General features: G+C 50.0%; 8 protein-coding genes and 5 pseudogenes across 13 annotated transcripts; 7 read left to right on the top strand and 6 right to left on the bottom strand.

Annotated features, from left to right (window-relative positions):
- Window positions 1–6,542: 6,542 nt before the first annotated feature.
- LOC107534546 (small ribosomal subunit protein uS14 pseudogene) lies at window positions 6,543–7,060 on the bottom strand (annotated as a pseudogene).
- A 13,881-nt stretch (window positions 7,061–20,941) lies between these two features.
- AP3D1 (adaptor related protein complex 3 subunit delta 1) lies at window positions 20,942–60,560 on the top strand. Of its 2 annotated transcripts, none has more exons than XM_016209747.2 (32): window positions 20,942–21,092; window positions 32,856–32,951; window positions 33,724–33,804; window positions 34,888–34,968; window positions 37,166–37,273; window positions 38,981–39,110; window positions 39,851–39,990; window positions 40,164–40,237; window positions 41,849–41,898; window positions 43,520–43,569; window positions 44,376–44,424; window positions 45,296–45,441; window positions 45,529–45,677; window positions 45,755–45,985; window positions 46,427–46,658; window positions 47,111–47,256; window positions 47,692–47,833; window positions 48,580–48,651; window positions 49,450–49,525; window positions 49,800–49,996; window positions 50,353–50,426; window positions 50,682–50,856; window positions 51,164–51,235; window positions 51,870–52,013; window positions 52,940–53,083; window positions 53,435–53,482; window positions 53,865–54,054; window positions 54,296–54,384; window positions 54,725–54,810; window positions 55,506–55,627; window positions 55,735–55,814; window positions 59,369–60,560. In XM_016209747.2, exons 1-32 carry the CDS (start codon window positions 20,997–20,999, stop codon window positions 59,462–59,464), a joined length of 3,666 nt encoding a protein of 1,221 aa, XP_016065233.2. In that variant the 5' UTR covers window positions 20,942–20,996; the 3' UTR covers window positions 59,465–60,560. The 2 variants fall into 2 exon arrangements, with proteins under 2 accessions (XP_016065233.2, XP_087672737.1); XM_087816611.1 differs by having other exon boundaries at window positions 20,943–21,092; window positions 51,903–52,013.
- A 1,486-nt stretch (window positions 60,561–62,046) lies between these two features.
- Window positions 62,047–70,830, bottom strand: IZUMO4 (IZUMO family member 4). The gene is given in 10 exon segments (XM_087816151.1): window positions 62,047–62,273; window positions 62,831–62,848; window positions 63,193–63,215; window positions 63,218–63,253; window positions 63,419–63,513; window positions 63,611–63,634; window positions 64,111–64,182; window positions 64,257–64,337; window positions 64,400–64,607; window positions 70,717–70,830. Coding segments are annotated over 10 exon segments (762 nt in total). The 3' UTR covers window positions 62,047–62,182.
- Window positions 65,139–85,770, top strand: MOB3A (MOB kinase activator 3A). The gene is made up of 4 exons (XM_016209746.2): window positions 65,139–65,199; window positions 77,856–78,398; window positions 83,676–83,878; window positions 84,265–85,770. The coding sequence occupies exons 2-4, from the start codon at window positions 77,978–77,980 to the stop codon at window positions 84,292–84,294; spliced, it is 654 nt and encodes a 217-aa protein (XP_016065232.1). The 5' UTR covers window positions 65,139–65,199; window positions 77,856–77,977; the 3' UTR covers window positions 84,295–85,770.
- Window positions 79,098–80,547, top strand: LOC148093318 (large ribosomal subunit protein eL32 pseudogene; annotated as a pseudogene).
- Window positions 85,771–86,857: 1,087 nt separating the features above from the next.
- On the top strand, window positions 86,858–93,306 carry LOC107534543 (large ribosomal subunit protein P2 pseudogene; annotated as a pseudogene).
- An 11,390-nt stretch (window positions 93,307–104,696) lies between these two features.
- Window positions 104,697–115,813, top strand: MKNK2 (MAPK interacting serine/threonine kinase 2). 2 transcript variants are annotated; one of them, XM_016209742.2, is made up of 13 exons: window positions 104,697–104,799; window positions 107,551–107,638; window positions 107,738–107,839; window positions 107,924–108,021; window positions 109,977–110,056; window positions 110,347–110,420; window positions 110,687–110,791; window positions 110,961–111,016; window positions 111,123–111,218; window positions 111,624–111,818; window positions 112,379–112,543; window positions 113,309–113,352; window positions 113,653–115,813. In XM_016209742.2, exons 1-13 carry the CDS (start codon window positions 104,749–104,751, stop codon window positions 113,888–113,890), a joined length of 1,392 nt encoding a protein of 463 aa, XP_016065228.2. In that variant the 5' UTR covers window positions 104,697–104,748; the 3' UTR covers window positions 113,891–115,813. The 2 variants fall into 2 exon arrangements, with proteins under 2 accessions (XP_016065228.2, XP_016065229.2); XM_016209743.2 differs by lacking the exon at window positions 110,687–110,791.
- A 25,424-nt stretch (window positions 115,814–141,237) lies between these two features.
- Window positions 141,238–162,317, top strand: BTBD2 (BTB domain containing 2). Its single transcript, XM_016209741.2, has 9 exons — window positions 141,238–141,626; window positions 152,397–152,516; window positions 155,520–155,676; window positions 156,668–156,773; window positions 157,044–157,241; window positions 159,000–159,192; window positions 159,505–159,592; window positions 160,041–160,187; window positions 161,244–162,317. The coding sequence occupies exons 1-9, from the start codon at window positions 141,247–141,249 to the stop codon at window positions 161,403–161,405; spliced, it is 1,551 nt and encodes a 516-aa protein (XP_016065227.2). The 5' UTR covers window positions 141,238–141,246; the 3' UTR covers window positions 161,406–162,317.
- Window positions 150,139–195,193, bottom strand: CSNK1G2 (casein kinase 1 gamma 2). Of its 2 annotated transcripts, XM_087816609.1 has the most exons (13): window positions 195,096–195,193; window positions 180,341–180,787; window positions 174,844–174,884; window positions 174,653–174,722; window positions 174,395–174,543; window positions 174,027–174,261; window positions 173,874–173,959; window positions 173,717–173,801; window positions 173,465–173,613; window positions 173,085–173,168; window positions 172,894–173,000; window positions 172,462–172,768; window positions 169,785–170,350 (listed from the first exon to the last, which is right to left on the bottom strand). In XM_087816609.1, the coding sequence occupies exons 2-12, from the start codon at window positions 180,522–180,524 to the stop codon at window positions 172,714–172,716; spliced, it is 1,245 nt and encodes a 414-aa protein (XP_087672735.1). In that variant the 5' UTR covers window positions 180,525–180,787; window positions 195,096–195,193; the 3' UTR covers window positions 169,785–170,350; window positions 172,462–172,713. The 2 variants fall into 2 exon arrangements, with proteins under 2 accessions (XP_087672734.1, XP_087672735.1); XM_087816608.1 differs by lacking the exons at window positions 174,653–174,722; window positions 174,844–174,884; window positions 180,341–180,787; window positions 195,096–195,193 and adding an exon at window positions 150,139–150,981 and having other exon boundaries at window positions 170,195–170,350; window positions 174,395–174,561.
- A 4,711-nt stretch (window positions 195,194–199,904) lies between these two features.
- Window positions 199,905–200,377, bottom strand: LOC107534559 (small ribosomal subunit protein eS25 pseudogene; annotated as a pseudogene).
- A 3,923-nt stretch (window positions 200,378–204,300) lies between these two features.
- Window positions 204,301–219,664, bottom strand: SCAMP4 (secretory carrier membrane protein 4). 2 transcript variants are annotated; one of them, XM_016209738.2, is made up of 7 exons: window positions 219,593–219,664; window positions 213,259–213,306; window positions 211,986–212,114; window positions 211,519–211,675; window positions 210,638–210,739; window positions 209,486–209,603; window positions 204,301–206,316 (listed from the first exon to the last, which is right to left on the bottom strand). In XM_016209738.2, the coding sequence occupies exons 2-7, from the start codon at window positions 213,263–213,265 to the stop codon at window positions 206,137–206,139; spliced, it is 693 nt and encodes a 230-aa protein (XP_016065224.2). In that variant the 5' UTR covers window positions 213,266–213,306; window positions 219,593–219,664; the 3' UTR covers window positions 204,301–206,136. The 2 variants fall into 2 exon arrangements, with proteins under 2 accessions (XP_016065224.2, XP_016065222.2); XM_016209736.2 differs by lacking the exon at window positions 219,593–219,664 and adding an exon at window positions 214,426–214,785.
- Window positions 207,738–208,384, top strand: LOC107534592 (nascent polypeptide-associated complex subunit alpha pseudogene; annotated as a pseudogene).
- ADAT3 (adenosine deaminase tRNA specific 3) lies at window positions 214,789–219,663 on the bottom strand. Of its 2 annotated transcripts, none has more exons than XM_087816606.1 (2): window positions 219,593–219,663; window positions 214,789–216,125 (listed from the first exon to the last, which is right to left on the bottom strand). In XM_087816606.1, the coding sequence occupies exon 2, from the start codon at window positions 215,974–215,976 to the stop codon at window positions 214,792–214,794; it is 1,185 nt and encodes a 394-aa protein (XP_087672732.1). In that variant the 5' UTR covers window positions 215,977–216,125; window positions 219,593–219,663; the 3' UTR covers window positions 214,789–214,791. The 2 variants fall into 2 exon arrangements, with proteins under 2 accessions (XP_087672732.1, XP_087672733.1); XM_087816607.1 differs by having other exon boundaries at window positions 214,789–215,873; window positions 219,593–219,660.
- Window positions 219,665–229,658: the final 9,994 nt, after the last annotated feature.

Genomic DNA, 229,658 nt, shown 5'->3' with positions numbered 1-229,658 from the left:
ACTGATGATGTTAACCTTAATCACCTGGCCACTATGATCTTTTAAACCATGGTGGACATTCCCCTCCCCGACAAAGCCAAAATTAAAGAGACTGATAATGTCAAGTGTTGGCCAGGATGGCTAGCCACTAGAACTCACATGCATTGCTGGTAGGAGTGCAAATAGGAGCAGCCACATTGGATAACTGTTCCACAGGACCCACAAGAGCTAATAACTGTAACTACATGTACTCCATGTCTCAACAGTTCTGGTGGGCGTACACCCAAGAGAAATAAGTGTCTGTGTCACCACTAAATGACGGGCACTAGAATGTTTGCAATGGCTTTATTCATGATAGCCGGCAACTGGAAATGATTTAAATGTCTTTCCAGAGAAGAATGGGTGAATAAATTGTATCTTCATACAAAGGGATACCACACAGCATTGAAAAGGAGGTAACTGCCCTGGCTGGTTTGGCTCAGTGGTTAGAGCATCGTCCCCCAGACCAAAGGGTCCTGGGTTCAATTCTGGCCAAGGGCACATACCTCAGTTGCAGGCTTGGCCCCGGTGGGGGCAACCACTTGATGTATCTCTCTCATATTGATGTTTCTTTCTCCCCCTTCCACTTTCAAAAAGCAGTAGGGAAAAAATATCTTTGGTGAGGATAAAAAAAAAACAAGAAAAGGAGGTAGCTACTGACACATGCACTGGGTTAGATGAATCTCACCCACAGTGTGTAGGGCAGTGGGTAGGGGAAGGCAGTCACATACAATAAAACAAGACTTGCTTTATAACTCCATTTACACAAAGTTCAAAAACAGGAAAAACCAATGAGTGGGAAGTAAAACAGGTTGTCTCTGGGGGCTGCTGACCAGGAAGGGGAATATGGAAATTCTGGGGGGCTGGATATATTCTACATTGTGGTGGGGGTGGTGGTTAGTTGGAGAGAGAGGGAGATACAACTTATTAAGCTGGTCACTTAAGATCAGTGCATTTGTGTCCTTTTTGTATGTATGTCATCCCTCAAGTAAAAAGAATAACCTATAAGCAGATCTGGGTTGATGGGAGTATAAAATGGTGCAGCTACTGTGAAAAACAGTCTGGAAAAGCTAAAATGGCCCCTGCAGGTTTGGCTCAGTGGTTAGAGCGTCAGCCCGAGGATTAAAGAAAGGGTCATGGGTTTGATTTCGGCCAAGGGCACGTACCTCCGTTACAGGCTCGATACCCAGCCCTGGTCAGGGCGCTTGTGGGAGGCAACCAATCGATATGTCTCTCTCACATTGACCTCTCTCTCTGCCTCTCTCTCTCTTTCTCTCCCCCCCCTTCCACTCTCTCTGAAAAGCAATGGAAAAAATTTCCTCAGGTGAGGATTAAAAAAACAAACAACATAGTTAAACCATGTGGTCTACTGATTCCACTCCAAGGTATATAGCCAAAAGAACTAAAAACAGGGACTTAAATACTTGTATACCAATGTTTATAGAAGCTTCATTCACAATATTCAAAAGGCAGAAATACCCCAAATTTCCAACAATAGATGAATGGATAAAATGTGGTCCATCCACACACTAGAATATTATTCAGCCATAAAAAGGAAGGAAATTCTGACCTATGCTATAACCTGGATGAACCTTGAGGATGTTAAGCTCAGTTACATAAGTCAGACACAAAAGGACAAATACTGTGTGATTCCACTCATAGGAGGTCCCTAGAGGAGTCAAATCCATAGAGACAGACAGTGGGTAGCTGGCTCCAGGAGCTGGGGAAAGGTAGTTAGTGTTTAATGGGGACAGAGTGTCAGTTTGAGAAGATGAAAAATTTTTGGAGATGGATGGTGGGGATGGTTGCGCAATACTGGGAATGTACTTAATGCCACTGAGCTGTGCACTGAGAAATGGTTAAGATGGTAAATACTACGTGCCTTTTGTTGCAATTTAAAAAGCAACACTTGGAGTGGTAAACAATATAATATACAGATGATGTATTATAAAATTGTACACCTGAAACCTATGTAATTTAAAAGCAAAACAGATTCTACTACATAGAATCACACTGACCTGACCAGCTTTGCAGACAAAGGTAGGCTTCTGCTGTAGAAATCTAGAACCCTGTGAGAGTCCCCTTGCTGCATTCCTGCTGCTTCATTTGCTTTGTCCTGGGGTCAATGAGATCATTCTTGGCAGAACTGGAGGCACAGATGCCTTTGTGTCAGCAGGGAAGAAGTATTATAAATCTGTATGCTGAGCTTAAGGTCATCCAGCAGATGTAGCTTTGGAAAGATGTCCACATGGAGAAAGATGTACATGACATGATGACATGTTAGGTGAAAAAAGCAAGGTGCAGAACAAGCTGATGTTTGTATTTAAGTATATGTGTACACATACTTAAAATATGCTTGCATGTAAGTAGGCTCTTCCTGACTCATAAGAAATGCATTACAATGGTCAGTACTGGATGGGAGGAAGAAATTGCTGCTCCGGACTATTTAAGTCTCCCTGCAAATAGGACTGTGCACATCCATACCCTTTGCTAGGTATGTTTTCAGGGCTTCCTGGTAGAGCTATCAGAGCATACATACATCCTTGTCTCCCTGACTAGGATTTAAACAACCATTGTTCACCCTGGCCAGTTTGCTGAGTCATTAGAGCGTCAGCCTGCGGACTGAAGGGTCCTGGGTTCAATTCCAGCCAAGGGCACATACCTCAGTTGCAGACCCGATCCCTGGCCCTGGCCAGGGCTTGTGTAGGAGGCAACAAATTGATGTCTCTCTCTCACATCGATGTTTCTCTCTCTCTCTCTCTCCCCTCCCCCCTCCACTCTCTCTGAAAGCAATGGAAAAAATATCCTTGGGTGAGGGTTAAAAATAAATAAATAAAAATAACCATCGTTCAATTCACTCCTTGTTCTGTAGGTCAGCAATTTGGACTGGGCCCATCTGGGCAATTCTGCTGGTCTTGCCACTCACATGTATGGGGTCATTTAGTGGGTCAGTTGCAGGCTGACTGACCTAGTGGGCTCATCTCTGCTGTCATCCCACAGTAGGTGAGCCAGGTTTCTGTACATGTTTAACGGCAGTAGGAGGATAAGTATGGGAGCTTCCAAACCTCGAGGCCCTTTTGAGAGGCTTTAAGGGCCCATTCCTTCTCCCCTAAGGAGGGTTAAGACAGGGTCTGATTCACCCCACCCCTTGTTTTTATAGATAAAGTTTTATTGGAACACAACCACATGCATTTGTTTACACATCATGTGTGGCTGCTTTCCCACCACAACTGCACAGTTTACTGTTGTGACAGAGACCGCCTGGGCTGCAAAGCCAAAACTATTGACTCCGTAGTCCTTTGTAGAGTGTGCCAGTCCGATATAAGGACACTCTCCTCTTGGAATCAGCTACCTAACTGTGGCCAACAAGCTTTCAGGGGGTTGGGGCAAAGCCTCCTTGTATCCCCAAATATAGCACGAATGTCATCAACATTCTTCTGCTAGACTTGGCCCAGGGGGGCTGTGGTTTGCTGAGTCCCTGATTACTGGGGCTCAAAACACAAAAAGCAGTGAATTTATCTGCCTTCTTTCACCCCACACAGAATCCCAGATGCTTCGGCTCCCCATCACACAGCACTTTCTTCCAGTGAAAATTTAGCTTGTGACCATTTCTACTATGCTGATGGCCTTTATGATATCTGACAACCCCCAGGACCACAAGCGGAAATTTGTTTCATGGCAAAGACAGGCATCCAGAGGATGCAATCTCATCATGCAATCTCATTGCAAGCTCCTCTGTGAATTCTTAAGTGATTTCACCAAATTTCCCTTGGAAGGGAAACAGCAGAGTTGAGAGCTCTTCGGAGCCCACATTAAAGTCTCAGAAGTGACAGCATGACTGCACAAAATAGAAGAATTCCTGCCAGTTCCTCTCGCTCTGAGATCCAATCCACTGGTCCTTTTGGAGTCCAGAGCTTCCAAGTTCCCTGCGTTGGGGGACTTTGGCAATTAAATCACTGCCAATTACTAAGCACTGACTTCATGCCTGGGCTGGGTCACACACTTTGCACATAATCTCACTTGATCCTACAAGAACTCTGTGAAGGGCATCTTTTTGTATTCGTTTCTTAACGCTGCTGTAACAACTGCAAATTTAGTGGTTAAAATAACACCAACTTATTCACACATAATGTTTCTCTGGAGAACCCAGGCCACTAAAACAAGGTGTCTGCAGGACTGCACACCTTTCTGGAGGGCCTAGCAGAGGACCTATTCCCTTGCCTTTTCCAGCCTCTAGAATCTGCCTGCATTCCTTGGCTTGTGGCCCCTTCCTCCATCTTTAAGGCCACAGGATCAGGCTGAATCTTTCCCAAGTTGCCATCTCTATCACCTTCCACTTTTAAGGAGCCTTGTGATTACCTTGGGTATACTGGGATAGTTCAGGATAAACTCCCCAATTTAAGGTCAGCTTATTCACAACTTTCATTCCATCTACAACCTTAATTCCCTTTTCCCACATAACCTAACAGATTCACAGGTTCCAGGGATTAGGATGTGGATGTCTTTGGGGTGGGGGCATTTGTCTGCCTACCTATTTTATAAACATCCCTTTAAAAAAAAAAAAAAAGTTTTTATTGATTTCAGAGAAAGGAAGGGAGAGATATAGAAACATCAATGATGAGAGAGTCATTGATCAGCTTCCTCCTACACATGCCCTCTACTGGGAATCGAGCCCGCAACCCAGGCATGTGCCCTAAGTGAGAATCGAACCGTGATCAACCACTGAGCCACACCAGCTGGGCTATAAACATCCTATTTTGCAGATAAGAAAACTGAGGTTTAGACTGGTTCAGTGTCTTGCTTGAGTCACAAGCCATTAGTCAGTAGTTGAGCTGGGTTGGTCTAGTTCCAGAGCTCAAGCTATTACCAGTGCTGTGACAGGCAGGGTCCCAAGTGTCTGAAGGCAGGAAGAAGGCAATAGAGGGCTGAATGTAGGTTTTAGAAATGTGGGGACCTGCTCTCTCACTAAGTAAAGTAGGCAGAGCTATTTTAGGGTATTTTATAAAGTCCCTGGGGTCTAATGTTGTTGCACCTTCCCCACCTCCCTCAGTCCAGGTCACTGTGTCCTCCCCATTTTGGCAAGATCTGAACTCTTGTACTTTCTGGGCATCTCAGAGCTCTCCATGGTACTGACCCCTTCCCCACCCCCACCCCAGTTTGCCTCTCTTGGCGAGGGGATTGTTTTTCTAGGGTTATAGTTCCTGCTTTGTCTTGCTGACTACACCTCAGGACTCCTTACATCCAGGTCCTTACTTGACCTCAAGCTGCAGATAAGCCTTGAGTTCTAGAGCAACCCAAGACCTTGGTTCTTTCCTGAAATCTCTAAATATTTTCATACTTAGATATTCCCAACAGGTGTGCAGTAGGGAGATCTGTGATTGAAGGAAGCCATCCTTATTCTGACACATCTCTTAGGAACTAGTCAAAATCACTCATGGACAAACTCAAGTGTCCAAGTTTTGGCTTTAAATGATCCCAGTTGGTTTCAACATGCTGGTTAAAAACAAAGGCCTGGCCAGGTGTGGCTCAGCGGTTGAGCATCGACCTAGGATCTAGGAGATCATGGTTTGATTCCCAGTCAGGGCACATGACCGGGTTGTGGGCTCAATCCCCAGTCGGGAGCCTGCAGGAGGCAGCCGATCAATGACTCTCTCATCATTGATGTTTCTCTCTCTCTCCCTCTCCCTTCCTCTCTCTGACATCAATAAAGACATATTAAAACAAACAAACAAAAAATAACAAAGGAGAGCATTGGCCAGGTGGCTCAGTTGGTTGGAGTGTTACCCTGTACACCAAAAGGTTTCAGGTTCAATTCTCGGTCAGGGCACTTACCTGGGTTGCGGAGTTGGGGATTCAATCCAGGTCAGGGCGAGTACAGGAGGCAACCAATCAATGTTTCTCTTTCACATAAATATCTCCCTCTCCATCTGTCCCCCCCTCTTACTCTCCCTTTCTCTCTCTTTCCTCCCTCTGTCCCTCCTTTCCTCTCTAAACATATCCTTGGGTGAGGATTTTTTTAAAAAGGAGAAATAAACAAAGAGACAATCTCTCCTGCTATTTTGACTTCATGGCAGTCCCCAGAAGTCACCTGGTCAAACACATAGTATTCTTAAGACTCTCTTATTTTTGTTTGTTCTTTAAATTGTTGTAAAATACACATGACAGAATTTATCATTTTAAGTGTAAATTTTTGTGGCATTAAGTACATTCACAATGTTGTGCAACCATCACCACCATCCGTCTCCAGAACTTGCTCATCTTCCCAAACAGAAACTCTGTCCCCATTAAACACTAACTTCCTATTCCCCTACCCCAGCCCCTGCAACCCACTGTCTACTTTCTATTTCCATGAATATGCCAATTCTGTGTCTTCTTTCTGTTCCAGGATCCCATCCAGAGTACTGCATGACATTTAGTGGTCATGTCTTCTTTTTTTTCTTCCGAAGTTTTTAAATTTTACTTTATGTACAAAGAGCTAGCATTCTGTGGTAAGGTAGATGTTTGACCCATTCAAGGAACTTTACTTAGTCCAACTTAATGAAGCCTATATCCTTTGCTTACTGACAGAAACATTGGTGGCACATATTGAGGTCATATTTTTGGATCAGACTGTGCTGGTTTGAGCAGACAGGCCAGAATGAGTACCCTGGCTGAATTTTCTTTGATGGCTCCAGTAGAGCTGCTGGTGATCTACCTTGCTCTCTCAGATGCAAAGAAGCAAAAGGAAAAATGTGGTCATGTCTTCCTAAGCTCCTCTTGGCTGAGATGGTCTCAGGTTTTCTTGTTTTTGATGACTGAGACAGTTTTGAGGAATGCTGGTTGGGGGTTTTATAGAATGTCCCTCAATTGGGGCTTGTCTGGTATTTTTCTCGTGGTTAGGCTGGGGTGATGAGTTCTGAGAGGAAGACCCCAGAAGGGCCCTTCTCATCCCATCATAGGAAGAGTCATATGTCACCAAGACTTATCACTAGTGATGTTGACCTGATTCCCTGGTTAAGGTGTGTTTGTCAGGTTTGTCCACTGTAAATTTACCCCTTTCCATCCTGTATTCTTTGGAAGGAAGTTGCTATGCACAGCTCACACTTGTGGAGTGGAAGTTATGCTCCTTTTCCTAGAAAGTTGAGTATTCATGTAAATTATTTTTAATTCTTCTACCTGGGAGATCTGTCTATTCTCCCATTTATTAATCATTTGTTTATATCAATATGGAGTCATGGATATCTATGTTATATTTGGGGGGGGGGGTTTATAATCCAATGCTGCTTTATCTTGTCACAAAAAATTGTTCCAATTTTGGGAGTGGGGAGCTCTTTCCTTTGGTTCCTGTGTCCCTTTGGCATATCCCCATCATTGTGGTGGATTTTTGTGTGCATGGATTTTTTTACACTTAGTTTTGGTACTACAAGCTGCTCCAGGCTCATCTTGTATATTTCCTGTCCCAGTCTAGAATCAGTCAATTCTCCATGGAGCTCTGGTTCCTTCTGTTGGAGAATGGTTAGAAACCAAGATCCAGGTCTGATGTTGTGGGCTTTTAAGTGTTTTATGTGATGGGTCAGAGATATGCCATGCGAGTCTGTACAAATGGCTTTTATTGATCACATTAAAGATATTAACCTATTAAGGATACAAAGTCATAGACTGTCAGAATCTTTGCTGTTTTCAGCCCTGTTGGTGAGAAGGCAACATCTTACTCTTGCCTGGAGGGTCTGAACCCTAAGGTCACTTTGACCCAGAGAAGCAGCCTGGATTTCCAACCCAAGTGCAGAATTTCAAAATAAAGGATGTCTAGACACAGTACTTCACTTGGTAGTTTCCAAGGAGACAGGACCCTGCATCTGCGTCTCAGCCCAAGCTTAGTGCCAACCTCTTTACTCATAGCTCTGCCTAGCTTTGAGCCTATCAAACTATGTTTCATGTAAATATTAAACTCTACTTCTCCCCAAAATTCTATACTCTCTTTTTTTGAAGGGCATGATAGTTTATTTTTTTTAATTGTACCACACTGATCATAATGACCAGCATACACATTATGATGGATTTTCTCTTGGGTATTAACACTGCAGTATTTTTGTATACTGAAATGTTTCAACAAGATCAGGAACATTAGAGAAGTAAAGATCTTAGATAAAAATGAACACTAATAATTCTGGTGTCCTCTACAGAATTAATTTAAAGCTCCTATGAATCAGTGGCATTATAATGTCATTATGAAGAACAAAAGTTCTCTCTTAGGTAGGCAGCATATGCTTATACTCCTATAATTTCAATCTCTCTCTCACACTCTTTGGTGAGATGTCCCATCGCCCACCCCATACTTCCTCTACATACTGTCTCTTTTGCTGTAACAAGTTAATAAACCTAACTTTCTAGGACCATAATTGTGTCCCTGGAGGTCTTTATTAGATGTGTTTTACCAATGAAGGGAACAGTGATGGGGAAACGGCTGTTTCTGAAACACAGAGAAAAAAGCTGGAACTAGCTGCTGCTAGTCCCAGGTCTTTAGACTTTTTCTGTGTAATGTTGGACAAGCCAGAGTTTTTGCATTAGTATAATGGGGTTCAGTAAATTTGTTCTGATGACGTTCCAGTGGATGTTGTGAGAATCAGAAGAGAGAGAGAAATAAGACATTTTTCAATTGTCCTCTTCATGGGAGGAAAGAAGCGAAAGGTCTTGGGAGAGGGTGGGGCTGCAATATGGGTGGCAGCAAGTGGCACTGGGGTCAACAACCCACAGATTTAGTCCCTATGCAGGGACAAATTTCTCCATTAGCTTCTCCCTTCTATCCTTTTTCCCTTTCCTCCCTGTGAACTATCTGCAGTGGAGAGTCCCCGGAATTAGAATCACCAGATTTAGCAAATGAATATAGAGAATTTCAGATAAACAATGAACACTTTTTTAGTGTAAGTAGGTCCCAAATGGGATATGCTTACTAAACTAAACAATATTCAGTGTTTATCTGAAATTCAAATTTAACTGGGCAGTCCTGTATTTTAGGTGGCATTCCTACCCAGAAATCCAAGCACTTGCCAAGCCCATAGCAGCCTTTTGGAAAATTGGCTCCAGGCACTTCCTATCATGTGACACTGTCATGTGACAATAGTTATTTGATGGGAATTGGCTGTCTGACCATAGCTGCCAGTCATAGGTTGGAGAAGCAGCCTATCAGGAGGCCCAGAGCTCTAGCTGGCTGGTTACTGAGTGGTCCAATCAGAGCCTCCCTCTGGGGGAACATTGAAGGTAGGACTCCCAGGTAGAAATAGAAATGGGTTCAAATCCCCATTCTGCCTTTTTAATTATTATCTTTTGGACAAGGATTCTGAGCCTCTGATTTTTATGTGAACCATATGTGGGCATTAAATGAAGCACCATAAATAAAGCTTACAGTAATATGCTATTATCAGCGTCAACGTAATTAACACCTTTGTCCTTCCTTTTTCTCGTGAGATTAGGCCAACAGGGAATATCATAACTTCACTTTACAAATGGGGAAGGTGAGGCCCAGGATCATGCTGTCAGGTTGAGATCCTGGTGGAGCATTGGCTTGGACCAGACCCCTCCAGGCTCCTTAGTCACCTCCCTGGCGGCCCAACTTGCACTTCTGTCTTTTTGTTGTCGTCGTCGTTTTTAATCCTCACTCAAAGATATTTTTTCCCATTGATTTTTAGAGGGTGGAAGGAAGGGAGTAAGGGGAGAGAGAGACAGAAATATCAGTGTGAGAGAGACACATTGATTGGCTGCTTCCCACACGCACCCTGACCCAGGGCCAGGGACTGAACCTGCAACCCAGGTACGTGCCCTGGACTGGGAATCAAACCCAAGACCAATAGGTCCATGGGATGACTCTCTAACTATTGAGCTACGCTGACCAGGGCTGCACTGCTCTCTTGACAGGAGTTGCCATCCTCTCCATGTCTTCCCTACAGACCTAGTGTCTGTGGTTACCAGGATCACAGGTGATGCAAGATGATGAGTCCATTGTTGGGATCCCTTCCCCAGTCACCAGGGTCCTGAGGCAGTCTAATTGGCGTCTCTGGAGCCAGAGGTGCCCAATGGCTTACCCAGTCACCAGGCAGAGCCCTAGGGACTCTACCATTCAAAAGCAGAAGCAGAAGGTGTTTTCTGAATCTGAGTCAGATGGCTCATGCCACTGACCTTCTGGGTGACCAGAGCAAGCCACTTCCCTCTCTAAGACCCAGATTCTTCATCTGCCAGATGGAAACCTTAATCACCTTATATACATGTATCCATTGAACAAACACTGAAAAAAACAAGTGTTGGTGAGGACAGATAGTACCGGAACATCCACCCACTGCTGCTGGAATTGTAAATTCTTACAACACTTTGGAAAATTGTTTGGCATCAACTATTTAAAAAAACATACTCACCTGGCCAGTGTGGCTCAGTGTTTGAGCGTTGACCCATGAAACTGGAGGTCCTGGTTTGATTCCTGGTCAGAGTACATGCCTGGGTTGCAGGCTCGATCACCAGTAGAAGGCGTACAGGAGGCAGCCAATCGATGATTCTCTCTCATCATTGATGTTTCTGTCTCTCCCTTCCTCTCTCTGAAGTCAATAAAAACATATTTTAAAAACAAAACCAAAAAATGAACATGATCCAGTTGATTCCAGTCCTGGATACATAACCGAGAGAAATGAGAGTACTCGTCTACCAAAAAATATGCGCAAGAACATACATAATATAGATAAATTACACATCATCAGAGTGAAAACATTTTATGCTTCAAAGAACACTACTGAAAAATGAAAAGACTACACATAAAATCAGAGAAAATATTTTCATATCAGATATCTGGTAAGAGACATGTATCTAGAATGTATAACTCTTACAACTTAATAATAATAAAAAAATCCAATTTCAAAAGAGCAAAAAATCCAAATAGACATTGCTCCAATGAAGATGCACAAATGGTTAATGAGCTCATGGAAAGATGTTTAACATCATTAGTCATCAGGGAAGTGCAAATCAAAACCTCAGGGAGATACTACTTCATACTCACTAGTATGGATAGAATCAAAAAGACAGATAAGTGTTGGGAAGATTTGCAGAAATTAGAACACTTATACATTGTTGATGGAAAGCTAAAATGGGGCAGCTGCTGTGGGAAACAGTCTGAAAGTTCCTCAAAAAGCTAAACATAGTCATGTGACCCAGCAATTCCACTCCTAGGTATATGCCTAAGAGAAATGAAAATATATGTCTATACAAACACTTGTACATGAATGTTCATAGTAGCATTATTCATAATTGCCAAAATGTATAAATAACTCAAATATCCAACAACAGATGATGGATAAACACAATGTGGTCCATCTACACACTAGAATATTACTCAGCCATAAAAAGGAGTGAAGCACTGACACTCACTGCAATGTGGATGGACCTTGGAAACATGACTCTCAGTGAGAGAATCCAGACACAAAAGGCCACATGGTGTGTGATTCCATTTATGTGAAATGTCTAGAACAGGCAAATCCACAGGGACAGGAAGTGGGTCAGTGGTTGTCAGGGGCTGGGGAGGAGTGACTGTTAATGGGTATAGGGTTTATTGTTTTTATTTTTGTTTCTTGGTGATGAAACTTCTAGAAATAGTAGTGATGGTTGCACAACTTTGTGAATATACTAAAAATCACTGAGTTAGACATTGAAAAGGGTGAATTTTATGATATGTAAATTTTACCTTGTGAAATTATATATGTATATAATCTGTCCCCTGGCTCCTGGCCAGAGTTCCTGAAACCCCTGTAATTTTCTAAGTGATAAGAGCACTTGGGAAAAGGGTGAATTTTATGGTATGTAAATTTTACATTATGAAATTATATCTGTATATAATCTGTCCCCTGGCTCCTGGCCAGAGTTCCTGAAACCCCTGTAATTTTCTAAGTGATAAGAGCACTTGGGAGCATCTTTTGTTCTAATATTTTGTGTCTGCCCCTAGTTGCTGACACTGAACTCCTGAATCCCTGGGAATTTCCTGGGTGATAGGGTTGTCTTTTGTTCTAATGAGGTGACTCTGGGTGGCTCCTGAATGGGGCTGGTCACCAGAAAGAACAAGCCATGATTAGAAGCTTGGAACTTTCAGCCCCACCCCCATCCTCCAGGAACAGGAGAGGAGGTGGAGATTGAGTTAATAATTGATCATGCCTATATGAGGAAGCCTCCATAAAAATCCCAAAGGCATTGGGCTTTGGGAGCTTCCGGGTTGGTGAACACATGGAGGATCGGAGAGAGCTGTGGCCTTGGAGAGGGCATGAAAGCTCTGCATTCCTTTCCCCATACCTTCCCCTATGCATCTCTCCCATCTGACTGTTGAACTGTAAACTTTATCATATCCTTTTATAATAAATGATAAGTAAACTGTTTTCCTGAGTTCTGTGAGCCACTATAGCAAATTAATTAAACCCAAGAAGAGAGTTGTAACCTCCAACCTATAGCCTAGCAGTCAGAAGCAGAGGTGAAAACCTGGACTTGTGATTGGCATCTGAAGTGGGGGTAGTCTAATGGGACTGAATCCTTAACCTGTGGGGTCTGATGCCATCCATCTCCAGGTAGATGGTGTCAAAAGTGAGTTGAATTGTGGGCTCCCAGTTGATGTCACAGAGAATTGCTTTGTGTAGGGGGAAAAAAACCCACCTAAGTGGTGTCAGAAGTGTTGCGAGCACAGCAGTACTGTGAGAGTAAAGGAAACACACACAGAAGGAGAAATGAATTTTTCCTAGACATAGCTCAATAGTTGTTTTTTTCCTAAATACATTTTTATTGATTTCAGAGAGAGGAAGGGAGAGGGAGAGAGAGAAACACCAATGATGAGAGAGAGTCATTGATCGGCTCCCTCCTGCATGCCCCCTACTGGGGATGGAGCCCACAACCTGGGCATATGCCCTGACTGGGAATCGAACCATGACCTCCTGGTTCACGGGTCGATGCTCAACCACTGAGCCACACCGGTTAGGCATTATAGTTGTTTTTTGTTTGTTTTTTAGAGAGGGATGAAGTGGGGAGAGAGAGAGAGAGGGAGAAAGAGAAACATCAATGTGAGAGAAATACATCAATTGGTTGCTTACTGTATGAGCCCTGACCGGGGATGGAATCAGAAACCCACGTATGTGCCCTGACAGGGAATCGAACCCGCAACCTTTTAGTGTACAGGACAGTGCTCCAACCAACCAAGCTACGCAGCCAGGGCTGTTATTTTTTTAAAGGGAAGGCCGCAATGGCACATTTAGTTCCTTGTTTTATTCTTTCATATTCTTTATCCCTCCCTATGTCAACACACTTTGTCAGGTGAGGTTGAATTCTTCCAGCCTTAGGAAGAGTTCACCCCTGAAATACAGGTGAATGTGTGTGTGTGTGCGCGCGCGCATGCAGCTCTGACTTGTTCTGGCCAGTCAAATGATGGCAGGTGCTCAAAAGTTGCACCTAGTATCAGGCTGGCCCAAGACGATGAGCACAGACATGTGGAACCAGTGGTATTCTGAAGCTGGTTCACACTGGCTCATTGTTAAATATTTAGGAATTTTGTAACCCAGTTTTTAACACAGTATTAAAAATCAAATTATGCAAACATACTATTAAATAAATTGTAATTAAAGTAAAAATCATCGATACTCAAAATTCACTGTTTCCATTTGTTTTACCATTCTTTTTATTTATTTATTTACATTTTTAATCCTCACCCAAAGACATGCTTATTGATTTTAATGTTTTTTAATAGATTTTAGAGAGAGAGGAAGGGGGAAGGAGAGAGAGAGAGAGAAACATTGATCGATCATCTGCTACCTGCACATCCCATATTGGGGATCAAGTCTGCAACCTGGGCATATGCCCTGACCAGGAATTGAACCTGCGACCTCTTGGTGTGTGGGTCAATGCTCAACCACTGAGTCACACTGGCTGTGCATATGTTTATTGATTTTAGAGAGAGAGGAAGGGAGAGAGAGAAACATCGATCGGTTGATTCCCGTATGTGTCCTAACTGGGGATCGAACCCGCAACCTTTTGTTGTAGAGGACAACACTCCAATCAACTTAGCCACCCAGCCAGGGCCATTTTACCATTCTTTTGATGTTATTTATAAATATTGCCAGTATAGTGGAAATAGTATATGCTATGTTCTGAACATGTTCCCCAATCCCTAAATTCTTATATTGAAGCCTAACCCCCAATGCGATGGAGTTAGGAGGTGATAAGGTCATGATGGCAGAGCCCTTGTGAATGGTATTAGTGCCCTTATAAAAGAGACCCCAGAGAGCTCCCTCCCCTTCTACTCTATGAGGACACAGAAAGAAGGTGCCTTCTATGAACCAGGAAGCAGCCCTCACTGGACATTGGATTTATTGATGCCTTGAACTTGGACCTCTAGCTTCCAGAACTGTGAGAGATCAATGCCCGTGTTTATAAGACACCCAGTCTGTAGTATTTTTGTTACAGCAGCCTGAACAGACTGAGGCAGTCTATAATGACCTGCAACTGCATATTTCTTCCCAACCCTGCATTCAGTGATGTCACAGTGGTAGCTCAAAATCAGCCACAGTGGGTGTATTTACACCATAGAAATTGGCAAAAATGACAAATTAATGTCCCCCTCCCACTATCCAGTTGTTAAACATTTTCCAGTGTACCCTGCATGGAACACACGTGGGCCAACTCAAAACTTGAACCAGTACCAGCTGAGCCAAGGTTAGATCTGCACATGCCCAGCTGACCTGCAGCTGAGAATAGATTATGAGAGTCTAAGCCCCTGAGCTTTGGTGTAGTTTGTTACACAGCATTATCATGACACTTGCTGGCTAAAACACTAGATGTTCCCCTCATTGGACTGAGAGAGCTTCAAAGCAGTGGACCCAAGTGCAGATGAGAGAACCTGTTAGTGGTGTCTGAGTTGTATCCAAAGTAGCTGGGAGTAGGAGAAAAATTTGAGAAGTGGGTTTGAAGATAGCAACTTACCAGCTGTGGGGTTTTGGTTAATTGACCTCACTTCTCTGAGCTTCTTTTGTCAAGAGCAAAAAGAGACAACCCTCATCTATTGTTTTGAGCATCAAAATAGAACACATGTGGGCTACATCATAAGCCTTCAATGAATGCTCCTATATGGTAATGCCTGATCTGACCCCTGTGGAATTCACTTCCATTCACTCCCCTCCTTGCTCACTGTACTCCAAACACACCAGCCTCCTCTCTGTTCTTCCACCATGCTGTTTATTCTAACCTTTCACTTTGTTCTGACGTCTGCCTGGACCATTCCCCCCAAACCTTCTGGCTAGAACTTGGTCCTCCGTCCCTGCTTATTGCCAAAGTTGGCTCACAGTGGACACTCATTATGTTGTTTTTGAATGAATGGATGAACAGATAGGTGGGTGGATGGGTAGATGGAGGGAGGGAGGGAGGGAAGGATGGATGGATGGATGGATGGATGGATGGATGGATGGATGAGTGGGTAGGTGGAGGGGTCATTTGTAGATGAGGAAACTGATTCAGGGTGGAGCTGGAACTAATCACAGATGTTCAAGTTTTAGGCAAAGTCCCCAAGCTCAGGGCTCCAGGCTAAGATCATTTCAAAAATCCACCCCTCTTTTTTTTTTTTTTTTAATGTTTTTCTTGATTTTTATAGAGACAGGGAGAGGGAGAGAGATAGAAACATCAATCAGCTGCCTCCTGCACGCCCCCTACTGGGGATGGAGCCTGAAACTGGGGCATGTATCCTGACTGGGAATCGAGCCCAGTAACCTCTTGGTGCATGGGTCAATGCTCAATCCACTGAGCTACACCAGCTGGGCTCCACCCCTCTTTGAGCCTGGCTAGCACTGTCCTCTGCTGGCTGTCCTGGAAGTTGCAGGCAGCCCACTGGCTCTGGGTACTGTAAAAATCCACTTTTGTCACAACCATTCTTTAGTCTTCATCAACCTAACATTTATTAAGCACCTACAGTAAACAAGATGACAGATATCCCTAGATCTGATCATTTGTGTTCAGGGTGGACGAGGTGGTGGAGACTGATAATAAACAAAATGACAAGGTAAAAAATATGATTTGCTAAAAGGTGATACATTTTAAAGAGAAAATTTCAGCAGGAAAAGGAACAGAGTATCGTGGGGCCTTCACTTTTGAAAAAAAAAAAATATGCTTTTATTGATTTTTAGAGAGAGAGGAAGGGAGAGTGAGAGAGAAACATCCATGAGACATCAATGGGCTGCAGCTGCCTCCTGCATGTCCCCCACTGGGGACTTAGACTGCTACTAGGCATGTGCCCTGACCATGTGCACCAGACAATGCTCAACCAACTGAGCCACACCAGCCAAGGCTTCACTTTTTAAAAAACAGTTTTATTTGGGTATAATTGAGGTATGATAAAATGCACATTTAAATTATAGAACTTGGTAAGTTTTGACATATGCATACCCCATAAAACTATCTAAACAATCAAGATACGGATTTCCATTACCCTCAAAATTCCTTCCCTCCCCAACTCCAGGCCCCAGGCAATCACTGATCTGCTTTCTGTCACTATAGGTTGCATTTTCTAGAGCAGGACCTCCCCCCACTGCAGCATTACTAACATTGGGTTGGGTCACTCCCTGTGGTGGGACAGCCTAGCCACTGTTGTGAGAGGGCTGTTAAGCAGCATCCCTGGCCCCCATCCACTACACGCCAGGAGCAACCTCAGTCGTGACAACCACAGATGGCTCCAGACACAGCCCAGGGTCCCCTGGGAGCAAGATCACCCACAGTAGAGAAATCCTGAATTAATCCTAGTTCTAGCCCATGAATTCAGACTTTTGTTGTATTTTGACCTCAGTACTTACAAAACTGAGTCACCAATAATGACTTGCCTGAGTTCCCAACAGAACTGGGAGCATAACCAGGGTTTTCCTGACTGCAGACCCCTTCACTACACCTCACCCCTCCCCATCTGACCATCCTCTAAACCTGTGCTCTCCAGCACAACCCTCACTAGCCACCATATTCAATGTTTTATTGTAGTAAAATACACATAACATTAAATTTACCATTTTACATGCACAGTTCTGTGGCATTAAGTACATCCACATTATTGTGTAACCATTTCCAGAACTTTATCATCTTCCCAAACTGAAACTCTCCGCATTAAACACTAACCCCCAGCCCCTTCCCCCAGCCCCAGGCACTCACCATCTACTTTCAGGCTCTATGAATCTTACTCCTCTAGGGACCTCATAAAGTAGAATCATGCTGTTATCTGTCCTTTGGTATTTGGCTTATTTCATTGTCCTCAAAGTTCATCCATGGACACTTGGGTTGCTTCCACCTTTCGGCCATTGTGAATCATGCTGTTGTGAATACATGAGTGTGTATCTGTTTGAGTTCTTGCTTACAATTATTTTGGGTATATACACAGCAGTAAGAACTGTTAGGTCATACAGTAACTCTGTGTTTAATTCCTTTAAGAACCACCAGACTGTTTTGCGCAGTGGCTGCACCATTTTCTATTACCATCAGCAGTGAATGAGGATTCCAATTTCTTCATATCCTTGCCAACTCCTGTTAATTTCTGGTTTGTTGATATATTCCATTTTAAGTAACATTTCAAATACAGTTTTTTCGTCCCACTGGCCACATTTCAAGTGCTCAGTTTATGACAGGGTGGTAGCTGCCATGTTGGAGAGCCAGGTGGAAGATGTGTCCTTCATGGCAGAAAGTTCTATGGGACCATGCATGGCTGCTCTAGACTGCTGAGCTGGGAATTAACATCCCAGTCACTCATCTAGGCACCCACCCACCCTGTCATAAACTTTATTGTGTGCTAAATCCTGATGGTCAGGGATGAAGAAGGACAGAGACCTAGTTCTATTTTGTCAGTGCTCAGGGGAGGGGAAACACAGAGCTCTGTCCCCAACGCCCCTTCATCACAGGACCCCAAGTCCCTTCCCTGATACACTCCCAGGCTCTACCTCTTGCCTCCTTCCACACACACAGAGCAGGACCCAAATCTGCCATCATGCTTGTCACCTCCCTACCTTTATTTTCCTTGCCCCTCGCCTCAGAAGGCTCCTCACCCCTGTATATGGTAGCTGCAATAGTTTTAAGGGTAAAACGTGGCAACAATGTATCTTCCATAAATAGGTTAAATAAAAAAATGACAAACAGCAATTAAAACTGAAAACAAGCCCTGGCCAGTGTTGCTCAGTGGTTAGAGCGTCAGCCCGTGCAACAGACAGTCACGGGTTCAATTCCCAGTCAAGGGCATGTACCTCGGTTGCAGGTTACATCCCTGGCCCTGGTCAGGGGCACATGTGAGAGGCAACCAATTGATTTCTCTCATATCGATGTTTCTCTCTCCCTCTCTCTCTCTTTCTCCCTCCCTTCCACTCTCTCCAAAAAGCAATGGGAAAAATATCCTCGGGTGAGGATTAAGAAAACAAACAAACAAATGGAAAACAAACTCTGGCCTGTGTGGTTCAGTTGGTTGAGCGTTGTCCCATGCACCAAAAGGCCTCTGGTTCGATTCCCTGTCAGGGCACATGCCCAGGTTGTGGGATCAGTCCCCAGTAGGGGGAGTGCAGGAAGCAGCTGACTGGTTTCTCTCACATTGAAGTTTCTCTTTCTTCTCCCTTCCTCTCTGTCTAAAATCAATAAAAACATTTAAAAAAAAAAAAAAAACTTGGTGTGTTGCCCTAGCCGGTTTGGCTCACTAGTTAGAGCGTTGGCCCATGGACTGAAGGGTCCCAGGTTCAATTCTGGCCAAGGGCATGTACCTGGGTTGCAGGCTCGATCCCTGGCCCTGGTTGGGGCGAGTGCAGGAGGTAACCTATCTCTCTCTCTCTTTCTCTCTACTCTCTCTGAAAAGCAATGGGAAAATGTTTTTATTTATTTTTACAGAGGAAGGGAGAAGGATAGATAGAAACATCGATGAGAGAGAAACATCATCAATCGGCTGTTCCCCCTCTGGAGATCCAGCCTGCAATTCAGGCATGTGCCCTGACCAGGAATCAAACCAGGAGCTCCTGGATCATAGGTTGACGCTGAACTGCTGGGCCACACCAGCTGGGCCATTGATTGATTCTTGTATGTGTCCTGACCAGGAATCAAACCCACAACCTTGGCACAGGGGGACAATGCTCAAACCAACTGAACTACCTGGTCAGGGCCTCTTATTCCTTTTTTTTTTTTTTTTTAATATGTTTTTATTGACTTTAGAGAGAGTGGAAGGGATAGGAAGAGAAACATTGAGGACTGGCTGCCTCCTGCACAACCCATGCTGAGGAATGAGCCTGCAGCCCAGGCATGTGCCCTGACTGGGAATCAAACTGGCAACCTCTTGGTGCATGGGATGACACTCAACCAACTGAGCCACACCATCATTTTCTATTAGTTTTGCTGCCTGTAATCAAACTTCACGTAAATAGAATCATACTGTATACATCCTTTTGTGCCTGGATTATTATGTTCAACATTGTATGGTGTAATGCATCCATTTCGTTCTGTATGTAAGTAATTTGTTCTTTTTAGTTACTGCATAGTATTCCATTGTGTGAATATATCACAAGTTATGTATCCATTTCTGTTGATGGGAATTTGGGTTATTTTGGATTTTGCTAAGAAAATTACAGCTACTTTGAACATTCTAGTCCAAGTCTTTGGTGGACATATCACTGAATTCTTGTTGGGAACAGTAGTGGAATTGCTGGGTCACAGGGTTATACGTGTTACTTTTAAAAGATATAGCCAGACAGGTGTCCAATATATAGTTTTACATTCCTACCTGAAGTGTAAAAGAGAGCTCCAGTTGTTCCACATCCTTTCAACACTTGATGTCATTAGTCTTTCTAATTTTAGCCATTCTCATAGGGCTACAGTGCTATCATTGTGGTTTAAATTTATATTTCCCTGATGACTAACAAGATGGACCAATATATCCATTGGCCATCCGGATGTCTTCTTTTGTGATGTGCATGTTCGTGTTTTGCCATGCTTTAACTGGATTGTCTTTTTCTTATGATTTGTAAAAATTTTTGTATTGTTCTGCTTGCTTTTCTGTGTTGTTGAGCCATGTTGTGGCTTATAAGTCCATTGTCAGATATATGTATTGCAAATGTCTTATCTGTTTGTGGCTTGCTTATTTACTGTCTGAATAGTGTATCTATTGTGCTGGCACGGAATGTATCTCATTCACTGCTGTGTGTCCTGCACTCATTATCATTCCTGGCACATAGCAGGTCCTCAGTAAATGTTTGTTGAATGAATGAATGAATGCTTTGGAGGTCCTAGTTCTGGGCCATGGTTATACCTGTCTGCCTATATCACAGGAGTTTTTGAGATGTGCCGGAGACTCAGAATCCGTTCAGCGCAGCGACGGCTTTTCAGGCCCCCAGGTAGGGTCAGCTTGGAATCACAAAAGGCAGAGCTGGATTCTTCTGCGGGAACTTGCCTGAGGAGCTCCACGTGGGCGCCCCGCCCACAGCTGTCACTTAGTAAGGGGGAGGGAGGTTTGTCCTAGGGGGCGTGGCCATTACCCGAAACTAGGAAGTAGGTGCATCTGGGGGACACTGACCAATGAGAGGGAAGAGTCCTTAGCCGGACTGGGCGTGGCCAAGTGGGCTCAGAGGGCGTTGTCCCCATTTCCATTGGGCGGCCTGGTGTCGTCAGGGAAACGTGTCTCTTCGTGGAAGGTGGGACTTCCGGGGGCGGGCCGTCAGCCGCGGAGCCCTCCGTCAGCTGACCAGCCACCATTTTGTCCGCCATTTGCAAGTGCCGCGGAGCGTGAGGGGAGGGGAGCGCGGTCTGCCCAGCGGATCCCGCCGCCGCCGCCGCCGCTGCCGCCGCCGCCGCCCCGCCCCGGACAGCCGCCGGCCTGGCCTGGCAGCCTGCCCCGCAGCGGCGGCCGGCGGCGCAGCGCTCCGCGGGCGGCAAGAGCGGCCCCCGGGTCCCCGCACGGCACCCGGGCTTGGGCTTCCTGAGGCTCCAGCCCTCCGGCGGCCGCCGTGATGGCCCTCAAGATGGTCAAGGGCAGCATCGACCGCATGTTCGACAAGAACCTGCAGGACCTGGTGCGCGGCATCCGCAACCACAAAGAGGAGGAGGTGAGCCAGACGCCGCGCGTGGCCGGCCTGGCTCTGCCCGCGACCCCGACCTGTGGCTCGCCCAGAGGCCCGGCTCTCGGCTTGAGCCCCGCCTGCCCCCAGCCTGGGCGCCGCACACCCCCTCCCTCCCGGAGTCTCAGTTTACCCCCGGAGGCCGTAGGCAGCCCCAGCCGAGACCCCGACGGCCCCCAAGCCGCGTTCTCGGACACCCCTCCCCGCCCCTTCCGCCTTGGGGGACCTACCACTGGGTGGCCTCCCTCTCGCAGCCTCAGCTTACCCGCTCGGCAATGCGGCCCTTTCCCCCTTCCCGCGGTGACCCCGGAAGAGACTTCGTAGGTCGCCCTGAGCAGCGGCCCCCCTACCTTGAGTTGTGTGTCTGGATCGCCTGTTCAAAATACAGGGGCCCCGGCCGCGCCCCAGACCTCTGGACTCCACGTTGAGGGACTGTCCTGTCTGCGGGCAGCCCCCAGAGAAACCCCTTATGGCATTAGTGTGTGTCCAAGTCGCTCCCTGGGGCCTGGCCCGGAACTGGTTCTTACCTACTGGGCCAGTTTCGGGGGGAGTGGGGCGTAGGCAGCCGGCGAGCCCGGCAAAAATAAGGAAGCTGTGGGGTCCTGGAATGGCGAAGCCCAAAAGCAAAGGGGAAGGAAAGGTTTTCCAGAAGTAAAATTGTAACCGTGGGCATCATTGCCTTTCTTCCCTCTCCCCCGCCCCCAACCTGTGACCTAAATTTAGGAGGAATGGGGACAGTTAGTGGCCACCAGGCCTCTGGCTCCATGGAAAAGGCCCAAGCAGGTTCTTACACAATGGGACATTAAAGAAAGTGCCTGCTTGTCTCTCTAGAGAAAGAGGCTACCCTGAGGAGAGCAGCTGTTTGAAATTGTGCAGGTGCCACTACCAGATGCTAGCTGGCCCTCCAAACAATGGCGCCCAGGAAGTCTGCATTACAGAATAGAAAAGGTGCAAGGAAGTTGAATTTGCTGGGAGTCCGTTGCGCCCTCAGCCCTGGTCCCTCTGCTGGGAGCCTGAGTTTCTGCCTCTGTGACACTTTTTCAGAATAGGTGTGATCTCACCGAAATGTGATTAGGTTATTTTCGTCAATTTCCATAACTTTTCCTGGGTTTTGAATCTTGTTGGAAAGCTTTCCCTAATGGCAGTAGTTACAAATGTGTAGCTAACTCTTATCCTGATCTTTCCTTTGGAGTCGAAAGAGTAGCTGATTGTCCTTCATTGTTGAGCAGTGGCTAAGCAAATTTGATTTGCACCCATAGATTTCTTTTTTTTGTACTGGTTTACACCTCTGTTCAGTGGATGTCATTGTGCAGCCTGTTTGGGATTCTGAGGACAGGCCATGGTGTCTTTCAGGAAGAGAAACACACACTCCAGTTAGGGCATCTGGTTTTTTAGGAGAGTGTGTCCATCATCACTGGGCAGTACCCTGACCCTTGGTTTCTTCATTCAGAATTGGTGGGAATTAATAGCGCCTTCCTTACAGTCTTGGGACCCATTAAACAGGTGTGGATGGTGGGTGGAAGCATTTTTTAAATAGCACAGGACCAGGCTGGTGCTCGAAGTCCTCAAACGTCACAGGTATCCCAGTGCGCTGTGCCCTTGGCCTGTTGGCGATTCCTGGCAGGATGTGGCATCAGGGTGTTGTGGTATTGTCATCAGAAGATCCTTGTGATCTCAAGGTGTCAGTTCTGACTCCAGACATTTTTCTTTGTCTCTGGAGGAGCACAGCCCATGACTGCTGATTTACTCTCCTAGTTCCCCCACTCTAAAATAGGCCCTTCCCTACCACTCCACCACACCCCAACTGAGACTTCTGGCAATGTGCTTTTTCTGCAGCAGTAATAGTCCTTCCCCCTCAACTTTTTATAATAGATTTTAGCATAAAACTTCTGTGCGGCATCATAGAAATGAAGTTTAGTAGTAACTTCAAAAGCTGTGTGGAAAAGCAGGGCGAGTTAGTGGAGCTTCTATGAAGTTTAGGAGATCTGAGTCCACATTCTTGGGCCTGTTTAACTGGGTGGCCTGGGGAGAGCCCCTGACCTGTTTCTCATCCTTAAAGTGGGGGCAGCCTCCACCTCCCCTCCTTGCCGGTGCTTATAAGGATGCAGTAATGTAATGCAGGCTTTTATGAGCACCAGGGCACCCCATGAAGTCCTCTACCTGACTATTTCCAGTCCTCGGCCTGTAACCCTTTAGTGGGTTATGAATTCAATTTAATGGGTTACGTTTAAAAAAAGGAGAAGAAACTAGAAAATCCTAGACTTTGTGTGCATAGAATAACTGTTGTTTCTTGAAACTTATTTCGGTTTATGATACTAAGTGTGTATATGTGTGCGTGTATTGGGTTACCATAGAAAACATTTTTCTTAAAATGAACCCCAGAAGTTTGAAAAATAGTGGTCCGATTTACACATTTCTGGAGTGCTTGAATTTATTGTCTTTAAGATACAGCGAGGATAATGTTGGTAGGTAGGGGGAATCCACTTGTGAATGTCCTTGCTTCTAAAAGTTGGATATGACTAAGAAAAAACTCAATTGACCTCATGCTTTGTTTTCATGGATATCTTTCATATTTGGGGGGAAACTTTTTCTTTTAGTCTTTATAAAATTATACCATAACTTTTAAAAATAAGCTCAGCATTTTTTGTTTTGTTTTTTAATATGTTTTTATTGATTTTACAGAGAGGAAGGGAGAGGGAGGGAGAGAGAGAAACATCAATGATGAGAGAATCATGAATCAACTGCCTCCTGCACACCCTCTGCTGGGGATCAAGCCTGAAACCCTTGCATGTTCCCTCACTGGGAATCGAACCATGACTTCCAGGTTCATGGGTAGATGCTCAACCACTGAGCCACACTGGCCAGGCAAGCTCAGTGTTTATTAAGTAAAAGGGGACATCTCTCCCTGTAAATCAGTTGGTGTCTGTACTTTGAGGTTTTTTTCTGCCCAGAAATTGTGGGTGATTCTGCATGTAGGTTAACATTCTGTTGTGACTTGCCTGTGAGTGTAGCAGTCTCACTGACAGCTTTCTATGAGAGGGTAGGAAGACTCTCCCATCAATTTATTTAGCTAGTAACCCCTTGGATGGGTACTTAAGTGGTTCCATTTGTTTGCTGTTTGGGGCTGCAGTTCATTCTGTTGGGCACAAGTTCTGCATATACCTTTTAGTATTTTGGATAGAACAGGTTCTGGGAAGCGTTGTGTTCTGCTTCACTGCCTGGAGATGAGTACCCAGCCATCCTCCCTTTGCTGTTTTTTGGGGGTATTTTTAGGGGGGGGGGGAGGAAGGGAGAGAGAAACATCGATTTGTTGTTCCACTTATTTGTATATTCATTGGTTGCTTCTTGTATGTGCCCTGACTGGAGATCGAACCCGAATCCTTTGCATATTGGGACGATTCTCTAACCAACTGAGCCACCTGGCCAGAGCTTGCCTTTGCTTTTGTATTCAGTCTAGACCTGTCTCCTGGAAGCTCCCTGTATTTCCCAAGTCTCCCAAGGCCTCCCTCTGTGCCCCTGGGTAGCCCAAGAGCTGGCATCTCTAAGACCTCAGCTACTGAGCTTAATTGACTAGGGACCCGGCTTCCCAGCTTTGAAGTCCATCACATTGTGTTCCAGGGGCCATGCTGCCACTCCCAGCTGGTGACTGTGCACAGAGCCACCTAGGCAGATGACTGGCCTTGCTGACCTTTCCTTAGCTGCTTCCATCCAGCCTTCCTTCCCTGGCCCTTCACTCAGGGCTAGATTCACACAGCCCATTCCCTTCCCTCTCGTTTCTTCTCATAGGAGTTGTCCCCAACAATATTCGGGCACATTTAACCCCATCTTGGCGTCAGCTACTACTGGGGGGCCCTGGATTTCTGCCTACGTTTACCAACCTGACTTCCTGTCACCAACTTTTGAAGCCCACACTGGCCCTGGAGCCTCCCCTGAGGAATTCCTCTCCTTTTGCCTCCTGAAGCTGATGTTGCCTATTGTTCAGGGCCCTGAGGTTGGGACTGGCACTTTGGACTGGCTTGGCCCTCTAGGTGGGCTGCCTGTGCCCACAAGGATGAGGATGGGCCTCCTTTCTCTGAGGCCCAGGCATCTGTGCTGCTGCTGCTCTGTCCCTGTGTGGGGCTGGCCTCTCCATCCCCTGGTCACTCTGCTTTAGTCATGGAGGCTGTGGTCTCCTGCCTCCAGGTCTTGGTCTCCCCACAGGCCCTTGGTGATCTGATTAGTCAGCTAAATAATGGCCCCCATCCTAGTTCCAGGACCTATGGACGTGTCACCTCACATGTCACCTACCTTTGCAGGTAGGATTAAGTCAAGGCTCCTGAGATGGGGAAGGACCCTGGGTGATCACAAGGGCCCTTATAAGGGGGTGGCAGGAGGGTCAGAGTCAGATGAGGCTATGCTGCTGGCTGTGAAGATGGAGGAAGGAGCCAAATATGCAGCTCCTCTAGAAGTTGGAAAAGGCTGGAATATTCTCTCTGGAGCCTCTGGAAGGACCAGCTCTGTCATACCTATCTTGTTACAGCAGCTACAGGAGACTTATACTGACTAGCCCGCTGGCCTTTGAGTCTCGCCTCCTTCCCCCAGTCAGCTCCTCACAGCCACTGCTCCTTCAGCCTAAGCCCCTGAAGTGTTGCAGTCGCACACTCGCTGCTCCACACCCCCTCATCACTCTGAACCACATCAGCCTCCAACTTCCCTTCTGCCACCATGTTGCTCACTATCTACCTTGAACAACACCAGCCCTGGGTTGGCCCGTCGTGTGTTCTGTCCCCACTTGTGCTGGAAAAGTCCATCATCCCTCAAGTTGTGCAGTAAGTCATGGGATGTAATTACAGCATAGGGAATAGAGTCAGTAACATCATAATAACTATGTATGGTGACAAATGTTAACTAGACTTACAGGGTGATCACTTTGTAAGGTATGTAAGTGTTGAATCACTATGTTGTACACCTGAAACTAATGTAATACTGTATGTCAGTTATAATTAAAAATAAATTCAGAATAATAACCAAAAAAACCCCACACGATAATTCTAAATTTGGAAAAAAAGTCCCATCGCACAGATAGGGCCTCTTCACAGAGATGCACTCCAGAACTTACCCTGAGCACCACTGGGGACCTTTTGGTGGAGTCTTCCTGTTTCACACAAGGGCCCCCTCAGTCTTCAGCACACTCCTCAAACTACCCACCCCTTTACCAATGCACTTTCCTTGTTTCCTCGAGAGCATGGGAGCCATTTGTGACTCTTCATATTGCTGCTGCTCCCCCAAACCTATGGGTCCCTTTGTCCTCCCACTCTGTGTCCTGGCTCTAGGGCAGTGATTCTCACTGGGTGCTTCTGCCCTTGGGGACATTGGGCGATGTTGGGAATGTAGTTTTTGAGCTTGTCAGCAACTTGCAATCCACTGTGGGGCTTTGTAAAAACAGACTCTCTGGGTCTAGACCTGAGAGATCCTGACCATTCATTCATGGAGGGCCCTGGAGCCTGGATCTTTTAAAAAGTGCCCCAGGGAACTTTGCCAAGCAGCCAGGGTTGAAATGGCTATTTTATTACAGCCCTGGGGTGTTCATCTAAGAAGGATGTTTGTATCCTGTGTTCCAAATTAAATTCTGTCACAATGAAAACAATGCTGATTTGTCCTGTGGTGAAGTGTGAATTGAGGGACAGGCTGAGGTGTTGGAGAACTGTAACCGTGCTTGCACCTCTGGTTTCTTCTAAAAATATGTCAGTGATATATAGCCATTTATTTTATACCTTAAAATGTTTCTAATTTATGTTATTAACATAATTTTCTGGATCTAGATTATGTTTACATACCCTGACCAATTTTTTTTCTTCTTGTTAAAAAGAGAATAATATTCTTTCTGTCCGCAATGCTGTATGGAAATAAAAGTTTAATATAATCACTCTTCCCACGTTCTTCACTTTAACTTCACATAACTATTTTAGATCAATGTTTAGCACTCTTACGTGAGTTTAAAACAGATTATTTTCCATATTTTATAACCCTTTCCTACGTTTTCCTGTGTGGAGGAACCATGATCCTGCATACCTGTTTTATATTTGAATGTCAGCTACTTTCTGTGGGTCTCATTTATCTTCCTTATGAGTGTTCTGAGGTGCAGGGATGGATGTCATTGGGCTCTGTTCTGCCTTCACTTCTGAGGGATAGAATCGTGGGTAGAGAATTCTGGGTCAGCAGTGTTTTCTAGTGTCTTGTGGTCTCCATTGTTTCTGACAATAAATTGGCAGAAACTTATCGTCTGTATGTACCATGTCATTTTCCTCTGGCTGCTTTTAAAATTTTCTCTTTATCTTCAGTTTTTGGCAGTTTGACCATGATGTGTCTGGGTGTGGTTTTCTGTTTCCTGTCTGGGATGCTGAGCTTCTTGAACCTGTACATTTATGTCTTTCAACAAATTTCAGAAAGTTTCAGCCATTATTTCTTTCAAATATTTTCTCTGTTTCATCCTTTCCATTCCTGCGACCCCAGTTATCCATATGTTATACCTTTTGACATTGTCCCATAGTCCCTGAGGCTCTGTTCATCTTCCTCCCCCAAACTTTTTTCTCCTTTAGGCTGGGTAACTTCTGTGGTTCCACCTTTATATTTGCTTACTCTTTCCATGTCCGGTTTGCTGTTCAGCATCTCTCCACAAAGAAGTTATAAAAATATTTGTCAATACAGTAAAATCCTGGAATGAAAAATTCAAAAGTTATAAATTATGCTACATCTGTGATTCACAAATAACAAAATTCTACAAGTTAGAATTTCTGAATGATTTTGATAGAAATTTATTAAGAAGAACCAGACCATCAAACTTGAAAAGATTTTTAATTTTCACCCTGATTTTTTGAAAAGCTATAATTTGTTGACAGGCACAGTCCACATAGGCACTTGCTGCTGCCACTAATGAAATTAAAAGACAGATTTGTATGCTAGACATGCCAAGCTCTTCCATGCAACTGACTGAAGTGCTCTTCTCTTATTTTTTTCCTTATGTGTTAAATAGAAGTAAATATACATATGATAAGAAATTTTAATGGTACAGGAGGGTCTAAAATAATAAGCAAATATCAGCAAACATCATGTCTTCAAAATCACTAAGAAGTCATATGAATAATTTACAAGCTGAAGTCAATCTTGGAGTCTCTATCTGAAAATAATTCTCAGGCCTCTGGAACCATGTTGATATTCTTACATATTAACCTCTGTTGCAGGGGAAAGCCATTGCAGTCTGCTGCTCCTTAAAAATACCAATTACAAAAGCAACATGCTACTCAGAGAGTGCAAGTCCAGACAGCACCTCAGGTTTTGTGGATCTGGTCCCGGCTCCAGATAGGGTCCCTGGTATCATCCAAGGGCAGGTGGCAGCTCAGCTAAGCCCTTCCTAAATGCATCAGATCCCCCTGGCCAGCTGCACATCCTTCAGGAAGAGAGTAACACAGCCAGCATGTAGGAGAGGAGATAGGCATCCTCAAAGAGGTGTATTAGAAATGCTGCTGCTGCCTCTTGTAGGGCCAAAAGGGCCTGGGATTGCCAATTAAAGTCCACACCATGTATTAACACATTTCTTTTGCCAGGCGGCTGAAGGGGTTCTTCCTTAACATTAGGTATGTGCTCTTCTGAAGATTTCCAGTCTCCTTTAGAACCAACCAGACGTCTCTGGTGACCAGCTCAAAGAAAGGAAGTGCCTAAGGAGGCGCCCCTTCGGTGAGGGGATGGTCTTATGGTACGCCTCCTTGGGGTTCTGGGCTTCTAGCTCTGGTAGTGCTGGTCCATGGCTGACACAGGGTCTTGGCCCCACAGTTCTTTCTCTGCCTTCTGGCTTCTCGGGTAAAGGATGGTGTCCGGAGGAGGTCTAGGAGCACCCCAGCCATGTGTGCCCTCGTGGTAGGTCCCTCTACAACAGAGCTGCCTTGGGTTCAAATGGCCCACCCATTTGGTTATTTTCTCTCACTTTCTCTGCTGAGATTTCCTCTTTTTATTCATTGTGAGTACATTTTTATTGTGTTCCGTAAGAGTGTGGTTACAGTTGCTGAATTGAAATCTTTGTTAATTTCAACATCTGGGTTTTCTCAGGGCCAGTCTTCATTGATTCTTTTCTCCCTGAGTTTTCCTGTTTCTTATTTTTGAATAATTTTGGATTGTATCCTGGACATTGGGAATGGGACATTGGAGAAACTGGATTCTATTATGTTCTCTGAGGAGTATTGATTCTGTGGGAAAGGGGGCTTATTTAGTGGGCAGTTAATTTGTCTGGGCTGAAACTCCAACGCTTTCCTCTCTTATAGGGTACAAGGCCTGTGAAATGTTCATTTTTTTAGCTTTGGCTGGGTTGTGTGGAATGGGCCTATGTATGTGTAGTTCTGGGGTTGGCCAGAGATTTGGGCGGACTTTGTATTTAGAATATGAGAACCAACTCCATCTCTCTCTTCTCTGGGATTTCCCTCCTCACTTTTCAGTGGCCATGTCCACCCCAGACTCTGCTCTGGTTCTTGAAGCCAGTTGGACGCAGGCCTCCTCTCTCGATCTTAGCTTCTCTGCATGGGACTTAAGATAAAAGCTACGAAGAACAGGACATTCCCCAGTGCTTTTGCTTGTTCTCCAGTGTGTTAGGATAGTAGTTGTTAAACTGTATTTGTAGGGGGCTTGGTCTGATGGGAATGACTCAGACGTTCCCTAAAGTGGACCCTGCCCGACCCTCCTGAAAGCTGCCTTAGACAGGTGGACCACATTGTGTATCATCAGCCGGTGAATATTTGGGTTGTTTCTGCTTTGGGGCTGTCACAAGTTGTTGATTCGGGTGCCATTGTGTTTGAGCACCTGTTGTCAGTGTTCTCAGGGTCCACCTGGGAGCGGGTGCTGTGTCACCCTTTTGAGGAGCTGCACTGTCTTCATTCACACACACACACACACACACACACACACACACACACACACACCCACCCACCCATCCACTATGATGGTCAATTTCTCCAACACTTGTGATTGTCTTCTTGTTCTTTCCCTTTTAAATCATTAATAGTTGCGATCCAGGGAGCAGGAAGGGGTCATTCCTGTGCAGAAACAGGAGCTGAGGTCCCCTGAGCAGGATTTAGTAATCTGAAACCTGTTGGAAGGATATGGTGACTGTTGTTCCATTGTACAAACTCTTTGATCATAAAAAATTCATAAAATATTCTGTGGTAGAGGGCACTTGAACAGTTCTTTTCCCTGTGAGACTGCTGGGCGGCTAAGGGTGTCAGGGCGTGTGGTTCAGGGTGGCATGTGAATGGCAGGTGTTGCTGGGGGTTGCCCTTGAAGAGCTAAGACTGGAGCACTTGAGGTAGCATGCAGGGCACTTGGAGGAGGAGCCCACTGTCTGCTATTGCTTTTCTTGCTTGCTGCCCTGGTCTCTGGGAGGCAGGTTCTCTAGGTGACACAGTGGGAGGACATGGAATCCTGCTGCCAGCTCTTGGACAGCTGTTGTTGCTATTGGTCAAATAACTGGCAGGGGCTCCTCATGCTTCATGGAGTGCTGAACAGGCTCACTCTGAGCCCCATGGTGACTGCTCCTTTCCTCGCAGCAGGTTTCTGTTCTGTTTGGAGCTGCCATGGTGCATCTCCTGGAGGGTGATAGGAACCTTGCACCCTGCTGCTCCCAGCGGGCACCATCAGTTGCTCTGGACCTCGTGGATTGGTATTGCTTCAGGTCTAACCGTTTTGAATGGTGTTTTAGGAGATTTGCTGAGTTAGCAAGTAAACCCAAGGGAATTGAAAACATACGTGCACAATAACACCTGTACACAAATGATCATAGCAGCACTATTCACAAGAGCCAAAAAGTGAGAAAGATCCAAGTGTCCACAGGGGAATGGATAGACACAGTGTGATCTATATGCACAGGGTGTTCATCCACTGGGGAGTGGACAAACACAATGGCATCTGTATGCACATGGTGGAACCTGAACAAAGCACTGGTGCTTGCTGAAGCTTAGATGATCCTTAACATCATGCTCAGAGAGAGGCAAGGGAGCCACAGACAGAGATACTTAGCTAAGCTTGTGCTGCTTTAGCAGAGGCTGCCTGGGTAATATGCACAGAGAAAGGGGAATGGGGAGTTTGGCATGGAGGAGCTGGCTGGATGTAGTTGGTGCCTGGTGCCCTGGGAGCAACAGGAAGGCTGGGGCCCCAAGGCAGGAGGGGCTTCTAACAGCTAATCTTCCCCTAGCCCTCCCCCAGCCTGACTTCTTATCTATACCTCCATGCCTGATCACAGCCCCAACACAATCTGGCCTGCCTGTGCTTTGTGTGCCTTGACATTGTTCCTGGGCAGCCACAGGGCCTGGCACTTCCTCCCCCTCACCAACCACTCTTGTTCCATCTCTATTCCCCTGACCCTTCCTGCCCTCAGGAGGAGGATGGTGATGAAATCACAGGCATCTTTTTTTAAAAATAGATTTTAGAGAGAGAAGGCAAGGAGAGAGAGAAACATCCATGTAAGAGAGATGCATTCCCTCTGCATGCATCCGGCCCTGGGGATCAAACCTACAACCTAGGTATGTGGCCTGACCGGGAATCAAACTAGCAATCTTCCAGTGCATGGGATGCCACTCCAGTCAACTGAGCCACACCAGCCAGAGCAAAATCACAGGCATCCTATCACATTGAATGGCTTTTTATTTTATTTATTTATTTTGAAATGGCTTTTTAAGCCCTGCCCGGGTAGCTCAGTTGGTTAGAGCATCATCCTGATACACCAGGGTTGCGGGTTCAATGTCTGGTCAGGGCACATACAAGTAGCAACCAATGAATTAATAAATGGAAGGGGCCAGAGTAGGGTGGAAGGGGTCAATGGAGGGAAAAGGGGACACATCTGTAATACTTTCAACAATAAAGTAAAAAAGAAAAAAATAAATTGATGTGTCGTCCCCCCCCGCCCCTCTAAAATTTAAAAAAAAATTTTAAAGGCCACTCAGAGTGGCTCAGTTGGTTGAGTATCATTCTGTGTACCTTTTATCCAAAGGTTGCCAGTTCAATTCCCAGTCAAGGCACATGCCTAGGTTGCAGTTTCGATCCCTCGTCAGGGAACATACAGAAGGCAACTAAACAATCTTTCTCTTCCCCCTCTCTCTAAGCATGTCCTCAGGTGAGGATTAAAAAAAATACTTATTTGTTTGTTTGTTTATTTGTTTATTTTATTTATTTATGAAATGGCTTTCCCAGTAGCATGGCTCAGCAGTTGCGCATCGACCTATGATCCAGGAGATCCCCGTCAGGGCACATGCCTGGGCTGTGGGCTCAGTCCCCAGCAGGGGGCGTGCAGGAGGCAGCCGATCAATAACTCACTCTCATCGTTGATGTTTCTCTCTCTCCCTCTCCCTTTGTCTCTCTGAAATCAATAAAGATATATTTTTAAAAAGAAAAATAAAAAAGAAATGGCTTTTTAAATGACAGCATTATTAGATGTGGAATTCAGTGGTTTTTAGCATATCACAATTGTGCCACTATCATGCAGTCAGTTTTAGGACATTTATTCCATCGCCCCAAAAAGCAACAACTCCCCATCAGCAATCGCCCCTTCTAACTCCCCAGCCCCTGACAACCACAAATCCACTTACTGTCTCTCTGGATTTGCCTGCTCTGGATTTTTCACATAAATGAAATCAAATACTATGTGGCTTTTTGTTTTGGGTCTGCCTTTCTGAAATAATTATTAACTGTTTTAGCCAGGCACTCATAATTTCTCAAATTTTTTTTTCCTTTTAGGCAAAGTATATCTCTCAGTGTATTGATGAAATTAAGCAAGAACTGAAGCAGGACAACATCGCAGTCAAAGCAAATGCCGTCTGCAAGCTGACGTATGTGAGTGCTCAGGCGGCGCTTCCACACAGTGCCCTTGTCCAACACTCCTGGTGCTGTTATCAACTCCAGCATCAGCCCATCCATCCCCCCATCTGTCTGTCCATTTGTCTGTCCGTCCATGTTTCTGTCTGCCCATCCATCCTGCCATCGGTCCATCGTTTGTCCAACTGCCAAACTGATGCCATCAGCTCCAGGCACTAGCCTTGGGCATGCAGGGCTAATTCTTAAGAGTCAAGGGAGAGGTGAGCAATGATTATCAGGTGGCACAGAGCATGGTGGAGCCCCTAACCCAACTGGCCTAGCTCCCCTTCGAGCTTTGCTGAGGAGCCTGGTGGGTGGAGCTCTGAACTGTCCTGGGTGGGTTCTCTGCAGTGTTCCTTGTCTGGCTGCATTCCCTGCTTGGTGTGGGAGCCTGGGACACACAACCCCCCTCCTGTCCTCTTTCCTGGTCAGAGAAGGGAGACTTGGGGTTTGCAGGGGTTGGGGGTCCCATCGCATTGTAGGTTCCATGAATATCATGGTAGGGAATTTTAACCAGTACACAAGATGCTAGGATTTCAGCTGTAGACGTTTATCATCCTGTAGTGTTTGTTCCTAACCTGTCCCTGTAGTCTTCATCGTGAAGACTAACTGGTCAGAAAAGATTAAATGCCCAGGATTGTATGTTGGGTAAGCGTGTGTGTTCAGCGTGCGAGTGGCATGTCCTTCCTCAAGCTGGGATGCTGGATGTTAGGGCTTAGGCTTGTGAGTCACTGTTTCTCCCTCCCAACAGTTGCAAATGTTGGGATATGACATCAGCTGGGCTGCCTTTAACATCATAGAAGTAATGAGTGCCTCCAAGTTCACGTTCAAGGTGAGCTTGCTTTGGGGACTGGGGCAAAGTGGATCCCTGGTGGAGGAGAGGGGTCCCCTGGGCATCCCTGTGGTCCATCCTATGGCCAGAGGTTATACTGTGAAAAAACAAAATAACAAAATAATGACCTGTTCCAGTCAAACCAACCATCAAACATCACACCTCCAGTTTTTGTCAAATTATTTATCAACACTATTTACATAATACTTTTCTTTCTATTTTAAATGACGTCAGTGAAATTATGGGTTTATAGGATTGATTATATATGCCTAATTACAGATTAAAATGAATTCATAACTCTTCAAAAACAAACACTCTGATTACGTGACCCAGAGGCCACCACTCGTCACTTTGTCCTGTGTCTCAGTCGTCATCTGAGGGATACTACTCCTGAGCAATTTGGGACACTGCTTTTTCTTCTCACTTGATATTATAATAAACATATCTGCTGTTTTAGTACATATTCTGAAAAACAGTTTTCCACACCCTGGCCCATTTGTGGGTAGTCTGGAATTTTCTTGGTTTGGCCCAGTTTTCAATAAGAATGCACACTGACCAGGCAGTTGGGGCTGTTTCCAGCCCTGGGGACCTGAGCAGCTGCCTGTGGGTCTCTGCTGTGATCAAGCCCAGGCTCCCTCTAAAGGACATGGTCATCCTGCCTACTGGTTACACTTGAAACGAAATGCCGCATTTGCCGAAATTGAGGCAGTGCTCTGCACGTGTCTTAAAGCATCATATACATGTGTGACTAGGTAGCCTCATCAGCCTGGCAGGGAGATTTGAATCCTAAGAAAACCAGCGCTTACTGCATTAGATCATAAAAGCAGTTCTTGGCTGACAAGTGAAAAGGTAGCATTAGTAACAGGACTCCATGGCTTGGCAAACCTTAAAGGAACATCGTATTTCAAAGAGCATACACTCCTCCTGGACTTTTAAAGACCCCCAGCTTGGTTTCTGAGTGACTTCCCTATGCCCACTCACCTGTGGGGCTGCTTGGTGCCAAGATCAGGAGTAGGGCTGGGAGCTTCCGGGAATACTGCATGGTCCCCTGTCTCATCTCTGTCGCCTTTTGTTAAACAACAGCGCATTGGCTACCTTGCTGCTTCCCAGTGCTTTCACGAAGGGACTGATGTCATCATGCTGACTACAAACCAGATTCGCAAGGTAGGCTGCCCTTCCTGTAGGCCCCATGGTCTCCTTGGCCCCCTGGCTGGGTTCCTTTGGGCCCTATGTGAAGGTCTATTCTCCACACAGTTTTTTCTGTCACATGTGAATGGAAGGCACTAATTTCAGCAAGATCTCACTGGCATAGTTCTCTTATCCAGCAGTCTTCTGCCCTTGGTCATGTCATTCCACATGACAGAGCAGGCTTGCTGGACTACCCTCTTCTCCCTTTTATTTCTTGGCATTGGAGGGCTGCTATCACAGCCACTCTTCTCTCCAGTCCTGTCCCTCTTGCAGGAGTGCCTGTTGAGGTTATGTGCCCTTCTCAGTATGCTGGTTTTCTGCCCACTAGGTTTTTTGAGTCAGACTATGTTTACATTTCAGTTGCGTGTAAGTTTATGTTTTGAAATGAGCTTTGAAGACCACTGAGTAATAAATTTCCTCTTTGGTCCCAGTAATTTGAACATCTTTTGTTTCCTGTGGTCAGAGGGGGTGTCAGCAAGAATCAGAAATCCACCCTTTCCTGACCCCAGACCACCCATTGGAAGCAGTAGCCCCAGGCTCTCAGTGACTGGGTGCCAGGGCCAGATCCCCATGAGCTCTGGTCACCCCACATGGTGACCTAGGAATGGAGTGGACACTGTGAGCAGGCAGACTGGCTGTGCTGGCACTAGCTAGGTACTTGTGCTGGCACGGGACAAGATGTGGGTCTGAGAATTCAACTGCCACACTCAGTTTTTGGGGGCATGGGGTGAGGGGCAACTCATGGCTGTAGGCCAGGTTGCACAGCACTGCTGGGTGTCATAGATGCCATGGGGCTGTGAGGGGTGAGCTTGTCTTGGTAGTAGCCTTGGAGAGGAGGAGGGGGAGGACTAAGAAAGCACTCTGGGTGTCAGTTGTCGGGACAGTAAGTGGAGGGTGGGAGGAGGGAGGGGGAGAAGGGTGGAGGGGCTCTGGCCGAGGCCAGCCCACGTACTAAGGCCCAACTTTGGTTTCCCTGCTAGCCATCTCTTCACAGCCTTGCCACCTTGATTTAGACAGAGATTTGTCACCGATTCACATTGAGATGTGTTTAGAGACAGGCACCTAGATCTGCTCTGTTGGGGAGATGACCCAAGCCTAAGAATGTCCTCATAATAAAGCAGATGATACATCCTGTTGTAACATCTAGGCTGGTGACTTTAACACAACCCCTGCCCCCTCTGCCTGTTGCCATCTCAGCCTCGCTCACAGGGCCCTATCTTTAGCAGCCACAGCTCTGTCTGCTGCTGCCATTCCTCTCCATTCACATCCCTAATATTGGCAGTCCCTTTGCGTGCCATTTTAAATGAACCTGAGACTTCTGAGCACAATTGCCACAGACCTATCTGCCAGTGTCCTCTCCACAAACCTCCATTTTTGAGAAGTCCCATGGCATCTCCCTGTGGTATCCATTCTCTGCTCGGCCTTTGTGAATCACTCGGATTTGGAAAGTTTACCAATCAGAGACTGAGTACTGTGCTATGGGCTCTGATGTGTTTTTATCTCCTCACCCTTGGCTGGAGTGGATTTTAAAAGCCAGTATTTTAATATTATTATCATAGTCTAGAAGCTTAACTCTTAAAATGCATCAACGTTGTTTGTTACCACATACTTTTTGTATAAAAAGTTTTGAGAGGTTCCTTAGAAAATGTCTCCACAAAAACAAGTTTGTGATATAAAAAGAATACTTTCCTAATGTTGACATGAGACACTTCTGCGGTTGGTCTTAGAGCTAGAGATTGAGGGCAGCAGGTGAGTGACTTTGTGGGAGCATAGGGTTAGGTATGTGGTCCTACTCATGGCTGGTTTTCCTGTTTACCTGGAGGATGAGGCATAGGTCTAACTTTCTGCTTTGGGGAGAGGCCCAGAGGAGTGGTCCCTGGCTCTTATAGGGTAGGCACCCCAATGGAGGTAAAGGGGCTCCCAATGGGTGGGTGGGGCTGGTTGGCCACACCATCTCCTCCGCCCTGGGTTCACAAACAGGCCCTGGTCACACCCCTGGGACACAGGCTGTGCCAGGAATAAGGTGCAGCCCTCTTTTTATACCCATCCTATCTATCAGTGACAGCGAGGAACTGGCTGCTCTGCGTTACTCCTTGGGCTGCCAGGGGCACAGTAGGGACCTGAGCAATGCACGATTGATGCCTGCCCCTAACCCTTCTTCCTTTCTTTCCAGGACTTGAGCAGCCCCAGCCAGTACGACACTGGTGTTGCACTGACTGGACTGTCCTGTTTTGTTACCCCAGATCTTGCCAGGGACTTGGCCAACGACATCATGACACTGGTGAGTTTGTGAGAGTGCTGCTGCCCCTGGGCCTTTGCTCTATGAGCAATTTGAAACACATGGATGCCGAGAAACTGAGGCTAAAACTCCATGCCAAGAATACTCAGGCATATGGAAATGGGTCTGGATCCCTTGGATGAGAGGGGGAAACTGAGTCACTGTCTTCATCTCCATCGTCTAGTGACACCCCACCTCAGGCCACTCATTCTTGAATTCTTACTTCACCTCTTTTGAAATAGTTCTGCTTAGGGAAGGGAGAGGGGGTGTCGCCAGCAGATGAGGTCTAGCTGAGGGTGTTTACCCTCAAGGTCGGGAGTGTTACCCGTCAGTTACTCTCTTACTGAGGTTTAGGTGAAGGTATCGGTTGTCTCAACAGGCAGCGTGGTCAGGGTTATCCTCTTCTTCCTTCTCCATCCCTGATTCCATTTATTTCTCTCTGGTCACAGTTTGACTTCTCATGGTTCAGTTGATCTGAAAGGCATAACCCCAGCCAGTTCTGATCTCTGGGGTGTCTGGAAGTTCATTCTAAATATGGATGCCTTCCTAGAAATCATGGCCCTCGGATACACTGTGCTAGAACTCCAACTCCTTTGGAAGTGGGGGGCTTCTTTTCTCTTCGGTCATATTAAAGCCACATGGAGGGTAATTCGTCTGTCCTTACTCAGTCAACCTGTTTGCTGTGCTGGTGGGCAGGTCTCAGCTCATGGCCTTGAGGAGTGTCAGTGCAATCAGCTTTTAGATCAGGGACCAACACACTGCAGCCGCCTGTTGTAAATCCTTGTATCTGCACATGGCCCCACCATTCATTTATTCAGTATCTGTGGTGGGTTCAGAGCTCAAAGGCAGAGCCAAGTAGTTGAACAGAGACCTTGTGGCCCATCAGGCTGCAAATATTGACTATCAGGTGCTTTCAGAAAGTGCCGTCTCAGACTAGGTGATAGCAGTATGAGCCCACCGAGGGGTGTTGGTGAGTTGCTCATGGCACATGTTGGTGCCAGGTCATGGGAGTCTGGAGCAACTTTCTTTGGGGGCGGCTCCCTGGGGCCTTGACAGGTGACAAGTGTCCCATTCTGGGGCCGAGAGGCCTTCATAGCCACAGCCCAGTCCCAGGAGGACAGAGCTCCAGGGCTGTGCAGTGTGGAGGCGCAGAGCGGACTGAGGCCCAGGCAAGGGGAGTCTGTGGTGCCCCTCAGCAACCTGGATAATCTGAGGCCAACATTGATGGGCAGAGGCTCTCTTTCTAGTGTGAACTTCTTTTCACCTTCTCCCCTTCCCCCCCCCCCCCTTAGTGTGCCCTAGTGAGTTCAGGGAGGAGGGTCTCTGCCTCTGGAAGGCAAGCCTAAGGTCATGGATACAGGGAGACAGGTTTCCATCCCACCCGGCATACTATTTTGTGATCCCTGGGCTTGGAGGGGCTTGAAGGTTGGAATCTGTAGAGAGGGTTTTCCTTTGGGAAATGGAGGTGAGACACGAGCAGGCATAGGAGTGATGAGCAGGGTAAAGTGGGAGGTGAGCATGTAGGTGTGGGAAGGTGAGACTTAGATAGGAGATGTGGGAGGTGAGCACAAAGGTGTGCTCAACAAGTGAGCAGGGCAGGTGTGGAGAGGGAGGTAAGACACAGGTTTGGAAGGTGAGCAGAGTAGGTGTGCAGGGCAAGTGCACAGGATGCAGTGCCGAGGGAAGCCTGATGGCCCTCTACTCCCACAGATGTCACACACCAAGCCATACATCCGGAAGAAGGCCGTGCTGATCATGTACAAGGTGTTTCTGAAGTACCCCGAGTCACTGCGCCCTGCCTTCCCCCGTCTGAAAGAGAAGCTGGAAGACCCTGACCCTGGTTTGTTGATTTGAGATAAGATGGGGATCGTGCTGGGCTGGAGCGCTTTACCAGCATCTAGAACCTTGTGGAGGGTGTTGTGAGGAAGAAGTTGACAAACCCATCCTCCCTTGCACCTCTTTACTTTCTGGCACCACAAGAGGCAGGTTCAGCCCTAGAATCCACCACTTCTCCAAGCAGCCCTAGTTCCATTTATTGGTGTGGTATTTAGAAACTGAGATTGGGGCACTGGATGTGCTCATGTTGCTGGGATGTCAATCTTTTTTTTTTTTTTAATTGATTTGAGAGAGAGAGGTTGCTTTGTTGTTTCACTTATTTATGCATTCATTGGTTGTTTCTTGTATGTGCCCTGACTGGGGATTGAACCCTCAACCTTGGCATATCGGAACTGGCTGAGAAAGACATGAGTTTATTACGACTTATGTGCACACTGGGGGCAGCCAGTGGTGAAGTCTCCACAACACAGGCTTTCACAGCACAGGATTGTAGAAAGTACAGAAAACAAAGCAAACAGGGCATTCAGGGTAGATGCTCTTGCGCTCAAGCTGTGTGAGACCAAAATGCCAGCTATTTACGATCCAGGCTCACATCTGAGAACAGTTTCTTTTTGGCTGTTCCTTGATTGAGGAGCTGGCCAGTATAGATGGCCTTCATTATATTTCCACAGGGTGGGAGGGGGAGTTGGAACTTGGGAAGGGGCTCATGTTCTCACATATCACACAACCCCTCTGATCTCACAGGGGTCCAGTCAGCAGCAGTCAACGTGATCTGTGAGCTAGCCAGGCGCAACCCCAAAAACTACCTTTCCCTGGCCCCGCTGTTCTTCAAGCTGATGACCTCCTCTACCAACAACTGGGTCCTCATTAAAATCATCAAACTGGCAAGTGTCCCCAACTTTCCTTCTTCCAGTGTGTGGAAAGGGCATGGGGGTGTCCTGGGAGCTCTCTGTGCTGGAAGGGAATGGAGGTTCGAGTTGGTCAGCATGACTGTGCGGAATCCCAGATGTGCCTGTCCTGCTCCTGCTGCCTGTGACCCAGGCCTCTCATCCCCTAGTTTGGTGCTCTGACCCCCTTGGAGCCGAGGTTGGGCAAGAAGCTGATCGAGCCTCTCACCAACCTGATCCACAGGTGAGCCTTGGGGGCCTGTCCCCAGTGCCACACACATACATACACACACATACACCTGTCCTTGGCACACCTGCTGTGGGCAGGCCTGTGCTTCCTGGGAGGCTGCCAGCATGTGGGAGGTGTGAGCCCAAGGAAAGTCTCGGGATGGAGAAGCAAATACGCATTGTGACTGCTATAGATGAAAAGCTATGCCTCAGCACCTGCTAGCCCTCCTGGAACAGAGGCTGAGCTGGCTTTCCTTCATTCAGTTTTTGAAATAGCATGAACAAAGGGAAGAAAGGCTTTCACTCAACCCCTCAATCACATTGGACCTTGGTCGTCCCAGTGAAGGCCTGAGATGATCATGTTGTTAATTCTGGAGTGTTCTACGAGCTGCCATGCCACTTACGGTGCCTGCAGTTGAATCGTGGGGGCCAAGTGACAGGTGGCTCAGTAGATCTCCCAGGGTACTTCGGTGAGGCAGATGTGGGCAGCGGGAGGAACTGGAGCCATGGGGCCGTCTTCTCGGGAGTGATAGTGGTAAGGGCCCCAAGGGATTTGGGTTTGAGCTTTGCATAAGCAGGGGCTCTTTACACAGAATGGCCAGCCTGCTGAAGGCCCCTCCCCCCTTATTGATGAGGAGCCCTCTGATCTCACAGGGGTTCATTCGGTGGTAGTTAGGGTCCTCATGCTCATCAGAGTGATATGCTCCTCTATGTGAGGTCTAGGCCTGGAGCCAGGTTTTCATTGTCCCCTGGGCTTCAGGCTTCGGGTTCATAAACCAGTCAAATGTTACAACATAATTAGGTACAACAGGTGTCTGGGCTTGGGGTTTTGGGGGAAGATTAACAAGGGGCTGTTGGTTGTGTGATTAGGGATGTAGACTGACTTTGATGGCCCCTGTTCTCTGATACATGTGGCCTCCGTACCTTGGGGTTTGGGTGATTGGGCTTGAGAGCATCATCTGTGAGACTATCAGCTGAGTAGATGCACTTGGTCCCTACGTTTAGTTTTCAGCCTGGGCTGTGCTCCCCACATTCCCTAGGTATCTTGAGGGTGGTATTAGGGTCATGGACTTCTGTGATCTGCCTTCCTGTGTGTGACCATTTCTGACTGCCCTCAGCCCCCCCCCCCCCCCAACCCCCCCCATTGGATAGAACCAAGCAGTGGTATTCTGGGCTGGTAGAATCGTCTTTGGGCTGCCAGGGCAAGTGGGGAATTTGGCTTTCCCTCATGGGTGTCGCACAGTTGGAAGGTTAAGGGAATAGGCTGCTATGGAGGGAGTGTTTCGGGTCACCTGTGGTGAGTGGATGGTATGCTCTTGTCCTTCAGAGCATTCTGATGACTCAGGTGAGGGAACAGCCTCTGGGCCTCACTGACCAGGCAGAAATACCAGATGCCAGGAGCATGGACAGGAGCCAAGACTCCCACCCTAGCCCCACCTTGGAACAGGGGGAATGGGGTGATTGGGCCAAAGGGTGAGGCTATCCCCAATGTGACGTTCAGGCTTTAGGTGTCGTGGATTCATTGCTAACATGACCACATTTTTTCAGACACAGTGCGCTTGGGTTTTCTTGCATCTCACAGAGCAGCATATCACTGTTCTTACATCTGTTTGTTTTCCTTCTCCAGCACATCTGCCATGTCCCTTCTCTACGAATGTGTGAACACCGTCATCGCAGGTAAGAACCTCAGTTACCTGGTTCTGAAACAGATGGCTGCCGTTAGTAGGAGGCCCTCCCCCACTCCTACCCCAGGGGGTCTCAGGTAGGAACAGGAGGGTGCCCATCCTAGTGGTGGGGCCTGCAACAGGCTTGTCCAGGATGGCCATCCCCAGGCCTCGCCTGTGTGGTGTACGGTCACTTGGAGTCACAGGTTCCTAACCTTCCCCACCCAATTCCCACTTGCTCTCAGTGCTGGATGTTTACTTCCATCTCTCAGCCACTCCCAGCCCTGTGGGAAGTGTCACAGCCAGAGTCCACTGCCCTCACCGGCTTCCAGTGTCAAATCCTGCTGTTCTTGTCCCATCCATCACTCCCGCCAACGGTCCCGTGTTTTTTTCTGAGTGTGTTAAAGCAAATCATTTCCCCGTAGGCACTTAGGTGTAGGAATCCACAACACAGACCTTGTAAAATGCAATCATGGGTGCTCCTCAGAAGGTCTTCTAAGAGGCCATTTGTTGGGGTCAGGACTTGGCCCAGGCCTCTCAGAACCGCTGCTGGTGGGTGTCCACACCATTGAGGAGTTATAGCCCCTGTCCCTGCTGTATCTGTGGGAACTCAAGTTGTTACTCCCAGGCCTGGCTGGCTGTCTCCTGGTTCAATGTCTGAACCACGTGTCACTACTGCTGGGCATCTTAGAAACTAGCAGTGAGAGCTAGAGGTTCAAGGGGCTCAGCTTCTCACTGCCTGCTTGTTTCTGCCCAAAGCTATTGGGAAGCAGTCTCATAGTCCCTCATCGTGGACCCATGGGCAACTTTAAATTCAGTGATTCACAGGAACTGGCCCAGGATCTGTGCTCCATGCCTGTAGGTGTGTGGTCTGAGCCATGAGTGTCCTTGAGGGTTGGTGACAGTAAAGAAGAGTAAGGGTGGGCATGCGGAGCAGGCTGGTGCCTGGAGGTGGTGACTACAGATCCCAGAGAGTAGTCACGTACATTTGGAAAGTGAGTGGGGCGGACTGGGGCATAGGATCAGAGATGGCCCTGGAGACAGGTGGAGCAGTTGGGGATGCAGGGAGGGCAGTGGGCCTAGGTGAGGCTGCCCAGGGACTGGCACATTGCAGAAGCAGCGGGTCTCATGTGATTGTGCCGAGTACGGGGCAAGACAATGTGGCCTGAACTCTATGGAACTACCCTGGACAGAGACACCTGGTACCCTTAGATCTTTGATCACTCTTGACAGAAATCCAGCACCCAGGGTTCTCACTTGGGGCTAGTCACACAGGCGCCTCTGCCCTGCACGTGTGAGATCCCTTACTCCAGGAGAAGAGCAGGTGCTCAGTATAAACCATGTGTTTGTGAAGTTTAGGGACAGGGGATAGGGAGCCCTCCCCACACCCTCACCATCAGTTCAGTTCTTGGACTCTGTTTCTGAGGGCCAGCCTTGACAGACTTGTAAGCCTGCCTTCCCAGGGAGAGTGATCAGGCTGCTGTGTTAATCCTTTCCTGCACAAACGTCAACTGGGCCAAGCAGTTCCCAATGTGGTGGTATTTCCGTCTTGGGTCACTCCCACTAGGCACACGCTGGGCATATTGAGTGGACATCTGCCTGCCAAGCTTCTAACCCAAGGTTGTCTCTTTCAGTTCTCATCTCCCTATCCTCCGGCATGCCTAACCACAGTGCCAGCATCCAGGTATGTCCCGGGCCAGACTCATGCCACAGCGTCCTGAGGCTCTGCCACTATGTGGGCCTCTCCTCCCTTCCAGTGTCCCCGCCCTGGAAGTCTCCTGCCCCTGTGATCTGACACATGCTGGCCTACCCTCATATGTCCCCATCATTCATGCCCAGTGCTCTGCACCTGCACTATGGCCCTGAGGGAGCAAGCCAGTAGCCATACCTCATCTGCTTGACTGCCCTGGTACAGCTCTGAGTTCTCTAGCAGCTCCTGGCTCTCCCTGCAGCCACCTGAGCATATGCCTATGTCTTGTTCTCTGTCCTGAGGTCTTTCACCATCCTGGGTCTCCATCCTCTTTGTCTGTGATCCCTGTAAATGCTGTATTCATTCTGGAGCCCAGAGTCCCATGGGCTCCCTGAGTGGCGTGGGGACCGTTGCGATAGTCACTCCATTGTTTTGTGGATTCGAATTTATTTTTATTACATAAGTAACATGTAAGTAGATTCCCAGATCTCATCCTTTCCCCAGAAGGCACTGCGATGCTATCGTCTTAGGTCCCCACACGTGAGCTCCTGTGAAAAGCACCAGGGTGTCCCATGCATATTTCTGTGGGTGCTTCCCATGCATCTACGTCAGTTACCTCCTGTCTTTCTGTCCTCAGTGGCGCTGGCAAACAGCCCTCCTGAGCTTAACTGGGTGTTCTGCAGTATGGAGGCCATAGTGTATACAGGCCACATGGTTCATGGGGGCTTGGGGCAGGCTGGAGTTCACTGCATTCATCATTGCTTCAGGAGATGTAACCAGTGTCATCTCCCTGTTTGCAGCTCTGTGTTCAGAAGTTAAGGATATTAATAGAAGACTCTGACCAAAACTGTAAGTCACTCCCCTTCATAGAGCTGTGTGAGTTCCCGCTGGGATGCATGAGACTTTCTTGTTATTAATTAAATAGGATAGCTCGTTGCTCCTTCATGTCTTTCCCGACAGGCATAGAGCAACGCTGCTGGTCTTGTGTGCCTGCAAGCACTTTTCTGTTGTAAATGTGTTCTGTTGAGAGGTTCCAGCCAATGATACTGTCTGGTGCCTGACTGTGGTGGCCAGGACTTCTAAGGCCCTGGCACGTTGACTGCTCTTTTTGAGTTCAGATCTGTTTGTTTAGAGCAGGGCCAGCCAGTAAGTCTTTAGCTTTGCAGTCACATTGTCTCTGCTCTTGTATCTTGAAAGCCAGCTTTAGTCAACATTTAAGTAAAACCGGCGTGGCTGTGTGCCGGTTCAACTTCATTTACAGAACAGACTTTGGCCTGGAGGCTGCAATTTACCATCCCTGATTTAGATGACCTTGTATGGGGGCCACTCGGGTGGACAGTGGCTCCTGGTATGCGTAAGGTCCTTGCTGGGCCTATGAGGCCTGGAACTTCTCTGTCAACTCTCCTGGTTTGGGCTGAGCAGGAAGGTGGGTGTCATGTTAATTGCCACACTAAGAAAGTGTTAGTAACCACTTTGGGTGACAGCAGAAGTAACAGTGCTGCGTAGATGGGGAGGCCTTCCTTTCTTCTCATTGCCCCATCCCAAGTCTTGGCTCTTCCACTGTACCCTTGGAGTTCACCTTATCGTCCAGGACACTCTGGGGCCAGCAGTAAGAAAGGTTCTTAGGGCACCTGTCTGCAGACTTGGCCTCTCTTTCTATGTCGCCCTTGAAGCCTTTTGCAGTGTCTTCGGGTTTAACCGTGTCTCACTGTCTCCTCAGTGAAGTACCTGGGGCTGTTGGCCATGTCCAAGATCCTGAGAACGCACCCCAAGTCTGTGCAGGCCCACAAGGACCTTGTTCTGCAGTGTCTGGACGACAAGGATGAGTCCATCCGGCTGCGGGCCCTCGACCTCCTGTATGGAATGGTGTGTGCCTCTCCCACATCATGTCTATCACTGCTCTGTGTTCCGTCGCCCGGCCCCTCTCTCATCAGTCCCCAACCCCCTCCCCAGGTGTCCAAGAAAAACCTGATGGAGATTGTCAAAAAGCTGATGACCCACGTGGACAAGGCTGAGGGCACGACCTACCGGGACGAGCTGCTCACAAAGATCATTGACATCTGTAGCCAATCCAACTACCAACACATCACAAACTTTGAGTGGTGCGTCCGTATGCATAGCCCAGGGGACACAGGGACCAGCCTCATGGTGGGTGCATCTCAACAGCTCCCTCCTGCAGGTACATCAGCATCCTGGTGGAGCTGACCCGGCTGGAAGGCACCCGCCACGGCCACCTCATCGCTGCTCAGATGCTAGATGTGGCCATCCGAGTGAAGGCCATCCGCAGGTTTGCCGTGTCGCAGATGTCTGTGCTACTCGACAGCACTCACCTGGTGGCCAGTAGCACCCAGCGCAATGGGATCTGTGAGGTGCTCTATGCCGCCGCCTGGATCTGCGGGGAGTTCTCTGAGTGAGTGGCCTAGAAGGGGCTCCCGGGCCTGTGCTCACGAGAGGAAAGGATGAGGGAACATGCTCGGCAGACCCGTCCCCTTCATGGCATCTGCCACACCAAAGCCTATTTTGCAGGCAGCATCTCTGCTGCTTTCTCATTGGGAAAACATCTCTGTAAGCCCTGTGACCATCCCCACAGGCATGGGGTCTTTTCCCAGGTGTTCTTCCTGTCCTTGTCCATTACAGGTTATCCATCACCAGTTCTTGCTGGTAAATGGTGTCCTTTTTTCTCTTAACTCTTTTCCTTTTAGCTGTTCTGTGATTGTCACATTGTTGCCATGATTTCTTCCTTTAAATCCTCTCCGTCAACCCCTGATGCTGGGCAGGGTTGGGAGTAGCCCACCCCTTTAGCAGAATGCTTGGCCCCTCTTCTCTGCTCACCCAGCCTCCCTGCCTTCAGGCACCTGCAGGAGCCCCACCAGACCCTGGAGGCTATGCTGCGGCCCAAGGTCACCACCCTGCCTGGCCACATCCAGGCTGTGTATGTGCAGAATGTGGTGAAGCTGTACGCATCAATCCTGCAGCAGAAGGAGAGAGACTCAGATGCGGAGGCAGCCCAGGAGCTCACACAGCTTATGGTGGAGCGGCTGCCCCAGTTTGTGCAGAGTGCAGACCTGGAGGTCCAGGAGCGGGTATGCACTAGCAGGTGGCACCTCTGAGGGGACAGGTGGAGCCCAGCAAGGGCAGTGGGGAGCATGTAGACAAATAGCTGATTTAAGCGTGTGTGGTCAGCAGAATCCGGGTCAGTGGGCTGCACTCTTGAACCCTGAGTTAGAACTCCACTGGGCATCTGGGCATGCCCTTCTATGCAGCTTACTCATGGGCCTGTTTTGTTCCCCGCTTAACCTCTGCTGAAGAAGCTGGAAACCCAGGGTTGTTTCCTTTCTAGTTGGAATTCTCCACAGCCAAAGGCTTGTTGTGGAGCCTTGCAGGTGTCCTCAGCAGGGCTCTGGACAAAAGCAGCCGAGTGTCCCTTCCCCAGGCTGGGTTCTTGCATGGCCTGAGTGATACCCTGTGATTGCCAGGTGGCTTTCAGAGCCCCATGCTCCTTGACTCGTCCATGATTCTTCCATGGCTCCCACAGGCGTCCTGCGTCTTGCAGCTGGTCAAGCATATCCAGAAGCTTCAGGCCAAGGATGTGCCAGTGGCGGAAGAAGTGAGCGCCCTCTTTGCTGGAGAGCTGAATCCAGTGGCTCCCAAGGCCCAGAAGAAGGTTCCAGTCCCCGAAGGGTGAGCCATGTGGCTCGTAAGAGGACATGGAGCCAGGGGCAGGGTTTGTGGCCCCAAGAGGGGCGGTGGGAGCAGCACTGCACCCTAGACCTGAGTCTAGGCAGGAGGAAGAGCCTCCTGTACCTGCGCCTCCCGTGGGCTGGACAGACCCCCATTACATAGGCCATACCAGAGCTTACCAGTTCTTGTGGGGCCCTGTAGTCCCCATCCTTGGTACCACTCCCAGGAAGTGGTTCTGCTGGCAACCCTTTCCCACAAACCTCAGGGGCAGTATGAGGCTACATGGGGCCCCCAGAATATGGGGAGGGCCATGAGGGGTAGCCCAGGCTCCAGTTTCCCTTGGACTCTGCCTCATCCTCTGTGACCCCTGCCATAAGTGTTCCAAGGTTTGGCACACAGGCTGGAGCCAATGTGTGACCTTGCTGTGCCTTGCAGCCTGGACCTGGATGCCTGGATCAATGAGCCACCCTCAGACAGTGAGTCCGAGGATGAGATGCCCAAGGCCATCTTCCATGATGAGGAGCAGCGGCATGCCAAGCAGCAGCCACCCAAGGCCGATGAGGAAGAGCTGGCCCGGGTGAGTGCCATGGCTCTAAGGCATTTGGCTTGCTCCAAGCAGACTCTGAACCCCAAGCTTGTAGCAGCCGTGCATGGTCCTGCTGGATTTACACTGTCCCACTGTCTTCTACAGAGTGCTGAGCCAACCCTTGACACCAGAGTTGAGTTTTGTTGCAATGAGGAGGAGCATCTCTTGACCTCAGAGCTCTCTAGAGAGACTCATGGGGGTCTGACCTGGCACCCAGGACCCTGTAGGTGCACTCAGCACAATTCTGTCAGTTCCATAGCTTCCTGGGTACAGAACTTTATAACAACATGTAAGGTTTATACAGCCCAAGAAAGTGCAGAGATGCTGTATTTCCCTGGCTCCCTACCCCACCGTGTCTGGCTCCTCTCTTTCTGAAATTGGGGATACCACCCCTTACTCCAGGAGCCCCTCCAGCACCCCATTTATGTACTGTCCTGGGCTCCCCAGGCTGAGCCTTTAGGCAGTATGACCTGGCTCCCATCTCAGCTGTGCCCTGGAGTTGCGGGCCTTCCTCACCTGAGACCCTGTCCTTGAACGGAGAAGGTAGTCCCTCCTCCTGGGGTTATTGCCACCTGATGCCTGTCCCCACACCTGCTACTTCCCCCTGCTGACCCCAGTATCCCTGTTGGTCAAAGGCCCATAGTTGAAAGTACTGATAAGCCCTGGGGCCTGCAGCATGGATGTGGCCCACACCTAGAACTCCACGTGTTCACTGACCTTGAATCTTGTCCCCACAGCGTCGAGAAGCCCGGAAACAGGAGCAGGCCAACAACCCCTTCTATATCAAAAGTTCCCCATCCCCCCAAAAGGTGAGGCCTGCCTGGAACATCCTCCAGGGACATCCCCCCAGCCCTGTGGGGACCTTGTCCATTCTTGGGGGGACCAGGGACCATCACCTGCAGGACAGCATGGGCTGTCTTCATAGATCCATGTGGTAGGACTGAGAGGAGGTTTCCAGACACTGGGACCTGGGAGATAGCCAGTCCCATACATGGTGCTCAAGTTCAGGATACTCTGAACAACAGGCAGAAAGGCTGCAGAGGTGGAGCCTTTCAGCAGGTGGGGATTGTAAATGGGGGGTTGTTCCTCCTGGCAAGAACATTCTACATCTTGGTCTGGGGTGGCACCGGTTACCTTCATTGGTACTCTTCACCCAGTGGACCCCCAATGGCAGGCATACTGGGTTCCCCGCAGGAGATGTGGCTCTATGTGGTGGGCACTCAGGTGCTTCCCTTCTTGGGATTGCTGGATTCCCTGATGACTCTGCTTGACCTCCTGAGGGACCCACAGACCCTTCCCCAACTGCAGTGCAAGAGAGTACCTGTGTTATCTGCCTTTTTTGTCCTGCCATTGGGGTCATATCTGCCATCTCACTGAGGTTTCAAGCCCTGTTAACTTTTCTAACTTGGAAAAAAGGGATTCATGAGGGGGAAAGTTAATGGAAGTTTTGTTTCTCGATCTATACTTGTTCATACTGTAGACAATCTCCCAGGAAGACCCCTTGTTTCCCCGTGTTGTCGGTGCCAGCACCCATCTCCCCAGGCAAGGAATCGTTCCTCAGGTGTCACCATTCATCCTGCCCAATGTTTTGCTGTTTGCCTCTGCAGCGGTACCAGGATACACCAGGCGTGGAGCACATACCCGTGGTGCAAATAGACCTCTCAGTGCCCCTGAAGGTTCCAGGCAAGTGCCTGCCCAGTCTAGGGATTGCAGGTGGCATAGGGACAGGGAGCCCCCTGATGGCAAGGGTGACGGGAGACTCTGAGCCCAGTTCCCAACTGTCATTCAGAAAGCCCCCACCCATGTCTAATGGCTCAAGGGGCAGTGTGCCTGCATGTTCCTTCACCTGTTAGTGCAAATGGGGTGCAGGATGCTTCTCCCCCTGAGCCCCAGGCTCCTCACACATGGCTGTGGGGCCAGAGTTGGATGGGGTTGAGTGCAGTGTTCATGCTTACAGGGCTGCCCACATCAGAGCAGTATGTGAAGCTGGAGGAGGAGAGGCGGCACCGGCAGAGGCTTGAGAAGGACAAGCGGAAGAAGAAGAGGAAGGAGAAGAAGGGCAAGCCACGACGCCATAGTTCGCTGCACACAGAGAGTGATGAGGACATTGCCCCAGCTCAGCAGGTGGACATCATCACTGAGGAGATGCCCGAGGTCAGCTTTTAGCCCAACACAGGCTTCCTCCTACCACCATGTGACCCAGCTGGTCAGGGAGCCACACTCAAGCGTGCTTCCTCATTGCCACGTTCTGTGCCCTGGGAAGGCTGACAGCCAGTGCTATTCTATGCCCAAGCCTGTGGGCCAGGGAGTGTTGAGCTACGAGTGGACATGTGTGTGTTATCTCTTCTCCCTTCCCTCCCCTACACTTCCAGTCTGTCTCCCATAGCCTGAAAGTGTTGGCAACCTTTTGGACTGATCAGACACGCACATGTCTGTGGACCTGGGCATTTGTTTCAAGCTCAGGATCCAATGGGCTGGGTGAATTGGACATCGAGTCTTTCTTTCCTCAGAACGCTCTGCCCAGTGACGAGGACGACAAAGACCCCAATGATCCCTACAGAGCACTGGACATTGACTTGGATAAGTGAGTGTGGGGCTGGGGCTGGGTAGCTGCCCTGCAGAGCTGGACTCAGGTCTAGGCTTTCCTGGTGTTTTTTTGTCCTTGCTGTTCCCCTCCACGCTTTATGTTTTTTACATAACGTGTGTGGACAGAAGGGGTGGCAAAGGGTTCATCTTCCTCAAGACCTCGTCACAGGCCACATGTATGTCTGATGGCAGGGGTCAAGTACAGGAGGACAGGCTGGGCTCTTCCTGTGACCTGTCCCCACCTCACCCCCAGGCCCTTAGCCGACAGCGAGAAACTGCCCATCCAGAAACATAGAAATGCTGAGACCTCCAAGTCCCCTGAGAAAGAGGATGCACCTGACATAGAAAAGAAAAGCAAGAAACCCAGGAAGAAAGAGAAGAAGCACAGAGAGAGAGACCGGGAGAGAAGGAAGGAGAAAGAGCAGAAGGTGAGGCCCTCCTTCGGATCTCATCACCCTTCCTCCCTCCCTTGGGTACAGGCAGACGAGAGTATGGGAGACAAGGCAGGCACCCCAGCCTTTGGTGGCACTGAGACTTGTCATAGCCTGTCGTGATCAAGGGGAAAGTGAACTCTTGTCAGCCTCTCTAAGGGAACACCCATACATTTTTTGCAATTGCATGTGTTTTATCCATATGGCCCTGTGCCTGGTGGGGGTTGCCTCGCAGGTTCCATCCAGGGTTTCTTGGGGCCCATCCTGCTGCTATGGCCAAAGGCCTGTCTTTCTGTGGTTTCAGAGCGAGGACTTAGATTTCTGGCTGTCCACCACACCACCACCTGCCACTACCCCAGCCCCAGTGCCATCCACGGTAAGACCCTGACAAATGCTCTGTGCTAACTTCGCAATGTTCTCAACTGGATGGGTGCATTTCATGGCCTTGGCAGAACTGCCTCTCCAAGGAGCACAGGGACACCCCCTCTGGGTACTGCCCACATCAGCCCTTCCCCTCCATCACCCATCAGCCCTTCCTGTCTGTGCAGGCCCCAGTGATGGACCCTCACACACAGGCCAACCAGATCTGGGCCAGTTTTCATGCCTCACATCTTAATCTAGGCAGTGACTGTAGCAGTGTGGCAGTGGTTGGACATCTGGCCCTCAACACAGAGCCTGGTGCCCCCTGAGTCCAACAGCAACATGAGCAGTCACTTTATGAAACTAGATGATCCCCGGTGGCTCTGGGGTCTTGTGCAGTGACCCCAGTCAGTGCCAGTTGGTCCTAGACCAGGGCTCCTCGCCCATCTGTTGGCCACTTGCACTTCCTGGTTGCCACATATCTACATGCTGACAAAACATCTGGCGTGCAAGAGGAGGCAGGTGGAGGAGGCCCAGGGCTTATCACTCACAGGGTGTCCCAGCACGAGGGCAGGCCAGGGCACAGGAGTGGAGAACACCCTGTTCTAGGCCCCGGCTACCCTCTACCCCCTGCACCCCGCCTTCCCAAGCCTCCTCCACCACCACCACCGGGTTCTATGCAGGAAGAGCCAAGGGTGAACACGGTCATTACTGCTTCTGAGGAACAACGCGAGGGACCCAAGAGACAGGAGCAAGAGGAGGAGGAGGAGGAGGAGGAGCAAGACTCTGAGAAGGTAAGGATTCCCACCTGGTCGGCGCACGCGCTGGGACAGACCATGCACCTACACTGAGGGCTGCCGGGAGGAGGATGGTTACCTGCTGCCCAAATCCATCCGGTGGGGGTCGTCAACCTTCTGATGGTTGTCTCCTGTCTCTGTGCTTATGGGGTTCTGGTTTTCATGACAGCTTTATTGAGTTATAATTCATACCACAAAGTTCACTCTTTAAAATGAACAGTTCACTATAGTAGTTGGTAGTACATTCCCAGAGTTATGCAACCATCTGTTTTATTCCAGAAGGTTCCATCATCCCCCACCCCTCCCCCAAAAAACTGTCCCTTCAGTAGTCACTACACCCCTCCCAGCCCCTCAACCATGGATCTGTTTCCTGTCTCTAGATTTGTCTGTTCTGGACATAAGTGGAATCACACACTATGTGACCTTTGGCTTCTCTCACTGAGCATTGTGTCAATGCTTCACTCTTTTTCGTGGCTGAGTAATATTCCAGTGTGTGAGTGGCCTACATTGTGTTTATCCATCATCTGCTGAAATACTTCTGGGTTGTTTTCATTTCTTGGCTGTTGTGAATCCTGTTGCTGTGAACATGTGTGGACAGGTTTCTGTGTGGACATAGGTTTTCATCTCTTGGGTGTGTTCTGAGGACTTTCCTTATTTCTTGGGCCATCGTGTGAATTCTCATCGTGCTCTTTTCTCTTGTATATTTTTACTCAAGTGGGCAGCATTTGAGTTCCCAGGTTCCTACCTCAACATACTGGGCCTCGTCCGTTCCCTGTAGACCCTGGGGGATTTCTGGCCCATCCACCCCAATATGTGACCCTTACCTGGGTGCACTTGTTCCCTATATCTTCAGCCACAGGACATAAGGGGAGGGCATTGCCATAAAAGTTTGGGGTTGACCCTGACCTATCCTCTGGCTTCAGAAACCTTCCAAGCATAAGAAGAAGAAGCATAAGAAGGAAAAGGAGGAGAGACCCAAAGAGAAAAAGAAATCTAAGAAGAAGCTTCCTGCGAATGATGGGGGGGCAGAGCCCCTGGAGAACGGCACACTCAATGAGCCTCTCCCGGTGAGGGGTACTTTACTTGCTTCCTGCTCACCATGGTCTCAATGAGGGGAGACCAAGTTCAGTCTAGGAGCCAGCTGTGGCAGGCAGTGGGTCCTCAAGCGGTGGGTTGGTGGCCCCGGGGGCCTGACTGTGGGCATCGGGATGGAGAGGGCATGTCTCTCACCATGCTGGTGTCAGAATCCCCTGGGCTTAAACTTGTGTTGTCTGGGGCGGGGCTACTTGCCCCCTAATATCTCAGTCCTAGTATTTCAACCCAGAGCACTTGGGCAGCTCCCAACAGACCACGTTTTGTGAGTGCACACTCTGAGGCTGTGGTGACCCAAAGTTGAATCATTTTTCCTTTGTTTCCAGCCCATGTCCAGCTACTCCCTCCTGGCTGAGAATTCCTACGTTAAAATGGTGAGCCATGCAGGCATTTCAGAGGCGCTAGCAGGCTGCTTGGGGTCCCTTTGTATGGGAGGGGGAGGTAGCTGCACCATGGGACATGAGTGGCTCCAATTGTGTGTTCCCCATTGGCAGCCTCTCCAGAGAATGAACCCCATGCCACATGTGTGATAGCAAGGCCTGCTCACTGTGGGTGAGGCCAGGGGCAGATGGGATAGCAAACTCCTAAAGACTGCAGACAAAACAGAGACAAGGTTTTCAGCGAGGACTGGGAAGCATTCCTTCGCACTTTTCTGATTTGTAGAACGGGTGTTGTGTACTCTTGGGCCCCTGTACCAGCCCAGAATGGGTCCCATGGGCTCCCACCACAAGCACTGACCCCAGCCTTGCTTTGCAGACATACGACGTCCAGGGTAGCCTGCAGAAGGACAGCCAAGTCACTGTGTTCATTGTACTGGAGAACCAGAGCAGCAGCTTCTTGAAGAGCATGGAGCTAAACGTACTGGACTCACTCAACACCAAACTGGACCGGCCAGAGGGCTCCTCTGTCCATGATGGCGTCCCTGTGCCTTTCCAGCTGCCCCCAGGTGAGCAGCAGCAGACATCCAAGGCTCAATGGAGGCCAGGCATTCTCTCAGGCTTGAGCTCCTTATCACACCTCCTTCCTTCAGTCCTAGGGATGCCCACTCAACTGCTTTCGGGGGGCTGGCTGGGCCCCTCCTGGGCCTTTTTCGTGCTGCTTCTCAGGCCAGCCTGCCTCTCTCTCTCTCTCTCTCTCTCTCCCCCCCTCTCCCCCCATCCAACTCTTTCCCCTCCCCCCCTCACTAGGCATCTCCAACGAAGCTCAGTTTGTGTTCACCATTCAGAGTATCATCATGGCCCAGAAACTCAAGGGGACCCTGTCCTTTATTGCTAAGGTATGCGGGGCTTGAGGCAGTGGAAGGGCCTGCAGTAACCCCACACCACTCCAGTGCACCCAGAACCCAGGGCTGGGTGTCCTGAGAGTATGTGAAGCCCTCCCAATGGAAGCTGCTCCCATGTCACCTGGATACATCAGAGCTCGAAGTCCCTGCCTCATTTCCCACTCATCCTTTTTCCAAGCTCAAGGCCCAGCCCCTAATCCCCCTGCTCCAGAGCTCTTAGGCATAGTCCCCACACCTCACTCACCCTGTGCCCAAACTCACAGGCCTAGCCGGCCCCCACGCCCCACTCACCCAGCCCCTCCTCCCCACTCACCCTGCACCCCTGCTCCCACAGAACGACGAGGGCTCCACCCACGAGAAGCTGGACTTCAAGTTGCACTTCAGCTGCACCTCATACTTGATCACGACTCCGTGCTACAGGTGCATGAGCCTGCCTGAATTCCCTTCCTGCCTTCACCCCGAGTCCCATAGGGCAGCCACAATGAGCCCACCCCACTTTACTGCTGTGTGGGGCTCTTTTTTGTGCAGTCATCTCACAAAATTCTCTGGCCTAAGGTGTGAAAGGGCAGGAGTGTTGGGCAGCCAGCTTGTAGGTAGTGCAGAAAATCCAGCTCCTCTGCCATGTCAGCAACTCAGGCCACATAACATACACACAGGCCAATCAGCTCAAACAGCAGACATTGGCTCTCTTAGCCTTGGGGGCTGGAATCTGAGATCACGGTGCTGGCAGGGCTGGTTTCTCCCGAGGCCTCTGTCTTTGGTGTGTAGACTCCATCTTCTCTGTGTGTTCACATGGTTGTCACTCTCTCCTGATCTTCCTTGTAAGGACTCAGTTATGTTGGATGAGGTCCCACCCTAGTGATCTCATTTTACCTTAATCACCCCTTTAAAGACCCCCATCTCCCAATAGTCACATTCTGAGGTCCTGGGGTTCAGGGCTTCAACATAGGAATGGGGGGCACAATTTAGCCCATGACATCTTATAAGACCCTTGGAGACCTCCCAAGTCATTGGCACACAGGCGGGGTTCCACCCCCAGGGCTGGGGGTTTTGTTTGCCTTAATGCTGGGGAGCCTGTGTGGTTTCAGCCTCCCTGTGCTATGTCTTTTCCACAGTGACGCCTTTGCCAAGTTGCTGGAGTCTGGGGACCTGAGCATGAGTTCAATCAAGGTTGATGGCATTAATATGTCCTTTCAGAACCTTTTGACAAAGATCTGTTTTCACCACCATTTTTCTGGTAAGGGATTTGATGGGATTGGTAGGCAGCACAGCCTTTGCTCACAAATGGTTCTTTCTCTGCTCCCTTTGGGGCCACATGGGTCTCACCTACTTGCTCTGTTGCAGTTGTGGAGCGAGTGGATTCCTGCGCTTCCCTGTACAGCCGATCCATCCAGGGTCACCATGTCTGCCTCCTGGTGAAGAAGGTGAGCCCACATGAAGGCAGCCTTTTCAACCGTTGCCACCATGCCCCTCGTGCCATGTCTTCTCCCTCTAGTCCCTGCAGATTTTCCTATGTGTCACATGACTGAGTTCAGTCTGTGACTGCTGAGGTCTGTGGAGCCCATGTTTGTGAGGATGATTGGCCTTGTATTTTCTGCCTGGTTTGGGCATTAGGGCACCTGTGGCCTCATCGCATGAGGTAGGGAGCTATTCTCCCCTCCTGCATTTCCTGGAAGAGATTGTGTGTAATTCATGTATTTCTTCCTTACACATTTTGCAAAATCCACCAGGGAAACCATCAGGCTTGGAGGTTTCTTTTTTGGGAGGTTTTTACCTACATGTTCATTTTCTTTTTTAATAGTCATAGGATCCTCAGTTTCTGTATTTCCCCTCAGGTGAGTGTTGGTAGTTTGTGGTTTCCAAGGAATTAGTTTGTTTCACCTAAGTTACTGAATTAATTGATGTGGGCAGAATCATTTGTGGTTCTCTTGCTCTTGGAATGTCTGAATGGTCGGTCAGTAGTGATAACTTTTCTTCATTCCTGATGTTAGGGGTTTGTGTCTTCTCTCATTTTTCTTGGTTATCCTAGAGTTTATAAAATTTATTTACTAGTTTTTAGTAAAACTTTTAATGAAAAGATCATAAAGTAACAGTTTCTCGTCGCTGAACATTAAGACTGCACACTTCTGAATGGAGAGATCAGTTGTCAGTCAGTTGCTTTTCTGTGACACTTGAGGACTGCATACTTACAGCTCTGACCTGAATTTATCCAAACTCTCAATTCTATTGATCTTTTCAAAGATCAATGTAAAAACTTTGGGTGGAACATGGGCACCTCACCACCCTATTGGTCCCTTGACCCTCCCTCTGTGAGCAGTTGTCACATTGCACTTGCAGACATCAAAGATGCCATCACGTTACACTTTCTATTTTCAGTTCACGACAGATTTCAGAAAACTTGGAAGCAGAGTGTCTGTTGTGCTTGGCCATGTGTTTACCATTTCTTTTGCTCTTTCATTCCTAATGCTCACATCTTCTTCTGGCTCAGTCCCTTTTGTCTGAAGAACTTTAACAATTCTTTTAAAAAGGACAGGTTTGTTGGCTACAGATTCTCTCAGTTGTCCTTCATCTGGTTATTCTTTATTTCCCCATTCCTCAGGGCTACTTTTGCTGCATATACAATTCTGGCTTTGCTAGTCTTTTCTCTTGGTACAGTGCTCCTCAATTTACAGTGGGTTACATCCTGAAAAACCCATCATAAGTCAAAAATTTTTTTGAGGCCCTGGCCAGGTAGCTCAGTTGGTTAGAGCATCATCCCAACACATCAGGGTTGCAGGTTTGATCCGTGGTCAGAGCACATACAAGAATTAACCAGCCCTGGCCAGTGTGGCTCAGAGGATAGGGCTTCCCAGTCAAAGCCACATACCTGGGGTGCAGGTTCAATACCCAGCCCCAATCAATGTCTCTCACTCTTCCTCTCTCTCTCTACCCCTCTCCTTCCCACTCTCTCTTTAAAGAAAAAATTAATGGAAAAAATATCCTTGGGTGAAGATTAACAACAACAAAAATCAACCAATGGGCCTGGCCATTGAGGCTCGGTTGGGTGTCATCCCATGTTCCAAAAGGTTGTTGGTTTGATTCCTGGTCAGGCCACATGCCCGAGTTGTGGGCTCAGTCCCCAGTAGGGGGCATACTGTTGGCAGCTGATTGATGTTCTGCTCTCACATCAATGTTTCTCTCCTCCCTTCTCTCTCTAAAAAATCAGTAAAAATATATATTTTTTAAATCAACCAATGAATGCATAAATAAGTGGAACAAATCCATGTTTCTCTCTCTCTCTTTTCCTCTCTTCCCTCTCTTTCTCTCTAAAAAAAAAAATGCATTTGATGCACCTAACCCACAGAACATCGGAACTCACCTAGCCTGCCTTAAAAGCTTGCAGAACACAGGATCCAGAAAACGCTGCAACCAACACAGCACATGTGTTAACTGTCACGATCATGGGCCAACAGGAGCCCAGCATCACAAGCAAGGTTGTACTGCATATCACTAGTCAGGAAAAGATCCAAATTCAAAATATGGCATTTGATTTCTACTGAATACAGATCGCTTTCAAATCATTTTAAAGTCTAAAAATCGTAAGTCAGAGAATGGCTGTACTTTAAAAACATGCTATTTCCACTTGGAATCCATGGTTTTTTATGAGAAGTCTGCGTTCCTCCGCACCATTACTTATTTTTTATATAGGGAGTGCAACTTTTTCTCTGGCTGTTCTCCAGATTTTTCTGTCTCCAGTTTCCAGCAGTGTATGATGTTTTGGAGCATTGAATTCTTTGGGTTTATCTGTTTGGAGTGTGCTGAACTTGGTGAATCTTTGCGTTTATTACTTTTGCAAAATTTGAGGAGTTTCGGCTATTATTAACTGCTCTTTCAGCACTGCATTTTTTATCCTCTCCTTCTGGCAGCCCAAAGACCTCAACCCAGACTTTATGTTGTCATTCTTCAAGTCTCTTAAGTTCTGCCCACCCCACCCTGCCCCAGTCCTTTGTGCTGTCTGCTTAGACTGGAGTATTTCTAGTAATCTGCTGTCACATTCATTGTTTCCCCTATTGTGTCCATTCTGCTGTTGAACCCTTTCAGTGAATTTTTTATTTTGGTTATCACATTTTTGGTCTAAAGTTTCCATTGGGTTTTTCTTTATATCTTCCATTTCTTTGTTGAGGTGTTCTGTTTTCTCTGTTTCAAGAGTGTTGTGATTACTTCTGTGAGATTCTCATAACAGCTGCTTCACCACCTTTGTCAGATCAGTCTAGCGTCTGCTTCATCTTTGTGTGGGTGATTATCAGTTATCTTTCCCAGCAAGCTGAGATGCCCTGGTCTTTGTATGCTGTGTAATGTAGGACTGTATTCTGGACATTTTTAATATGCCAAGACTGGGCCTTATTGAAGTCCTGGGGAGAATGTTGAAGCATAGGCTCCAGCTGCAGGACTCCTGGTTCCAATGTCCATCAGTTTTCACAGCCTTTGTCCTCCATCGCACAGAGCTGCCTTACATGCCCCATGTGTGAGGCCAGGACTGGGTGCGCTCTGTGTTCTCAGTCTGGTGTGCTGGGTCGTCAGGGCGAGGGCCACGTGTGCTGAGCTTCAGGCAGATCCTCAGTTCATGAACAGTTTTTCAGGTCACTTTCCCTGAGCTTCTCCCCAGAACCATCCAGACTCTGGATGCTCCTCCTGAAGTTCCTAGCCATAAAGTGGTCACCCCACTCTGTCAAGTTCTTCCCAGCCACTTCCAGGTTCTGATGCCAGTCGTGGGCCCCCAGCCACCACTGCAGACCCCAGTGCAGGTTCCACAGCCCCTTGTGGGAGATGTGGTTGCATATGCTTGTGCCATCTACCTGGGGTCCTGCCTTAGTTCTGATTTTGAAAGCACCCACACAAAGGACAGCATTTAGAAAAATCAAAAGTACAATACATGTAGTTGTGAGCCAGGATTTTCATGCAGTTTTCAACATAGTGGGCGGTGTTTTCCTTTTTTCAGGGTGAGAAGTCTGTATCGGTAGATGGGAAGTGCAGTGATGCCACACTGCTCAGCAACCTGCTGGAGGAAATGAAGGTGACACTGGCCAAGTGCTGACTGTTGTTGAGGCCACCAGAGAGAGGACGTGAAGGAGAGACGGATTCCAAATGCTAGTTTCTCCTCTGTCGCATGTATTCATTCAGCCCGGCATTAAGTCCACTGTCATCACCAGTTAGACATTGAGGTCATATGTTCATTGATTTCTCCTGTCATTTTTTTTACTTTGACTCTTCCCGCTCTCTTTGGGGAGAAACCCCATTGCAGTCCCCAAACCTTCAGTAACTCCTATAGCCAGGGCCAACTGCACCTGGCCACAGGAGCTGCCCAAGGAGTGAGTGTGACCAGTCCAAGCCAGGACCTGGTGGACCCAGGGGATAGGTGTTCAGCAAACAAGTTAGGGAGGCACGTCCTGCTTCTGTGAAGTCACCTAGTCCCACAAGTCCCCAAGTCCCCACCTGGGATGTGAAAACTGGGCACTGGCTTCTCACTACAATGACATTCCCCTTTATACCTCACAGCCACGGTCAGTTCTCTCTCCCCAGGACACATGGTGGAGAAAGGGTCATGGAGGCTTGTTGTCCATTGCATTTTGTGTCCCACTGCTGTATTTGTGTGCCGGGTAGAGAGTGGCAGTGGACTCCAAGGCACAGGGGTAGGAGGCTGCAGTGAGGGTAGGGATTCATTTGGGACCCTTAACAGAGCAGGGACTGGACATTGTTTTGTTTCCTTTTCAGTGGAATGTGTCTCAGTTGACGTTGCTTGGGGTGAGCCACAGGGTTTGTCCTCCCATCATGCCCGCAGCTGCCGGGAGGGCCCAGTCCTGGGTTCCATGGCCCAGATGGTGAAGCACATGCGTCTTGGGGAGGCCGGGTCCCTTAATGTGCCTCATGGGCAGGGCAAGGGGACTCCAGCCCACCCCAGTGAGACTTTCCTCAGAGATGATGGTCTTCAATGGCATTTTAACTATCCTTTTGATGAAAACTGTCACTTTAGCATGTAATCTATTGCAGAATCCTGTGCAGTGATTCTAGAATCTTGAAAATGTATGATGTGTTATATAAGAATTTGCTATCAACATTCCCGTGTAAAGGAGACATATCACGCTGCTGTCATGATTTTGTGTCAAGATGATTCAATAAACTTGCAAAACAGATGTTTACCTGTTGGGTCTCCTGCCAATTGCAGTGTGCATCACACCATAGCCCAGGGGCAGGGGGTTGAACACAGCCGACATCTCTGAACATCCCTGAGCTGCTCAGGGTCAGATAAGGGCTGTGGGACACCCTCATGGAGCATGCTGGAAAGCCCTGTCCCCATCTGCCTATGCACCCCTCATCTCGGGAAGTAATCTGATCCCCACATGTCATCCAGGTCTCTGGGCTCAGAGTAATGGGTCCAACAGTCACCATCACCCTCTCTTTCCCAGAAACCGCAGTGGTAAGAGGGTGTACTGGGTGATTGGGGGTGAGTGGCGGGAGCAGATGCTGGAAGGAAGGCCCTGCTGGTGGTAATTCACCACATTGCCCTGGCTTTCCTGACACTGCATGGACAAGGATAACGCAAACCTGGTCAGGCTGGGTCAGTGGACAGAAAGCCCAAATCAACCCCAACTTGAATCCTGAAGTGTGGGAGGTTAAGGAGCAGAGGCACAAACCAGCCCCACACTAAACCCCACTTAGAGCACCAATGGAGAGAGGCCTCAGCAGCCCTGCCTTCTACCACCGTCAGCAGGCTCTTCCCACTTCTCAGTAGGAAAAAGTGCATTGTGCAGCACACCAACTCTGCAGGGCCCTTGGGCTGGAAAAGGCAAAGGCCAAGGCAACAGAAACAGCAGTGACAGAGTGACCAGGCCCTGCTCCTGGCATGCACCCCTGTGGTTGACATCCCTTGACTCCACTATTTGACAGTCTACCCAAATATCACCTGAGTCTTTCTTATGCTGTTCTGTTTAAATCCTACCAAATAAAAGCTCAGGTGAAAATGTGGCTAGCATTCTACCAGGGAAACTTAAGTAGGAAGCAATGCAAGGGTATGTGGGTTCCTCAGCAGTCCTGTGACTCAAACCCCCCCCCACCACCACACACACACACATACACACAAGAGCAAGAGGGAGCTGGAGGAGGATGTCAGGGAAGCGACACCCAGATGGACAGACACAAGAAGTACTTCAGGGCAGCATCTCCCATCTTCCTTCCCATGTTGGGACAGCTGTCTAGCCCGGATCAGAACCTATGTGGAATGATTTCAGAAGCAGTGCTGTAGGGTTCAGCCCCACATGACCTGGTGATCTGAGCCTCAGGATCCACTGAAGCTGGCCCTGATTCATCAGACTGCAGTCTCACTTTAAGTCATCAGAACCATCTTGCTCCCAGGCTCATTTCTGGGTGAGCCTGCCCAGGTACGCTGTGGCAGATAACAGTCAAATTGGTGTGGGGACCCCTGGACCCTCTGCCTGTGACCAGATATGCCTTGCCCACAGGCCCAACCCATTGCCTCACATGGTTCTCCCTGTCCCCACAGGGACTGCCCCATGATGAGAAATGTCAGGGACATTTAATCAGCTATTATATAGCCCTGATCCCGCCAAACATCTATATACAACCCATTCCCATTCCCCTTCCCCTCCTCCTGGCCCTGGCCCTGCCTGGGCTCTGATGCAGGTGTGCAGGGACCCCAGAGAGCAGCAAGCCTGCTCCACAGGGTCAGGCTGGGACAGCCCAGCTGAATCCTGGCCCCAAGTTGCAGCTGGGGTGGGTCCAGTGGGCCCGGTGGCCATCAGTGCTGTGTCAGGCACTCAGAAGCATTTTCCAGGGTCAGATTGGCCAGGTATGGGGGCTCTACACCTTTGAAGCTTGGTGATAGCAGGCTGCAGAGAAACAGATGCCTCAGTATTTCCTTTCCTCTCCTCACCTCCCCCTAACTGGTGGGTGTCTGCTAGGGGCCAGGGCATGTGACAGGGTTGCACAGACCCCCAAAACTGAACTCATGAGGCCCTGCCTCTTTTCTTGTCCCCACCCAACTCCCACAACTGGGGCTGCAAAAGTTTGTGGGTGAGTCTGTGGTAAACTGGCTTCTGGGTTTTGATCTCTAGCTTAGGCACAACCCCTGCTCCTAGAGTTGCCATCCGTGCCCCCTCCCCCAGACCTCCCCATCCCTACCGATTTCTCCCCCTGGGTGACTCACAAGGTTGGAGTGGTTTTGTGCATCCAAGCAGCAAAGAGGACATGTTCATTCATAAAGTGATCATATGGATATGGTTGCACAGGTGATATCTAGCATGTCCCATGTGCAGAAAGCCCTGCCCTGGCTATGCTGGCCGTGTCCAACACCCCCATTCATTCACTGCCACTGACATGGAGGACACCACCCCACCCCATTCTTCCCCACCACCCACTGCCAGGCGAGGGCTTTGGGGGGGCTCACCTTGTGTTGGTGTCCTGTCTGAAAGACAGGACAGGGCCCTGGTTAGCCCCGAGTTTGGGGCCCAGGCAGTGCCTATGGCCCCCAGGCCTATCCACTGGAGCACATCCATCATGTGGGGCCCTCCTAGGTTCTGACCACAGCCCTGCCACTCACTCGGGGCAGGGGTTCAGACCAGACTCTGTGGGGAGGGACCCTTTAACCAGGATAATCTGACCCCCTTGTGCCAGCTAAGCTCAGAGACCCTTAAAGGAGGAAGGGGCTGGGGCCCTGACATAGGGGCCAGGTCCTGCATCTTGGTGGCTGCCTTCACACATACCCTACTACCTCATAACTCACATTGGGTTTGGAGAGGGGGGACTTACTTGTGCCAATTATTTCTACAACTCACATGTAAAGGAGGAGGCCATGCACAGCTGTCTTCCACTGCACCAACTACCTGTGGGGGTGTGGAGCCAATGTGGCCCTGAGTTCAGAGGGCCAGCTGTGTCCACCCCACCCTAGCCAGGTGATAAAAGGCAGGGAGGAGGCAGAGGAGGGGCTCCTTGGGGAGAGCCCTGGACCCCGTGGACAGCAGGGCCCTCAGCACACTGCTGCACTTGAGCCCTACTTGCAGTTGTAGCCAAAGCACACACCGTGCAAGTCCATGCAGTTGCTACAGGAGATGGTCTCGTATTGGAAGATGCCTGCAACACATGAGAGGTGGCCATGGGTTCCCCTTAGCCTCCGGGTCCAAGCTGCTGCCCCTACACCCCTCAGCCTAGACAGAGGCTCACTCAGCACAGTGCTGTTGTCAATCAATATGGCCTGTGCAGGGACAAGAGCATGGAGAACACCTTCTTAGCAGGCCCAGCCTGTCCCCCACTTCAGCCCACCTTCTCAGGCCTGCCCAAGGCTCAGGGTCTGTCCATTAGTCACTTGGGGTAGCTCCTAGCCTGGAATGGAGTGACCATTGGGTAGGGTCCCAGCAATACTCTCCAGTGCCTCTAGAGTCCGGTTGGGGAATGTGGCAGTGAGGGAGCGGTCGATTTATCTTTCAAGGGCTCCTGCTGGTGACCACAGGATGAAAGGGTCCCTCCCTCAGGGAGATGCCCTGCTTCCCGATTTCTGTCCGGTCCCATGCTGGCTGCAGGCTCTGAATTCAAATGCCTGGTGCACTGATGCGCTATGCCCTATCAACATCACTCCAGCCCCAGCCACTCCCTGGCCCCCGGCACCCAGCCTGTAAGGAGGCTCTAAAATACTCCCGCGCCCCTAGGTCCCCGAGGCCCTCACTGGCTTACTTTCAATGATGGCATTCTAGATGAGGTGCACCTGCTCCCAGAAGATGGCTAGAAGTTCGCTGGGGAAATACTCTGATGGGAGTTGGCAGGAGGAGGGAAGTCAGGTTCGAGTGGCGGGCAGACAGGGGCAGATATATTACCCTTACCCAGGAAATATATCTTCCCCTGGTAGAGCTGATCCATCTTCTGGTACAAGGCGTTTGCCACTTGGTTCAGCTTTTCCCGGGCTGGGGGACCGAAGGAGGGGTCGGGTGCGCTGCCCAGGCAGGGGTCTGGCTGGGCCGGGGACACGCCTGGACGGGGGTGGCCAGGGGCAGCTCCTTCATCACGTCGTGGCTCCAGTAGCTGAGGAGTGAGCCTGACATGGGGATATCGCCCATCTACCAGGACCTGCGGTTCACGTGATGGCAGTAGAACTCCAAGAAGTTGCCACGGCAGTGCAAGCAGCCGCGGGCCAGCGCGGAGTTCAAGCCCAGGCACAGCAGCAGGACCACGGCCTGGCCTCACTCGCCGCCAACTAACCAACTGCACTTCCCGAGCCACGCCTCTCCGCTGCGCACCAACCAACGGCTCCCTCCGGCCTTGGTGGTGGAAAACTGAAGACGCCGGCCCAGCCTCCAGGCCTCGCCCGCGAGCCGCCTCTCCCAGAAAGTCATCACTCCCCAGGTCGGCTCCGCCCTCAGGCCGGGACCCTAGCTGGCGTCCTGGGTCGGCGCAAGCTCCTCCTTGCAGGCCGTCCCCTGCTAGAGGCCCCGCCCCGCATTCCCAACTCAGCCGAAGCTCCGCCCACAGGCTTCAGCCGCAGGCACTAACTAAAGGCTTCAAGGCCCGCCTGCGGTTGCCAAGCAACGTAGAGCGCGGTGCCCGGGTGCGCCCCCTCTCGGTTGGGACATCGGCCCACCAGCTCCGCTTCCGGGGAGGCCGTAGTCTGTAGCGGAAGTAGATCCGGCCGGGCGGGGCTGGGGCGGGCCCTGCGCGGTGCCGTGTTCCTCCACCGCGGGAGGTGAGGTCGGGGCTAGCGGGCGGCCTGGGACAGAAGACACAGGACCGAGGCCAGCGCGGCCGGGCCCCAGCGGCGTGAGGCGGCAGGTGGGTCCTCAGAGGGGCGAACGCGGGCGGCGGACAACAGAAGATCTCGGAGGGGGAAACGCGGGCGGCGGGAAGGAGGTAGTCGTGGTCTCTCAGTCGAATTCGTGGCTGCAAATGTCACTTGGGGATCATCCCCGAGCCGTGTCACTATCGCTGGCCCCCCCCAATGGTTTGGATCAATTCCGCAGGATTTCGGGGCTCCCCAACGGCGGGGAGGTGGCTTTTTAGAAGCGCGTTTCTTGCTTCCTGGTCCCCACAGTCGCTGAGCACTGGGCAAGGGCTGGGCGTGAGGTGTTGGCGGTGTCCGCTCTGCCCATTAGGGGAACTTCGCAGATCTGTCTCTGCACTGGCTGGTGGGCTGGCATTTGTTTTAAATGACCATGTATTTTATACAATGTCACTGAAAGGGGAAGGCGATGGTTGGAAAATACAAAAAGTCACAAAGCAGAAAATAAATCCTGAGTGACCTACCACCCAGAGAGCCAGTGTCAATTTTGGGGTAAGATTCTTCTGGTCTTTTTAGGTTTAATTGGTATACAATGCACTGCACATATTCAAAGCACACAGTCGGGTAAGGTTTTAATATGACCCACATGCATTTTTGCATATTTCACAGCCCAGGGGCCTGTCTGCACTATCTGGTTTTGGACTTGCTGGTGTTACACGTGGCCTCCGGGCAGCTTCTTTCTCATTCTTCCCTTCACCCAACATAATGGAGGCTCTTTATCAGACCATTTTACAGACTTGGTGCTGAGTGATGCCAGGGGGCTGCAGACTCCCAAAAGCCCTGAGCCACCCCTTCCCCACCCCTTGACATTTCCTGTTCCCTGGCTCTTGAAATCTTAAGGAATGAGTGACCTACTTTTTTTTTGGTTAATTCTCACCCAATGATATATTTTCCATTGATGTTTAGAGAGAGTGAAGGGAGAGGGGGAGAGAGAGAAACATCTATGTGAGAGAGACACATCTGTTAGTTGCCTCCCCCACGTGCCCCAACCAGGCCAGGGATTGAACCTGCAACCTAGGTACGTGCCCTTAACCAGGAATCCAACCCTTGACTCTTCTGTGCTTGGGCAGACAGTCTCACCACTGAGCAACATCGACCAGGGCAAGGAATGAGTGACTTTTTCGCCACATGTTTGCAGCAGCCTCTTCCGGTCTATTATCAGAACTCACTGAAGGAGTGTACTGAGTATGGAGTGAGAACACAGCAAGTGAAAGTCCTGGCTGCCCTAGCCCCAGAGCACCCTATTTCTCTCCTCCCTCCCAGAAGACACCCTTTGTTTCCCCCAGATCCTGCTCTGATGACTATATTTCTCCTCCCTGGGGTCCAAATTGACACCCACCTTAGACATCTGTCCCATTGCTCCTGTCATCCAACAAGTGGATTTCCCCCTCTTTTATAACCCTCTGGAGCCCTGGCCAGTGTAGCTCCGTGGTTAGAGTGTTGGCCGATCACCGAAGGGTCATGGGTTCAATTTCTGGTCAAGGGCACAAACCTGGGTTGAAGGTTCAATCTCCAGCCTGGTTCAGGTGCATGCCGGAGGCAACTAATGGATGATTTTTTTCTCTCTCTCTCTGGCTCTTCCTCCCTCTCCCTCTCTCTCCCTCCACACCTCCCTTCTACTCTCTCTAAAAATTAGTGGAAAAAATAGCATAGGTTGAGTATTGACAAAAAAAAAACCCTCTGGAGCTGAGCTGTCCAGGCCAGCAGCCACTGGCCACGTGCAGCTAGTGAGCCCTCAAAACATAGCTGGATTAAATTAGGACCTGCTGTATGTGCAAAATGAACACCGGATGATAGAGACTCCTATGTTTTTAAAAGGTAGAATATCTCCTTAATATTTTCTATATTCCTTAGGTGTGGAAATGATATTTTGTTGCCCTTGGGTTAAATAGAATATATTATGACTATTGATTTTACCTGTTTCTTTCATGTTCTTATTTTGAAATTAAGCATGGGTGCACATATATTTCTAGTTCCTTCCATGGTGTTTGTTCTTTCTGCAAATATATGTTCAACTCTTGCTCTACTAGACTTTGTGGTTTTCTGCTTCCTGTTTGTGGCTTTAGTAACTTCTCAAAGGGGTGAGCTACTTAAAGGATTAAGCAAATGCTTGGTGTTTTGTAATTGGTAAATTAGTGTTAGCTATAATTTTTTTAATAGACTTTATTTTTTAGAGCAGTTTTGGGCTCATGGCATAACTGAGCGGAAGGCACAGAGATTTCCTATTACCCTTGACCCCCACATATGCACAGCCTCTCACACTGTCAACCTCCCTGACCAGAGCAGGGCATTTGTTACAAGGATGAACCTACACTGGCACTTCACTATTATTACTCCAAGTTCATGGTTGATATAAGGGTTCGTTCACTCTTTGTATTGTACTTTCAATGGGTTGGGACAAATGTATAGTGATATGTGTCCACCATGACAGTGTTAGACAGAGTAGTGTCACTGCCCTAAAAATCCTCTGTTCTCCGCCTATTCATTCCTCCCTCCCCCAACCCCTGGCATCCACTGAACCTTTTTTTTTTTTTTTTTAAATATATCTTTATTAACTTCAGAGAGAGGAAAGGAGAGGGAGAGAGAGAGATAGAAACATCAATGATGAGAGACTCATTGATCGGCTGCCTCCTGCACGCCCCCGACTGGGGATCAAGCCCGCAACCCAGGCATGTGCCCTGACCAGGAATCGAACCCCAATCACCTGGATCCTAGGTCGATGCTCAACCGCTGAGCCACACCCGACTGGGCTCCACTGAACCTTTTATTTTTTATTATTATTATTTTTTTTAATATATCTTTATTGATTTCAGAGAGAGGAAAGGTGAGGGAGAGAGAGAGATAGAAACATCAATGATGAGAGAGTCATTGATCGAGCGAGCCCACAACCCGGGCATGTGCCCCGACCGGGAATCGAACCCCAATTGCCTGGATCCTAGCTCGACCCTCAACCGCTGAGCCACGCCCGGCCGGGCTCCACTGAACCTTTTAAAGTCTGTGTAGTTCTGCCTTTTCCAGAATATCCTAGAGTTGGAATCACAGTGTCACCTTCTCAGACTGTATTCTTTCTCTTAGTGACGTGCATTTATAGTTCCTTGTGTCTTTTCATGGCTGATAACTTTTTATTGGAACCTTCCTAAAGGAGTGTGTCTTTATCATCTGTATCTCCTACAAAGCCCAGTTCAGTGTTCTCCATGTACCAGTAGCCCCAAGTAACTGTAATCAGCTGAAGTCTAAGTTCCCTCTCTTTCTCTGTCTTCCTCTTTCTCACCAAAAGCGGTATTTTAGTCCCTTGGGATCCGTGGAAGTGCTATTTCAGTCCCTGAACTTTTTAGACGATTCATATTCTAACAAGTTTAGGTCAGGCTGTTTCTTATGTGGAATTGCTCCTGCTCTGAGGCTGAGCTCTTAAAGTTCATGGAAAAGTCAGTCCATTAATTATCTTTTGGGAGTTGTCCTCACATCTCCAGAGCCTCATAAAGTGGAGGTTTAACAAAATCCCCCAGCAGTGTCGGGGAAGTTCCAGACGTGCCCCAGCTGGTGAGCTGTGTTTCTCATTTCCTGGAATTTTGAAGTTCAGATAGCTTAAGCAGGAAAGGGGAATCTGACTTAAAACTGGATTCTGAGAAGGTACAAGGTCACTCCTGCAGCCGAGTCCCAAGTAAGACATTTGGGTTTGGGCACTCTTGGGGGGCCATCCTGGGCACTGTGAGGTGTTGAGTAGCATCCCTGACCTCCACCCACTCGATGCCAGGAACACCCACAGTGTGACAAACACAGATGTCCTCAGACATTGCCTGGGGTCCCCTGGGGGCAGGGCAGCCCTGGGTCAGACCCACAGCTGCAGCTGACTTGCTGGGAGCTCTTCACAGTCCACCCCCCCAGGAGAGAGTGCAACCCTTGAGTGGCTAGGCCTGGCCCTCCGTGGATAGCTCAGAGCTGTGACTCCTTCCCTCCCGAATTGCCCTCTGCCTCTGAGGTCAGTGCACACTCAAGGCCATATCTGAGGATCCTGATGTGAAAAGGAAGCGTGGACAGCCAGTGAGGGCCATGTGTGTGGGTGGGAGTTCAGGAGGCACCGTTTCATATGTTCCGCCCTTCCTGACATGCCTCTGGTCAGTAAAGATGCAGTGGCATCTTCTGAAACCTTGGACTCTATCCTTGGAAGAAGGAGGCATGGCTCCTAAGTGGATACATCAATGACCCATGACCTTCCTCACCTTCTTCTGTGTCCCCCAGGTGACACGGTTTTGTCAAACAATGTATCTGTATTTGCCCCTATGGGAAACTGAAGCAGAGAGAGCTGGTACATGCACACCCCAACCCTTCTCTGTCTTGGTGGAACAGAGGTGGGGATGTAGGAACACCCAGTTCAGATCCCAGCACACCTCCATGTGCTGTGAGCTCTTTGCTCTCAACCCTGGGAAGGGTCTTTTCTGCCTCTCCAAGCTGCTGGTGGCTTACTGGCAATCCTTATTGTCTCTGGACTTATAGACCTATTGCCCATGTCTGCCTCCGTCATCACATGACCATCTCCTCTGTGTGTCTGTGTCCCAAATCTCCCTCCTCTTATAAGAACATGTGTCCTTGCATTAGGGCCACCCTACTCCAGTGTGACCTCACCTCAACTAATAATATGTACAGAGACCCCATTTCCAAACAAGGTTTTGAAACCTTCATAGTAACCAGGGATCAGGATTTGAACATATCTTTCGGGGGGCACAATTCAACCCTTAACAGGGAGTGGGGAGTGACTACTGATGGGTACATTGTCTTTTGGGGTGGTGGGAATGCTGTGGAATTGGGAATGGTTGCATACTTTATGAGTTACTAAAATCATAGACTGGCTTGTTTAGTTAAAAGGGTGTAATTTACGGGATGTGAATTATCTCAATTGGGCTGGAATCTACAGAACCCCTCAACAGCACCTGGCCTGGAGCAGCACCCACAAACCTTACTTCCTGCCTTCGTACAATACATGTTGGAGAACATCACCCACAAAACCAAGACCTGAGCACATAAGGCCAACAAAATGCAAATCCCCACCCCATGCAGGAGGAGGCCTGCAGGTACCCTGAAGGATGGTGGGGGCCTTCCCACACAGGGTGCTGTGGTGATATTTAAAAATGAACATTAGGCCCGGCCGACATGCTCAGTGGTTGAGTGTCAACCTACAAACCAGGAGGTCACAGCTTGATTCCCGGTCAGGGCATCTGCCCAGGTTGCAGGCTCCATCCCCAGTAGGGGGCATGCAGGAAACAGCCGGTCAATGACTCTCATTATTGATGTTTCTATCTTCCTCTCCCTTCCTCTCTCTGAAATCAATAAAAATATTTTTAAAAGTTAATAAATAAAAATGAACATTAGGATGGTGTAAGACAGTGCAGGGGCACTGGCTTCTGTAATGGGACAGACCCTGGGCCAAGAGCACCTTCCAGCTAAACACTTGGGCTGCTGGCCTGAACCTAGGGACTGATCTCCTAGATTGGGGCCTGTTCCTCCAACCCCACCCCCACCACCAGGTCGAGGTAGTGTCCCTGAGGTGATGGCAGTGTCAGCAGCTGAAGCAGGATGTGGAGGCACCGGAAGGAAGTGGTGATGGGCTGAGCTTTGCTGCACCTCATGAGGCCGTTGCTTAGAGGAACTGTTTTGTTTTCAGGAAATAAAGGGGAGTGGGCGTGTATTGGGTTGGGAATTTTGTCATCTTACCTTGCATCACTCTAGAAGCTTCTAGGTGCCACTCACATCTCATCTGTGGAAAGAACCAGGGAGCCAGTAGAGCCCCGAGCATTGAATTCTGAGACATTTCTCCCAACCCTTCCCCTCGCCAGGGCCCTTGGAGGTGTTCTAAGAATATCAAGAAGAAAGGCCCTGGCGGTAGTGGGGCAGCAGTGTGGACTGGTTCAATGCCCGCCACCCCTCAGCCATAGGATGTGTGTTTCTGATAAAAAGTTGTCTTTGATGGGAACTCTGCCCATCCAGGAAGTATTTCAGAAAATCATGACTTCCACTTAAGAAAAAATCCTTCCACCTTCTGAGAAGAGTCAGAAAGGCAAGCCCCTTCTGCCCTGCCCCATCTTCCAGAACCGTGACCTCCCTGGGGGGGCAGACAAGGTGACCTCCCTGGGGGGGCAGTGGTACCACCACCTCCCTGAGGTTTGACTGGGCAGGGGCTCCTCCCAAGGGCCCTGTCACTGCCCCTAAGGCTCCTGTCTTCCTAGGTCTCATGTCCCCAGGTGACATCAGAGGTTAAACTCCCAAAGCCATCACCAGAGAGGCCCCAAAATAAATAGAAGGCAGGACCCGGGCCCTGGTGGGTGCAGATTTCTTTGTGTTGGGATTTCCATCAGGGTAGAGGTTTGCTGCAGGATAAATAGGAACCTGGAATAGAGGCAGCTGCGGGGCTCTGTGGCCTGGCTTGGCCACCCCACTCTGCTGGATAAAGGGTGTAGTGCCCCACTTTGTCTTCTCATTGCCAAGTGGGGCTGCCTTTGCCCCACATGGAGGGGCATTTGGAAGCTGAAATAAGACCAAGGATGAGAAAATATCCCTTTGGTGCCAGCAAGGCAGTGGAAACAGGAAAGGTGGCTGTCCTTTTTGCATGGCCCACAGGGGTTTCTGTCCCTTAACCTGCCCCCAGAGTGCCTTGAGAGCGGCTTGGTTTGCAGACTTATTACCTGGGCAGGTGTTCGGGCCACTTGGGCAGTTAGTCACAGGTGGTGCTGTGGGTCCCCACCCAGTGTGTCCAGTGCACATGCCCATGGCATGGAGGGTTCCTGGGCTGCCCAGCCTTGGGGGGGCCCAGCTAATCTCTGAGACAAGGGTCAGGAAGGTGGCCTCTTAATCAGAGCTTCTGGGGGTGTCTGAGACTGGGCTCCAACCTGTCCTTCCATGGTAGGAGAGAAGCAGGCAGGTGGAGTGTTTGTGGCTGCCCCTTTCCCTTGGGGACACCACCTTCCCACCTCCACGCCCTGTGTGCCCAAGGCTGTGCCCATCACCAAAACCAGGGAAGAGCGCTGGTCCCGACTTTGTGCTGGCATTGCAGAGGTTTCCGGTGGGGGAGAGACCAGCCTGGAGGGCACCTGGCACTGGATTTGGGATAAAACAAGTGGAAGCTAGAATAATGGACAAGTGGTGAGTTATGGAGGCACATGGTTCAGCAGAAAGAACCATAGCTCAGGCTCCTTCTACCAGCTGTATGGCCTGAAACACTGGCTTAGTAATCAGTAGCTAATTAGTACTGAGTCATTGTCTTCTAACCCAGTGTTTTTCACCTGGGTCAGTCATGCTCCCAGGGGACGCTGGGCAATGTCTGGGGATATCTGTGGTTGTCATAACTAGGGGTGCTCCTGCCATCAAGTGGGGGGGGCACCCCACAGTGCCCAAGGTGGCTCCCCACAGAGAGTGACCCAATCCCAATTTCAGCAGTTCAGTGCGGGAGAGGGGGGCGGTGACCAGGTTGGGCCTAATCTTCCCCATCTGTAAAGTGAGGATGCTGTTTTCCTCCCAAGGTTACTATAAAGTGCCTAGCTAGGTGTTAACTAAGGTGGCAGGAAGTGACAGTGGCAGCCAGGGCCTCAGCAGGGAAGGAAGTGAAGGCACTTTTGGTCTGGTAGGAGGCACTGGGGCCCTTTTTGCTCCAGAGCCCAGGTTGCCTTGAGCAGCACCATCGAGTGGTCAGTCTTCACACAAGCCTTGTTCACTCGGGCAGATCATTCACTGCACCTTACAGTTTGCGTAGTTTTTTGTAGTTGTTTTACATTTCACAGCAAACAACAATTTTACAGGTGATGCCTGCCTCGGTTTGAGCCAAGAGGGGCATCTGTATTTCTTCAAGGTTCCTGGGGCAGAGGCTCAGCCAGCACTTGCTCTGCTTGTCCCTCACCCACCTTTAAAATAATATCTTTTAGCCCTGGCCAGGTAGCTCAGTTGGTTAGAGTGCAGTCCCGGTATACCACGGTTGCAAGTTTGATCTCTGGTCAGGGCACATACAAGAATCAACCAATGAATGCATAAATAAGTGAAACAACCAACCAATCAATCTCTCTTTCTCTGTCTCTTCCTCCCTCTCAATTTTTAAAAAAAATCTAAAAATAACAGCTTTTAAATTAACTGTGAGTGTAAAAAAATTGTTTTTAATTACAGCTTTATTAGCTGTTATTCACATACCACCCACTCCACCCATTTAAAGTGCACATGCGCCCTGGCCGATTTGGCTCAGTGGTTAGAGCGTCCGCCCGCAGACTGAAGGGTCCCTGGTTTAATTCCAGCCAAGGGCACATACCTTGGTTGCAGGCTTAATCCCTGGCCCTGGTCGGGGTGCATGCGGGAGGCAACCAACCCATGTGTCTCTCTCACATCGATGTTTCTATCTCTCTGTTCTCGTTCCCTTCTACTCTCTCTGGAAAAGCAATGGAAAAAATATTTCAGGTGAGGGTAAATAAATAAATAAAAATAAATAAATAAAATAAAGTGCACATGCACTGGCATCTGATGTATTCAGAGTCATGCAACCATCACCTCTGTCTAGTTCCAAAACATTCTCACCTCCTCAAATAGAAGTCCTGTCCCTGTCAGCAATTACCCCCATCTCCCTCCCAGCCACTGACAGCCAGGAGCCCACTTCCTGTCTCTGTGGATTTGCTTGTTCTGGATGTTTCACTTAAATGGAATCACATGCTTGCCTTTTGTATCTGACTTCTCCCGCTGAGCATCATGTGTTCAAGGTCCATCCACGTTGTAGCAAGTGTCAGTGCTTCACTCCTTTCCATGGCTGAGTAACATTCATTCCAGTGTATGGATAGACTGTTGTGTTTGTCCACATTCGTGGGTGGACTCTTGGGTTGTTCCCACCTTTCAGTGATTATTATAAATCATGCTGCTGTGGGCATTTGTGTATAGGTTTTATGTGGATGTGTGTTGTCGCTTCTCTTGGATTGATACCTAGGAGTTAGTTGCTGGATTAAATGGTATCTCTGCTTGCTTAATTGCCAGACCGTTTTCCACAGTGCTGCCCCCTTTCATCTTTTCACCAGCTGGGCACAAGCATTTGATTTCTCCTGGTCCTTTTTTTTTTTTTTTTAATCCTCACCTGAGGATATGTTCATTGACTTGAGAGAGGAAGGAAAGGGGAGAGAGAGAGAAACAACAATGTGAGAGAGAAAGAAACATCCATCGGTTACCTCCCTTATGCGCCCCTACCAGGGATCGAACCCACAATTTATGTGCTCTGACTGGGAATGGAACCCACAACCTTTTCGGTGTACAGGATGACGCTCCAACCAACTGAGCCGCCCAGTCAGAGCTGGTTGTCCTTTCTGATCACAGCCATCCTCGTTTGGGGGTGTAGTTTGCTTCCCTTTGCACTGGGGTTTCTCCCGTCCTCTGGCCCTGTTGTCTTCGGTTGGCTCCTCCATCCCTATGATCAGCTTCTGTGTTTTACATGGTTCAGACCAAATGGTAGAGCAGCTCTGCCAGATTTCACTAATCGTGTGAAATGACCTAAACCAGGGTCTCTTCCCCACTACTGTTCCCTGCCCCCACCCCAGCACTGCTGACACTGGGGCCAGGTCACTCCCTGGGGGGACTACCTGGTCACTATGGGGTGTTGAGCAGCATCCCTGGCCCCCACCCACTCAGTGCCAGGAGCACCCCCAGTGTGACAACTACAGATGTCCCCAGACATTTCCCAGCGTCCCCTGGGGCCAGGATCACCCAGGTAAGGACACTGGTTTAGGCATTTTTCATTATATATATTGTACCTGGAATTAAACCAAAGGCTTTTGGAAGACAGAGCCTGCCTTCCACCATGAAGTCTGTGTTGAGTACATAGAATATATAAAGGATGATGCCGCCCGGCCGGGCATGGCTCAGCGGTTGAGCGTCAACCTAGGATCCAGGCAATCGGGATTCAATTACCCGTCAGGGCACATGCCCAGGTTGCAGGGGCATGCAGGAGGCAGCTGATCAATGACTCTCTCTCATCATTGATGTTTCTATCTCTCTCCCTCTCCTTTCCTCTCTCTGAAATCAATAAAGATATATTTTGAAAATAAAAATAAATAAATAAAGGGTGATGCTGGCAGACTCTGCCGTGTTCCCTCTGACCCCTGCAATTTGAGAGACTGGAATTGGTGGTAGTTCTGGAGGAATCTCTAGAAGGCCAGGGCCCATCAGCCCTTTGCCCTTGGAGACTATTCCTGTGCTGAGATGGATAGGACCAAGCCTGAAGGAGGCTCTGGGCTCCAGGATGTGGCCCGAGTCATGACTCAGCTCTCTGTAAATTTGCTGAAATCCCCAGCACCCTTGGGCCATCTTGTCATCCGAGTCACTTCACCTTAGCCCCAAGGACACACTGTGTTTGTGCCAGCTCACTCTCTGGGCCCAGGAAGGACTGACTTGACCCTGGCCTACACCCTGTTGCACTGAGCTGGGTGCTGTGTTCAGAGTAGACGTGTGCTTTTCTTTAGCTGAACCTGGCCTTGGCCATGCCAACTTTGGTGGATCATACTCCATTGGGGCTGCCCTGGGCCCTTGGGGTTGAGGGGCATCCCTGTAAATGTGAGGTCCAATCCCGTTGTTCTGTGGTCATTTGCTACATGGTATGCTGAGTCTTGAGGGTGGGCCACCAGACAAGTCCAGCTGGCCGTACGTCACAGAAATGAACTCCCACTGTCAACAAAAGAACGCTCAGACCTATAGAAGGATCTTATAAGAATTTTTTAGAGGTTTCTTGAGCAAAACTGAGGACATGCCTGGAAGCTAGTTTTCTCAAGGGATTGAAAAAATGCCCTGGAGAATGGAAGTTTGCAGTTCTTTTTATGCATTTGGAATTAAAGGGGGGACAATAAGGAAGATTACATGAAACATTGTTGGGAGATTAAGGAGAAAGCAAAGTGGGAAATCCTAGGATTGGGTAAAAAGTAAAAGAGATCCCGAGCCAGTTTTGCTCAGTGGTTAGACTGTGGACTGAAGGGTCCTGGGGGCACATACCTCGGTTGCAGGCTTGATCCCTGGCCCCAGTCAGGGCGCATGCAGGAGGCAACAATCAATGTATCTCTCTCACATCAAGGTTTCTTTTTTTAATAAGTCTTTAGTGATTTCAGAGAGAGGAAGGGAGGGGGAAAAGGAAAGAGAGATAGAAACAGCAATGATGAGAGAGTCATTGATTGGCTGCCTCCTCGATCGAGCCCACAACCTGGACATGTGCCCTGACCAGGAGTCAAACTGAGATCTCCTGGATCATAGGTCGATGCTCAACCGCTGAGCTACACTGGCCAGGTTCACATTGATGTTCTATCTCTCTCTCCCTTCTACTCTCTCTGAAAAAGCAATGGAAAAAATATCCTCAGGTGAGGATTTAAAAAAAAAAAGTAAAATGGAGAAACATGTGCTTCTTTTACATTGGAGGGTGCAGGATAGTTAACATTTAGCATTTACAGTGACTGGGAACGGTATGTGGGCAACAAGATAACACTGAGGAGTGCACTAGCTGATGAGGGTAGTTACCCTCCTAGGGGTCTGGAAAAAAAGATCTGACATTTAAAAGGTGTTAACCTAAATGCACAAGAACAGTGGTCAGGGCTGGCTTAAGGTAAAGACTGACCTTCGCCAAGGAAGCCTTGGGCCTGAGATGGAACTTGTTACTCTCCCCATCTAACAGAGGAGGAGACTGAGCACAGACAGGAGAGGGTGGATCAGGTGGGAGGTTGAAGCCTTTGTGGCAGGGAATTTCAGCTGCAGCCCTCATATCAGGGCCCTCATATCTGGGGGAATGGGTGGGCATCTGGCATGTTCCCATGAAGGCGCAGACAAGACCCAGACAAGCTGGTCCAGATGGTGTTGTGGAATGAATAGTGTCCCCCCAAATTCATGTTCACCATTGGAAATGGGGTCTTTGCTTATGTCATAAAGATGATAAAATGAATTCCCACTGGATTAAAGGGGGCCCTAATATAATGATGAGATTTATATACATAGAGAAGCAACAGGAATTTATTCCCTCCCAGCCTTGGAGGATGCCAGCCCTCAGAAGGCTGGTCCCCTCTGAGCTCAGAGGGAGTGATTGTTCCAGGCCTTTCTCCTGCCTCTGGCAGTGTCGGTGATCCCTACCATCTCTTGGCCTGTAGACATGTCACCCCATCTCTGCCTCCATCGTTGTGTGGACTTCTCCCTGTGTGTCTGTGTGTTTCTTCTTATAAGGGCACTTGTCATCTAGGGCCCACCCAGAAAATCCAGGACAAGCACATCCCAAGATCCTTAACTTAATCACATCTGCAAAAACCTTTTTTCCAAATAAGGTCCCATTCACAGGTCCTGGAGATGTGGACATTTCTGTACAGAGGCTACCTCTTAGCCCACTACAGTGACCCTAAGCCACCATGCATGTTTTAGCACACCCTCTCCCACTTTATAGAAAGCTCCTGGGTGCTGGGGCAGAAGTAGGATGCTGGCTGGCCTGGGTTCTTAGAGATCATGACTTGGCATATCCTGCTGTGAGGCAGTCAGGACACACCTCACGGCAGTTCTCTTTACTGAGGAGCTGGCACCCTTTTGGTAAAACTCAAAAACCACAAGTGTAGCCCACTCTTGCTTCCCGAACAGGGTTTACAGGAACAAGGTGACAATTCTTTTTCTTTCTGTATTTCAGACCTCAGGGAAGACCCAGGGGCCAGTGAATTTCCGGTCACCTGTGGGTTGGTGGTCGACACCAGCATCCTTCCCAGCCCCCTCCACGAAGGACTCATCCAGGAGTTTGCAGTGAGCACCACAATGTCCAACCCCTTCCTGAAGCAGGTCTTCAACAAGGACAAGACCTTCCGCCCCAAGCGCAAGTTTGAGCCGGGCACCCAGCGGTTCGAGCTACACAAGAAGGCACAGGCATCATTGAATGCGGGGCTGGACCTGAAGGTGGCTGTGCAGCTGCCGGCTGGTGAGGAGCTCAATGACTGGGTGGCCGTGCATGTGGTAGACTTCTTCAATCGTGTCAACCTCATCTATGGCACCATCAGTGATGGCTGCACCGAGCAGTCCTGCCCCATCATGTCGGGAGGCCCCAAGTATGAGTACCGCTGGCAGGACGAGCACAAGTTCCGCAAGCCCACAGCACTGTCGGCCCCACAATACATGGACCTGCTCATGGACTGGATTGAGGTGCAGATCAACAACGAGGACATCTTCCCCACCAACGTTGGTGAGTCAGGTGGCCTGAAGCAGGGGGGCATGTTTTAATAACAGCTTTACTGAGATAGAATTCACAAACCATGAAATCCACCCATTTAAAGCATAAGTTCAGTGGCATTTACTACATTGATAGGGTTATGCAACAACCATCCCTTCTAATTTCAGAACATTCAGTACCTGCAAAACATTCCTTATCCCCATTAGCAGTCACCCATTCCCCTCTCCCAGCCCGATAACCACCAGTCCACTTCCTGTCCCCTGTGGATTTGCTTGTTCTGGACATTTCACATAAATGGACTCTCACACTGTGTGGCCTTTTGTGTCTGACTTCTCTTACTGAGCATCATATGTTCAAGGTCCATCCACGTTGTAGTGAATATCCAAGTTTTATTCCTTTTCACAGCTGAGTACTATTCCTGTGTGTGGATGTGCCATGTTTTGCTTCATGTTAAGGCTCTTGAGATGGAGAGATTATTCTGCATTATTCAGATGGGCCCTAAATTTCATCAGAAGGGTCCCTGTAAAAGGGAGGCAGAGGGATATTCAACACATAAGAGGTGATGTGACAACAGGAGAAGGAAAAAGGGATCATAAGCCCAGGAATGCCAGCAGCTTCCAAAAAAGACAGGAAATGGGCCTCTCTGGAGCCTCCAGAAGGAAGCAACCCTGCCCACTCCTTGACATCAGCCCCATGAAACTGACATGAGACTTCTGGTCTCCAGGACTGTGAGGAAGCACATGTGAGTTGTTTTAAGCACTAAGTTGGTGATAATTTGTTTTAGCAGCCCTAGGAGACCCACACAGTTGCCCTTCTCACTCTCACCATTGGCATTAGCACAGCATCACGGAAAACAGGGTGAACAGGTCTCGGGGCCCAGCTCTTGGTTGATGATAGGCTCTGTGCCTGGTCAAGTTTCTCACCCCTCTGGACCTTGCTCATAACTCTGTACAGGGAACGGGCCTGCCACTGACAGAGGGGTTTCAGAGGCCTGTCTGAGAAAAGACCAGCTCAGAATAGATGCTTTCCCAAAATAGGGATTCACAGGTGCCCCCACCCACTCCCTGTTCTGACGCAGAGCCTACTGGGTCCCCCTAAATTCCTGACAGCTCCTGAAGGGGGTCCTCATCCTAGAACTTAGACCCTGAGTTCCCTTAGGCAGCTCCTTGCCTGTGGAATAATATTTCTAGCAGTTTTACCAAAGAGAAAACTAATGAGCAATTGAGAGAAAATGAACTTTGCAGACGCCATATGACTGCCCAGACAAGGGTCTGAGGCCACATCACCAAACTGCCGGCTCTCTCTGGGCCCCAGCCTCTGTCACATGGCCATATCATGGGGTCTGGAGTCACTGTTGCTTTCCTTGGGTGCTTGTCTGTCCCAGGCCACATCTTCCTGCCCTATTTCCGAATCCCAGGGCCCCTCAGCCTGTTTTGACCCCCAGCCAGGCAAGTAGAATGAAATGCTTTGCACAGACAGTGGGTGTCTCTGCTTCTTGTCTGTGGTGCTTCCAAGAACCAGAGCCTGCAGGGCGCTCCTTAGGTTAGATTTATGGCTTAGCAGAGAAAGAATGGGGCCCAAATTTTATCCCAGTCTCCCATGCCTGTGCTGTTGACACCTGTATACCCACTTAAGCCCCAAGCCACCAGCTCATGCTCTTTAATGTTAGCTTGGGGTGGCAAATTTTTCCTGTAAAGGGAAAAGTAGCTCTCCCTTGGCACTGCCTACTCCTTGGCCGCCATCTCCTATTCAGCATCATAGCTGCCCTCAGACCCCTAATAAAACTCAAGATTGTCAAAAAGAGGACCAAGAAGTCATCCGGCACCAGTCAGGCCAATATGTCAAAATTAAGTGTAACTGTGGACTCCCAGAGGCATTGACAGTAGAGTGCACAGAAGATGCAAGGGCCAGATCTTGATGCCCAGCACTAGTTATGGGAGCAACAAAAAAACAAAGCACATGCTACCCATAGCTTTTGGAAGTTCCTGGTCCACAGTGTCAAGGAGTTTGAAGTGCTGCTGACATGCAGCGATCTTACTGTGCTGAGATTGCTCACAACTGCTCCTCAAAGAACCACAAAGCCATTGTGGAAAGAGCAGCCCAGCTGGCCATCAGAGTCACCAATCCCAATGGCAGGGTGCACAGTGAAGAAAATGCATAGACAGATTGTGTACACATTATCTTTGTATTAATAAAACTATGAAATTCTATGGAACAACAACAAAAAAGACCACACAGTATATCTTTCCAGCTTTATGAACCCAGAAGGTCTGTGTCTCAACTACTCAGACCTGCCATGTAGCCCAAAAGCTGCCATAGACCCCATGTAAACAAATAGGGACCTGTGTTCTAATAAAACTTTATTTACAAAAGCAGGCAGTAGGCCATATTTCATCCCCTGCATGAGAATACCATTGCATGTGTGGGCCATGCAATCCTGGAGGTTACATTTCTTTTTTTCTTTTTTTTTAATATATCTTTATTGATTTTCAATGCGAGGAAAGGAAAGGGAGAGAGAGAGCTAGAAACATCAATGATGAGAGAGTCATTGATCAGCTGCAGCCCACAACCTGGGCATGTGCCCTGACCGGGAATCGAACCCTGATCGCCTGGATCCTAGGTCGATGCTTAACCACTGAGCCACGCCCGGCTGGGCTACATTTCTATTTTTCTTTCTTTTTTTTTTCCCTTTTCAGTCTTCACCGAAGACATCCTTGAGGGGTGGGCAGGGGGACATTGATTGGTTGCCTTTCATAAATGCCCCAACTGGGGATTGAAAACCCATAAGAGGTATGTGTCCTAACAGGGAATCGAAGTGGCAACCTTTTGGTGCACAGGACGATGCTCAACCAACTGAGCCACTCCAGCTGGGCCTGGAGATTACATTTGTAAGCCCTTCTCCTAGGATGGGCTGCTCTAAATCACTCCCCTTCCCCAGCATCACCCTTGCTGACTCCTGTTACCACTTCTCCCAGGGAATACAGCTGAGGGAATACAAGAGCCATCAGTTCTCAGGTCAGGGAGGTCATCTGGCCCCAGATATAGAGGAGGGAGCAGAGCCAGGCTGGACTTGTCATGTACAGAGAGCCTATTCTTTCCCAATTGCCTTTTAACTGGATACATCTCCAACGTTCCCCGGTGGTGAGCAGCCATATCGGTTCTCGATGTCAGTCAGGGCTGCGGATTCCAGTTTTGCTGCGGACACTGCATCTTGAGCCCTCCTGCACATGGATGTCCGCACTCATCTGCACCTCTTTGGGCCATTACTCAGGCATCTGCAGGCCCAATAAGCACAGTGCTATCCTACTGAAAACTGTCCGGAGAGGTCCCATCTCCTGAAAGCATGTATCTGGTGCACTGCAGCTTTCCCATGGTTAGCCACATCTCTGTGTCCTCGCCTGGTCCATCAGCCTCTGAGCCCCTCTCTTCAAGGATGGGCCAGTTTGGCGCTGGCCGGATAGCTCAGTTGGTTAGAGCATCATCCCAAAACACCAAGGTTGCAGGTTTGATTTCCAATCAGAGCATATACAAGAAGCAACCAATGAATGCACAGATAAATAGAACAACAAATCATTGTGTTTCTCTTCCCTCCCCCCCCCCAATCAGTTTTTTTTAAAAGAAATGGGCCGGTCTGTCAGTCCTACTCCCAGGCACCTACTTGGTAGTGCTGGTTGGATCTCATGAACATGTGACTTTGTCTTGCCTGTGGGATGAAGGGGACCTTAAGTCTTGGTGAAGAAAGAGACAGGAGTGGGAAGGGCCCATGGTGGCACACAGCAATGTGAATGTGCCTAATGCCACAAAACTGTTGCCTAGAATGGCTCAGATAGAGAATCTCAAGGTTGGGTGTATTTTACCACAATTTTTAAAACTAAAGAAATTAAATACAATAGCAGGAGAAGAAATTCCAACATAGTGTATGGATTCAATTAAGCTCTGACAAGTACATCAAATTATATTATAAAAACATACTTAGCCCGGCCTGGCGTGGCTTAGCTGTTGAGCGTCGACCTAGGATCCAGGCGATCGGGGTTCGATTCCCGGTCAGGGCACATGCCCGGGGTTGCGGGCTCGATCAATGGCTCTCTCATCATTGATGTTTCTATCTCTCTCTCTCCCTCTCCTTTCCTCTCTCTGAAATCAATAAAGATATATTTTTTTAAAAAACAAAACAAAAAAACATTTAAAAAAAAAAACACAAAAAACATACTTAATCCAGGCCAGTGTGGCTCAGTGGATTGAGCATTGTCCCATGCACCAAGAGGTCACCAGTTCGATTCTGGATCAGGGCACATGCCCACGTTGCGAGCTCAATCCCCAATGGGGGCCGTGCAGGAAGCAGCCAATTAATGTTTCTCTCATCAGTGCTGCTATCTCTCTCTCTCCCTCTCCCTTCCTCTCTATCTAAAAATCAATAAAAAACATACTTTAAATAAAAGACATACTTAAGCCCTGGCCATGTGACTTGGGTGTTTGGAGCATTGTCCCCTGCACCAAGAAGGTTGTGGGTTTGATCCCCTGTCAGGGCATGTGCAGAGGCAACCAATCAATGTTTCTCTCTCACATTGATGTTTTTCTCTCTCCGTTCCTCTATCTCTAAAAATCAGTACAAACATATCCTCAGGTGAGGATTTAAAAAAATACTTAAGATGGAGAGAAAGATATCGAGTGGAAAAAAGGTCAAAAAATTTGTTTTTAGGGTTTGTCCTATTAAGAAAAATAAATGTTACTAGAAATACATACATGGCTGGATTCCAAAGTGGACATAGCAGATCCACAGCTGGCAGCCTCAAATGGGGAATGTTCTGGGTTCTGGGGAAGGAAGTAGGCAAAGGCAGAAGGAATGTGTGGCTCCCAGCACATTCCCAGTGAGGACTGGACCAGTGGGGCCAGAGCGGCTGATGTCAATCATCCTGAGGATGGGCTGTACCTCTCGGCCTGTCTCATCCCTTCTCCGGACGTAGTTAAGCAGCAGAACAGTGGCTTTCTCATGGTGTTTCAGTGGACTCCCTGGAGCTGGAAGTGAGCAGACCAGGGTGGGGGTTAGGAGGCCACAGATCCTGGAAAAGGGGCTCCTTCCCAGGGACAGACACCTCCCACCCAGTCAACACTTGGCTTCAGGAGGAAACCCGGACATGAGCTGTATGATGTATGAACTTGGGCAGGCATCTCAACTTCCCTGAGCCTCACTAGTTCACAAGCTAGATCGCGCCTGCGATCCAGGGCCCGTGTGGTTTCAGGGCCCCTGAGGCTGTTTCCTGAGCGCCCGGGCCCTCTCGCTATTCACAGGCACGCCGTTCCCCAAGAACTTCTTGCAGGTGGTGAAGAAGATACTGTCCCGGCTGTTCCGTGTGTTTGTGCACGTCTACATCCACCACTTTGACCGCATCGCACAGATGGGCTCTGAGGCGCACGTCAACACCTGCTACAAGCACTTCTACTACTTTGTCAAGGAGTTCGGCCTCATAGACACCAAGGAGCTGGAGCCGCTGGTAAGTGGGGCAGGTACCGAGGGGACCAGGGGGGGAGACACTGGGCACGCAAAGGCAGGGGCCAGTAAACTGGGTTTTGTGAATAGTTTTATTGGCACACTCAGCTGTTCACTGAATACTGCCACTGCTTTCAGCAACAGGGCAGAGGTGAGCAGACAGACAGGTGCCATGTGTCCTCCACAGCTCACAGAGTGACCTCTCGGGCCCTCCACGGAGCTTGCCACCCCCAACCCAAGGGGTGCTGCTGTTTGTTCCTTTTTCTGTAAGATTTGGCCTTTGATGAGGCCCAAAAGGCCCTTGAGACTGCATCCCCTGCTTTTCTGTATGTGTATGTGATTTCTGTTGCATCTTGTGTTAATACCTGATGTCCTGCTTGTTCTTAATAGAAAGAAATGACTGCACGGATGTGCCACTGAGAACCCCTCTGCTTTGCTGCCACCGAAGCAGTGCCAGGGGACACTCCAACTTGAGGGCCACCTTCCCCGAACACGGACTGTGTTTTCTGCCCTGGCAGCTCGGTGACCTCCACAGTTGTCAGATGGTGACCTCTGTGCCCCCAATGCCGCACTGGACACTGGGGTTGAGTCCTCTTTCTGATTCTGAGGTGGCAGCAGCTGTGGGTCCGTGCACAGCAGGGCCCAGCTTCCCAGAGCCCCATAGGGGAAGATTGAACTTGAACTCTGTGATTCTGTGTGCTGTGAGCAACTGAGAAAATCCGCTTTATCTATAAAGCACTTGGATCTGCCTGGAGGCTGAAGCTCTGCCTGTCTTTCACAGGCCTGTCCCGTAATGCCCCAGAGCGCTCAGCCTGGGAGAGGACAGACTGCGCAGGCTCTGGGTCAGCAAGACAGGAACCCACCTCTGCTGGGCCTTTAAGCCTCAGCTCCCTCACAGCATACCTCCTGCAGCCCCATGTCTGTGTCATGAGAGGTACGACGTGGCCCTGGCTCCCTACCCTTCCCTCCTACATTCCTCAGTCCCCTTCTGTTCCTTCAGTTCCTCCAAAACATTTGGTTCATTTCTCAGGGTTTCTTGGACCCCACATCTGTACCCCCGGTTTCCTGGGGCCTTTTCACATATCATAAAAGATTGTGTTTTTATATAGACTCGCTGACAACCACCTTGAGATGTTAAGGGATAACAGCTTTTTATCTATAAATAGTGAACACCCTTGCCCTCTAGACAAATATCCCTCCATTATGAATAACCCAGGATGACCCTTCCACAGAACTTCTCCCAGGTTTGGGGTCTTTGAACTTGGCTTTTCTTCAGGTGCCTGCCCACTTTATATGAAACACTTGGTGTGGCCTTTGGTGACTAGGGGACTAGAGTTCCAGCACTGTCTCCCCACAGAACACTGGGGCATATGGCCAGGCACCTGTGTGGGGCCGCCAAGAAATGACCTCAGGAAGCCACATGCTGCCCCCAGCTCCAGGCTCCCTGCCGCTCAACCCTGCCTTCAGGGCACAACAGTGGCCTTTCCCGTGGCAGCCCTTCCCACCCAGCCACACCCACCTCTGAGGACCTCTCAGTATCTGGGATGCCCACAGAAGAGAGGGGCACCATCTCCCAACACCAAACAAGTGCAATTAATACAACCTCAGCCTGGTCCTCTGGGCACCACTGGGTCCAGCTCTTGGATCCCTGGGGACATGGGCCCCATAGGACTGCAGAAAACCATCCAGTCGAATGTAGCTCCTTTTAAATGCAAAACCACGACCAAACTCCAGAACCACTGTGTTCCCTCCCAGGTCACCACCAGCTCTTCCCTTCAGCCAGGCCAGGTTGGGGAAGGTGGCGGGGACTGTGGGGCAGGAAGGGTGCCCTCCCCACCCTCTTGTGCCTGTGGGTATTTCCACACAAACATCAGAATAAATTGTGCCATTTTCGTACCTGTTGCTACTGGCTGTCATTTCTGTTTTCCTGGCAGGAGGGCTTGGTGTCAGGACATATCACTGTCATTGTCACTGAGGTCCTCTGGTCCCTAAGTGGTGAGGAAATAGATGTCACAGCAGCTTGTGGTTCGCCAAAGTGCGATACCCAATAGATAAACAGATGCACAGAATGTGGGTGGGTTAGAATTTCATGGGGTGCAGGGTGGAGGCTATTAGGATAAAAGTGTCAAAAACAGGTTGAGAGCCCAGCCAGCATGGCTCAGTGGTTGAGCATCGACCCATGAACCAGGAGATCATGGTTCGATTCCCGGTCAGGGCACATGCCCAGGTTGCAGACTCAATCCCCAGTAGGGGGCGTGCAGGAGGCAGCCGATCAGTGACTCTCTCATCATTGATGTTTCTCTCTCTCTCTCCCTCTCCCCTCCTCTCTCTGAAATCAATAAAAACGTTTTTTTAAAAAATAGGTTGAGAAACACCATAGGGAAGGTGAGCTTTGTGCTCTCATTGTCTAAGTTCCTTCCCCTACCTACCCAATGTAATTCTAACTCTTTGCCTTTTTGCCATGTGAGAGAAGTTTCCAGAAAATGGACCAAGTGCAGAAATATTGATTGAGAAGGAACAGAGGGGTGTTCCCATTCCAGCCCTGCAACCTTGGGGCACAAGACAAAATGACACTCAAACTTTTCTCTCATGTGAAAAATGGGAGCAGACATCTTTCTCTCAGGGGCCCCTTTCAAATGTAAAATGTCACAGTTCCAGGACCAACAGGATTTGGTCTTTTGCAAGGGGGCTTGCAGGCCATGCTCCTGGCTGGGAGCAGATGGGGAAGAGGCACCTAGTGGACACCAAGGGCCACTCGGAGCCATAGGGTAGACTGATAAGGAACCTGTGAGCCTAGTGTGCCTTCCGGCCCCCAGAGGGCGTGTGTGTGAAGGGAGATGTTTCTCTTCAAAGTGAATTCCATGTTATTTGGAAATACCTTCTAAAGAAGCCATTGTCTCCTTACCCTTTTATTTGCAAGTGTACCGCAACAATTTCCAGGACCAGTTTAAGAATTTGGGAGCTATAATTGTTATTTGGAATAATGGCCCACAAAGATTTCCCCATCCTAGTGCAGGGACCTGTGTACATGTCACCCCACGTGGTAAAGAGACTTTGCAGATAGGATTGAGCTAATGCCCCTGAGATGGGGATGACCCTGGATTCCCCAAGGGTGGAGTGGGGCAATGTCCTCACAGGGTCCTCTCCTCATAAGAGGAGGCAGGAGGGTGAGTGTCAGAGGTGGAAGAGGCTGCTGCCGGCTGTGAGGATGGAGCAGGGGCCATGAGCCAGCATGTGGCGCCTCCATAAGCTGGAGAAGGCCATTCTCCCTAGAGCCTCCAGTAGGACCAGCCCTGTGCACACCTGGGTTTAACCCCATGTGACCATGTCCGACTCCCAACCCCAGAACTTTAAGGGAATAAACATATTATTTAAGCCACTGAATTTGTGGTCATTGGTTACAGCAACCATAGGAAAGTCAACACCCTTTAGAAAGAAATGCTTTGCACACAGAATGCCCTGGAGCCCATTAACTTTGGCTCCAGGAACACAAGAACTAGAGGTGAGCTTCTGAAAGACTCCTCCCTTAGAGTCACTCATCCCAACAGGACAGTTCATCCCAAAACTTGTCTTACCAGGAGAGGTAATGGGGGGCAGGTACTAGTACCTTGGAATCTAGTCAGACTGGTAGTGGTAGAAGGAACCAGCAGTGTTCAGCTTGGACAAGACTAGCTGGCCATGTTCCCTCCTGGCCAGTGCCCAAGGAGCTGTCATTTAGGAGTGACTGTGGATTTGTATCATCCCAACAGATGGGACAAAGAATGGCAGAAGAAGGCAGAGGACAGCCTCTGATGTATCCAAGAGATGTTCTTCCAGAAACTCAAGAATTCAGTGGGACCATCCTAGACAATCAGGAGCCCCCTGTTACTGAAAGTTTCCCCACCAGGGCAGGCGTTGTCCTAGACCCATGCTGTCCAATAAGGCAGCCACTAGCTGCATGTGCCTGTTTAAATTCTAATTAAAGATTATTCCTCAGCTCTTCCCTTCCTAGTAGCCCCTGTCAGTAGGATCTTGATAGTTGCCCATTTCCACCATGGCAGGAGGCTTTTATCCCTCAGCAATGCTTCTAAAAGCAGTTCCTGAGTCAGAATGAAAGTCAAGATAGAGACTGTTTGGATCTTTGCCAGATCATAAAGACTGATGGTTAAGTCCCGAAATTTGATGACTGGTCCTCATCTTGACTTCCAAGAGGGAGCATGGTGTCATCGAAAGGAAGACAAGCGTGAGTGACATGGGGGAGTCAGCAATGTGGAAGGTTGGGCAATTTGGAGAAGCCCAGGTAGACATATGCATACTTGCCTCTCTGCTGAGAACCATGCATTTTATGGGTGCCCCATAGCTTAATGAATCCCCTCTGGTGTTGTTGTTTTTTGGTTATTCCTCACCTGAGGATATTTCTTTTCCATTGCTTTTTCGGAGAAAGAATGGAGGGGCGGGAAGAGGAGAGAGAGAGAGAAACATCGATGTGATGGTTGCCTCCCACACAGGCCCTGACCAGGGGCGGGGAGTGAACCTGAAACCCAGGTATGTGCCCTTGACCAGAAATTGAACCCGCAACCCTTCGGTGTGGGGGCCAATGCTCTAACCACTTAGCACACCAGCCAGGGCACAAATCCCCTCCTAATTGTAGCCATTATCTTATAGCTACAATACATATTCCTCTAGTCAAATCTTTATAAATATCCCTAATTATCGCCATAGGTGAACTGCCAATATAGGCATTGGCATCAGAGGGATTTACCTTGGAGGGTGTTCTTTTGTTGTTTGTTTCTTTGTTTTTATTCCTCACCTCCAGGGCATTTTCTCCATCATTTCCAAAGAGAATAGAAGTCAGGGAGGAGGGGGGAGAGAGAAACAACAATGTGAGAGAGATACTTCAATTTGTTGCCTCCCACACTTGCCTGGACTAGGGCAGGGAGCCTGCAACTGAGGTATGTGCCCTTGACCAGGAATCAAACCCACGACCCTTCGGTCCTCTGGCCGACACTCTAACCACTGAGCCAAACCAGCCAGGGCTGGAGGATGTTTTTGATGGGTCGTACAGGACCCTGCAGCTAGGAGGTACCAATTAACACCTCCATGGACATCTTTCAGGTTTCTATTTCCCTACCTCCTCCTCCCAACACTGGGGATATTAGGCCTTGTGTCATTTATCAATTTTTGATAGGATAAATCCTCACTGTAGTAACGCATTGTTGACCATTTATATTGCCAATTCACATCCTTTGTATTTTCTCATTGGGGAGTGGTCTTTTATTGGTTTATCAAAATTCTTTACATATGGGCTTATAAATGTCTTTATATACTTGTTTATAAGAGCTTTTCTATATACTATATATAATTTATTATATGTTACACATATCTCTCATGGCTTTTGGTTTGTCTTCAACATTGTTTACGATCACTTTGACATACTTTTTTTTTTCTTCCAACTTTCACATTTTTAGTCAATCTTTTCCTTGATAGTATCCACCCGTCATGATAAACTTATAACTTGGACTGCGGAAGGTTTTTATGTAAATTCTCTCCTCTGTGTTCTTGTTCTCCATGGCTTGCTTTCTCTTTCTATTAAACACTAGGTAAATTACTAGAGAGTTTAATTTTCATGACTAGTGTGAGGTAAGACTCTACGGAAATCTTTATTTGTTCAATAACAAGTAAACCCCCATTCCAGCATCATACGATGCTTCTGCACAGATCAGAAGGCTACTTATTTACACAGGGTTCTGTTTCTGGGTTTTGTAGGCATTTGCCTATCCCCCTGGCAGTTTTGGATTAAAAAAAAAAAATGTTTTCATTCATTTTTAGAGAGAAAGAGGAAGGCGGAGGAAGAGAGAGAGAAAGATCAATGTAGAGAGAAATATCCATCAGTAGCCTCTTGTACGCACCGTGACTGGGGACAGAACCCACAACCTGGGCATGTGCCCTGGCTGGGAATGGAACCTGTGAACTTTTGGTGCACCGATGACATTCAGCCAATTGAGCCACACCGGCCAGGGCCCACCTCCAGTTTTAATGTACCTTACAGAGTTAGAGTAATTTTAATATCTGTCAATATAAGTTTCTTACTATTGTTGTTTTTATATTTTCTCATCTATTCTGAATACTTAGCATAGTAATATTATGCATAGGCTAATAATAGTATTATTAGTCTTAGAATAGCATTTCGTTCATAGTTCAGGTGAACTTCAGAATTACTTTAAGTTTTTAAAAAATTACCTCTGGGATTTTGGCGAAAATAGTAAATTTAGAAAATAATGTGGGCCCAGGTTGTCATTCTGGGACATAGATTGATCCCCAGGAGCCTCATGTGCCTCTGCGTTGTTCCAGCCATGCATGTCCCTTTGTAATCTCCATCCCGCAGGGTTCTGCACATTTTGTTTAGCTTTCTTTTCCTTGCTCATATACTTTTTTTACATTGAGCTGTAAGTCACATACCATAAAACTCACCATTTTAAAGTGAACAATTGCCATACTATAAAAATCAAATTCTTAAGTGTGTCTGTGCAGTTCAAAAATGAAGATATATCAAGGGGAAAAAACAAACAAACAAAAAACTGGTCTAGATGCTAGGCACACTTAAAGTGAGTTTTACTTTTGGTTGTATTTTCTTTGTATATTATAAACATTTATTTAACTTGTTGGAGTTTGAAGTACAAAATTTCCAAAATGTATGGTCAATAATAATCATTAAAATGTTTGCAGAGTAAAATAAATAAATAAATAAATAAATAAATAAATAAAGTGAACAATTGAGTACATTTTAGTACATTCCCAGAGTTGTGCAACCATCACCATCAAATTTTAGAGCATCTCACCCGGCCAGCGTGGCTCAGCGGCTGAGCATCAACCTATGACCCAGGAGGTCATGGTTCAATTCCCAGTCAGGGCACATCCCGGGTTTCCGGCTGGATCCCCAGTGGGAGGCGTGCAGGAAGCAGCTGATCCATGACTCTCATCATTGATGTTTCTACCCGTCTCTCCCTCTCCCCTCCTCTCTCTGAAATCAATTTTTAAAAAATTCTAGAACACCTCATTACCCCAAAAAGAAACCCTGTCTTTATCAGCAGTCACTCCCCACCCCCTCCCCAGCTCCTGACAACCAGGAACCCACTTCCTATCTCTAAAGACTTGCCTGGTCTGGACATTTCACATCTGCATGTTTCTTTTTCTTTTTTTTAATTTTTATTTATTGATTTCAGAGAGAGAGAGATTTGTTGTTCTAGCTATTGCTGCATTTATTGGTTGATTCTTATATGTGCCCTTATAGAGGGATCAAACCCACAACCTTGGTGTATGGGGACGATGCTCTAACCAATTGAGCTACTTGGCCAGGGCTGCATGTTCCTTCTAAAGTTACTTCTTAGTTGGTTTTGGTTGCTACTATGCAACCATGATGCCTTTTTTCCATTGTAGTTTCTGGATGGCTATGTCTGGAACATATAGAAAATTTCTTGATTTCACCATGGATTTTGTAACTGGCTTCTTTTCTGAATTTTAAGTTGATTCTCCTGCATTTTCTAGGCTGAGGCTCACAACTGCAAATGACATTAATTGAATATGTTCACCTTTTATCACTAAGATTAGTAGATACCATTCACAGATGATAATTGGCAAAATTAAGTTCAATAGGTTAAATATATATTTAACCACTAGTAAAATGTCAAACAGTTTGTATCCTTTTAGATTAACTGGAGGAACAAAGATAGGAAAACAGCACCTACAAAAGATAGGAAGCCCAGAAAACAGTAATGATGAATATTTTAAAGCATCACACAAGACTGGCTCACAGAAAATCAAATGCAGCAGTCATGGGTCAGGGTTGCCTAAGGCAGCCTACAGCCTGCTTTTGTCAATAAAGTTCTATTGGCACATGGCCCTGCTCACTCATTTGCATATCATCTAGGGAGCTTGCTCTATAAGGCAGAGCTGAGCAGCTGTGAGAGGCCCCACCCCTCAGAGCTGAAAATATCCACTATCCGACCTTTACTGAAAAAAATTGGCCAACCCTGATACAGAGATAGTGGTTGATTCTCTGCTTAAAATGTGAGGAGCTCATGAGGGAGAAAACCCAAAATCTTAACACTTTATTCTTTTCTGACAGACATGGATGGTGGCAATGGTTGCACAACTCTAAAATCCCCGAGTTGTGCACTTCCATTGGGAGAATCTTATACAGTATGTGCATTATATCCTGACAAAGCTGTTATGAAAAAGGCATAAAGAGTTCAAATTCGATCAGGCAAAGTTATGTCAAATGCCAAGCAAACCATGAGAAAGCAGGAATTGCAAGGTTAATTATGTTGGTCAAGTTTCATGATTAATATATCTGTGGGAGAAATAGAAAACCATATTACTGAAATACATTAATGAGCTACCAACCCAAGGAAAACATAGTAAAATGATTTCATAAACATTTAAAGTTACTTTTCTGGCAGGCTAACCATATATATTAATATACTGATATATTAATATCTAAGTTTACTGATACATTAATTATAACATTACACATAGATTTATTAGTATGTTTATATCATATAACTTTTGTATATATTAAATATTAATTTAATATTTACTGGCTATTTTTAAAATTTCCTAACAACTAGAGAACCTCTTTTTCTGCCAGAATATCATAAAAACACTTGTGAAAATTGACTTTCTTTTTTAATTGATTGTATATTTTACTCTATGAAAAGTGTCAAATTCCAAAAAAACATAAAACCAGACATTGTACAGGCCATTGCCTCTAGGCAGAATGCAGGAAAACTAGAAATTAATAGCCAGGGTTAAGTAACTCTTGGCCATGGAAAAGTTCATAGCCTTCTCCTGAACCCCTCTGGAGAGAGAAAACAGCCCAGACAGAGTTCAAGGGAAGAGTTCTGGCTGTAGGGTCAGAACACCTAACAAGAAATGTAAACTCTAAACATCAGCTTCCTGTGTGTAATATGGGGATTGCACATCTGTGTCTTTAAGAGAAACTGTATTAACTATTAATTAGTTATGAATCAGGAAGTAGCTGTATTCGTGGGCTACTGCTATATAACAAATGACCACAGACAAAGCCACTTAAGACAACACACTGGCCACTGCCACCGAGGTGGGCTAAGTTTCTTTCTACCTGCTGGCCACCCTCAGGGGCAATGCCTCACCCAGCACCAAAAACATCAAGAAGATCCTGGATATCATGGGCATCGAGGAGACAACAACCGGCTCCACAATGTCATCAGTGAGCTGAATAGAAAAAACGTCAAAGATGTCATCACCCAAGATATTGGGAAGCTGGCCAGAGATCCTGCTGGCAGGGCTGTGGCCGGCTCTGCCACCCCAGGGTCCGCAGCTCCTGCTGCTGGCTGCGCCCCAGCTGCTGCAGGGAAGAAAAGCCAGAAGGAGGAGGAGTCAGATTACAACATGGGGTTTGGCTGGTTCCATTAGAGTCCTGCTCCCCTGTAAATAAAACCCGCTTTACATAATAAATTAATAAAAATAAATAAATAGACAACACATGTTTATTATCTCACAGTTTCTGTGGCTCAGAAACCCCCTGTTCAGGCTGCAGTAAAGGTGTTAGCAAGGCTGGGGTCTCACCCAGAGGCTCAACTGGGGACAGATCCACGTCCAAGCCCTTGCAGTTGTTGGCAGTACAGCTCCCTACAGGTGCAAGACTGAGGGTCTCAGTTTCTTGCTGGCTGCTATGTGGGCCACCCCGACGCGGCCACGTGATTCATCAGAGCCAGCAAGAGAAGCGGGCCAGAAGGGCATCACAAGCTGACTATTGCCCCACTCATTGGTCAGAAGCGAGTCAGGGGAGGGGACCACAGAAGGACATGACCACTAGGAGGCGGGTGACCCCGGCTACCTGAGAGATGTCCAGCTTTTTCTCACTAAGTGGAAGTGACACTCCCTGAGTCACAGGTTCAGCTCCATTACAGGACAGAAACACCAATCAGGTGGCTATTTAAAGACATAAAGGTGGTTGGAGTTGTTGACCTCTAGAGACAGTGCTGCTAGAACATTCTTTTCTTTTCTTTTCTTTTTAATACGTCTTTATTGATTTCAGAGAGAGGAAGGAATAGGGAGAGAGAAATAGAAACATCAATGATGACAGAGTCATTGATCGGCTGCCTCCTGCATGCCCCCTACTGGGGGTCAAGCCCGCAACCCGGGGATGTGCCCTGACCGGGAATCAAACTGCGATCTCCTGGATCATAGGTCAATGCTCAACTGCTGAGCCACGCAGGCCCGGCTGCTGGAACATTCTTGATGATCCTTCCTGCTCTATTTCAAGAAAGTCTCTCTAGACCAGTTCCCCACCTTGGCACTGCTGACACTGGGGCCAGATTGTTTTCTGTGGGGCTGTCCTCAGCACTGTGGGGTACTGAGCAGCATCCCTAGACCAACCCACTGGAGCTCCTCCAGTATGACAAACACAGATGTCAGACATGTCACCAGGTGCAAAGGCTCTGTGTACATTCCTGGTGCAGGGTGTTGGTGCCTTTCCAGTCTGCCACTGGGCAGAGTTTGGGCTACCTTTGAGCACATGTTCTCTCTAAGGCACAGTTCATTCTCCTGAGATTTCTTGCAAGTGAGAAGCAGGTGTTCCTTAAATGCCTTGTTTCACAGTGTCGATCCTTCTCAAAAGTGCAGTCTCAGCGCACACAGTCTTGGCGTGCAGCTAATGGTCTACATATTGCAGGCTCTCGGGGATCCCCACTGGTTCCCTTCTTTTGTTCACACACAAATTCTCTACTTCATAACCTATCCAGGCCAGGAAATGTGCCAGGTGCTGTAGTGTATGGCTATTTGCTTTGTGTCCAGTCTTGGTCAATAGGACAGCAGGCTCCCCTTGTGCCCCAATGGCACCATCAAGCTCTGCTGGCACCACATACAATCGAGAGCCTCCACTGTGCTGGGCTCATTCATTAAACATTTTTATTGAGATAGCATTAACAAGCTGCACAATTCACCCATTTATAGTGCACAATGTGGTGGCATCTGGTGCATTTAGTGTTGTATAATCACAACCTCCATCTAGTTCCAGAATGTTATCATCCTAAAAGAAGCCCTGTTCCCATCAGTAGTCACCCCATCCTCTCTCCCACCCCTGACAACCATGAACCCACTTCCAGTCCCTGTGGATTTGCCTGTTCTGAACATTTCACATCAGTGGAATCACACTGTGTGGCCTTTGGTGTCTGGCTTCTCTCACTGGGCGTCGTGTTCAAGGTCCACCCACGTTGTAGTGAGCGTCAGTGCTTCACTCCTTTTCATGGCTGAATGATAGTCCAGTGTGTGGATGGGCTCGTTGTGTTTGTCTGGTCACCCATTTGATGGGCCTTTGCCACCTCTGGCTGTACCCATTCAGGTGCAGAGTTTCGTGCCTTTGTGCCAGGAGCTGTGTTCTGCAGCCTCTGTTTACACAGCACTTCTGCTGTCCTTCTGATGCTGCCATCAGTCACCACCGGGGCAGGGATGGGGGAAGGGAGTGTCCCTAGGTATTTCTGGAGCCATCTGCCCTTCTTTCCAAACCAAAGACAGTGGATGAAAAACAAAATCAGCTGCCTGCTCTGCCCTTCCCCACTGGATTGGAACTCTGCTCCCAGGAAGGCAGATGCACTGCAAAACAGCTAGAAACAGCTATGTCCACCCCAAGCAGACGAGATGGAGGCTGGTCACTGCATCCAGGCCAGCTGGGTCACCATTGCCCTGTTGCTGGGCCTCAGGGATCTATCTGAGTTTCTTTCTTTCTTTTTTTTTTAAATCCTCACCTGAAGATATTTTTTCCATTGCTTTTCAGAGAGAGTGGGGGAGAGAGAGAGAGAGAGTGAGAGAGAGAGAAACATCGATGTGAGAGAGACACATTGATTGGTTGCCTCCCGCATGTGCCTCAACTGGGGCCGGGGATGAGCCTACAACTGAGGTATGTGCTCTTGGCTGGAATTGAACCCGGGACCCTTCAATCTGTGTGCTGATGCTCTAACCACTGAGCAAAACTGGCTAGGGCATGTCTGAGTTTCTATCAGATGCCAGGGTTGACCTGAGTTTCACACTGGTGACACTGGGCCCCCTGCAGCACTTCGTTAGAAAGTGGAGATGGAGTAGGCATGCTCACCCATGAGTCCTGAACACAGGTCCCCAGTACTGATTGACAAAGTTGCTGGACCCTTCTCCCTCTCTGGGCCCTGGTCTTGACCTCAGTGACAGATGGCCCCCAAGACTGGCTGGTACCCCACAGCCCTGGTCAGTCATGATTCAGGGAGGTGGCCCTAAGCCCTGGGTCCCTGCAGACACCCTGCACCTGTTGGACCCTCTGTTTTTCCTCCACCATCTCACCCAGGTGTGTGAGCATATTTTTCTGCCTGTTCCTCTGGTTCAGCTCTGACCACCCTGCCAGGCCAAAAAAGAACAAGCATTCCACTAGGAGTCCTGTAGGAAAGGCCCAGAGAGGGTGGATCCATTTCACCCTCTGTCAAATGACCATCCTCATATGTCAGTCCAGTCCCCAAAAGCTGCCAAGGAGCCATGCCCTATGTCATAGCAGCAACAGAAGACCTGTGCACCCTCATCCCTTAGGATCAGCCTAGAGAGGTAGCACGGTGCTTTCATAGGGCTGCTGCGACAAATCATCAAAACTTGGTGGCTTAAAACCACACACATTTATCACCTCACATCTGGAGGCCAGATGTCCTCAAAGGGCTAAAATCCAGGTATGGGCAGAGCTGGTTCTTTCTGGAAGTTCCAGGGGAGAATCCTTTTCCTGCCTTTTCCAGTTCCTAGAGGTGCCACATCCTTGGCAGGTGGTACCTTCCTCCATCTTCACAGCCCACCCCAGTAGTATCTCCACAAACCCCAAAGAATCCTGGATACATGGACAAGCTTTGCACTAGCCCTGGGCCCCAGGGGAGTGTGGACACCACTGACAGCCCACAGTCCACCCAGACCAAAGCCAGCCCTTCCCAGCACACCTGCTGTAAGCAGGAAGACTGCTTCTAGAACACCTGTAGGCTGTGGCACCTCGGAGGCATATCCAGCTGCATGCAGGGTTGTGATGGTCATCTTATGGGTCAGAGGGGGCAGGGACACACAACAATGTTTAGAAATTACTTAACACTAGTGGCGTGCTTTCTCTTTCATTTTACTTTATTTTGAACTAGTTTTAGACTTACAGAAAAGTTGCAAAATTACACTGAGAGTTCCTGAAAGCTAGAGTCTTACATCACGGACATAAGGAATAAGGGAAAAAGGATCAAAGCAGGACACCCCAAGTTAGTGGAGTCCAAAGGTGCGGGGGTGGGGGTTGATGAAGGGGCAGGACATAGGGTCACCAGGAGGAAGCTGGGTCCACATCTCAAAGCCTGCTATGAACCAGGAACCCTACCAGGCTAATTGCCCCCCTCCTCCCCAAATATCCGAGCTCTGCTTCCCCTTATTCCCTGAGGCTAGCCTTGGCAATCTCCATTCCCCAAGGGCCACCCCAGGGAGGCAGTCCATGCTTGAGACACGCAGGGTGGAGAAGAGGGCCAGGCCATCATGGGGGCACATTGTGGCTATGATCACTGTCCCGGGGAATCCACAGGGTCCAGACCCTCATCACCATTAATTACCCCTTTGCTTTCCGCTGTCAGGACAGAAAGCCGGTGGGGATAGTGCTGGGCACTGAGACCTGAGACCCGGTGGAACCAACCTCCTTGCCCCTGTAGGTGAGTAAGGGTCCTTGCAAGGGATGTTTCCTGGCGCAGGGGAAGAAAGGTGGCGTAGTAGTTCAGGCCTAAGGGACAAATCCGGCCCCCACCTGCTGTGTGGCCTTCCGTGGTGCGCGCTGGCCCTAAAGCAGCAGGGCGTGGTGCCCTTCTGGGTGGGGGCATGGGTGACCCCGGGGGGCAGGCGCTGCATAGGATCCAGATGCACACTTTGGCACCGCATAAATGCAGAGGGGGGCCCTTCGGGGAAGCCACAGGCTCTAAATGCATTGTCTCCACGTCCCTGCTGTGCACACTTGGGGAAACTGAGGCTCAGTGAGAGCCGGAACCTGCCAGCAGCCCCCGCGTTAGTCCTGAACCAGGAGGCAAGCAGAAAGCAAAAATACTTGCGGTCCCTTTAAAAGGGGCGCGGCCCCGCCCAGTGTACTCAGTGGTTGAGCAGCGACCCATGAACCAGGAGGTCACTGGTTGGATTCCGGGTCAGGGCACAGGCCAGGGTTGCGGGCTCCATCCCCAGTACGGGGCGTGCAGGAGGCAACCTATCTTTGTTTCTATGTCTCTATCCCTCCCCCTCCCTTTCTCACTAAACTCCATAAAAACATTTTTAAAAAGGGCGGAGGGGGAGAGGCGCGGCCCTGCTCGCGCTGCTTGACAATAACAATCCCATTGGCTGGAGCGCAGGCCAAGGCCACGCCGCTTTGTTCGGTCTCTGGAATTCTATTGGCCCAGCGCCAGGGCCCCGCCTCCCAGCCCCTGTGAGCCGGAGCTGGGCGCCATGTTCTTTGACGCAAACAGGTTGCCTGGTTAACCGCTTCCGCGGCGGTGCAGAGTTGGCCCAGTGCCAGAGTCGGGGCACTGGCCCGGCCCCCGAGGGTCCCCAGGGCTTGTAGCCCAGACCCTGGAGTCCACGGCGCCCCACGCTGGCGCCCCTCGTCGCCCGTCACCTCGGTAGCCGGACAACAGGCCCCGCAACTCGGATGAAGAGGAGGCGCCTCGGGAATGGCTGGCCTGGCGGGGGTCACGGCGTGGGAACCGGCTGGGCGCCGCGGGCGTCGGGCTGCAGTGGGCGGGGAGGGTTCCGAGGCGCCGGGTCACAAGCCCGGCAGCAGATCGGCTCGAGCTTTTAGCAGCACAAGCAAATTCAATCCTGGAAGAGGACATTCCCGGAGCCTGATTCCTGCACCGGCCCGGCCTGTGGTCAAGGAGGAACCCGCCACCTCCGGCCGCAACGGCCACCTTGGCCCTTGGCGGGTCCAGGCTTCCAGGGCTCTCTTACCGCCTGTACACGTCGCCCCTGTCCCGTTCCGTCAAGGGACCCTGGCCAGGAAGCCAGGTTTCTCTCTTCCGGGCCTGGTTGGGCTCACCTCCTCTTTGCTCATCTGCAAAATGAGAACTATGGGATGTACCCCAGTTAGTGCCCATATGAGCCTCCACGGGGGCTGTAACAAATTACCACTGATTTAGGGAATTTATTAGACATTTATTCTGTGACAATTCTGGAGGCCAGAAATCCAAAATGGGCCTCATGGGGCTAAACCCAGGTGTGGGGAGGGCTAGTCCTTCCCAAGCCTCCAGGGAGAACCTTTTCTGGCCTTGTTCAGCTTCTAGTGGCACCACATCCCTGCCTTATGGCCCCTTCCTCTGACTTCACAGCCAGCAGTGCCACCTCTTCCATCTCTCTGACTTGGACCCTCCTGCTTTCCTCTTATGAGGACCTCGTGATGACACAGGGCCCCCAGGGAATCCAGAGCCATCTATATTTCAGGGTCCTTGACTTATTCCTACTTTCAGAGTCCCTCTATGTCATGAGTTGACACATTCACAGGTACAGGGACTGAAAACGGAATGTCTTTGGGGGCTGTTATTCCGCTGGCCCCAGGGCGTGACTGAGCTTCCTGAAGCATGGAGCCAGCTCTGCCCTCTGCCTGGCCCTAGGAGTGTCAGCACATGTAGAGCTCAGTGCTCCTCTAGGCCTGGGGCCTGGCCTGTCAGGGAGGGGCCCCAAGGAGGTTGCCCCTGAACTACACCTGGAGTCAGCCAGCAGGGAAAGGCCCTTGGCTTTGAGACAAGATGATTTGGGAGCAGGTGAGCTGAGTGGTGTCACCTGGTCAGGCACAGGGCTTCCCCCACATCCACCTCCCATTTCCCTTCTGGCCCTCAACACTCATCCTGCCATACCCTGCCCCTCCTCTCTATCCTCCTCCGACCGTGCCTCTCCTAGGACCCGTACCCATGCCTTGAAAGGCCCTCGCCCTCTTCAAAACAGACACTTTGCCCTGGCCAGGTTGCTCAGTTGGTTAGCATTGTCCTGGTACACCAAGGTTGCAGGTTCAATCTCTGGTCAGGATACATACAAGAAGCAACCAATGAATGCATGAATAAGTGGAACAACAAACGGGTGTTTCTCTCTCTCTTTTCCTCCCTCATTCCCTTCCTTCTCTAAAATCAATTTAAAACAACTAGGGGACTTGTACATGAAGCCCCACTTCACTGTTTGTGAGCAGGTCAGCTGGGAACAGGACCTTGCTCCCCCAAGAATCATCTGGGTGTCTAATGCTTTGCGTGTGGTAGAGAAGAGATGATAAACCAAGTGCCCCATCCTCAGTTACTGGGCAGGGTGGTGGCCTTTGGCCATCTGTTGAAGCAACCCTGCCCACCCCCTGGTATTTGGGACATTTAGTGACCCTTGAGAGGCAGGACTTGGGCAATATTATCCCCTTTCAGAGTGGGGTGGGCCCTAAGGCTGCAGAGACAACTGGCAGCTCCTGGCCACACACACCCCTGCTTTACTTTCTCCCTGCCCTACCCCCTACACTGTCAAGGAGGACTGGGGCTCTGGCTCTGTCCCCAGGACTGCTGAGCCTCTGGAATGGAGCAAGCAGTGAGTCAGCCAGCAGGAAGGGACACTTACAGCCACTTGCATCAGATGTTCCTGCTTAATGGCCCCATGCCCATGCCCCTCACTTATCTGGGGACCTCCTGGGGCTTGTGGTTCCTGTTCCTGGGTGGGGAGGGGCAGACAGGTGGGAATATGCACAGGGAGTGCAGGCTAGGCCGGGTGCCAGCCCAGGACTCTGACTGCCCCTGATACAGCCACCCCAGCCTCTAGTGCTGACCCTGGTTCTAATACCCTGATTCTAGCTTAGGATCTGGGCTGGGATCTAGGCCTCTCCCACAGCAGCTCAGTGCTTGAGGGCCAGCCCTGTGACCCTCAGAGCCTCAGGTGCCAGGCTTTGAGTAGAGAGTGACCCTTCCCTCAAAGGCACAGGCTTGTGTGGATGCTGCAATTGTCCCAGTACCAGCCCCACAGCACCAGCCCCATGCATGGGCACCCCCTGTCTTGTGTGTGCACACACCAAGTAGGTGCATGCATGCCCCACACACCTCCATTCCTCTCCCATAGATGCCAGGGTTTGCCCTACACAGACACAGGCTGTGCCTCTCTGAATGTGCACAGACACACATACACACCCCAGCCTGTTGGCACTTGCGCACACACCAAACTGGTGCTTTTTTTTTTTTTTTTTTTTAGTGTTGGGGAACAAAGGTGTTTATGTTTATACAGGACTCCAGTTAAATTTGAATTTCAGATAATTGCTTGGGATATATGCATGTGACTTATATTGAAAAGTTATTTGTTTATCTGAAATTCAAATCTAACTGGCACACTCTATTTTTATGTGCCATCTCTGGGAGCCCTAACACTGGTTGCAGAGGCCCTGGGGTTCCCTGGACGCTGCCCAGACGGTGAACTCTGCACTGACTGAGCCCCATGGTGCCAGGGCTCCAGCCGCCTGACCAGGTCAAAGTGGACACCCCCCAGCCAGCTGCCTCCTCCCGGCTCAGAGGAGGCAGGGGGAAGCAGAGGCCCCAGAGATGGCAGTCAGGACCTGCCTGGTGTCTCCTCTGAGGTTTTGGGGTGTCCCTATGTACGACATAGACTGAGAGTCACCCTGTAGAAGTGAGGGACTTCTTGGGGGCTGGCTGGAGGTGGACAGGGCACCTCCCAGAGAGCCAGTTCCCTACACCTTCAGCCCAAGACTTGTCAAGCCCCATCCATGACTTGGGCAGGAAGGGCATTTACTACCAGTTTCTCCTTTTTGTGGCCATCACTTCCCAGGACTTTCTCCCTGCTCTGGGAGCCTCAGGCTGGCCCCTGGCTCCCTAGAGCAGTCCTGAGTCCCCCTCTCAGGCTGGCCATTTTCCTTGGCATCCTTTGTTGGGGAGTATCCTTGTCCTGGGCCCTGCCTGTCCTGCCCACCAGCCCTGGCTGGACCTGCCCCTTGCTGTCAATGCCCCAGCCTGGATGGAAGAAACCTGCCTCCTGAAAACCAGGAAGGCTTGAGAAGTAGGGGCCAGGCTTCCTGTCTCACCTGCCTGGCAGGTTGCTTCCACCCAGGGGCAGGTCAGATCTCCCTCCCAGAGCAGGAGAGACCCCTGGGGGTCCCAGGAAAAGCAGACATAGTGGGAAGGCCCAGCTGTTGCCCCCAGGTACCTTCAAGCCCGCCTTCCTTCCCCAGCCCCTTCCTCAGTGAGCTGAGCCTATAAAGAGGGCCATTCTCCAGGAAGATGGCAGATATCAGCTGTCTGGAGCTGGTGGCTGGTCTGCAGCAGGACAAGGCTGAGGCCCGAGAGGTGGCAGGCAGGGCACAGAGGTTCTTCCTCTTCCCTGATTCCCACTAGCAGCCCCTCTCGCCTCCAGTGCAGGATGGGCTGGGGCTAGGCCTGGCTGCCTCACCCAGGCCAGCACAGCCAAGGCACCCAGCCAGTCCCAGTGGTCAGCTTCCTGTGTCTACAAGCCACGGACACCAAGGATGGCTGGCACCACCAGGAGATGGAAGAAGCTGGAAGGATCCTCCCCTAGAACCTTCCAGTGAGGATGTGGCCCTGCTGACACTTTGATTTCAGATTTCTGGCCTCCAGAACATGAGAGTATAAATTTTTGTTTTTGTTTTTTTAAAAAATATATCTTTATTGATTTCAGAGAGAGGAAAGGAGAGGGCGAGAGATAGAAACATCAATGATGAGAGAGTCATTGATCAGCTGCCTCCTGCACGCCCCCGACTGGGGACCGAGCCCGCAACCTGGGCATGTGCCCTGACTGGGAATCGAACCCCGATTATCTGGATCCTAGGTCGATGCTCAACCGCTGAGCTACGCCTGGCCGGGCTAAATTTTTGTTTTTTAAGAATAGTTTATTGGTTTTTAGATAGAGAGGAAGGGAGAAGAGAGAAACATCAATGTCAGTGCACAACATCAATAGGCTGCCTCCTGCACACTCCCTCCTGGGAATCGAGCCCCAGCCTGGGCATGTGCCCTGACTGGGAATCGAACCAGCAAACTCTCAGTGCATGGGACGACGCCCAACCAACTGAGCCAAACTGGCCAGGGTGAATTTATGCTGTTTTAAGCTACCCCGTGTGTGGTAATTTGTTACAGCAGCCTCAGGGAGCTACGACACTTATACAACCACTATATGCAGTTATACACACATCCCCACACACGCGTGCATGAGAGTACATGAACACATGTACAAATTCTCAAACATCCCTTCTTTTCAGCAACATTCAGTGAGTACTTCCTCCTGCCAGTGTGCCAGGCCCTGTGCTGGGCAGTGGACAGATCTGTGCTGTCGTGGAGCTGACCTTCTGGTAAGGGGCAGTGGCCCATCTGTACCCACCTCACCATCAAGAAGTGCACGAAGACCTGCAGGTGACTACATAAATACAGGAGACGAGGGTGGCAGGGGAAAGTCAAGTGAGGGGAGAGGTGGGGAGGATGAGGAGGGACCCATGGCTTCTCCTGGGCAGGCAGGTCTAGCAGTCCCACCCCAGGGATCCGTGGGACTGAGATCAGGCCTCACAGCTCCTGTGGCCTGAGCTGTGGTCTGGGGGGCAGCATATAAATAGAAGCGGCTGGCAGGGAAGAGGACAGTCCAGCTTCAGGTCAACTGGGCCTGGTTGGGGGAGTTGGGGTGGGTGGCTGTAAGCCTATGGAAGAACAAGCTGGAGCCTGGAGAACAGGAGGACTCCTAGCAGATCATGTGACTAGGGCACAGGGTCTGAGAACTTTGCTCGACAGTGCTGGGGGGACAGGGAACTGCCTGGGCTCAGGCCAGGCTGACTGTATCCTAGCCTGGGTCAGGTGCCCCAGCCAAAATCGGATTGTTTTACCTCCTGTCCTGGCCCCTCACCCCATCAGTCCAGCACAAACGCTCCTTTGCAGGACTGAGGAAGGATCCTGCATAGATCTTAGTACCCCTCCCCTATTGTGGTCCCTTTTCCCTGCCAACAACGTGATGAACTCTTGGGGAGTGCAAAGCGTGTTCGGTGTGTATATGTGGCAGCTGAAGCGAGGATCACGGAGCTGCGAGGCAGGTTCTAGAGCAGGAGCATTGCCAAAAGGAGTCAGTGTATCCTAGGCTCCCGCCGGCACACTGGGGGAGGTGCCAGAGAGCAGGGCCGGGCTCGGGCTCCGGCTCCGCATCCGGGTCTCGCGGGCCTCCCGGAGTCTCAGACAGCCCCTCCCGCAATCGCCTAAACCTTTCCCGGATCACGCGCCCAGAGCCACGCGCGTCTCACGGCGCAAGCGCATAGACACGCCCTACGGCCGGAGCGCGCAGCCGCACTCGGGCCCACAGCACCCTTCCAACTTCGCCCCGCCGCGCGCTTGTGGGCGGGGACTGGGGGGGCGGGCCCTACGTCGGGGGCGGGGCCTGGCCTGGCCCATAAAGGCGGCGGAGGCGCACTGCGCGCGACTCCTCTCGGCGGCGGCGGCAGCCCGGGTGGAGGGGTTTGCGGCCGCGGCGGTAGCAGTGGTGGCGGCGGCGGCACTGTTCCCCGCGCGGTCCGCGCAGCGGGATCGGGGCTGTGCGTCTCGGGCGGCGGCGGCGGCGAAGGAACTGCGCCCCCGGCCCGAGCCCGAGCCCGACCCCGGTGAGTGCGGCCCGGAGACCCTGGCCTGGCCCGGCTCCGGCCCCGGCCCCGACTCGGGCGCGGGGATCGGGCCCCGCGGAACCTCGCCGCCTGGGCCTGTGCTCCCGGTGCGCCGACCGCGGCCACTCACGCCCTTCTTTGTCTGCTCCCGCCTGCAGGGTCCTCTCCCCGTCCGCCCCCCGCCCACGGGCCGCCCCCCGGGCCCTGCGTCCCCTCCCCCGCTGGCGGGGCCCGGACAGAAGATGGTGCAGAAGAAAACAGCCGAACTTCAGGGCTTCCACCGTTCGTTCAAGGTGAGGGTCGGGTTGGTTTGGTGGTCGCCCGGGGCTGGACCACCCGAGTGGCCGGTGGGAGGGGCGCGGAGCTCGTGCCGGCCCCCTTGCCTTGGCCCTGGGGCAGCCTTAGCCGAGTGTGCGCCGGTGGGGGAGTCAGCGGCCGACAGTCCAATATGATGGGCCCTGGGGTCTGTGAGGTCTTTCTTCTAGGAACCTTAGGTGGGCCGGGGGCCCCTGTCTATGGAGGCCCTTGGTGTGTGTCCCATGCAGACCTCAGCGAGGTGTATAGTCCTGGGTGGGGTGTCAGCCGGCTACAGTACTGGCCCCAGCACCGTGAGGTCTGTGAGGTCCTTCCGCCAGAGAGGGCTGCAGCCCCCCCCCCACACCCTTCCAGGTGGCCTGTGGAATAGGGGTGTGGATTGGATGCACCTCCCTCAGTTGTGCACCTCCCAGACACCCCAGGCCCAAGTCCTATTTCCTGTCGGAGTGGGAAGTCTCTGCGGTGGCCCCAAGGCTCCGGAGTCCTGGTCTCAGATGAGCAAGTCTAGGGGGGTCGGGCAGGTGGTGGGTAGGAGCCCCATGAGGCCTAGCCCAGGGGAGGCAGTGATGTCAGCAGCCGCTCCACCCTGCCTGCCTGCCTGCCTGCCTAGTTATGTAATGGCTTTCCTGGGCCTCTTTGGGCAGGGACCTGTTGCCCTGAAGAGGAGGCAGGACCTGGGGGGGCGGGCGGGGGGGGGGGGGCAGTACAAGCAAGCCGGACACCAAGGTGGGAGGAGCCAGCCTGGAGTGTTTGGGTTAGAATTCCCAGGCCTGTCCAGCCAGCATTGCCTGCCAGCGCCCCACCCCATGCACATGCCTGTCACCTTGCTTCCCCCCAAGGGTAGTGACAGCCTTGGCATGTCCAAATGGCCGGGGCTGGGTGGGAGGGTGGTGGACATGAGATGTCACTGGTGGTGGTCTGTTAACTTCTGGAGCTGTGTCTGAGCTGAGACAGGGTCAGTGGGCAGGGCCAGCTCTGCGGTCAAAGCGTACTCAAACTTTCTGGATGGTTCCAGCTGCCTGTTGCCAAGGCCTGCTGACTGGAGGCCCTCAGCCAGCCGTGGGCCTGGCCCGCCTACACTGCTTATGCCTGAAGGCTGGCCTTTGCAGGCCACCCAAGAGCTCTGTGGGTGCCCTGTGCTGAGGTGGGACTGTGGGAGTCCCAAGAGAGGGAGTGGGGACACTGGACAGGGAATCTTGGCTCTGAGGTGGTCCTCCAGGGTCTAGCTCTTTTGAGTTGGGGACTGGGACAGTTGTATGGGAGTGGTGAGGGGACTCACATTCCCCTCAGGTCCTAGCACCCTTACTTGATTGTTGGGGACAGCTTCCTCACGTCCACCTTCCATCCTAATAACCCCCTTTTGTGGCCACCCTGGACCCCCTCCTCCCAGGTGGAAGGACGAAGACTTATCAGAGCATTGATCGCAGTCCCCATGGGGGCCAGACTCCTCAGTGGGCAGGAGCAGAGGCTGGTGGACCAGCATCAGCAGGCTGGCTTCAGTACTCCCTTCCTCCCTCCTCCCCTGCTCCTCCTAGCAACTATCTGCAGAGTGGGTAGGGAGGCTGGGAGGGCCCCGACTGTTTTTCAGCTGCTCCTGCTGACCTCTGCCTGCACCCTCTGCAGCTGGCCTGGCTTCTGGGCCTCCTGTCTGTAGGAATCTGGTCTGGCAGAGTGAGCCCCTCAGGATCTTCCTAGGGCTCTCCTAGAGTTCCTTCTCTGTTGGATGATTCTCCTGCTACAGCCCCAGCCCTAGCTGTCACACGGCCCAGAGAAGGGCAGTGACTTGGCCCAGGTCACCCAGTATCAGCCCTTGCACCACAATTGTGTATACAGGCACACCCCCCCGCCCCAACATACAAATGCCCACCAGGGCCCTGGCTGCCTGGCCCGTCAGGATGTTGGGACCTAATTAGAACTAACTCAAAAAGGAAGTTGGTTGGGCCTCAGTATCCCTCAGCCTTTATGTGAGGGGCTGTCAGTTCTCATACAGGACTATCTGCTTTGTGGAAATGGCATTTATCCTAGCAGCCTTCTGTTTGTTCCATAGGAGATTTCTCCATTTCTGGGCTGCCTGTCTTCTTTGGGCAGTGTCTGGTGTCCTCTCCTCAGTCCTGGGGGCCATCCAGGACCTTGAGCAGGCCCCTCTCCAACAGGGATGGTTTCTTCGCTGGGCACTAGACCTGTGGGGCTCCCTCCTGGGGTTATCTGGCAGTGAACAGGACAGTGCTGGCTGTGGCCCAGGCAGAGAATAGTTCAGTGTTCATGCTGAAGCCCATGGATGCCTCTCCTATAAGCCTCTGGGGGAACGGTGGGACAGGATAGAGAGCAGCATAAGACAGGGAGGGTGATGGCACCCCATTATACAGGAAGGGCTGAACCCAAAGGGCCGTGGGAAAGCCGGCAGGGCAACTGGCTGGGAGCCCCACCCTAGAGCTGGTGACTCACCCCCCACTGACTGCTCTTTGCCTTTGATCTCCAGCCTGCTGTCCCCATTCTGCAGGTGAACAAACCAAGGTGCCCACAGTAACTTGCAGCCCTCCTCCCTGCATGGCTGCACACTCCCTGGTGGGCCCCAAGGGCCCTAGGCTGGGGGTAGAAGGGCTATTTCTTCATGGTCAGGCAAAGCCAGGCTTTCTTCCCCTTGGCATATGTACCCAGGACTGGGTCACTCTGTGATGGGACAGCCCTGGCAGCACTAGGGCCTGAGAGCTTTCTCTTCTTCACTACAGGGGCAGAATCCTTTCGAGCTGGCCTTCTCCCTAGAACAAGCCCACCCCGGGGAGACTGACTTCAGCCTGGAGTGCCCAGCCCGCCCTGGTGAGGGGCCCGGGAGGGAGGGGAATATGGGTGAGAGCCAGGTGGGGCCTGAGAGCCACAGGGGCCAAGTGGGCCTCACATCCGGGTCCCCTGGTGCAGATATGCCCACGAGTCAGCCCATCGACATCCCAGATGCCAAGAAGAGGGGCAAGAAAAAGAAGCGGTGTCGGGCAACTGACAGCTTCTCGGGCAGGTTCGAAGGTGAGTAGGGTGGGCATCACCGGGGACAGTGAGGAGATGACTAGGACGCCCAGGACAGCTCTCATTGCCTTCCCTGCTCCCCAGACGTCTACCAGCTGCAAGAGGATGTGCTTGGGGAGGGTGCCCATGCCCGTGTGCAGACCTGTATCAATCTCATCACCAACCAGGAGTACGCTGTCAAGGTAAGCACAACACCCTCACCTGTCCCCTCATCTCTCCCCGGCAGCACCAGGTATCTGGCATTCAAATTCCCAGACTCACAACTGGGGAAAACCAGTGTCTAAAAATGACCCCTAGGAATCCAGGTCAGCCTGGGCTGAGCCCCCAAGTCCAGGCAGAGACTGAAAGTGACCACAAAGTGTGGCACCTTATGCAGGTGGCAGAGGACCTGGTGCCAGAGTGGCCATTGAGACTGGGGTGGGGGGTGGGGGTCTTTGGTCAAAGCTGATGCTCACCTATTGGGTTACCTCAGTCTGGTCCCCAGGCACAACTAGTGCTTACCCATATTGGTTACTAGGCATATTAAAAGGTAATGCCATACTTAGGTCCCAGGGGGCTCAGCATTCAGGGAGACCAGGGCAGAGCCTCCTTCATGCCCCATGTGGCTTCTGACCCAGGGTGCAGCCTGGGAGCTGTGGCCCTGTCACCTCCATTGTCTGGCTAGACTGTTGGATCCTAAATTCTAAGAAACCTTGTGGGCTGTCCTCATGATCCTGTATCTGGGCTGAGTGGGGTCATGGGAAGCTGGCTGCTCAGGCAGGGAGGCCAAGTGCTTCCTGGCAAATAGGGCTGATCAGAAGCTCTAGGTCCTGGTGGAAGTCCGGTGACAAAGGATGCTATTGGTCCCTGCCCCCTGGAAGCTCCCAGGTGGAATGGGGTGGTGGGTGCAGGAAAATTGGGCACTTAGAGTACTTTCTGCATACCTGGTGTATCTCTGAGTACCTCTCTCCTAAGGACCTGCTGGGCAGCCTGGCTTACTATCATTGTTTGACTGATAGGGAAATTGAGGCCCTGTGTCTGAAATCTCAGAAGGCCATTTCCCTCCCCCAAGGGACTACAGTTTTCTCTATGAAGTGGGGTACTAGCCAGATTCCCAAGGGACAGGATGAGGTTCAGTTTATTGCAGAAGGGCATGGCTGGTTGCTTTATCTCTAGAGGCCCAGGAATCTGGTTTTTCTGCCCCTCTTTGGGACTGGTATGTTTGTCACTAGGCAGATAGGTCAATGCATAGGCCCAGGCCTTGGAGGTCAGTGGATTTGTGTGCCTGCCTGCTGTAGGAGCCTGGCCTGTGGAACATACCACATTCCCTTCCTTGGCCACTGTGATGTGTACAGAACCCTGGACATGGGTGGTGACCCAGCCTGCCCACCCGCTCAGCTAGAGGGGACCCGAGGCACCGTCTGACCCCACCTCTGAGCAAAGATGGCTGGGGGGCATTTGGGGGGATGGGCCCAGAACCCTCTGGTTTTAGAGCTCCTGGGTGCCTGAAAGGGTTGGGGATTAAAGTGTGGGTTGGCTTCCTGAGGTTCTGGGGTCTGGGAGGCTGTGTCTGCTGGTGGGCAGGGGGCCAATCTGGGCTGGCCTGAAACACCCAGGTTTGTGGGACCACAGACATATACCCAGACTGGTGTGGAACTAGGGAGGCAGAATTTGGTGTGGAGGCAAGTGGGTACAGCTTGGCTGGCATCCAGGCGCCCTGAGGCCCCTCTAGTCCCCTGGGTGGTGTGGGAGCCAGCACAGTGGCCACCAGTCTCCTGGTCAGGAAGGGGAGGCCACTCAGTACAGGGGACCCTGACATTGTGGAGGGGTATTTTGCAGGGGCCCCAGGCCCCAAATACATCCCTGAGGCCTTTTGGGGTCAGGAGTGGACAGAGCCTGGCTCCATCTCTCTTCCTTTCCTGTCCCACTCACCCCTCCCTTGGTGCTGCTTGGGAAACACATTGCCCACTACTTATGCTGATGCTGCAGTTCTGACCGGCAAATTCTGGGTCCCCGTAGGAGAACTGTGCTTTCTAGAGTTTAGTGGTAAAGCTCTAAGAGTTTCAGGTGTAGCACAGGGAAAGTTTCTGATGGAGGTCCCTCAGGCTGTGGAAAGTCCGGCTGACCCAGCTGCTTTCCCCCCACCCCCACGTTTCAGATCATCGAGAAGCAGCCTGGCCACATTCGAAGTAGGGTTTTCCGAGAGGTGGAGATGCTGTATCAATGCCAGGGACACAGGTAATGTGACCCACCCTCAGCCCTGAGCTATCTTTTAGTGGATGAATGGGCCTAAATGCCTCTTTACCACCAGCAAGCATTTAGGGAGTTCCCACTGTGTTCAGGCCATTGTTAGTGGGCCTAGTGTTAGGCAGGCAGTCTGAGGTGGGCAAGGTGGAAGCAGGCCTGTGGACCCAGTCCCAGGCTTCCTCTGGGCAGGTGGGGGTGAGGAGGGTGGGTCCCTCATGAGCTGGGTATGCACAGGGGCCTTAGGAAGTCTCATTCCTATCCTGCCCCCACCCCCACCCCAGGAACGTTCTAGAGCTGATTGAGTTCTTCGAGGAGGAAGACCGCTTCTACTTGGTGTTTGAGAAGATGCGGGGCGGTATGTGGAGCCTGGGAGACATGTCCAGCTAGATCCTAATGGGCTCAGGGCCACCACAGAAGACCTTTCAGAGGGTCCTGCACATCAGAGGGCGCTTGTGGGTTCTTAGCTTCTTGTCCACACAGCAGCTTGGGTCAAGGACTTTGGGCCCAAGGATGCCAGAGTGGAAGCTTCCCTGCTAGGTGGGAGTGGGTGCTGGGTGGTGGCCTGGGGATACAGAGGTGATCCTTACACGTTTTTTTCCCTCTACCATGGCCTGGCCCCAGGCTCCATCCTAAGCCACATTCACAAGAGACGGCACTTTAATGAGTTGGAGGCCAGCGTGGTCGTGCAGGACGTGGCCAGCGCCTTGGATTTCCTGCACAACAAAGGTGGCTGGTGGGGTTGGCTGCTCAGGGTGCCACCTACTCTTTGGCATCTTGCCCAAAGATGCCTGGGTCCCCGGGGTATCCAGCCTTGCCCCCAGTACACCTACTCAGGACTCCCCTAAAGATGCACCCACCCCACCCACTGACTCTCTCTCCTGGTTCTACCCCACAGGCATTGCCCACAGGGACCTAAAGTTGGAAAACATCCTCTGTGAGCACCCCAACCAGGTGAGGAACGCTGGGGGTTGGCCTTCCCTGCAGGATGAGGCCCTGTGCAGGCTGGGCAGGACCCTCACCCACTTCACCTCACTGCCCCTTCTTGACCCTCACCCAGGTCTCTCCCGTGAAGATCTGCGACTTTGACCTGGGCAGTGGCATCAAACTCAATGGTGACTGCTCCCCCATCTCCACCCCGGAGCTGCTAACCCCGGTAAGGGCCTGCGGGATCAGGGGCAGGCTGGGAGGGGACGGGACTACATCCTGTCCCAAGTTGCGGTTTGGGACCGCGAGGTGAGGTGCGGAGCTCATTGTGTCTCTGAGCTGGGGCCTTGGAACTTTCGCTTAGCAACAGCCGCTGATTGGCCCTTCGGGTGTGATGGGGCGGGGCCGCGGTCGGCGGGGAGGGGGGTGGCTTCCAGCACCTGTTGATTGGGCAGGGGCAGGGGTTTGGGCGGGGCTGTGGTCAGGTTGGGGCGGGGCTGATTGGTTGAGCAGGACTGTCAGTCACATTGGGCTCAGGTGACTGGGCGTTCCCACCGCGTCTCACACTGGGAAATCCCTCCGGTGGCGCCCCTCCCCCTCGGCATCCTGTCCTCACCGCCCCCTTCCCCCGCAGTGCGGTTCTGCAGAGTATATGGCCCCTGAGGTGGTGGAGGCCTTCAGCGAGGAGGCCAGCATCTACGACAAGCGCTGCGACCTCTGGAGCCTGGGTGTCATACTCTACATCCTGCTGAGTGGCTATCCACCCTTCGTGGGCCACTGCGGCAGCGATTGCGGCTGGGACCGTGGTGAGGCCTGCCCCGCCTGCCAGGTGTGCAAGGGACCTTCTGTGTGCCCACACCCCCTGCCCTGTGCAATCCTTAGGGCCTGGTCCCTGAACATTGACCACATCCACAGAGTAATGCTGGCCTGCTTAATCATCTGAGTTTCTCAAGGTTCTTTACAGCAGAAAGCAATTCAGTCAGGGAGCTGAGGTGGGATGAGACCTATAGTTTGGGATGACCAGGTTCCTGTTTTCTATACAGGAATTGAGGCTTAGGATTCATGTCTTAGAGCCCTCAGGAGGTCAGCTTTCCTTCCTGACCAGCTACTCCCAGACCTTTGTTCCTCACTTTCCTTGTGACTCTTCAGCGTCCCCCATCCTGCCAGCTAATCCCAGGGCCCTAGGCCCAAGTTCCACCTCACTGGGTATCCAGTCTGGGGTTCTTGCACCTGGTTTCTGGGCCATAGGTCAGGCCTGGGAGCCCTGAGAGGTTCTACCACTTAGCAGTTTCACCGCTCCCTTGGGGTCTAGTCTTGCCCATCAGATGTCAGGGCCTGGGCCTCAGCCCTTTCAGCTGCAGATGACCCCACCCACACTTGTTCCCCTAGAACATGCTGTTCGAGAGCATTCAAGAGGGCAAGTATGAGTTTCCTGAGAAGGACTGGGCCCACATCTCCTTCGCTGCCAAAGATCTCATTTCAAAGCTGCTGGTTCGCGATGCCAAGCAGAGGCTGAGTGCTGCACAGGTCCTGCAGCATCCCTGGGTGCAGGGGGTGAGTGCCAGTCCCACTGGGGGCATCAGGGCATGGGGGCCTTCCCTCCATCCAGCCTCCAATGGGCTGGGATTGTGACTCAGAACAAGTGCAAGAGAACTCTTAGGGCCCAGTGTCAGGACCCCTTGTTGTGGCATGGGTCTGGGGGTCAGTCACAGTCATCCTCTTACGGCCCAGGCACAGTTATGAAATCTCCCCCACCTGCTGGTTGCAGGAGCTACTTAGCAAATCTCTGGCCTGTGCCCTGGAGGCTCTGGGGTCTCTTCCCGCCTGGCACAGAGCAGCAAGTTCAGGTCAGCCAGGGGGCAGACAGGTGGGTGCCCAGCCTCATGCAGGGTCCTGTCTCCTCTGTTACCAGAAGAGCCTAGCTTTTGTCCTTGCCTGTGGTCATCCAATCTGGGGCCACCAGGACAGGGGGCCCCATGGGGAGCAAGGGCTGCCTGCTTAAGGCAACCCAGTGGAGGGGGCTCTGAACTCCTGCTGGGAGTATAAGGAGACCCATGGATTGAGAAGGGAGAGGGGCTAGGCTGGGAATGGTTAGGCAGGGTGGCTGGTGAGCAGGTAGGACTGGGGAACCACTGGTCCCCACCACCACAGGCATCTGGACTGCAACATCCTGTTTGCCCCAGCTTGCCTCAGCTTCCAAGCAGGTGTACCCCTTAACCTTTATTGGTATCACAGCCAGCTGGGTACCTGGGAGGGTTTGCCCTGGGGAGGATGGGCCTGGCTCTGTTCTCTAGCCTCATCTCTCCGGTCTCCTTGCAGTGCGCCCCAGAGAACACCCTGCCCACGCCCATGGTCCTGCAGAGGTAAGGCCTGCATTGGGTCTCCAGCCCAGAGAGGGGAGCCCCTAGTGCAGGAGGGAAGATTAAAAGTTAAGGTGTTTAAAAAAGGCAAAATAAATTCTCTTTAAGTTGTAGGGGAAGCCATTCAGGTGCTGGGTATCCTTATATGGGTGATGGGATAGGCCCCCCCAGGCTGAGGATGGGGTGCTTGGGTCCATAGCCCCTTCTGAGGGCACTGCACAGACCCTGGGGTCCCAAGGGAAGCAGAGGGCACACCTGGCAGCCACCTCCCCCTCCTTGGTGACTGCCCCATCCTGTCCCTAGGAACAGCTGTGCCAAAGACCTCACGTCCTTCGCAGCCGAGGCCATCGCCATGAACCGGCAGCTGGCCCAGCGCGAGGAGGACGCGTTGGAGGAGGTGGGGCAGGGCCAGCCCGTGGTCATCCGAGCTACCTCACGCTGCCTGCATCTGTCTCCACCATCCCAATCCAAGCTGGCCCAGCGGCGGCAGCGAGCCAGCCTGTCCGCAGCCCCTGTGGTCCTGGTAGGGGACCACGCATGACCCCTCCCTCCTTCTGTACATAGGTCACCCCCTCCCCAATCAGATCTCAAGATTTTTTTAAGCTATTGCCAGCCAGTGACCAGCAGGCTGTGCTACCCCACCCCCACCCCCTTGGGTTCCGAGGCACTCAGCTCAGCTGAGGGGATCTTTTTATATAAAGTTTTTGCTGTTTGCGTTTTTCCTTTTTTTTCTGTCCCCCACCCCCATTTTTTTTTTCCTTTGAATGGTGTTAAAAGTAAACAGGCACCCTGGGAGAAGAGCAGAGGGCACATGTGCTGCACATGCCGCTCCCCCGCCACCCTGGCCCCACATGCTCACATGTACTGTGAAAGACCCTGTGCCCATGGCCCCTGCCCAGTGTGACTCAGGAGAGGAGGACGTTTGCCGTCTTCCAGAGCTGGGGGGCCCTGGAACACACTTGTGCCCCCTCCCCCTTCCCAGCCCTCACAGTGTTCTCAAGGCTGGACTGACCTTGCACCTCCTTTCGTCCCCAAAGGCACCCTGGTGGCCAGTGGTGTCCTGGGTGTGGGCAGCTGGAGTGAATAGCCAACCACATGGACACCACCCCCCACCCCACCCCTCACTGACAACCTTGACCTTAAATTGCAGCTGATGGGGAGAGGCTGCACCCATTGCCACTACCCCACACCCTTTCCACTGGGGGCTACCCAGAGCAAGGGCACTGGAGGGATGGGAGGGGCTGGACTGGCACTCGTCAGCCAACATGGGGGACCTGCAGACCCCCCACCCCGGGCACCTGAGTGCCCATTCTCAGGGCTCAGTCTGACCATGGCCACGTCCTTCCCCATCCACCCTTGGGTTGACATGGAAGCTCTGCCAGCCCTGTCTCCCCCCCCCTCCCCCCGAGCCAGGGCTAACCCAGGTTCCCAATGAGCTCCCCCTCCCACCCCCAAAAGGCAGCATTCCTTCTCTGCCCACCTTTAGGAAAATGTCCTCCCTCAGGTACCCAGGAACCAACCTGCCCCCACCCTAGTGTCCAGGTCAGATGTCACATGACCTGCTAAGCTCGAGGAAACTCTGGCACCCCTCTTTGTCCTTGGGTGGGAAACACTATGCAATACAAGCATTCTCTTTATGCACATGTGTTTCTGCCAGTGGGGTGGCCCCCAAGCCCTCACCAGGGCAGCTCAGCCTGGGTTCTGGCTGGGTCTTTCAGGCAGGCCCACTGGATAGCCCTCTGGCATTTAGTTTTTCATCTTGTTTCATTAGTTTTTAAGAACATCAGTTGACTTCCTTTTACTATTCTTGAAGAATACTTGAATGTCAGGGGGCCTTGTGGGTTGGGGGGCTCAGACACTGCTGCCCCCCAAGTCTTGTACTATTGTTGCAGTCTGGGGGCCGATGCCTGTCTGGCCGCCTGAGTCTGTGGAGTGGCCTTTCCAAAGACCCTGGGGTGTGCAGCCACCCCCACGTCCATCATTTCTTGCCCATCAGTAATTCCATGTATCAACTGGGGGTTCTACTTTTGTAAGGGAAATGGGGCCTCGCCAGCTATAGGCACTATGGTCACTTCGGTCTGGAAAGCTGAGCTATGAACAGCGTTTTTTTCTCAAAGGTGGGACAGCTACTTACTCTTCCCCCATCACATCTACAATGCAACCCGGAGGGCTGGCCGGAACTGTTAACTGTGAATGAGCGCCTGGGTCCCAGGGTGTTCCAGGCTGCTAGGCTGCTCTGGTGCTGGGGAAAGGGGAAATGGCAGTGTTTCCATGTTAAGATGTATAACAGAAAACAATTCATTTTTTTTTTTTAATGGGGGAAAAGAGATCCAGACATCCAAGCACTTTAACTCCACTGTACCAGGTAAACTGATACAGCTCAAAAGTTTTCCTTGACACCAACTGTCAATGCCGGAATTTTGTATTCTGTTTTATAAGGATTTAATAAAACTCATAAAAACTTGTTCTGGTTTTCTGTTGCTGCATTAACAAGCTTCCCCAAACCTAGTGACCCCAAACCATTCATTGACAGTGATGCTGTGACTTAGGAATTTGGACAGGGCATGTGGGGTGGTCTTTGTAGGATCTGTGAGGGTTGGGATCAGGCATTCCTCAGGTGGTCTATCCAGTGCTGGTCCCTGGAGCCTTCTGTGATGGGCTTCTCACCGAGCATCATGTCAAAGTTCATCCAGTTAGTAGTTTGATACTTTTCATGACTGAGTAATATTCCAGTGTTTTAATGGACCATATTGTGTATTCATCTGTCCATATTACCACTTTTGGCTGCTGTGGACATATGTGCACAGGTTTTGTGTGGATGTTTGTTTTCATTTCTCCTGGTTGGATACCACAGAAGGGAAGTGGGCAGGGCAGGGACCTGATCAGATGTCACTTTTGAAAGGACCATTCTTGCCCCATGTGGAGTGTAGATGGGGCGTGAAGGACCTGATGAATCATTGTCATCCTCCAAGCCAGAGGGGGATGACAGGCCTGGTGGGGATGGTGACCGGTAGACTACAAAACGGCAAACACCAGGCATAGTGAGGAGGTGAGCTGTCAGCACCTGGGGAAGCCTGGACCCTGGGTGGGGGTGAGAGGAAGGCTCTCCAGGCTGTCTGGAGAGAAGGCACACCTGGCAAGGCATAGGCACTAGGGTTCCCTGTCATGGTGAGGTACAGCAGGTCACCCCTCTCCTGCCTAGAAACCTGAGATCAGCAGGTGGCACACACACCTCCCACCTGGCCCAGGAGGAAACCTAGGCACCTTTGAACCTGCCCCCTGCATTTGTTCAGCTGCTTCCTAGACCCTTCCTCTCAGACCCCACAGCTACCCTCCCCTGGGCCAGGCCACCACCAGTGCCCTCCAGGACCACTGCCCCAACCTGGTCTCCTGGAGCCCACCAACCCCCATGGACCACATCTCAATTCCCCCAGGCCCCTCTCTTATCCCTTGCCCAGCCTGGCATACGTGTGTGGGCAGGGAGGGATAGATGCTACATGCCAAGCCACCACTCTCCCAAGTGGCACAGAGCCCAGCCCTGCCCCGCCATGCCATGCCATGCCATGCCAATGACCGCTCCCTGCCCCCTGTCTCCTGCCAAGTCCTGCAGCCAGGCACAGCTTGTTCTCTGAGCCTCTGCTGTGGATTTTATGTTGGTGGTTTCCTCTGGGCAGATCCCACCCTTCCACATCTTTCTCCTCTAGGAGCAGCAGGAAAATCCTGGAGCTGGAGCCGCTAGGAGCCTTTCCCAGGCTGGTGACTGTGGCTGCCTTGGCTGCATTGGGCTCAGTCTCCACCTGGGGAAGTTGAATCACCCGCTTGGGCTCCCAAGCTGACAAAGGCACTGGCCTCACATGTCCCAGTACAGGGCTGCCAAAATCACATCTGTGACTTGGGGAGCTGCTCCATACTCCCCTTGACAAGACAGTGGCAATGCTGATGTTCGATGCTAATAATAGGAGAAACAGGCAGGGCTATGGAAACTATTTGTATTAATGGCACAGTTCTGTAAACCTAAATTTTTAAAAAAATTCTTATCCAAGAATATGTGTTTTGTTTCATTTTATTTTATTGATTTTAGAGAGAGGGAAGGAAAGAGAAAAGGAGGGAGAGAGAGAGATGAGAGAGAAATATCCACTGGCTTCCTCCCATGCACACTCCGACGGGGATATAATCCACAACCTGGGTATGTGACCTGACCTGGAATTGAACCCACCACCTTTTGGTGTACAGACGATGCTTCAACCAAATGAGCCGCACAGGCCAGCACTAAACCTAAAAGGTTTTTTTAATATTTTTTATTTTTTAAAAATGAAGTGAGAGAAACCAGACATGAAAGGCCACACAGTGTGTGATCCCATCTGTGTGAAATGTCCAGAACAGTCACATCCAATGGGACAGCAAGTGGGTTCATGGTTTTCAGGCGCTGGGGAGGGCAAGGGGAGTGACTGCTGATGGGGATGAGGCTTCTTTTGGGGGTGATGGAATGTTCTAAAATTAGATTGAGGTAGTGGTGATGGTTGCACAGCATGGTAAATGTACTAAATGACATTGAATTTAAGTACCAATCAGAAAGAATATATGCATGCCTATGTTCATAGCAGCATTATTTACAATAGCTGAGATCTAGAAATAGCCCAGGTGCCCATCAGTAGATGAATGGATAAAAAAGCTGTGATACCACATCCACAAGTGACACTCAAGGGGCGCCCTTGGTGAACACCAAAGCTCCACTGAAGTAAGTCCTGCTCCATAGGGGTGTCTCCAGCACAGAGGTCTTTGGCTGTAGCTGCAGCTGGTCCTCACAGCTGATTGGCCTGGGGGTCAATTCCTCCCAGTGACACCGACAGCAACCAAGGCTCAACTACAACAGGACAGTGCACACAGCCCACACAGGGGAGCACCTAGAAGCCCAGCTCAGGGGACTGGGGAGGCTGAGCCACTGGACACTACAGGACACCTACTACACAAAGCCACTCTACAAATAACAGGAGACATAGCAGCTCTATCTAATACATAGAAACAAACACCTGGAAGCAGCCAAAATGTGGAGGTAAAGGAACATGTCACAAAGGACAGAACAGAAGAAATCTCCAGAAAAAGAACTAAATAGAACCAAGCAAGCTAACATACAGAGTTCAGAATTACAGTTATAAGGATACTCAAGGGTATTAATAAGACTATTAAGAAAACAAGTGAAACCATTGATGACCTAATAAAGTACCAATCAGAAATGAAGGCTACAGGACTGAAATGAAGAATAATTTACAGGGAATCAACAGTAGAGTAGAGGACACTGAGAATCAAATCAGCAGTTTGGAACATGAGGAAACAAAAAACACCCAACCAGAAGAGCAAAAAGAAAAAAGAACCCAGAAATATGAAGAAGTATAAGGAGCCTCTGGGACAACTTCAAGAGGCCCAACATTCATATTATTGGGGTGATAGAAGGGAAAGAAAGAGACCAAGAAATTAAAAACCTATTTGAAAAAATAATTACAGAAAACTTCCCTACCTGGGGAAAGGAATAGACTTACAAGTCCAGGAAGCACAGAGGGTCCCAAACAAGAGGAACCCAAAGAGGCCCACAGCAAGACACATCATAATTAAAATGCCAAAGGTTAAAAACAAAGAGAGACTCTTAAAAGCAGCAAGAGAAAAGCAACTAGTTACCTACAAGGGAGCACCCATACGACTGTCAGCTGATTTCTCAACAGAAACCTTGCAGGCCAGAAGGGAGTGGCAAGAAATATTCAAAGTGATGAAAAACAAGAACCTACAACCAAGATTGCTCTACCCAGCAAAGCTGTCATTTAGAATTGAAGGTCAAATAAAGAGCTTCACAGATAAGAAAAAGCTAAAGGAGTTCATCACCGCTGTACCAGCACTACAGGAAAAGTCAAAGAGTCTTCTTTAAGAAGAAGTTAATGAACAAAAGAATCTGACGAACTAAATAGATCCAGAGACATTGACGCATGCAACAGACGATCATATTTCAGAGGAAAGAGGGATGGGGGGTGGAGGGTGGGAAGAGATTAACCAAAAAAGCTATATGCATATATGCATAACCCATGGACACAGTTAATAATGGGGTGAAGGCCTGGGGAGGGGGTGGGAGCAAAGTGGAGGGGTCATGTGGGGAGAAAACTGGGGCACCTCTAATACTCTCAACAATAAAGATAAATTAAAACAAACAGACAAACAAAAAAAAAACCAACAAAAAAAACCCCACCTGTTTCCCAGCCCTGGCTGGGTGGCTCAGGGAGTTGGAGCATTGCTCCTGCACCAAAGGGTTATGAGTTAGATTCCCAGTCAGGGAACAGGCCTAGGTTGCCAGTTTGATCCCTGGTTGGGGCACGCGTGGGAGGCAACCAATGAATGTTTCTCTCATACACTGATGATGTCTCCCTCCCCTCCCCTCCCCTCCCCTCCCCTCCCCTCCCCTCCCCTCCCCTCCCCTCCCCTCCCCTCCCCTCCCCTCCCCTCCCCTCCCCTCCTTTTTCCTGTCTAAAATTCAATAAAAGCTTATCCTTGGTGAGACTAAGCGAGACTAAGACCAGGACAGGCCACCAAGCTTCCTCTGGTTGCCTCTGGAGATGGGAGAATGAAGGATGATAAGAGATGGGATGGGGTGATCCCCAGGGAAGGTGTGTCAAGGGGATTAGTGACTCGACAGGGAGGAAAGCTTGCACAAGTCCCCAAGTCTGGGAGGTGAGGGCTGGCCCCCTCTCTGCCCCAGCCCTCAGGGCAGTAAGTCCCTTCTCAGTAAGTTTACTGAGTGCTTGCCATCTACCAGGCCCACAAATTCGATCCCATGATCCTTTCAATTTTATTAAGAAGAAATTCGCCCTTTTATTTATTTATTAATTTTTTTACTTAAAACATTTTTAAAATATTTTACTGTTGACACTATTACAGGTGTGCCCATTTTTCCCTTTCTTGCCCCTCTCCACCCAGCACCCGCCCCTCTCCTCCCCTCTAGCCATCACCACATTGGTGTCTGTGTCCATGGGTTACTCATGGCTTACGCATATATATTCTTTTTTTAAATTTATTTTTATTGTTGAAATTATTACAGATATCTCCTTTTTCCCCCATTAACCCCCTCCTCCCCACTCTCTCCCCCTCCCCAGGCCCTCACCGCACTATTGTCTGAGTCCATGGGTTATGCCTATATGCATATAAGTTCTTTGGTTAATCCCTTCCTGATCCCCCCCCCCCCTTCCCTCTGAGAATCATCAGTCTAATCCATGCTTCCATGTCTCTGGATCTATTTTATTTGTCAGTTTATTAGATTCCATGTATAAGGGAGATCATGTGATATTTGTCCTCTGACTGGCTTATTTCACTTAGCATAATAATCTCCAGGTCCATCCACACTGTCTCAAAGAGTAAGAAATCCTTTGTCTTTACAGCTGCATAGTATTCCATGGTGTAAATGTACCACACCTCTTTTTTTTTTTTTGCTTCTTTGTATAAGTTTTGTTTTTCGTTTTTTTATTTTACTTTATTTTAAATTTATCTTTATTGTTGAAAGTATTACAGGTGTCCCATTCCCCCCACCCCCTCCAAATGACCCCCTCCACTGCACTCCCACCCCCTCCCCAGGCCTTCACCCTGTTATTGACTGTGTCCATGGGTTATGCATATATGCATATAGCTTCTTTGGTTAATCCCATTCCCACCCTCTAGCCCCCTTCCCTCTTTCCTCTGAAATATCATCTGTTGCATGCGTCAGTGTCTCTGGATCTATTTAGTTCATCAGGTCCTTTTGTTCATTAGCTTTTCTCTTGCTGCTTTTAAGATTCTCTCTTTGTCTTTAACCTTTGGCATTTTAATTATGATATGTCTTGCTGTGGGCCTCTTTGGGTTCCTCTTGTTTGGGACCCTCTGTGCTTCCTGGACTTGTAAGTCTATTCCTTTCCCCAGGTAGGGAAGTTTTCTGTAATTATTTTTTCAAATAGGTTTTTAATTTCTTGGTCTCTTTCTTTCCCTTCTATCACCCCAATAATATGAATGTTGGGCCTCTTGAAGTTGTCCCAGAGGCTCCTTATACTTCTTCATATTTCTGGGTTCTTTTTTCTTTTTGCTCTTCTGGTTGGGTGTTTTTTGTTTCCTCATGTTCCAAACTGCTGATTTGATTCTCAGTGTCCTCTACTCTACTGTTGATTCCCTGTAAATTATTCTTCATTTCAGTTTGTGTAGCCTTCATTTCAAATTGGTACTTTATTATGTTATCGATTTTCTCAGTTATTTCCCTAACAGTCTGCTTAAACATCCTTATAACCATTACTCTGAACTCTCTGTTAGTTTGCTTGGCTCTATTTCATTTAGTTCCTCTTCTAGAGATTTCTTCTGTTCTTTCCTTTGTGACATGTTTCTTTGCCTCCACATTTTGGCTGCTTCCAGGTGTTTGTTTCTATGGATTAAGTAGAGCTGCTATGTCTCCTGGAATTGGCAGAGTGGCTTTGTGTAGTAAGTGTCCTGTAGTGTCCAGTGGCTCAGCCTCCCCAGTCACCTGAGCTGGGCTTCTAGGTGCTCCCCTGTGTGGGCTGTGTGCACTGTCCTGTTGTAGTTGAGCCTTGGTTGCTGTTGGTGTCACTGGGAGGAATTGACCCCCAGGCCTATCAGCTGTGAGGACCAGCTGCAGCTACAGCCAAAGACCTCTGTGCTGGAGACACCCCTATGGAGCAGGATTTACTCCAGTGGAGCTTTGGTGTTCATCAAGTGCACCCCTTGAGTGTCACTCGTGGATGTGGCAGGGTTGTAATCCAGCGTGGTCGAGTCTTACCACCAGGTGCACTGTCTCTGAGGCCTCCTGGGAGGTGCAAAGTCAGCCTGTGCCAGTGCCTTGCCCAGGGCCACCCAGCATGAGCTACACAGCAAACGATAGTTGGCTGCTACTTGTGCTGGGCTTGGAGGTGTCCAGGAGAGGCCAAGCTATGAGCCAGTGCAGGCTGCTGCTAGTGCCAGGCCTGGGGCCACTTATCAAGCCTTATGGGGCCCACTGCTGCTTGTTTGACAGATTTTAGGAAAGTCCTAAGCATGAGGCTGGAGAGGCCACTTGCACAGAAAAGCCCCTGGAAATGGCCTGGGTGAGCTGCAGGTGGGGAGGGGCGGGGCCTCTGGGAATCAGGGGGCGGGGCCAGAGGTGTGGGTCAGGTGCTGGCGATTCAAACATGGCGCCTGCCTGCGGGCTGTGTGCGGGGAGGACTCGCCACAGGAGCCACGGCCCCTGCCAGCCCTTCTGCCTGGGAGGCAGCTGTCCGTCCACCTCTCACCCCAATTTCAGGCAGGTTAGTTCCTCCCCGAGTGTCCCGGGTCCTTTCAGGCTGCTGCCCGGGGCTGGGCTCAGAGGGAGCGTCCGAGTGAGTCCGTGCCGGGCCCTTTAGAGGAGCTGCTGGGGCTCCCGCAGCCTCCGCGACCCTCAGGGACAGTCCCTGCTGGTTTCACAGCCCGAAGGTGTGGGGACGTCTCTTCCCAGCCTGGAGCCCTGGCTGGGGGCCTGCTGTGGGGCTGGACCCCTCCCTCCTCTGGGAAACCTCCACCCCGAGATTCCCTCCTGGGTTTAACCCGCGGCACCGGGTGTGGGCCCGCAGCCCGTCTCTGATTCAGCCCCGACCCGCCCGCGTCTCCGCCCCTCCTACCGCTCTCGATGCTCCTTCAGCTCCCTGGTTGCGGGGCTTCTGTGCAGCCAGATCTCAGGAGGCTCTGAGTGACGGTGGTTCTGTATTTTAGCTGTAATTTTGATGTGGTTGCGGGAGGCGGCGGGTGCAGCTGTTACCAGGCCGCCATCTTATTTCTCCTCCGGGAAACGGGTTTAAAGCAAAGCGTGATGGAATCAATCCAGATGTGAGGGACAGTGTACCACATGGTACAGAGCCTGATGGGATGAGCTGGGGCAAGGGGATGGAAGGGTCAGTTTCTAGGGCTGGGGACACTTGGGTGAGCACAGGGCTTTGCGCAACCCTCCTAATTTGCCTCTGGGGTGTGGACAGCTGGCTGGAGTCTGGTGGCTCTGGTCCCCACTCTGGGCCGTGTTCGTTCCCTCTGTCCAAACCACATACTGCTCCTCCCCATGTAGAGTTTGGGGTTTGTGGGCAAACATAGGAAGATGCCATGGAATTTCCATCATGTAATGTGAGGGCAACAGCTTAAACTCTCCCCTGCCTCGGTTTCCCTTTTGTGACCTCCTGTGAGACTGCAGAAAGCTCAGATACCAATGACAGGGAGTTTGCCCTGTGTTGCACACTTGGCTTGGGGCCATGGAGGCCTCCGGGGTCTGGAGTCCCAGGACCCCCGTGCCAAAAGCCTTTGGGGAGTTTCCAGAAAGAGGTTAGCAAGTCCCCAGAACAGATTGGCAAAATGACAAATGGGGATCCACTGGTGTTACTAGAGTTTTATCTGTACGTTCAAAGTGGCACCCACCCCACAGATGCAGGGGCCATATAAGGGTTGTGGGTTCCAGCCCTGGTGATTTCTGGCCCAAGGTCATCATCCCAGTGACTCAACTCTGTCCAACTTGTAGACTTTCATTGTGGACCACAGTCCCTGTCTCCCAGGATGGTTTTACCCCTTGCTGCGGCTTGGTGCCAAGCACACAATGTCAAGAAATCAGCTCACAACCTCTCCAAATTGGGGCCAGAACCAAGGAGGGTGAGCAAGACCTTCACCTAGGCAGAAAATTTAATAGGGCACCAAAAAAACTCAGTCATCATGATAATATGTACTGTGAGGTGTGTTTTTAATGGCGTCAAAAGAGGCTTTGATTTTTTTTTAAAAAAACACACTCACCCAAGGATATGTTTTTATTGATTTTAGAGAGAGGAAAGAAGAAGAAGAGAGAAACTTCGATCAGCTGCCTCCTATATGCACCTCAACCAGGGACTACCCAAAACCTGTGTATGTGCTCTGATCAGAAATGGAATCCACAAGCCTTCTGTGCACAGGATGATGCTCTAACCAACTGAGCCACACTAGCCAGGGCTGTGCTGTGAGTTTTTGCAGTGACTATTGTAGATTCACATGCAGTTGCAAGAAATAACATTTTGCCCAGTTTTCCCCAGCGGTAACATTTTACAAAACTCTGTTACAATGTCACAACTGCAATATCCACATTGCTATAATACATTACGGGGAAATACCCACTTTCACCTGTATCCACTGTGTGTGTATACAGTTCCTTGCTTGTCCACCCTCAGGTCTCAAAGCAAATAGTGCATGTATGCAACCTCAGGAAACTCAGCTTACCCTCTGTTCTCATCTGGAAATGGAAGCATATCAGACTGGACTGTCGAACTGGGTGGCTTCTAGCAGAACTTTCTGGCATGATGGACATGTTCTCCATCTGCACTAATACCGCAGTCTCCAGCCACAGGTGATGTGGCTGATGAGAATGAGAAACAGAATGCTTTGGTCACTTAATTTTTATTGATTTAAATTTATATAGCCCAGCAGGGCTTCTGGGGCCCTGGTGGGGAACATAAGTCCATCCCTCCCTTTTTAAGAAAAGAGGCTCGGCCTCTGCATTGTCTTGGGTTTTGCCCCAAGTCTTTGGTTGGTCCCCAGTGCTCATGTCTTCTGTCTGTTTGTCCTCTTGGGCACACAGTTAGTGCTTAATTAATGCTCGTGGAGGGAGAGGCCAAGTGACTGAGGTCTCTGGATGGCTTTCTAACCCCCACTCTGTTCCCTCTGTGTGAGATTGGGCTTGCCCTTGCCCAGGCCTCATTTTTCCCATCCGTAAAATGGGGTGGGGACATCCTCCTGTCTTCCACACCCCTCACTGGCATAGTTCCTCCGAATTTCAAGCTCTATGATGGCCACCTGGGTTAATACACTCTGCAGCAGTGTGTGGCACCTGGGTGGGGTCACCAGGACCTCCACTCAAGAGCGAGGGCTGGAGACAGGGACCCAGTGGGAATGGAGCACCCTGAACCCCTGCATTTGGGGCTTGGGGTGGGGAGGGCCACTCCATGCATCCCAAGAAGAGAGGAGGAGGCAGTTTCAGATGGGGAAACAGGATGAAGCAGTCAAGTCACTTGCCCACAGGCAAACAGCTAATGTGTCTACAATTGGAGGGGGTTCTCCAGAAGTTTCTTTTTATTTCATTCAGATCTCCTCTGCCTGTCCACCTCTCTTTCTTTACTTGATCCTGGCCTCCTCTCTCCTCTCTGCCTTCTAATCATAAAGTAATATGTATTTGCCGTATACCCAGAACTATTTTATTTCCCAGAATGAAAATATATAAAATATATTTGTGCTGTGGGTTTTAATAAATCTGTAAGTGGATAAATAAGGTGTCCACCCTGGGAGGAGGCAGCGATTATGGTTTTCCTCCCCATGGGGTAGAGGAGGCCGGATCGCACAGTCTCTGCCTACAGAGGACTTCTCCCACTTCGTCCTGGTATGTCAGGTGATGTCACTGTCACCAGAAGGGCTGTGACTGTGGTTTGTTTTGCCTTCTCAGTTGGACAGGTCCTGGCACCTGATCCTTCCCTTTGGTGGCCAGGTGGCAGATGGAAGCTGGGGAGGGCTGATTTCTCCGTGGAAACAGTAAGAATTTAAGAGTTAGTGTTTAATGGGGACAGAGTGTTAGTTTGGGAAGATGAGAAAGTTCTGGAGCCGAATGGTGGGGTTGGTTGCACAACAGTGTGAATGAACTTAATGCCCCTGAGCTGTGCACTTAAAAGTGGTTAAGATGGTAAAGTTATGTTATGTGTATTTTACTACAATAAAAAAAAAGTAAAGTTAACCAAACAAACCCCACATAGGCTTATTTTTGGCTCCATTTCTAGATGGCTGGCGCCCATCTGTCCCCATCTCCCCACTCCCAGGTGAATAGCCTCCAGTGGGACAGAAGGGCCAGACTTCTGGAGGGACCTTCCCTGGCCAGTCATGTCCCTTCTGTTCATAACTCATTGGCCAGACCATTCACAAGAGCCCACCCAACCCCAAGGAGTTAGGGGTGTAGCTCCATGGTGCTGCAGAGAGCCCCTAGAGCATGTGGAGAAGAGCAGCCCTGGCACCCCACCTGGGGTTGGTCTGCTTCTCCAAGGCATGGCCATGTCCCTGTGCCATGGGACTGGCTCTGCAGCTGGGGATAGGGCAAGAGCTGCACCTGGGATGGGGACTGGGATGGGGGAGCTTTCCAGAGAAAGGGTGTGACACCAGCAATTGAAGGACAAAGTGACCCCATGGAGAGAAACAGGTGGGGCAGGCAGGACCCCAAGCTGCCATTTCCTTCAAGTCACCAGCCAGTCAGGACAGAAGCAACACCTGCTTTATAGACAGGCAGGCAAAGGTCCCTTTCACTCAGTTGCCCTTGGGTTCACAAACCCAGTGAGTCCAAATGGGGGACCTGCTCAGTTGATACTGTGGAAAACAGAACACAGATGCTGAAGTCCTGTGGCCTCTGCCCTCCTCAGATGGCAGCAACGAGTATCTCCAGATTTTGTGGAGCTGGCCTCCGGCCTGTCCCTTGTAACATATGCCACGCACCTTTTCCCAGTGTTGCCTCTGGAAGAGACGTTATGACTCTTTGATGCAACCTCTGCTAAGTGGGTGGAAAGCAAACCTCAGTGCTAGGCCTTGTCTCTAAGGAGAGAACCTGGTTACCTGGAGGATTTTGGATTTTCCGCATCCTGAAGAGATAAGTGTGAGGAGGGGTAAAGGTGGGATCCCATCACTTTGGCTCAGGTGCCCCCACTCGTTTACCTAAGGTTCCTGAGAGCTGCACAATCCTTCCTGAACAGGGTGCGGTTCTTCTAGAACATTCCAGCTTTTCAATACTCAGTCCTGTAGTATAACGGTCAACCTCAAAGCTTGTAAAACAGGTCACTGAGTGAATTTGACATAGGGAACAGAATTTGCTGCTCAGCTGAGTTGTAAACAAATCAATGCATCAATCAGATAGGTCACTCTGACTCTCGTAGGACCTTCCATTTATTTGAAGAACCACAGATCCCCAGTTGGAGTTTTTACCCTTGATATCCATTTTGGGCCAGGGTTCCCAAAAGCAGACCTGAGACAAGGACTCATCCTTGGACTAGAGCGATGCAAGTAGTGTGGCTACAATTCATGTGATGACATCAGTGACCTGGCTCCCCTTTCATGACTCTGCTAATTATCTCAACACTGCTGAAATTCTTATCAAGAATTTCATGGAGAGCCCTGGCCGGTGTGATTCAGTGGTTAGAGCATCAGCCTGTACACCAAAGGATCATGGGTTTGATTCCCTGTCGAGGGCACACACCTGGGTTGCAGGTTTGATCCCTAGCCCCAGTCAGAGCGCTTGTGAGAGGCAACCAATAGATGTGAGATCTCTCACACCCATTGATGTTTCTCTCTTTCTCTCTTTCCCACTCCTCCCCTCCCACTCACTCTAAAAATCTATGGAAAAAATATCCTCGGATGAGACTGGCAAAAAACCCCAAAACCACAAAAAGAATTTAATGGAGAACTTTGAACTCCTGGCTGGTCTCAGTTGAAGATGACTCCTTCCTTTCCCCAAACCCAGTCACATACTCAATTCATGACCTGACAGGGGCCATGCTGTCCCTGTGAGTGAATATTCCATTCTGTGCACAGGCATATCCCACAGTCAGAATGGGTGCGAGACTATAAATGGCCCAAAGATTAAAACCAGGTAGAGTGGCCTGAGTAGTTCAGTTGGTTATAGCATTGTCCCAATATGTCAAGGTTGTGGTTTCGATCCCTGGTCAGGGCACATACAAGACTCAACCAATGAATGCATAAGTAAGTGGAACAACAAATTGATGTTTATCTCCCTTTTTCTCTCTAAAATCAATTTTTAAAAATTTTTAATAAAAAATAAATCCAGGCAGAGTGCACTGGCATCAGCCACCTGGCATGGGCCCTACCTATTTGGGGTCACAGACCCAGGTGTAGGAGGTCCCCCTCCTGGGCCAGGATGTCAAGGAGAAGACTGGGTTGGCTTGATAAAAGAGTTTCCACCTTCGATCCCAGCTAATATAGGCCAAGTAGAATCAAGCAGCATCGACCCACAGCTGATCTCATTGCCAAACTTCTGATGTGTGGGGGAAGAAAATCTTTACCCTCTTATATTCTGTATCTGGGGGCCAGCAAAAGGTGTTTTAACAGGAGGCATTATTAATTTACAACTTTATTAGTTAAACTTATTAATTTTTAATTTTACATGCTTGGGGCATTATAGAAATAAGTGAATGCCCAAAGGAACTGTGAGGTTTGAGAGCTTACATACATAGTAACAAGGGAAGAGAGGGACACAATGGCCACTTATGGCAGAGCAAATGAATTTTAGGAAAGAAAAATGAGCCCTCAGGAGAAAAGACAGGAGGTATAACAGTTTGTGACAAAGTCTGTCTGGGAGTGGCTCCGACTTCTCTTTTCCAAGAAGAGAAAATTAGAGTTGATCCGAGGAAGGGATTTATTACAATTTTTTTTTCAAGAGGCTCTGCTTTTGGGCAGATAAGAGATTTCAGGAACTCAAATGCCTTTAGCTCAAAATAATTCTTACGCCAAAGTAGAATATTTTGGGTTGACATATCCTGGTCCCCTGGAGTTGCTCTCCCCCCAATTTTTTGCTAACTGTCCAATATTTTTTCTTCAATATAAGGCACTTTTGGTGTGAATGACATCCCTGTGTTACAGCCCCAGTGTCCTAGAGTCAGGGCGGTGGGATGAGAAATGATATCATCCCACCTTGCTGGCCAATGAGGGTTTATAGAAATTGTAGAAGCTACAGAAATAAATTTAAATTCCTGGGATTGGGCACCATATCTGAATCTCCATCAACCTGGCTATCATTGTTCACCCAGCCCTGTTGATTCCCTGAGATCTTGTGCCACCCAACTTGCAGGCCCACCCAAGCTGTTTCCAGAGGCTTTTCCATTCTAATGGTCTATCTTGGCTCATGCTTCAGACTTTGCTAAAATCTCTCAAACAAGCAATATCTGGCCTTGGCATGCCCCATACCTCTCATTAAGTGGCTCCAGGCCCAGCACTAATGGCAGTTGGCCTTGGTTGGCCTCTCCTGGGCACCTCCAAGCCCCATGCAAGTAATAGCCATCTGCAGATCATTTTATAGCTCATGCCTGCTCCGTGGCCCCAGGTAGAACACAGTGGTGGCTGACCTTGGCCTGCACCTCCTGGGAGACCACAGAGCCAGCACACAGAGTGAACAGCTTCAGACCATGTTGAAGCACCACCCAACTACCTCCACAAATGGCACACTCCAGGGGCAGACCCAGCAGGTACCAGAGCCTTGCTGAAGTAAATAATGCTCCATGGGATGGGCCCCTGCATAGCTGATCCTCCACAGTGTTCGCAGCCAGTACTTGCAGCCAATTGGCCTGGGGATAGATCCCTCCCATTGAAGTGCCAACAGCAATCAAGGCTTAACTATAACAGGAGGGTGTCCACAACCCACACAGGGACACACCTGCAGGGGCACAGCTTGGGTAGACAGGGAGGCTGTGTCTACAGGACACCTACTACATTAGGCCACTCTCTACCAAGCCCAGATGTAGCAGGTCTACCTAATACATAGAAACAAACACAGGGCGGCTGCCAAAAGAAAGAGACAAAGAAACACATCTCAAACAACAGAACAAAACTCCAGAAAAAGAGCTAAATAAAATGGAGACAAGCAATTACTAGATGCACAGTTCAAAACACTGTTTATAAGGATGCTCAAGGAACTTAGGGGAAGAGTAGATGAACTTAGTGAGAACTTCAACAGCATAAAAAAAGGACATGAAGGCCAGCTGGTGTAGTTCAGTGGTTGAGCATCAACCCATGAAGGCCAGCTGGTGTAGTTCAGTGGTTGAGCATCAACCCATGAACCAGGAGGTCACGGTTCAATTCCCGGTCAGGGCACATGCCTGGATTGTGGGCTCAATCCCCAGTACAGGGTTGCAGGAGACAGCCAGTTGATGATTATCTCTCATCATTGACATTTCTCTCTCTCTCCCCCTCTCCCTTCCTCTCTCTGAAATCAATAAAAACATTTTTTAAAAAGGACATGGAAACCATAAAAAAAAAGTCAGAAATAAAAGATACTCTAACTGAAATGAATAATTTACAGGGAATTAAGAGTAGAGTAGATGAGGCCAAGAATCAAATCAATGATTTGGAATATAAGGAAGCAAAAAAACACCCAATCAGAACAGCAAAAGGAATCTCAAAAAATGAGGATAGTGTAAGGAACCTCTGGGACAACTTCAAGCATACCAACGTTTGCATCATGGGGTTACCAGGAGGAGAAAAGAGAGAGCAAGAAATTAAACACCTATTTGAAAAAATGACAGATCAGTGTGGCTCAGGTGGTTAAGAGTCAACCCTTTCACCCCAAGAGGTCCCCAGTTAGATTCCCAGTCAGCGCACATGCCTGGGTTGCAGGCTCTATCCCCAATGGGGGGGGGGGGTGTGTGTGCAGGAGGCAGCTGATCGGTGTTTCTCTCATTTATATATATATCCCTCTCTCTCCATATCCCTCTTTCTCTTAAATCAATAAAATAAATAAAAAAGAGTATATAATAAAGAAAAGTGAACAAAAAGGTAAAATAGGGAAAAAAAAAAAAAAAAGAATAACAGAAAACTTCCCTTACCTGGTAAAGGAAACAGACAAACAGACATACAAGTCTAGGAAGCACAGAGAGTCCCAAACAAGAGGAACCCAAAGAGACCCACACCCAGACACATCATAATTAAAATGCAAAAGGTTAAAGGCAAAGATAATTTTAAAAGCAGCAAGAGAAAAGCAGTTAGTCCCATAGACTGTCAGCTGATTTCTCAACAGACATTTTGCAGGCCAGAAGGGAGTGGCAAGAAATATTCAGTGATGAAAAGCAAGGACCTACAACCAAGATTACTCTATCCAGCAAAGTTATAATTTAGAATCAAAGGACATATGAAGAGCTTCCCAGACAAGAAAAAGCTAAAAAAGTTCATCACTAACAAACCAGTATGAAATATAAAGGCTCTTCTTTAAGAAGAAAGAAAGCCCTGGCCAGTGTGGCTCAGTTGGTTGGGCATTAACCCTTGCACGAAGGGGTTGCTGGTTCAATTCCTGGTCAAAGCACCTGCCTAGGTTGCAGGTGGGGGCATACAGGAGGAAGCCAATTGACTTTGCATCTCAAATCCATGCTTCTCTCCCTTCCTCTTTCTTTAAAAATCAAGAAACAATTCTTTTTTTAAAAATTATTTTTTAATCCTCACTCCAGAATATTTTTTTCATTGCTTTTCAGAAAGAGTGGAAGGAAGAGAGAGAGAGAGAAACATTGACCCGAGAGACACATTGATTGGTTGCCTCCCATGCAGGGATTTAGCCTGCAACTGAGGTATGTGCCCTTGGCCAAAATCAAACCTGAACCCCAGGACCCTTCAGTCTGCAGGCCAGTGCTCCAACCACTGAGCCAAACTGGCTAGGGCAAGAAACAATTTTTTTCTTTTTCTTTTTAAAAATATATCTTTATTGATTTCAGAGAGAGGAAGGGAGAGGGGGAGAGAGAGATAGAAATATCAATGATGAGAGAGCCGTCATTGATTGGCTGCCTCCTGCACGCCCCCTGACTGGGAATCAACCCCGCATTCCGGGCATGTGCCCTGACCTGGAATTGAACCTCGATCTGCTGGATCCTAGGTCGATGCTCAACTACTGAGCCACACCAGGTTGGGCAAGAAACAATCCTTTTAAGCACCCATGGGTCCTTAAAAACATATTAAGAAGGGAAAAAAGATTAAAAATATGAACAATAATATGGCAATAAATACACATATTAACAACTGGATCTAAACAACAAAATAAACAAGCAAAACATCAGTCCATCCATCCATCCCTGGGATTGGCTGTGTAAATAGCGCCCTCTAGAGGCCACGTCTGGCCTAGGGGGAGCTGTGAAGTTCAAAGACCTCTGGGTGAGAAACTCACACTGGGGGCAGGTGTTTGATCAGCGAACAGCAAGAAATGTCAATAAGGTGAGGAAAAAAAGACTTGGTGACCTTCCCTTGTCACCCCTGGGGCCAGGATGGGCTCACTTTATGCACTCACAGCTAATTCTGTATCTTGGAGAAGATGCCAGACGTGAAGGTAGAAATGTAATATTATGTCAACTGAACTTAACTGAGATACGGTTTACTTACAGTGACCTACACAGATCCTAAGTATAGTTTGATGAATAATTTAGGCAGGAACTTACATCACCCCCCATGCACACCACTAAGATCTGGAACAGCCCTGGCCGGTAGCTCAATTGGTTGGAGCATCATCCTGTACACCAAAGGTCGCGGGTTCGATCTCTGGTTGGGGAGCATACAGAATGCAACTGATCACCATGTTTCTCTTTCACATTTATTTCTTTTTCTCTCCCTTCCTCTCTCTAAAATCAATAAAAAAGCATATCCTTGGGTTAGAATTTTTTTTTTAAGATCTAGAACATTCCTGTCTCCCAGAAAGTTCCCTCTATTCCTCACAGAAGTTGTGCCTGTTCCAGAAATCCATCTAGTTGGAACTACATATGATGTCCTCAACGTCTGGCAAAAGACTGTGACCTTGCAAATGTATGACATGAGGTAAGAAAGTTCCTGTTGAGAGAAATTTTAAACATTTTTTTTTTTTTTTTTTTACTTAAAACCAAAACTTCATTGGACATGGGAGTGTGATAGATTTAAAAAATAAATACAGAACATGTAAATTATACCTCAAAAGTAATTTAACTACCTTTGACCACCCATGGGTCCTTAAAATGGTGATTTGAAATAGCATGGTCATCAATTCTGAACTTTTGTGTTTCATGCTGATTTTGTTTAGAAAAGACAGTCTTGCTAATGAGGAAGATGCTCTCTGACTGAAATGATCAGTTTCACCTTTTTAAAGGCTCTGACATTTCAAAAGGGAAGCATGGTAGTTCCCTTCTCTAATCACAGCTGAATTTTAAAAATGTATACTTACAAATTAAAACTGGTTTCAAATTTAGGGGTTCTTATGAAAAGCTTTAGTTTAAAATATAATCAAGAATAGGATATATTAACAAAATGGCATATGTCAGGGTTGAGAAATATTTTAGGATAGATAAAACTGAAAAGCCCTGCAGACAGAAGAGAAGGTATCTGAAGACAATGAAAGAATAAAATGCAAGGGAGGGATAGTTGTTAGAATAAATTATCAGAGCTAAGAGGAGATAGAATCAAGAATAACTTGTAATTCTTTTGAAAAGACAGAACTAGTAACCCAATGTACAGTATTGGAAGAGTGGCTTAACAAAATTACATTACAGTCACAAGAATGTTATGCTTCTGTTACAGTAACTGAAAAAACATAGGATATGTTTGGGTTATAATGTTAAATGGGGAAAAATAAACATAAAATGGTTTATGAGCCATTTTGGTAAAATGGTAAAATGGTTTACATAAAACAATATGTATGACTGAAAAGGAATTGTGCAATACTTAAAATTGTATTAAGATAATTAAAGGAGCATTCTGTCCTTTAATGTTGTTATATTTGTCTTCTTTCTCTTTCTTTTTTAATCCTCACCTGAGGATGTTTGGGTGTTTTTCCAATGATTTTTAGAGAGAGTGGAAAGGACGGGGAGAGAGAGAGGCAGAGAGAGAAACATTGATGTGAGAGAGACACATCGATTGGTTGCTCCCTGCATGTGCTCTGACCAGAGCCAGGGATCGAGCCTGCAACCGAGGTACATACTCTTGTCCAGAATCGAACCTGGGACCCTTCAGTCTGCAGGCCAACACTCTAACCACTGAGCCAAGCCAGCTAGGGCTGTGAAAACCTTTTTATTGTGAAATGTAATACATTTTCAGAACAGTGCATGCATGCAAATAGATAATTTAACAAGTTATTATAAAGCCAACACATGACCATTGACAGGACCTGAGTAGCCCTCCCCCACCCCTTTGCAACCTCAAGACCCATATGGACCTGGTCCTTCTTCCCCCAGTGTAGCTAGTAATTTGAATTTTATGACTGTGACTTTCTTACCTTGTTTATAGATTGACCACATAACTATGTAGCCTGAATAAATTTAGTTTTGCTTTTTTCAAATATTTATACAGTGCTCATCAGTAGATGAGTGGATATAAAAGCTGTGGTACAGTTACATAACGGAATACTATGCAGATGTAAAAAAAAAAAAAAAAGGAACTCTTACCCTTTGGGACAGCATGGATGGGCATGGAGATTATTATGCTAAGTGAAATAAGCCAGACGGTGCATGACAAATACCATGTGATCTTATTTATATGTGGAATCTAGTGAACAAAATAAACTGACTAACAGAGTAGAACTGGAGGGAGGCATGGATGGAACAGACTGACATATGTTAAAGGTGAGGGTTGTGTGGGTGACTGGATGAAGGAGGGTGAAAGATTAGCCAAAGAACATATATGCATAGTCCATGGACAAGGGCAACAGTTTGATGTTGGCCAGAGGGAGGAGTTAGGGGCTGTGTGGAAGTGACCAGGCCAGGTGAACTGGGGAACATGTGTAATAGTGGCAACAATAAAAGTATAGTGTTTTTTTAAAAAAAAATTTACATAAGTGGAATTATACTGCATGTATTATTTTGGGTCTGGTTTATTTCAATTATTCCATGTAGATGAGTGTATTCATTTCCATGACTGTATATATCCCATTGTATGAATATACGATCAGATTGACTTGAGTTATTTTCAGTTTGGGACTAGTACAAAAAAAAATGCTGCTATGAATATGTCTGGCTATATATGTGCATGTGTTTCATTAGAGTATATATCTAACAGTGAAATTGCCAGGCTGTAGTGTTTGTGTATGTTCAAATTCACTTGAAAATGCTAAACTCTTTCTCAAAGTTGTTGCATGAATTTACATCCCCACCCACCATGAGGATATGATAGTTCCCATTGGCTTGTATCTTGGCAACACTTATTAGCACACCTGAACTTTTGTTCCCAACCTGTTGGGTCTGTAGTGCTATCTCATTGTGGTTTTAATATTTATTTCCCTGTTTACTAATAAGGTTGAACACCTTTTCATAATTCATTGGCCATTTTGATTTCCCCCTTTGTGAATCATCTAGCTAAGTATAGCCCAGTTTTTAACTCGGCTGCCTGACTTTTTCTGAATGATTTCTAGGAATACTTCATAAATTCTAGATATAAGCTTTTTATCAGTTGCATGCATTACAAATATCTCCTTTGTGATTTGCCTTTTCACTCTCTTAATGGTGTCTTTGAACAGTTCTTAATTTCAATATAACCCAATGACCATTCTTTTCCTTTTTTGTTATGTGACCTATTTCAGAAATTGTTACCACAAGGTTATAAAAGTATTATCCTGCATCATATTCTACAATGTTATTGTTTTATCTTTCATATTCAGATCTGTAGTCCTCCCCAAATTGACTTATGTATGGTGTGAGGTAGGGATCATATTTTGTATTTTTTCAGTAGTGATATCCAGTTGTCCCAGCATCATTTGTTGAGAGACTTGTCCTTTCTGCACTGCTGTGCACTACCTCCTCTATTGTAAGTCAACCCTCCAGATGTGGATATGGTCTTGGGCTCCTAGTCTATCCATTTGTCTGTCCTTCAGCCCCCTTTTTAATGACTATAGCTGTTTGAGAAGTCTTGCTAGCAATACGAACAGTATTATGTGCAACGAGAATCCATCATGTACAATGATTCTATTATCCACCATCCATGCATCTCAGGGTCTCAATATCATTGGTCACTTTGCCTGAACACCCCAATACCCCATTACCAGATAGGAACTGATGGTGGAAAGCTACCAAGTGAAAAGTGTCAGGAGTCACACCACCAACAAAAAACAAGAACTTAAACAAATGGACCAAAGGACTAAGGTGGATTGTGCAGTGGCCACAAATTCCTCCCATTCCAATATCATGCCCCTTTGCAATGGGACTTTGAGGCTTCTCCCTTCCAGAGGGGCAGTCTGTCTCTCCACCCCTCTGCATCTAGGCAAGGCATGTGATTTGGTTTGATCTATAGAATGTGGCAGAAGTGAGGTGTGTGAATTAGTCCTCCATGATGTAAGGAAGTCAGGGTAGCTTCTTGAAGGCTGGGCTGCTGTGTGGAGAACTAGCCAACAGACGGCACCCATTGCCAAATATGCCAATGAAGCCATCTTGCACCTTCCAGCCCAGCCCTCCCAATCCTCTAGGTGTCTGTGGTCTCATTAATTAGCCTAGGTGAGATCAACACAAGACATGCCCAGCCATCCCACAGAATCATAAAAATGATAGTCAATTCACTCTTGTGGTCAGCAGAATAATGTCCACAAAGGTGTCCACATCCTAATCCCTAGATGCTGTGAAAATGTGACCTTCCATGACAAAAGGGACTTTGCATATGGGATGAAGTTAATGATCTTGAGGTGGGGAAATTATGCTAGATTGCTCAGGGGGCCCAGTGTGATCAAAGCGTCCCTATAAGAGAGGCAGGAGGGTCAAAGTCACAGGAGATGATTTTCATGGGTCAAACCAAGTAGTGCAGCTGCATCTAGAAGCCCGAAAAGGCAGGAAATGATTTTCCCTGGAGCCTTCAGAAGGAACGAGCCTGCCATGCCTGGAATTTAGCCCAATGAGACCCATTTCAGATTCCTGACTTCCAGAATGGTGCAATAGTAAATCTGTATTGTTTAAAGCCACTACATTTGTGAAAATTTGTTATAGCTGCCCTAGGAAACTAATACACATCCCCAGAAATTTCCCTCATGTCCCTTCCCAGCCAATTTCGGCCTGTTCAGGGAGTGAAGCCTTTAAATCTTTACATGTGTTCACAGATAACTGAAACTACCCACCAGGCAACTGTTTATACACATAACCACATAGCATCAGGGATTATTATAAGGAAGGCAAGAACAAAGTCACTTCCCTGTCTGTCATTAGCAAGAGATATTCAAAGAGACCATCAGAGCCAGCTGCATCAGTTACATGCTTTTGTCCAAAAGTAACAGAAAACCTGACTCTGCTTGCTTAACTTCATAAAGACGTTTATTAGCTCAGAGAACAAACAGCCCCAAGCTAGGGCAGCCTCCAGGCTCAGGATGGTCAAGAGAAGTTCAGCAACGTCATTTCACACCCATATTCTTTCCATTTCCCTATTCTGCCATTCTGGGGGTTAGTCTGCAGAAACTTTTCCTGGAATCCCCCACCATGCAGACTTGTCCTCTCATCTCATTAACCAGCACTGGTCACATGCTCAGTCTCTGGACTGACCAGCTGGCCAGTCATTCATGCCATGAGAGCTGCTGTGATCTTAGATCTTAATTTTCAACCAGAAGTTATTTTACATACTGTTGATACTACTGTTATGGTCTGAACTTATATTTTATATTGACAGATAAAACTAATAAGAAGTTACACAAGTTGGCCCTGGCTGGGTAGCTCAGTTGGTTAGAGTGTCATCCCGATCTGCCAAGGTTTTGGATTCAATCTCCAGTCAGGGCACATACAAGGACCAACCAAATGGTCCTTGGCCAGTGTGGTTCAGTTGGTTGGAGCGTCACTCCATACACTGAAAGGTCTCGGGCTTGATTCCAGGTCAGGGCAGATACCCAGGTTGCGGATTCGATCCCCCAGTGGGGTGCATATGGGAGGCAACCTATGGATGTTTCTCCCCCACATAGAATGTTTCTCTCTCTCTCCCTCTCCTTTCCTCTCTCTTTAAAATCAATAAAAACATAAACGTGTCCTCAGGTGAGGACTGGAAAAAAAAAAAGAATAAGCCAATGAATGCATAAATAAGTAGAACAAATCAATGTCTCTCTCTCTCCCTCTCTCTAAAAGTCAGTAAATTAAAAGAAAAGGAAATTACACAAGTTATAATCAGGATCTTAAAAAACTTATATAGTTCACCAAATGATGAAAGAAAAGAGTAAAATCATTTCTAGAGCAGGGGTCTGCAAATATTTTCTGTGAAGGGCCACAGAGTAAGTATTTTTGGCTTTGCATGCTATATGGTCTCCGAGGCAATTACTTAAGCTTTTTTTCTGGAAGCCAGGAAGCAGGTAGACAGCAAGCAAATGAATGGGCATGGCTGTGTGACAATAAAACTTTATGTAAAATAACAGGTGCTGGCCCTAGCCAGTTTGGCTCAGTGATTAGAGCATAGGCCCCTGTACCGAAGAGTCAAGGGTTTGATTCCCAGGCAAGGGCATGTACCAAGGTTGCAGGTTTGATCCCCAGCCCAGGTCAGGATGCTTGCCAGAGGCAACCAATAGATGTGAGAGATCTCACACCCATGTTTCTCTCCCCCACTTCTCCCCTTCCCCTCTTCCACTCTCTCTAAAAATCAATGGAAAAGATATACTCAGGTGAGGATAAACAAAAAATAAAAATAACAGGTGATAGGCTAGGTCAGGTGTAGTTACTAAGGACACCTGTTAAGGAGTATTGTTAGAGCTAAACTTTAAATAGCAGTATGAGCTCATGGTCTTTAAAACTTATCAACTCTGCCCGGCCGGGTGTGGCTCAGCTGTTGAGCCATCCAGGAGATGGAAGTTCAATTCTTAGGGCACACGGCTGGGTTGTGGGCTCGATCCCCAGCAGGGGGCGTGCAGGAGGCAGCTGATCAATGACTCTCTCATCATTGATATTTCTGCTGTCTCTCCCTCTCCCTTCCTCTCTCTGAAATCAATAAAAATTTTTTTTTTTAAATCAATAAAAACATACTTAGAGGAAAAACAAACTGTGTGCAATAATTGGAGAGGACTTCCCAGTGTTGAAAATACAGTCAGCAGTACTCTTTCCCACCCCAAGGAATGAGGGCTCTTTGGAACATAAGTGTTTCTGGACAAAAGAAGGTACAATATGGGTTGGAATATCTTATTGCCAGCAAACAAGGATGCTTCTTCAAGTTCTGGGGGGTGTTGAAGGCACACAGTAGCCCAGCCGAAGGTATCCCTCATCAATAATAATTACAGGTAATTAAAATTACTAGAGCCATGGCCGGGTGGCTCAGTTGGTTTGAGCATCATCTGGTACACCAAAAAGCTGCAGGTTTCAATTCCTGGTCAGAGCACATACCTAGGTTTGGGGTTCAATCCCTAGTCAGGATGCGTACAGGAGGCAACCGATCAATGTTTCTCTCTTATATCAATGTTACTCTCTCTCCCTTCCTCTCTCTAAAAATCAATAAAAACGTATCCTCCCTCAGGTGAGGATTAAAAAAAAAAAGATTCAAGTCTAAATGCCATGAATCAATAATTATCCTCAAAAAGCAGGAATCAGGATTTTCATTCTTAATTAGTCAGTAGTACTATATCCACACCTGATTTTATTTGGATGAACCATTTTTCAGCATCCCCACATAAAAAGGCTGATATCCCCTTAACCAAATGATATCTATTCAGGGTGATCCCAACTATATAAAAAGATTCTACTCTTTGTAAAACCCAAACGTGAAAAAAAGACAAATACACCAGTTGTTAATGCATAGTAGGACAATAAATGATATCCATTTTTTCCTATATTTTTCTGGCATTTGCAAGTTCTCACCTTTCTTTTTCTTTTTTTCTTTTTTAAAATGGGACAAGACAGCCCACTTTTTTTTTTTTTTAAATATATCTTTATTGACTTCAGAGAGAGGAGAGGAGAGGAGAGAGAGAGAGAGAAACATCAATGATGAGAGAGTCATTGATCGGCTGCAGCCCACAACCCGGGCATGTGCCCTGACCGGGAATCGCACCCCATCACCTGGATCCTAGGTCGATGCTCAACCGCTGAGCCACGCCCGGCTGGGCTCACCTTTATTTTTCATATACGTATTGTATGAGGTGAGGCTGCAAGGCATTGAGCTAGGAGGGGTGTAGGACCCATAGGGACCTGGCCCAGACTCCAGCCCTGTATATCTGTTATGTCTTGAAAGCACAGAGCACCCCACACACAGTGCAGCAGCAGTCACCCCCTTTCCCGGCTCAGTTTGCCCCCTCTGTACAAGGAGGGTCCCCTCGACTGGGCAGGCAGACCACCCAGGGCTGAGGGCTGGGGTCCTGGATCCCAGGTCTGGGGTATGGACTCTGGGGTCCAAGCTCTGGGGTTGGGTCTGGATTTGGGATTTGGGGATCTTAATCAGAGATCAGGATCTGGGGTCCAGGGACTGGGTTCAGTGTCTGGAATTGGGGTCTGATATTTGAGGTCTGGAGTCTGGGGTCCGGAGTTTGGGATCTGGAGCAAGTGGGCTGAGGTCGGACGTCTAGTATATAGGATCTGAGTTGTGGGGAATGGGGTTCAGTTTAGGATCCGAGGTCTGAGGTCTAGGACCTGGGTTCCAGGAATTGGGACCGGGGGCTGGAGTCCGAGGTCGAGGGTCGAAGTAATGGGATCTAGAAAACGGGGCCAGGGTCTGAGGTGAAAAATGTATAGATCCGGGGTGCGGGTCTGAAGTAGGAGATCTAGTGTGTGGGGTCCCAGGTCTGAGGTCTGGGATCCAGGGTCTGCGGTACGGAGCCTGGGCCGGCCCCGCCTTGCTCCCCCGTCCCTGCCTCCCTCCCTCCGTCTCCTCTCTCCCTCCACCCCCTCGTCTGCTGGTCCCCCCCGCTCCCCTCCCCCCCGCTCCCCTCCCCCCCGCTCCCCGCCCCGCCCCCTCCCCCCGCCCCGCCCCGCCCCCTCCCTCCCTGCGCCGTCCCCTCCCTCCCTGCGCCGCCCCCTCCCTCCCTGCGCCGCCCCCTCCCTCCCTGCGCCGCCCCGCCCCCTCCCCCCGCCCCGCCCCGCCCCCTCCCTCCCTGCGCCGCCCCCTCCCTCCCTGCGCCGTCCCCTCCCTCCCTGCGCCGCCCTGCCCCCTCCCCGCCCCGCCCCGCCCCGCCCCCTCCCTCCCTGCACCGCCCTGACAGACAGGCCCGCCCGGCCCGCCCCGCCCGCCCCGCGGCGCCGCACCGACAAGATGGCGGCGGGTGGGAGCGGCGGCCGCGCGTCGTGCCCGCCGGGTGTCGGTGCGGGCGCGGGGGGCGGCCCGGGTCCCAGCGCCAACGCCGCCCCCGCCCCCGGCAACGCGGCCGCCGCCGCCGCCGCCGCCTCGGTCCCCGCTGCTCCCGGGGCGTCCCCTCCGGGCTCGGGGCCGGGCGCGCAGGCCGCGGCGGGCGGGGAGCGGGCGGCCGAGGAGCCGGGGGCGGCGGCGCTGCTGCGCGAGCCCGTGTACAACTGGCAGGCCACCAAGCCCACGGTGCAGGAGCGCTTCGCCTTCCTCTTCAACAACGAGGTGCTGTGCGACGTGCACTTCCTGGTGGGCAAGGGGCTCGGCGCGCAGCGCATCCCGGCGCACAGGTGGGCCGCGCCGCTCCGGGACCCCGACCCCGGACCCCTCATCCCAGGACCCGTCATCCCGGGGCCCGTCATTCCTGGGGCCCCACCATCCCCGTATCCGCCACCCTGGAGACCTGCCATTGCCATCTCCACGACCCCGAGACGGCCCATCCCCAGACCCTGCCATCCCAGGATCCGCCATCCCCAGGATCCTCCAGGACCCTCCCAGGAGCCCCCAGCCACCTTCTCTAGGCCCCATCAATCCTGGACCCTGTGATCCTGCCAGGCCCCCATCCACTCCGCTTCCCCCAGCCCCAGGATCCCCGTCCCTCCACGTCCATCAGAGATCCCCCCCACCGTGCCACCCTGGCCATGATTTCCCGGCCCTGCGATCCCCACCAGCTCCCTCCACCCCTGGACCCTGCCTTCCAGCTCCAGTGACCTCCTCCACCCAGTGCTCCATCCTCTCCCAGCTATGACCGCCCTAACTCCACCAGACTCCTGAACCACATAGCCCCTCCCAGTGACCCCCAGCTGTGATCCCTCAGCCTCCTGACCCTCCTTTAGCCCCCTAGTCCCTGACCCCTTTCAGCCCCCTGACCCCAGTCCTTGAACTTACCCAGCCCATTCACCCCCCAGTCCTCTCTGGAAAAGGGGCATTATTGGTCCAGACCCCATCCCTCTGCCAGGGTGCAGCCCCCAAACTCCTGGGCTGGGTGGACTGATGTATCACACTGTTCTGCCCACTCCTGGTCCCTCTGACCCTGCTCCCCATTACACCCCAGGGACCTCAGAGGGGAAGGCTCACTGGAGGGTCTCCACAGGGTGGGGGTGGGGTGGGCTGGGTGGGGGTTTAGGGGCTTTTTTACCTCTCCTCTGGCAGTGTCTCCCAACCTGCTGTTAGGGTCCTCCCACTTCTCTGACATGTGACATTTAACCTGTGCCTTCGAGAGTCTTTCTGGCTTTTCCTTGGTTATTTATGTATAATCGGGTCTGGATTCCTGTCCTCCAAAGGTTCTAGGCCTGTGGTTGGTTCCCTAAGACCTCCCCTGGCTCCTCCCATCACCCATGTGGGCTGCCCCTCTAAGCTTGAAGGAGGTGCTGGGCGGTTGCAGGGGTTGGTTTGCCATCTGTGAGTCCCTCCCAGAGCTGTGGCCTTCCTCATACCCCTTTTGTTCCTAAATACTGCTCAGTCCAGTCCAGGCTCTCCTGTCCACCTGACCCCTGACTGGAGCCCTCTGGGGATGGGCAGGTCAATACAGCTGGAAGCCCTACCCTGTGAGGGAGCCTCAGGGTTTTTGCTGTGGGGACTGGTGGGGTCCCCTACCCTGGGTGTCAGCTGACCTTGGGACAGGTACTCAAGTGTGCTTGAAGGTCCATTGGCTGGTGGCAAAATGGGGACAAGAAAGGTGGGCACGAGGACCCCTGGAGAGAAGCAGGAGAGGGGCCTGCCCCCACCAGGTGGCTGGTGGCCCTGGAGCCTGGACTCTGGTGGGAGATGGAAGATAACTAAAGGACAGGCATGACATTTAGTGAGAATTTCTGAGAGCAGGAGGGAGGTACAGGGCCTTGGAGGTGATTACAGGGCTGACCTGCTCCAGAATGGACACCCCTGAGTGAGTGGTGCTGAGCAGGGCAGGCGGAAGGGAGGCGAATGCAGGACTCTTGACTCAGGGATATGAGGCCTGGAGACCAGAGGAGCTGGGCAAGTGGGATACAAAGTAAGGCCTAAGCAGACGGAGAGGGGCTGTGGGCAGCAGTGACTGCGTCTGCTTTGAAGGGTAGAATGGGTCACATAGACAATAGGCTTCGTGGTGGGGACAGCAGAAATGGGACACAAAGGGTTCATCTTCTCTTTGGGGAGAGGCACATTCTTGTGATGTGCTGAGAAGGTGGCTTGGCAATTGAGGGAGATTGGGGTACCATGGTGGGGTTCCCTAGACTCCTGTCTTGAGCATTCCGTCCCAGGGGAAGACAGGCATGGAGGAACACATTGTGTTGGAGGGACTGAGACACCCCAGAGAGATGGCCAGAAGCTATGGGACCAGAGGGTTGTGCCTTTGGGGTCTGTGATTTGCAGGGGTACATAATGTTGGGAGTGGATGGGTCAGTGTGTGGACAGAGCAGGAGGGGTGCTTAGAAATGGCAGCAAAGAGCCACCTTGAAAGTGGGTTCTGGGATGCAGGCTCTTCTGGGTGTGGGGGTGTATGCCTGCATCCCAGTGTTCACCATCGGATTTGCCCACCCCATGGACCTGCAACTTTCTCGTGCCAGTAGCCTCACAAGTCCCATGTCACCCAGTGGCTCTCTGCCTGGCTTCCCTGGCATACATTGCCAGTCCTTCAGTCATTGTTCATCCCCCTGGGACCCGAGAGCTCCCTGGCCCTGTGTACTTGAAGTCTGGAGGGTGTCCAGGCCAGGTTGATGGCACTTTTCTTGTCCTATTGCCCCGGCATTGGTGCCCTACTCTGTGGATCCCCCAACAGAAGGCTCTAGTTCTTTTTCTTTTCAGCCTTCAGGTAAATTCATACAAATTGTAATTTTATACAAATTGTTAAAATTTTACCTGCAGTGGTCAAGTGGATGACTGCCCAGTGAGTGACCCTGGGTGTGCTGTGCCTCAGTTTCCCCACCTGTGAACTGGGACCAACCACTCAGGTGCCTCCATCCTGGGGCTGCTGGGAGGATTGACTCTTTGACCCAACCATGTGCTTATCACAGTGGCCCAGGGCTCCTCTAAAGGATCAGCGACCTTAGATGAAGGCAGGGACATAACCCTATGCAGAGTTAACATCCTGGAGGGCACACTGATGGAGAGCGACCATTGAACACATGTGAGTCAGTGGGGGAGAAGAGTGCTCTGGAGAGCGCCTGTTCATTTGTGGGACACCTTTCAGCTGGACCTTGTTCCCACCCCTCCTGAGGTGGCTGGATTTGGGAATTTGATGTAAAGAATTGAGTGGAACCCTGGCCAGTGTGGCTCGGTTGGTTGGGCATCGTCATGTGTACCAAAAGGTTGCTGGTTCTATTCCTGGTCAGGGCACATCCCCAGGTTGCGGACTCGATCCCTGGTAGGGGCCATGCAGGAGGCAGCTGATGGATCTTTCTCTCTCTCTCTCTCTCCTCTCTCTCTCTCTCTCTCTCTCTCTCTCTCTCTCCCCCCCTCCCCCTCCTTCTTCCTTCCTCTCTCTCTAAAAATCAATAAAAAGTCTTAAAAAAAAAAAAAGAATTGAATGGAAAGTGAACCCTTCCTGAGCCAGGTGGTCAAGGGTCAATCTCAAGGTAATGTCTGGCACGCGCGCGCGTGTGTGACCCTGATGGGAAGTGACGAGAAGGGCACCTCACCTGGGTATGCTTTCCCCCAAAACTATAACCCTGGTATAGTGAGGTCAGTGGTGCACCCCCTAAAAGATAATGTTCACATCCTGATCCCTAGAACCTGTTATTGGGACCTTATTTCGAAAAAGGGACTTTGCAGATGTGATTCAGTTAAGCTTCTCAAGATGAACTCATTATCTGTGTGTGCCCTAAACTCAACCAGTGTCCTTATGAGACACTTGCAGAGGAGAGACGGAGCAGATGGCCATGTGATGGCAGAGGCAGAGGCTAGGGTGAGGCAGCCACAGGCCCAGGGACACTGGAGCCCCCAGAAGCTGGGAGAGGCATGAGGGGAACCTCCCCTGGGCCTCTAGTGGGAGCATGGCCCTGTCACACCTTGAGTTTGGAAGTCTAGCCTCCAGGACTGAGAGAGTAAGTTCCAGTTTGCAGCACTTTGGATAGCAGCCCCAGGAAACCAGTCTATCCAGTCCAATCAGGAGAAAACACAACAAACCCAGCCTGGGGATCTCCTGTAGGACACAAATAGTGCTCCTCCAGGCTGCCCAGGGCATGAATACCAGGGAGAGGTGGAGAAACTCACAGCCTGGGCAGCCTAAGGGGACAGATACATGCCACATGGATCCTGGATGGGGTCCTGGGGCAGAAAGAGAATGTTAGTGCCAGAACTGATGACTTAGGAACAAGGCCTGAGGTACTTTAAAAGGAGTAAGGGATGGACAAATTTTAAGGTGTGATCTGGACTCACCAGCTCCCAGGGCCCATCTGGGGCTCAGAGCAGCCCTTGAACTCTGGGTACAGGGTGAAGTGGGGTCTGGGACCCTGGAACAGAGGTTGGCATCTGTAACAGTGTAAGGAGCTGGCCTTGGCCCTGGATAAGCTCCTGTCCTGTCTCCTGTTCTGCTTAGCTTTGCAGCCCCTACCCCATCACCTCCTGCTGTTCTTTTTCTCATAGCTCTTTTTCCTTCTAAGTTTCCAAAGCCTGAAGTTTAAACTGTGTTGTCCTTGGCTTGCTGTGAGCAAGGCTTTGCCTATATTCTTCCGTCCTGCATTCCAAGTGCCCAGGAGAATGCTTGGCATACAGTAGGTGCTCAATAAATACACGTCGGCCCTACCTGCCAGAATCAAATGTGTACATTCTCTCTCAGGGCTTGCTCTGAGGAAATAGCAAATGTCTTCAGGGTAGCACATTTGTGGACATACTAATCCGGTAGTTCCACAAAATTAACCTCAGATATCTTCACTCTCATGGAAAATTTAGCCACACTGAGGAGTCTAGAATATGGAACAGTCTGTGTCTGGGTTTCTTTTGTGGCATTGATCTGTTTCTATGTTCTTAGTCCAGTGACACCTTTTTTTTTCTTTCTTTTTTTAAAAAAATAGCTTATTGATTTTTAGAGAGAGAGGAAGCGGGAGAGAGAGAGAAACATTGATGTGAGAGTGCAACATTGAATGGCTGCCCGCAACCTGGGCATGTGCCCCTGACTGGAGATTGAACCAGCAACCTTCTGGTGCACAGGTTGACACCTAAGCAACTGAACCACACCAGCCAGGGCCAGTGACTTTTTTTTAATCCTCACTTGAGGATATTTTTTTACATTGCTTTTCAGAGAGAGGAGAAGGGGGGGGGGGGGGGAGAGAGAGACATTGATGTGAGAGAGACACACTGATTGGCTGCCTCCCACATGCGCCCCAACCCGGGCTGAGGATCCAGCCTGCGACCAAGGTATGTGCCCTTGGTCGGGATCCAGCCTGGGAACCCTAAAATCTGCAGGCTGATGCTCTAACCACTGATCCAAACTGGCTAGGGCCAGTGACACCTTTTTTGATGATAGTGGCTCTATGGTGTGTTTTGAGAATTGCTGGGGAAGTTCTTCCCAACTTTATTCTGTGTCAGGAGTTTTTCAGCTGGTCTAATACCTTGACTCTTCCAGAAGCAATCACCCATCTGTCCATCCCTCCAGCCAACAACCATTGAAGCATGATGCTTACAGAAAAACATCTCCCTGTGGAATGCACATTCTAGCACAGCAGCAACAAATGTATGTAAAGAGCCAGATAGTAAATATTTTCAGTGGCCCACAGTTGGGTTTCCATCCCAACTGCTTAATTCTGCCTTCACAACACAAAAACAGTAACATATAAATGAATGAGCATGGCTGTGTTCCAATAAAACTTTATTTACAAAAGCAAGTTGTGGGCCTGAGTCCAAGGGCTGAGTTTGTTGGCTCCTGGTCTAGTTGTTCTTTAATGATCTTAAGAATCAATTGGTCAAATGTTAAAACAATTTAGTGGGGAATTGGTCTTCCCAGAGACACACTGGGTTGGGGAGAACAAATAGTTAAAATATGAAGTATATCTGGGGATATGATATCTTTCTCCATTTATTCAGGGCATTTTTTGGTATCCTTATAAAAGTTTTGTAGTTTTCATCATTGTATAGCTCTTGCCCATTTATTGCTGAGTTTTTGCTTAGGTGTTTTGTTTTTATTTCTCTGTTATGAATAATTTTTTCTCCATTATATTTTTCTAGCTGATTATTGCTGGGAAGCTATAGATTTGGGGGCATATTTATTGGTATGTGATTTGAACAATTTCTAGTGTTCTTAATTGTTCAGCAGACTCTGGCCTGGCCCTGTGAAGTAGACTTTTCTAAATCTATGCTCTCTAGTACTAGTCACAGGTGGGTGACTCCTGAGCACTTGAAATGTGGCCATCACAATCAAGGAATCCAACCTTTTATTTACTTTAATTTTAATTTGGACTTCAATAGCCCTGTGTGGTCAGTAGCAAACATATTCATAGTGCAGGCTCAGAATTTTAAATTAGAGAATCATTCTTATGGGCAAATAGTTTCTCATATTTCTGCGTGTCTTTTTTTGTTGTTGTTAACCCTTACCCAAGGGTATTTTTTCCATTGCTTTTCAGAGAGAGTGGAAGGGGGAGAGAGAGAGAGAAACATCAATGTGAGAGAGACACATCAATTGGTTGCCTTCCTCATGTGCCCCGACTGGGGTGGAGGATTGAATTTGTAACCCAGGTACGTGCCCTTGACCAGAAATTGAACTCGAGACCCTTTGGTCCATGGGCCAGTGCTCTAACCATTGAGCAAAACCAGCTAGGGCTTCCATTGATTTTTAGAGTGAGGGGAAGGGAGGGAGGGGGAGAGAGAGAAAGAAAGAAACATTGATGTAAGAGAGACACATCTACTGGTTGCCTCCTGCACGTGCCCTGACCGGGGCAGAAGATTGAACCTGCAACCCAGGTACATGCCCTTGACCGGGAATTGAACCCAAGACCCTTCAGCTTGTGTGCCAATGCTCTAACCACTGAGCCTAACCAGCCAGGGCTATTTCTGCCTCTTATATTTTTCCGTTCTTACTGCATTTCTGACCCCCAGGGCATTGCTCAATCACAGGGGTGACAGCAAGCAGTTTCAATGCTTTTACAGTTACATGTGAGCCTCGAGATTGGTTTCCCACAAATTCTCATTAACAAGGTATGGAACCTTCTTTCTATTCCTTGTTTACTCAGCTTTCAGGAATTGTGGGTGTGGGATATTATAAAGCGCTTTTCTGTATTTGGGCTTATTTGATCTGATGACTGTATAGAAAGTTTATATGGTTGTCAGCTATCACAGCCCAGTTTTAGAGCACCTATCACCCCAAAAGATCACCACTTCCATCCCAAACCCCAGGCAATTGCTGATCTATCTGCTTTCTGTTTCTCTAGTTTTGCTATTGTAGTGTATGTTCTTGAGATTCATTCATGCTGTTGTGTGTTTCAGTAATTCATTTCTTTTTCTTGCTAAAGAATTACTGCTGAATGCCACTGTATGGATGGACCATGGTTTGTCTATTCACCAGTGATGGGCATGTGAGCTATTTCCAGTGTTTCGCTGTTAGGAACAACACTGCCATGAATATGCATGCACAGATCTACGTGGAGAAACAGTTCCTTTTCTTTTGGGCAAATGCCCAGGGGTGGAAAGGATGCATCATGGGCTAACTCTTACCTTTGACATTGTAAGAAACCGCCTTCCCAAGTAGCTACACCATCTCCCAGTCTCCGCAGTGCTGAGGGCTCCTTGATGCCTTGGGGCTCATGGATGAGTTGGAAATGTTCCCCTGTCTAGTTTCCAGAGCAGCATGTGTGGGGTGGTGGTATTTCTAAAATCCTTGCTAGAGCCCAGCCGGGCATGGCTCAGCGGTTGAGCATTGATCTAGGATCCAGGAGATCGGGGTTCGATTCCTGGTCAGGGCACGTGCCCGGATTGTGGGCTGCAGCCGATCAATGACTCTCTCATCATTGATGTTTCTATCTCTCTCTCTTCCTCTCCCTTCCTCTCTCTGAAATCAATAAAAATATATTTAAAAAATAATAATAATAAAATAAAATAAAATAAAATCCTTGCTAGAACCCCTTTCGGGCCATCTGGGCTGGGCTTCTCTCTTTTTAAAAAAATTTTTTTAAAAATGTGTCTTTATTGATTTCAGAGAGAGGAAGGGAGAGGGAGGGAGAGAGAGATAGAAACATCAATGATGAGAGACATAGATCAGCTGCCTCCCACACACCCTCTACTGGGGATCAAGCCCACAGCCCTGGCATGTGCCCTGCCGGGGAATTGGAACTGAGATCTCCTGGGTCATAGGTTGATGCTCAACCACTGAGCCATGCTTGGCCGGGCTTCTCTTTGATGGAATTTTCTCTTTCTTCATGAGTCAGTTTGGCAGTTTGTGTCTTTACAGGAAATAGTTGTCTTAATTTGTTGCCATGAAGTTGTTTTGAAATTCTTTTATCTTCTTTTGGTCTACAGTGATGGTCCCTTTTTTGTTCCTGATTTTGATAACTTGTGTCACACTTTTCTTTCTTGGTCAGTCTAACAAAAGTTTTAGCAATTGATTTCTTTTCAAAGAATAATTTTGGTTTTCTTTATTTTCCCATTCCTAATTTCTTTAATTCCTGCTTCTACTTTTATTGTTTCCTTCTGTCTTTGGGTTTTGGTTTGCTCGCCATTTTCTAGATTCTCAAGGTGGAAGCTTACCTTGTTGAGGTCTTTATTTAGTAAATATGTGATATTTACCCCGAGCACTGTGTTAACTGCATCCCTCACCTTTGGATGCGTCATGTCTTTATTTTACAATGTCCCTTGTGTTCCTTTCTGGGTTACTTGGAAATGTGTCATTCCATTTCCAAGCATTTGGGGATATTTTAGATTTCTCTCCATTGTTGATTTATACTTTTTAAAAATATATTTCTATTGATTTCAGAGAGAGGGGGAGAGAGAGATAGAGACATCAATGATGAGAGTCATTGATCGGCTGCCTCCTGCACGGCCCCTGCTAGGGATTGAGTCCACATCCTGGGCATGTGCCCTGACTGGGAATTGAACTGTGATCTCCTGGATCATAGGTTGATGCTCAACCTCTGAGCCATGCCGGCCAGTCTGATTTATAATTCAGTCCCTCTGTGTCTGGAGAACATACTCTGCCTGGTTGCAGTACTTTTAAGTGTATTTGGGTGCTCTCGTGTATAGTCTGTCCTGCACAGTGTCCCATGTGCACCTAAAAGAACGTGACTGTTATCGGGTTGAGGGTTCCATAAAGGTCACTTTGGTTCAGTCAGTGGATGCTGTAGTTCAGTTCTTCTATATCCTTGCTGATTTTCTGGCTATCAGTTGTTGAGAGTGAAGTGTGCAAACCTCCAATCATAATTGTTGAATTCTCTCTTTCTCCTTTGAGCACTGTTTCTGCTTTGTGTATTTTGGGACTCTGTTGCTAGATTTGTACATTTATAATTGTTACCTGTTCCCGGTGGGCTGCCCCTCTGTTCACATGAAACGTTCCTCGTCTTCATATCCATTTTATCTGACGTTAAGGTAGCCCCTCCAGTTCTCACAGTTTCGGTTTACAGGGCATGTCTTTTCCATCTTTCTATTTTCATCCTCTGTGTCTTTGGATGTTAAGCAGTGACATGTGTCCTCAGTGCATCATATCAGGAGGCCTGTGAAGTCAGTCTGTCCCATCTCTGGTGGTGTGAGCTAGAGACAGAGAGGGAGAGAACAGCCTTTGATCCAGTATCCCACCTGTTTAGTCTAAGGCAGGGTTTGACTGGGTGCTATGGGAGGGGCTCCCCAGGCACCAAACAGAGGCCAGGAGGTGCGATGTGGGGCTGGTTCTGTGGTTTCTGAGTGGGATGGCTGCTCAGAGCCTGGCATTTGTCACAGTGGAGACTCACAGTGATACAGGAGCCTTGCAGACCTGGTGCTCTGCAGTGAGCAAGCTCCCAGGCTATGGCTCCCAAGCTGTCTCTGCTTCCCTGGGGAGAGGCTGTTGTGGGGTGGGTCCTGGGGACCGAGGATGGACAGCACAGACTGGGTGGTACTGTCCTCAGTGTGGTCACTGTGGAGTCCTCCCACAACCCCTACCCTCTGGCCCCGGTGGACTGGATCAATAGGAGGGTTCACAGCTGGCTGAAGGGGAGGCTAGGAGCCCCTCACAGCTTGTCCTCACTCACTGGGTCTTTTTTGTTTTGTTTATCCTCACCTGAGGATATTTTTCCATTGCTTTTTAGAGAGAGTGGAAGGGAGAGAGGGAAGGAGGGAGAGAGAGATGTGAGAGGTACACATCGATTGGTTGCCTCCTGCACACGCCCCGACCAGGGCCAGGGATCAAACCTGCAACCCTTCAGTGTGCAGGCCGACGCTCTAACCACTGAGACACTGGCCAGGGCTCACTGGGCCTTCTTGCCCCTTGAGCAGGCAGGTAGGCCAGAGTGGGCGAGTCACTCGTGGCAGAATTTACAGGTCTCCCCATAGCCACTGCCTCCTAGGGCTCCTGCTATTCCCTTGACCTTGACATCCTGCCCCCACACATTCAGCCCAGCTCAGATGTCCCTGCCAGTCCTTTCCTGACCCTCACTCCCCTTCACAGCCCTGCATTCTTCTCCTTTCTACTCCACTGTCAGGCTGTCTGTACCCTTGACCTGTTTCTGCCTTCCTCCAAGAAGGTGGGGCCCCAGTGCCCAAAGCCTGAGCACGGGGGAGGCATGTGTAGAGCAAGTGAGCAAGTAAGAGAGTGAGTGTGTGTGTGCAAAACTGAGTAGGTGGCCAAGTGAATGGATGGATGAACACAGGGAGCTGGCAGAAGGCATTAAGTCAACTGCCGTGGGGGACATGATTTCACTTCTGGCCTCATGTTGCTCCTGGCCCATCAAATGGCTCTCTTGCTCTACAATGCCTTCCTTCTGGAAGCATCTGCCATCAGGATGTTCTGGGCACAGTGTCTGTTGCGGGAGCCAGCTGGCAGAGGAGTAGCTGCTGCACCTCAGTGGGGAAGTCTCTGGTGGGGACATTTGCCTTACACATCCCCACCCCTCCTTTCTACAGCCCCAGGCTTGGGCGATGGTGTTAGGTGGGGCCACACAGAGGGTAATCAGGTCTTCTCTTCACTCCAGGTTTGTGCTGGCCGTGGGCAGTGCTGTCTTTGATGCCATGTTCAACGGGGGCATGGCTACTACGTCCACCGAGATTGAACTGCCCGACGTGGAGCCAGCTGCCTTCCTGGCACTACTCAAGTAAGACTTCCTGGTGCCTCTAGACTGAGGGGATGGAATGGATGGCCTGTTGGTTTAAAAACGTCAGAAAACAGGCAGGACTGAGGGAGAAAATAAAGATCCTGGTGACATTGTCTCCAAAGCCCTGGCTCCCTGGAATTTTCTAAAAACTTGCCTCCACAGTGAGGGGTGGCTCTGGAGGCCCCCACCCTGTTTTAATTTTTGTATTTTGAAATTGATATTTAATTCATATATCATATAGTTCACTTATCTGAAGTGTGCACTTCAGTGGTTTGTTTTTAGTAATTTACAGATGTGTGCAACCACCACCTGTATCTAGTTCCAGAACATTCCATCACCCCCCAAAAAAAACCATCCCCCATTACCAGTTACTCAGCACCTGGTAACCACGAACCCCTTTCTCTGTGGATTTGCCTGTTCTGGATGTTTCATATAAATGGAATCACACAGTCCTTGGCCTTTGTGTCTGGCTTCTCTCACTGAGTGTCCTGTTTTCGAGGTCCATCCGCATTTTATGTAGCATATATATGAGGCCCTCATTTTGATACTTTGTAGTTGACCGAGTTAGAAAGTAGAATAAGGTAAAGATTTTAAATGCCACCTGTATTTTTCCCTTTTAAGTTTCAGAATTTTTTCTCAAACTTCTGCTTGGGCCTGGGGGTTGCTGTACAGGAAATGGAGCCAACTGGGACAAGAGGGGAGGAGAGGAGGAGCTTAGGGCAGCGTAGGCTTCAGCATGGAGGCCATGGTTGTCCTGCGGAGTGAGCTGGAGAACGTCCATTCTCCTTGCCCAGCTGGCTCCCAGGAACGCTGGGTGTGAATTGTCATGGGTAACTTTAAAGATGATCCCAAACAGTTAAAACATTTCTTTAAATGCAGAGTTTATTTATTCCCTCCTAATTATAAAAATGGCACAGGCTCAAACACAAAAATATTAATACCAAGAAGCATAATGAATGAAGGGGAGCTAACCTGCCCCCCACTTCAGCCAGCCAGGACACCATCTCAGCTGGTCCCTCCCTGCTTGTGTCCTGTGTGTATGATGTGGTCGCAGACCCCCTTCCACCCGATTGTGCCCTCATCCCCTTTTTTCGCTGGCGTCCACATTCATTGTTAGGTCTAATTTTATTCTAGTTGGTTCTGTCTGTGGATGCCCCATAACCCTTGACCCCATCTAATATTGATGAATCCTGTGGACCTTCCCCAGCACCTTCGCAGTCACAGTGGCACTCTTGAGGGAAAGCTCGTTTATCTCTATGTACCTTCTCAGACGACTCCCCCAGCCTGGAGCCAGATGGTGGATAATTCTCGGCTAGGTGGCCCGTGGGCTCTGTCTCCACTAGTCACCTGAGCCTCTGATTGCAGAAGTAGCCAGGACAGTTTGTGAACTATAGGCAGGGCTGTGTGCTGATAAAATTTGATTTACAAGAACAGGTGACAAAACCACAAGTCGATATCACGTCACACTCACTAGGATGGCTGTTATTAAAAAAAAAGGGGGGGGGGATGATGAGTTGGCGAGGACGTGGAGAAATTGGGGCCCTTGTGTACAGTGGGGAGCAGGCTGTGGGATGTAAAATGGGGCAGCCTCTGTAGAAAATAGTCTGGATGTTCCTCAGATAATCAAACATAAAGTCATCATATGACCCAGCAATTCCACTTCTGGGTACTTACTGGAGGCACACCTGTGTCACAGCAGCAGGATCCACAACAGCCAAAAAGTGGAACAGCCCGTGTCCGTGGGCAGATGGTGGATAAACACGATGTGGTCCATCTACACAATGGAATATTGTTTAGCCTTGAAAAGGAAGGATGTCCTGGCACCTGCTGTGATGTGAATTTTGAGGACATTATGCTCAGTGAAATAAGCCAGACACAGAACGACAAATACTGTGATTACGCTCACATGAGATTCCTAGAGAAGTCAGATCCACAGAGACAGAAAGTGGTTGGTGGGAGCCAGGGGATAGGGGAGGGGAGTTAGTGTTTAATGGGGACAGAATGTCAGTTTGGGAAGATGAGAAAGTTTTGGAGATAGATGTTGGTGGCTGCATAACTGTGAATGTGCTTAATGCCACTGAGCTTTGCACTTAAAAATAGTTAAGGTGGTAAAGTTTATGTTGTGTAGATTTTACTATACATTTTAAAAATAAGAGATATCCATAAAAAAAATCAAAAACAAAAACAGGTGACAGGCTGTAGCTTGCCAAACCCTGCCTTAGGGTTAAGTATTTCTGTCTTTCCATCTGTCTCTTTCTCTTGGTTTTGATAAATACTTCTCAGTTTCCCTCCTGAGAGGATTGTCACTATCACTGTTGGTGTGTGAGGGGCTCACTTGTCCTGCACATATTTGGGCTTGTCCCCTCTGCACGGCTGACCCCGGGGTGGGGCCACTCTGTGGGAAGCCATCCTGGGCGCTGTGGGGTATTGAGCAGCCCCCCTGGCCTCGTAGGTTGCAGGGTCTCTCTACCCAATGGACCCCAGCTGCTAGGCTCTGTTTGGGCTCCATTCTGCACTCCCACCCGCCATGTACAGGTTTCTGATGTCTCCATGGCCTCACCATTTTTTTTTTGTCGACTCCAACTTCCAACCCACATTTAGAGTGGGGTCAGTGGCAGCTGGTCATAATGTCCATGAGTGTCTGATTTGTCCAGACCTCATTGAGCTTTGCCATCAGGCCTGTCAGTGTAGGTCGGGTGTTTTGGAAATGGACACCTGTGGTGTCCTTCAATCCCTGGTGCCCCCCACATGGCATAAGAGCAGGCCTGTGATATAGAAGTGTTCTCCATGTTGGAATGTGGGTGGTTTAGCTTCTCACTGGTTTTCACTGATAATGGCCTTTGCTAGGTCATGTCTGCAGGTTGGAGGGCAACAGATGCTGGTTCTGGAAGGTCCCTCAGGGCTGGGCCAGTGGGATAGAGACTGGTGTAGGGTCTTGTCGGGGGTCTGATGGCACCAGGGTCCCTAGGGTCCTGCCTCATGGCCACCCGCATCCCACCCCAGGTTTCTCTACTCGGATGAGGTTCAGATAGGGCCTGAGACGGTCATGACCACACTGTACACCGCCAAGAAGTACGCGGTGCCTGCACTGGAGGCCCACTGTGTGGAGTTTCTGAAGAAGAACCTGCGGGCGGACAACGCCTTCATGCTGCTGACGCAGGTGCGGGAGCCTGGCTGGGGCACAGGTAGATGGGTGGGGGGAGGATTTTTGAGTTTTTGATACCCTGGGAGAGTGCCCCCCCATCCCTCTGCCCTGGTGGCCCCCTGAGTTTTCTAGGTGAGTTTCTAGGTGGCCTTGGCAGTTTGTTGGCAGGCTGGGCTCCCACATTTGTTTGGTTGCAGATTTCCTGCAGTTTTGCCCTTTTTTCAGGGGCTCAGGTGTGGGATGAAAGGTGTTCATGTTTCTTTGAGAAGGTCCCTTTCGGGCTCTGTGTGGTCAGCTGGCTGTGGTTCAGCTGGTGGGGCTGTAGGGGACCAGGAGACCTGGACATAGGAGGGCATGAAGGGTACCCTCTCCATGGTGGGTCACAAACAAGTTAGATTTGCAAACCTGTTGCTGAGGTGGCACCTGGGACCTGACCAGCCACTCTCTGAGTCACTCTGAACTGTCAGAGCCAAAACTGTTGTGTGTGGGCCAGTCCCAGATATCTGCTGAGATATGTGGCCATGTGGAGTGTCTTCGCCAGGCCCCAGGCAGAGAACGGTAAGAGAAGGGTTAATTTCCTGGGCAGGTGTATCTTTTTCCCTCCCTGGCCCCCTGATGGAGCAATCTCGGATGGGCAGGGGCACAGCGCTTTTGTGTCCCCCAGTCTTTGGTGGTCCTCTCCCCCAGGGCTCCTGTCTGACCTGAGGGGGAATGGGGCCTACCTCCCTGGGGGTCAGCCCTGTCTGCTGCCCCTGCCTCTATCCCTGAACCACTAGGGGCCCAGCTTTAGAGGTGCCGGCGGAGCAGGGTCCTTCATTTGCTTGACTGTCCACACCAGGCAGTGGTTACTGCAAGTCTGTGAACTTGGAGAAAATCTCCTGGCCCCTGGGGCTTACACTGTGCAGGCACCCAGGCCCCAAGACTTGAAATTTGTGACAAGTTTTGAACCAGGGAATCTGTCTTGGGCCCTATGTCGGGGCTGGATGTTGATGCACTTCCCTTGTAGGCCCGGCTCTTTGACGAACCACAGCTTGCCAGCCTGTGCCTGGAGAACATCGACAAAAATACAGCCGATGCCATCACCGCAGAGGGCTTCACGGATATTGACTTGGGTATGCCTGTGGGGCACCTGGGGGAGGTCACCTGGGTTTCACTATCTTAAGGCGGGGTGGGCACACTCCTCCCGCAGAGGCCCAGGTAGTCCTTGTTTTCGGCTTTGCGGCTCCACTTTGCTGCCATCAGTGACAGGATGGTGAACGGGCATGGCCATGAGCTGGTGAAATCTCGTTCGCCAGCATAGACACAGGTTGTGCATGGTATGCCAACAACCCCTGGCTGACACCATGGTGTCCACGTTGATATGGCCCCCCTGTCCTCTGCAGACACACTGGTGGCTGTCCTGGAGAGGGACACGCTGGGCATCCGCGAGGTACGCCTCTTTAGTGCCGTTGTCCGCTGGTCTGAGGCTGAGTGTCAGCGTCAGCAGCTGCAGGTGACACCCGAGAACAAGCGGAAGGTCCTGGGCAAGGCACTGGCCCTCATCCGCTTCCCACTGATGACCATCGAGGAGTTTGCTGCAGGTAACAGTCGGGGACTGGGGGCTGCTCTGGAAGAGTGTGACCCCCAAGGACCCTATGTGTGACTCAGTTGCATGTCCCACCCAGTCTGGCACCAGCCATATGTTGGCCCAAGTGCCCCTCTGTGCTGATGACACTCTTCACGTTGATGGGAAGCTTGGACTGTGCACGAACATATAAACAGACAGACCCACAGATGACATCCGGCCATCCCACATCTCAATGTTTCCTTCCCTCTGTGTCTTGTGTCCACACACGTGTATGAGTGTATCGGCCACTGAGGGTCCCTGTCTTGGGCTCATGTCCTGGGGGCTGGGCTCCAGCTTCAGTGTCCTTGACAAGCCTGTGAAGGGGTGGGAAATGGCCAGGGTCATGGTGACCCTGCTGTAGTGCCTGGGGTCTGTGGCCCTGACCATGCCTTCTACCCCATGTGTATGCCCACATCTTGGGGCCATTTGGGCAGCTGACTTGGAATCCCATCCCCTGGAACTGCGCCTCCCTGTCACGTCAATTTCATGGCTGGTGCCAGCCTCTGCCCTGGAGCCAAATAGGCCTGGAAGGTTCTGGATGGGGTCTGTGACAAAGCCCTGTGGCCAGTGCATATTGGCTGTCCTACACTGCATCTGGTCCTGCCAGGCTCAGGGTTCTCTTAACAGCAGCAAACAAATAATTAAGTGTATTTCCCACACACTGGCTGGGAAGGAGGGCCTGTGTGTCCTCTGTGTTTGAGTTAGGCCTTCTGGCCCTGTCTGTGCAATGGGTGGGCCCCACGGGGCTTTGGCCCTTTGTCACTGTGTATTTTAGAGAATTCCCTGACTTATGTTCCACTGGAAAATACAAGAAAATAGAAGTTTGATTCCCCTGGCTCCATGTGGCATGGTTTGAGGTCAGTTGTATTTTTCTTTCTGCATTTTCTATGCAGAGATTAAAAAAACAGTGGTCAACATTCTGCATTCAATTTTGTATCTTCCTTATTCACTGAACCCATAGAAGTGCCTTGTCCCCTGTTGTGAAGGTCTCTGTTGAAATGTTGGGCCGTGGGAGCTGTGGGCGATGCTGTGGCCAACCTTCTGCAGAAATGGGTTCCAAGTTAGTAAATATGTCAGTCTTGTAAAGCTCAAGGCCTGAGTCCTGCCTTCTGTCCTGGAGGTGGAATAGTGATGACCAGGGCATGTGTAAGGCTCCCAGGCCCGTTTCTGCCCCAGCCCCACCTGTCCTTGTTTGCATGTGGCCTCCACTGTCACTGTCTGGATCTCCCCTCCCTGGCTCCCAGCCTGACTTAGGCAGGTCCCGTCATCTCCCTGTCTGTGTCAGCGCTACCTAGCCAGGATCTCCCACCTCTTCTAGCTGGGAATCACCCCTCAGTCACTGATGACTCTGAGTGTGGACAGACAGGGTGCCACCTGCTCTGTCAACTAGGGGTGGACCTGAGGGATGGTCCCTGGTGCAGGTAGGAATACCTGGGGCCATGAGGGGCCATTTTGCCCAATAAGCCAGCTAATCAGAGCGTCAACCCCATGTCTGCATTGGACCCCTCCCAAAGTGCCAGGGCAGAATTGTCCTATCTCAGGGCTGCCCAGACCCCTAACGTTTTACAGAAAATCCAACATCACTTCTGAGAGATGCTGTGGACTTGAGATGCCCACACATTCCAGTGTCTTCTGTTTCCTGGGGGTTCACCCCAGCCTTCCCTACCCGGCTCTTCCTCAGCCTCAAGCCAGACTCCACCCCAGCCTGACCTACTGCTCCCTGTGCCCGCAGGGCCTGCGCAGTCGGGCATCCTCATGGACCGAGAGGTTGTCAGCCTCTTCCTGCATTTCACCGTCAATCCCAAGCCCCGTGTGGACTTCATTGACCGGCCGCGCTGCTGCCTCCGTGGGAAGGAGTGTAGCATCAACCGCTTCCAGCAGGTGGAAAGTCGCTGGGGCTACAGTGGCACAAGCGACCGCATCAGGTGGGTGTGGGGATGAGTTGGGCACTGGGGATGGGGTGTTGTGTAAGGATGTTGGGGATGAGGGAGCTGGGTTGCCAGGAGTGAGGTACAGGCAGTGAGCACAGCTGCTGGGGGCCCTGGGAAGGGACTTCCTGCTGACGAGTCAGCCCCATCACAGGAGGCCTCCAGACTCCAGCATGGGAGGTAGAAGCCCCTGCAGGGCCTCCAGCCCCTAGCATGGGAGTGGAAGCCCCTGCAGGGCTTCTGTGCCCGTGTATTCTCACCTGGTTGCAGGGTCATCCCGCGTTTAGCACCTGTTTCTCTGTCCGTCAGGTTCTCGGTCAACAAGCGCATCTTTGTGGTTGGCTTTGGACTATATGGCTCCATCCATGGGCCCACAGATTACCAAGTGAACATCCAGGTACCCACCCACCCTGACCCCTGCCTCCAGATACAGGTCCCATCCCCAGGTCAGGCCCCACCCTAGATCGGGTCCCACCCAATTCTACCCCACTCCGGGCCCTGCCAAGGTTATGTCCCTCTAATGTCCTTGACTCTGCCTCTTGTCCCACCCCTACCCCTGCCCCTCCCATTGTGCCCCAGCCTTCTCAGGACCCCTCTCAGATCCCCCATCTCTCCCCTACTAGGGTCTGTGGCATGTCACACCCTATATGGAGGGAATGTTCTGGAGTTGGAGGGGACTATGCCCCTAACCCCATGGATTTCCTATGGGTCATAGGCTGAACCCTGTGCTGCCAGGCCTAGGGTGGAGTCTAGCCCTCCCTTCTGCCACTGTGGGGTCCCATGGGTGGAGGCAGGGGGATGGAGGGCCCTGGTGAGTGGTGAGAGTCTGGCTCTTGCCTTTGCAGATCATCCACACAGACAGCAACACGGTGCTGGGACAGAATGACACAGGCTTCAGCTGCGACGGCTCCGCCAGCACTTTCCGAGTCATGTTCAAGGAGCCAGTGGAGGTGCTGCCCAACGTCAACTACACAGCCTGCGCCACGCTCAAGGTGTGCCTGACCCTGACCCTACCCCACACAGAACCTCAACCTTGATCCCAACCCTGACCCTGAAGTAAACTCCAATCACTGAACACTACACAGAAACCCAACTCTGATCCCTAAACTCTACCCTGATCCCTATCCGGGACCCCACCAAACATCTGTCTCCAGCTCTGATCCCTAAATACTATCCAGGACTCCAACCCTAACCTCTGACCGTGACTCTGATCCCTGAGCCCTTTTCATTTTCTTTTGACTTCATCTGTCCTTTGTCTTTAATTTTTATTGATTTCAGAGCATGGAAGGGAGAGGGAAAGAGAGATAGGGCTGCCTCCTGGATCAAGCCCGCAACCTGGGCATGTGCCCTGACCTGGAATCGAACCACAATCTCCTGGATCATAGGTCGATGCTCAGACGCTGAGCCACGCCAGCCGGGCTGTCTTTAATTTTTGAAAGGCATTGAATTCTAGTTTGGTAGTACCGTAGTCCCCCCTTATCTGTTGTTTTAGTTACCCATGGTCCAAAAATATTAAATAGAAAATTCCAGAAATAACTCATTAATTTTAAATTGTGTGCTGTAATGAGTAGCATAAGGAAATCTCGCTGCCTGATTCTGTCCTATCCAGAACCCCAACCCTAACCCCCAAATCTGATCCCTGGATCCTGTCTAAGACCCTGACCCCAACATCTGACCCTTACTGATTCCCAAACTCTATCCAGGACCATAATTCTGCCCCCACATTGACCTTAATTTTGTTCCCTAAACCCTACCCTGGATCCTACCATGACCTTTTACACTGACCTCAACCTTGAAACCTGAATCTTATCCAGGACCTTGACCCCAACTCTGATCCCTGACCCCTCTCCAGGACCCTGACTTTAAACCCTGACTCACACTCCACCATTCATCTCCAGTGGTGGGGGCCATCTGTTGTAGGTTGGAGGGTCACCCTGAAGTTCCACAGCACAGATACTTCTGTATGGGGCTCTGATGTCCTCTGCCTAGTTGGCACCCCAGTCCTGGGGGGGGTGTGTTCTGATTGCACTATGGCCCCAACCCCACAGGGCCCGGACTCCCACTACGGCACCAAAGGCCTGCGCAAGGTGACCCACGAGTCGCCAACAACAGGGGCCAAGACATGCTTCACTTTTTGCTACGCGGCTGGGAACAACAATGGCACGTCTGTGGAGGATGGCCAGATCCCCGAGGTGATCTTCTACACCTAGGCGCCCAGGCCCGCACACAGTTGTGAGGACAGTAGCCGGAAGCCACCCGAGACAAGTGGACTGCCCCACGTCCCACACCAACCCCAGAAGGCTCCCCACACCGTGTCTACCCCTGGCTATGTTTCTGGGCATCTCTGTGGTGGTGAGTGTGGCTGCCTGTTCAGAGAATCCAGGAGGTGGCCGGGCAGGTAGGGCTGTGAGACAATCCCTCAAGACTGGGGATGAGGGGAGGGTCCCTGGGTGTGGGCATCCTGCCCATCATCCCTGCAGCTCAGGGCTGCCTGACCAGTAGCCTGACGGTATGATCACGTAGGCCGTCGTCATATTTGTGTAACTGCACATGGCAATGCATCTTGGATTTCCATTTACCTGGTAGGAGATAGTGTGTGGGGGTGCCTCTAGTGCGTTTGATTGGGATCTTCTGTTCCTTTCATTCTGGTCTGTTCACTGGGGGCGCTCAGGCCACCCTGACCTCGGCCTCTAGGATGTAGGCCTGAGCCCCAGGGAATAGGAGGACTCATGGGAGGGCTTGCACTGCTCAAGGTCCTGTAGGGTTGGCTTTCCTGCCAGGCTCCTCCCAGCCCTGCAGCTGAAGGCACAGACCTCAGCCGGTCTGCCTGGGAGGGGCGATGCTGTGGGCCAGCCACAGTGGTCATGTCCCTGTTGACCCATAGGGTCCAGGGGGCACTGCCCACCTGTACATACTGTCTCCCCACCCCTCCCAACCCCTAAGTAAGCACTCTGCCCAGAGGCGCTGGAGGGTGCAGCCCCTCCCTTTATCCCCAGGTTCTCTCCATGTATTTCTGCCCGTGATTCCTTCTGGAAACTGTGTTCTCCCCGAAGCCATGAAAGGTGTGCCCTCCTCACACCACACCCCAAATGATTTTTTTAAATAAAGGAAAAGAAACATCTGCCTCGACCTGTGTGTTTCTTCCTGTCGGAGCCAGCAGGACCCTGGCAGCTCTGAGCCCTGGTGCTATCCTCTCTGTGGCTATTAACCTCACAGACCCACACGTACATCTGGAATTGCTGCCCCCCAACACACTACCACCCTGGAGGCATCCACAGTACATGGGGGACTCTGGAGTGGGTTGGGGGCTCTCCCTGTGACCTCTGTCCTCTACATGAAACCTCTGGGAGACCCTGAGGTGGGTGAGCAACATGGCCACCAGTAGGGGGGCTGAGCCCAGGTGGGGTACCTTGCGGCCTCCTGGCACTTTCCTGATGTCAGCAGGGACCCTGCAGCAATGAGCTGTGCAGGAACACCTGGGGCTGCACCTGACATGTGTCAGGCACCCAGAAATGCTCAGCTTTGCCCCCAGGCTGCACCTGTGCAGAGTCAGGTAAACTGACCTGGGCAGCCTCAGCTAACCACCTGTCACTGTCAGCTGTCATGACAATGTCCAGCATCCAAATTAAAATTAGAGAGCATGAGAAAACTATAAAGAGAAAAACAGAGTATCAACAAGATGGCGGCGTAGGTAACAGCTGCACCCGCCCCCTCCTGCAACCACATCAAAATTACAACTAAAATACAGAACCACCATCACTCAGAGCCTCCTGAAATCTGGCTGCACAGAAGCCCCACAACTAGGGAGCTGAAGAAGCACCGAGAGCAGTAGGAGGAGCGCAGACGCGGGCGGATCGGGACTGAATTTCGGAGACGCGGCCGCGGGCCCACACCCGGTGCTGCAGTTGAAACCTGGAAGGGAATCCCGACGGCGGAGGTTTCCTGGAGGAGGGAGGGGTCCCAGCCCCACAGCAGGCCCCCAGCCCAGGGCTCCAGGCCGGGGAAGAGAAGTTCCCACAACTTCCAGCTGTGAAACCAGCGGGGACTGTCCCTGAGGGTCTCGGGGGCTGCGGGAGCTCCAGCAGCTCCTCTAAAGGGCCCGCACGGACTCACTCAGACGCGCTCCCTCTGAGCCCAGCCCCGGGCAGCAGCCTGAAAGGACCTGGGACACTCGGGGAGGAACTAACCTGCCTGAAATCCGGGCGAGAGGTGGAGGGGCGGCTTCCTCCCAGGCAGAAGAGAAGGCAGAGGCCATCACTCCTTTGGCGAGTCCTCCCCGCACACAGCCGGCAGGCAGGCGCCATATTTGAATCGCCAGCACCTGACTCGCACCTTTGGCCCCGCCCCTCCCCACCTGCAGCTCATCCAGGCCATTTCCAGGGGCTTTTCTGTGCAAGTGGCCTCTCCAGCCTCATGCTTAGGACTTTCCTAAAATCTCTCCAACAAGCAGCAGCTGGCCTCAGCATACCCCATATAGCTTGATAAGTGGCCCCAGGCCTGGCACTAGCGGCAGCTGCATTGGCTCATAGCTTGGCCTCTCCTGGACACCTCCAAGCCCAGCACAAGTAGCAGCCAACTATCGTTTGCTGTGTAGCTCATGCTGGGTGGCCCTGAGCAAGGCACTGGCACAGGCTGACTTTGCACCTCCCGGGAGGCCCCAGAGACAGTGCACCTGGTGCTCAGACTCGACCACGCTGGATTACAACCCTGCCACATCCACGAGTGACACTCAAGGGGCGCACTTGGTGAACACCAAAGCCCCACTGAAGTAAATCCTGCTCCATAGGGGTGTCTCCAGCACAGAGGTCTTTGGCTGTAGCTGCAGCTGGTCCTCACAGCCGATTGGCCTGGGGGTCAGTTCCTCCCAGGGACGCCAGCAGCAACCAAGGCTCAACTACAACAGGACAGTGCACACAGCCCACACAGGGGAGCACCTAGAAGCCCAGCTCAGGTGACTGGGGAGGCTGAGCCACTGGACACTACAGGACACCTACTACACAAAGCCACTCTGCCAATTCCAGGAGACATAGCAGCTCTACCTAATACATAGAAACAAACACCTGGAAGCAGCCAAAATGTGGAGGCAAAGAAACATGTCACAAAGGAAAGAACAGAAGAAATCTCTAGAAGAGGAACTAAATGAAATAGAGCCAAGCAAACTAACAGAGAGTTCAGAATAATGGTTATAAGGATGTTTAAGCAGACTGTTAGGGAAATAACTGAGAAAATCGATAACATAATAAAGTACCAATTTGAAATGAAGGCTACACAAACTGAAATGAAGAATAATTTACAGGGAATCAACAGTAGAGTAGAGGACACTGAGAATCAAATCAGCAGTTTGGAACATGAGGAAACAAAAAACACCCAACCAGAAGAGCAAAAAGAAAAAAGAATCCAGAAATATGAAGATAGTATAAGGAGCCTCTGGGACAACTTCAAGAGGCCCAACATTTGTATTACTGGGGTGCCAGAAGGGGAAAAAAGAGACCGAGGAACTGAAAACCTATTTGAAAAAATAATTACAGAAAACTTCCCTACCTGGGGGAAGAAATAGACTTACAAGTCCAGGAAGCACAGAGGGTCCCAAACAAGAGGAACCCAAAGAGGCCCACAGCAAGACACATCATAATTAAAATGCCAAAGGTTAAAGACAAAGAGAGAATCTTAAAAGCAGCAAGAGAAAAGCAGTTAGTTACCTACAAGGGGGCACCCATACGACTGTCAGCTGATTTCTCAACAGAAACTTTGCAGGCAGAAGGGAGTGGCAAGAAATAGTCCAAGTGATGAAAAACATGGAACTACAACCAAGATTGCTCTACCCAGCAAAGCTATCATTTAGAACTGAAGGTCAGATAAAGAGCTTCTCAAACAAGGAAAGGCTAAAGGATTTCATTACCACCCGATCAGTACTATATGAAATATTTAAGGGTCTTTAAGAAGAAACTAATGAACAAAAGAATCAACAAACTAAACAGACCCAGAGACATTGAAGCATGCAACAGACAGTCATACCTCAGAAGGAAGAGGGAAGGGGAGTGGAGAAATTAACCAAGGAAGTTATATGCATATATGTGTAACTCATGGACACAGACAATAATGGGGTGAAGGCCTGGGGAGGGGGTGGGAGCGAAGTGGAGGGGCTCAATGGGGGGGGGAAATGGGGACACCTGTAATACGTTCAACAATAAAGATAAACTTTAAAAAATGATGTAATATCTAAAAAAAAAAAAAAGTTACCAAAGATCACAATTTTAACTACTGAGGTACTTCTTGTTGCACCTATACATTTTGGACAGAAATACTTGGGAACAGACTAAGTTACTGAAGGAAAATTAATTATCTTGTGTATTACAGTTATAGTTTGCATTTTACCTGTTTTACTGATTCACTTGAGAAATGGCAGAGAAAACTGTGTTAAAGATAACTTTGCAATTTTTGGAAGTGGACACAGTAAAAATATTTGAGGCTTATTTATTTGGTTATTTCTTGACTATTTGCACCAAATTCAACAATGAAGCATACACAACTCTTAAAAAATATTTTTATACTATTCTTATGCAAATTGCTGATCCCTCAGTACACTGAAACTATTCCCTAATTATGAACCTCTCAGTTTGAAGACTGCTTGCAGCCACAAATGAAACTCAAATGGGAGTAAAGTCCTTTGGCCCACTATAGTTTGCATTTTGTTTAGTTTGCTTTAGTTCTAGGGAGTTTTCATTTATGTGGCTGTTTTCACTTTCCTCTACTATTTCTTCCCAGTATATACATGCTGGTAACTTGGAGATGAAAAAATAATTTCTCCTTGAATTTATGGTTATATCCAGGGTATATGATTGGTTAGCTTTTCAGTCAAGCCATTATGTTCTTCCCCACTCATTTCCTACCCTGTGTAGTGCTGTGTAGGTACTTTGCCAAGTGTAATGCAGTGAAAAAGATGGTGATGGTGGGGCACTTACTGCAACTGTAACTGTAACATTAACTTATATAGATTGAACCAGGGATGTCTGGATGCTTACAAGGGAGGGCTAAGTACTGTTAATGCCATCAATGCCCTAGAAAGAAATTGGTGGTGGTTTTTCTGAGGTGAGAGAGGAAAGAATAATTTGCTGGGTTTTATGGCCAATAACTAAATTAAAATTGATTAAAAAATATATATATATATATGTGTGTGTGTGTGTCTTTATTGATTTCAGGGAGAGGAAGGGAGAGAGAGAGAGAAACATCAATGATGAGTCATCGATCAGCTGCTCCTGCATGCCCCCTGCTGGGGATCAAGCCCGCAACCTGGGCATGTGCCCTGACTGGGAATCAAACCTCGATCTCCTGGATGACAGGTTGATGCTCAACCTCTGAGCCATGCTGGCTGAGCTTGATTTTTTTTTAATCCTCACCCAAGGATATGTTTAGGGAGGGAGACAGAGAGAGATAGAGGAAAAAAATATATCAATGTGAGAAACATGGATTGGTTGTCTCCTGTAGGTACCCCAACTGGGGATCAAACTCACATTCTAGGTATGTGCCCTGACCGGGATTCAAACCTGCAACCTTTTGTTGGTGTACGGAAGACACTCCAACCAACTGAACCACCCAGCCAGGACTAAAATGCTTAATTTTTAATTTGAATGTTTCTACTAGAGGTTTTTGATTTGGAAATTTGTTATTTTTGCATGTTTGTCAACTGTAGTTATAAATACACCATGATATTTTTAAAAATCCCTAAACTTTATGTATTCATTTATAGGCTTCTGAAAGGAAGATAAACCTTTTTAGAAATAGGTGTTTCTGCCCAGCTGGTGTGGCTAAGTGGTTGAGCATTGACCCATGAACCTGGAGGTCATGGTTCAATTCTGGTCTGGGCACATGTCCAGGTTGTAGGTTCAATCTCCAGTAGGAAGCATGCAGGAGGCAGCTAATCAATGACTCTATCATCACTGATGTTTCTCTCTTTCCCTTCCTCTCTCTCAATCAAAAAAATAAAATAAAAAATAGTTGTTTCTGTTCTGAAACTAGCTTGTGAAACCCTGATCTCATTTTCGAAAATAAAACATTTTGCCCTAGCTAGTTTGGCTCAGTGGTTAGAACATCGGCCCGAGGACTGAAGGGTCCTGGGTTCAATTCCAGCCAAGGGCACATACCTCAGTTGCAGGCCCGATCCCCAGCCCTGGTCGGGGTGTGTGTGGAAGGCAACCAGTCGATATGTCTGTCTCGTATCGATGTTTCCCCTCCCTCCCTCCCTCCCTCCCTCCCTCCCTCCCTCCCTGAAAAAGCAATGGAAAAAATATCCTCCAGTGAGGATTAAAAAAACACATTTTTTAAAAATTATGTGGTACTAAGTAAAATAAGGGTGACTTGAACACAAACACTGCAATACTGTGACAGTGGAATCTGATAATCTAGGTGGCTAGATTATGGAGATGCTAAACAAAGGGATGAGTCACGCTCAGAAGCTGAACCGGGCAGTGAGATTTCATCATGTTACTCAGAATGATACACAACTTAAAATTGATGCATTATTTCTGGAATTTTCCATTTAATATTTTTGGATCATGGTGTAGGTAACTGAAACCTCAGATAAGGGGAGGGGCTACCGTACTACCAAACTAGAATTCTATGCCCTTAAAAAAGTAAAGACAATAGAGATATGCAGTGGGAAAAAAAAAGCAAGATAGTAGACAAACTCAACTATAACAGTAATCACATTAAGTGTAAATAAACTTACTCCAATTAAAAGATAAAGATTCTCAGATGACACAAAGTCAAAACCAAAATGTTTCTAATGATAAGCCCCACTATAGTTATAAAGATACAGAAAGACTGAAGATAAAAGATGATGAAAGTTACAAATACTAATCAAAGGAAAGTTGGTGTGCCTGTATCTAGCAGATAAAGCTGATTTTAGGGTAGTGAGTTCTAGTAACAGTTAAGAACATATCACAATAATAAAAGTCAATTCAACAAGATATAACAGTCCTAAATATTTATTATTTTGCACCACAGCATAGGTCCAAAATACTTAAATCGAGCTAACAGCCCTGGCTCAGTGGTTAGAACATCAGCCAGAGCACCAAAGGGTTGCAGATTCATTCCCCACCCCCTGTCCCCCCCTTGTTTGGGGTGTGTTCAGGAGGCAATCGATGGATGTGTCTCTCTCACATTGATGTTTCTCTTTCTCTCTCTCCTCCTTTCTTCCTTCCACTCTCTCTAAAAATCAATGGAAAAAATATCCTCAGGTAAGATCAACAAAAACAAAACCCCCCCCAAAAAAACTGTGCTATCAATTGAAACAAACAAAAAAAAAGAGTAAGTCATGGGGATTTAATGTACAGCGTGGTGACCAAAGTTAGTAATACTGTGTTGTGTACTGACAGCTGCTACGCAGGTAGATCTTGTGTTATCACCACACACATGTAGATTAACTGTGAGGTGATGGATGTGTGAATTACCTTGGCTGTGATCATTTCACAATGTAGATGGATATTAGATCATTTCATATACCCTAAATTTAAAAAATCATATGTAATTGCAAATATATTTGAGTTGTGGATGCTAAGAAATCTATAGGGATTGAATTCCAGGCAGAAAGGAGCCCCTCCCAGGTGAACAGAGGCTGGCAACCATCCCAGCAGCACCAAGCTGGGCTTGCTGGGAGCAGGGAATTCTCTGGGAGAGTAGCCACTTAAGAGGCTGACACTGGTGTGGGCCAGCAGAATGGACCAGAACCTGAAGTTTGAAAAGCATGAGAGATTTTCCCCCCATGGGACTCCACATGGTGCTTGGGTGGTGAGGTAGGAATGGGAGTGAAAGACGGAGGGAAATCTGCAGCCTTTCCACGCATAGAAACCAGAGTCCTGCTAGAATGGGAGGCTGGCAAGAAAAACAAGACAGGTCAAGACATAAACTTCAAGACATCTGAACTAGGGGTGAATGAAGCTAACTCAAGTGGAAACCCAGCCAACTCCTGATTAGAGACCAGCCTCCTCACCCAAGCTGCCTGGTAAAGGATGGAATACAAGCATTCTGGAAGAAAATATGCCTGGCTTACCATTCTTTTATACATGTCTGGAATGTAATAAAAATTATGAGATATTGAAGGAAGAAACATTACCCATAAACAAGAGAAGGAAATCTCCAACAGAAATGGACACACAGAAGAACTGGCTGTTAAAATTGGATGGCAAGGACAATAAAGTTACTGCTATAAATCTGTTAGAAGAAAATGGGGCAGAGGGGTGAAGAGATGGATTTCAACCAAGAAATAGAAACTACAAAGAGAGAAATGGAAACCAAAACTAAAATATCTTAAAAGAATTTCTGGACAGATTAAGAGCAGACAAAAAACACAAAAGAGGAATAGTACAGATGTTCCTTGACTTAATATGATGGGGCTACATCCCAATAAACCCATCATAAGTTGAAAATATCCGTAAGTCGAAAATGTATTCAATATACCTAACCTACCAAACATCACAGCTTAGCCTGGCCCACTGTAAACATGCTCAGAACACATACATTAACCTGCATTTGCTGCCCTGCTCAGTATCACAGGAGAGGATCATACCGCATATCATTGACCCAGGTAAAGATCAAAGTTCAAAGTTCCGAATGAGTATTGCTTTTGCACCACCGTAAAATTGAAAAATTGTTACGCTGAACCATTAAGTTGGTGACTCTCTGTACGTCCAAAGAAAGTAAAAATCCAAAAGAAAAAAAAGAACAAAACAGAGTTATCAAAGACCTGTGGGATCACGTAGGATAGTTCTACATATAGGTAACTGAAGTATTGGGGGGGGGAGCATAAATGGGCAAAAATATACATATATTAGAAGAGATAAAGGCAGGAAAATTTCCAAAACTGATGAACGATATTAACCCAAAGATCTAAGAAGCTCACCAATGTCCAGCAGGATATATACAGAGAAAACCACGTATCATCGTCAAATAACAAACATAAAGAACAAATTCTTAAAAGCAGCCAGACAAAAGGGTACCTTACTTTAAAGGGAACAATGCTGACAACTCAGTTCTCATCAGGAATGTCTTTAAAATCCAGTCACCTTGCTTCATGTGTGTTTTGAAAAGTCTGATGACAAATTCTCTTGCCTTGGTAAATTGTATTGTCTTCTTGCCTGCAGGTCCCGAGGATTATCATCTTTAAAACAGAATCATTTTACTAGGCTATGTCACGTACATGATGGTTCTCTAACATCCCCAGGTGGACCCTCACAGCGGAGATTTAGATTTTCTCTACCTATATGGAATGTTTCCTTGAAAAAGTTTTAAACATTAGTTCTAATTTTCTTCAAAGACTAGATGACATACCCTGCTTTCTCTGCTTCCCATTGCCGCCACCTTCCTGATGCCTCACCCTTCATGGTCAGTCTCTCTTCATGCTCTTATTCTCCTGTTTCCAAAGCCCTTCCTCAAACCTGAGTCTTGGCACCTTGCGCTTTATTGTTTCTAAAATAATTTCTTACATTTCCTTCCTGAGTTCAAGCCACTGTTTTGTTATTTCTTGCCCATTTCTGTCCTTAGTTTAAGAATTTCTGATCCAAGATGTTTTTCACACCTTCAAGTGCAATTATTGGGGGCAGGTCTGGCCATCCTCCTGGGCTTTGTGGATTTTATCTTAGGAGGCGGGAGGACCATATTCTGGATCCCCCATGAATTCCCCCTTTGCCTCTGGCCACCTGGCTGGCCAGCCCTACTGTCTGTGTCCCCCACACCACCCGGCAGAGGGGCAGGAGTGGGCAGGAAGCCAAGATCCCACGGGACGTGTGAACAGGGTGTTGGGCACACTTGGTCTACTTTCTGGTGTTTTGTGTTGTTTGGGGAGAAAATGCTGGAAGGGTCAGTTAGGATGCTGCTATTGTCTTCAAAGACCTGGAAATCCCATTAAACTTTTTTCAAGAATGTTGACTTTTGTCATTGCCTTGTTGGCTACTATCTGAGTCTACTTAGGTGGCCATAAATAGCATGGGCTGGGCAGCTCAATCCACAGACATTTCTCATAATGGAAGAGGCTGCAAGTCTGAGATCAAGGTGCCAGGAAGAGGTGAGGGCCCTCTCCCTGGCTGCCTTCTCGCTGTTTCCTCCTTTGGTGGAGAGAGCGAGCCCTGGTCTTTTCCTCTCCTGAACAAGGACACCAATCCTACCGTGGGGGTCCCACCCTTTGATCTCATCTAACCCTGATCACCTCCCAACACCACCCCTGGGGGAGTTGGGTGTCAACTTATGCATGTGGGAAGACACATTCAGTCCACAGCCACCAAGGAGACCAGCTGTCCTGTCTACACTCAACAGCGACTTTCCACTGAGTGCTGTTAGGTGCACTCAAGACTCACCATCCTGATATAACAGGTACCTTGTTTCTCCTGGAAAGCAAGCCATTTCAGTGCTTTATCCTACATGTCTATTATTGGCAAGGTCATGTGCTGTTCTACACTTCGAGTATTTGTGATCTCTCCCATTCCTGTCATTCAGTAATAGTGTTTTCACCTACTCCCCAAGAACACCACCAAACCCAGCTTTTACACTCACTTTAGTTCTGTTACATTGTTTCTGACCATCCATTCCTCCCTGGCTACCCAACCCCCCCATTTGTCACCATCTCCTAGCCTGTCCCTGGGGGCATCTGAGCTGCTGCCTGTCTCAGCCAAGCCTCTCAGAAAGACTGGACACTATACTCAGAACTGGTTTCATTTTCCTTTATTTTTTTAAAAAAGCCCCTAAGTTCTATGGCTTCCAGGAAGCATCAGAGAAACGGAAGTGCCATTTCTGTACACTTTGTAAAGCAACACCTAGACGCACACACCGCCGCCAATGCCCCAGCGGCTCCGCCCGCCTGTGGCTGCCTGGCCTCTGCCGCACCTGTGGGCTGAGACGGGGCTTTAAGGCGCTTGTCTCCTGCGGCTCAGCGGCACTGAGGGCAGACACAAGAAGCCCCCACACCGGGCACAGTCCTGGCCCAAGTGGCCACATAAGTGGCCGCCCCAGGCTTCAGGAGCAGGTGTAGCAGGAACACCTGCGGACCACACCGTCCAAGCTTTGGTGCAGCACTTTGGTTGGGGTGCTGCTCCCACCCTGCCTTCCCCTTTGGTTTGGGAAGGCCCAGGGCGGGCTCACCCCTGGCAGCAATGCCCCACAGTGCCCCCTCGAGAAAACGGCCTTTGGATAGAGGGAGACGAGCTAGATTTTATGACACTAATGGGGCGGGCGGGCAGGACGGCGCAGTGGCCAGGGCCTCCAAGTCACACTACTCACTTCAGCAGACATGGCAGGAGGGGTGCAGGGCAGGTGGCCGCCGTGTTTTCTTTTCCTTGTTTTAAATAGTTAATGCTCTTGGAAGGGAGGACTAGACACAGGTGTAGAAATTTCGGCCAAAGTCTTATGTGAAGAAAGTAACCCATGTGGGGGCGAGCAGCTCCGGGCCACAGTCTATGTCTTGGCTGTGGGCCACCTGGACAAGCTCCCCCAGGAACTGCAGTGGGAGGGTGTGCGGAACCACCTCCAGGGTCACTTGTGTCTCTGTAGCGATTTCCTCTTTCTCCTCTTGAAGAAACAGCAGCACCTGGAGGGGAGTGAGGGTGTGGGAAAGTGGGCACAGTGGGGAGGGGCAAGTTGGGCATGGAGTGAGATGGGGGTACCAGCTGGGCCCAAAGCATCTCCGCCCCCAGACGCTGCCCCAGGACTTACTTGGTGTCATCCGCCACCTCTACCTCTGCAGGTGCTGTGATGGGGGCGTTGGAGTAACCGGCAGTGGGGTCGTCAGCATTCAGCTCTCCATTGGTGGAGTTCAGTGCCTGGGTGGGTGGCCAGCAGGGGAGTCACGTGGGCCATGATCTCCACCCCCCAGTGTCATTGGGGTCCTTGGCCTAGCACCTCACCTGGTTTTTGCTGTATAGCTGGCCTTTGTCCCTAGGCTGAGTTTGCGCAGGCAGGTCGGTGTGGACTGTGCCGATGGGCGTTGGCTGCGAAGGGAGGCAGGACACAGTGCTAAGGCCGGGCACCACGCCACCCCCACGAACCAGGGTCCTATCTGAATCTGCACCAAGGCTCGGGATACTTGGGTCCTCCTCCATGTCCAGGCACAACCCCAAATTCCAGGGTCTCACCCCCCCACATCCAGGATCCCACCTCCCCAACGCCCAGGGACTCCCCACATCCAAGGTAAAGCCCTCCATGTCCAGAATCTTTCACAACACCCCAGGGTAAAGCCCCCCATGTCCAGGGCCCCACCCCACACCCAGGCCCCGCCCCCACATACCAGGGGCTTCCCCGCCCAGTCGTACTCATAGTCGAACACGAAGCCGCTGCGGTCGAAGAGGTCTGTGAAGAGCTTGCGCAGGTAATCGTAGTCGGGCTTCTCAAAGAAGTCCAGGCGCCGCACGTAGCGCAGGTATGTGGCCATCTCCTCTGAGAAGAGCCGGCAGGGCTGGGGGTGGATGTGTGTGGGGGGGTGGGGGAGCAGGAGCAGGGACAGCAAGGGCTGGGAGCATTTTCTAGGGGAAGCCCTCACCTGGGTGGCTCTCGCAGAGCACCTCAATGGGCGTGGCCCGCTTGGTGTCCCCAATTTTCTGGTAGCGCTCCTTGAGCGTGTCCGCCTACAGGGAGAGTGGTCAGCAATATCACGGGCAGCCATGAACCACCACCCACCCCCTTGCACCCTGGCTCACCTTGAGGCCCTGCCAGGGCAGGCTGCCGCGTAGAAAGTACATGAACATGTGGCCCAGCGCCTCCAGATCATCACGGCGGCTCTGCTCTGCGGGGGAACAACAGGTCAGTGTGCTCCCCCTACTCCCTCCAACCCCTGCCTGTCTGCTGCTTACCTTTGCCCAGGTGCGTGTTGATGCTCATGTAGCGCGCTGTGCCCGTCAGGCTTTTGTGCTCACGGTAGGGGATGTGCTTCTTGGTCTCGGGGTCGATGTACTCCTTGGCCAGGCCAAAGTCGATGATGTGTATGGCGTGCTGCCGCTTGCTGCCCGGCCGCCCCACTAGGAAATTCTCAGGCTTCACATCACGATAGATGAGGCTCTTGGTGTGCACATACTCCATGCGGGTGATCTGAGGGTGGTGGGCAAGTGTCCCATCCGCCTGCGTCCTGCATGGCCCCTCCCCCAGCTCCCTTCCCCAGGCTCTGCCCCACTCCTCTCCCTGCCACATCCCGCCCTGCAGCCAGGGGTACCACAGCCCGCACCAGCTGGATGGCGATCATGAGCACAGTCTTGAGCGTGAATGTGCGGTCGCACAGATCGAATAGGTCCTCCAGGCTGGGCCCGAGCAGCTCCAGCACCATGGCGTTGTACTTCCCGCACGGGCCAAAGTAGTAGACCTGAGGGACACCCTCTGCGGGTGGAGCATGCACAGATGCCAAGGGGGCCTGAAGCAGGCCCCCATTGCCCCCCACTGATCCCGGCACCCGACCCACATTGCCCCCCTGTACCCAGCTGGGTACCTGCAGTGCTGAGCTGCTTGTAGAAGCGGTACTCCAGGTGCAGCTGCGGTGCCCGGGACTTGATGGGCTCCTGAAGGAACAAGGAGGATGAGGTAGAGGGTTACCTGGGGTGCAGCACTGCCCCAGACCCCACCTGGATGGGCTCCACATGGAGATAGTTTCTGCTGTTGTGGGGAAGAACCTGGACTCACCAATTTGATAGCTACATATTCATTTGTATAGAGATTCTTTCCTGTGGAGGAGAGAGAAGTCAGCACAGCAGGGCGACCCAGCCTCCATTCCTCCCCCCATCCCAGCAGGCAGGAGGCCCTGCATGACCTACCACTTCCGAGGGGCACCTCCTGTTCCCTGGCAGCCCCCCTTGAACTTGGCCTTGTCCTCCCAGGTCCTGGGAGTAAAAAGGATGCCCACAAGATACCCGCAATCCTTTAGGTGTCCCCATCTTCCCTGTACCCTCACATCTTGGGCTCCCACCCTATCTTACTACTGCCCTCTGCTCCACAGCCCCCACCCACCACCCTCTATGTACTCCAGATCCTAGCCCCCCACCAACCCCACCCAGGCACTCCCCCCTCTAACCCCGTTTCAACCCATTCAAGAAGCTATAAGCACACCAATGTGCTCCAGCTCTCCCATTGAAAAATAGAACAAAGATCCCATGGCCCCTCCCAGCACCCACTGCAGCAAAGGGATCCAAAGACATCCATACCCCCTAAGCATCTCCCCCTCCCCCATCACTCCATCCCCAGAAGCGCCATGGGTGCAGTCTGCTCAATGCTTCCGCATGGGACCTGCAGGCAGGAGGTGGCAAATAGCCTGGACCAGCCCACGTGCCCCTCTGGTGTCCATCCAGCGGGTCCCCTCCCACCAGTAGAACTCACTCTGCCTCCCCTCCCTGCCCCCTGACGATGATTCATTCCAACACCTTTCTTCCCCACACCACCCATGACTGTGGAGTAAGGACCTGGCCAGAACCCCACCATTACCCCAGAAGGTTTGTCATGACATGCAAAGGAATCACCCCAGGTGCCCTGTATCCTCCTCCTGCACCCCTACCCTGGTGCTGGGATATCCCCCTTCTATGGTGGCTATGTCAAGTGAGACCCTGCCCACGGTGCAGGCCGGCAGAAGAGCCAAGGTTGGCTTCCCCAGGCAACAGAGCCCAGCAGGCCAGGGTAGGGGACCTGTACCCCTCTCTGGTTAGAAAGACCAACAAGAATAGGCCTTGCTGAACCCACCCACCAGGAACTCCAGGTGCCCACTGAGGAAGAGCTACCGTGCCCACCCTCACGAAACTGCACAAATACTAGTTCCAGAACCTGATGAAATCCAGTTTTTCACCTGTTATGGTCTCTAAAGCTAGCAGAGCCCCAGAAGGTCCAGCCACTACTGCTGGGTGACCTGTCACATAAACAAGAGGCTGCCCCAATCCAGCCCCTCGTGTGCATTTGAGTTACTGTGCACAGTGCTGTGTACACCCATACCATCATCTCTGGTCCAGTGGCCCTCCCAATGCCGTCTTGTTTTGCCTTTGTCCTGGGACGACCATCACCAGGGTTCTGAACACTGAGAATATGGCCCCACACTGTGTCCGCACCTCTAGGCCTCACCTTACTCTGCCTGATGCAGCTGGATAGTCAGGGTACGTCTGCACTTTAGCTATTCCTGCCTCACCCATGTGGCAGCAGATACCACTGTGTTCCACCTCAGAGGTTGATGCCAGGGTTCCCCATAGCATTAGTTGGCTCCACTGGTCACAGTCACTGCCCCATCCTGGTGTGCGCCGAAGTGTCCACACCACTGTGGCACCCGGCCGTGGTTATGTCTTCTGCTCTGCTGTAACTATTCAAGGGCCTTGGTTTCCATAGCGGTTCAATCAGCTTATTGACTTTCTCAGAGCCCTGCAGGGTATCCTAGAGTCTGCAGAACTGAAGGAGTTCTCCCAGCCATGCTTTCTTGCTCTCAGAGAGCTTGTCTAGTCTTTGTTAGATTTATTCCAGAAACACTTGATGAGTTTTGGCACACTTACAATTAGCACTGTTTTTATATCTTTATTGTCCAATTGTTGCTCAAGTAGAGACCAACAGGCCTGCTAAACTCATTCCCCTCTATTTGCTCACTAAGATTACTCTGGCTGCCCATCGGCATGATTGGGGACTGGTAACAGCTGCATACCTTCTTTCTCAATTTCTTTATGCTTTATTTCCATTCCTCACCATTGTCCAAAGGGATGAGAGGAGATGCCCAGTTGTTGTAACACAGACACCCATTAGCAAAGAAAGAAAGCCTCCTTCTAGTCCTGGTTCTCAGGTTTTGATAAAAATAGGTGTCCCTCCTGTGATTTTCCCCCACCATTTTATTATGGAAGTTTCAAACACAGAAAAACAGAAGGAACTGTGCAGTGAACAGGTACATCCTCACTGCCTAGATTACACAATGAACAATTTGCTATCTGTTCTGTTGCATATCAGTCACGAATCTCTCTGATTTATAGATGCACTTCCAAGTTGCAGGCATCAGTACCTGGCCCCTAAATACTCCAGCCTGAAGGTCAAGTTCTATGTATACTTATAGTTCTTGTTTATGTTGTGAGAGGTAACATATACCATGAAATGCACACGTCTGAAGTGTGCCATCAGATGAGCTTTGGCCAATGCATGACCCTCAGCAACCCCCACCTTTATCAAGACACAGAATGTCCCCACTGCTCATACCCCTTCTTGCTCCACCACCACCTAGCACTGAGGCAGAATCATCTGGTGTGTTCTGGAGAATCACCTGGTGTGTCCTAGTTCCTTTCACATAGCATGATGTGCTCAAGATTCCTGAGTTGAGAAGTGTCCATGATTCCTGTTGACAGCTGAATGATGCCCTACCCCATCAAGGGAACAGACCCAGTCAGCACGGGGGACACCGGGGTTGTTTCCAGTCTTCTGTTACAAGTAGAGCTGTAGTGAGCGTTGCCTATAGGCCTTTCAGCGGGCAGGCTGGTCACTTTTCTAGTAGGTTTGTTGGCTTGTGCTGCAAATGTGGAGTGTAACTCAGGTGGGTGCCTTCTGTGCTCCCCAGTCTCTGTCTGCTTATGCAAAGTGTTGTTCAAATCTCTTGTCCATTTTTAATTGGAGTGTCTGTCCTTTTAAGTTGTCGTCCTTTCACGTATTCTGGACACCAGCACTTTGCCAAAAGGTGCTCTGAAAATATTTCTTCCCAGTCTGTGGTTTGCCTGTTCCAGCTCATAACAACATCTTGTGATAGACATTTTAAACATTCATGAAGTCTAACCGATCCTTTACGGTAAATGGTCATTTTATTCTCTGTCTTGTTGAAGAAACCTCATGTTTTGACTGCAAATGAATTCTAGGAGAGCCAAAGTCCTTAGAGTCCAGCCTGAGTTTAAAGTGAGCACGCACGTGTGTTTGTGCACACACATAGGCATCTGAAGTCTGTGGATTTAAAGACTTATGGGGGAGTTCAGGTGCTCTGGGATCTGAGAGCCTCACCAATGTTTTACCTGTGCATTCAGAAGGCGAGAGTCCATAAGGCAGAAAACAACTCTCAAGGGACTGTGAACTGGAGGAAGATTCCAGAGGACGTGCAAGATGGGAAGATGCTGGAGATGCAGTCATCCAGAGCAGGGAAGCCTCCCTGAACTCCCCCAACCTTAGGCTGAGAACCCAGAAAGCCCACATGTGGGGAGAGGGGCAACTCCAGCCCTTGAGTAATGTCCACTCTCAGCCTGCCCTAACAAAGCCAAAATCAGTACCTGATGGAGTCAAGATGAACTGCTAGGAAAACCTCAACCCAGACTTAAAAGCCTGTGACATGTGGCACCCACAGTGTCCAACATACAATAAAACATTACTAGACATGTGAACAAAGAGGAAAATATGACTGTAACAAGGAAAAACAAAGTCAAGCGCACCGCATACGTGGATATTTTTAACAGCTACAAGTATGTTCAAGGATTTAAAGACAAAAGTGGACAAAATGAACAAGCAGATGGAAAATCTCAAGATAGAAACAGAGAAATCAAATGAAAGTGAAAAATACTGTGTATGAAATTAAAAATTCACTGGATGGCCTCAACAATAGATTAAATGGGTGAACTTACAGCATGGCAATTAAAATCTATCTACACTGCAGCAAAGAGAAAAAAAATGAAAGAACACGGAAAAGAACTTGAGGAACTGTGGTACAGCATCAAACATTCCTAATGTGTAACTAGACTCTGAGAATGAGCAGACAGTAAACTGAGGCAGAAAAAACACTTGAATAATGGCCAAACTTTTTCCAAATTTAATTAAAAAGTATCAATATACAGATCCAAGAAGCCCAATAAATCCCAAGCAGGATAAACACAAAGAAAACCACACCTAAACAATGCAAAAATCAAAATCTGAAGCCAAAGAATATCTTCAAAACAGAGAAAAAGATACATTATATATAGGAGAACAATGCTCAACATTAGTCATCAAGAAAATGCAAATAAAATCCAGAGACACCACTTCACACCCACTAACAAGAAAAAGCCTGACAACCCCAAGTGTCGGTGAGGATGTGGGATACCCAGAACTCCCATACGCTGCCTACAGGAGATTAACCGCTTCGGAAAATGGTCTGGCAGTTTCTCTTAAGACATACCACCCCCATGGCCCAGTCTTTAACAAAAACACTCATACACAACAAGACTTGGAGAAAGATGCTCAAGGTAGCTTTATTCACAATAGCCAAAATCTGGGCACAACCGAATATCCCTGAGCAGGAAAACAGATCAACAAAATGGGGTACAGTCATACAAATGGACAGAGAAGAAAGAACTAGCTACTGACACACAGGACAACATAGATATTCTCAAAAACACATTGAGCAAAAGAAGCCAGGCAGAAAAGAGCACATACCTCAATTTTTAAATGTTTCAAGCCAAAAGCTGCTACGCCCCATGGCCCCCTACATATGCCCTCTTATCTGTCTGTGCAGACCTGGACTATTTAGGTTCCTGCTCCAAACACCCAAGAACAGGATCCATGATGCTGTCTGAGTCCCCAAAGCCATAGAGCCCTCTCCACCCCCGCAGGCTGCAGATCAGGACTAGGCCTATGGACGTGTATGTGCAGACACACATGTACACTCTAATGGGGCAGCAGGGTAGCTCTGTCAGGGGAAGCTGAAGAGTTGGCCACCATGCTGCTCAGGTTCCTCTGTGCAGGCTGGGCTGGGCATGTGGGGCCCCATGCTCTGGGAAGGCGCTAGTCTCTCCCTCACCCTCACCCACCGCAGTCTTAGTTACTGATGTGACAGCCCAGTGCCTGCCCTGTATGCCCCTCCCACCAGCAGACAGTGTTGGGCCCCAGCCCCGACAGTAGTTGGGTTCAGAAACCCCAAACCTGGGGCCACCCACAGCTTCTGACGGCCAAATGCTAAACAGTGCATCAGCTTAGACACTGGTGGCTTCTATGTAGGCCCTCCCGTGTGTGGGCTCAGATCTCCCAACAGAGCTGTTCCTCAGACACACAGGTGAGGTCTGGAGTCTACCCCTCTGGCCCAACCTCCTCCTCATGGAACAGAAACTCACACACACTTACCTGTGTCCTGGGCACAATAATCAGGGAGGCCAATTGCAAGTGACCATGAACCCATTGGGCAGCCTTCCCCCACCCCGTCCCCTGAAAGCAAATGAGTGGGGCTCACCTAGCCGGAGCTCCCCGAAGTTGCCACAGCCTATCTTCTTCCCGACCCGGAAGTTGGGGCCCACCATCAGGACCCCCGAACTGGTCCCCGTGCTCCGGACGCTGTGGCTGGTCCGGCCGCCGGCCTTGGACATTCTCCGGCCCTCCTCTGACTCCCCTTTCCCTCCTTTCTTGTCAAAATCCATAAGTTTGTGGTACCCTGGCCTCTCCACGGTGACTCTGCTGCTGTACAAATCCCGGGTCTGTGGAGACCTGAGGTCACGGGTGGCTCTTTGGGGCTAGAACACCATGGCGCCTGGCGGACTCCTGGCTAGTGAGACATGGGTGCTCGCAAGGGCCAGGCCGTGGCATTCATCTCGGTGGCCTCAAGGTCGCACGCAGAGGGAGGACACATTCTGCTGACAGGTCCGACAGCCTCAATTCTCACCTCAAATCTCGTGGTTCCCAGCTGGGGGGAAAACAGAGACACAGGTTAGAAGACTGATACCCACCCATCTGCCCATAATACAGCCCAGGGTCCAGAGCACAACCCAGCATGGTGGTGTTAACTGATGTGAGGGGCTGGCACAGCAGGATGGCATTCTGCAAAGACTTCTGAAGGCAGAAGTATGACCTGACTTTCTGAGGGGCAGAGGCCACTGTGAATTCCATGTGTCAAGGTGGTATAAGATGCGCATTGTTGTGTGCTGGCCCACAACACAACTTGAAGACAATTGCACTGGGAAGGGTGAAGGCCAGTCAAGTGACAGAGGCTCCAGAACCAGGCAGGGAGCCCCAACTTGGAAGTACCTTCCCCAAGCCAAGGGGTCGTTTCTCTGAAGAGAGAAGAAAACAGATCACAGAGCCCCCTCCCTGCCACTGACTGAGGACCTGGCCAGCTACTGATGTGAGTAGTAGTGACTTGGACATGGCGACACCATCAGGCCTTAGGGTCAACGACCCCAGAGGGATCTCAACCCATGATCTGGGGCTCCCTTACCCTGAGCCTGGAAGAGGGCCCTGAGGATGACAAAAGGGGACAAGAGTGAGAATCAGGCCAAGGACAGAGCCTGCTGTCAGCCCTTGGCTCTAGTTCTGGGAACAGCTGGCCCAAGCCTCAGAGCCAGAAGGGGCAGGCACCTCATAGAGGAGAATCCCAGCCACATGCTCACAGGGAGGTGGGGCCACAAGATAGCAGGGACCCAGAGGCGCAGTGAACACACACACCTTCCTGTGCTCTCACACACGTGTGCACAGTCCCTCATGTACTTACACTTACATGCATGCACACCCCTCCCCATGTTCACACGTGCACATCTCACACGTGTCCATGCCCTCCCATGCCTGGCAGTCCTTTCCAGAGGGGCCGTGCACATAACCAGGTATAAAGAGGTGCCTGACCTGCATGTAACCCTTGGGCCTGGGCAAAGCCAACATGGAGAAGGGACATGGCCCCATGAGCACAAAAGCTCCGTGTATGTGTGGACCCCACCTGGCCCCAGCCGGCTGCGTGGACACAACGCCAGCCAGGACTGAAGATTCCAGTGCACATGCTGCCTCACCTGGGTCCTCAACATTACACCAGTGACCCCTAATGCAGTGTGTCTGGGCCGCATGCAGCCGCCTTACAGAGGGCAGGTATGCAGACACCTGTACCTGCAGGGGACAGTGGGCATAGGGAGGCAGGTGAGGGGCCTGACCCCTCCCCAAGGACACCAGCCCCTGCTCACCACACAAACAAGAGTTGCCACCCCAGACCCAGCGGCAGAGACTCGCAAACGCTCTGGAAGGCGCCACACCACCACCCACCAGCCACACGGGGGCATTCTGGGTCCTCTCCTAGATGCTCTGAGTCATATGGGACCTGCAGGAGGATAGCAAGGGTGAGTCAAGCACCTGCTTATGGGAAGAAAGCCTGAGGCAAGGCTAGGACCAGAGCTAGATGCCCAGACCAGCATACCTGGGCAGAAGCAGGTGACCCAAAGCCTCAGGAGAATGGAGTGTCTGACCTCAGTTCAGACCCAGGAGTTAAAAGTAATTATCCTGGAGGAGCGGACCTCTCACTCCTCCTTCGGCCTCAACAGCACTAGCATGGCCCCCAATTTCACCCCCAGCCTCCCCACAGAGGGCAGGCCCTCCGGGGAGGGGGGGTTCCATGTGGACCCTCATCAATTCCACGCTGACATGATCCCCAGGCAGCCTCTGAAAGCTGCTGTCCTGCCTGTGTCCACACTAAGAGGGTCTCACAGAGAATGCTCCACATCAGGGCCATGCTTCTCCACCAATGCGCACCTCAGATGAGTTACCTGCCTTGTTCTTTTTGGGGTCCTCCATCTTGTCAGGGCCAGGGGCTGTCTCCCCTGCAGGGGCCCCAAGAACCCCCTTCTCTGACCATCTCCAGTCAGTGATGTCACAGTCCCTGGCTGACATCACTAGCACAGCCCCATCCTAGAGCCAGAGCAAGTCTGAGGAAGGTGCAGGGAGTCTCCCTCCCTGAAGGGTGGCCCCTCACAGGCTGCCTGGCCCCACAGTGCACGGTGGAAACCACTGTGAGTGTAGCATCGGAAGCACCCAGACTCAGGTGATCCTGGATACAACCCCTTCTAGGTAACTCTGGACATGTGCGTCCCCCCACATCAGGAGCCCACCTCTGCCTGGGGATTCAGTAACACGTAGAGGCAGGCCCCCCTCCCCAGGATTCACCTGGGACCAGAAGCGCGGAGCTCCAGGAGCCATGAGTACCCAGTGTGTCATGTCCTGGCATCTGCACACTACTACTGCACAGGGACCCAAACCAGGGAGACGTGCCCACTGTGGGGCCGCAGCTGAGAAGTCCCATGGCACCTGCAACATTGTGTCATGGCAGAGAGGAAGGAAGTGCCCCACAATGACTGTGCAGGAACCAGCTGCCCAGCCCATGGGGACGAGGTCAGTGTCAAAAAGGATTAAGCAGAAATGGGTCTTAACGCACCAAGTTATAGATGGAAAGGAGACAGCGGACCTGGGGGAAGTGCCTGGACATGGGACTGAGTGTGCCAAGCAGGTGGCCCGAAGCCGTGTATCAGTGATCTGGGGTGTGGGCTCCAGTCAATGCCATCCCAGAGGGCGTGCAGAATTCCTGCCTGAAGTCCTGCCTGAAGTGACCAGGACCAGATAGAGGAAGGAGACAGGCCTGTGAGAAAGGACAGCTGTCACTGCACCCATCACAGAAAGGTGGACTACATGAGTCAATGCTCTTGGGAGAGGGACAAAGATCACAGGGCATGGTCACGAGGTGGCAGGATGCTCTCACATAGTTCAGGAAAAGCAAACACGGCCATGGTGACAGTGAGCCCATGAGAAGCAGAGAGTATCAGGTACTTTTCTTGCACGCTTTCAGCATACTTGACAAGTTTTCAAAATTAAGATTACAAAGAGGCAAGGTTGCTGCTACAAACTCTGTAACCTCAGACCACAGAAACCAAAGTCAAGCAACAGTCTGGGTAATAAAAGCAAGTCTTCCAGACAGCTGGTGACATGGGAGTGGCCTTGATGTGTAGCAGCTCTGGAACCGGTATTGACTGTAGGCACCGGCTGTGAGTAGTGACGATGGGTTTCAGAGAACCTGCTGCAGTGCTGCAGAGAACACGGGAGGGACCTGAGTTTGTTGGGCAAATGTTGGTAACTTGGACCCGGTCCAGGGCCCACGAGGGGGGGGGCACACGGCACTATACTCTCTCCACATCTGAGCGCATCTGAAAATTTCTGCCTAAAGAACTGAAAGGAAAACAAGGGGGCCTGAGGGAGAGCAGGGAACCCTGGCTCCTGCCCTGGGATATGAGGCTTGAAGACAGACACTGGTATTGCTGCTGAGAGATGGTGCACATGGGCTGGATAGAGCATGTCTGGAATATTCCATCATCTCAGAGTACACTCCTGACAGCACTAGCCTCTCCCCACAGACACCTGGTCAAGCCCTTATTCACACCTTGCACTGCGCTGTCAAGGGGGCAGGGTTGTCCCACTCCATTTGATGGTACCTGCAGGCCCCTCGTCCTGGTCAGGCTAGGCCCACCCTGGGCACTTCTGCTACCCTGTGTAACTACAGTTCCAGCACTGTATCAGTCCTTGATGTAGGCTGTGTCCCCAACAGGATAGGTCCTAACCCCTGGTGTCTGGGCATGTGACCTTATTTACAAATTAGGGTGGGTCCTTATCTGTGACTGGTGTCCTTATGAGAAGGAAATAGAGACACACCGAAAAGGAAGGCCATGTGACAATGGAGGCAGAGATGTGACCACAAGCCAAGAAACTCTGGCAACCACTGGAAGCTGGAATAGGTAGAAGGATCCCCCTCCCCTGGAGCCTTAGGAGGGAGTGCAGTCCTATGACACTTTGATTTCAGACTTCTGGCCTCAAAGAACTCAGTGAAGATGCCTGACCAGCACCCCAGCAGGGAGATAAGTGTCAGTGTCAGCAGTGAGGAGCCATGGGGAAAGCAGAGACCCTGAGGTGGCAGATGAGTAGGGCATGCCCTTCAATGCAATGAAAAAAAACACACCAGAAAACCCAGACTGGGGACATCCTGCAGGACATGATGGTGAAGGCATCCACACAGGAAAGAGGGGAAACTGATTGTCACATGGGATCCTAATGGGGTCCTGGAACAGAGAAAGGCCATCAGGGGAAAATGAGGAAATCTGAGTAAATATGGATTTTAGTTATCAATGATGTCTCAGTCCTGGCTCATCAACTGTGACTAAGGCACCATACTGACAGAAGGTGTGACCAGGGGTACTGGGTATGGGGACATGGCAATTGGCATTAGCTTCACAGTAATTCTGTAAATCTAAAACTGTTCTAAAATAAGGTTTACTTTTAAAAACCCAAACCTTGGCCCTGGCCGGGTGACTCAGTTGGTTGGAGCATTGTCCCATACACCAAAAGGTTACAGGTTCAATTCCCAGTCAGGGCACATGCCTAGGTTGTGGGTTCAATCCCTAGTTGGGGTGCATATGGGAGGCAACCAGTTGATGTTTCTTTCTCTAAAAATCAATAAAAACATATCCTAGGGTGAGGATTAACAACAACAAAATTCAAACCTCCATCTCCTCTGGCAGCTTCTTCCTGCCCCTCCCTCAAGCACATGTGTGGTGCCCACTCATGGTCTCTACTCAGATGTCACCAGTGAAGCCACCCTCCCCAAGCCCACAACATACCCCACCCCTGAACTCCTCTGCCATGGGGCAGTACGTATGTGGTCACTGTGTACCTGCCCCCTAACCATAAGCTCCTCAAAGACACAGAGGCCTTTTGTGCAGGCACCACACAGGAACTCAGGACACTGGCAAACAAATGATATGAAACAGACCAACATATCTGAGAGAAAGTCGGCAAAACCACAGAGGAGGTATAGGAGGCCTCACAGATGCACACTGCTCTGCCTCTCTAGTACAACATGCAGATTAAAGTAACAGAGACATGCCCAGATGGGCACGGCTCTGCGGTTGAGCATCGTCGACCCATGAACCAGGAGGTCAGGGTTCAATTCCTGGTTAGGGCACAGGTCCGGGTTGTGGGCTCGATCGGGGCATGCAGGAGGCAGCCGATCAATGATTCTCATCAGTGATGTTTCTACCTCCCTCTCCCTCTCCCTTCCTCTCTCTGAAATCAATAAAAACATATTTTTTTTAAAAAGTAACAGACACTCTCACTTCTCAGCCTGTTGGGGTTAGAAAATAACATTCAGTAGCAGTGAGAGCAGGGGAAATGGGGACTTTTTAACAAAAACACTTACATTTAGGTAAAAGAGGCTACTATCCAGGCCATACAACCCAGAGGAATGGCCAAAGAAGGACTAATTGAGAGCCATGCAGGTGCAGCCCTGTCCCCACCCTCTGCAGGGTTAGTAAACAACCTGTGCACAGAAAGGAAGTGGCATGTGGTGCAGCCTCACAAAGCTGTCCCTGCACATGGGCAAGAACCCAGGAAATTGTCCCTGGGGCTGGGGCTCCAGGGCAGGAACCCCCTCCCCGCCTTTCCTAGGCCTGAATCTACTTTCCTCCCTCACAGTGAGCACAATGAACACAATGCTTTTGCATTTCCTAAACTCAGCTACTGTGGGGAAAGGTGGGCGGGAGGGTGCCCTTGGCCTCCAGCCTAGCAGGTGCAAAGCTCAGGAACATGCAGGGTTGGAGACCCTCATGGCCAGAAACTCTGGTGGGCCCTATGCTGGAGCAAATGGAAGGGCCCCTGCAGAATGGCTAGAACACATGGAAAGCGACACTGCCCAGAGCTCCCGGATTTTACTGAGGTGGGCCCAGCATCACCTCTAGGGACTGGCCCAGTTCAAGGGACCTGACCATATGCAGGAGGGAGACAGGACCAGCTACCTCCTTGGGGTAAGACACCCTTCAAATCAGACATGTCCCCCAGAACTGGGCAAGTCACTGGGACTGACGACTGGGCCAAGAGGGTGGCCACTGAGTCAACACTGAAGATGCTGGGCAGCCATCCTCCTGAAAGGGCAGCCCAATCCAGGCCTAGTACGCCGGCCTGGGATCTGACACCAGTATCCTCCTGCAAGGCTTCCCTCCCAGAACCCTCACCCAGAGCTCTCGGAAGCACCACTTCAGGACTGGACCTGGCTGGAAGCTGATAGGCAGGAGTGGGCACAGCCTGGAACAGAGGGAGCATACAGCCACTCTCCAGGGGACGCAGGTCTACAGCGTGCCAGGTCCCATTTATAAACACGCTTGTGTTTTTAGGGATCTCAAGTGTGAATGGTGCCCACCTCTTAGATGTTGAGTGATTTTTCAAAAGCAGTCTTTATGCTTTGCTGTAAGGTTCGTTTTCTTCAATGTGCACACTTTGTTTTTTGTTACTTAAAAATACTAAGAACAGGATGTTGGTTTTGTGGTCTCACTTGCTGGGACACCAGGTCCTAGTCCTTTCAGTCACTTGAAGATACCAGACACACCTTCTTGGGAGAAGAGTCAAGGCTGCCCAGCTGCAAAACTCGCCACAACCAAAGGCCAAAGGCTGGCATGCTGCCTGTCTGTCTGTGAAAGTCTCAAAGTAGGACCCAGCCCAGTGCCACCGCAGTGACTGGTGCACTGGTACCCACTCAGAACTTCTGGCTTTCTGGAAAAGTGCAGGGCAGCAGATAGGTGAGGTTCTGGAAACTGGTCAGGGTTCCCAAACTCTGAGAAGGCAGAGATGATACAATAATGGGTCAAAGGACAGGAGAGGAGAGGACAGGATAGGACAACTGGCCTGAAGAGAAGCCAGGGCACAGACGCTGAAATGTGAGTTGAGGGGGAGAGGAGTTGAGGTATATGGAGAAGTGGAACCTCATCCATGGTGGGTGGGATGTAAAATGGTGCAGCCACTGTGGGAAATAGTAGGCAGTACCTCAAAAAGTTCAACACAGAGACACCAATGACTCAGAAACCCAGCTACTCAGTGTACACCCAAGAGAACCGAAAACACACATCTACACAAACCTGTGCATAATGTTCACACGGCATAATTCACAAAGGCCAAAGGATTGACATAGCCCAAAGGTCCATCACCTGATGAACAGATAAATACACTGTGCTCCATCCATTGGAATATTACTCAGCCATAAAAAGGAGAGAAGCACTGACACTTGCTATGATGTGAATGGACCTTGGACACATGATGCTCAGTGAGAGAAGCCAGATACAAAAGGCCACATACTGTATGATTCCATTTATGTGAACTGTCCAGAACAAGCAAATCCAGAGACAGGAAGTAGACTCATGGTTGCCAGGGGTTAGGATGAAGAGTGACTACTGAGACAGGGTGCCTTTTGGGGTGATGGAACATTCTGGAATTAGACAGAGGTGCTCGCTGCACAACACTGTGAATGTACTAAAAGCCACTGAGGTGTTTTCATATCTCGAATAAAAAAGGGGAGTATGTGGTATCTCAATAAAGATGTTTAAAAGTCACAGTGAGCCCTGGCCAGTGTGGCTCCGTTAGCTGGAGCGTCGTCCTGTGCACCAAAAGGTGGCAGGTTCAATTCCCAGTCAGGGTACATAAGCAGGTTGTGGGTTCCATCCCAGGTCGAGGCAAGTGTGGGAGGCAATTGATCTATGTTTCACACTGACGCTTCTCTCTCTCCCCCTTCCTCTCTCTGAAATCAATTTAAAAAAAAAAGTCACAGTGAGTGTGACTCTGGTTGGTGGCCTGGAGAACAGGGCCTGTCCCTGTACAGATCAAAGTTTAGCCAGCATGCAGACTGACTGCCACAACCACACCTCCTGCCCTTGGGCCCATGTTGAACAGGATTCTGTCACAAAGAACTCAGAGGTGTGTACCCACAGAAAGTTACAGGTGTAGAAACTGGTCAGACAATGGGGAGAGGAGGAGGGGCTGACTCTTGGCTGTGTGAGAACGCGACTCCAACCTGCCAGCTTCAACCCTTCCCAGAGGCCCTGGGTGAGGCCTGAGGCTATGAAGAGGGCCCCCACAACCACCAAGGAGAGGCAGGTTTGGTCCTCAGATCCAGGGGCGATGAGCTCACATATCACACCCAAGTGCTTCGAACCCAGTCAAGATGAATACACAGCTCCCATTCACCTGTGCACACACAGGGCTCATGCATCAGGAACCCCAGGGAACCAACCCCCAGGGCACACTCCAGGGCTACCCTCCTTACACTGGTGGCCCAGGCAGCACTGGTGACCAGTTAAAGACCTGGAAACCCCAGAGCTGTCTAGCCCTGTCTGGTCACAGATGCAACCATGCAGTTATTTCATACTGGTGAACAGGTAGCACATTGACTTTGGTCCCCCAAGACCACTCCTGCAGTGGAAGAGACCCCAATACCAAGAAGGCTGCATCAGAGTCACCTGAGATGTTGCTAAAAACCCAGATTTCCAGTCCACCCCCAAAATGCTGTTGGCCAGATGGAGCCTAGGGACCTATGCCCAGCGAACGCCAAGCAGCTGGGCTAGAAGCCACTACTCAGTTGTGAGGGTTTCACCTCCCACCTGGCTGGCCAGCTGCCCACCTCAAACCAAAACCCAAGCCCAGCACAGCCACCCAGGCATAAACATGCAGGCACCCCATTACCACTAAAGCCTAATAAGCAACTAATAGCTTTTAGTGTAAGTGTATCTCACGTAGTATCTGAGACATACTTATAGCCAGCAATTTTGGGTTGTTTGTCTGAAACTAAATTTGGCTGGGCACCTACACTGCTGCATCTGGCCACACCTCTATGAAGCTGCTCTGCTCCTAGCACCCTCAGGCGAAGGCCTATTCAGGGAGTGTAGAACCCACAGCAGTGCTGACAGCAGGACTCACTAGTCCCAAGCGTGCCATTTTTATTCAAATCTGTGTGTCTTTTTAAATTGATTTTTTAGAGAAAGGAAGGGAGAGAGGGGTGGAGGAGAAACATTGATCCCTACTCACCCTGAATGGGGATCAAACCTGCAACCTGGGTATGTGCCCTGACAGAGAATCAAACCAGCCACCTTCTGGTGTATGGGATGATGCTACAACCAACTGAGCCACACCAGCCAGGGCCAAATCTGTGTATGTCTTAAAACCAAGCATTTCCAATGAATATTCAGTGTCCAAACAATGATGAACCATCAGTGTAAAACACTCATTCAAAAGAAAAACTAAGCTATCTCTCACCCATTTCATGTTTAAATATATTGAATTAAGCCCTGGCAGGTATGACTCAGTGGTTAGAGCATCAGCCTGTCAACCGAAAGGTTGTGTGTTCAATACCCAGTTAAGGGCACATACCCTGGCCCTGGTCAGGGTACATTTGAGAGGCAACCAATCGATGTGTCTCTCTCACATAGATGTTTCTCTCTCTCCCCCTCCCCCCTTCTCTTCCACCTTCTCTAAATATCAGTGGAAAAACTATCCTCGGATGAGGATTAACAAAATAAAATTAAAAGTAAATAAATAGATATACTGAGGTAAATAAAATGTATTAAATAACTTTCACCTGTTGCTTTTTGTTTTTAACGAGGCTACTGGCGTACAACCACCCACGCAATTCAAGTCCCAGGCTACCAGCACTGCTGGGGATCTCGAGTACCTGTCCCTCCCCAGTAACTGTCACTGCCCACGTGCAAGGTACCAACGTGACCATATCAGATGGGGAAGCTGAGGCCCTGGGCTGAGAGGCACCTGGAACGCCCCCCCAGGCAGCCTGCCAGGTGAGGGGCACAAGCCATAAAGTGCTCTGGGGCCAGCGGGGCTGGACTCCCAGCTATCCTGTCCACTGCGTTCTGCTCTCCTAAAACAGGGAGGGCAGTCCCCCAGTCAGCTCCGCAGCTGTCTCCGGTCTAGCAGGTGTCTCGTGGGACGTAGCATGCAGTGCCCAGCCTGTATACGAAGCCAGAGAAAGCAGCGCCTCGGGTATAACTCCACCCCTGACAGCCTGGAGGAGGGAATAAGACCAGGAGTGCAGAGGAGCCCAGGGGCCTCATTCCCAGGAGGCAGAGCCTCCCTCAGTCCCCTCTCCACCTTCCAGTTCCTGGGTCCAAGAGAGCAAGATGTCCTTTCTGAGCCCCAACCTGAGACCTCGAGACATCTGCTTTTGAGGAAAGCCCTCTCTGGGAGGTCCTTGAGCCCTAGGGTGGCCTCGACTACCACGTGGGAAAGGCTCTGTAAAAACCAGACCAGGAACCTTTCTAGAAGCAATGAGCCCCAGGGGTCTGTGCCAGTCTCTCCATGAACTCCCAGCCCATAATGTTCTGCGTGGGATTCCCAGTCCCCAAGGTGCCCACATGAACTTGGGAAAACTTGAGAGGCACTGTCTGACCTGAGGATTGAGGTCTAGGACCCTGCCCCCAAACCTCTCTCTCTGCCTGGTGGTCAAGGCCTGCTCCTTAGGGAAGCCACTGGGTGCCCACTGTCCAGCCCAGCAGAGCTTCATCATGTGCCCGCCAGACTGCCCCTGGAGGGACCACAGCAAGCAGAGCCCCCCCCCCCATGACAAACAAGTCACACTTGCCTTCTCAAGACAAGATCCCTGTGGAGGCTAGGGGCCCTACAGCAATGCTGGCCTGCAAGAGCATGTCCCTGAAGGGAAATTTCCAAGTGAGAGGTTACCTTTAAGCAGTTTTTTTACACCTGTAAGGTGAATCACTGACCAACATAAAATTATGGCACACAATGACATATTATACATATTTCTACCTTCTAAACAGCGATCACCCACTCCAGGGCTGCCCCAGACCCCACCATGACCCAGGAAAACTCAAGATGACCCAGGTCTATCTTGGGGACCCAGCCTGCACCTGAGACCTCTGCCTGCTGCTGGCCAGAGAGGCTCTGAGTGGGACAGGCCCAAGGACCACGGGCGGCTCTTCAGTCTTCTTAAAACATTCTGCCAAACTCTAGCTTTTGGAGGGGAAGCTGCCGAAAGGACAGAAGTCTTGCCCTGCCCTACAGAACCAGGCACAGTGAACCCTGAGTCCTCTGATCCTCATCCACTAGGGTGACTGCACCCTAAGCGAGCAGTGCTTGCCCTGACCTCAGTGGGAACCTTCTCAAGCCTGCACACGCTCTGCCAGCCTGTCATCCTTCCTCCATGTCAACACGCTTCTGTGGAGTTTGAGATATAACCTAGAAGCAGACTGTATCCTGTGTCTGGTGCACTACTTCATTTGTCTTTGGCCACAGTCCGACAAAAAAATTATAGCAAATAAGACTGCTTTTTACCACAACGTTGCCTCCAACAGTGAATGCCACCGAGCTCCTGAATGAGAAAGAACCAGTCCCAAGTGGGTTGGCTCAAATGGGGGAAGGCCCTAAGGAAGGAGCCTCACGTTGCCCTAAGGCATTCTAGGGGAGGGGACCCCAGATAGGGTCTAGAGAGGGGCTGGGTGACAGGGGAGTCAGGTGGGGGCACAACTTGGGCTAGGTCCCAGAACCGTGGCACCCTGTTTATCAAGGAGCTTTGTCAAAGCCATATCCTCCTCACTCTAGCAGACTGCTCAGGCCTCAACTTCCTCATCAGTGCAATGGGAACTCAGGAAGTAGCCCAGCAAGACTCCACAAAGCTCCCAAAATGGGGAGGAGACAGAAGAGGAGCTGCCTGAGGCAGGGGCCTTCCAGACCAACCAAGTGTCAGCTCAGGAACCCAGAGCTGCCCCAGCATGAAGACACATCACAGAGACAGTGCTCACCAGGCGGCCAGAGTTCGTAACAGCAAGGCCTCCACTGGGCATGACAGAGGCCACTGACAGAAGACGAAGCCCATTACTGCTCCACCACCAGAACCAGACCCCAACCACATGCTGGGGCTCCTTCACAAGGATCTACTTTCCCCTTCCAGGTTAAAACAAAGGTGGCCAACCCTCCCAATGTCACAGAGGCCCTAAGGCTGGCGGCCCCAACTCACCTGCCTCTACCTAGCAAAGCTCCCTGCCCCATATACTCACTTCTGGGTGTTCAGGGCCCAGAAAAGATGTCCCAACCCCACCACAACCCTGATGATGAGGAACCCTGCTGCTCCTAAGGTGGCCTGGGGAAGCTTGTGGGGGCCCAGAAGGGATGGCAAAATTAACCATGGGACAAGTGGTATCTCAGGGGAGATGCCACTGTCCCTAAATTCAGCCTCTCAGGGTCCTTGCTCAAACCCACCAATAAATCTCCACAATACACTTGGCTCCCCAGCTGTCCGGGACTCCTCTCAACTGGCTTGCTTCCCAAATTACTGGCTGGCATGCTGACTCCCCCAAAGCTGGGATAGGCACATAGGAAGGTTTTCAGTTTTAAAAAACCTCACCTGGTTCCTTTTGCCACCCAGAGATAATTACTATATAATCAGGAGAGTCAAATGGGAATTAGACCAGCAGCTCCGTCTGCACAGGGTTGTTGTCACAGCACAGGGATGCCCAGAGCCAGGTAATGAGATGCCCATCACCATTTGCTTCAGAGAAATTAGAGGGATTGGAACCAGACAAGAAGCCACTCTACAAGAGAAGGGCTGACTGCCAATGGTTCACAGAAAAACCAGACCTTTGCTGTCACCTACTGCTGTGGTGGAGAGTCCAGTCAGCTCCTTCTAGACAGCCAACCCACTCCTGCCACACAGTCACACTTCCATATGCAGCAGACACAACTGGCCTGGAATTGGGCCCACCCCTATGCCCCAAGCAGCCCTCCCATTCTGTTCCTGAGAGGCAAGACCACAGAACCCTCAGGGCAGAGACAGGGGTGGGAGGGTGGAGGACAAACATCTGCGGTCCCAGAGACTCCAGGGAGGCTGTGAGGCCAGTGTGAGCACCTGGGGACACTGCACCCTGCCCCCGCCCATCAGCCTGCAGAGTCCAGAGCAGTTCCCTTCTCAGAGAACAATTTGGTGGAGACAGTGAAAAACTGAAACTAACTACTGGCAACCACAGCAAACTTCCCCTTTTCAAACCTGTGGGCTTGGCTCACAATGTGTTCTTCACAGAGGTAACTCCATCCCCAGCAGCGACCACCCCTTCCCTGATCAGAGCAGCTCTTGGCAGGTGGTTTTCCTCTCGATGAGAGCATTTGTGCCTCATCTTACAGTCATCTCACATCCATGAGCCTGGGGGCCTGCAAACCAATGGAGCCTGTCCGCAACATCGTCCCCCCTTCCAAGCAGGGACAGAGAACCCAGACAGTCTGAGCCCCACCAGATGGAGCACCACCGGATGACTGTGCAGCCACCCTGGGTGCCCCCACGGAAGGAACTGGGGGAAAAAAGCCAGATTCCACCTACATGCAGGAAACTCTCCAGGACCATTTTCTGCAAACAATCCCTGCCCAGGACATCACCACATTTTCTCTTTGGCCCCCAGCCCCTATCCCTCGAAAGAAAGTTGGGGCTGAGGGGCCAGGGGAAGTGCTGTCCCAGGCATGGAAGGGAATCAGTGGTAGGATCAGTGTGGACTGTGAAGGAGGCGAAGCACACAGACCTCCCACTACCCTTTGAGATCTGAAGTGTTTCCAGAAAACAAAGCTACTGGTGAAGGCGGAAGGCAGAGGGCAAAGCCAGGCTGAGAGCCAGGAGTTCCTGAGCAGCACCCTGCAACAGGTCACCCTGAAAGAGGTCCCTCCTTGCTGCACAACCCTACCCTACTCAAAGCCCCCCCGCTGTCCCCCCCAAGACCTTCAGGACCACAAAGGAGAGGGGGAATGTATGTAACACTGTAGGGAGGGATGATGGAACCAGGTGGACAGGGCCGGGACTTCAAGGGAGAGAGCTGGAGGAGTGGGTGTCACTGGGAGTAGACAGGGAGCTTGAGCACTGGGTGGAGGTGGGGTGGGGTTAAGTGGACAGTGGGGGCAACATGGTCTGGAGTGAGGAATCACTGTGAGCAGATGGGCCTGGAACGTGGGGATCAGTGGGTGTAAAGATGGCAAGGCCTAAGTTTGGGGGCCACTGGAAGGACAAGGGTGGAGTACAGAGAGAAAAGAGTGAGGAATAGGAATCTAGAGGATGGGGGTCAGTGGGCTGTAGGTGCAGTGGTGTCGGAGTGTGAGGTTCAGGGAAATGTTAGAGCAACGGGGTCCAGATTGCGGGATCAGAGGCGGTAGGAATTAGCAGGAATCAGAATGTGGGGTCCGCGTGTTGTACGGACACAGGAATCTGGGGTGCGAGGGTCCAGAGTGCGGGTTGTAGGGATAGCGGGGTCTGAGGTGCGGGGGTGGGCGGGGTGCGGAGGTCCGCTGGGTGAAGGGGCGGCGGGTCTGGGGTTCGCGGGGTGGGGCCGAAAGACCCGGCGCGTGGCCGCGGCAGCCGACGAAGGCGCGCGCATCGTTACCTCTCGGCCTCCGCCGTGGCCGTGGCCCTGCGGCCGGCTGGCCGAGCTGGGTGGCCCGGACTCCCTCAGCAGCGCGGCGCGGGCCTCCGCTCCGGGCCCCACTCTCGTTCCGGCGCCCGCTCGAGCCCCGGCTCTCGCACTGCTGGTCTCCGCATGTTGGGCGCGGGCCGTCCCCGCCGCGCGGGCGCCCGGCTCGCCCGTCTCGCAGCGTCGCCGCGGACCTCGCTTACGCCAACAGCGTCGCGGGCAGGGCGCGGCGCCCACTGCGCAGCCGCCGCCACCGCAGGGCGCACGTCAACGTCACAGCGCGGGGTGGGAACCAGCGACGTACCCGCCGCTTTGCGGCAGTGGGTAGCGCCGAACGACCGCCGCCGCGCTTTGCGGCCGCTCCGGGATGGTTAGGCAAGCTGCCCGCCGGGCGACCGAAGGCGCACTGCTGCTGGAGCGCGCGCGAGCTGGAAGGAGCCGGGCTGCGTTCTCCCTTTGGGGGCAATTCTCCTGCCTCCCGCCCGGGCTCACCCCGCCGTTGCCATGGCAAGGCGTGGCTGGCCACCCCGCCGCGCTTCTGTGACGTCACGGTCTCGCCACCTGATGTCACCGCCGGGCGGTGCCGGGGGGGTGTGGTCAGCGCAGGTACCCGCTGACTTCCGGAGCAGGCGGCTGGAGACGGGCTGGGTGGTGCCAGCAAGGGTAAGGGACTTTAGGACATTAAGCAAGCGGCGTGGCCTCACTTCCCAGTGTCCTAATAAGTGGTGACGTCAGCGAGGAGCAAAGGAGGGCTCAACACGGACTGTGTCCGCCGTGGGTCACCCGAGGCAACTGGCTCCGGGGTGCTACTGGGCCGCCCTGCCGTGCACAGACCCTGCACGCAGCTGGCACTCAGTAATGCCCACCGCCCGGACGAGAGGAGGCCTGGGGAGGGGGTGACTGGCCAGGTACCTGTGGTAAGGCCCTGTTCCACCCTGAAGAAACAATGCCTGCCCACCCGCAGGCCCCGCGTGCCTCCTGGGGGCATTTTAACGTTGGAGGAGACGCATCCATTCAAATATTAAATTCCTGCCATCAGCTCTGAGAATAGAATGGTGAGCTGGACTCTTGGCATTTTTTGCTAAGGAGACCTCAGTCCTGGGGGGAAGTGGAGACAGGACAATACATAAACGGACACAATAGTTTTAGAGGATGTTATAAGGTGGCGTGGGGCAGTGATTGAGAGCTGCACCCTAAAGACTAAAGCTAGTTGTGATCAGATGGGAGAAAGATTCCCAGTAGCCAGATGGAGTACAAAGAAAAAGTGAGGGAGGAGAATTAAACTGGAATGGGATGGTAGAATGGCAGTGGTTTGGAGCCAAGCCAGGCCCTTGCAGAGGCAGACTTTAAGGCTTTGCCCCAATCCTCCTCCTACAGTCACCACCTCTGGGAAGCCCAAACCATCTCTCTCATTGTCCTTTCTCCCTGCATCCTGACACTCTCCAATCTGAGCCTTACCATAAAGGAGTGTGTGTGTTTAAAGTCAACCTCCTTTGCAGGCTTGATCCCTGCCCTAGTGGGGGTGCATATGGGAGGCAACCAATAGATGTGTCTCTCACATTGATGTTTTCTTCTCTCTCTCTCCCTTCCACTCTCTGAAAAATAATGGAAAAAATATCCTTGGATGAGGATAAAAATAAAATAAAATGTAATAAAATAAAGTCAATCTCCTCGCCCTGGCTGGTGTGTGGCTTGGTAGTGGGAGCATTGTCCTGTGCACTGAGGAGTCATGGGTTACATTCCTGGTCAGGACCCGTGCCCAAGTTGTGGGTTTAATCCCCAGTTGGGACACATGCGTGAGGTAACTGATCGATGTCTTTCTCTCTTCCTTCCTTTCTCTCTCTCGAATCGGTGAAAAGTGTATCCTCTTGTGAGGATTTAAATAAACAAAATCAGCCTCCTGCTCCAGCCGTGCCAGTACAAAGACTGTGACTGCCTTGCTCACTGCTGTGCCTGTACCTACACTAGGTACTCTGTGTATGGTAAATGAAGGAAGAAACTCCATGGTCCTCCCAGATTCTGGAGAACTTGGGGCTTTATTTCCTCAGACTTCCCTGTTCTTTCTCTTCTTTCCCACTCTTGACATTTCGGGAAATCTGCTTTCAGGTGCTCAACTACCCCCGGAGGGGCAGGTGGCACCATGGCCTCTCCAGAGGTATTTTAGCCTTAAACCCAAGCTCCAGCCTTGCCCCCTGTAAAAGCAGGGTGGTTTGTGCAGCTGAAGGAATTCAGAAAGTAAGGCAAGTTAGGGATTTTGCCAGCTAGAGGCTGTGTGACTATGGGTAGGTCAGTGACCCTCTGATCCTCTGCATCTTCATCTGTACGTTAGGACTGAGTGCTCCATTGGGTATAGGATTCCATGAATTAATGAATAAAGAACTGCCAGCATAGGGCCTTAAGGAACATATTTCTCTCTAATCACTTGGGATCTTTGAAAAAGCAAACCACCTTCCAACTTCCTTATTTTTAACCTACTTCAAATGTGATCCACATGTTCCTGTGTCCTTTGGCTTTGATCAAAGGGACACTTTGGGGAAGCTGGGGTGAGAAACAGTCCCTTTAGGGTTCTTGATAAAATAATAACATTGTACAGAGGATGAGCTGATCTCATCACCCCCTAGAAAGTCAAATAATGTCCTGGCCAGTAAATCCCAACTGCTGTCGATTTTGCAGAGGAGCTGGCAGAAGTGCCCCCTTCTGTCTTTTTACCCTTACAAGAGGTAGGCTTATCTGTGTCCCCCTCCTTGGAGAGACCCCAGGACAGGCTCAAGTCTATCCTGGTGTCCAGCACCAGCCAAGGAACAGCAAGTGCCTGGTTCATTTTTGTTGAATTGAATTAGTGTCCCCTGCAGCCAGGGCTCTCCCCACATGGTGCAGAGACTCATTTTGATGTTTGCATTCCCATTTTCAAGATGTGAAAACAGGTTTAGAGGAGCAAAGGAACTTGTCCATTGATTCCAAGCTCTGAAACTCCAATGCTGCTCCCTTCCACCAGTGGATAATGCCAGCTCCCACTGGTCTGAGGGGGCACCTGGGAACCCCCCACCCAGTCCCAGTGCCTGCAGCCAAAGAGAGCATTCAACCAAAGGTGGGGCATGGCACCATATGCACTTGACTTATTTGGAAAAGTCAAAGTTCTCTTTGGAAGTTGTGAGCAATGCCTGGGAAATGGGCTAGAAGACACATGGGAGAGGCAATGAGGGGCAACCTTGAAGAAACTGAGGTCTGGAGAGTGCAGAAGCTCCTGGGATGAACTGTCCATCTCCAGGGTCTCCCCATCCTCTGAGAACAGCCCCCAGCAACCTGGTGTACCATGTGACTGCCCAGCCATCTTTGGCCCAGAGTAAGCCAATCCAATGCTCTGGGATTGCTGAGTGGGAGGAGGCAACTGACTTGTGAAGTATGACCAGATAGTGGCCTTTTGCCACAGCTGGCTTCTTGGGCATCTGCTTACTCTATTGTCATACAGTGTAGGGTAACCAGGCCTGGGCCTCCTGGGACTGTCAGTGCTAAAACCCGAAAGTCTTGGCAAACCAGGATGGCTTAGTCACCTGAATGTGGGGCATGTAGTGTCCTACTTGTAACCAAGAACCATGAGGAAGAGCTGCTTCACTCCACTCCCAGGGGGCCAAGGCCTGGACAAGGCAGAGGGTTGAATAATGTCCCCCTAAAAGTTCATGTCCACCAAGAACCTCAGAATGTGACCATATTTGGAAATTACGGTCTTTGCAGATGTAATTAGTTAAGATGATGTCATGCTGGATTAGTGTGAGCCCTGAATCCAGTAATTGGTGTCCTTATAAAAAGAAAAGAAACACATAATTAGAGACGGAGAAGATGGCCATGTGAAAACAGAGGCAGAAACTGGTGAAGCGGCCATAACACCTTGATCTCAGACATTGAAGTTCCAGAATGTGAGATGATAAATTGTTTTGAGCCACCTGGATTTGGCCACTGTTATGGGTTGCATTGTGTCCCCCCAAAAGACATGTTGAAACCCTGATTCCCCTGCACTTGTGAATGGGAAATTTGGAAATAGGGTCTTTACAGATGTCATTGAGTTAAAATGAGGTCACACTGGAGTAGGGGTCGCCCTAATGTAATAACTGGTATCCTTATGTGAAGAGGGAAATTTGGACACAGATGATCAGGGAGACAGCCATGTGATGACACAAAAATTGGAATGATGCATCTACAAGCCACGGATGATGAAGGATTGCCAGAGCCACCAGAAGCTGGGAGAGCAGCCTGGAACATTTTCCCTCATGGCCTCAGAAGGACCCAGCCCTGCCAAAACCTTGATCTCGGGCTTTTGGACTCCAGAAGTAGGAGAAAATTAATTTCTGCTGTTTTAAGCCACCCTATTTGTGGTCATTTGTTACAGCTGCCCCAGGAAACTAAGACAGCATCAAGTAGTTCTGTTTGAGGTTTGGAAAGTAGAGTATGTAATGGAAAGAGCCAGCTCCCAGCAGCTCCACCAGGCGTGACCAAGGGTCCTCCCCACTGGCCACATAGCATGCTCTAGATCCACAGAATGGGGGGCTGAAAGGACAGAAATGTATTCTTTCACAGTTCTGGAGGCCAGAAGTCTGAGATCAGGGTGTCAGTAGGCCTTGCTCCCTCTGAAGATGCCAGGGGAGGATCTGTTCCAGGCCTTTCTCTGAGCTTCTGTTGCTTCCTTGGCATGTGGCAGCATTTTCCAATGTTCCCTGGCATTCTCCCTGTGTGCATATCTGTGTCTACAGCTCCTCTTTTAGAAGGACACAAGCCATACTGCATTAGGTCTACCCTATTCCAGTATCATTTTTTTTTCTTTTTTTTTGATTTAATAAAGTTTTATTTTTCAAAATGTACAGCTGGTGGGACCTTTTGTTCACACATCTTCTCCAACAGCTGGGGCATCCCCACCTTTGGTGTTTCTGGTGTAAATTACTTGAGCTCTGTGCTTTGAAACTAGTTTAATTAAAGTCCTTTACTGAGGAGCTCCTGAAGGGCTGCCCTGGCCAAGGAGCCGCGGATCTTCAGTCTCTCAGAGATAACAGCTGGGGTTATAAGCTTATAGTTGGGAACTTCCTTACAGAGTTTGTCATATGTTGCTTTGTCATACAAGACTAGGTTATTGAGCTTGTCCCGAACTTTGCCTTTGGACCACTTCTTCTTTTTGGCCTTGCCCCCGGATTTGTTCACTGGGTCTTTGTCTTTCTTGGCCGACTTTCCAGCATCTTTCTTCTTTTTGTCATCCTTGGGTGGCATGGCGAGATTCAGAGCACCCCAGTATCATTTCATCTTAATTAATCCCACATGCAATGACCCTGTTTCCAAAGATAGTCCCATTCCCCCCAGCTGGTTTTGCCCAGTGGTTAGAGTGTCAGCCCTCAGACTGAAGGCTCCTGGGTTTGATTCTTGCCAAGGGCACATACCTTGGTTGCAGGCTCAATCCCTGGCCCCGGTTGGGGTGCATGCAGGAGGCAACCAATCAATGTTTCTCTCTCTCTCCCACTCTCTCTGAAAAGACACACACACACACACTGATACAGACTGATACACACATGCACACATATACACACACACACATGCTCAGACCAGAACCCACCACTTTCTACCTGAGGGCAAAGTCAAGGTCCCCCACCCTTGGCAGGACAACCTGAGACAGGATCTCAGTGCCTTCCAAAGGGTCCAGAGGGGCTGAGCCCAGACTTCCCATAGCTGTGACCAGTTCATTTACAACCCCTACTGCTCCTGCCCTTCACCCTCCAGATAAACCTCTTTCCCTCAATCTCTGTCTTTGGGCCAAAACGTCATGTTGCAATGGAGTGAATGCAATAGCCAATCAGAGGATCCAGCTGCCTTCCTCTATGAAGTCAAATTAATTGGAGATTTGCAAAATGAAAACTATGCCACTAGTCGTTTTTTTTGTTTGTTTTTTAATATGTTTTTTATTGATTTCAGAGAGGGGAAGGGAAAGATAGAAACATCTACCAGCTGCCTCCTGCATACTCCCTACGGGTGATTGAGCCTGAAACCCAGGCACGTGCCCTGACCGGAAATCGAACGAGTGACCTCCAGGTGCATGGGGTGATGCTCAGCCAACTGAGCCACAACAGCCAGACTACTAGTCTTTTTTTTCAACCGTGGGTTTTAAATGTTAAAATATAATGAACTTATTTTTAAATAACATTAACAAATGTTTTTAAATGTCCTATCTTGAATCCTAACATAATAAATGTTAGTATTTGACTGGGAAAGGCAGGAAGGACCTTCCCCTAGAACTTTCAGAGGGAGTGTGACACCTTGATTCACGACATCTGGTCTCCAGAATGTGAAAGCATGAATTCTTTGTTAAAGCTGCCCAGTTTGGGCCCTAGCCAGTTTGGCTTAGTGGTTAGAGCATCGGCCCTTGAACTGAAGGGTCTCTGGTTCCACTTCAGTCAAGGGCATGTACCTCGGTTGCAGGCTCAATCCCTGCCCCCAGTTGAGGTGCCTGTGGGAGGCAACCAATCGATGTGTCTCTCACATCTATGTTTCTCTCTCTCTCCCCCTTCCACTCTCTCTGAAAAAGCAATAGAAAAAATATCCTCGGGTGAGGGTTAAAAAAAAAGCCACCCAGTTTGGGATCCTCTGTTACACTGCCCCAGGCACTAATACAGGCCCCACCATTCACACTGTGGACCTTCCTGCTGCCTTGGCCCCAGGCTCTGGGTCTGGGTTGATGGAAGCATTGAAAATCAAATCACCCCTCCCACACTGGAAATTATCCATCAGGACTGATGCTTTATGTAACTAGTATATGATCCTCCAATCAGATTTAAAAACAAAAAAAGAACAAGAAAAAACCTGTATCAATTTTTCCAACTCAGTTGCTGCTCTTAATTTGCACTAACAATTTTGCCAGGCCAAATTTTGCAGCTAAAGCAGGGGTTTCACCCAAGGCAATCCTGCCCCCTAGGGGACACTGGGAGATGTCTGGGACATCTATGGTTGTCATGACTGAGGATGCTCCTTGAGTGGGTAGGGCCAGAGATGCTGCTCCACACCACACAATGCCCAGCTGGGTCCCACAGAGAATGACCCAGCCCCAGTAGCCAAGGAGGGACCTGAACTAAAAGAAGGCTCACAAGGCCCTGGCTGGCATGGCTAAGTGGTTAGAGCATTGGCCCGCGTACCAAAGGGTCACAGGTTCCATTCCTGGTCAAGAGCACATACATGGGTTGCAGGTTCTCTCTCTCCCTCCTTCCCTCCCTGCCTTCCCCTCTCTCTAAAAATCAATGGAAAAAATGTCCTTGGGGGAGGATTAACAACAACAAAAAAGAAGGCTCACAAGAAGCTGGCAACTAGAAACTAACCACTAGTAGCAAGACCTCCTGGTCCATCAGCCTCCTGCTGCTAGAAGTGACCTATCCCCACTCCTGACCAGAGTTAGCACCTCCCTCTGGATCCTAAGTAGTCTTCTCAGCCCACCCCTCCCCCAGGTATCCCCAAGCCCCCGCATCCTGCCCTCACATGAGGTACCGTTGGGCTATGTGCCCACAGCTCCTGTCCTGTCCCAGGGACACTGTCCCCCACTACCCAGCCCCTCGTCGTAGCCTTGTCAGGGTCTGGGGGTCAGCATTTGCTCCAGCCCTGGGATGCCTTCTACTTTCCTCCTGCTTCAAAGTCAGCGGTTCCCCTGCTGGTACCTACACACCCTAGAACCTGTGAATGGGACTTTACTTGGAAACGGTCTTTGCAGATGTAATTAAGAATCTCGAGATGAGATCATCCTGGATTAGGGAGGCCCCAAATATAATGATGGTGTCCTTGTAAGAGACAGAGACACAAATAGACATGGCTGGATGAAGATGGTGACAGAGACTGGGGTGATGCAGACCCAATACTAGGGACGCTGGAGCCCCCAGTAGCTGGAAGAGGCAGGAAAGACCCTCCCCTGGAGCCTCCAGAAGGAGCTCAGCCCTGTGACAGCTTGGGTTTGGACTTCTGGTCCCACAATGTGAGAGGATAAATCCCTGCAGTTTAAGCCACCCATCTGTAGTTCTGTCACTGCCCCCTTTGCCAACGGCCCCTTCTCAGCTGTCCTCGGTCCTCTCAACTCCACCATGTCCATTGTCCTTACATGTCTCCAGGCTGGTGCCCTCCACCTCCTCGGCCCCCCACCTGTTTCTCACTTTCCCAGTTTGTTGTTTCCCTGCTTTACACCATCACCAAGCCCACCTCCTACCCAGCTAGGGGACACCTGCTCCTCACCCTCAAGGCATGTCCACCCAACCCATGTTTCATATACCACTGGGAGTGCCCCTAAGGCACACTGCTCCTCAATCCCCATCTCTTCACTTCCTCACATTTCCTATTACCAGAGTCCTTAGTGTCCTTGGTTCATAGACGCATCACCCCCAATCTCTGCCTCCATCTTCACAGGTGCCTCCCTATGTCTGTGTCCAATGTATCCTTTATATAAGGACACCAGTTGACTTGGATTAGGGCTACCCTGCTCCGGTATGATTTCACCCTAACTTTACACCTGCAAAGACCCTATTTTCCAAATAAGGTTCCATTCTGAGGTCCCAGCGGTCAGGACTTCCACACATGAATTTGGAGGGATATTGTCCGGTTCCTCCCTGTAGGTCTAGTTTCCTTCTCATGGTGGCAAAGTGTCCTATGGAATAACAGATTGCCACCCTCTACCCTGTGTCTGCATGTGGGTGTCCACTCTCTGCCACCAGCAGGCCCCTGCAAGCCCTGGGGTTGTGGGGAAGTCCTCCAGCTGGGCCTCTGTAAGACAGGGTCACTTCTATTCCAGCTACACCCACCATTATTTTTCCTTTATGGGAAGCAAACTGTCTTTTCATTTCCTGTGAATTTCCTTTTTCAAACGAAAATGGTTGAACATGAAGAAAAGTTGATTTAAAAGAAAAACCTGAAGGAAACTACATCATGGTGGTGTGTGGACATTACGAGGGCAAAGATGCCTGGAGTGCATGGTGCTAGGCCGAACTGGGCTCCATCCTTGGTGTACAGGGAGGTTCGGTGCCTGTACGGAAGGGGCTGCCCATGAATGAAACCTGGGTCCAGGTGCACAGGCTGGCCCTGGTCTTATTCTGCCGGAGGCTGTACATACTGGGGAACTTCACACACACACACACACACACACACACACACACGCGCACGCCACAAACAGGCTTGGTCTGCTGCAGAAAAGATGTATTTCCAGAATATTTTCAAGTAACAAAAACTACTACAAAATAAAGTAACATAATCAGAAAAACAAAACAACTACTACAATGTAACAAAGGTACGAAGTACAGTGGAGCAAGGGGTGGGGTGCTCATGTGTGTTCATCCTGCACCTCATTAACTGGCTCTGTTACTAACAGCGTCCCAGTCACAGTGAGATTCAGTCCACAATTTGCGCAGTGTGGGCCCTCTGTCAGTCACAGAAAGCTGGGTTGCGGATGTTACCAAGAACCTGGGAAACCCGAGGCTTTTGTTTTCTGTCCAGACCTCAACCTTCAGGGAACCAGACCCGGGGTACTTTCTTAGGGACTTTGGCCACCTTTGGACACCATGTGGCATTCAGCACAAGAAACTAGAGCAAGCAAACACAAGTGTGAGAACACACTCTGGCCATTCTGGAGCTTCTGGAGAGGCTGGCAGCCCAGTGGAGCATAGTGTGACAGGGATGGGTCCCTGTCCTGCCCCAAGAGACAGGCAGTTAGGAGCGGAGGGGCAGCATTACTGGAAGCCTGTACAACAGGGGCTGAGAGGCCATCAGGACACCTCCCTCTGCCCATCTGTTAACAAAGGTGCTGTGACGATGCCGACACGACATCCGGTTACTCCATCTCAAAAGGAGCTAGAAGAATCGAGGGGAGAAAAGAAGTGACGGTGTTTAGATTCCTCAGTAAGGCACAGAGATTTGTCACATCTTGTTTCTTCCTAAAAGGCTGAGACCGTTCTGCTTCCACACATCCAGAAAATGGCGATGTGAATCACAGCCTGAGTGGCCGGACCAGTACTCACACCTTTAGATGGTGACCTCGGGGCCATACACACTTGGATGAGATGCACTTGTTTTCCTGTTTGCATGGCGGGGAGAGAGGTCGATGCCCCCACCAAAGGATTCTGTCCCAGGTTTCGGATCTAGATGAACATCCTACTGAGGGTCCCTGCATGGGTGCAACGAGCCCAGGCATTGGGGTTCTAACACTCATTATGGGAGAAGAGAGCATCTCTAGGGGAGAGCGACCGTGGACAGGAAGGCTGGAAGCAAGCTGGCCAATGGCCCTGAACAGCGGCTGAGGACCCAGTGCAGAGCAACTAGGGCAGATGGACAAGGAGAAGCTGAGATCATGGCACTAAGGCAGTGAACTACCTCTGGTCATCCCCATGAGCCCCTGGCTGCAGATAGATGAACTCAAGAGGACAAAAATATTGAGTACCTAGCTATACATCAAGTGCCTGCATCACCAGCAGGGAAGGGGACGCTGGTGTTGAGAAGGCCTCCCTCTTCCTGAGCACTGGGCAAAGGTGATGGCCCTGACAGGGGGTGGGGTGGATCTGAGGGGCCTGTCTTAGTGTCACCAATCTGGAAGGGAGGGCAGCCAGGCTGCTTCTGACTCCCTGGGGAGTCAACCCTCTGAGACCCCAAGGGGAGACAGTGTAGCTGCTACAGTGGACATTACATGACCAAAAGTTTTCAGGAGCAAGAGGGGTATTCTTCTGCCAACTGGTTGGGACTGCCAGCTTCTGGGCAGTGTTTACAAGGACCTCTGCTCTTGGGTGTGAGATGAGCATGGGCATGGGTCCCTGAGAGCTGCTGGGGTCTGCAGTCCCACCTGGGGGAGCCCCTGGTAGCCACTAATCCCTGCTGCCATCCTGGCTGGGGGAGGGGCCTACCTGCCACCTGGGAGGGACAGGGTACAGAAGCTTAGGGCCTCACTGGACCCAGCACAGCTGCAGGAGTGGACGGGGAGGAGGAGGGCTGGCAGTGGCAGACAAGTGGCAAGGCCAGTCAGCTCCCTCTAAGGCCACTGGTTGCCACCAGCTGGATAGGTGGGCACAGTGGGGTACTCAGGCAGGCTGTTCCCTGAGAAGTTGTTGAACTGGGCCTCTCGAGACAGTGGGTTCCGCCAACTGCCATCGTTCCACTCTGACTGTGCCTTCTGGAAGCTTCCACCAGTTCCCCGGTAGATCCTGTGTACCTGCAGGATAGAGGGTAGTAGCAGAGGACAGAGACCAGTACTTGTGTGAGTGACATGGAGGCTGCCTGCAGTTAAGGTTGTGCTTTTCTTTTATCTCTTTTTTGATTAATCCTCAACCGAGGCTATTTTTCCCATGGCCTTTCAGAAAAAGTGGAAGGGAGGGAGGGAGGGAGAGACAGAGAGAAACATCGACTGTTTGTGTCCCACTGGTTGCCTCCAGCAAACCCGCACATGCCCTAACAGGGCGGCGAGCGAACCCGCAACCCAGGTATGTGCCCTTGACTGGAAATTGAACCGAGATGCTGGGGTCCTCTCAGAATGGAGACGCGCACAAGAAACTTGTATGACAATTACTTGCTGGCCTCCTGGCATGGAAGCATCAGGCCCTAGACAGTGCACGCTGCAGACAGCAATCCCTGGGTGTTAGTAGTGATCTCAGAAGAGACCCCCTGGGAACAGACCACTGACTCCTCACCATCCAAAAAAGCTGTGCTAACCTACCCCAGCTGTGCCTCTGGGAACACCCAGCTATACTATTTCTAGAAATCCTGGCAAATTCAATAACCAAGAAAATGGCACCTTGTTTTAGCACGAGGCTCTTAACTACTAGAGAAAGTGAAATTTTGTCATTTTTCCATGGGAATTATCTTTCTTTTGTGCAACTATCTTCCCAACCTGGAATGGCCCTGGAGAACCTGACAGATGGAATCATCTGTATCTTTGTTTTGGGGGAACTCCTTTGTGCAACTATCTTCCCAACCTGGAATGGCCCTGGAGAACCTGACAGATGGAATCATCTGTATCTTTGTTTTGGGGGAACTCACTCTGCTTTGAGCCCATAAACTCTCTCTCTCACACCGTGCAGGTATTTTTCCCGGCTCGTATTTCTTGTTTTATGTTTGCTGCTGAGCAAAAGTTCCTGGTGGACATGTCCTCTGTTTCCCTTGCATTTCTCCCTGGAATCTCATCAAGATTCATGTGATTGAGCATCAACCCATGAACCAGGAGGTCACAGTTTGATTCCCGGTCAGGGCACATACCTGGGTTGCAGGCTCTATCCCCAGTAGAGAGGAATGCAAGAGGCAGCCGATTTATGTTTCTATCACTCTCCCCCCTCCCTTCCTCTCTCTGAAATTAATAAAAACATATAAAAAAACCCCACAAAGATTCATCTGTGGTATTTCTATGTATGTTCATGATTAGTGTTGATTTTCCCCCTTCAGCTCGTCCATATAGCTGAAAGGATGTTGTGCTGCAAAATGGGGGAGTCAAGCATTCCTTTTCCTCGCTGACAGCCAAGTGAACCGATTAAACAGTCCAGCCTTGAAGCATGCTAGAACAGCTAGAACCATGTAGCAAGGAGGCTGAGAGGGAATCCAAACCCAGCTTTAAAAATTATAGTGAGGCATTTCTCGTACAAAATGTCTGGTGAAGCCACAGAAACCATCCCTGCTACAGAGCAAGAGTTGCCACAGCCCCAGGCTCAGACAGGGTCTGAAACAGAATCTGACAGTGATGAATCAGTACCACAGCTCAAGGAACAAGATTCCACACAGGCAACCAGACAACAAGCCCAGCTGGCAGCAGTAGCAGCTGAAAACGATGAAAAACCAGTCCGTAAAGCAAAACAGAGCCGGAGTAAAAAGAAGGTATGGAAGGCTATGTCCAAACTGGGTCTTTGACAGGTTGCAGGGGTTACTAGGGTCACTATCTGGAAATCTAAGAATCCTCTGTCTTAACAAAACCAGATGTCTACTAGAGCCCAGCCTCAGATACCTACATAGTTTTTGGGGAAGCCAAGAATGAGGATTTATCTCAGCAAGCACAGCTAGCAGCTGCTGAGAAATTCAAAGTTCAAGGTAAAGCTGTCTCAAACATACAAGAAAACACACAGACTCCAATTGTACAAGAGGAGAGTGAAGAGGAAGAGGATGATGAAACAGGTGTGGAAGTTAAGGACATAGAACTGGTCATGTAACAAGCAAATGTGTCACGAGCAAAGGCAGTGAGAGCCCTGAAGAACAACAGTAATGGTATTGTAAATGCTATTATGGAATTAACGACGTAACCATCTAAAAAGAAGGACCCCCTTTTTTTTGGCATTTCAAAGAGTTACTGCAGCTTGGTTTGAAATTTGTACTGTTTCTTCTATCATTAATAAAGCTATGGCTTCTTGTGGGATAAAAAAAAATTGTGGTGAACCCTAGCTGGTTTGGCTTAGTTAGACCGTAAGCCCACGGACTGAAGGATCCCGGGTTTGATTCTGGCCAAGGGCACATACCTCAGTTGCAGGCTTGATCCCTGGCCCTAGTTGGGGCACATGCAGGAGGCAACCAATCGATATGTCTCTCTCACATTGATATTTTTCTCTCTCTCTCCCCCTTCCACTCTCTCTGAAAAGCAATGGAAAAAATATCCTCAGGTGAGGATCAAAAAAATAAAAAAAAATAAAATCAGAAACGTGGTGATCCTGCAGCTGAGCATGTGGCAGGCCTTCCTGTGCACATAGAACAGAGGGCCACCTCCAGAAGGGCTGGAGCGGATACACCACCAACCTTGTTGTTACCTGTTGGCCTTCACGTAGTTCTGGGACAACCTTGGAGTGCTAATGCCTCCAGGACAGTGAAAATGTTTCTCAATGGAAGTTCTCACATATCGGGAGTGGTGCAATCTAGGGGAGTTTTCCACAGTGCTGCAGAGTCAATGTGAGCCACCAGCCTGATGCGGCCACTGAGCACGTGGGATGAGCTGGGCACAATGGACACACTGAATATTTAGTTTTATTTCATTTTACTTAATTTGAATTTAACTACAAATGGCAACAGGTAGCCAGTGTGGACAGACTGAGCAGTGTGGATGACACTTTGGGACTTGTGTGTGCTGGGGGCATCCCCAAAGGTAGGTGTAGTTATCAGAAGCCCACACTGTGCCATTTCCCCAAGCCCTTCCTCCTTGGAAGGCCACTGTAGGCGGGACAGGTAGGGTCTTGGCATGAACAGTTCAGGGTCCAGACCCTGAGAGGGACTTCCCTGCTGATGGAAATCACGTCAATTCCCAGACACTGTCTCTTACTCCTGAAACGGGGATAAGTGGAGTTCCCAGGGCCAGGAGGGTTGGGTGACAGGATGCATGGGAAGAAGCCAGACATCTCAGTACCTAGAGGACTTACCTTCATGATCACAACGGCCATCATGGCAGCTGACATTGTGAACATGATGGCCGGAAGCAGCATGACCACGGCGGCCCCAACGCTGGTCTGGAAGAACCCGATCGCTGCCAGCCAACCACTACAAGGTGTAAGAGAGAGAGTGGGTACCAGCACATCTGCTGGATAAGAGAACTGTAACTGTGGATAGAATAAGCTCCTGACATTCTCAGAACAATCAACCAAGAGACCAACCACATTAAGGCACTCCCGGGCAGTACACGTGTGAAGAGAGCCACCCCAGATGCCTCCTACCTAACACTGGGCGCCAAAGACACCACCTGTGGTCTGTGAGTAACAGCCCCAATGGCGCCCGTGTCCTGGTCCTGGGAACTGTCTACACGTCACCTCACATGGTAAAGGGACTTTGCAGGTCACATTAAGTTAAGGCTATGAAATGGGGATGATCCTGGATTATCAAGGGGGCTCAGTGTCATCACAGGGTCCTCACAAGAGAGAGGCAGAAAGGACAGTCAGAACGATGAGAGAGGCTGTACTGCTGGCTGTGAAAACAGAGGAAGAAGCCATGAGCCAGGGATGCAGCACCTCTAAAAGCTAGAAAAGGCAGGAAATGATTCTCCCCTGGAGCCTCTAAAAGGAAAAGCCCTGCCCACACCTGAGTGTAGCCTTATGAGACCCGTGTTGGACTCCCCAGAACTGGAAATGAGAAATCTGTTTCATTTTAAGTCACTAAGTTACAAGTAATTTGTTACAGCAGCCATGGAAACGTAGTACAATACCCTAAAATCAAGCAAGCAGAAGAAGGGATCTCTCTCTAGATGGTGGGGTCACAGGTGGCTGTTCTACAAACTCTTCCTCCTAGGACAACATGCTGATCCATGCCTACCAACCTCTCCTCTGTGGCTAGACCAAGCACTCACAGCATAGAATGGGTGGAGCCTCCACACACAGGTGCTTGGTACCAGCGTGGAGCAGACACCCTGCCCCTCAACCCAGCACCTCCTTGGAGTATTTACAAGAGCAGGAAGCAAAGGTTTGTTCTCCATCAGTGGTCAGAAATTGGGGTCTATGTTATAGTCTCATCCTGCACTGACACGTGTTCACTCACATGTCTATAGTTAACACGCATCACAGCAGCCACGTTCACTGACTTACCAAGCACCCCATCCTGAGAAGCCAACAGCCTGGATGACGGTCAGGACAAACTGGGCTCCGAAGATAAAGAAAAACGCCATGAAATTGAAGGAACTGTCGGCCCTGAAGAGTGAGAGGAATGAACATTACTGCTGCCCCAGCCTCTCAGTGATGATGACCCAGAGGAGGATGTGAGGCAGGAACAGCAACACAGGAATGTTCTCCCTTCTTCAGGTACGACAAATGCGTCTATGTGCATGAATTACCGCACACGTGCTCACACCAGGTTCTGACTATGAGGGGCCTAAACACTGCCCCTCTCAGAAGAGGCTGCACTGATGGGTTCCTTACTGAAAAGGAATCTAAGACCTTCTCCTCCCTCCTAAGAATGGGATTTAGGGACCATCTAGGGGCAAACATGGCACATATCTGAGTAGCAGGGAGCTGGCTGGGGGTGAATGTTCACAGCAGCAGGTTACATCCAAAAGGGCTGGGGAGGAAATGGGGGTGACTGCTAAGGGAGACAGGGCTTCTTCTGGAATAGTGAAAATGTTCTGGAATTGGAGGTGATGGGTATACAACCTCATGAAGACTCTAGAAACGCTCAAATGTTAGGAAGATGAGTTGTGTGGAATGTGAAGTATAACTCAATAGAGTTATTAAAAGACAACACAACAAACACCTGTGCATTGTAGCGTGCAAATCCTGATACAAGCTGTCATCTGAATTGGACCAAAGAGAGGGAGGCTTACTAGCACCTGGGCTAGGGCTACAAGTGCAGAGCAGGCACAGGTCCCAAATGCAGGAATCAGCACATGGAGATCCTGGCTACGCAGTTTTGAGCCCACTGCCAGCACAGACGCCCCAGGGCCCCATGAGGGCATGGCCAGGCCCTCACTTACCGGAAGGCCTTGTAAGCGGGCCGGAACCAGCACACGTAGCTACAGGGGGAGAAGAGCAGCAGCCAGACCAGGGCCAGGCCAAAGTTGGCTCCTGAGCCGCCTCCAATCCACCAGGCCAGGCAGGCGACGAGGTTGACCCCCAGCGTAGCGCAGTAGACTGGATAGGGGAGGCAAGGAGGCTTGAGCCAGGGTTTGGGGTTTAGGGCACATGATACTTCCACCCCTCTGTTCAGGAACCATGGGCCCTGACCATGGGCCAGAGAAGGCTCAGGGAGAAAGAGATTCCAGCTCAGCTCCATCCACCACTCCAGGACAGAATTTTACCAGAAATGAGATTTACTACAAAAAAACCTCAGGCTCTCCCAGCCCGAGGACAGGGCGGCTTCATGACCTGGGCCTGGCCTGGGTCTCTGGAGTGGTGCAGAAATGCTACTCCCACCCCTACCCCCGCCCACCCCACCACTCACACTGCCACAGCCGGTAGATCCTCTTTACTAGGACCTGATGCTCAATGGGAATCTCGTCGGAGAAGTTCTGGTAGAAACAAGGCTTCAGAGGGATGAACTTGGGCAGCGGTGGGAAGTTGTTCTCCTTTTCTATGGGGACACAGAGCACCATGGGACTATGCCACACTGGGGGCAGCACAGTAAAGGCTCCAAAGATGTCCCCACCCTGGGACCTGTAGACATGTTGCCTCACATGGCAGAGAGACTTTGTGATGGATTAAATCAAAGCCCCTTGGATGGAGATGACCCTGGATTCCCGGGGGGGGGGGGGGCCAGTATCCTTACAGGGTCCTCTTAAAAAGGAGGCAAGAGGGTCAGAGTCAGAGATAGAAAAGGCTGAGCTGCTGGCTGTGAAGATGGAGAAAGGGGCCACAAGCCAGGGATATGGTGCCTCTAGAAGCTGGAAAAGGCTGGAAACGTCCAACCCCCACAGCAAGAACAGGGTGTTTCTAGCAGTCAGTCCCACTAGCATGTACTGTAACAGGAAGGAGATAGAAAACCACTGGCAAAATCTCAAGGCCTTGTTTCCCTAGCAAAATGTTCTGCGCTGATTTGGAACCCATGGGCCTGGGTTCAAATCCCAGCTCTGCCACCGGCAGGGTGACCATGGGCCACCTACCTTCACTTGTACGCTCTGCCCATTTCCAAGCAGGACGAGGCAGGCCACCTGGGGGCTCACTGCAGCCTTCATAAGGAAATGAGGGCATCACCTTACATGTACACGCATGAACCCAGGTGACCAAACCTCAGTGTCCTCCCGGGGTGTCAACAATAAAATGACCCTCAGGCAGAAGGCCTGGCTGGGCTGATAGCCAACTAACAACTCATGTGGAAACTGAGCACTACAAAATTAAGGTTAAAAAAAAAAAAAAGAAGCCCTGGCCGGGAGGCTCAGTTGGTTGAACCATTATCACATATACCAAAAGGTTTCAGGTTCAATTCCCAGTAAGGGCACACACCTAGGTTTCAGATTTGATCCCCAGTTGGGGCACATATAGGAGGCAACAGATCGATGTTTCTCTCTCTCTCTCTCAAAATCAATTAAAAAAAACACACACACAAAAAACCTGAGTGCCCTGTCATCCCCTCAGTGCCAGGAGGCAACTCCAACAGCCATTGTGGGAGAAGGAATGTGAGGTGGGTGTCTGCAGTGGTCATAATGGGTCTGATCACCCGGGGACACCTCCCAGAGGAACTGAGACACAAACCCCTAGGGCCCCCAGGAAAGACTCACCTGACATTTCCAATGTGATGACCTGGTGAGGCTGAAGCCTGCAGCCACCTGGAGGGGAAACAGCAATAATCAGGGGGTCCCCATGTCCGATGGGTTACCCTGACACCAGCTGCAGGCCTGTGCAGCTGCTGTGGCTAGAGTTCTAACCTCCAGGGCTATCCACAGAGGAGTCTAGACTCTTGCCTGAAAGGCCATACCAAACGTGTGACCCATCATTACCTCACCTCAGAACCTCCTGGTCAGCATCTGCAATGGTGGGAGAGGACGGGTCAGGTGCAGCCCCCTGCCATCCACAGGCCAGCCTGGACCAGGACATTCCTAGGATCCCAGTGACCACTCCTACTGCCGTCTTGCCACCTCATCCTCCCCACCCTTTATCCACAGATAACTCTGAGTGCGTCACTATGGCTGTAGTGCCTAACTTCCAAATCACTGAGACTGGGTTCATACAACCTCTCTGGTCTGCAGTTTTCACCCTATGAGCCTTGCAAGGCCAAGGATCCCACTGCAACCCAAGAGAAGCTCCAGGAGACCACTGGCACCAAAAGGGGCCAGGAGCTATGCTTGAGGCTGGGCACTAGGAATGTGTTCCTCACCTAGAGTCCAGGCAAGAAGGTTCCAGTGGCGAGTTCCATGGGGCCCACCCCTAAGCTTAGCAATGTTCCCACTGAGACTCTCTGTCATGCCCTGGCTGGCTCTCCCTGCGGGACTGGCAGGCTCATGCCCCACCTGTGTCTGACAACTGCACTAGCTCCCAGGTAGAGCTCCCACATGCCCTACCCCCACAGGATGGGAGCGTCCCCGGGGCATGAGGGTCCGCTTGGGACAGGGATGTCCTGGAGTCACTGCAGTGCCTTTGTGGTCAGACAGTGCATGGTTGCTGAATGAACAAGTCCTGCACAAACAAGTTGGCTCTAGTGTTTACTGTTCTGTGGCAGTAAACCTTTGGGGACCCCTCTGGCCAACTGAAGAGTGGAAATGGGATAGCCCTAAAGGGGCCTTTCAATCAACCGAGTACAGCCACACCCTAGCCAGCCACACCCTTCTTTCTAGATCCAGAACTGGGGCAAAGCTCTGCTCACATTTTATTCAGAGGATCCCCTCCCATTATTATGTACACCCAGGCCCTCCATGGAAACAGCCCCACAATTATCAACAGACACCAACCTAGTTTGAAGGCTGTGTTTATTTTCATGGGTTGGACTTGAGATAAAGGGGACACAATCCTAGTGTACCTATAGGCTCAGGGTGAAGGTGGCAGAAAGAGTGAGGCCTGAGTGCCCAGTGATGAGGCCCGGCTGGGGCCCCATTAAGCTCCAGTTCACAAAAAAGCTTGGTCCAGCAGAAATGCAGCACCGCACACCACTGGGAATGGTGTGGGCATGGATTCTGGGGCTGCGAGGCGTGTTCCTAAAATCCACAGACAGGATCACAGCCCCTAGACAACAATGAGGGAGCCAGGGCCCAAGTGGATCTGAGAGGAGGCTGAGGCTGGCAGAGCAGAGGACAGTCTGAAGCTAGCAAGCATGGCACCTATGTGTCGGGGTCCAGCTGGCGGCACTGAGCCTCCAGCACACCATGGAACACCTGGAAACGGTGGTTGAGGTCAGGCTGCGCATGGATTCGGAAGCGGGTGCCCAGGGCACCATCGGGAGAGGGTGCCCCATAGAAGACACGCTGCACACGGGAATGCACCAGGGCCATGGCACACATGGCACAGGGCTCACGGGTAATGTAGAGGTCGTAGCCAGTGCACACATAGGGGAGGCCGTCCTCATCCGTGTCCATGTCCTTATCCAACGTGCGCACAGAGATGGCCTGGACGCCCTGGGAGGCAGAGACTGGGGTGAAGGAGCAGGCGGGGTGGGGCCTGAGGTCATAGTTGCCTTGACCCTGGCCCTGGGCCACCAAGTCAATGCACACCATGGTGGCATGCAACAGGGGGCTGGCTGAGTTGCTGCAGTCGTGGCCAGTGGCCAGCACCTGGCCTGAGGCAGGGTCTACCACCACAGCCCCCACAGCCCTCAGGCCCCTGATGGCTGCCTGTTGTGCCACCCATACAGCCCGCTCCATGTGGCCCTGCATTTCAGCCTGCTCCTGTGCTGAGAAAAGCCGCCCGGCCAGGGCACGGGTCACGCGCTTGTCCTCATGAAAGGATGTGGGCCAGTGGGCACGTGCCTCCTCAAACTGGCCCCTGGTCAAGGGGGGCCAGGCAGGTACAGGCACCAGAAAGGGCTGCCCCAGGCCTCGGGGGTCTACTGCCGGCTGTGGGAGGAGCTCAGCCAGTGATCGAGCGCCTGCAGCCGGCCCTGCCAGGCACAGCAGCATCTCTAGCACGTGTGGACGGCTGGCATCAGAGCTTGGCCGAACCCTTTTAAGGTGAGGCTGTGCGGGCAGTGGGTGGACAGCCGACACCTCCTTGAGGAGACGTGAGGTCTGGCGCTTGTCGAGGATGGGCGCAGCGTAGGCCAGCACTAGCTCCATGTCCCTGGACTGCTGCTCCGACAGAACAGGAAGGGCTTGCCACAGCGTGGGCTCTCGATTTGGGCTCCTGGCCTTCTCATCCTCACACTGCTCCATGCTGCCCAAGGGGTCCATCCTTGGCAGGGCTCCGACTGTGGGAGACAGAGATCGGAGCAGAGCATCATCTGTCAGCCACAGGAGGCCTGGGTGAGCTGAGGAGTCCATCCTAGGAGTGTGCCGACTCTGAGGGCTCATCCAAGAGCTCTAGCCCAAGTAAAATGTATCAGTGGTCATGTTCTCACTCAGGTCCTACTAACTCTTGGTTTGCAGAGTTTAAACCGCCATTGACTTTTTTTTTTCCCTTTTTCTTTGAGATGTGCCATGAGTAAAAATGCACACTGGATCTTGGAAGAAAAAAACGTAACTATCTTATTAATTGTTTTTATACTGACTATGTGTAGAAGTGATGACAATGCGTGTTTTAGGTTAAACATTATTAAAATTAACAGCACCTGTTACTTTGTACTTTCTAAAAACATGGTTTCTAAAAAACTTAACCTTATGTATGTGCCTCATATTATATTCCTATTGGTCAGGGCTGCATTGGAGAATGTTACGAGATAAGTCACAGATAACCTCAACTGGATTCAGAAAGAGCTCAGGCGCAGCTGCCTACCCAGAACACACTGCCCAGACCAGTACTTGGAGCAGACCAACCCCTCCTGCCTCTTCTCTATGGATAAGAAAAGTGTTGAAATCATTTTACAACTGTGGGCTTTTACTGCTCATGATGTACCCAAGGCTTACTCCTCAGTTCCATGTGCCCCCGTTTATCAGCCAGGCCCTTGAGAGGGCACATGAGGTCCTTGCCCACAGGTGTCTTAGGCTCACAATACAAGCTTGACAAACATACTGAACCAGGGTGCCAGTGGAACTCTTCAAGGGTGCCCCTCATGTGCCCACAATGCCCGGGCTGGGCAGGGCCCATAGGAGAGTCCACAGTGCCAACTCTGAATCCGCTCCCAGCACACACCATGCCCAGGACCCCATGCCCCACACAGTCTGTCCTGGGCCACAAAAGCTCTTACTATATGTAGGGCAAAAGACAGACACAGTCTTATTTGTCCCTCTAAAAGTGATACCTCCGTTTGAGCAAAACAAAACAAGAGGCAAAAAATGGAGGCTGCCTCTGGGACACATCTGGATGGGTCCTCGGGAGGACGGACAAGTATCAAAGGATGGTCACCATTTGACCCAGCAACTCCCCTCCACTCCTAGATATGTGCCCAGAAAAACTAAAAACACACATCCACATAGAAACCTGTACACTCATGTTCACAGCAGGAGGATTCACAACAGCCAAAAGGTGGAAGCAACCTGTGTCCATCAACAGATGATGCATAAACACAATGTGGTCCATGCATACACTGGAGTATTACTCAGCCATGAAAAGGAATGAGGCACTGACATTCATTACAGTGCAAAAGGACCTTGAACACATGATGCTCAGTGAGAGAAGCCAGACACAAAAGGCGACACAGTGTATGATTCCATTAATGTAACATTTGTTCAGAACAAGCAAATTCAGAGAGACATAAAGTAGATTAGTGGTTGCCAGGGACTGGGGGTGGGGGTGACTGCTAATGGGGACAGGTTTGTTTTTGGGGTGATGGAATGTTCTGGAGTTTGATAGTGGGAGTTAGATAGTGATGATATTTCCACAACCCTGTAACTATACTAAGAACCACTAAAATGTTAGGCTTTAAATGAGTGAACTGCATGGTATGTGAACTGTATCTCAGCACAGCTGCTATGAAAAAAAATGGGGAGGAGAAAGGATATCTGGCGATTAGTACGTCAGCAGACCCCAAACAAGGCCTAGCACCTCAGGTGGCAGTTGCCTTTATGTAATACCATGTGTTCTCACACAATACCATGTGTCCTCACACTTCCACAAATGGTCTCCCCTACTGCTCCCAATGACCTGAGAGGGAGAATATGGGGCTGTCCCCTTTTGATGGGACAAGATCAGGCTCCCTGAGGGGAGGGTCTTGACTAGGGCACACAGCTGGTGCCCATGAGCTCACCAATTTGCCTTCCGAGTCCCTCTATAACACAGGGGTCCTGAGCCCACTCTACAGATGAGAAATAAGCAGGCTCCACAGAGGGTGATCCACCTGAGCCCCCAACCCAAAAGCCCCACAGGGATCGCCAGTCCACCTGTGAACAGAACCTGCACAAACATTTTTGCTTAAACACATCTGGGGATCTTAAGTATAGCACCCTGGCTGCCCCCACCACCCTCCCCTGCGAGCTCTCCCAGTTCCTGCCCAGTTCAGTCCCTTCCCTGGGTGCGTTCATCTCCTCTGCCTGCAGCTGTAGTTGCTTCCTAAAAATGTCCGTGCTCTGGTCTCCAGGGGGAGGCAGACAACCTGGTCACATTTATGGTGGTGGTGCCTCTGCCCTGAGTGCCAACTGTCCAGGCCAGAGAGGCTCAACTGCATTGGCAGCCCCTGGAGGGTCTGGTGGACCAGGGAGATGGACCCCTAACTGCAAGTCCCCTCAGCAGCTTAGGACCACCAGCTCCCCCAAGGCACCATACTGGAAAACAGGTGTGTGCTGGAATTCCTGGAGACCACTGGACAGCAGGGGGCTGAGGATCCCAGAAGTGGACTCTGGTTCTAGGAGGGAAATGGGAAATAGTGCATACTCAGTGAGCTGAGTCAGGCCCTGCAGGTGGCAATGTAAATCTCACGCAGGTGGCCTTATCTTATCCTTGGATTAGGAAGGCCAGAGCCTGCACCTGACTAAGCCCTATTGCCGCTTTCCCCTCTGTGAAATGGGAATCTGACCCCACCATGCAGAGTGGTAGGTGCAGAAAGTAAGAGAGGACAAGTACTGTCCTGGATTGGTAAACAACCCTATAGCCCCTATGGAGCCCAGCGCCCTGTGGCAACAGGAGGTCTCTTCAGAGTCAGTGACCCACAGCAGGTCCTGGACCACAGGTAAAGAGGGTAGAGAGACCTGAGTTGAAGGAATAGCCAGTGCTGGAGCCTCAGAGGCACCCAGTTTCTAATGCAGTTTCTAGGACATGGCCCTACTAAGAGGAGGGGGCCTAAATCTGCATTTCTAACAAGCTCCCCAGTGGAGTGCAGTCACAGATAACACATAGGATGCCCCGTTAAATTCGAATTCCAGATGAATGGAGAATTTTTTAGTATAAGTGTGCCCCATGCAATCTTTGGGAAATAGTTACACTAAAAAAAAAATAATTATTCGTCGTTTGTGGAATCAGAATTTAATGGGGCGCCCTGAGTGTTTATTTGCTAGACCCGGCACCCTTCAAGTGGGCCTTCTGTGCATGAAAGTTCGAGAATTTTGGGTTTGTGGGGTATGGGAGAGAACCCTTATCAGGATAAGAAAAGGCTTGAAAACTCACTGCCTATAAGTATCAGGAAGGATCTCAACGTTTAGGACGCACGGGAAGATTACGGACCTTCGTCTAAACCGTGCAAGAGGCTGGTCAACAGGCAGCCCAGTGGCAGGGGGCTAGCAGCTATCACCCGAAGCAGGGCGCGCCGGAAGCAGCTGAACGCACAGGGTCTTCTAAACTACGCTTCAGGGGCGCGCGCACGCGCAGAAGGGCGATGGTCGCAGGGCGCCGGGTCCCCAGACCCCACCACCCCGTGCGCACGCGCAGACGACGCTCCCTGTCCCGCCGAGGTGCGCGCAAGCTCGGCCAGGCTGCCCCTTTACCCCTGCGTAGCCGGCGGCCCACGAAGCCAAGACACCTGCGACCGCCCTCGCCCCACCTCCGCGGGGCCTGAGACACGACAGCCAAAAGCCCGAGACCCTGAGGCCGCGTGCTTACCTAAGGAGACAGGCGCGAGCGCTGCGCTTCACCAAGGGTTAGCAACCGACCCGCCTGCTCCGCCTCCGCCTGGCGTCGCTGGGCACGATGGGAACGTAGTTCCGGGGGCGGGGTTGGCGCCAGGGGAAGGCGGGGCCGGGACTACAATCCCCAAAAGGCCACCCGCGGCCTCCTCGCTCCGCCCCTATCCGGCGCTCTGGTTCCTTGACCCACTGGAGCACCAGGTGTGCCTGGTGCTGTGGGTTCGAGACCCAAAGGGGCGGTTGGGGGGGGGGGGGTTGGCCTTTTGAGAAATCAGCAGTATAAAAAGACAGAGTCAGAGAGCTACTCGACACCCGCTGCAGTCACTCACCCAGCTCAACTTGCTGTTGCCACGTAGTTCCTGAGGGGCTGCCCCACTGAACGGTAGTTTCCAATTCTGGACTGGGACCCTAGCCAACTCCTGGCCTCAGTTTTCCAATCTGTACAGTAGGTGAAGAGGACCTCTTAACTCCTGGACAAAACATGCTCATTTTATGAGCAAATCCAGTTATTCATTCTAGTTAAACAGATTTAAACCAGTGATTTTAAAACAGGGACCGTTGTACCACCCCACCCCAAAGGGACACTGGGTGATGTCTGGGAACATTTGTAGCTGTTGAGATTGGGAGGTGCACCTGACATCAAATGGCACCAAAACCTGGAGGGCAGGGATGCTGCTCAGCACCCTACAGTGCACAGGACACTTCCCCTAAGCAGAACTGACCCCAAATGTCCACAGTGCAGAGGCCAGAAAACCCTGGTTTAACCCCATTTCTAAGTAAAGAAAAAAAAAGGTCTGAAAGGACCCCCATTTGTTGATTAGTAGAAAATAAAAAACAATTGATGATGATCTTTGATTAGCATGTCATTAAAAACAATCCCTAGCCTGGCCTGCATGGGTCAATGGTTGAGCATCCACCTATGATTCCGGAGATCGCTGTTCCATTCCCAGTCAGGGCACATGCCAGGGTTGTGGGCTCCATCCCCAATAGGGGGCATGCAGGGGGCAGCTGATCAATGACTGTCATCATTGATGTTTCTATCTCTCTCTCCCTCTTCCTTCCTCTCTCTGAAACCAATAAAGACATATTTATTTATTTTTAAATGCCTAAATTTTCTGCATATAATAAAATGAACCTCCCCCCAAAAAATCTCTTTAATTTAATTTTCTGCACATTTTTCATTTCTCAAAATTCAGAAAGACATACAGGTAGGGATGTAAAATGGTGCAGCAGTGTTTCAGAATAGTTTGGTGGTTCTTCAAATAGTTAAACATAATTACTCTGTGGCCCAGCAGCTCCACTGTAAGCATATACCCAAGATAATTGAAAGCAGGCACTCAGAGATTTGTACACCCAACACCCATGTTCACAGCAACATTCTCCACAATAGCCAAAGGGTGGAAACAACTTAAATATTCATCAACAGCCCAGCCCGAGTAGCTCAGTGGTTGAGCATCAATCTATGAACCAGGAGGTCATGGTTCGATTCCTGGTCAGGGCACATGCCCAGGTTTTGAGCTTGATCCCCAGCAGGTGGCGTGCAGGAGGCAGCCGAAAAATGACTCATCATTGATGTTTCTATCTCTCCTCTCTGAAATCAATAAAAAATATATTTTTAAAAAATAAAAATAAAAAACAGAAGAGAGGAGATCCCAGAAAGAGGGTCAATGCCTTGACAACATTGTTTAAGCACCTGGATCCAGCCACGCCTGAATCAGATACCTTTGAGATTTCCCCTGTGTGTGTGTGTGTGTGTGTGTGTGTGTGGTTGTTTTTTACTTAAGCTAATTTGAGTCATGATTTCAGTCGTTTATACACCAAGCACTTTAAAAAAAAAATCTTTATTGACCTCAGAGAGAGAAAAGGAGGAGAGAGAGAGATAGAAACATCAATGATGAAAGTCATTGATCGGCTAGCCCGCAACCCAGGCATGTGCCCTGATCGGGATTCAAACCCTGATCGCCTGGATCCTAGGTCGATGCTCAACCACTGAGCCACGCCTGGCCAGGTTATAAACCAAGCACTTCAACTGATAGAGTCCCTGTTAGATAGGACAGATACAGAAACTTGGGTACAGAAACTCACCAGGGCAGGAAGCCCTGAATGCCTAGCAAGGGGTAAAACTGGGAAAACAAGAATCTTGTCCCCAGGGTAACCTCTAGCATACTCCTGGTCATGTGGTTTAAATAACCTCTAGGCCTCAGTTGTATTTTAGCTCCAAGCCCAGAAAGGCAGCAAAACCAGACAAGTGGTGCAATGGCTGCCTCAGTACCAGATAACGTTGACTAATGACTCCCTTCCCTGGCACCGACCAATCAATGGAGACCATGACCCGGACCCTGAAAAAGCATACCTGAAAAGCTGATGAATACTCTGTTAAGACCCTCCCCTGAAATCTCCCCTAAGATTTCCACCTGTAAGAAAGAGATAAATATGCTCAGGACAAAGGACCCCGTGTGTGCTCCCCACTAGGGGAGCATGCCAGCACCATCTCCATCCCCCTTCTTCCCTGGGAGGGAACCCAAGGAAACTTGCAACCAGGGGAGCAACGGGCAGCAGCAGCTTGTCCTGGGCTTACCCCTTAAACGTATCTCCAAGGCCCCCTTCTCTCTCTCTGACTTCTCAGTGAGCCAAAGCAGCCCAGCCTAGGCTGCTTCTGCTATGCTCTTCCTTGTTTCACTGTCCCAAGTGTATTTTGCTGCCATCATGGACCCAGTACCCTTTGGCTCAGTGCTGTGTAACCCTTCCTTTTGGACATCCCCATCCCCCGTCCCCCTTTCCTTAAATAAATTCAATTTTTCTTTATTCACTTGTCTGAGATGGCTATTTAGCCTGTCTGAGCACCACCAACCTTAACCTTTCAGTCCCCTTTTTTTTTTTTTTTTGTAAATTATTTATTGATTTTAGAAAGAGAGAGGAAGGGGGGAAAGAGAGAAACATCAATTTGTTGTTCCACTTATTCATGCATTCATTGGTTGCTTCTTGTATGTGCGCTAACCAGGGATTGAACTGGAAACCTTGGCATGTGGGGTTGATACTCCGACCAACTGAACTACCCCGCCAGGGCAGAGTCCCTTTTGTTTTGATGTTTATCATCCACAAGTAACATGACCCTCAAAACTCATGGCAACAGGTTTGCGTCCAGCACCACAATGTTGGGAAAAACGTGGAATCTGTTCCCCAACTGAAAGCTTAATGGCAGTCGAAGTGCCCTGGAGTCAGTCAGAAGCGTGGGTCAGCTGCTGACTGGCTGGGTGGCCATAAGCTTGTCCATGCCTGCAAGACAGTTAAGCAATGAGTCCGTCGGAGGTAAGGGGCTTCTCTAGGAGCCTCCCCCAGCTCCAACAAGTTGTGTGGCCTGTGTTTACCCAATTTATCATCTGGCTGGCTTTCTGAGATTGCGAGGGGCAGTCATGTGGGCCCCAGGTGCTTCCCACTTCTTTGGTGATCCGCAGGCCAGATTCTTTCCAGAAAGGGAGTGAGGTGGGGGTGGAGGATGGGACTTCCTTTAACTGCCCAGCAAGGCCAGCAAAGCCAGCTGAACCTTGGCAGGGGAGGGGATACACCATTTCCTGTTTCCTGATTATAGGACACTTTGCTGCCCCCAGCAGGCCTCTTGATAAATGAATTCCTGCCTTCCTGCCTGGACTCTAGAGGGCTCCACCACCCCATCTCTCACACACACACACACACACACACACACACACACACACACACACACTCACAGAATTCATCAGCCATCAACCATGGGTCACTTCCCCTTGCCTGAAAACATTAGTTTCCAAAAAGTAAACTCAAGTGTCACCAAATTCTAAAACTCAGCCTCTTTGCTCACAGCCTTTTAATCTTTAGTTTGCACACACTAATAACCAAGCTGCTTTTCTGCAGGTCCCAGAGGCTGTTTTTTTCCAGGTCCCAGAGGCTGACACTAATGATACAATAATATAATGTAACAATGGTAATAGCCATTATTACTAATTAATAATGGTTAATATTTACTGAGTATTTATTTGGAATCAGACACCATTCTAGCTCTAAACACTTTACATCATCTCATTTAATCCTTAAAACAACTCTATAGGACAGTATAAGTGCCACAACCACCATGGGTCAGGGGGCTGGGAAGTCACCCCACTGGGCACATAGTTTCACAACAGATTCTCCCTAAAGCCCTGGCCATATGGGATTGGGGTGCGGGGGAACCCCCATCTCAAATAGTCCTGTTCTCTCCTGGCCCTTTATTTTATTGTCTTACCAATGTTTATTGTTACCTGGTGATATCTTACTATAGAATGTCTGCTCTGCTAGGGCTAGAAATTCCCACTGCCTGGCCAAAAGTGAGCACTCAGTGGGTGTGGACAGACAGTATGGTTGTTGTTATTGTTGTTATTGTTGCTATTTTGGGAAGACAAATGGGATTGCTCACACATCCCCCACATCCCAGCCCTTCCACCCTTCTTCCCGGACCCTCCAAATATCAAGCAGTCACTGTTGCCACCTACTGACCAAAGGCGAAATGGCTGAATTCCTGGCTTCAGGCAGGATAAGCAGCTGCTATTTGAGTGCTTCCCCAAACAGCCATTGCCACTGGCCCCTTGAAGTCAAAGATACTGGCTCTGGGCTCCAGGTTTCTGCCGGGCAGGGATAGTACATAAACAGTTGGGCTTCAAGTGGGCTCCAGCAGCACCTGGGGTCCTTTAGAAATGCAGGTTCTTGAGTCTCACCCTAGACGCCCTGAATCACAAACCTTGTGTAGGCTTGGCCACCAAGGAACTCCAGTGCACGCTCAAGTCTGAGAACCAGGTCCTGGGGGCAGCAGGTCCTTTGCTTCCCCACATTTGCAATGTCTGGGGACATCTGTGGTCATCATGACTGGGGGTGCTCCTAGCATTGAACTGGTGGGGTCCATTGAACCAGGGATTCTGCTCAACCCTCCACAGTTCCCAGAATGGCCCCAAACCAAGAATCATCCACCCCTTGGCCCTGGCAGGGTAGCTGAATCATCCACTTCAAGTGTCCATAGTGCCAGGGGAAAGAAATCCTGTCCTATGCTAACCATAGTGGGGGACCTTGGGCAAGGGTCTTGTTGGATCAGAGGGTGACTGTATTTAATTTTTTGAGGAGCTGCTACATGGTTTCCCACAGCACCTGCCCCTTACACTCCATCTACCTCATGTGCGGGTTCTGATGTCTCCACATCCTCCCCAACGCTTGTTATTATCTATCTTTTTGAGAATAGTTCCTAGCAGGTGTGAAGTGCCATGCACCATGGTTTTGATTAGCATTTCCCTGATGGCTTGGGTGTTGAGGAGATGATCATTATTGCATGCTTACTATGTGTCAAGTAAAATAAAATAAAGATGAGATAATTTCCAATGGAATGGGTTCTCTGCAGAGAGCTGAACGCAGGAGTTGCCTTCATGGTGACCAAGTGGCTATGGTAAATGGAGTGGCCAGGGAAGGCATCTCTGCAGAGGTGACAGTTTGATGAGAGGTTTTCTGTTGAATGAGCATTCCAGGCAGAGGGAATAGCCCATGCAAAAGTCCTGAGGCAGGCCCTGGCTGGTCATATTCCAACAAGGAAGATCCCACAGGGTAAAGTTTGGAGAGCACTGGGGCACGCGGAGGACATGAAGCCAGAGAGCTTGGCCACTTGGGAAACCCTCTGGCAGTTTCTACTAAAGCTAAACTCATGTATATTCTATGACCCAGCAAATCAGCTCCTAAAAGGATAGGAACCTGTTATCGACTAGAATGTGTCCCCCACAATACATCGAAGCCTTAACTATTAGGACCTCAGGATGTGACTGTATTGAGAGATAGGGTCTTTAAAGTGGTGATTAAGATAAAATGAAGTTATTGCTGTGGGCCCTAATCCAACATGATCGGTGTCCTTATAAAAAAAGGAGATTAGAACGTAGACTTGTACAGAAAGACCACATGAAGGCACAGGGGGAAGAAGGCCATTTACACGCCAAGGAGAGAGGACTCAGGAGAAACCAGCTCTGCTGAAACCTTCATCTTGAACTTCCAGCCTCCAGCACTGGGAGAAAACCAATGACTGTTGTTTAAACCTTCCCATCTGTCCTATTGTGTTATGGCAACCTCAGCAAACTGCACCCAAGGAAATGAGTGTTTCTGTCCAGTAAAAGACTAATGAATGTTCACAACAACTCTGTTCATAATAGCCCCAAATTGTAAATAGCCCAGCTGTCCATCTGCAGAAGAAAGCATCAAGAAAAGTAGGGTGTTTGTGGAATACTATGCAGCAATGAAAAAGGCAAGTGACTATTACACACAACCCCATGCCTGAATCTCACAGACCCAAATGTGGAGGCAAAGTCGTCAACACAAAAAAGTCACACTATATGACTTCATTTACAGAAAGTACGTCAAAAGGTTGCAGGTTCGATTCCCAGTCAGGGCATATACCTAGGTTTTGGATTCAGTCCCTGGTCGGGGCACGTATGGGAGGCAACTGATCAATGTTTCTCACATCAATGTTTCTCTCTCCCTCCCTCTCCCTTCCTCTCTCTAAAATCAATAAACATATCCTTAGGTGAGCTGTTGTTGTTTTTTAATTGAGAAGAAGGTACAGAGATTTCCCTTATACCCCTGCCCCAACACATGCACAGATTCACTCATTATCAATGTCCCCCCACCAGAGTAGGACATTTGTTACAATGATGCATGTACACTGACATGTCGTTATTATCTAGCATCCTAGTTTACACTGGGGTTCATTCTCAGGTTTGAACAAATGTATCCATCATTATAATGTCATATAGTGAATTTTCACTGCCCTAAAAATCCTCTGTGCTCTGCTTATTCACCCCTCCTTCAAACTCCCAGCTGGTTTTTTTACTGTATCCATGGCTTTACCTGTATGTGTGCCATTTAATTAAGCTGTAGAAATGGGATTTGTGCACATTACAGTCTGTAAGTTATATTTTTTGTTTGTTTTTTGTTAATTCTCACCTGGGATATTTTTTCCCATTGATTTTAGAGAGAGTAGAAGAGAGAGAGAAAGAAACATTGATGTAAGAGACACATTGATTGGTTGCCTCCTGCACGCACCCCAACTGGGGATGGGAATCAAACCTGCAACCCAGGTACCTGCCTTTGACTGGGAATCAAACCCACAACCCTTCAGTGCACAGGCTAACATTCTAAACACTGAGCCACACCAGCCAGGGCTGTAAGTTATGTATTAATTTTAAAAATATTATTTCTAGCTGTGTAGATGGAAGAAAAGGGTCTGAATTGGGGAAGGGGATTCTTCAGGAAAGCCCCCATGCCTCCTGGAGGGGCTGGCTCACTCCTGTCTGACCTTCCCTCCCTACCCCCACCAAATCAGCTAGCAACTGCTGCTATTTTAGGAGCCCCCCCCACTTCCTTCCTGGCTGTGTCAGGAACCCACTTCCTGACTGGGTCTCACTCTCTCCCCTTGGGGTGGGGCAGACAACTTGGATGTTGGGGTGCTTCTTCAGCAGCCTAGACCCCGACCTTGGGCCTCCCTGTCTTTTCCCCAAACCAGGACTGGTCACGTAATTTGCAGATCCCAGTTTGAAATGAAAATACAGGACCAACTGTTAAAAAATTGTTAGGAATGTCAAGACAGCAGACACAGGGCAGTAAATCATGGGTGGGGCCCTTCTGAGCTCAGGGCCCTGGGTGACTGCACAGGTCTTAGCCCATGAAGCTGGCACTTCCCCAAGCACCTGGGTCTCTCCCCCCACCATGGTTTTATAAACTTTTATTTAATTTATTACGGTGAAATATACATAACATAAAATTTACCATCTTAACCATTTTTAAGTGCACAAATTGTTAGTATTAAGTACACTCACATTGTTGTAAAACCATCCCCACCATCCATTTCCAGAACTTTCTCATATCCAGAACTTTCTCATCTCCAAAATCTTCCCAAACTGAAACACTATTAAACACTAAATTTCCATCCCCCTCCTCCTAGCCCCTGGCTCCCACCATCTGCTTTCTGTCTCTATGGATCTGACTCATTTAAGGACTTCCTATGAGCAGAATCACAGAGTATTTGTCCTTCTGTCTGGCTTATGTCACTCAGCCTAATGGCCTCAAGGTTCATCCACATTATAGCAGGTGTCAAAATGTCATCCTTTTTAAGGCTGAATAATATTCCACTATGTGGATGGGCCAGATTTTGTTTATCTGTTTATCTGTCCATGGCATTATAAATTATGCTGCTACAAATATTCAAGTACAAGTCCCTGTTTGAGTCCCTGCTTCTAGTTCTTTTGGGTACCTACTGAGAAGCATAAGCATAATTTTTGTTGATGTTGTTAATCCTCACCTGAGGATATTTCTTTTCATTGATTTTCAGAAAGAGTGGAAGGGAGGGAGGGGGAGAGAGAGAGAAACATTGATGTGAGAGAGACACATTGATTGGTTGCCTCCTGCACGCGCCCCGATGGGGCCCGGTATCGAGCCTGCAACCAAGGTACGTGCCCTTGACTGGGAATCGAATCTGAGACCCTTCAGTCCTCATGCTGATGCTCTAACCATTGAGAAAAACCAGTTAGGGCAGCATATGTTTTTTAATCCTCCCCCATGGATGTGTTTTCTTTTTCTTTTTTTTTTTTTTAGAGAGGGGGAGAGAGAGAGAGAGGAGGAAAAATGATATGAGAGAGAAGCATCGATCAGTTGCCTCCCAAACATGCCCTACCTGGGGATCGAACCCAAAACCTAGGTATGTGCCTGGACCAGGAATGAAACAGCAACCTTTTGGTGAATCAGATGATGCTCCAACCAACTGAGCCAACGTGGCCAGGGCCATAAGCATAATTTTTAATAGCTAGTCTTCTTTTCTTTTATTTTTTTAAATGTTTTTACTGATTTTAGAGAGAGGGAGAGAGAAACATCAATGGCTGCCTCATACCTCAGAGCTGCAATTTTTTCTACCAAGGTTTGCCCATAATCTTCTTTTTCCCCCTCAAATTATAAGAGAAAGTTTATTTAGCTCTGGCCAGTGTAGCTAAGTTGGTTGGAGCATCCTCCTGTGCACCAGAAGGTAGTGGGTTTGATAGCTGTAGGGGAACATGCTGGAGGCAACCAATTGGTATTTCTTTTACATTGATGTTTCTCCCTCCACCTCTCTAAAATCAATAATAATTAAAAAAACACTTTTAGAAAAAATTAAATATTAAAAAGGGAATTTTATTTATAAAGTTACAGAGGAGAGAGAAAGGCAAAGGTAATGCACCTGGGGGGATGAAGAGGGGGACAGGAATGGCATGGGCGTGCACCAGGTTGACCATAATATATTTTTTAAATAGTGTATTGATTTTGAGAGAGAGAGGAAGGGAGAGGGAGAAAGAGAGAGATAAACATTGATGTGAGAGTGTAACATCGATTGGCTGCCTCCTGCATGCCTCCTACTGGGGATCAAGCCTGCAACCCAGGCATGTGCCCTGACCCAGAATTGAACTAGCAGTCTTTTGGTGCACAGGTTGACACCCAACCAACTGAGCCACACCGTCTAGGGCTTGACCATAATCTTTTAAAAAATATATATTTTATTGATTTCAGAGAGAGGAAGGAAGAGGGAGAGAAACCTCAATGATGAGAGAGAGTCACTGATTGGCTCCTTTGCTACACTATCCCTGCTGGGGATTGAACCCACAACCCAGGCATGTGCCCTGACCAGGAATTGAACTGCAATCTCCTGGATCATAGGTCGATGCTCAACCGCTGAGCCATGCTGGCTGGGTTTGACCATAATCTTTACATCCAGTCTCCTCTGGCAGAACTTTAAGGATATTTTCTTTTTTTCATTATTATAATTAATGTAGATATGGATGTCTATGAACAGACCATGCTGCCTTTCATGTTGTTTACTTGGATCCTTAGAAGGAGATCCTCCCTTCCTTCTCTCCTTCCATCAACATTTATTGAGCACCAACTGAATGCTAAGCCCTGAGCTGGGCACTGGGAACACAACAGGGAAATAACAGACACAGATGCCTTTCTTGGTGCTCCTAGAACTTTCTAGGTGATGGTTCTTT

This window comes from Miniopterus natalensis, chromosome 4 (genome assembly GCF_054644295.1).
Source record: "Miniopterus natalensis isolate mMinNat1 chromosome 4, mMinNat1.hap1, whole genome shotgun sequence".
Classification (NCBI taxonomy): Eukaryota; Metazoa; Chordata; class Mammalia; order Chiroptera; family Miniopteridae; genus Miniopterus; species Miniopterus natalensis.
Note: the sequence above shows the minus strand (reverse complement) of the source record. Positions and strands in the feature narration are given on the sequence as shown.

Bases quoted from the DNA above. Each gene is read 5' to 3' on its own strand.
- SCAMP4 (XM_016209736.2), bottom strand. From the start codon at position 214,453: ATGAAAATAAACACAGCCTTCAAACTAG. The intron at 211,676-211,985 runs GTGAGTGGTGGG...TCCCCTATCCAG, and splicing joins GATCTACCGGCTGTGGCAGT to TCTACTGCGCTACGCTGGGG. The intron at 210,740-211,518 runs GTAAGTGAGGGC...CTCACTCTTCAG, and splicing joins CCCGCTTACAAGGCCTTCCG to GGCCGACAGTTCCTTCAATT.
- CSNK1G2 (XM_087816609.1), bottom strand. From the start codon at position 180,524: ATGGATTTTGACAAGAAAGGAGGGAAAGGGGAGTCAGAGGAGGGCCGG. The intron at 174,723-174,843 runs GTGAGTCCAGGT...TTGTTCCTTCAG, and splicing joins AATATGTAGCTATCAAATTG to GAGCCCATCAAGTCCCGGGC. The intron at 174,544-174,652 runs GTACCCAGCTGG...CTCCACCCGCAG, and splicing joins CAAGCAGCTCAGCACTGCAG to AGGGTGTCCCTCAGGTCTAC.
- BTBD2 (XM_016209741.2), top strand. From the start codon at position 141,247: ATGGCGGCGGGTGGGAGCGGCGGCCGCGCGTCGTGCCCGCCGGGTGTC. The intron at 155,677-156,667 runs GTGCGGGAGCCT...CTTCCCTTGTAG, and splicing joins CCTTCATGCTGCTGACGCAG to GCCCGGCTCTTTGACGAACC. The intron at 160,188-161,243 runs GTGTGCCTGACC...CCAACCCCACAG, and splicing joins CAGCCTGCGCCACGCTCAAG to GGCCCGGACTCCCACTACGG.
- ADAT3 (XM_087816606.1), bottom strand. From the start codon at position 215,976: ATGAGCCCTCAGAGTCGGCACACTCCTAGGATGGACTCCTCAGCTCAC.
- MKNK2 (XM_016209742.2), top strand. From the start codon at position 104,749: ATGGTGCAGAAGAAAACAGCCGAACTTCAGGGCTTCCACCGTTCGTTC. The intron at 107,840-107,923 runs GTGAGTAGGGTG...CCTGCTCCCCAG, and splicing joins CTTCTCGGGCAGGTTCGAAG to ACGTCTACCAGCTGCAAGAG. The intron at 111,819-112,378 runs GTGTGCAAGGGA...TTGTTCCCCTAG, and splicing joins AGGCCTGCCCCGCCTGCCAG to AACATGCTGTTCGAGAGCAT.
- MOB3A (XM_016209746.2), top strand. From the start codon at position 77,978: ATGTCCAACCCCTTCCTGAAGCAGGTCTTCAACAAGGACAAGACCTTC. The intron at 78,399-83,675 runs GTGAGTCAGGTG...CGCTATTCACAG, and splicing joins CATCTTCCCCACCAACGTTG to GCACGCCGTTCCCCAAGAAC. The intron at 83,879-84,264 runs GTAAGTGGGGCA...TGTTCTTAATAG, and splicing joins CCAAGGAGCTGGAGCCGCTG to AAAGAAATGACTGCACGGAT.
- AP3D1 (XM_016209747.2), top strand. From the start codon at position 20,997: ATGGCCCTCAAGATGGTCAAGGGCAGCATCGACCGCATGTTCGACAAG. The intron at 46,659-47,110 runs GTATGCACTAGC...TGGCTCCCACAG, and splicing joins ACCTGGAGGTCCAGGAGCGG to GCGTCCTGCGTCTTGCAGCT. The intron at 50,857-51,163 runs GTGAGGCCCTCC...CTGTGGTTTCAG, and splicing joins GGAAGGAGAAAGAGCAGAAG to AGCGAGGACTTAGATTTCTG.